Here is a 288,358-nt window from a genome sequence, read left to right on the forward strand (position 1 = left end):
GCCTGTTCAGAAGATTTTCTGCTGTGCTTCTCCATCCTCTGATCATTGTGCCGTCAGCATGTTTTAGTGTTGACAGAACTGTCGGTGTCTTAAGTCGTTCTGTTTCTATCTTGAAAGGTTGTTCCCAAATGTCGTTATGTTGCTGGGTTTTGACGAAATTGGTCCCGTAGTCTTGCCTTGTTGTCTTTAGTTGTTTCTGGTATTTCTGTTTAGCGTCACAATACAGGTCAAGTTTTATCTGTCTTTCAGGAGCTGTCTTTGCTTGTTAGTAGTACTTTCTTTTGTCCCGTGAATCCTTCCTTAATCTTGCCAGTTCTGTCGACCACGGTTGTTTCTGTCCTCACACAGTTTTCCCGTGGTATAGCTGCTTCCTTTGCTCTTTGTTGGTCATCTGTCAGTATATGCGTTTTGTAGTCTATACTGCCTTGAACTGTGTGTAGTGACGACGCCTCAACAATATCTCTAACTGTTTGCCAGTTGGCTATTCCTATGAGTAAATGCTGTCGTTCGTGGTTCATGTTATGTGTAATGACATATCTGTGCTTATGGTGATTGCGTTGTGGTCGCTGTGTGTGGCTCTATCCCATACTCTCCACGTGTTGACTAGTGGGAGAGATTTTGCGTTCCCTAGAGAAAGGTCTGCGTTACTTACACCTTCCTTAATCTTGCCAGTTCTGTCGACCACGGTTGTTTCTGTCCTCACACAGTTTTTCCCGTGGTATAGCTGCTTCCTTTGCTCTTTGTTGGTCATCTGTCAGTATATGCGTTTTGTAGTCTATACTGCCTTGAACTGTGTGTAGTGACGACGCCTCAACAATATCTCTAACTGTTTGCCAGTTGGCTATTCCTATGAGTAAATGCTGTCGGTCGTGGTTCATGTTATGTGTAATGACATATCTGTGCTTATGGTGATTGCGTTGTGGTCGCTGTGTGTGGCTCTATCCCATACTCTCCACGTGTTGACTAGTGGGAGAGATTTTGCGTTCCCTAGAGAAAGGTCTGCGTTACTTACACCACTGCCTCTCCGCAGTAGGTAGGTGGCTGACCCTCCCTACTCAGTATGAAGAGGTTGCATTCATTTACCACGTCAACCACCATTTATCCTCCGTTATCAGTTCTGAGTTCCATAATGGGGATTTCGCGTTGATATCGGTTAGAATGAGCAGCCATTTTCTTTCTGAGTGCCGTGCAATGTCTCTTACTTCGTCTAATAAAGGTTCTATATCATACGAGTACTGAGCGTAAATGGACGACATGGGGCAAACATCCTGTCTGTCTGTTATTTCTGCTGTGGCGATGGGTTTACAGCAAGGGTGGGTGATCTGTGTTACTATGAGGTTTTTATTAACTGCTATTTCCGCGGCTTTCGCGTTCGGTGTACCTACTATTGTGCTGTAATGTAAGGGGAGCCCTGAAATATTCGCGCCTCGCAGAAAGGGTTCCTGAACCCAGGCGATGTCTGCTTTTGTTTCTTCCAAGAGCCTACCTAGTTACATGTTTACTAGGGTACTGCCCTGGCAGTTTAGTTGTGTTACCTTCATAAGGGATGTCTAGTCAAGGAAAAACACTTGGATGTGGTTTCTTTAAAATCCAGAAACACACGTCCACATGCTCTCACGCAGTCCTTGTATACTTTCCCTACGTTTAGACACTCTCCCCTCCGCGCACATGCCTCCCATAAAAACTTACTTAGTTCTTTGGGTTCATTTGCAGATTTTCAACTCTTAGGATCATCCTGTCAGTTTGTCCTGTAGTTGGGAAGCAGATTTTATCCCTGTTTTCATGCTTGATTCGTATTACATAGCGAAGAGCTGTTTGAAATATATCCTTGTTTTCTAGTCTGCTAAGCCGTAGGTTAGGTTCTAAGTTTTCGTAGTTTATGTGGCAAACGCTATTCAGCTTGGGATTCTTGGTTGTGTCTGGTTGGTGTTCTTGACTGTTTGTTTGTTGCTCCGGTTTCGAGAAATTTTGCAATGCAGCATCTTCTTCCTGCTTTATGGTTTCTTGTAGTGTGGAATTTGACGTGTTTTTGCTGAGCGTTTTTCCTGATAGTGACTTGTTGTTTTTGATCTCTTCCGGGGACTTGTTTGTGGAAGGTGACCCTTGTATGTCCATTTTTGGGGTGGTTGTGTCTCGTGTTGTGCCGGTGCAGGATGTGTCTTTCTGTTCAGCTACCTCACTATTTTATTTTTCGTAGTGACTGTGTGTGCTACCCCCATAGGCAAAACGAACAAGTGTAATACAGGGCCTACGTGTGGTTGTATTGCACTCTCCTTATTGTGCGGGTAGTGTACGGTTGTCTTTGTGTGTGTTTGCCTGTGGTGTTGGATTTCTTGTGAACTCCGTGACGTCTTCATCCTAAGGATATTCAAGGACGTTGAAACATTTCTCTGAACTATGTCGTGTGCATTTCGTCTTCCAGTTCGTCAACTCGAAAAGGAGGCCAGTCTGAAAGACGCTCCAATCAAACGTGATGTTTCAGGTGCCTGGGAACTTCTTATTCAATTGCACTCTGCATGCACATATCTCCTGTGTAGTCGGTAATGCTGAAGTACCTAAAATGTATTGTCTGCCACAACTGAGACATTACATTAGTATTAGTATCTGCATTTGGGAATTGTAGAAAGCCCATATTTGTCCACAAGGCAACGGCTCGCCGCCTGCCTCTCATTCTAGTCGACGGCGATTTGTACCTTTGCCTGTTTATATTAGTAGTTCCGTCTGTCCCTGCATGTTTTAGAGGGGTGGGTTTCTGACAGTTACGGTAGGACTCCTTATTAATGGACGTTGTCCAGAACATCGTACTCGGTGCGGTGTATTTGTTTTTCGTAGGGCTGTTTATATGTAGGGCAGTCCCGCCCCTGCCTTATCGCATGTTCTATTTCTGGGTTTGATAGGTATACAACTTACAGCATTCTCCTGCCTGCATTCTGACACTTTGTGTTCCGGATTTGCACATCTCCTGCATACTGGAAGCTTGTCGCAACGCTTCGATCGGTGACCGAACAGTCAGCCAACAGTTAAAATATTTTTGTACAGCAACAAAGTCATTGATGAACAAAGATTGAAATTGAATGAAAACCCTTTCATTTTGAAGCAGCAGTAACCGTATTCTTGGCGACACTTTTAAAATAATGTTTACTGTCCTTTTGCTCTTTGGTCCTGTTTTAACTTTTATTTTAACCTCGCTATCGAACTCGTCTTTAGTAACGTGTTCACTCAGGTTTATTTTGAGGAGCTCTTCTAAGAATTCCTGGTCAGGTAAATATGTTGAGACACGGTGCACTGGCAGCAGGGGTCAGAACTTGTTGGGTTCTTCACACCTAATGTCCTTAAGCTGTAATGTTTTTTTTCTATTACCTTTTTCTTGTGTAGAGATTGTATGCTCCAGTGTCCGCGTATACTCGCGGACGTGGAGCTCAACTTAGTCAAAAGCCGGTGCACACGTCGAAAATACTTCGAAAAAGTGAAGCTAACAGAGCGTGCACCTGACGAAATTTGCTTTACGACAGTCGCTTCACAAATTATGGATCGGTTGCGCACCTAGTTCGTAGCTAAACCGAGTGCAACCAGTTCCGTGAAGCGCAGTACGCTGTGTGATTTGTTCCGCAGTTTGCCGCGCTGTTACTCGGTGGCACCAGGAAACAGGAGCCAGGGGCCAGCCGACAATACCTGCGGCCAGCTCTCCGTATGCGGCGTCCGCTGCTGTCCGGGACTCCTGACGTGACGCGACCGGCAGCTGCGGCTCTCGCAGTGAGCAGCCCGCCGCACTCCTCGCCGTCGGCGCCCGTCGTCACCGCAGCCCACTGCACTCCGCGCCGCGGCCGACAGGGAAGAGAACGGCCTGACGCTCCGCCAACGAAACTCGCCACACGGCACGCAGGAATACATTCACTACCACGAAAAAAAGACCTCTCGGGGCCAAACTACAGTCTCAGAACTACTGTTTAATGCTTAACGTGACAAATTACACCTTTAGTTACCCACGCGGAAAACTTGCACTGCACTCCGACAACTTGTTCTCACCACAAACGCCAAACACGTCCGCACGCCACGCAACACAGAGATGCAGAGGGACACGACGCCGTCCCCAACCACGGGCAGCAGGCCGCCGCCACGGCTAACCAATGACGCGCGGACAGCTCGAGTGGCGCCAGAGTGGAGGGGGCAGCAGCCGCAGTCCTGCACGTCCGTGTACGTGGCCGCCATGACAGCTACCGCCTGCGATATTTTCTGATGAGAAATATCTCCACAATTATTATTGGACGTTAATACGGGATTGTGTGTATCCCTCTTTATAAAGAATTGAACTCCGCTGGGAACACTTTCAGTCTGGTATGTGAATTTCGGAAGAAATGACAGTCCACTCTTCCGCAAGAGCCACAGTCAGAGATGGTATACTGTGTTATTCACAAGAATAATACTGATGTAAACATTACACCGTGTTTTCTTCCGCGTTTACTGGAATCTCACTGGATTTCACTTCACATAAAGCGGAAGCCAACATGTCTCGAGTACAGTCGAGTACCATAACAATAAAAAGTGTATTCTGTACGTTACGCGCACACCGGCAGGAATCGTACGTTCAAATAGCTGTGCCCTCGCATTTAACTTGGCCAGATAGCTGGTCAACCTCACCTGCTGCTATACGGCAACAAGGCAGTAAACGGTCAGAATTTTTAAAGCCCCAGGGCGAAGCCATCTCGCTCGCGTTACAGTGGAGTCGACACGAGGCAGTCGCGAAGAATAACATTTCAGCACCGAGAGCGGGTCGGGGGAAAACACAACACCAGCGCTTCTGGATGGCCAGACAGCGGACCCCAGTAGAAATTTAGTGCGGCAAAGCCGCAGGACAGGATCACGTCACATACTAGAAAAACCTCTTTAACCTACCACGGCACAGTGAGATCCGCTGATGCCTTTGTAACACCGAGACCTATGTGGTGTGTCGTCAGGTAAACATCGGCCACCACTTCGTACCCCAGCATTGTAGCCCGTAAGGCAGGCGGTCAGACGGGTCGATGACGTACATGACGTTCGCACTCTACTGCCTGTTTACAGTAAAGCGACGTCTGGCACACGCTAATGAGCAACGGCAGCCGTTACTCGGAGATACGGCTACCTCGCCTTAATTACCAGTCTGAGTGTAACACCACAACCTGCTAATGTTGCACACGGGTGGATCCAGAAGACTTCACTATAGTCCAGGGACAGCCCACCAGCGTTGCTGATTCTTCGTCGAATTGACCGGTGTAGCGTGACCAGGAGTCCCATATTTCATATGATCGTCCCTTATTTAGCTGCACTGTTCCTATGCACCGACAAAATACTGGTGGGAATAACATCGACAGCCAAAAACCAATCACGCACTCAATCAGACGAATAAAATACGTCAAGGCTACAGTTAGAAATAGTAGTAAAATAAGTAAATTTGACGAGTCAGATATTCACAGATGTAATCGTCTTGTAGTTTCAAGAAATGAACTAAATCTTGCAATTTCCGAGAGAATTGAGGACAGGGAAAGTGATCCACAAGACGCAACATACAGTTAAAATCAGCATGTAGCGAAATATACCGCGGAGTTTTCCACAAAAGATAACGCAACCATTTTTTATAAAATCGGGAACGTTCCAAAGTCCGTCCGGAACTGGACGGTGCACAAATAGAATCGAGGTCTGGCGCAGAAAAAAGGTATACCCCATTTCTCTATCATTACTAAGGACTTCGACTCCTTCAATGGGAAGCTGTTCCATAACAAAAATAGGCAGTGCCGTTGAACATCCGGGAGCCACGTTAAACGCAGAGCAGAAAAGGGTAGAGAGGAGAAATAGTGAACTGAAGTCCTTGTAGGAACACAACATGCACACAGGAATCATACATAAATTGATGCAACGAGCAACATTGAAAGAAAGGACTGTTAAGCCTGTGCACTTTAACAACAAGAAACAAAACCTGCCCGGAGTGGCCGCTCGGTTTGAGGCACCATGTCACGGATTGCGCGGCCGGCCGGAGGATCGAGTCCTCTCTCGGGCATGGGCGTGTGTGTGTGTGTGTGTGTGTGTGTGTGTGTGTGTGTGTGTGTGTGTGTGTTGTCCTTAACTTAAGTTAGTTTAAGTAGTGTGTAAGTCTAGGGGCCGATGTCCTCAGCAGTTTGGTCCCTTGGGAATTCACACACACTTGAAGAAGAAACAAAACTCGACTTGCTGACCTACTTAATTACGTCATCAATAAATAAGAGAAACACGTAGCGCAAACTACAGACCTACTCGTGTGCTTTAGGAAGATTTGCAATCCTTCAATTCTTAAGAGAAGTGTTAACCATTAAAAAAAATTAAGACGCACCCCAAAATGACCTTTCAACCCACCTTCCCAAATTTCTATAATTTGTTTTGAAAATGTTAAAGTCTCTGTGCGTTACCATAATAAAATCTTACAATTACTTTCCGTAAAATTCTTAAGTCATCAACCGTTCCAGGAGGAAAAACAACTATTTGAGACACCCCCCCCCCCCCCAAAATGTGCTTTCGACGCAGTTTTGGAAATGCGCATAAACTGCTTTACGTAACTGTTGATTCAGTGAGCCGTTTGCAGAACTGTCGTCCGTCGCTTGTCGCAGCTCCGAGCGTCCTTCCACCCCATCAGGCCGACGTCGTCTTCCGCAAGGCGATGCCCTCACGCTGCCAAACGGGAAGGGAATACAAGTCCAGTGCAAAATAGAACAGTGCCTTTGTGAAACCAGAGTCAATATGGAAGCACTGAGCTAACAGGGGCGCAAAATGCAATACACAGAAATCAAGGCCGGCAACGCCACGTGGCCCCATTGAACGAAATCGCAAGAGAGACGTCACAGATACCCAGAAAAACTCAAAGAGGCGGCTAACAGACGGAAGGATAAACCAAATAGACGCCCAACTTAGGTCTACTCCGGAGAAGACGGCAGCTTGCACTATTTAAGGGTGGGGTGTAAGCGCGCGCACGCACACACACACACACACACACACACACACTGCATCGAAGATGTCAGGAAATATCTACACCATTGGGTGGGACATTAGATTAATAGAATAAAAATGAATCAACTGCCGCCAAGGCGCACTATTCAGGCTCATTCTTTCGAAATTTCACGTAAGCGAACAGACAAGCCATCGGTCAGAGTTTTATAATGAGGCTCAAAATTCATGTCGAGGATCACATGGTCAACGGGCCTCTCTTGGACATCAGTGCTTGGTGCAGTCCAGCGAATCGGTTGGCATATAGGGATAATACTGCCTTGCAGTCAGTGCGAAAGACATTTAACAGTGTAATTACTTATGGTGAGTTATGTTGATGGTATCCCTTGTGTGACTGAACAAAAAGCGATCTATTCAATTACGTCTTCTCGATTTATTTTACAAGACCTGCATCTTCCAATATGGCAGAGAATAATGAGCAACAGAAATACAACCCCTCCAAATTGAATTTTATAAATAAACAGTATAGCCTCTGCTTTGTAATTGAATTTCTTGCTATGAGATCCTTCCTCCTTAGCATGGACTCGTCATTTTCCAGGTGTGAGAGGGGAGGGGCCGGGGGGATTTGCCAGAGGGGGAGAGGTTAATTAATTTATTGATTTAATTAATTAGTCACTCTATTTAATGGAGAGGGAGGGGGCTTTTCAAAGAATTCAGGCCTGAAACTGTGCTTGTATTGGCGAGGGGGAGGGGGAGGGTTGAAGGTTTTCAGAGAGGTGAGGGAGAGTAGGGGGATGATGGGTCAGAGGGGAGGGCTGGGGATTTCCCAGTAGGGGAAGGGGTTAATTAATATAGCGATTTAATTAATTAGTCAATTAATTTGACATCAAAAGTGTACTTGTATCAGCGAGGGGTTTCCCAGTGCGGCAGGGGAGGGGGAGGTGGACGGTTGAGGGGGCTTTCTCAGAAGGACATGCTGTATTACCCCACGTGGTCATACATCAATTAACAGAAGAATGTGGTGAGGGCAAGGGGAGAGGTCATAAATCAATCAAGTTTTTCCGTGAATGTTTGCAACCTGCACTAAAAAATTCTCTCAGAACACATGTTTTCCCTCTACTCAAAGTCAGTACTATAAGACTGTGGCTGCTAGACCTTCCACACTATGTGACAGACGGAAAAATTATGTTCTTAGTTTTTCCTGTCATTTCAGAAGTGCAAATTTCTCCTTACATCTCTCACCACCAGAGCATTCCTGAAGCATATTATTTTGTAAATATTGCTTAATATCATGCTAAGAGATACCAGAACACATTGGTTACAGAGCTCAATCTTTGTACAGAGGGAAAGTAAGCAGTGTGAAAATGGCATACCTATAGGTAAAAGCATTCATGTTCTTAAAATGATGCACCTGGTATTAATTTGCTTCAAGTTTTGAGTTGTAACGAAACTCTGTTCAGTGGCAGGATGGATGGAAAACTAAAATTGTCAAACTTTATTGTATGTTTCCTGTTTGACTTATTATATTTCTAAAATTAGGTACCAGTGTACTCTAACACCAACAAATACTTTTTATATGCACCTCTATACACTTTCCTGTTTTTTTCTTGTAGTAGGCTCTGAGTCATATGAAGTCCCACTTACCCCTCGCAATACCAAGGGGGGAGGGGAGGGAGTACTTCATGCCGGCCTTGCGAAAAAGCTGTAATTTAGTCAGTTAATTTATTATTTTAAATTTCTGAAAAATGTTTGTTGTTTCTAATGAATTCTTCTACCGGATTTCGTGTATCTTTTAAATTTGTGGGTAGTGTTTAACTGGAAATTTTAAGTCTCTGTAACAGTTTTCACTTTCCCCAATAAGTGTGTTATTCAGTGGTTCGCGGTTCAGGGCCGCATTTACACAGCAGTATTTCTTAATAAGTATGTTGAAAATAAAAGTCATCTGCATTTTTACAATTTTTTTTTTTTTTTTTTTGGCGGTCATGAAGTCAGTAGTATACATTATTGAAAGTGTGTTGATATTGCAAAGAACGTGATAAAACGTGATTTGAGCCTCTAGACCATTCTTACAATCAACATCTCTTTAAAAAGTGTGTTGTTGATATAATTCAACAACAATTAACGAATTTTGTTTCTTTTACTTTTAACGGGTGGGCACAAAGTACGCTCCCACCCCCCCACCCCCCAAAACCCTTGGTAAGGTGCGTTATGAAAAAGCCCCTTGGTGTCAGCACGCAGTTGGAGCATTACATAAGGTAAATGTCGAACGAAAATCAAAATTAAAGCAATCGCTTTTAACAAAGAAATCTGAAGAATCCATCAGAAAGAACCATTTCAGCGGTGACTTGTGTCATGCTATTGTGGCACCAAACATCCCTTTTCGAAATCTAGAAAATCCTAATTTCAAAGGTTCTCTTGAAAAGTACTGCAATCAGTCTGTCCTGGCAAAGGCAAAGTTGCGTAAAAATTATGTGGATTCAGTTTTCACTGACGCACTGCATAGAATCCGAGAGAATATTACGGAATCTTGCACATGGATTTATGTAGATCGAAATACTGACAGTATTGTGCGGTACGCTGTAAATCTGATTGTTGGCACGTCTGACCCAGATGCCACTTCTAGGACATACCTGATTTGTTCAAAACAGCTCCCAAAGTGTAACTAACAAACAACTGCACACTTTGAACGTGCTGAATCCAAAAGGCCTGGATAGAAACGAGGTGTTCCTGCCTTCCAGATGCCGCTGCATATATGATTGTAGCGTTTCAGTCGCTTCAAATTTTCTACCCTTTGATACTGTATGAACAGTCTTAGACATAAAAACTGACCGCCGGCCGGCCGCCACAGAGACTAAGTCCGAATCGTTCACGTAAGGTGGCCAATAAAACTGACCGCCCCTGACAACTCTAAATCCGGCCATCTGCACAATCTGGCAACACTGTAAGATGCGGAAGTATTAGGAGGAAGTGTTGTCTACTTCCGAGATACTGTCGGGTTGTGTGAGCCCGTGGTCTAGTGGTAAGCGTCGTGCATTCCAAACGCATAGTCACGTGTTCGCCTCCAACTGTAAGTTTTTTTTGTTTTTTTGTTTTTACCACATTACGGTCTAAAGTTATGAGTCTGATTGAACATCGAAGATAATTCGCTTAACACTATACCCACCAGCAATAACAAGTATTCCAGAAACAATTCCGCAGGACAGCTCGTGGCTGCGTCGCGATCATAACAGCTCACGCTCGAGCGTTTCCTCGCGCTGCAGCGGCTACCGGCCACCGACCAGACGCTACCCGCCGCTTGAAATCCGGCGACGCCCATGTGAATGCGGCGCCACGCTGTCAGTGTATGTATCAACTGTCATTTTCGAATTTGAAGTTCTAGTTATCATCTTGCATACTTGAAAATCATGAACTACAGTAAAGCATTGTAAAATTGAGTCGCAAGTGGAAAAAGGTGTAACATCTGCAACACAACGTTTACTTTTGGTATAACAGAGTGGTGAATGCAGAGGAGGCAGCTAGAAAGATTTGAACTGTGTGTGGAGCCAGTGCTTTTGGGAAAAATACGCCGGAAAAAGATATTCTTGTTTCAGCAAAGATCATTCTAGCATGAATGATTTTCCACATTAACGAAATCTCGACTACTGATATATGTGATAAATTACCATTTTACCATCATGCGACATTTGCGTTCAACAGGCATGGTTCAGAAGTCTGGTGTAGAAGTACTGCATGCTCTAATTCGAAGCAACAAAAATCAACGGACTATTATTGATCGTCATCAGGTCGCTCATTGAGCATTCCTATGCAGTACTGTTACTGGTGACGTGTTATGATGCCATTATCGTTAACTTCTTAAGAAGAAATGAATGGCTGAGCTCCACCAAAAGACGTAAACTCGAGCAAAGAGTACTGTGAACATAATATTTTACGTCTGATAGCTCCAAAAGTGTGTTTTCGGCTACGAATTTTGCCCCAAGGGGTGTGTGCAACACAGCTGGAATTTGTTGCCAACAACTGAGATACCTTTCGGTCGCAGTGTAAGAAAATCGAGCAACAAAACTACATCACTTGTGCTACGGCATGATAACGCACTCTGTTGATTTGAGAAACAAAACTATCCAGGAGATTGATAGGAAAGTCGTCTCTCAGGCGCTTGTATTGATAGGGAAGTCCTCTCTCAAGCACTTGTCCCTCTCGCCATATATTCGTAAAATTTTACCTTTCCCGCTCTTGATCGATCAACCGTCAAGGCAATTCATTTCTAGACGAAACACTCTTCAAACTACTGTGGTTTAATGACATCGTTAGAACCAGTAGGTTTCTACTGACGTAGAATTTGTAAACAACTTTAGCATTGTCAGATCGCTTTAGATATCGGGAAAGAAAATTCTGCTGCTGATTAATTTCTCTTTGATGATTACTGTTGCGTTTAGTAAACTAATGGAAAATGTAACTAAAATATTCACTGTACTAATACAAATTAAATTCAGCTTACTACATAAATAATGAAGCATTAAGTGTCTGTAAGACGATTGCGCCTATTTTGACACGAATTAGTAGGATATTACCGACTTTTGACTTCGAAAAGATCTGTTTTTACTTCATTTCCTGTATCATACGCAAGTATTACGAAAATGTAGCATTTAATGGATAAAATTGTGTATTCACAACAACAAAAAATATATCGGCAGGAAACAAAAGTGGCATTATTAATTTGTCAGTACCGTAAGGTTTTCGCTCTGACACTAAGGGTTTCTGAAAGTAGCAAGAAGAATTGTGCTCGAGCGTTGTCTTACGGTTCCCTTATTGAGTTTTTATCTGCCTGCTTGTAGCTCTGCTACAAAAGAATTAAAAATCTGGCTTTGAGCGAGTCTCGTAAGGCGCCTAGCATGTTTGTTACCTGGGAACTGGTTTTTTCCTAAAGTGGGAAGACATCCTTTGTTGGTTGAATTGTTGGCAAATGTCAGTCAGACGTATGCCGTTGGTCTAAGGGTTTCGGTGTGTTGAATTTGTACCAATGATTTTTCTACAGGTTTTTTCTGTCCCAAATAGAGAGCTGAAGTTTCCCATTAGTATTTTCACGTCATCTTGGTGAATTTTTCTTATAGTATTTTCGAGTGTGTTCCAGAATTTTAGGACATTTTCGGTGTTTTTCTTATTTTCGACGTTGGTGGGGGCATGTGCATTGATGAGTGTATATTTTTTACTGGGGCTCTGGATGAGCATATTCATAAGTCGATTGTTGATGGGCGTGATTTCTTTGACAGAGTTGATGATAGATCTGTGTTCGAGAAATGCAGTGCCGAAGATTGGTACGGCTTTCGCTACCTTTTGTTGTGTTTTGCTCTTGAAGATGCAATGGTTTCCGTAATGCAAGGTTTCATTGCCAAGTAGACATGGTTCTTGAAGAGCAAGGATGAGAAATTTTCGTCGGTCGATTTATTTTGTGAGATTATTTAGTTTTCGTTTTTGTATCAATGTATCGATGTTTAGTTTTCAAATGCATGTTTTCTGCTTGTAGGGAAATTTACAAGAGATCTTCGATGTTCTCTGCCATGCTAACCTGGACTCCCCAGAATCCGAAAATCCAACTGCCGTCTGTCGACAGGCGGGTTGTGTACCACCTGGGGTAAAGTTGACTTTGCTTGCTCAGTTCATGTTTGCTTGTGTTTCATTGGCTTGGCCATGGTTATTCCAGGACCGGGCAGGACCAGAGGGTGTTGAAGCCTTTGGAAGCAAATATTTTCAGCCGAGCTCATTGAGCTAACAGACGGTGACCAGAGTAGCGGTGATTTTCATTCAGACGTGTCTGGATTTTGGGTACAGCGGATTGAGTAGCCGTTCAGGATTGTGTTAGTATTTGGCTCAGCCCAAGTATTTGATTTGCTCGGTACCACCCATATGGGTGAGGGTTTCCCCTATCGGCCACACAGGATTATTATTATTATTATTATTATTGTCATTATGTCATCAGAAAATCCGATATGGTGTATCTACCCACCACTGACCTAGATGTGTATTGTTCGATTCAGTATTTCAGTCACATAAATATGGGTTATAATTTCGTTACATTGCTGCTAGAAGATATATTTCTCACTTTTTCTTAGACAGTTGCTACCTGTTACTCCATGATAGGAATTTATGTGAGCAGCATAGTTGCAATACAGACGTTCCAATTATCCGATTTCTGTAATTTCATTTCGATACCAGATCGTTATAATCGGATTCAGTCAGTCAGTCTTAATGTGGATATCCGACTACGACTCTCATCATATGATAGACTGGGTAAACAACATTCTTAATTGGACTGTTGAATCTAGGTCACTTATCTATGGCAGGGCCTGAATTCTTAAACACTGTGGAAAATAATAATCCAATGTGCTTATTACAAATACGTTATTTAAATATAAATATATGAACTAACGAGATAACAGTTTATTTACAAGAGCAGAGCCCCATTCATCATAGCAGAGCAGTGCGAGATTGGTTTCAGGGCCAAGAGAGGATAAAGCTGTTGCCTTTTGTTTCACGATCACCGAACATCAACCAGATAGAGAATATGTGGGCAGAGGTAACGCCATGTGGAACTACAAATGCAAGCGACCTTTGGACGAATATAGAAAACGTATGGTGGAAAGTAAACCATCACGCTACCCTGTCGACGACTTAATGAAATCAATGCACCTACGTCTTCGAGAAATCTTACATAATGATCATTGTGGGTTGGTTATAAAAAACATACTCGTCCACAAAACCCATGTAGACAATTATCTGATATCGGTCAAGCTTTTCTTTGTCGCAGCTCTTTAGCATACAAGTCCATTTACTTTCAATCTCCTCCTTACAATTGTTGCAATGCAAGGTAATTGAAAAATCTCATACACTCGACGCCAACTGAGGAACTGACTGTTGCATGTGTTGTTCAACACACAGTAATTGTCACCCTCACTGGAATCAATGACTGTGTGTGTGTGTGTGTGTTTGTGTGTGTGTGTGTGTGTGTGTGTGTGTGTGTGTGTGTGTGTGTGTGTTTTCGTGTTCACGCACAATCTGAATCAATACTATTAACATTAGAGAGAGAACCAACAATAAATATTGCATCAAATATGACTGTAAAGTATTTTAATGCGATGGGAAGTTACAAACTGAATTTTTACCCAACTCACGTCTCGCATATTACATTAAGTAAGATGTATTAACTCCACAGTATCGTTAGCAGAGACAGTGCGCTCTTGTTGTCGAGGCTCGCGACAAGTGCAGCGATTAGCAGTGCCCAATGCCGCGGCGATTTGTTTATGTTGGCTGAGCGTGGACACTGCAGCAGACGCCTCGTCATAAACCGAAAGAAATCACCTTGGCTCTGACTGCAGTGAGCGGATATCACTGCCTGCGTGTTCTTATAGTAACCAACGTAAGACTCTACTCACAGGTGCCATGGAGCAATTGCAACGGGGATCATGTCATTAGTCATCATAATATTAACCAGTGATGAAATGTCCACTCTATTTGAATCCCAAGAAAATAGGAACCTTCTCACAAAGGAATGTGAGGTGATATCAAAATTTATCCAACATATAAAAATTAACTGCAGGGCTTTCACGTATGCAGTAGTAGCACACGAGGAAATATTATGTCTTGGAAGCGTATATTTCATTTCCTCTTCTCATATTAACGCCCTTGTTTTAGTATGAAGTGAGAAAATAAACATGAAAAACTAAAGTTCCTGAGAAGCATATAAGGCATTTCCTCTTCTCGTATCATAACTTTTGTTTTATTATGAAGCAAAAGAATAAACAGTTTAGGGTTCTGAAGCATAATATGACACCAGATTCTTATTGTTGGCGCTATCGGAAACGCAAAAAGCAGGGAGCTGTCCATTCTTTTGTCCAACAGTCTGTTCCCTTTCATGCATTACTCCCGCAGGGAGATTCTTATTTAAGGACTTCTGGGCATCAAGTTCTTCAGCAGAACAAGCCTTATGTTATTGTGCTAATTACGGTACGGAAAAAATGCAACAAAGACGAGTTCCCCTAGAGCAGAGAGGATATTTGCACATGTCTGTATTCAGCAATGATTGCCAGCTGCCACAACACTTCACAGAATCCTTGCGGCAGGCAACACAACTGTGGGTGCACTTCAGACTTCATTCAGTAAGACATCAGGAGATGGATGGAAACGTCAAATTAACGTCGCTTTCCGAGTCGTATTCAATCCGGAATGTAGTGTTATTGAGGTAGTTGAGCGTTCTAGCAATTACACTTTTATAATTCCCATATGAGTATTCCGATAGCCAAAAGAACCCGTTAGTGTGAAACCATTGGGAACTGCATTAATATCAGATTGCAAGAACTTGAGACAATACGTGGACTCTTCTCTTCGCTGGGTGACCTATTACTGTTATTTAGCATTCTCTCCGTCCTAGTCGTAATGGCTGGCTCTGAGCACTATGGGACTTAAGGGGATACGGAATCGGATTTTGGGTTAAAAAATCGAATTTTTTTTTATTGGCGTATTATATTCTGCCATGTTTCCTCTTTAAAATGACGTATCATACATAGCTCTACTACAATTATCACTATTTTATTTTTATATATTTGTGAGATCGGGTATTGCGCTTTAGTTATACACGTCTCTCGTGGCTGACCATGAACTTTTTGGCAGTACCTTTAAAGTGACATGAATTCAAATATCCCGGTTTCCAGCGACTATTTATACACTAGTTGCCCGAAAATGTTTCTCTCTGGTTTCCTCAAGTTACTCTTTGACTTTGTGGCGGGACTGTTTTGTAAACAGTGTGATATAAGAAAGTAGTTGTTGTTGAGTTATTTCGTATTTAGTGCTTCATTTTTCGCAGTGAAAATGCCTAGAGCTAAAGCAAAAGTATTTAAAAAGCGTGTGAACTGGCAAAAGAAAAGAAATAATGATTCATTAGCAAAGCAAAGCAGTTCATCATCACCACTGTTGGAAAATGTGAATCCACTTATTACTGATTTGCCGAACGAACTTACACCAAATGAAAACAGTGCTTCTCATAAAAAACTAAGAGATTTGGAAGAGAAATATAATTTACTTGATAGAGGGAATGAAGTTTTTGAACTCATTGATACGAATATATTGTGTGAAGCTCTTGAAAACAGTTTGTGCTGCAAAAAATGTCATGGAAACGTTTCTCTGAAAGTAGAATCCCATGTTGGCCTGGCTGCCCAGTTTAATTTAATATGCAGTGTTTGTAAATACAGCTGTAAGTTTCCAAGTTCGGTTTCAGTAACTGTAAATAATGGATACAAGAAAACTGAACTTCATAGTGTAAATATTAGGTTAGTTTATGGATTGCGAGCAATTGGTAAGGGCAAAGCAGCTGGTGATATGCTATGTGGTGTTCTAAATCTTCCAAGTGCACCTTCAAAGTTTGAAGCTTACAATTATGTACTAGGATTTGCAGTTGAAGATGTAGCACAGAAGTCAATGCAGGTTGCTGTGGAAGAAGCAGTGGAAGAAAATGACGGCAGTCGTGACCTCACAGTGGCGTTTGATGGCACGTGGCAGAAAAGGGGCCACACCTCCAACAATGGTGTTGTAACAGCAACTAGTGTTGATACTGGCAAGGTTATTGATGTTGCAATAATGTCTAAATACTGTAGGTGCACAGGCAGGCTGAAAAATGAACACAGTGATGACTGTATTGCTAATTATTATGGTAGTAGTGGTGGCATGGAGGTTGCTGGGGTGAAGAAAATTTTTCATCGCTCTTCACAGTGGTATAATGTTCGATATGTCAAATATCTGGGAGATGGTGACTCTAAAGCATTCAAAGAAGTTTTGGAAAGCAAACCATATGGGAACAGTGTAAATATAAGCAAACTTGAATGTATAGGACATGTGCAGAAGAGAATGGGTGCCAGGCTGAGAAGGTTAAAATCAGTTATGAAAGGGAAAAAACTAGATGATGGGAAAACCTTGGATGGCAGAGGAAGATTGACTGATTCCATAATAGACCACATTCAGAACTGCTATGGCCTTGCAATCAGGCAAAATACAGGCAATCTTGAAGAAATGAGGAGAGCTATATGGGCTTTATATTTCCACACCGCATCCACGGATGAGCATCCACAACATGGTTTGTGCCCCAAAGGTGAAAACAGCTGGTGTAAATACAATAGGGGACTAACAACAGGAGAGAAATACATTCACCACCACAGTCTACCATCAGCCATCATGGCAGAAATAAAACCCATTTTCAGAGATCTGGCTGACAGAAGTCTTCTGATGAAATGTCTTCACGGAAAAACGCAGAACCCCAACGAGTGCTTGAATAGTGTGATATGGCATCGTCTCCCAAAAACAGTGTTTGTCGGAATTAATACACTACATTTTGGTGTGTATGATGCTGTGGCAACCTTCAATCTTGGAAATATAACTAAATGCCAGGTCCTTCAAAAGTTGGGTATGTGTGTTGGTTCCCGTACGGTACGTGCTATGTTCTTTTTAGATCAGCACAGACTAAGGCATGCTGATAATATAATCAAGACATTAGTGAAAAAAGCAAGACAGGTGCAGAGGGGTGCCAAAAGAAGACTTGAAGATGATTATGAAGACTGTGAAGGGGGTATTAGCTACGGATCAGGAATGTTTTAATCTTCTTTCTCCGTTTCCCGTAAGTTTACTTTTTACTTCATCTAGGAACATTATCTCAGGTACTGGTCAACCTAGAAGTCTGAAATTTTTATGACGTAGTGACATAGGTCCCTATTACATACTGAAACAACGATTTTTTAATTACTTGATTTACAAAAGACTTAGGGGTGATAGTCTAGTAAAAAGCGATGGAAAAAATTTACTTAAAAATAAATGTACAATATCTCTGTAAGAAAATACTTTGACAATAAACTGTTGTTTCAGTATTGTTGTAACATATGAATGCACATACAGTAAAATTTTTACCTCTCTGTCTCCAGTAGTTTGTGAGAAAATGTTCCCTATAGTAGGCATATATTAACATTGCGGGGATAGGTGATTCCGTATCCCCTTAACATCTATGGTCATCAGTCCCCTAGAACTTAGAACTACTTAAATCTAACTAACCTAAGGACATCACACAACACCCAGCCATCACGAGGTAGAGAAAATACCTGACTCCGCCGGGAATCGAACCCGGGAACCCGGGCGTGGGAAGCGAGAACGCTACCGCACGACCACGAGATGCGGGCCTAGTCGTAATGCAAATGGAACTTCAGAGGCACGTTCCGCTATTCTTGACGAACATCAGTAACTTGCAATCACTGCGAGTCACAACTGCGTGAAGATAATGGTTCAGGTTGTCAGTAGTTGTGGTTGTGTTATGCTGTCAAACTGCTTAGAGTAACGTTAATGGTGGCGCACATAATTTAGCGCTGACTACCTACTTAAGTAAAGATAGTGTTGTGGCGTCGTCACTTGTCTTTATTTGGCCTCATCTTGAGTAATCCGATTTAACGAACTTAGTACTCCATTCGCGGGCTGCTAATGATACAGTATGACTACAGAGATCATCGTGCGGGTATTACATTAATTCTGCAATGAATTGCTTAACAATTAATACCATCAGCTATGCAACTGGAATGACTCATTACACAGGTACTCTATGTTGCACTTGGTTAAGTGATCAGTTCGCTGCAATCCTGCTTCTACTGTTCGTAAATACTTGTAACTTCCCATCGCATTAAAATACTTTACAGTCATATTTGATGCAATATTTATTGTTGGTTCTCTCTCTAATGTTAATAGTATTGATTCAGATTGTGCGTGAACACGAAAACACACACACACACTCACACACACAAACACACACACACACAGTCATTGATTCCAGTGAGGGTGACAATTACTGTGTGTTGAACAACACATGCAACAGTCAGTTCTTCAGTTGGCGTCGAGTGTATGAGATTTTTCAATTACCTTGCATTGCAACAATTGTAAGGAGGAGATTGAAAGTAAATGGACTTGTATGCTAAAGAGCTGCGACAAAGCAAAGCTTGACCGATATCAGATAATTGTCTACATGGGTTTTGTGGACGAGTATATTTTTTATAACCAACCCACAATGATCATTATGTAAGATTTCTCGAAGACGTAGGTGCATTGATTTCATTAAGTCGTCGACAGGGTAGCGTGATGGTTTACTTTCCACCATACGTTTTCTATATTCGTCCAAAGGTCGCTTGCATTTGTAGTTCCACATGGCGTTACCTTTGCCCACATATTCTCTATCTGGTTGATGTTCGGTGATCGTGAAACAAAAGGCAACAGCCCTATCCTCTCTTGGCCCTGAAACCAATCTCGCACTGCTCTGCTATGATGAATGTAGCTCTGCTCTTGTAGATAAACTGTTATCTCGTTAGTTCATATATTTATATTTAAATAACGTATTTGTAATAAGCACATTGGATTATTATTTTCCACAGTGTTTAAGAATTCAGGCCCTGCCATAGATAAGTGACCTAGATTCAACAGTCCAATTAAGAATGTTGTTTACCCAGTCTATCATATGATGAGAGTCGTAGTCGGATATCCACATTAAGACTGACTGACTGAATCCGATTATAACGATCTGGTATCGAAATGAAATTACAGAAATCGGATAATTGGAACGTCTGTATTGCAACTATGCTGCTCACATAAATTCCTATCTTGGAGTAACAGGTAGCAACTGTCTAAGAAAAAGTGAGAAATATATCTTCTAGCGGCAATGTAACGTAATTATAACCATATTTATGTGATGGAAATACTGAATCGAACAATACACATCTATGTCAGTGGTGGGAAGATACACCATATCGGATTTTCAAATGACATAATAACAATAATAATAATAATAATAATAAAAATAATCCCGTGTGGCCGATAGGGGAAACCCTCACCCATATGGGTGGTACCGAGCAAATCAAATACTTGGGCTGAGCCAAATACTAACACAATCCTGAACGGCTACTCAATCCGCTGTACCCAAAATCCAGACACGTCTGAATGAAAATCACCGCTACTCTGGTCACCGTCTGTTAGCTCAATGAGCTCGGCTGAAAATATTTGCTTCCAAAGGCTTCAACACCCTCTGGTCCTGCCCGGTCCTGGAATAACCATGGCCAAGCCAATGAAACACAAGCAAACATGAACTGAGCAAGCGAAGTCAACTTTACCCCAGGTGGTACACAACCCGCCTGTCGACAGACGGCAGTTGGATTTTCGGATTCTGGGGAGTCCAGGTTAGCATGGCAGAGAATATCGAAGATCTCTGGTAAATTTCCCTACAAGCAGAAAACATGCATTTGAAAACTAAACATCGATACATTGATACAAACACGAAAACTAAATAATCTCACAAAATAAATCGACCGACAAAAATTTCTCATCCTTGCTCTTCAAGAACCATGACTACTTGGCAATGAAACCTTGCATTACGGAAACCATTGCATCTTCAAGAGCAAAACACAACAAAAGGTAGCGAAAGCCGTACCAATCTTCGGCATTGCATTTCCCGAACACAGATCTATCATCAACTCTGTCAAAGAAATCACGCCCATCAACAATCGACTTATGAATATGCTCATCCAGAGCCCCAGTAAAAAATATACACTCATCAATGCACATGCCCCACCAACATCGAAAATAAGAAAAACACCGAAAATGTCCTAAAATTCTGAAACACACTCGAAAATACTATGAGCAAAATTCACCAAGATGACGTGAAAATAGTAATGGGAGACTTCAGCTCTCTATTTGGGGCAGAAAAAACCTGTAGAAAAATCATTGCTACAAACTCAACACACCGAAGCCCTTACACCAATGGCATACGTCTGACTGACATTTGCCAACAATTCAACCAACAAAGGATGTCTTCCCACTTTATGAAAAAACCAGTTCCCAGGTAACAAACATGCTTGGCTACCAGGTGCAAGCTGCTTTCGTTCACCTTATGAGACTCGCTCAAAGCCAGATTTTTAATTCTTTTGTAGCAGAGCTACAAGCAGGCAGATAAAAACTCAGTAAGGGAACCGTAAGACAACGCTCGAGCAAAATTCGTCTTGCTACTTTCAGAAACCCTTAGTGTCAGAGCGAAAACCTTACGGTACTGCCAAATTCACAATGGTACTTTTGTTTTCTGCCGACATATTTGTTGTTGTTGTGAATACACAATTTTATCCATGAAATGCCACATTTTCGTAATACCAGCGAATGATACAGGAAATGAAGTAAAAACAGATCTTTTCGAAGTCAAAAGTCGGTAATATCCTACTAATTCGTGTCAAAATAGGCGCAATCGTCTTACAGACACTTAATGCTTCATTAAGATAGACTGCCGTCGTGATGTTTATGTAGTAAGCTGAATTTAATTTGTATTAGTACAGTGAATATTTTAGTTACATTTTCCATTAGTTTACTAAACGCAACAGTAATCATCAAAGAGAAATTAATCAGCAGCAGAATTTTCTTTCACGATATCTAAAGCGGTCTGACAATGCTAAAGTTGTTTACAAATTCTACGCCAGTAGAAACCTACTGGTTGTAACGATGTCATTAAGCCACAGTAGTTTGAAGAGTGTTTCGTCTAGAAATGAATTGCCTTGACGGTTGATCGATCAAGAGTGGGAAAGGTAAAATTTTACGAATATATGACGAGAGGGACAAGTGCTTGAGAGAGGACTTCCCTATCAATACAAGCGCCTGAGAGACGACTTTTCTATCAATCTCCTGCATAGTTTTGTTTCTCAAATCATCATAGTGCGTTATCATGCAGTAGCACAGGTGATGTTGTTTTGTTGCTCGATTTTCTTTCACTGCGAACGAAAGGTGTCTCAGTTGTTGGCAACAAATTCCAGCTGTGTTGCACACACCTCTTGGGGCAGAATTCGTAGCCCAAAACACACTTTTGGAGCTATCAGACGTAAAATATTATGGAGGAGGAGGAAGTTAGTGTTTAACGTCCCGTCGACAACGAGGTCATTAGAGACGGAGCACAAGCTCGAGTTAGGGAAGGATGGGGAAGGAAATCGGCCGTGCCCTTTCAAAGGAACCATCCCGGCATTTGCCTGAAGTGATCTAGGGAAATCACGGAAAACCTAAATCAGAATGGCCGGACGCGGGATTGACCCTCGTCCTCCCGAATGCGAGTCCAGTGTGCTAACCACTGCGCCACCTCGCTTGGTAAAATATTATGTTCACACTACTCTTTGCTCGAGTTTACGTCTTTTGGTGGGGCTCAGCCATTCATTTCTTCTTAAGAAGTTAACGATAATGGCATCTTAACACGTCACCAGTAACAGTACTGCATAGGAATGCTCAATGAGCGACCTGATGACGATCAGTAATAGTCCGTTGATTTTTGTTGCTTCGAATTAGAGCATGCAGTACTTCTACACCAGACTTCTGAACCATGCCTGTTGAAAGCAAATGTCGCATGATGGTAAAATGGTAATTTATCACATATATCAGTAGTCGAGATTTCGTTAATGTGGAAAATCATTCATGCTAGAATGATCTTTGCTGAAACAAGAATATCTTTTTCCGGCGTATTTTTCCCAAAAGCACTGGCTCCACACACAGTTCAAATCTTTCTAGCTGCCTCCTCTGCATTCACCACTCTGTTATACCAAAAGTAAACGTTGTGTTGCAGATGTTACACCTTTTTCCACTTGCGACTCAATTTTACAATGCTTTACTGTAGTTCATGATTTTCAAGTATGCAAGATGATAACTAGAACTTCAAATTCGAAAATGACAGTTGATACATACACTGACAGCGTGGCGCCGCATTCACATGGGCGTCGCCGGATTTCAAGCGGCGGGTGGCGTCTGGTCGGTGGCCGGTAGCCGCTGCAGCGCGAGGAAACGCTCGAGCGTGAGCTGTTATGATCGCGACGCAGCCACGAGCTGTCCTGCGGAATTGTTTCTGGAATACTTGTTATTGCTGGTGGGTATAGTGTTAAGCGAATTATCTTCGATGTTCAATCAGACTCATAACTTTAGACCGTAATGTGGTAAAAAAAAAAAAAAACAAAAAAAACTAACTTACAGTTGGAGGCGAACACGTGACTATGCGTTTGGAATACACGACGCTTACCACTAGACCACGGGCTCACACAATACGACAGTATCTCGGAAGTAGACAACACTTCCTCCTAATACTTCCGCATCTTACAGTGTTGCCAGATTGTGCAGATGGCCGGATTTAGAGTTGTCAGGGGCGGTCAGTTTTATTGGCCACCTTACGTGAACGATTCGGACTTAGTCTCTGTGGCGCCGGCTGGCGGTCAGTTTTTATGTCTAAGACTGTACATGGTACCAACCGTATAGCAGAGCAAGTATGGCTAGAATTATCTAACGTGAATAAATTAATCTCTATAGTAAAGAAATTTTTACCCCAGCCACATGAACATGTTGTTAATCGCCGGAGTAGGTTGTTAGCAACAGTGGACTACAATAAGCACCTCCCATCACCGCAGAAGGTGACTAGAAATCTACTGTACGATGTCGCCTCTGTAACTTTTGCAAAGCACGTACTCCAAAATTCTTCAATCCAGCGGGACTTGGCATATATTAGAGCCCACTACACATTTATAGCGAGGACCATTTCCGAATTAGAAGGCTCGTGTGACCGACCTACGAGAGCATATCCTTACTGAAGGAAGTGAAAAAGAAAGTTAATGAAGTGCCGAGTGAAGTGCGTGGAAAAGTATGAGCAAAAACGTCTGAATTACTTGTATACAACAGCATACCTAAGTAACGGAAAATCCTCGTCCTTTGAGTGCAGCATTCGTGTCCAACATGAGACGAAAGTAAAACTCACCCCTGTCACATCTGTTGATGAAGAACTTTTTTCCCGGCTTATAAATAAATACTGACTGACAAGCGCCTTAGTTTTACTCTGGAAAACGTAGATATGGTTTTAGTTATTTAGCGCGAGGCCAGCTATGGTCTGAACGTTTGAAACCACTGGTTTATCAGTAACTAATTACATTACATGTTACACTATTTCAACGTATGGCTGTGTGTGTTTTATACTATATTTTTATCTTAGGAATGAAGAGGTTTGAGATCAGTTTGAGCATGAAAGTGGTATAGCGTCTGCTGTGTTGAGCAGTTGTGCATATTTATATTTTCCTTTTGTTTTAACGAGTAACAATATGCTCTTATGTCAACAATGTTTATTTTACATTGTAGTTAGTTCTACTACATAATACTTTTTAGGGCCTATTTCAGGTTTTACATAGCCGAAATGAAGATCTAAAAAACCATATTTTAGGTGCCAAAAATGCACTTTTTATGACCAAAAAAATGCGTGGTCTAGTAGTAACCAGTTGCACAAACGCGTATACAAAACAACATATAGTATGCATTTTGATTTATTATCTTGTAAGAAACTTTGTAGTCGTTTATAATGTGTGCCTTCAGTGATAAATTATGATAACAAGTGGGACATAATAACTCATTTAGAACGAAATGAAGCCTAATACAGACATCCAGCTACGTCCATGAAAAGAAATGCTAATGTAGACCAATTATTTGCTAGAGGATAAACAAAATAAAGGTGACTGACACAGATAACAGTTTTAATTTTTCTTTTATATCATAAATGGTTTCAATCTACACATCAAAATCCAACATGGAAGAAGTAACGTAACTACAGGATAGAGTCGTGGACCTGAAATGCCATCTGACGTTTTAAAGAAGAGAAAGACAGGGAGTTGTAAGAGTTTTTTATTTCCTTATCAGTTAGTATCTACTGCCAAATAACAAGTAACCAACAGATGAACAAGATCATATTAGACAGGCCTTACATACTGCAAAAACAACGATATGCTGAAAAGACAACTTGCAGAAATTATAAATTATCGAGGAACCGCTGAATTAGTCAAATTACAGTAATATGTCAACAATAATCAGAAATGCCGAAATGTACGGGTCTAAAGCAACCATGTTGGGCAAGGGAGTCTGCATACATCTGGCGAATAAGGGTCTGAAAATTTGAAGAGACATTTGGCGCACGGAAAAACAGGGTAAATTTTGGATACATGGATGAAGAAGAAGGTTGTTTTAAGCATGTTACTGAAGAGAAATTGAGATTTTCAAACACATCATGATTGTGAACGACAAGAATTTGACTCAAAAGATGTGGAACGAAACAGACTTAACCAGGAAGAACTGAGTGAAAGAAGTCGGAAAGGAATGGAAAGCAACTGCGATATTGGAAAAAATTGATGCACAGAAACACAAGATAGGTTCTGTCACAGGAAAAAAAGTGGGATATCCTAGCTGGACTAATACCGGGCTCAAAAACAAGATGAAAATAGAGAGAAACAAGAGGAACGAGAGGTATTGTTTAGAAGGATGAAGTGATGAACAACGCATCCGAGAATCCAAAAGATCGATACGAACCAAAGAAGTAAGTAAACTGCCACTGACAGACAGTTTGTAGCTAAAAATATCTTATTTCATTCGGGAACTTTTTTTTAAAATTTGTGTAAACTACTAGATTTTTTTCAAATTATTTACTTTTGCCTTGCTTTGCAGAAGATCCCTTGGTATTTCACTTAATCCTGGAGGAATGAAATTAGATTCAGAAGAAAAAAGAAATTAAAAACATAAAGAAAGAAATGAGACATAGCGATCATACAGGTTTTTCCTCCAATCCCTTAACTGCATCACGTTCTATAGAGTGTGCATCACATGAATTGCATACGTAAACGTAGAAAAATAACCTGTCGAGACTGTGATGTAATGACATCAATAAAAACACGTTGCGTATCATTCCTAGCACTAACGAGTTGATGAAGGAACACAATATCAAAGAAAGAAAAGTCGAGCTTGAATTACAAAATCTTATTCAAGATGCAATAAAAATTTTTAGCCCTATAAGTTTATCATTAAGTGCCTAACATGCAGGGTATTCCCAAATTCCCGTTACAGATTTGTAGGACTTGTAGAGTGGAGTGAACACATAACAATTTGTTTAGAAACCCATTTCCGGAAACGTCACCCAACGACGCTACAGACCGTCGAAATTATATGCGCCGGTGTCTGTAAATGTATGTATATGCAGGATGATCCCGTGATGATGTTACATACAACTTTCTAGGACGATGGAGAAGGATAAATGTATCAATTTGAAGTAAGGTCCTTATACGGCAACGAACGGTCGAATGTTATAAGCGAAAACCGTTTTGATACCTCCAACAGTGGAATACATGTACTGGTACTGTTGTTGCTAAGATTTTAGGGCAAGCAACTTCCGGATGTGTTAGTGGGGACCAAAACAAGAAAAAACGTTCCGTAAACATGGGCTCTAAAACACATACCTGAGGCACTACGAGCACTTGTCTATCTATGCCGCTGTGAAACATCTCATCTATTGAACAAGTGCTCACAGCTCTTAAGGTACGCATTTTAGAGCCCACGTTTGCTACATGTTTTTTCTTTTTTTGGGTACTTACTTCTACCTCTGAAAGTTGCCTACCCTACAATTTTAGCGACAACAGTAGCGGTGCATGTATTCCGCTACCAGAGATATAAGAACGATTTTCTCTTGGAACCTTCGAGTCCTTCGTTTCTGTACCAGGGACCCTTACCTCAAATTGATACATTTATCCTGCTTTCATCCTAGAAAGTTTGTAACATCATTACGGAATCATATGCATCGGCGCTTGTACATGTATGTGTGTACAGTATAACTTTGAGGCTCTGTAGCGTCGTTGGCTGACGTTTCTAGACATGGGTTCCTGCTCAATGTATTATGTACTCACTCCTCTCTACAAGTCATAGAAGTTTGTAACGGGAATTTACGAACATCCTGTATGTACCATCATTGCTTCTACGTAGCAGTTTAGAACCTGTTCTTTCAGTAGAGGTTGTATAAGATTGAAGCAGAGATCATTTACGTTTAGTAGCAGATTTCTTCACATTACAGTTTCCTTGCTAATGACCACATTTCAGTTATCTACCTTATTAGAAACTAGTACGAACTTTCGATCGAGCGTCTACCAATGTAACGAGAGACAGGTTTCTTCGCAACAGACAGTCCTGAGCAGACACCATATGCGAATACATCATTATGTAAGTAAAGCCGCATATTTGACAGCTATGTGCGTGATCTACCAAATAACTTCAGAGCGTTCGCCAAGTATGTCGGAAACCAAGCCAGCGAGCTTCGCCTTGGAGACCTGGGCTCTGTGTTAAAGGCACTCAGTACGTGTCAGCTATGTCATTGACAGCTGCATTACTAAGTTGAGGCTGTCACCGTTCCGGAGGCTGGTCTGAATACCCCTGTGCGTTGCTGAGCGTGGTCCTACAGAATGTGGTACGCCCTGGTCTTCCTCCGACCCTTGAACTTACCCACACAACCAACTTTAAGGGGACCAACAGGACAATAGGAACCAGAATCACGATGCAACAATACATTTTTACATTAAAAAATCAATGCAGGGGATGAAACAAGAAACTTATCGAGAAACTCTGTAGTACTAACTGGAGAGCATCAGTAGAAAGGCTTCGAACTTCCGCAGTTGAGTGTTCTGCTCCGGTGTGCTTGGACAGCCCGCACGTAAATAGGGCAGACACTCAGCTCAATAAAACCACAAGGATCATCTCTGGGTGGACGATAACTGCTCCCCTATACCGGCTTCCAATACTCAGCCATATAGTCCCTCCTATGGTAAGAAGACAAGAAGCACTTTTGAAAGAATATTACAAAATGTTGAATAGTCTTCAAGTTCCCACCATGAAGATATTCCTGGGTCGACAACAAACCGAGATGGTTACAGATTCCGATCCCTGCGACTGGCGAAACGACTTTCTGATAGCAGCTTCACCATTGACACTAATGGCGTGAATCCAGGACTATGAGTGACCCACCCAAAGTGCGGCAAATTCAGTACCCTCTGCAGAAGCGAAGGGTTTTGAACTCCCACACCATTAGTGGACGTATATGAATCGCATCCGAACAAGACGCTGAGTAGAACAGGCACATGTGGGGTAAGCTGTCCAGCCCAAGGTGGTTGTGGAGCTTCGAACCTGCACATAGTCGAGGAGTGTAGACTGAGGGGCTATCTGTGTGATCCAAACGTCTTTCTCGTGGCTGCACCATCAAGCCTCGAATGGGTAAGAAGAATGGACATTAGCACGAAACAACTGATTGTTGGTTAAATGTGCCGTTTGTGTTTATTCTCCAGTTTCTCTCGGTATGTTATGTGCGGTGTTATATATCAAATAAATAAACTGTTAAAACTACTGTAAAGTTTATTAGATGTGATATACTATTTATTATATAGATTCATAGTGAGGAGATAATCTAGGATGTAGAATGTCAAGAAAGAAAAATACGTAATGAAGACAGGAAGACCTAGGCAGCTGTTGCTTTCTTAGATTCTAGGTGGACGCTTCTGTGCCCGCTACGTTACTTAAGTGGAATATCGAGCTGATTAAATTTCCTTCGTAGGTTAACTGAAACTATTTTCCGCGACCAAGCGATTTAATACATGCCGAATACGTCAGTCTTAAATTAATAAGCTGTTAAGTACCAGAAACTAAGGCTCTTCGTATTAAAATACACATCCGATATCGACAATCGTTCCTGGGAAGTCTGTCGTGAGATTTCGCTTCTGATTTGTAGATTGTGAGCATTGTGTGATATCGAGAAGTGATCCTTGGCGATTCCTCGTATGGAGGGCGCTACAGTCGACAACGTGGTCTCTCAGTATGTGTGCACACTGTTATACCCCATTGACTTCACAAGCGTTGACTGCCGTAGTTTGTGGTGTGGCTTTCGCTCGTCGTGGAAAACCCGAGGAGGAGGTTGCCTGTATTACGCGAGCAGTGTGTCCTGGACTTAATCTCCCTGCAGTTTACTGTTCATCGCTGCAGTCCTTGGTGAGTACGGAACATGTGCTGATGTGCTGCACAGTGTAGTAGTTAGCTTATACGTCGTCTGTGCATAAACCGTCAATATTCTCTAAGTCGTGGTGCCGATATATGCTTTGTATACGGGGCTTTGGATAACTTTAATCACTTGCTGAAACAATTTTTACTTACGTATTCGGAAGAAAGTTGAAACGTTAATTGTCGATATACTCTTAGTAGTAAAAAACGAAAAACAAAAACAAAAATTCTAAGTACAAACGCTAATTTCTAATTTCTGACGGTAACTGCTGAGGCAACTTTAGCACAGTAGCTGCGCTCTGTATTCAAATGTAGAATTTTTCATGCTCGGAAGACTCACTTAGAAAATGAAACACTTGGCAACGGTGTTGTAAGCCGGGCGCATTGGGCGTACCGCAATGTATGTAACTAATAGATAGTAGAGATTTTTCTTGGAACATTTTTATTTTTAAATGATGGAACGAGAATATTTGTGTGTGTATGTTAGAATGAATGACAGAGCTCGTGGTGCATCGCAAGTGCTACTATCCACAGAGAGAGAAGACACTTGTTTCGCGTTCTTCCCCTCCATTAATCCTCTCCATTACGGCACTTGCTTGACTTGCACACTGCTGCCCCAATTAAAGCCAAACACAGTTTAAGTGTGCACTATACTTATTGTTCGTAAATCACTTCACTGCTGCACTACTCCCTTCTGACCTGCCAGACATTGGAACACTTCAAGCTGTTAATACTTTGTCTGACCACTTTAATAGTAATCGAATGCTGTGTACAGAACTGTAGTAGCTCTTACGTAGTTACTGCTGTATCGTGTTGTTCATTAATTCATTTGCTTCGAAGCAAATGATGGCAATTTCTTGACTACTGCAGATACTATGTAATACTTGAAGACATTTGTTTGAGATATTTAGTGTCTGTTTCATATCTCGCTTTTATCATTAGTAATGTGCAGGACGAACAACATACGTGAGTAGTGGGCTGAGAAACAATCGAAATAGATTGTAAGGGGGTGTGCCACGGTAGGCTGTGTTGAAGAGACAAGAAAGAAATAACACACCTTGCACTGTTTCGGAGTTAATTAACATTGGAGTCAAGCTGTTGCGTGGGAAAATTAGTGCCCTCCACATACAACTGTCAGTTATCATAACGTAGATGATGGCGAACGAGGTTGCTCAGTGTTTGGCTCGGGTTCGAGCCCTACTACCGTCACATTCCAAACTTATTAATCTCCTGTTTGATTTTAAGAAAAACCGAAGGACACGTTTGGCGACAGTCGATTTCCGACGCTTGAATTTCCCCGCGGATCGAACTGATATGCTAACGTTAATGCTAATTATCTTGGAAACTCCGTAACGTATAGAATTGTTTCCTTACAGTTAATTGTCAGTAAAATTTATCGTGCAACACCCTTAAAAGCCTTTCACACTGTTTTTAACCACCCTGTACATCAGTCTAACAAAGTAAATGACATAGATGTGCTTTTTATGAAAAAAATTCAACATAATCTCTGATTTCGCAATACGATCTGTGAGTTCCACTAAGGGCTCCTACTTACGCATCAATATGTCGGCCAACCGACCAATTTCGTGGCAGCCAAAACACGTCCCAACCTTACCTAAAGTTCATTGTTTGTCCTAAGAGATACCGATTTGTTTCACACGGAAACAAACAGCGGTTTGCATACACTGTCTTGGAGGTAATGAGGCCAAAAAGCTGAGAGCTATGGACGAAAGTGACAAATGCGAGCAAAGAAATTCACCTACGTTCCGTCGCATAAGCAGCTGGGCCCCGATAATTTTCATAATTACCTGATAAGGGGCGAATTATTCATTTAAGAGTTGCTGAACATGAAACCATTCTTAACGAAAAAGAATGAGGCTGTTAACAACTTCATGATTTCTAGCGACTGGCAGAAGTCAGGAGTACCTCGAAGTCAGTGCTGTTGTATCCCACGGTTATCAGTTAATATAATTCGTGAAACGCGCAACCTGATTTAAAGTTGAGGTAATAAATCACGCTAAAGCAAAAAATAAGGTTTACATAAACATTATGTACGTAGCATAAAATGACTTCAAAGCTTAAACTCATTTTAAATCCGAACACGAAAGACTACACGTGGTGATGGTGTGCATAATCTGATAAATACTACAGATACATCAGAAATGAAGTACTTGGCAACTGTAAGACCTGTAAAAAATTCTATCCTTCGCTCTTCGTAGCAGAAGTTTGGGTATATGCTGGACTTGAAACGGTTATAACCATGAAGCAAGTATAAGGCTATTCAAAAAGAAGGAACAGACTTGAACCCAACTCCAGTGTTCCTGGAAACAGAAATTCAAATTTCTATGCGTTAGAGGAGAGCAGAATGTGTTAGACGACAAATCCCACACGAAGCAAACTGGCCTCATTATCGAACTCACAGCTTCAACAACGCGATGTCTGACACTTCAAAGAGTGTCAGGTTTGGGGGGGGGGGGGGGGGTGGAGATAAAGACGCGGTCCTTTACGTGACCCCACAGGTAAGTCGCAAGATAGGCTGGAGACTTGGGAGGAGCTTTATCGCCGGTGGTCTTCCAGGTCTCAAGACGTCACATATTGTGACTTACTTGTGGGGTCATGTAAAAGACGGTATTTTCATCCCTCCCCCTTTCCTCCACCATGCCTCACACTCATCGTATTGTTCAACCTGTGAGTTCAACGACACACCAGCTACTTCGTGTCTAGCACGAAGTGAGCCACCGTTCTGGTATTTGTGTAACACACGGAGCTCACGTTGAATGCATAAAAATTTGAACTGTTCTCTTCCCAGGAACGCTGGAATTGTTGTGTAGGATGGAAGAAATAAATGTTGAAAACCTGTTCCATCTTGAGCGCTGTATATCTTACGAATTAACGACCACTATACGTCGGTATTCCAATTTTTATATTAAATTTCCTATAAGTATTAGAAAAAAAGATCTAAAAACAGAAATTCGACGCAGTTTTGCTCTGAGCCACGCGAAACCCTTACACGTTAGTTAAAAATAGTGCTTCATTTCGTGCATCTATATTGCTATGTTCGCATGACGTGTCCCAAGATTTGCAGTTTTCAGTTTCTCCACAGTGTCCTTAAGGTTTCGACCACCTCGCACCCTGTCATGTGTATTTAATCCCGCGCACAGTGACAAGACAAACTTTCCTCGGAAGGTTAGCACGACGGCGCTACACAGGGCGTAGTTTGTTGGGTGATGTGCGGCCTACTCGCCCGACATCCGAACAAGGCGTGTTGGTCGGTCGGTCAAAACGCCTACATACGTACAATTTGTCGGTCCGTCATCCGATAGCTCGGTTGGGTAGAGCCCTTAGAACGTGCAACACACTGAAGCCAACTGCGGACAGTGTGAAGTTGTACACAAACTAAGAATACTGTTGTCAGACAATTGACAATATGTCAAAGGCTTTGAACTTCCGTCAGAGGAGTTTCGTTCGTATGGTAGCGAGTCAGATAGTACCATTGATGAAACCATTTCTTAGGCTACGATTGCAGTGGCCTTCTTATGGGTCTACTGGTGTTTCTTCGTATTGAATCACTTACATTGCAATGATGGCTCTGCTGAGCATGGCGTGAAACTGCAATTAATAGGTTCTGTTTGGTAGCGGAAGAGTGGGAAAGCTTATTGTAATGGGTTCGCTGGTGGAGGGAGTGGTGATACGCTGCAGTTCATAATTGGTAATCATCGGCGAAGAATGCCGAGCATTTTGGTGGATTCTCTGATCTTGCATTTCGCCGTCTTAGGTGTCACTGCATTTAATTGCTCTGCCGCAGTGTTTGTGGTTTCCTGCGTCTGTAGGTCTGTTGTACTGCCCAATGCGGATGTAACGCTCGTGCTCCCGTATGCCCATTTGCCACTGGCGTACCGCTTTCGGCAATATAGATGTCTACACACTGACAACTGGTATACGCCGCCAGTGTGCAGAGCATGTATGTCATCCTTGGTGGAGCGTAGCACATCCATCTTCAGGGTGCTGTAGAAGACTGACAGCATACCAACGAGGCGAAGGTGTTCACCATTCACGCCTAAGTTGGTGGGGTGGCGGGAGTCCCGCAAATTAGACGAATGCGTAGTGTGGATTTCGAGCGCGGCCTTCTGCCGTTGACAATCCCGTTACGTTGTCCACCATGTCATAAATGGTTTTGTGCGGAAATCCGACTGTGGCTGTGCTTTTTCGATTTGGAGAAGGCCAAAGACACCTGCTGGAGAACTGGTATCCTCCATACTCTTTACACGTGAGGCTTCTGTGGCCATCTGCCCTGTTTCCTTGAGACATTTTTAAAACATTGAGTTTAAAGGTGTGTGTGGGTTCTACCTTGTCAGAAATCTTCATACTGGAAAACGGTGTGCCTCAGGGTTCCAACCTGAGCATTGTCCTGTTTATCACCATTAACCCTATAATAGCCCGTCTCCCGATGGGTGTCTCTGGCTCCCTTTTTGTTAACGATTTTCCCATCTATTGCAGTTCTCCACGCACCTGTCCCACTGAGCGGCGTCTTCCTCGCTGTCTTGATAGTCATTACTCCTGGAACATCGACTATAGCTTTCACTTTTCCACTGACATTCTGCATGAATTTCTGGCGACACAAATGGTTTCTCCCACCATCTTTACATATTGGGCCTGTGGTCCTGTACGCTGACACTACAAAATTGCTGGGGCTAATGCTCGTTAGGAAACTGTCCTCCCATGTTAACTCTCAGCCCACTTTACGCATTTCCTCTGACCTATGTGCCCTAAGTGGTACTTCCTTGGGTGCCGATAGAAACACCCTCCTTGTCCGCTTGAAAGTAGACTATGGGTGCTCCCTTCATGTGTCTGCATTTCTATCCACATTACGCCGTCTCAAAACTATCCACCATCGTGGTATCTGTTTGGTCACGATCTCCTTTTACAGTAGCCAGTTAAGTCCGTATACTAAAGGTGCTGAGCTACCACTGTCCTACCGCCGTGACTTCGCAGCAAGTATGCATGCCGTTTGTCCACTTACCCTATGCCTCCTTTTTCGATCGCCAGTATGGGGCATGTGGGGGCGGAGGGTGGAATAATAAAGTAGTTTGGTGACGTTTGTAATTTTACAGTTCGCCGTCTACCTCACGCGAGCCTGGCAACTAATTCTGTGGTGAGGCAGAAAGCGAAGGGAAACAGACTGACCTCAGCTTTAGTCTGCACGGCCACATTCTGGTCCAGCGCACTGAACGAAACATTTCTATTCTCCTACTTCCCGGGATCAGGACTACGATTTTTAAATGAAAGTATAAAGCTGTAGGTAATACATATATTGAGGAAATTTACTTACATTTTGAAGTTCATGATTTTTGACAGTAAAGTTTTCTACGATAAATTGCACACCAGCAGCTCAGAGGCAACGTGTACGGTACGTTCCTACCAGATGTCTTTCGCCCTGACTAATAATACTCAATGTTTAAAATTAATACTCGCCACAGAAGCGGAAATAATATTCATCCCTTGCCACCAGGATTTGTAACTCTCACGGACGGCACACTAACAGTTGCTTTAGGGAATTCTAAGCGATCTAGGCCGGAGTAAAGTCCTTGAGAGTTCAGTATGCGTTTTTACCGAAAATACGCTATTCATAACTGTCAGTCTGACGTCATCCAAGGCAGAGAGATTCATTTTTTAGCTTACGTTCCCGCTTGGGTTTGGCGTGAGTTATCGGTCGTTTTAGCAAGTGACGCGCGTGCTGATGAAAGCGTTTTACTTTTAGCCCTTTTTCCACGTGCTTGTTTTTAGCTGTTTCCTGTTCTGTCAATTGGGACTGACGTATAGTCGTTTTTAACTCCTCCTTCGTCGTCTATAGTTTTGACTTGGCTGCGTATGACCCAGTTGTTTCTTGTGCCCTAAAGCAAAACAAATCCTTATCCAGGTGGACCTGGCGACTTAAGTTCTATGCTATGCCCTCCATACGGATACGTGTGAGAACCAAACCTTCCTTCATGCTCATTGATGTCAGAAATAACAGGCAGTGTGACACGACAAAATCACACACAGCACTGATATAGAGATACAGCGATGTCTACGCATCTGAGGTCCGCTTCGAACTAGGAAGAAGTAGAAAAACAACGTTGGGTAGTATCGGTTCTGTGCCGCTGGTCTAATCATTTCAAATGATCAACAGGCGCTGAAGTAGCGCCAAATACTTGGAACAGGCGGCCGAACACCACCATGCAATATCTTATTTTTTGTGGTACGATTGTTTCTACTGAAATAATGAAACATAAATTGCTAATCTGCTGTTGCTAGAATTTTATTTCTGTATGTGGTAACATGTCCACCTTCTACGCTTACACTGACTAAAAGCTTAAGCATATCGAATCGAAACAAAATTGCGAAATAGTCTGCTTCTGAAATTTTTTCAGAGAAAATCTAAATGAGCAGGTACTTCTTACGCTGACTTACAGAAAATGTCTGAGTAAACAGGTATGTAACGCTCATCTGCATTTTGTATGCATTAAAAATAACGTATCATCTGACACTGTAGTTCACACGAAATAAGGCTAGTGCCTTATTTACAGAAAGCATTTCAATTACCTAATGTAACTGCCATACACATTTCTGTAATTTGTCACACCATTAACATTCGATAAAGAATCCAAATGGGGGGGGAGAGGGGAGGGAGAATATTGATCCTAATTGTTACAATTCAGCCATACAAAAGGAAGTTATATAATGAAATTAACAGCACCAAATAATAAGATTAACAAGAAACATAGGCAGGTTCACCTAGCGTGCATGCCGATAAGCGAATCTGGGGCATTAAGAAAGCAAAGTTGTCATCGGTTAGACCAAAATAAAGTTATCCAGAAAGTCCGTGTGAAATTAATACGGGTGTCAGGTGAGCGAAATAATGCAAATGCCCACTGTGTCGTTTAGACCAAATCACAATTAGAACAGGTGGTTGCCACCCTTACGGGGTTCGCCACTTTATGGTCAACACAAGAGCTAAATTGATCACAGGTCAGATCCAAACAGAGAAATACAAAATAATGATAAAAGTAAAACTCAGCGATGATATAATTAAAGATAAACCGTAAGACAAAACACATTTCAATGGATAGCGCGCGAGAATCATAAATATCAATAAAGCAAATTAATATTGGCACATAATCACAGAGCACAACAAAAGGCATCACAAACAAGAAAACAAACTGTTACCGAAGTGCGTACAAATAACAATGTTGAATGGTACTAGAGTCTTGTAATTGAAAGTTTCTTTGGACTACTACTCCTTAGAAACGAGATCAATATTAGTCTGTAGCATAGCTGTGCACAGATCAAGGAATGCAAAACAATAAAAAATGTGAATGTCCTCCCTGGTCTGACCCAATAGTTCAATACTTGATCGAAATATTTATTCTATGAAACACACTTTTATCAGTAGACATGTATAACGACTCCCTGAAACATTAGTCTGTATATCGCACTATAAAATAACTGACATCACAAGGTTTAATTATGGATTTTGACACATTTTACTTTCAGTTTCAGCCTGAATTGATTATGTCCGAATCCCCAAATGCTAAAACTGAGAAAACGTCTATTGAGACGTCAAAAAGTGCAAATATTTCCACTGGGTCTACTTCAGAGCTTCCTCAAACGGTGTCAACATGCACGTCATTCATACTTCCGGATGGCATTTTGTGAGCAGATATTCATACATTGTAAACTAAGAATATCTGAAATCAGGTAATTACGTACAACAAACTGTACATCTGATTCCCTACTCTTCGCGCTAGATGCGCACGTTCTGTTACTTTCACTGTTGATAACTGCTTGAAATATCATTGCAATATTTATATTTCCGTGTTTTTACGGGTGAATATTGTCTTACACTGGATGTGCACATTCAGTACGAAGAGTAATGAAACACAACTGAAATTTGTTGTATGCATATAATTCCTTGATTTCCGATTTTATATTTAGCCGAAAATGCATTAACACCTGTTCACCAAAGACCACTCGTAAGTGTAACCATAGTCATGTTTACTTGTGAGCTTAGTGGTGTAGTCTTAGGGAAAATAATTATACTTGCTTAAAATTTTAATGTAAGTTTCTCTCTTCTCTATTGTAGCTTCTGAAGTTGGCCACACTAGGCTGAAACCGGTTGTGATTTTCATAGTGATTGTCAGAAATAAACAAAAAGTTGCTCCTGCAACGGATTTTTCCAAAACTGACACATGCAGTAGTTGAACTATCGTACGACACAAAATGGGGGGTTTGTCGTTGCAGGTGTCAGCAGGTGACCTAATTAGCACCTGTGGAGCGCTAATTCGCTGCCTCAGTCGTCTCAGGCAACAATCTCAAAGTGGCCAATCTCGTCCCACACATTTCGTTGACTCTGTGCATGCGGTAGTCGCGGTTCAGTCCCTGCATAGCTTTGGCATCGTCCCAGCATGGTGTGTCGACGCCGGCCGTTTGGCTTTTCCTTCATAAGGGTGGCACATAATTGCTCCTCTGGGGGCACGCAGGCGCGCGCAAAGGACAGCCCTCCCCCCCCCCCCCCCCCCCCACGGTCCATTCCCCTTTGCGAAGATGTGGAATTGCTGCATCAGATGGAACTTGTTGTGCGTTGCCAAACTCGCCCCCTCCCCTGGACTGATTTCAAACGCCTCAAGACTGACAGCCATGTGTAGTCACCTTGTTAAAAGCACAAGTGGCGGTCGTGTTCCTGCGCCACCCACAGTACTTGAGTCACGCCGCCAACCTGTCGCCCGTCAGTGCAGTGCTTCTCTGCACAGTACGGGGCCCTCCCTCTTGTGTGCAGTGTGTGGGTGTGTCTGTGTGGCAGACAGCTCGCCACTGGACTGAGGGAGCTCCCAGCACCCTCCTGTTGACAGGACTGCTCGCAGCTGGTAGTCCAGCACGCAGATCCGCATACCTGGGGATAACCTTTGGCTCCTTAAACTGCAGGCCGACTGAGGATTTAGCTTTCGCATCGGCTGTAGTCGCAGAAATAGCCCGTATAACCGTACAGTTAAAATTCACAATACACCGAGAAAAGAACATGTCAAATGTTAACATTAGATGTACAAGAAACGATCGTCCATAATTTTTTCATTGAGTTTATTTTTAAAGCAATTCTAAAGTAAAATAAAAGTATACATCAGTGGAAAATTAAACCTACTTCACCAGTGTAGTGTGGCTCAAAATTAAACCAATCGTCCTGCCGTAACTTGAAATTTCTTCACATGCGACTGATGGTAATCGTTAATATCTGACATAACGATTGTTCGTCTTAGGAGGGATAAGGATAGGTCAGGGTTAGTGTTAACGTGCACATACTCGTATTTGACCACTAACATGAGCTTTAAACCGGATGAAGACATAACAAATGAAACTTCCACCCTGCACTGGAGATTAATTTTGGAAATGGCTTCCCTATGATACTCCTTTTGTCATGGGTGTTTATCCAGAAATGTATGCACGGGAATGTCTGTAGCGTGTGAAGTCGGGAAGGTAGTTCGAAGTACTGGCGAAAGTAAAGCTGTGCGGGAAAGCTGTACGATTTGTTCTTAAAGGCACGGTTCTAGTTTTGAGTTCCATTACGGCAAACAGTTTTAATCTGCTCCCAAGATCGGAAATGGCGCGCACTCTGCGTTAAAGCTCAGAGCTAGACGAATGCAGTATTAGTTAACACAGGTTCCCTCACCAACACGCAGTCCCTCTACGTGGATCCTTCGTACCACTGTTATGTTGTTCCCATGCTCTCCAACCATTCCTGGAGCTCGAGGTACGTGTCCATTGTTTCAAGATAAATATGTACACTTTCCTTGAACATGTGATCAAAAATGATACATGCAACAAAACACTCAGAAACACACCTGACCTTATAGCTACTTTTACTATTTTTCGTGTTAGTGTTCCACGATTATGACAAGGAAGCATATGACCTTCGTTTTTGCGCCCTAAATCATAAGACAACACACGTATCAGGACCTCCTACATAGTTTCGAAAAGTAAGTTTCATCGTATGGCCCAAGGTTAACCAAATTTCTTACAAACTGTTGTTGGGGCATCCAGTGTAAGGATAATGGGCAGTGGGACTAATATCGGTCTTCGACGTAAGCAATTCTGGAGAAATTTCTGGCTACTGATACTTTCCCGTGATGACATGGTAACCTATATTTAGTCAAGTTTTGAAGCTGTGTAACTTCTGGACTCAGATTACATTCATCAGTCTATAGAGAAGGCCCTGTCACCAGACATCGTGGGCTGGAAGTAAATCAGTGAACGCCAAAGACGTTTCCATCTTCTGAAAGTCCACTTCAATCCGTACTGCGAAGGCCAGGATTCAAACCACACAGCTTCGTTCGGGGCGAATGCTGGCTTGTTTGACCAGTCCTGCTAAGCAGTATCCGTTCCAGAAGTCGCTGCATCACAATAAGCAGCGAAATGTGACGAAAGGTTTGTGCAAGATCGGAAGCTTTAGATGTGGGAGGGCAGTTACCTTCGCTCGTTTAAGTTCTTGGGACACGTTTCTAGTCTCCAGTAACGAGGTGACGAAATTTGCTAACCATGTTTGAATACACTTCCAGGACGTGAGGACTCTGGGAGTAGGTCAACAGCGAGGAGCTTGACTAGGTTTGTCTCCATTATTGAGGCTACAGACTCTTCATGGGTGATGTCACAAAAATATTTAGTGTCGTAGATGGCCGCTGCTTTTCTATCTTGGAGCTCCTGTTTAATAATTGTTACTGTCTCTCGGTGATACGCTTCTTCTGATGTTTGGCAACGTGCAAAGCCATTTTGTCAAGTTTTAGAAAATGTTGTCTAGTCATACGGCTGGCCCAACTCCTAATTTTTGAAGCAGGATACTTAGAACTGCTGGATACTTAGCAATGGCTCGAGACTACTCAGACTATAAATTTATCCCTTCATGGAGTATCCACGCTGTGCTTCAGTTCATCAGATAATTGTAACCACCACTTCGAAAATCATTGTGGTGATCCTCACATTTCTTGTCAGCCTAGAATGTCTTTCCCGATATTCTCAGGACATGCGATCATTCGTAGATATGGTAACTGCTCGTACTAAAGTCGTGCAGATACCAGCAGACAGTAGAATCCAGACAAGGTATTTATCAATGAAGACATTCCAATCAGCATTTTGATTCAATCTGGACTGAGGAATTACTGTTATATTAGGTTCGTGCACAAGCTAATGGCGTTTTTGTTTCGCGTGTTGGTATTTCGGTTGCTAAGGATTGATGGATTACTTTTATTTGTAGTTCACTGTTCACATGGGTTTCCGTGCTGGTATTTCGTCATTGGAGGAAGTGGAGCTAGAAAATGCAGTGCCGTATGGTCAGATTGCAGTTTCGTACATGTCCTTCTGTTTGAGTTCAGCAGTGGAGGCAGCCAGAAACGAGCCCTGTGTGTGGGGATGCCACAGGACAAAACACGACAAACTGTTACCTGGTTAAGAGGACCGTTTCGTCATTAGAGACTGTCTGCAGGTACAGGAAGACCTTTGGGAATTTAAAATCTTTCACGCATTAATCCACAAATGATTCACGTCAGTGTACCGAAGGAATCGTAAATGTGGTGAACTGTGATCATTCCACCATCGTGAGACATTAGCATGCAATGAGAAGGATTAAAAAAAGGATTGTATAGGTACTGCGTGTTCTAAGCCAAAATCAGGGGGTCCCCCCAGGGGATCCACAACTCTTTTGTGGATACGTGCGTAGCGAGCACGGGACCCCGAGCTAATGTGGCCTTCCTTCCTTTCTGGGCTGCATACCTTCCCTTTCCGCATCCTTCCCCATCCCCCATCTTCGCCCCCCCCCTCACCTCTGGCTCTTTCCTTCCCTTTCTCCCCCTCTGGGAGTATGGTTTGTGCCTACGTCTGGAGACGGACGCTTGTAAATGTACCGCATTCTTCGCCTTCCTTGCTTGTATGTCTTCATCCTTCCTTTGTCCTTCTCTTTTCCTTCCCTCTTCTCTTTACCCTTTTCTCCGCTGCGGCGTTTGAGACCTCTCTTCTTTCCTTTCCCTTTCTCTTTCTTCCTCCCTGTGCGTGTCTGAAGGCCGACCCACGCACTTCCATGCGTAGCCGGTGACGGGGTAACGCGTAATTCCCCGCCCCGGGTAGACAGGTAGGACACGTACGTACCCCCTGGTAACGGCCAGGCCCAGGGAGGGGTGCTTACCCGAGCTGATACCTTCCGAAAGTGCCGATTGGTCCCTCCGTCCGTTTGTCGGGAGGTGTGACCTGAGGTGTGAACAATCACCTAAGGTGGGAGTGCCCTCAGAGAGGGCCCCCACAAGGGAGGAGCGCGCCATCGGAGACGCCGGTAATCATGGGGGATTCTTCCGCAATGGTTTCCTCACCTTCCACTATGTCTGCTCACAAACGTAAGTTCACTGAGTCTCAGCCACAGTCAGTTCTTCCATCGTTGCCACAGTTCCTTGTTGTTTCTCGGTCTGACGAAGGTCACGACTTCTCCACGGTCAACCCTTTCATTATTCAGAAAGGTGTCGACGCAATTGCAGGTCCTGTAAAGTCTTGTTCCAGATTACGGAATGGCACCCTGTTGTTGGAAACAGAGTGCCCTCCAGGCTCAAAAATTGCTGCGTACCTCACTACTACACACCTTCCCTGTCCAGGTGGAACCGCACCGTACTTTAAATTCCTCGCGTGGAGTCGTTTATAGACGCTCCCTCGATGGATTGTCTGACGAAGAAATTCAGCACTACCCGTCTGACCAGGGCGTAACGGCTGTTAATAGGGTTATGATAAGGGTTGACACGAACATCATTCCAACCCGCACTGTCTTCTTGACATTAAACAAAGTTTAACTCCCATCGAAAATCAAAGCAGGCTATGAGATAATTTCCGTGCGCCCCTACGTCCCAAACCCTACGTGTTGCTATCGGTGTCAGCCGTTCAATCACACCAGTCAGTCCTGTTCCAATCCGGCCAGATGAGTTACGTGTGGCAAGGATGCCCATGATGGAGCTTGTCCACCTCCATTCCCTCGCTGCATCAACTGTATGGATGACCACGCTGCTTCCTCTCGAGATTGTCCCGTTTTTAAGGACGAAAAGCTCATCCAGGAAATTAGAGTAAAGGAAAAGGTGTCGACCTTCGCTGCTCGAAAATTATTCGCCAGTCGACAGCCCACCGTGCCTCAGAAAGGAAAATACAGCACTGTCCTTGCTTCTCCTCGGCCAACAAAGGAGGCGGCCACGCAGACTTGAGACCTCACCTTTAGTGCCACGGTCGTCAGATCGGCCAGCACAAAGATCGCCTGTTCAACCTCACCACTTTCGCCTGCTTACTCTCTGGCTCACCCTTCGTCTAGTTCTGCTAAATCTCGAGCCCAAAAGTCAGACACCAATACTTCGAAAAAAGAGCATACCCGTGAAAAGTTTTTAGGTACCGCAACTTCCCAACCATCGGTTCCTGCTTCCTCTAAACATCATACTTCCAAGAAGGCTCATAAAAAACTCAGTTCCTCTCCTTCTCCGCCAAGGCGTGTCCCATCTACAGCACCATCTGGCGAAAATCGCCCTCGGCCGTCTTCCGTGTCGCCGAGGCGCACTGCTGGCAGCCGATCAACCGGCCGATCGCTTGTGGCAGGAGCTGCTCCTGATCAACCTATGGATCAGGATCTTCTGCCTTCGGGTGAATGCCATTCCATGCTGTCGGTCGCTAGCTCCGAGCAGTCGTTGAGTTGACAGCGACCTTGGTCACATTCCTCCTTTTTTTTGTTCACCCTATGTCCATTATCCACTGGGATATCCGCGGTATTCGAGCCAATCGGGATGAATTGTCGATCCTCTTACGATCCTACTCGCCAGTCATCTTCTGTCTTCAGGAAACAAAGCTGCGTCCCCATGACCGCTTTGTTCTCCCTCATTTTCAGTCTGTCCGATAGGATCTCCCCTCTGTTGAAGGCACTCCAGCACATGGAGGACTCATGATTCTTCTCCATGAAACTCTCCATTATCACCCAATCCATTTAAACACTTCCTTCCAAGCTGTCGCCGTCCGTTTTTCCCTTTCCGGATACACGTTCTCTCTTTGTACTGTATACATTCCATCGTCCACACCAATGGCACGAGCTGATCCTCATCTTCTTGGTCAGCTTCCACCCCCATATTTGCTGGTTGGGGACTTCAATGTCCACCACCCGCTTTGGGATCTCCACATCCTTGTCCACGTGGCTCACTATTGCTAGACGTCTTCCACAAAGCAGATCTAGTTTGCCTCAACACTGGGGTCCCTACATTTTTGTCTGCCTCCACGACAAATTTATCTCATTTGGACCTTGCGGTCGGTACTGTCCCGCTAGCTCTGCGCTTCGAATGGTCCGCCCTTGATGATACACACTCGAGTGACCACTTTCCATGTGTCCGACTGCAGCCTCAACTGCCCTGCATGCGCCCGCGACGCTGGAAGTTTGCCCCAGCCGATTGGACACTTTTTTCGTCTCTAGCGACATTCGATGACCGTCACTTTCCCAGCATCGACGAGGTCACACATATTACCGACGTTATTCTTACAGCTGCGCAACGTTCAATACCTCGCACCTCCGAATTACCCCGGCGCCCCCCAGTTCCTTGGGCGAACGAGGCATGCCGTGACGCAATACGTGAGCGGCGGCGTGCTCTTCGCGTTTTCAGACACCATCCTAGATTGGCCACTGTATCCGCTACAAGCAGTTCCGTGCGCGGTGTCGTCGCGTTTCCGTGATAGCAAGAAGGCAGTCTGGGACTTCTTTACTTGCTCATTTAACACCTTCACTCCCTCCTCGGAAGTTTGGAGTCGGCTTCGACGGTTCTCAGGCGCGCTTAGTTTCTCCCCGGTCTCTGGGCTCACTGTCGCGCATGACACATTAGTGGACCCTGTCGCAATTTCTAACTCGTTGGGTCAGCACTTTGCTAAGATTTGGAGCTCTTCAAATTACCCGCCAGAGTTTCTCCCGAAGAAACGTGCAGCGGAAGTGCGACCTCTTGCTTTCTCCTCTCCAAATCGCGAAAGCTACAATACTGTTTTCTCCTTGCGGGAACTCCAACATGCACTCTCTTCTTCTCGCTCCTCCGCCCCAGGACCAGATGGTATCCACGTCCAAATGTTGCTGCATTTATCAACCCATAGTCAGCGTTACCTCCTTCGCCTTTATAATCGAATTTGCACCGACAGTACTTTTCCCAGACGATGGCGGGAAGCTATCGTCGTTCCTGTTCTGAAACCTGGAAAGGACAAACATCTCCCCTCTAGCTATCGCCCCATTTCTCTCAAGAGTAGTGTATGTAAGGTTTTGGAGCGTATGGTGAATTACCGTTTAGCTTGGTGGCTGGAATCCCGCAGTCTTTTAACACCTGCCCAATGCGGATTCCGAAAGCATCGTTCTGCAGTTGACCATCTTGTTGCACTCTCCACTTATATCATCAACAATTTTCTCCGGAAACGCCAAACGGTAGCAATATTATTTGATCTGGAGAGAGCATACGACACCTGCTGGAGGACAGGCATCCTCCGCACAGTGTTCTCTTGGGGCTTTCGAGGCCGGCTGCCCCTTTTTCTTCGCCAATTTATGGCAGAGCGCACATTTAGGGTGCGGGTGAACACTACTCTCCCGTACTTTCTCCCAAGAAAACGGGGTACCCCAGGGCTCCGTGCTAAGTGTTGTACTGTTTGCTATTGCCATAAATCCAATTATGGATTGTCTCCTTCGTGATGTCTCGGGCTCCCTCTTTGTGGACGATTTTGCGATCTACTACAGCTCTCAACGGACAAGCCTTCTTGAACGACGTCTTCAAGGATGTCTCGATCGCCTCCACTCTTGGAGCATCGAAACCGGCTTCCGTTTTTCTCCCAGTAAGACAGTTTGTGTTAATTTTTGGCGACGAAAGGAGTTTCTTCCACCCTCCTTGCATCCAGGACCTGTCAATCTTTCGTTTTCAGACATCGCTAAATTCTTCGGTCTTACGTTTGACAGAAAACTGTGCTGGTCCTCCCACGTTTCCTATCTTTCGGATCGCTGTCTGCGATACCTCAACACCCTCCGTGTCCTGAATGGTACCTCCTGGGGAGCGGACCGAGTGGTCCTTCTCCGCCTTTATCGCGCCTTAGTGCGCTCGAAGTTGGACTATGGCAGCATAGTCTACTCCTCTGCTCGGCCGTCTATTCTTTGGCGTCTCGACTCTATCCACCACCGTGGATTACGTTTAGTGTCTGGAGCTTTTTACACCAGCCCTGTGGAAAGCCTTTATGCTGAGACTGCTGAACCTCCGCTGTCCAATCGGCGAGCTGTCCTAAGTTGTTATGCTAGCAATCTGTCTTCCATGCCTGCTAATCCGGCCCATGACATTTTTTCGACGCCTCCTTGGATTTAGGGTATGCAGGCCGCCCTTCCTCCCTACTACCACCGGGAGTCAGCTTCCGTGTACTGCTCCATTGTCTTTCCGTCCGCTTTCCTAAAACTTACTTGACAACTTGGGGTGCAGCACCGCCTTGGCTCCGTCCCCGTATCTGCCTGCTCCGTGACCTTTGTCGATTTCCCAAGGATGGTACCCCTTCACTTGTTTATCGTCGGGCATTTGCTGGTCTATGTGCACAAATAACGGATGCCACATTTATTTACACCGACGGCTCGAAAACATCGTTAGGTGTAGGGAGTGCCTATATTGTTGGCGACACCCCAAATCACTTTCGGCCTCCCGACTAGTGTTCGGTTTATACTGCTGAGCTATACGCTGTTCTCCAGGCTGTCCACTACATCCGCCGCCATCAGCGGATACAATACGTTATCTGCTCAGATTCTCTCAGCTCTCCCCTCAGTCTCCAAGCTCTTTATCCTGTGCACCCTCTGGTCCACCGGATTCAGGACTGTCTGCGCTTACTCCACCTGGGGGGCGTCTCGGTGGCGTTCCTCTGGCTCCCGGGACACGTTAGTATCTGTGGAAATGAGGCGGCCGATATTGCGGCCAAGGCTGCAGTCTCTTCCTCGGCCAGCTATTCAATCGCTTCCCTTTGCCGATCTACAGAGCGTTCTATGTCGACGTGTTGCTCATTTATGGCACACGCATTGGTCGACACTTAGCCATAATAAATTGCGGGACATAAAAGCTCTTCCTTGTGCTTGGACCTCTTCCTCCCGAACGCGTCGTCGGGAGGAGGTAATTTTAACTATACTCGGGATAGGGCACTGTCTTTTTAGCCATAGACATCTTTTAAGCGGCGATCCTCCCCCACTCTGTCCCCACTTCTCTCTGCTGTGGACGGTAAGACACGTTTTAATTGAGTGCTCCTATTTTAATCCGTTACGCTCCCGTCTACAGCTATCGCCTGATCTGTCGTCGATTTTAGCAGATGACACGCGCTCAGCCGACCACGTTCTCAAGTATATTAGTTCCAGTGAAATGATTTCAGTCATTTGAAGCTTTTTTGGGGAAAACCAACCCCTTTCTGTAATGGATTTTTAAGCCTTTTTTCTGCTTTGTTTCTCCAATTTTATGACTTTCGTTCCCATTGCTGCTGGTTTTCAATTTCGGTTTTTTACTGGTTCCTAAGCCACGGACCGGGCGCTAATGACCATAGACGTTTTGCGCCATAAAACCAGAACAAAAAAAATCAGGGGGTGGTCATATGTGCATCTGTATGATCCTCATAAATTTGCTCGTGAAAGACACCGAACATTCTTGCCCTGTATCGTTAGTGGTCACGGGAAATGGTCTCTTCATGCTAACATGCGAGAGATGAATGGTTGAGCCCAAACAAAGAAGCAACTCCGCTTACAAGGACCTTTGCACTTCCACAAAAGATAATTTATTCATCTGGTAGAACAGGGACGATGTGGTGTGCTACGAACTGCTTCCCCGAGGTCTCGCCATGACTGATATTTCGCAAAAACTGAGACGTGTTGAAGGCGCAATCCGACGACGATAACGTAGACTGCGTGATGTGATGATGCTCCATGATAACGCCCGCCCACAATTTCAGACTGACAAAAGAACGCTGTACAAGAATTGCTCTGCGAAGTCATTGAACACTCACTTTATTCGCTTCATATTGCATTCTCAGATCGTTCAAATTTTCCGCTCTATCAAACTGCCACCACGAAATTTCCTTTCGTGAGACTTACTCGCCTCAAAACCGCGTTATTCGTACAGCTGCTGAATCTAAAAGTTACACCCAGCGTTGGCAAACAGATTTAAATAGCAAAGGATAATATATTACGAATGTCTAAATTGTGTGTTGCGTTTGTTGCGTTTATGTTGTTGTTGTCTTCAGTCCTGAGACTGGTTCGATGCAGCTCTCCATGCTATTCTGTCCCGTGCAAGCTTCATCATCTCCCAGTACCTACTGCAGCATACATTCTTCTGAAACTGCTTAGTATATTCATCTCTTGGTCTCCCTCTACGATTTTTTCCCTCCACGCTGCCCTTCATACTACATCAGTGATACCTTCATGCCTCAGAACATGTCCTACCAACCGATCCCTTCTTCTCGTCAAGTTGTGCCACAAACTCCTCCCCAATCCTATTCAGTACCTCCTCATTAGTTAGGTGATCTACCCACCTAATCTTCAGCATTCTTCTGTAGCATCACATTTCGAAAGCTTCTATTCTCTTCTTGTCTAAACTAGTTATCGTCCATGTTTCACTTCCATACATGGCTACACTCCATACATATACTTTCAGAAACGACTTCCTGATATTTAAATCTATATCTGATGTTAACAAATTCCTCTTCTTTAGAAACGCTTTGCTTGCCATTGCCAGTCTACATTTTATATCCTATCTACTTCATCCATAATCTGTTATTTTGCTCCCCAAATAGCAAAACTCGTTTACTGCTTTAAGTGTCTCATTTCCTAATCTAATTCCCTCAGCATCACCCGACTTCATTCGACTACATTCCATTATCCTCGTTCTGCTTTTCTTGATTTTCATCTTATAGCCTCCTTTAAAGACGCTGTCCATTCCGTTCAACTGCTCTTCCAAGTCCTTTGCTTTCTCTGACAGAATTACAATGTCATCGGCGAACCTCAACGTTTTTATTTCTTCTCCATGGATTTTAATACCTAGTCCGAATTTTTCTTTCGTTTCCTTTGCTGCTTGCTCAATATACAGATTGAATAACATTGGGGACAGGCTACAGCCCTGTTTCACTCCCTTCCCAATCACTGCTTCCCTTTCATACCCCTCAACTCGTATAACTGGCATCTGGTTTCTGTACAAATTGTAAATAGCTTTTCGCTCCCTGTATTTTACTCCTGCCACCCTCAGAATTTGAAAGAGAGGATTCCAGTCAACATTGTCAAAAGCTTTCTCTAAGTCTACAAATGCTAGAAACGTAGGTTTGTCTTTCCTTAATCTTTCTTCTAAGATAAGTCGTAGGGTCAGTATTGCCTCACGTGTCCCCATATTTCTATGGAATCCAAACTGATCTTCCCTGAGGTCGGCTTCTACCAGTTTCTCCATTCGTCTGTAAAGAATTCGCGTTAGTATTTGCAGCCGTGACTAATTAAACTGATAATTCGGTAATTTTCACATCTGTCAACGCCTGCTTTCTTTGGGATTGGAATTATTATATTCTTCTTGAAGTATGAGGGTATTTCGCCTGTCTAATACATTTTGCTGACCAGATGGTAGTTTTGTCATGACTGGCTCTCCCAAGGCTGTCAGTAGTTCTAATGGAATGTTGTCTACTCCCGCGGCCTTGTTTCGACTTAGGTCTTTCAGTGCTCTGTCAATCTCTTCACGCAGTATATCTCCCATTTCATCTTAATCTATGTCCTCTTCCATTTCCATAATATTGTCTCCAAGAACATCGCCCCTGTGTAGACCCTCTATATACTCCTTCCACCTTTCTGCATTCCCTTCTTTGCTTACAACTGGGTTTTCCATCTGAGTTCATGATATTCATGCAAGTGGTTCTCCTTTTTCCAAAGGTCTCTTTAATTTTCCTGTAGGCAGTATCTATCTTACTCCTACCCCCTGCGGGTCCGGGGATTAGAATGGGCCAGAGGTATTCCTGCCTGTCGTAAGAGGCGACTAAAAGGAGTCCTTCCCCCTCAGGGGTAGTTAGTGCCTACGTCCGGAGACGGACGGTTCAACGACCTCTATTTGTGGCCATTTTGCTCTTTCACTTCTCGTTTCTTCCTTCCTTCGGTTGGTTCCTTTCTTTGCTCTTCTCCATCTCACTGCCTTCCTTACTCTTTCCCTTGTCTTCTTCTCCTTGCCTTCTCATTGTCTTCTTCTCCTTGCCTTCTCATTGTCTTCTTCTCCTTGCCTTCTCATTGTCTTCTTCTCCTTGCCTTCTCATTGCCTTCTTCTCCTTGCCTTCTCTGGTCTCCGCCTTGGCGTTTGAGACAGTCTGTCCTCACTCTCCCTCTTCTTTTTCCTCTTCCTTCCTCCCTGTGCGCGCCTGAAGGCCGACCCACGCGTTCTTACGCATAGCCGGTGACGGGGTAACGCGTAATTCCCCGCCCTGGGTAGACAAGTAAGGCACGCACGTACCCCCTGGTAAAGGCCAGGCCCAGGGAGGGGTGATTGCCTGAGCTGATACCTTCTGACCATGCCGATTGGTCCCTCCGTCTGTTCCTCGGGAGGTGTGACCTGAGGTGTAAACATTCACCTAAGGTGGGATTGCCCTCTGAGAGGTTCCCCACAAGGAAGGAGCGAGCCATTGGAGACGCTGGCAATCATGGGGGATTCCTCCGCAATGGATTGCTCTCCATATCTCTCGACTTCTGCCCAAAAACGGAAACTTGACCAGCCACCAGTGACAAAAGTACTACCACCTGCCTCACAGTTCCTCGTCGTTTCTCGATCTGAGGGCAGAAAGGATTTTTCCTCTGTCAACCCTTTCGTTATCCAGAAGGGTGTAGATGCCATAGCCGGATCTGTCAAGTAGTGTACAGGTTGCGTAATGGTACCTTGTTACTAGAAACTTAGAGCGCCATTCAGGCACAAAAACTGCTTCGGGCCACACTCCTGTACACGTTCCCTGTCCAGGTGGAGGCTCACCGCACTTTGAATTCGTCTCGTGGTGTGGTCTATACTCGATCACTTGACGGATTGACTGACGAGGAGATCCAGTCTTTCCTCGCTGAGCAGGGCGTGACGGCTGTCCATAGGGTCATGAAAAAGGTCTACAATGACCTTGTACCGACACGGACACTTTTCTTGACCTTAGACAGTGTTCAGCTGCCGTCGCGTATCAAAGCGGGCTACGAGGTTATTTCTGTTCGCCCCTATGTCCCGACACCTACGCGCTGCTACCAGTGTCAGCGTTTTAATCACACTCGACAGTCTTCTTCCAATGCGGCTAAATGTGTCACTTGCGGCAGGGATGCCCATGAGGGTGACTGCCCACCTCCGTCTCCTCATTGTGTGAACTGTCTGGGTGACCATGCAGCATCCTCCCGCGACTGTCCCATCTACAAGGACGAACGATGTATCCAAGAAATTCGGGTCAAAGAAAGTGTCCACCTCGGCTGCTCGCAAGCTATTTGCTAGTAGGAAGCCCGCGCTGCTCCCAGCGGGAAAATACAGTACTGATCTCGCCTCTCATCGGACTACCAGGGAGGTGGCAACCCAGACATGTGATCTGACCTTCAGCACCACGGTCGTCCGTTCGGCCAGTGTTAAGATCGCGCGGTCGACGTCTCCTCTTCCTCCCGTCGCCCCTCCAACACAAGCCCCTTCATCAGCTTCTGCCAAGGCGAAGACCCAGAAGTCAGATGCACGGGCCTTCAAGAAGGAACTGTCCCGTGCAGACTTCCTACGTACCTCGCACTCCCAGCTGTCGACCAGTACTTCCACTAAAAAACCTTCCAAGAAGGCTCATAGGAAGCACAGTTCTCCTTCTCCTCCACGGCGCATTTTTTCTCCTGGGCCACCCAGCGGTTGCCGCCCCAGGCCGTCATCCGTTTCGCCTGGCCGCACCGCTGGTAGGCGAACATCTGGCCGTCCACTGGCGGAGTAAGCTCCTCCTCCAGGCCATCTTAACGAGATGATCGATGAACCTATAGAACCAATGGAAGATGACTGTCTGCCTACTGATTGCGGCGGCAGTACTCTCTCGAAGCCAGGCCCTCAGCGGCCTTCGAGGTGACCCCTTCTTTCATCTTCCTTTTCTTCTCACGATGGCACTTATTCACTGGAATATTCGCAGCATTCGCTCCAACCGAGAGGACTTGAAGTTGCTGCTCCGCTTGCACCGTCCGCTCGTCGTAGCCCTCCAGGAAACGAAGCTACGCCCATGCGATCAAATTGCCTTGGCACACTACACCTCTGTGCGTTTTGACCTACTAAGATCCCATCACGTTGCACACCGGCCTGCAGGCAGTTGCCATCCGCATTACTCTCCCCACTTTTACATTTTCCTTTTGTACCGTTCACACTCCATCGTCATCTGCCGTTACCAGGGCAGACATGATGCAACTTATTGCTCAGCTACCTGCACCATTTTTGTTAACTGGAGACTTCAATGCCCACCATCCCCTTTGGGGCTCTCCGGCATCCTGCCCCAGGGGCTCCCTGTTAGCAGACCTTTTCAACCAGCTCAATCTTTTCTGCCTCAATACTGGCGCCCCTACTTTTCTTTAGGACACATCTCACACCTATTCCCATTTAGACCTCTATATGTACTACCCAACTTGCACGCCGGTTTGAGTGGTATGCACTTTCTGATACATATTCGAGCGACCACTTCCCGTGTGTTATCCATCTCCTGCAGCATACCCCCTCCCTCGTGCTTATCTAGTTGGACCATCTCCAAAGCAGACTGGGGCTCTTCTCTTCCAGGGCGACCTTTCAGGATCAAACCTTCACAAGCTGCGATCGTCAGGTCGCACACCTCACGGAAGTCATTCTCGCTGCTGCTGAATATTCCATCCCTCACCCTACTTCTTCTCCACGTCGCGTACCGGTCTTCTGGTGGACCGCAGCATGTAGAGACGCTTTACGTGCTCGTCGACGTGCTTTACGCAACTTTAAACGTCACCCTACAGTGGCGAATTGTATCACTTATAAACGATTACGTGCACAGTGTTGTCGTATTATTAAAGAAAGCAAGAAAGCCAGCTGGGCTCCTTTCAAGGGCACCTTCATCAGGTTTACTCCTTCTGTTGTCTGGGGTAGCCTGCGCCGGCTATCTGGCACTAAGGTCCACTCACCAGTTTCTGGCTTGATGGTCGCGAATGACGTCCTTGTGGCCCCGGAGGATGTCTCCAATGCCTTTGGCCGCTTTTTTGCAGAGGTTTCGAGCTCCGCTCATTACCACCATGCCTTCCTCCCCCGCAAACAGGCAGAGGAGGCTAGGCCACATAACTTCGGCTCCTCGAATCATGAAAGTTATAATGCCCCATTCACCATGCGGGAACTCGAAAACGCACTTGCCCGGTCAGTCCTCCGCTCCAGGGCCTGATTCTATTCATATTCAGATGCTGAAGAACCTTTCTCCTGCGGGTAAAGGTTTTGTTCTTCGTACAATCGCATCTGGATTGAGGGACATGTTCCCGTATGCTGGCGCGAGTCTATTGTCCCGATTCCTAAACTGGGGAAGGACAAGCACTTGCCTTCCAGTTATCGACCCATCTCGCTTACCAGCTGTGTCTGTAAAGAGATGGAGCGAATGGTTAACTCTCGTTTGGTTTGGCTGCTCGAGTCTCGACGCCTACTTACCAATGTACAATGTGGATTTCGTAGGCGCCGCTCTGCTGTTGACCATCTGGTTACCTTGTCGACCTTCATTATGAATAACTTCTTGCGGAAGCGCCGGACCGCGGCTGTGTTCTTTGATTTGGAGAAGGCTTACGACACCTGTTGGAGGGCGGGCATTCTCCGCACCATGCATACATGGGGTCTTCGCGGTCGCCTCCCTCTTTTTATTCGTTCCTTTTTAATGGATCGACAGTTCAGGGTACGTGTGGGTTCTGTCCAGTCAGACACCTTTCACCAGGAGAATGGGGTGCCACAGGGCTCAGTTTTGAGCGTCGCTCTCTTCGCCATCGCGATCAATCCAATAATGGATTGCCTCCCAGCTGATGTATCAGGCTCCCTTTTCGTGGACGATTTTACCGTCTATTGCAGCGCGCAGTGTACACATGTCCTGGAGCGCTGTCTTCAGCGTTCTCTTGACCGTCTTTACTCCTGGAGTGTCGCCAATGGCTTCCGTTTTTCTGCCGAGAAGACGGTCTGTATTAACTTCTGGCGCTACAAAGAGTTTCTCCCACCGTCCTTATGACTCGGTCCCGTTGCTCTCCCAATCGTGGAGACAAAATTTTTAAGTCTTACATTTGACAGGAAACTTAGCTGGTCTCCACATGTCATATTTGGCTGCCCGTTGTACCCGTTCTTTAAATGTCCTCCGTGTTCTCAGTGGTATGTCGTGGGGAGCGGATCGAACCGTCCTACTTCGTCTATATCGGTCGATCGTCCGCTCCAAGCTGGACTATGGGAGCTTCGTATACTCCTCTGCACGGCCATCCATCTTACGCCGCCTTAACTCCATACAACATCGGCATTTACGACTTGCGATCGGAGCATTTTATACCAGTCCCGTAGAGTGTCTTCATGCTGACGCTGGCGAATTGCCATTCACCTACCGGCGCGATATACTGCTTTGTCGGTATGCCTGTAGGCTACTGTCAATGTCCGACCACCCGTCTTATCGTTCCTTTTTTGACGACTCTCTCTACCGTCAATACGGGTTGTATGTCTCTGCCCTGCTATCCCCTGGAGTTCGCTTTCGTCGCCTCCAACTCCTTAATTTTTCACTCCCTGCAACCTTTAGAGTGGGCGAGAGCCACACGCCACCTTGGCTCCAGGCTCAGGTCCGCGTTCACCTTGACCTCAGCTCGCTCCCAAAAGAGGTTACCCCCGGTTCGGTCTACCACTCCCGCTTTGTTGAACTTCGTTCGAAGTTCATTAATATGACCTTCATTCATACAGATGGCTCAAAGACCAATGACGGGGTCGGGTGTTCCTTTATTGTCGGGGCACAAAGTTTCAAATACCGGCTCCATGGCCATTGTTTGGTCTTCACAGCTGAGCTCTTTGCCCTCTACCAGGCTGTTCTTTACATCTGCCGCCACCGACATTCTGCTTATGTCATCTGCTCCGATTCCCCGAGCGCCATCCAGAGCCTCAGTGATCCGTATCCGGTTCACCCTTTCGTGCACCGGATCCAACGCTCTCTTCAGCAGCTGGTGGACGTCGGTTCTCCGGTTAGCTTTATGTGGGTTCCTGGCCATGTCGGTATCCCTGGGAACGAAGCTGCAGATGCCGCGGCCAAGGCTGCGGTCCTCCAGCCTCGGACAGCTTCTTGTGGTGTCCCTTAGTCGGATTGTAGCAGGGTAATTTGTCGGCGCATTTTATCGCTGTGGCATGCCGATTGGGCTGCACTTAGACATTAACCTTCGTTCCTTGAAACCTATTCCCGCGGCTTGGACGTCCTCCTCAAGCCCTTCTCGGCGGGAGGAGGTCGTTTTGGCCTGGTTACGCATTGGACACTGCCGGTTCAACCATCGCCATCTGCTGACGGCTGCGCTGGCGCCGTTCTGCCTATGTGGACACTTGCTGACGGTCCGCCACATTTTAACATCCTGTCCGGATTTTACTACACTGCGTCTTGATCTTGGCCTGCCATGTACTGTCAATGCCATTTTAGCAGATGACCCAGGAGCAGCAGCTCGCGTTCTTCGTTTCATCAAATTGACCAAGCTAAGGACATTTAATTATGCTGTTTTTTTAATCCTATGCCTGTCGATCTTTTATCGTGTTTTCCCTTTTAGTTGCTGTTTTAAACTTGTGCCTCGCGGTGCATTCCTAACGTAGTCTGGGCGCTAATGACCGTTGAAGTTGTGCGCCCTAAAACCACAAAAAAATCTTACTCTTAGCGAGATAAGCCTCTACATCCTTACATTTGTCCTCTAGCCACCCCTGCTTAGCCATTTTGCACTTCCTGTCGATCTCATTTTTGAAAAGTTTGTGTCCTTTTTGCCTGCTTCATTTACTGCATTTTTATATTTTCACCTTTCGTCAATTAAATTCAGTATTTCTTCTGTCACCCAAGGATATCTATTAGCACTCCTCCTTTTACCTACTTGATCCTCTGCTGCCTTCACTACTTAGTTCCTCAAAGCTACCCATTCTTCAACTGTAATTCTTTCCCCCCATTCTTGTCAATTGATGCCTTATGCTCTCCCTGAAACCCTGTGCAACCTCTGATTTATTCAGTTTATCCAGGTCCCATCTCCTTAAATTCCCACCTTTTTCCAGTTTCTTCAGTTTTAATCTACAGTTCATAACCAATACGTTGTGGTCAGTCCACATCTGACCCTGGAAATGTCTTAAAATTTAAAACCTGGTTCCTAAATCTCTTACCATTATATAATCTATCTGATATCCTTCAGTATCTCCAGGGTTCTTCCATGTATACAACCTTCTTTGATTACTCTTGAACCAAGTGTTAGCTATGATTAAGTTATGCTCTACGCAAAATTCTACCAGGCGACTTCCTCTTTCATTTCTTACCCCCAACTGACCTGCTACGTTTCCTTCTCTCCCTCTCCCTTTTCCTACTACCGAATTCCAGTCTCCCTTCACTGTCTCAAAAATTCTTTTATTTCATCGTATATTTCTTCAATTTCTTCATCTGCAGAGCTAGTTGGCATATATACTTGTACTACTGTCGTAGGCGTGGGCTTCGTGTCTATCTTGGCCACAACAATGCGTTCGCTGTGCTGTTTGTAGTAGCTTACCCGCATTCCTATTGTTTTATTCATTATTAAACACTCCTGCATGACCACTATTTGACTTTGTATTTATAACCCTGTATTCGCCTGACCAAAAGTCTTGTTCCTCCTGCCACCGAACTTCACTAATTCCCACTATATCTAACTTTAATCTTTCCATTTCCCTTTCTAAGTTTTCTAACCTACCTGCCCGATTAAGGGATCTGACATTCCACGATCCAATCCGTAGAACGCCAGTTTTGTTTCTCCTGATAACGATGTCCTCTTGAGTAGTCCCCACCCGGAGATCCAAATGGGGGACTATTTTACCTCCGGAATATTTTACCCAAGAGGACGCAATCATTAACCATACAGTAAAGCTGCATGCCCTCAGGAAAAATTACAGCTGTAGTTTTCCCTTGCTTTCAACCGTTCGCAGTACCACCACAGCGAGGCTGTTTTGGTTAGTTAAAAGGACAGAGCAGTCAGTCATCCAGACTGTTGCCCTTGCAACTACTGAAAAGGCTGCTGCCCCTCTTCAGGAACCACACGTTTGTCTGGCCTCTCAATAGATACCCCTCCGTTGTGGTTGCACCTACGGTACGGCTATCTGTATCGCTGAGGCACGCAAGCCTCCCCACCAACGGCAAGGTCTGTGGTTCATGTTTATTAAAGTTACACAAAAATGCTACAAACTTAAACAGCAACCTAATAAATGAAATACTTGTGCTGATTTGTTTTAAAGCGAGATAGTATTAAGAGGGAAATCTGACAATGTTTTCAGCTGCAGCGACCAAGCTATGCTTTTAATCAGCAGTGATAAAACGTAAGTCTGACTAGAAACCATTTTTCCAAGCTGCTGAACTGAAGGAATCGGAATATTCAGGGTTGAAAGTAAAATGGATGTCATTTCCATCTATTTCCTCATATTGATGAGTTTTTCTACACAAAAGGAAAAATAGCAGCAGCAACAAGGAGGGGCTGTTAAGATAAACAAAAGCTCGTAGTCCTCTATCCACATTGCGGTCTTTCAAAATAAACAAAATTCGACCTTTATATTTAAACTGAGTCTTAGGGCACGTAGTTTAGTTCTGGCTTGTTTTGTTGTGTAGGGGCTGTAATACCTAGTTGCCGCATTACAGGCCAAATACTGCTGAGTCTAACGTATACAATATGAATACACATGAATAAAATGGTCGAAGGTTCCTATTACTCGGAAATTGGGAATTTTGAGTGTAACATAGAAATTTATAAGTGAAAGATGGCAATTAAAATTTGCAGGTACTATTTTAATGACTTTAAAAGATGAGTACGATAGCAGAAGTACCTTGAAGGATGCAATTTATTACTGCAAAAAGACTTTTGGTGTCGATGGTCCAGCAATTAAAGTATTAGTCGAATAACAGGGAAACAATAGATTCCTACATCACGTAATCAGTTGCGAACATAGCTCGCAAGATATTCACTATTACACGCATACTAAGTCTTCACTGCAGAAGCTACGGAAATCTCAAAAGTGCACAAGTTGTCACTAAGAAATACTTTTATCTTCCGCGACCACTCTCAAAACGCTCTACACTCAAAGTATTTCCAGCACTCCCCTGTCCAGCACCCCGTGTCCTGTGCGATCCGACACTCCTGCCCCACCTCCATACAGTCTCTCCATTGACCTCGGTAGTCGCCTAACGTAGTAACGAGCACTGTGATTGGCTAGAGCGCTTCCGCAATGTCTCAAAGCCAACGCACACACATACTGAAACACTTGCAAAATACTGGATTTACATTTAAATAACTTAAAAATAAATAAAAAAATATTCCTGTGGCTCGACCATAAACACACTCTAACACGCATTATTAAATACATAAACAAATCACACACATATGAAACGAATAGAAACAAAAGTAGCCCAATGTCTCTGTGCTTTCTAAAACACACTAAATATTTGATAATTTTCTTCATGGATAGTATATATCGAATATAAACAGACCTAGATGGATAAATATATTTACAAGAATGCTTCTACCGTTTTTTCGTGTAACCGTGTCCGCAGCTCATGGGTTCGCGGCCGCGTTCTCACTTCTGGAGCACAGGGTCCCGGTTTAGATTCGCGGCAGGGTCAGGGGTTTCACCTGCCTTGAGATGAGTGGGTGTTTTGTGTTTTCTTCATTATTTCATCGTCATTCATGAAAGTGGCGAGTTCGGAGTGAGCAAAGGTTGGGAATTTGTCTGGGCGCTGATAACCGCGCAGTTGAGCGCTGCACAAACCAATCATCATGTAACGCGATAAATAGTAATCTGCCGCTTTGACCTCAATAATTCTTATACTATTCATGTTACATGCCTGTAATTCATACCAATTTAGGTTTACACCAATAGCTTTCTGAACGCACGTCGATCGAAAAATCGGACGAACGGTTTAGATTTTGGAAATTAGTTGCTGGCTGTTACTTGTAGAATTCGCAGCCAGATACTACACTTTAAAGTAATAAAGATGTTGAAAGTCTGATTACACTATCAGAATCGTTGTGCAAATAATGGTAATGTACATGTTTCTTTTTAAGGTATCACGATCCCTCTGGCTATTATTAATTTCTACATGAACTGTGAAATGTCTGCCATTATGATTTCACAAAGTCCACCATCTTTGGCACTCCCAGCATACAAATCTCCTTAGACACGAAGCCCATTCCTTGACACCGCTTCAACATGGAATTCCCAGCCACGCGGTCGGCCTGGACCCCGCAGTGTGGCTGCCCCTCTTGCTCTGGCTAATGTTGGGCACCACGCAGCTGCTGAAGAGCCCCTGCTTGCCGACTGGCTCGTGCGGCCACGCAAACTCCGAACTTTGAATACTTTCAGGGCGCCACAACTCACCCGTTACATTACATCTGAAAGATACCTGTTCAGGTATCGCTCCACTGTAAGGATGCAAGTCAGGTTTGCTTCAAATAGACGCTGTAACGGTCGTTAACTTTACTTTCGAGACTGGATGTGATACCCTGACGTTAGTAGTGAATGCCTTTCAGGCGATAAAGACGCACTGAGTTCGAGGGAACACATGTAGTAGGGTTACAAGAAAATGGATATTACTCGTGCGATATTGCAGAAAAACTTGAAAGGAATGCGGCCACTGTCCATGATTGCTAGTAGAGGTGGTCATGGGGATGTACTGTCCCAAGACCACGCTTCGGACGAACATGTAGCGCTACCGAGAAAAAAGACCGTTGTGCTCGGACGTACAGCTTTGCTGCACGGTAGTGCATGTGCAGCAACAGTTGAAGCAGCTGATGGCACCACAGTGACAGGAGGACCTGGTCAAAATTGATTACTTAGAGCTGAGCTGAGCCAGACGACGTGTAGCGTGCATTCCACTCACACCAAACCATCGCCATCTGCAACTTCAGTGGTGTCGAGGGAGAGCTCATGGGAGGGCAGGGTGGGGGTCAATGACGTTCCCTGAAGAAATGCTCCTGCTCTGGTGCCAGCGATGGCCACGGTGGTTGAGAGGTCAGCTGCGGGCCGGCGACCAGCCTGCCTGTGTGCTGGACACACTGGACCCAAACCCGCAGTTCTCGTCTAGGGTGAAACTTGGTATGACAGCTGGACGACTGCCATGACTGCCCCCACGCACTCTGACACCAGATTTGTACGTCAGTCTGAAGATTCTACCTGTTGACTGCCGTTCATGAACAGCATAATGGAGGGTCATTTCAAACAGGACAATGCTCGGCCACATGCCGCTGTTGTAATCCAACATGCTCTAGACCCCCCAGGGTGTCCACAACTCTTTCGTGGATACGTGTGTAGCGAGCACGGAACCCCAGGCTATTGTGGCCCTCCTTCCTTTCCGGGCTGCATACCTTCCTTCTCCGCGTCCTTCTCCGCGTCCTTCTCCGCGTCCTTCTCCGCGTCCTTCTCCGCGTCCTTCTCCGCGTCCTTCTCCGCGTCCGTCCTTCTCCGCGTCCTTCTCCGCGTCCTTCTCCGCGTCCTTCTCCGCGTCCGTCCTTCTCCGCGTCCGTCCTTCTCCGCGCCCGTCCTTCTCCGCGCCCGTCCTTCTCCGCGCCCGTCCTTCTCCGCGCCCGTCCTTCTCCGCGCCCGTCCTTCTCCGCGCCCGTCCTTCTCCGCGCCCGTCCTTCTCCGCGCCCGTCCTTCTCCGCGCCCGTCCTTCTCCGCGCCCGTCCTTCTCCGCGCCCGTCCTTCTCCGCGCCCGTCCTTCTCCGCGCCCGTCCTTCTCCGCGCCCGTCCTTCTCCGCGCCCGTCCTTCTCCGCGCCCGTCCTTCTCCGCGCCCGTCCTTCTCCGCGCCCGTCCTTCTCCGCGCCCGTCCTTCTCCGCGCCCGTCCTTCTCCGCGCCCGTCCTTCTCCGCGCCCGTCCTTCTCCGCGCCCGTCCTTCTCCGCGCCCGTCCTTCTCCGCGCCCGTCCTTCTCCGCGCCCGTCCTTCTCCGCGCCCGTCCTTCTCCGCGCCCGTCCTTCTCCGCGCCCGTCCTTCTCCGCGCCCGTCCTTCTCCGCGCCCGTCCTTCTCCGCGCCCGTCCTTCTCCGCGCCCGTCCCTATCCCCCATCTTCGCCCCCCACTCCCCTCATCTGTGGCTCTTTCCTTACCTTTCTCCCCCTCTGGGAGTATGGTTTGTGCCGACGTCCAGGGAAGGACGCTCGAAAATGTAACACATTCTTCACCTTCTCTGCTTGCATGTCTTCAACCTTCCTTTGTCCTATTTTCCTTACCTCTTCTCTTTACCCTTTTCTATGCTGTGGCGTTTGAGACCTCTCTTCCTTCCTTTGTTTTTCCCTTCCTTTGTTTTTCCCTTCCTTTGTTTTTCCCTTCCTTTGTTTTTCCCTTCCTTTGTTTTTCCCTTCCTTTGTTTTTCCCTTCCTTTGTTTTTCCCTTCCTTTGTTTTTCCCTTCCTTTGTTTTTCCCTTCCTTTGTTTTTCCCTTCCTTTGTTTTTCCCTTCCTTTGTTTTTCCCTTCCTTTGTTTTTCCCTTCCTTTGTTTTTCCCTTCCTTTGTTTTTCCCTTCCTTTGTTTTTCCCTTCCTTTGTTTTTCCCTTCCTTTGTTTTTCCCTTCCTTTGTTTTTCCCTTCCTTTGTTTTTCCCTTCCTTTGTTTTTCCCTTCCTTTGTTTTTCCCTTCCTTTGTTTTTCCCTTCCTTTGTTTTTCCCTTCCTTTGTTTTTCCCTTCCTTTGTTTTTCCCTTCCTTTGTTTTTCCCTTCCTTTGTTTTTCCCTTCCTTTGTTTTTCCCTTCCTTTGTTTTTCCCTTCCTTTGTTTTTCCCTTCCTCTATCTACCTCTCTGTGCGTGTCTGGAGGCTGACGCACGCATTTTCATGCGTAGCTGGTGACGGGGTAACTCGTATTTCCCCACCCCGGGTATACAGGTAGGACATGTACGTACCCCCTGGTAACGGCCAGGCCCAGGGACTGGTGATTCCCCGAGCTGATACCTTCAAAAGGTGCCGATTGGTCCCTCCATTAGTTTCTCGGGAGGTGACCTGAGGTGTGAACAGTCACCCAAGGCGGGAGTGCCCTCTGAGAGGGTCCACACAAGGAAAGAGCGCGCCATCGGAGTCACCGGTAATCATGGGGGATTCTTCCACAATGGTTTCCTCATCTTCCACTGTCTGCTCACAAGTGTATGTTCAATGAATCTCAGCCACACAGTTCTTCCCTCATTGCCACAGTTCCTTGTTTCTCGGTCTGACGAAGGTCACGACTTCTCCACGGTCGAACCTTTCATTATTCAGAAAAGTATAGACGCAATTGCAGGGCCTGTAAAGTCTTGTTCCAGATTACGAAATGGCACCTCGTTAGAAATAGTCAGTGCCCTCCAGGCACAAAAATTGCTGCGTGCTTCACTGCTCCACACATTCCTTGTCCCGGTGGAAGCGCACCGCACTTCAAATTCCTCACATGGAGTCGTTTATACACGCTCCCTCGCCGGAATGTCTGACGAGGAAATTCAACCCCCCTGCGGGTCCGGGGTAAGAAAAGGCCCGAGGTATTCCTGCCTGTCGTAAGAGGCGACTAAAAGGAGTTTCAACCGTTTCGGCCTTCCATGTAATGGTCCCCCTAGGGGTTTGACCTCCATTTTTCAAAATTCTACATAAGTACGAGCCTTTTGGGGAAGGACACCTTACGTGGTGTACCACTGGTCCTAAGTGCACTAAGACCTTGGCACTCAGCATTGCACCGGCGTTGTAACCATCCCCACTATTCCTCAAATTGGGCCTAAACGCCTGGTGGGTTGTCCAAGTTACGCCCATAGTGCATCTCCATCTGCACCAGCGATCATGATGGACTTTCCATGGCACCAGAAATCCAGCACGGTAGCCATCCCGTTGTGGTGGGGTCGTCATGTACCCTCTAGGTTGTAGCCCCCTGACAACACAGGGATCGTACTGCCGATACCTGAGCTGCACCCTCCCCACGTCGGCCAAGGACTAGATGCCCGTCTCCTTGGGGCATCAGGACTCCCGGCAATGGTCATCCTGCCAGGTGGCCCTTGTTGCGGCTGGGTGGCGCCCGTGGGGAGAGCCCCTGGTCGGAGTGGGTGGTATCGGGGCGGACGTTTCGCAGATGAAACGTCAACATGTATCAGGTCGCTCTGCGGCCGAGTCTTTCAAAAGAAAAGGTACCGTTTCTAGTTCTGGTTCTCCTGCCCTTTCCCCCTTGGCCACTCCATGGGAGGAGGGACAGGCCTGCCGGCTTGGGGCGAAGTACTTCCCCTGCTATTTGGTCTGTTCTCGAACCGATGGGGAGACGTTCGCCACCTCCAAGCCCATGTTCTTTGTTCAGCACATTGAGGACGTCTTCAGGGAAATTGAGGCTCTCAGCAAGATGCGTTTAGGGTCCGTCCTTATCAAGACCGCCTCCGCCACACAGTCGGCGGCGCTCCTGGCGTGCGACCGCCTAGGGGACATCCCAGTATCCATTGTCCCACATCTGGCACTAAATAGGACGCAGGGGGTTATTTTTCATCGTGACCTCCTGCTACAATCTGATGAGGAGCTCAGGGCCAACCTGGAGCGCTGAGGCGTGCATTTCGTCCGGCGAGTCCAGCGTGGCCCCAAAGACTGTCGCATCGACACCGGGGCCTTTATCCTCGCCTTCGAGTGGGACGTTCTCCCGGAGAAGGTAAAGGTGATGTGCTACCGGTGTGACGTGCGACCTTAAGTCCCGCCTCCTATGCGCTGTTTTAGGTGTTTGCGCTTTGGGCACATGTCATCACGGTGTGAGGCTGAGCCCCTTTGTGGCGATTGTGGACGTCCTCTTCGTGAGGAACATACATGCACCCCACCACCTCGGTGCGTTAATTGTCCTGGCGTCCACTCGCCTAGATCCTCTGACTGCCCCGCATATCAGAAGGAGAAGAAGATACAAGAAATCAAAACTTTGGATCGGCTCTCTTATTCTGAGGCCCGGAAGAAGTATGACCGCCTCCATCCCGTGCCATTGACCACCTCGTTTACCTCAGTTGTGACCACTCCTTCCGCGGTACCCTCACCCCTATCCTGTCCCCCCTCCGCCTCCTCCGCCCATCAGGGGCTCTGCCCCCGCCTCCCAAATCCTTCCCTTCCAAATCCTCCTCCCCCATGGCCCCCACCCCCTCTGCCCCAGGGGCAACCCTTCCTCCTCCTCCTCCCCCCACGCCACCTGAGAAGCGATCCTCTTCTCAGGCGTCCATCAGGGAAACGTTCCGGACCCCAGCTTCCGAGGTCCGGCGTTCCAAAACGGACCCCGTGCGTGAGGACCTTCTTCGGGTCCAGCCCACCATCCCTGTGCCTCCTCGGCCTTCCAAGAAGGCCTCCAAGAAGTCTCTATCCCCCTCTCCACCCCGGCGCGTTTCGTCTGACGCTTCATCCTTGAGTCGCTGCTCCCCGCCGTCCTCAGTTTCGTCGGGACGCTCTGCTGCCAGGCGCTCCGCCGGCCTTTCGTCGGCAACTGATGCGGCCCCTTCTAGACAACCAGGGACAGTGGCCGCAGCTGGCGACGAGTCGATGGAACCGGATCCGCCTCCCATCGGTTGTAGCGTTGTTCCGTCGCAACCTGGCCCTCCGCGGCCGTCGAGGTGACCAGCTCTTCCCCGTCTCGTTCCCCAACTTTTTGACTAGCGATGGCGTTGTTTCATTGGAACATAAGAGGAATTCGATCTAATCTGGAGGAATTACAACTGCTCCTCCGCCTGCACTGTCCGCTCGTCCTTGGTCTCCTGGAAACCAAGTTGCGCCCGACTGACCGTATTGCCTTTACCCACTATACCTCGGAGCGGTATGACCTCACCCCTGTGGACGGTATCCCAGCTCATGGTGAGGTCTTGTTGCTCGTGCGGGACGATGTCTATTACCGTCCCATCCCATTGACCACCCCACTCCAAGCAATAGCTGTCCTCATTACTCTTTCTGCTTTTACTTTTTCAGTTTGTACCATCTACACTCCGTCATCTGCTGTTAGTCGGGCTGACATGATGCACCTGATCGTTTTCCCCCGCCATTCTTATTGTTTGGCGTCTTCAATGCCCATCATCCCGTTTGGGGCTCTCCTGCATCCTGTCAAAGAGGCTCACTCTTGGCGGCTGTCTTCAACCATCTCAATCTTGTCTGCCTCAATACCGGCGCCCCGACTTTCCTCTCGGACTCTACTCATACCTACTCCCACTTGGACCTCTCGATCTGTTCTACCACTCTTGCCCGTCAGTTCGAGTAGTATGTCCTTTCTGATCCTATTCGAGCGACCACTTCCGCTGTGTCGTTCATCTCCTGCACCACACCCCATCCACAGGTCCTTCGAGCTGGAACATACTGAAAGCTGACTGGGGACTTTACTCCTCCCTGGCGACCTTTCTGGACCACGATTTTCCCAGTTGTGACAGTCAGGTCGAATACCTCACGGCTGTTATCATCAATGCTGCCGAACGTTCCATTCCTCGTACTTCTTCACGTCGCGTTTCCGTCCCCTGGTGGAACGAGGCTTGTAGGGACGCTATCCGTGCTCGACGACGTGCTTTACGCACCTTTCGCCGCCATCCTACATTGGCGAATTGTATTGAATACAAACGACTCCGAGCGCAATGCCGTAGAATCATCAAAGACAGCAAAAAAGCTTGTTGGGCCTCTTTCACCAGCTCCTTTAACAGTTTTACTTCCTCTTCCGTCGTTTGGGGTAGCCTGTGCCGGCTGTCGGGCATTAAGGCCCACTCCTCGGTACCTGGCCTGACCTCAGGTAATGAGGTCCTCGTTGATCCTGTGGCTGTCTCCAACGCCTTTGGCCGCTTTTTCGCGGAGGTTTCAAGCTCCGCCCATTACCACCCTGCCTTCCTTCCCAGGAAAGAGGCAGAAGAGGCTCGGCGACCTTCGTTCCACTCGCTGAATCTGGAAACTTATAATGCCCCCTTTACTATGCGGGAACTCGAACGCGCACTTGCACTGTCCCGATCCTCTGCTCTAGGGCCAGATGCCATTCACGTTCAGATGCTGGCACACCTTTCTCCGGCGGGCAAAAGCTTCCTTCTTCGTACCTACAATCGCGTCTGGACCGAAGGTCAAGACCCCAGGCGTTGGCGTGAGGCCGTTGTTGTTCCTATACGCAAACCCGGGAAGGATAGACACCTTCCTTCTAGTTACCGCCCCATTTCTCTTACAAGCTGTGTCTGTAAGGTTAATGCTCGGTTAGTCTGGATTCTTGAATCTCGACGACTACTTACTAATGTCCAATGCGGCTTTCGTCGCCGCCGCTCCGCTGTTGACCACCTTGTGACCTTGTCGACATACATCATGAACAAGTTTTTGCGAAGGCGCCAAACGGTGGCCGTGTTCAACTTGGAGAAGGCTTATGATACCTGTTGGAGAGGAGGTATCCTCCGCACTATGCAGAGATGGGGCCTACGCGGTCGCCTGCCCCTTTTTATTGATTGCTTTTTAACGGATCGAAAGTTTAGGGTACGTGTGGGTTCCGTATTGTCCGAAGTCTTCCTCCAGGAGAACGGAGTGCCTCAGGGCTCCGTCTTGAGCGTAGCCCTTTTTGCCATCGCGATCAACCCAATTATGGATTGCATTCCACCTAATGTCTCAGGCTCTCTCTTTGTCGATGACTTCGCGATCTACTGCAGTGCGCAGCGAACATGCCTCCTGGAGCACTGCCTTCAGCGTTGTCTAGACAGCCTCTACTCATGGAGCGTGGCAAATGGCTTCCGGTTCTCTGAAGAGAAGACGGTTTGTATCAACTTTTGGCGATATAAAGCGTTCCTTCCGCCATCCTTACATCTCGGTCTCGTTCTCCCATTCGCGGAAACAACTAAGTTTCTAGGGCTCACGTTGGACAGGAAACTGTGTTGGTCTCCACATGTCTCTTATTTGGCGGCCCGTTGTACACGTTCCCTTAATGTCCTAAGAGTTCTTAGCGGTTCATCTTGGGGAGCGGATCGCACTGTCCTGCTTCGCTTGTATCGGTCCATAGTCCGATCGAAGCTGGATTATGGGAGCTTCGTCTACTCGTCCGCTCGGCCGTCCCTCTTACGCCGGCTCAACTCCATCCACCATCGGGGGATACGTCTTGCGACCGGAGCCTTCTACACTAGTCCTGTCGAGAGTCTTTATGCTGAAGCTGCCGAATTACCATTGACGTACCGGCGCGACGTACTGCTGTGTCGGTATGCCTGCTGGCTGTTGTGTATACCCGACCACCCCTCTTACGAGTCCTTCTTCGCCGATTCTCTCGACTGTCAGTACGGGTTGTATGTGTCTGCCCTGCTGCCCCCCGGAGTCCGCTTCCGTCGCCTGCTTCGACAATTGGATTTTGCCCTCCCTACCACCTTCAGAGAGGGTGAGAGCCCGACACCACCTTGGCTCCAGGCTCCGGTTCCTATTTATTTCGACCTCGGCTCACTCCCGAAGGAGGGTAGTCCGGCTGCAGTGTATTGCTCACTGTTTGTCGAACTTCGTACTCGCCTTGCCGGTCACACCTTTATTTACACCGATGGCTCCAAAACTGACGATGGTGTCGGCTGTGCCTTTGTCGTCGGGGCCGCCACCTTTAAATACCGGCTCCTCGACAAATGTTCCAGCTTTACGGCCGATCTTTTTGCTCTCCATCAGGCCTTTCAGTATGCCCGCCGCCACCGCCATTCATCGTACGTACTCTGCTCTGACTCACTCAGTGCTCTTCAGAGCCTTGGAGCTCCCTATCTGGTCCATCCCTTGATTCAACGGATACAGCAGTCCCTCCATTCTTTCGCTGATGATGGTGGTTCTGTCAGCTTTCTGGGGGTTCCCGGACATGTAGGAGTGCCTGGGAATGAGGCTGCGGATGCTGCAGCCAAGGCTGCAGTCCTCCTGCCTCGGCCAGCCTCCCATTGTGTCCCGTCATCTGACGTTCATGGTGGGATGCTTGGTCATCCCTCCAAGGAAACAAGCTTCGGGCAGTAAAACTGCTTCCAACTGTATGGACAACATCCTCCCGACCATCTCGGCGCGAGGAGGTCCTTCTGACCAGGTTGCGGATTGGGCATTGCCGGTTTAGCCACCGCTACCTGCTCTCCGGTGACCCAGCCCAGCAGTGCCCTTGTGGTCAGGTATTAACAGTGCGCCATGTTTTATTGTCGTGTCCCCGTTTTAGTCAATTTCGTGTTGTCCTGTCCCTGTCATCTACTTTACCGGATGTTTTAGCTGATGACGCTCGAGCAGCTGCTCGTATTCTGCGTTTTATAACTTTAACTGGCTTGTCCAAAGACATTTAACCTTTTTACTTATTTTATCTGCGTCTTTGTCAGGTCCTCCTCGTGTCCCCCCCCCATCCCCTTGAGTTGTAACAGATTCCATGTGCTCTAACAGTGACTGGGCGCTAATGACCTCAGCAGTTGAGCGCCCTTAAACCCAACAAAAAAAAAGCACTCGAGTGACTACTTTCCATGTGTCCTTGGATTGCAGCCACAACTGCCATATATGCGCCCGAGACGCTGGAAGTTTGCCCAAGTCGATTGAACACTTTTTCGTCTTTAGCGACATTCGATGACCGTCACTTTCCTAGCGTCGACGATGAGGTCACTCATATTACAGACGTTATTCTTACAGCTGCGGAACGTTCAATACCTCGCACCTCCGAATTGCCCTGGCGCCCCCCAGTTCTTTGGGCGAACGAGGCATGCCGTGACGCAATACGTGAGCGGCGGCGTGCTCTTAGCGTTTTCAGACACCATCCTAGATTGGCCAACTGTTTCCGCTAACAGCAGTTCCGTGCGCGGTGTCGTCGCGTCATCCGTGATAGCAAGAAGGCAATCTGGGACTTCTTTACTTACTCATTTAACACCTTCACTCCCTTCTCGGAAGTTTGGAGTCAGATTCGTCGGTTATCTGGAGCACCTACTTCCTCCCTGGTCTCGGGGGTCACTATCGCACATGATAAATTAGTGGGCCCCGTCGCAATTTCTAACTCATTGGGTCAACACTTTGCTGAGATTTCGAGCTCTTCAAATTACCCGCCAGAGTTTCTCCCGAAGAAACGTGCAGCGGAAGTGCGACCTCTTGCTTTCTCCTCTCCAAATCGCAAAAGCTACAATACTGTTTTCTCCTTGCGGGAACTCCAACATGCACTCCCTTCTTCTCGCTCCTCCGCCCCAGGACCAGATGGTATCCACGTCCAAATGTTGCTGCATTTATCAACCCATAGTCAGCGTTACCTCCTTCGCGTTTATAATCTAATTTGGACGGACAGTACTTTTCCCAGACGATGGCGAGAACCTATCGTCGTTCCTGTTCTGAAACCTGGAAAGGACAAACATCTCCCCTCTAGCTATCGCCCCATTTCTCCCACGAGTAGTGTAAGGTTTGGAGCGTATGGTGAATTATCGTTTAGCTTGGTGGCTGGAGTCCCGCAGTATTTTAACACCTGCCCAATGCGGTTTCCGGAAGCATCGTTCTGCAGTTAACCGTCTTGTTGCTCTCTCCACTTCTGTCATGAACAATTTTCTCCGGTAACGTCAAACAGTAGCAATATTTTATCTGGAGAGAGCATACGATACCTGTAGGAGGACAGGCATCCTCCGCACACTGTTCTCTTGGGGCTTTCGCGGTCGGTTGCCCCTTTTTCTTCGCGAATTTATGGCAGAGCGCACATTTAAAGTGCGGGTGAACACTACTCTCCCCCGTACTTTCTCCCAAGAAAACGGGGTACCCCAGGGGTCCGTGCTAAGTGTTGTACTGTTTGCCATTGCCATAAATCCAATAATGGGTTGTCTCCTTCGTGATGTCTCGGGCTCCCTCTTTGTGGACGATTTTGCGATCTACTACAGCTCTCAACGGACAAGCCTTCTTGAACGACGTCTTCAAGGATGTCTCGATCGCCTCCACTCTTGGAACTTCGAAAGAGGCTTCCGCTTTTCTCCCAGTAAGACCGTTTGTGTTAATTTTTGGCGTCGTAAGGAGTTTCCTCCACCCTCCTTACATCTAGGACCTGCGAACCTTCCGTTTTCGGACGTCGCTAAATTCTTGGGTTTTACATTTGACAGAAAACTGTGCTGGTCCTCCCACGTTTCCTATCTTTCGGCTCGCTGTCAGTGATCCCTCAACACCCTCCGTGTCCTGAATGAATGGTACCTCCTTGGGAGCGGACAGAGTGGTCCGTCTCCGCCTCTATCGCGCCTTAGTGCGCTCGAAATTGGACTATGGAAGCATATACTCCTCTGCTCGGCCGTTTATTCTTTGGCGTCTCGACTCTATCCACCACCGTGGATTACGTTTAGTGTCTGGAGTTTTTACACCAGCCCTATGGAAAGCCTTTATGCTGAGACTGCTGAACCTCCGCTGTCCAATCGGCGAGCTGTCCTAAGTTGTTATGCTAGCAATCTGTCTTCCATGCCTGCTAATCCGGCCCATGACATTATTTCGACGCCTCCTTGGATTTAGGGTATGCAGGCCGCCCTTCCTCCCTACTACCACCGGGAGTCAGCTTCCGTGAACTGCTCCATTCTCTTTCCGTCCGCTTTCCTAAAACTTGACAACTTGGGGTACAGCACCGCCTTGGCTCCGCCCCCGGATCTGCTGCTCCGTGACCTTTGTCAATTTCCCAAGGATGGTACCCCTACACTTGTTTATCGTCGGGCATTTGCTGCTCTACGTGCACAAATGAAGGAAGCCACATTTATTTTCACCCACCGCTCAAAAACATCGTTTGGTGTAGGAAGTGCCTATATTGTTGGCGACACACCAAATCGATTTCAGCTTCCCGACCAGTGTTCGGTTTATACTGCTGAGCTATACGCTGTTCTCCAGGCTGTCCAACACATCCGTCGCCATCAGCGGATACAGCATGTTATATGTTCAGATTCTCTCAGCTCTCTTCAGTCTCCAAGCTCTCTACCCTGTCCACCCTCTGATCCATCGGATTCAGGACTTCCTCCACTTCCTCCACTTACTCCACTTGGGGGCGTCTCGGTGGCGTTCCTCTGGCTCTCAGGACACGTTGGTATCTGTGGAAATGAGGCGCCGATATAGCGGCCAAGGCTGCAGTCTCTCTTCTTCGGCCAGCTATTCGCACGATTCCCTTCGCCGATCTACGGAGTGTTTTATGTCGTCGTGTTGTCCTTTTATGGCACGCACATTGGTAGACACTTCCCCGTAATAAATTGCGGGACGTGAAAGCTCTTCCATGTGCTTGGACCTCTTCCTCCCAAACGCGTCGTCGGGAGGAGGTAATTTTAACTAGACTCCTGATAGGGCACTGTCTTTTTAGCCATAGACATCTTTTAAGCGGCGATCCTCCCCCACTCTGTCCCGACTGCTCTCAGCTGTGGACGGTAAGACACCTTTTACTTGAGTGCCCCTATTTTACTCAGTTACGCGCCCGTCTACAGCTGTCGCCTGAAATATCTTCCATTTTAGCAGATGACACGCGCTCAGACGATCGCGTTCTCGAGTTTATTAGTGCCAGTGAGATGTCAGTCATTTGAAGCTCCTTTAGGGGGCCAACCAACCACTTTCTGTAGTGGATTTTTAAGCCTTCCTTCTGCTTTTAGTTTCTCCAATTTTTTGTTTGGTTCCCATTGCTGCTGGTTTCCATTTTCGTCTTTTACCTTTTCGTAAGTCACAGACCGGGCGCTAATGACCACAGCAGTTTTGCGCCCTAAAATCAAAACAAACAAAATAAACTAAACAATGCTCTATAGAGTATAGATACAGTGCCTTGCCCTGGGCAGTCACCAGATCTATCTTCTACTGATTAAATTCTGGACATCATCTGAAGGCAGCTAGTCATCCACAACAAGCGTTAGCCTTGCCTGTATTGACTAAGTGCAACAGGCGAGGAACTCTGTCCTGCACACTGGCATTAGACACAATGCATGCACGTTTGCATGCTTAGATTCAACGTTCTGGCAGTTACACGGGTTGTTAATGTAACAGCAGTTCACATTTGCAATGGCTTATTTCGCGCTGGCGTTAACCTGTGGTTCTGCAATGTTAGTCACTTAAGTACGTCACCTAGACAAATGTATTCCTGAAATTTTCTTACTGTAGTTTTTGGTGGTGGGTTTCTTTTGTCAGTGTGTATGTGCAGTGCATCTGGTACCGGATGTCAGTATGTTGCAAGAATCATGTATTGGCAAGGGAGAACATGGCTGTTTGTAGATATTACGTATGGTCACTTCATTTCAGATTCGGAGTTGACGAATATAGTTTATGGAATCAGATAGCAAGTGAGCATTCACGGTTTTACTCGGGACACGTGACTGCTCCGTAGACATGGTGATACGTTGCACTGACGATATCATATCCCAGTATTTAGGAAACTAATGTAGACGATGGGCTTAAACAGTACCTCTTGTAAGCTTTGGCATTTGGTTGTGGTAATGCTCTCAATGTTGACGTATTTTTATATGATCTCACTTTTGCAGCCGGTTAACACAGGAAGAGCATCTGATACGCTGAGTCAATCCTCTTCTGATTGCAGTGTCCTTACCCTTAATCTACAGTCGCTGTGCAGTGATTCCTTACGGAATCAAAGTTGATTAATTCTCTTGTATCTGAAAAGACTCTCAAGCAGTCAGTTCCGTTGCTTTCTTAGCGGCACCCAAGCATCTGTAGGGCACGCATAGGTTGTCACGGATGTGAAGGTACATCGATCCCTGAAATACTTACAGAAAGATACAGCTCAACAGTTTAACAGTTGAGTTACCTTCGGTAAGCTGTCTACTCAAATTTTGCTCACAAGAATGGAATGAGTCGTTTAAGAGAAACTGGTGTGCGTTTGATTTGAACAGATTTAATATTCATGTATTTTGCATGCTAATGGGAAGAAGCTAGTAAAATTCTACAGCAGCATACTTAACGTCTCTATACGGCAGGGACAGATTACGTTATTCTATTTTTGTCTCACACGGAACTAGTCGCGTCCAAAGAGTTTGGTGACCGTGATGACAGATGAGGGACAACTGTTTAGAGAACCACTGGTAAATATTCTCAGCTTGCTCAATAATTTGAAACAGGACATTCTTGGACTACACCTACATACGACTCCGATCATTCTTCTAAGCAATGAAAATATTTTGAGCAAGAGAGAAACTCCCTAGGAAGATAATTCCGTGTGACATTGAATACCCGGAAACCAAAAAAAGCAGCCATTGCGACTGTTTCGTTTCTAATACGAGAAGGTATTCTGGATCCGAAAGCTGCTGAGCCAAATCTGTTTTCAGACTGGGACGTTCCCAGTGTAGTTTTCAGTCTCTGAAAGCCCAGGAATATCGTGCTCGTTATTGTCACTGAGAATTTCTTTAGCTCTGTGATGTGATCTAAATTGCGTTAAATTAGTTTCTTAGGCGCGCAGGGAGGGAGGTACCAGCAAACCAAGCAATAGTTTTCTATAAAATGTTGTTACTGACTGTTGACAGGTGACACCAGTATTACAACAGAACATCTGTCCGACAAGGCGAATTTGCACTCTGCCACCATTCACTACTTCTGGTAGATAGGCATAAATCAAAGATGTTGAAGGATACAGCGCAGAAAGTACATAGATATTACTACACTATTAACTCGGTTGATGACACCCAGCGCCAGGTCCGTTTTGCCTGTATAATGGCTTCTAGGAGCAACAAAATTTTAAAGACTAAATTTTAAAAAGATAATAATTTTGGAAACCAAATGACTCATCTGCTCATTAAGAGGGAGAATCTTAGTATTTGGTCTACAATACTTGTTTTACTGTATGAAACCTGGAATTTATGTATGTTTCTCCAGGATGCATAGCTCACGACGCGCAAATTAGCCAGACTTACTCAGTGTTACGTAGTGAGGATATTCAATATTATTTGGGCGTCACTAAGCATGATTACAAAAATGGTTTACATTTCTTTTCTTGCTTACACTCCTAATATCAGATATTTAACACAATGGAACAGCTTAAACTTCAGATTGCTTTACAAGTGAGTTCAAAACATGAGAGTTCGAGTGCATAGAGAATCAGAGGTTCACTATTCGATTTCTAATTGCTATCAATGCTTCTGATGACTGAGGTTTCTCATGTTCTATATTTGGTCTCATATATTATTTTCAACCTATGCTTGATGTAAGACTTCTCCCACGAGAACTACATTAAGTGAAACAAAACGCTATACGGCAATTGTTCACATCGTTATCCCGGATAGAGCGACGACACTTGCTCATTACGGTTGTACTGATTGTCATAAACAGGTTTGTATTTAATTTCGTTGTGCTAATGTGACGGCGCACCTAAATATGTACATCTTTGTAACTACTTACGCCATTCAGTGTATTTAGCTGCTTTAGCACTCGGGTACCCTGCTTCACTTAGAACAGGCAGAGAACTGTGCTGTTAGTTGTACCAATAGGTCGGCAGTTCATATTCATTCATTCAATGCTGCAATAGCTTCATGCACTGCTTGGCGCAAATAGTCAGTTATTTACCACTTTCCGTTTTAAACAGGCAGTGTACTATGCCGTTTCCTTTCATGCTAATAAGTCAGAACTAAATATTTAATTCCCTGTAACCACTTAGACTATACAATGCATGTAGCTATTACAATGCTAATATACGCAGTTCATAGTTAAGAACTGGTAGACTGTTTCATTGTACTTACGTCGGCACAGTGTGTAATTTCGAACAGGCAAGGAAATGTACTGCTCGAATTAAGTTCTGCGCTTTAAGTTCAGAGCCAAGCTTATTTTAATTGTGGCTGCAGACAGCTTCCTACATGCCATATTAGTACAAACCACCAATTAAAACTGTCGCTATGTAGCGTCACATACTTGCATGTGCAACGTCATCTGGCGTCAAACACTTGTACATTTAGCAATATTAATAATAATGCTATGTTATAGTAATTTTTAACACTTTAGTAGTATAAACATTTATTACTATTCTTGCACATGGTGTTGTATTTCCCTTGGTTTAATGCTTTTTGTAAGTCGTACGTAATTTCATACTATGGTGCTGCAGGTGCAACACCCACTCTTGTAACGCAATCTGGTATTAAAAATTTGTATCCTCACCTAATAAGCAATTTTGTCTGTTACCATTAAAACATGTAAATGTTACGTCCAGTTGTGCTTGTAACTATGTCTACTAGTTGCATGCAGTTCCCTGGCACATGTCCTTTTCAGCTTTGCAATGCTTTTATTGTATGCTGATATTGGTTTTGTGACTCATTTTTGTTTCATGAGTAATTGATTTAATTAAAACAGATGTAATGACTGACGCCTCATTACGTTCAGCCAGTGACTCTTTCAGTGAGCAATTCAGCAAAGTGCACACTATATAAAATTAGATATTAGGTTCATTCCTTGCTACCATATAGCTGACATAAATTTCATATCCGTATGATGTAATTAAAATTAGGGCGAACTCAACAAATTTACTATAACCATTCTTATCGTTTTTGTGCCCTTTCATTATCTGTCGATTTTATGTACTGTATAAATCTTGTGTTAAGCAATCCTCTCATCTCAGGACTGTCATGTAGGTAACTGTTTTTAGTTAAGTGCATTAGGTAGAGTGAGCAGTTTGCACCTAGAACATAATTACCATTGTTAATAGCAATCTGAACTGCATATGTAGGTAAACAAGCATGTTACTAGTCATCTGCATTTGAACTCTCCCATTTATCACAGTTCCAGAATTTTAATAAGAAATTTATTGGCTTTGTATACGCTGAAGCGCCAAAGAAAGTGGTACGTATCCAGATACAGAGATGTAAACAGGCAGGATACGGCGCTCCGGTCGGCAACGCCCATATAACAAAGTTCCTGGCGCGGCTGTTAGATCGGTCAGTGCTGCTACAATGACAGGTTACCAAGATTTGAGTTTGAACGTGGTGTTAGTCGCCGCACGAGCGATGGGACACAGCATCCCTGAGGTAGCGATGAAGTCCGGATTTTCACGTATGACCATTTCAAGAGTGTACCTTGAATATCAGCAATCCGGTAAAACATCAAATGTTTGACATCATGCGGCCGGAAAAAGATCTCACAAGAACGGGACCAATGGCAAGAAAATGGTTCAACGTGACAGAAATGCAACCCTTCAGCAAACTGCTGCAGATTCAACGAACAGCCGACGCTGGACACTGGACAGTTGACGAGAAACACGTTGTCTGGTCGGGCGAGTCTCGTTTCCAATTGTATCGAGCGGATGCACGTGTGGAGACAACCTCAAGAATACATGGACCCTGCCCGACAGCTGGGGCTGTTACAGCTGGCGGAGGTTCTGTGATGGTATGGGGCATGTGCAGCTGTAGTGATATGGGATCTCTGATAGGTCTAGATAAGATTGAAAAGTGGCACATTTGTAGCCATCCTGATTAATCGCCTGCATCCATTCACGTCCCTTCTGCATTCTGACGGACTTCAGCAATTCCACCAGGAAAATAAAACCCACACGTCCAGAATGGTAACTGGCTTCAGGGACAGTCTTCAGAGTTCATACTACCGCTGGCCACAAGACTTCCCAGATATGAACATTGAGCATAGCTGCGATGCCTTGCAACGTGCATTTCAGAAGAGATCCCTGCCCTTTCGTACTACCACGGATTTATGGACGACCCTGCAAGATTCACGGTGTCAGTTCCCTCCAGCACGACTTCAGGCATTAGTGGAGCCCACGCCACGTCCTGTTGCGGCACTTCGTCGTGCTCGCAGGGGCCCTGTTCGATAGTAGGAAAGTGTACCAGTTTCTCTGGCCTTCAGTGTATTTCGTACTGTTTTGGTTCAGTTGAGGTTATGTTCGTTTAGTCATTGTGCATGAGGAATAATCACAAGCAGTCTCAGCATTACCTTGAGTGCTGGTTGCCTACTGCTATTGACCTCTCCTCCCTCCCCCCTCCCCCCTCCCCCCCATGGTCTAAGGTGGAATACTACTCTCATAGGCCTAAGATTACATCTGGAAGCTCTCATGTTACTTTAAATTAGTTGTCTTGCAATTATTTGGCATTTATTGAAAACTCTCAGCAGTATTACATACTTCAGGAATACTAGATACATATTACTATATTCCTTAACATGACTTCATTTCATTGTCTTATAGTATGTTCAATTTAATGATCAAGCCCATTACGACAATTGATTTTTGTGCACTTTGTACATACAGTTCACTTTGGGAGTGGACTGAAATTTAATTTCATAATCCCTTTATTGAACGTAATCAATTTACCTTCATACAGTAATACGATCTTACGACATAATACTTGGCAGAAGTCGTTCCATATTGCTATGCACATGCATACTCTCGGTTTGTCCTGACAGTCAATGTATAACTTCAGAGCTGCAAACTTATGTTCTCATTTATATACATTTTTATTGTGACAGTTTTTCTTCGTACATGTAGAAATGTAAGATCTGATGTGATAAATATTTTTTGATAAGTATGTGACGATGACAATGTAATCCCATTGGATCTTTCTTTACACTGTTATATTGGGTTTCCTTCTCTCATGGTGTTTGTATAGTACTGAGAGTGTGATCAGTGAATGAAACTAGTCGTAATAAATGATCAGAAGACAGCATTGTAATGGACTTCTCGAAGCCAATTGTTTTCGTACTGATCGCCAGGATATCCAAATGTCAGTGTTTGAAGATGAAATATGTTATCTGCTTATAGATAGCTATAAAAGTAATTTTGTCTAACCTTCGATCTTTATGTAACCTCTCCAATGCCACCTGTGGGCCCCACTCATTGTAATCTCACACTTCCTCTTCCTTTTTAAGCCCTCCCAGCCTATCTCTTCTACTTGAGGAACGAACTGCTAGTTACAGAATCCATGGTTTTCTTAATTGTAATTAATGGTACCTATGTTATGTTATGTTAACATTGTCTTTGTATGAATTTTTGTGTGTTGATATTATCGTCGGTCACGATATATATTAAAGTGTAACACTCGATAATTTTTAATGTTAACATTTTAATAGCTTGCAAAAGTGTTCAACTAGATTTTGCAAAACAGTTCTTAAAAACAGTTTGTGGTGTGCTTGAAGTATTGCACTTCATCTGGGGAAAAAATGTTCCTCAGTACAGAGAACTCTCTGAAATATTTGCAATGAATGAACTCATGCAAATGAGTGTAATTGGCATTACAAGTAATCAACTGAAATTCCTGTCTCTGAAAGTAAACTGTAGTATTACGTGAAAAGTTGCTGAGATTTTTTAAATTAGTGTTATTTCTCACAAGCACTGTAATAAAGCCTGTTACAAAAATTCTCCACGTACTAGAATTGGTAAATGGTATATACAAAAACTGGTTTACAGTTGAACTGTTACGAATACTTTAGTGTGTGTGACCAGATGTAACTAGCAGTCATTTCGACTACTACTGAGATTAAGAAAATTGTAACTCAATAATTTATTTTTAGGTAAGATGTAACCTCAACTTAGCTTTCGTTGTGTAATGATCACAAACTTTAAATGTCAAACAGATCAACAGCATTATTAAATAAGTAACTTCTATAACATACAGTGTGAAGATATATCTTTTAAGTTAGCTTCTATTAACCACCATTCCTTTGTAAGCAGTATTACAGAAGTGCAGCCAGACAAGGATTATTACTTTAAAAAAATTGACAACCTTAGTACAGCAACGTTCCTTTCATGCAAATGGTCTTGTTAGTAACTGTTAACGAAGTCTGACTTTACTTCCACTTACTTCACGATCTTCTGTATCCTTTCCTGTCGGCCTCTCTTGGTCAACTCTTGTTCTTTTCGACCCCAATGGTATTAGGTTGCGAGGCCAGAGGGTGTCTTTCATTCTCATCTTTGTCTTCGATTGGGGAACGAGGGGGGGGGGGGGAGCGGGGGGGGGGGGGGGGGGGAGGGCGGCGGCCTCAGACACGGTGAGGGGGAGGCAAAGTCGCTGGGAGCAATCCCATCAGAGCCTGGTGCTCCAAGCTGGGTGTAACGCGATCAAGTTGGTAAACGATCCATGTAAAAGTCATCATAGTCCCACGCCTGAAAATAATCTTTGGATGTGAAGACCAAGCAAGAAATACAAGAAGCCATACTGGATGTGTAAAGTGTCAGCATGATCACTCACAATAACCCTAGTTTGTGAATAAAATGTGAATGGCAGTTGGAGAAGTTACTTTGCATAAGTAGTGAAGTAAATGGATCGGAAAAGAAGCCTTACACATCACGAAGGATGCTTCTCAGGATGTAAACCATGTCAAATGTCAACTGTTGCTGATCTTGGAGGTGTGATCATCAGTAGAAATATTGGGGCATGTTGGAATCTCACAATCTCATGTTCATGCAATTACTACAGGGACAATCCTGGAAAGGTCCACAGCGCTGAAGTGACCTTCATGCCTAGTGAACAAATGAAAGTGAGACAGAGACGGCTCATTTTTCAAAACTCCAGTGATATTATGTACCATGCTGTAGACTGCTCACAAGCAAAGTAATTTTGTGGTTGCCAGTTGCGAAGAGAAGACAATGTGGAGACGGGGATAGAACGCTGTGGTAGAGCAGTGCTGTATCAGATACTGGTGTACTTCCTCCCAAAACTGTGTCTGCAGTACACAGCCTGCCAGATGGTACCATGTTCAGAGTTCTGTGTCTCAGACCTCACGGACGTCTGCACTGATTCTCATCATTTGTATGTTGGTGGCTATAACTGGAAGAATTGTGATCATTTGTCATTGAACATCGTTCCGCATATCAGTCAGCAGGAATAAGAGAAGAGGTCCAGCCAGAACTTCACCTGCTGTCGTTCACTTGGCGAAGAAGATCGTGGCGTCCGCTGAATGCAGTCCTTACAGCCATTTCACTATCATTACTGCCTGACTTGAAAGCACCCAGCTTACAAGATATACAGTGAAAGATGCAAGTTGTTGGCCAGCACCTCAAAAGTGGAAATCCGTTCCCGACGATTTACAAGCCTTTCAGCGAGACATTCCAGGGTTGACTCTGGAGGGACAGTGATAGTCTAAAGGCCAGTGGCTCCGAAGTTGGCGACATTCCCCTTCTCCCTCCCCCTATCTTATGTACTTCACACTGTTCTTTACTGCTTCTGTACCTAAATCAGTTACATAAAATAACAAGTAAAATTTAATGTTGAATATATATGTAAACTGAAATTAGCTGTCTGATCTCCTAGTAATACATTATTTCCTCCAGTTTGTCAACTATGTAAATGAAAATCAAAGTTAACGCGTTACATCACATGACTGTAATATGGTTAAATGTGAGTAATATAATACGGTCATTAACACGTCAAATAGTTTAAATTTGTAAATACCAATGTTCTTCACCATTGCAGAAGACAAAAGTTGTCGGCAGACGCAGGTAATAAGTTAGTGATAGAAAGAGAAGTGGTGTACTGTAAGCATCCTGTTTGAGTGTGTTATTTATCTAGAAATGTGTCGTTAGCCTAAAAAAACTGAAGCAGATGAAACGCCCGTTGTGTTTATACAGTCGTTGAGATGGAGCTGTAGCTCCGAAACACATCGTGCGGATAGTAGAAAATAAAGCTTGTGAATGAGTAAGGATTTTTTCCTGTCCATACTGCAAGTTGACATCCACTGATGTTACGTGATTTCCATGAAATTGTCTGTTCACAACAACAAATAAGTTCGTTGTAAATTAATATAATGCATTCGTTGTTACCAATGCAGTAACATGATTAGTCAAAATATCGACGTGATGTTTCTATGTATCTCTAATTCATTTGAGAAAATTCTGTGCCTGAACATGGAAGCGTTCTAAATGTACCAGTAAACCTCTGAGCCTTAGACTCCAACTCTCATGTATAAAACAGCTTCAGTCGTCTGATTACTTTATAAATTAGGTATTGTTACAATAATTGCATGTCAAATTTAATTTCAAATCTTTCATAAACTTTCCAAACACACTTCATGTACATAAGCGAGAAAATCACTGGGTGTTCGCATCCTCATATACTGGATGAATTGTGAAGATACTTCCGTGCTGTCAGTTACGCTGCCTAAGGTTACACAATTTGTAACTGTAATACTTTTGTTGTTAAACTTCAAACATGAGATTATGCCTCATAATGTGCAGATCATGATAGTATTGTATATGTTAAGTCAATTACGTGAAGTAATGGAACTCAAATTAGTTGCTCCTGGAAGTAGCTAGATTCTTCATACACAATCGACCAGGTCATCGGACTGTAGTGATATTTATATTGAATGGAAAGTCTGTCAGTAGTTGGATTAAAATAAGCCACTTTCTACAATGGGGTGTATCTGACGCCGGGATTACAGTGCCATCTTGTGTAATCAACACACGTCAGATAATGCTTTCACACTTCCTGCTGTGGGTTCGTCATCTGAGCACCCCATCTCAGATGTTTTGCGATTTCCAGTATTCCCTTACTTTCAATGACTGTCGATACTTAGCTCTCAAATCATTCTGTACAAACCTTGGAATTCTCCTTTCCCTGATGTGTATCATCCCTAAAATGTGCGGAAGGCTACCTGAGGCAAATGATAAATGAGCTTTTGTGCAAATTTTGTAATGTTGATCAAACTGACATTTCCTTAGTGCAAGAAACTCGCCGTTGCCATTATCAGTAAATAATAGGTGTATCATCCTTAGCAGTTGATGAGACTGTGGCAACGTAGTGAGCATTCCATCAAAATTACTGGTGATCGGTTTGAGGTCCAGTTCAGGGTTGGTCGTAAACTTCAGTTCTGCCTGCACATCTTGAAGCTCCTGATTAACTGAATTCCGGGCTTCTGTGCTGGTGTCCCATTCTAGCTGCTGTATCGAGCTCGGAGGGATGTGGTTACTGTTGGGCGTTGTGATGTGTAACTTTGATACTCGTGGTCTGTTACGGGGTCTTTGAAAGTACAGTGATGTAGCTGCAAAGCTATTACCCTGCGCGTTTAGGGTTAAAAATTTTTAAACCCAGTCATTCGTGAGGTCACTTTTGTCCTATATCTTACGGACATATTTTGAAAATACGTATGCTCAATTTCTTCAAATTTTTATTCGTCCTAGGGACAACTAGGCCTACTTATGATATAAAAGAGTTACCATTATTTTGCATGACGATAGGTGTCTGACTAGGCACAATTATTTTACATTCAGAATGTTAGTTACACTCAGGTGGAAAGATCTCATGTTTTACAGTAGTCAGTTTCTATGCTTTTCTCACCTCTTGGGTGAGAAAAGGAAAATTTTCTCAAAGTAAAATAAACGCAAAAAGAAATTAAGTGAAAAGGATCATCTTTAAAAGGACACCCAGCCAGGTGTGGGACGGGTCACATTACAGAAGCGAAACTCGGAGATTAAAACGTCGGACAATGAATCAGAAACATGTCTCACACGCTAACGATCACTTCGCGAAAGAACGGGCCTTCAGCAACTATCAAGGTAACAAAACACCGTCTGGCAGAACGCAGTAGCCGCTTCCCAGGGAAGGCGCCGCCAGGCCACACTACACGTCCCAAGATCAGCTGCGGCGATACACGACCCTGCGAGAACACCACTCCAGCTCTCGTTGTTACAGTGCCAACTTGGGCTGAAGGCAGCCTAGACTTCGTAGTAGGAAAAGACATCAGCTGCTAACCGCTGTCCGTTCCAATCTGCCCACAGCTCGGAGACACACCTCGATACTCCGCGAAAACGGCGAGCAGACATCGCTTTTCTTTTTGTGGTGGTGTTTGATCAGTATCCTGACTGGGTTGATGCAGTCCGCCACGATTTCGTGTCCTGTGCTAACCTCTTCATCTAGTGTAGCACTTGCAGCCCACGTCCTCTATTATTTACTTGATGTATTCCAGTCCCTGTCTCCCCCTACAGTTTTTGCCCTCTACAGCTCCCTCTATTACTATGGAAGTCATTCCCTCTTATCAGATGTCCTATCATTCTGTCCCTTTTCCTTATCAATGTTTTCCACATATTCCTTTCCTCTCCGATTCTGCACAGAACCTCATTCCTTACCTTATCAGTCCACCTAATTTTCAACATTCGTCTGTAGTTAATCTCAAATGCTTCGATTCTCTTCTGTTCTGGTTTCCGCACAGTCCATGTTTCAGTACCATACAATGCTGTACTCAAGACGTACATTCTCAACGTTCTTAAAATTAAGGCCGATATTTGATATTAGTAGATCTATCTTGGTCAGGAATGCCCTTTCTGCCAGTGCTAATCTGCTTTTGATGTCCTTGCTCCGTCCGTCAGTCGTTACTGTGCTGCCTAGGTAGCATAATTCCGTAGCGTCATCTACTTCGTGACCATCGTTCCTGATATTTTCTCGCTGTTCTCATTTCAATTACTTCTGATCACCTTCGTCTTCGATTCACGCTCAATTCTTACTATGCTCGTAGCAGCACAGCAGTCACACCTGAATGAGATGCGTTGATCTGCACAATGAAAGATTTCTGGAAATTGCACTGTAAGAAAGGGGGTTAGCCAAAGCGGTCTTCACCGCATCATAGGCAGACAGTTGCGATTCTCCCCACCTGAACTCCGCATCTGTCTTGCATAGGTCATTCAAGGGAATGGATAACTGAGCAAAATGCGGCACGAACTTCCTTAAGAAAAATTGGGCATGCCTGTAAACCGAGCAATTCTCTTTTTGTTCTGAGATGGAGGAAACACATACAAATATCTAGACTGTTCTTGATCGAATGTGAACCCTTCAGCTGACAGTAAATGCCCTAGGAAAGAGATTACCTTATGTCGTACACTTACTTTACACAGCTTAATTATGAGGCCGGCAGCACTAAAACGAAGTAAGACCTACTACAGATATTGGTGTCGTCTACAGCGCCCTATTCGAACACCATCGTCTAGATAATCGTAAATAGACTTGATGCCAGATCCCGCGAGATATTATCCAATAATCGGGAAACGACGGCTCCACCTGTGTGCAGTCCAAATAGAACACTCTTAAACCTAAGTTCGTCGGTGTAGATGGCCATCACTGGTTTGGATTTTTCAGTGAGAATAATCTGATAAAATTCCTGGTTCAGTTTGTAGACCGTAAGTCTTTGTCTTAGTAAACGTGGTGATACAATGGCGTAAGTCGGTAACGGTCCTAGGGCAAGCTAACATACACCCTCAAGTGGCAAATGTCAGCAAGACCGTGCATATAAGCAAGGTTGACTGGATGTGACAGCTGCTATTAAAGCCGACCAACGAGCTACAGCGTGGAGACCAACAAGCTCAATCACTGACTCGCAAACAAATCACCAACATTACCCTACCCTGTGAATCTGATATGACCTATCAGACACAAAATGATGATGAACACAACTGTTCCAGGTATGCTGACGCTAAGAAATCTACACTGATATTCAGCGGCAGCCTCTGAGTAACAGCACCACACGTCGTCAAAGGTATAGATCTGAATTGTACCCACTAATAACAAAACTCAACCTTGTATGATCTGCCTCAGGCTGCAAGGAAACTTCTACTGCTTTTACAACCCAACCCAACTATCACAGCAGTTTTTCCCCTTGACTCTTGCCTTGGAACATTTTTCCCCTCTGCCCTTCAAACTACTACCCTTTATTCAACTTTTGACCGAAACTATCTCCAGATTAGCGCATATTAATGGTTAACATTAACAAGACATATGCAAACATTGCAGCACCCACATCCTGAGACCTGACTCATGGCAGAGGACCTTTTGTGTTGGCCATCATGTTGGTGTGGGCGTTGAGGGCTCCACCTTTTGTGTAAAAATCATATTGCTCAGCTGAAGGCTAACAATCAGGAGGTCACTCACAGCATCAATGTTAAGACACTTCAGCAGGTCATGCAGAATTTTGCTATTCGTCTGTGCCAAAGATGTCATAACCCAAATCCAAATATTCATAATGACGTTTACATGTTGAATAAAGTGTGTGCATACTGTAGCTCATAACTAATTTACATGTATTTCATCTAGTTCAATAATAATCACCCTATACGGGGGCCTCGACACACAGGATAGCCATGGAGGAGCAAAGCTGTAAGCAATTGTTGGGCTTGAAAATCACAATTGGTTTTGAGAAGCAATTTCCCATTGTAATGTAAGTGAAAGCAGAACTTCACAGGGCACGAGACATCATTCACACATTTCTGAACAATAAACAGATTAACTGAGTCAAAAGACTGACTTCCTTTGGTATTAGAGACCATGAGGACCTAAGGTGTACCTTTGAGAGTCATAGAATCTTTAGCTGTACATCATTTACATTTAGTAGACAGACTGAGATGAAGATGATTGACTCATCACCAAAATAACCCCCATGATAGCCAATGTCATCAAGTCACATCCCCTGAACTATAGACAGAGGGACCAATTGGATGTTGGGAAGGTAACAGCTAAGAAAATCACCCCTCCTGGGCCTGGCCTGTACCAGGATACGTTTGAAACGTACCTGCTGACACGAGCTCAGAACTTTGTTTTTTTCCAGTCTCCAGACATGTAGCAAATGCATGGGCTAACCTCCAGGAGCACACAGACAGGAGGAAGAAGAAACGAGAAATCTGACACAAGCAGAGAGAGGAGAAGAGAAGGAAGGAAGGAAGTAAGGGACTGTACAGATGCCAAACTACTGGAACTTCAGAATGCATTCCCGAAAATATGCAAAACATGTTCCTCCAGGGAGAGGAAAAATAATAGGACGTCAGACATTCAGCACAGAAAGGGAAGATGTACTCCCAAGCCTGGGGCTCCTCTGGTGGGCAAGCACGTATTCAGAAAACAGATGTGAGCCTCACGGGAGGAGCTTTGAAGGTGGTGCAGTGATTGCCAATTTGCCTGAGTGTTCAAAAAGGTAACATTGTGCACTTCACGAAGTGATACAACACAATATACTATGAATATAATACTAGTGAGACAGAGCTTCAATCTGTACACTCATACAAATACCTGGGTGTGCTCAAGAAAGTTTACTGATAAAGTTTCAAGTAACAGCGTTAAATCATGCCTCTAGGAATATACAACAAACCCCCCACAAATCACTCCAATAGGGTTCCTGTGGATAAGACTAGAGTATTTACAGAACACACAGAGGCATTTAAACAATCATTTTTCCCACACTCCATACAGGAACAGAACAGTTAAAAGCGGTAATAATAGGTACAGTTCCATAACTGGTGCACTTCACAGTGGTTTCCAAAGAGGGAAGATGCACACTGTGCTGTGTCGAAAGCATGGGTTTCGTTCACCATAACAAATAATGTCCATCCAATGCAATAAATGGCCAATAACACCTGGTGAATACAATAATCACATGTCTACAATGTATTAAATGATAAAATATGTTCCAGATGACCCGAGCATGCCACAGAGACAACAGGTGGTGAGTGCGCATGACTTCAGTGATGTAACAACTCGGCATTGCTTATTCCAGAGATGCTGCGTTAGTGACTTGAGGCAGCCGACCGCTATCGATGTTACTCGATGGCCAAAAGGAATAGTTATTTCACTGTCAAAATTTGATGTGGCGTTACCTCATGTAAATGCTTCCTATTGTATGACATCAGAAAATAGCGAGTTTCCCAGTAGACCTCTTACCGATAAAGTTAATCAGGGTAGGTTTAGGTCAGATGTAGTACTGATGAACTGCACGTCTTACAGAGGCACAGTAGTTGGTGTGTAAGGCTTGGGAGAGGTGAAAGAGTTTGGCTGATGAAGCCAGTGTAGTGTTTTGTGCAGTTCATGGAGACACTGTGGCAACTTTCTCATTTAGGCCCTGTTGATACATGTAGCTGCGACTAGTTTTTCTCCCAAGGCAAGCAATGGAATATATGTAGGTTCTAGGATTTTGAAGTAGCCATTGATTCGACACTAGTTTGGTGAAATTGTTTTTCTGGGTGATCTACGGGTTACTAGCTGATTTTTTTGCAAGTGGTTTGATGTGTATTGAGAAGGGAAAGCCTCGAACACATTTTTGGTTGTTTGAATATACACAAGCCAATTGTAGATCTGCTGTATGAACGTGGCATCCAAACTGTTTCACCTTGATACGAGAGGTCACACCAGTAGATAGTTGGTAAGCAATGGTAATACAAAGGAACCACTTACAAGCAACACATAACTAAACAAAAAAATTTGTTTAATAAAAGTGATGAGTGGCCCACTTTAATTTAGAGAACTTAAGGATGGTTTCATTGTGCTAACGCCTGAGAGTCTGTTTTGTTTGAATTGTTAATTAAGACACCTAGCCCAAATAAAGACAAATTTTCTTGGGTAAAAAGAAACCTATCCATGTGATTACTTAGTAGCTGTTGCATGTAATTCATTTGGTTGTAATTTCAAGTTTGTCACCCTAAAAATAATATGTTTAAAGAATATTTAATTTCAAAGTGCAAGGGAAACTTATCTTGCTTGAAATTGAGTAATGAATAATATCTGGAAACAGTATTATTATGTAAAGGTGAATCTGTAGAAACTCTTACCAAATGATGAAAGCAAAGATTTCAGTTTCAGAGATATTACTAGCTTCTTGCTTAACATAGTCTTGTGTAGTATGTGTGTACCATCGTAGTTAAGTGATTTTGACAAACCAAAACTTCCTAGCTAACAAGAGTAAATTTACGTAGGAAAAGTTATAATTGAGTGAAAATCAGAATTGAAGCTATCATACTCACAAAGGTGTAGTAGTAAATCTGTGGAATACATTATGTATCATTATGTACGTTACAACGTTAGACTACACGGGAAGAAATAGAATTATTGCTTTGGTTATCTTTATCACGGTACAAACGTCGTCCAAATAAGTTTAATATGAATCGATCTTAGCACGCTCTTCATATTTGAGATAGTTAAAAGTTACCAAAAGATTGAGGCCATTGTAAAGGGATTGTTCTGTGTTTGAAGGAAGTCATTGCTTGTGAGGATAACTGCAAGCTGGATTTACGAATTAGCTTGACATAACATAAACAGGTATCATATTGAAACAATTTTGGTGTCTTGTTTTGGATGATTGGGAGATAATGTGTTTTGTCACTGTATTCTGCTAGTCTTGTCATTGCTGGTAGGTAGTAATTGTCAGTGTCATTTGTTTTGGTGTATCTATTTGTGGTGTAGTAGCATTGCTGTGCAACCTGGAATATTGCATATAGTGAAAATGCTGTTTTTTAGTATCCATCATTTGCGTCTTCAGGCTAAGAGCCATGTAAGGCAAAGCGCCGTTTTAATTCGCCAGGATGTTCCGCACATGCCTACAGGAACACTGTTGGAGATTTTCTGGCAGTGATGAATGGTGTGAAGCTATGTAAAAGACCTTGATATTCACCTATAACCATAGAAACGTTATTTTATTCTGGAGAGCTGTGCTGAAATGTTGGTATAAAGTTGTTTAGTAATTGTTGTGTAAGTATTGTGTGATTTGTATACTGAATGCATGCCACACAAATAATTTTTTGTCTATTTGTCATAGTCACCTTCTCCTTGGGACATTTGGATTGGTGCTAAAGAGAATTTTTTACTAATGGGTATTTCACATTAGCTGTAGACAATAAAATGTGCTACAATAATAGAAATAATAATCATAATAATAGTAGTAGTAGTAGTAGTTGTTAATTCACTGCCGCCACTGCTGCGTCACAATCTTCCAGCTCTGTGGCATTCCAGCCCAGAGATGCTCCAAGATGTCTGGTGGTACATCTGAAAATTAAGAAAAATAAAAAGATGTATTAAATATCTCCTCAAAGACTGCCACCTTACTGTGGCAAGGAAGTTTGTGTACTCCAATGCAGATATCTATTTTGGAAGGAGTGCAAGCTCCTGGCAGGGACACCCTAGCCAGACAGGTCTTACAGTTAGGAGTCAGGTGAAGACCAGTCCAACAATGTAGGAGTGGTGGGCAGGGGGAGACATAGAGAAACAAACCCTCCTAGAGGGGACAACCGTGATTAATAACAGGAAAGGACTCCCTCCAAAACCTGGAGAGTTGAATTCATAGCTGTAGTGAAGGCAGCCATTGAAGGGGAGACAACCCAAGAGAAAAAGCGGGTGTACTAGGACACGTAAAGGTGGCAGCCCTGCCACCCCGCTACAGGTCAGTAGCTTTGAATGGGGAATTAAAACAGTACTGACAAAAATCAAGTAGCAAGACACACCTTTGACAACGACTATTGAGGAAAAAATATAGGGAGTGGGAAAAATAAGGAAAATAACATGGAATGTTAGAGGAATGAGCACTAATGAACAACAAATAACAAAGGAATTAAACATTTCAAAAACTGATATAGTTGTAGTATTAACCAAAGAAGAAACTATAAATCTCCAAAAAATTAGTCGTTACATTATGAAATATACCAGAGTAAGTAGAACTGAACAGGCAAGAGCTGGAGTTGCAGTTAGGATCAAAATGGTTAAATCATAAGTGTTCATAAATTAAGGATTGATATACTTGAGGTTTAAGACACTGGGGTAAGTTGGTGAATATAATTGGTGAGAATACAGCCTACAAATGCATATACGACAGTGATCATTACATGCTTATACAGAAAATGTTTCAATGAAGTACTGAAACACGTGTAGGAAAAATGAAGTTTAATGAAGAGTGAAAAGAAATGGTAAGAACACATAGCTGCTGGTGATGCTTTAGGAGAAAGGATGAAATATAAAAACAAAAGGAGACTTCCAATCTGGAACCAAGAACCAGCAGACATAAAATGTAAAACAGGACTGTCTGAAATATATACACTCAGAGAAACAATAAGACTGTACTGACTATTTTTTTGTGTCCCTCTTGACCACTAATGTTTAAGAGCTGGTAATATTACGTAAGTGAAATTGAGCATGATGTACTTGAGAAACAAACTAAAATCTGCAGGATGCTGAAACAACTTGATGATGAAGGAAGAGATTTAGTTCACATTAACTCCATTTCAAAAAATGAGAGAGTGGATGGATCGTTTCCAGACTCGATGCCCAGGTGATGAGAAAAATTTGAAACGTGCAGTTAGTGATGAGCGATGTTGATCTTGTATCATCTGAAGAATTAAAGGTTGTGTCGAAAACATCTAAAAATGGAAAATCCTTGGGGGGAAGGAAATCTGTGGGAATTTTTAAATATGGTTCAGAATCATTACCTGCAAAAGTATTCAATTTTGTAAATGGTGGTTGGAAATACAGCAACATAAGAGGATCTGCAAACAGCATTATCCCATTATTTAAAAACTCATAGAAAATGTGACAATCATGGAGATATTAGTTTTCTTAACTCTGCATACAAGATATACATACAAACAGTAACAAACAGACTGAAGGTACTGTTGGAAGTATTTCTTACTGAAGAACAGAAGGGTATTCAAATGGGACAGTCTTTCTCCAATCTGCCAAAATACTGAAAAACATAAGAGAATAGATGGTGAAATACCATCTCTGACTATATAAATGAGGGTTGCATCATATGAGGCAGCAGGAGTTGGTATGCTTTGTATGCTCTTAACACTTACGCATGTTGCATATATGTACTACTAATAAATAGGGTGGAAATCTGGTCTACAACACCAGACCACTATTCTATCATATTGCTGGCACCCCATTGCCCATGGATGTGACCCCCAAACTCCCGCATTGAGCCACTATTTTGCTGTCAAGTTGCAAATATACTATGCTAGTTTTGCCATTGAGAATGCTACCATAACAAATGGTACATCCTCACTGTTCCTACAGTGAAGTCATCATCTCCAACAAGAGCTCATACACCAACCAGGTGGTCCACAACTCCTTTGTGGACACATGCATAGCGATCACGGGACCCCGAGCGAATGTGGCCCTCCTTCCTTTCCAGACTGCCTGCCTTCCTTTTCCACGTCCTTCCCCATCCCCCCATCTTGGCCCCCCCTCTCACCTCCGCCTCTTTCCTTGCCTTTCTCCCCCTCTGGGGGTATGTTTAGTGTCTACATCCAGAGACGGATGCTCGAAACTATACCACAGTCTCTCTTCCTCGCTTTCTCTGCTGGCAAGTCTCTTTCCTTTGTCCTTTTCCTTACCTCTGCTTCCCCCCAGGGGGTCCACAACTCTTTCGTGGATACGTGCGTGGCGAGCACGGGGCCCCGAGCCATTGCAACCTTCTTTCTCTCCCGGGCTGCATTTCCTTTCCCTTCCTTTCCCTTCCTTTCCCTTCCCCTCCTTTCCCCTCCATACCCCTTTCCCCTCGCCCTCTCCTCTCCCTCTATTGGTGTCCTTGCTTATGTTGGCCCCCGCTATCCTCCTGGTTCTGTTGGTTTTACACTCTGGCTTTGTTGCGTAATCATCTCCTCCTCTTGGCATTCCTTGGTCCCCCTCTGGGGTTTGACCTCCATTCCAAAATTTCTCTTCCGTAGTGTGAGCCATTTGGGGAAGAGCACCTTACCTAGTGTCTCCGACGTGTGCCCTCCTAGTATATTCCACCTTTTCTTCTACGTCGTTGTCTGATGCTAGGGTGCATAGCCAGCACGGTAGCCAGCTCGTGTGGTGGGGTCGCTATGTACCCTTTTGGTTGAGCCCCCTGAACACACAGGGATCACACTTCTGATACCTGAGCTGTGACCTCCTCATGCATGCCTTGGAGTGGTTGCTCGTCATCCTGGAGCATCGGAACTCCCGGCAATGGCCGCCGTGCCAGACGGCCCTTGCTGTGGCTGGGTGGCGCCCGTGAGGAGAGCCCCTGATCGGAGTGGGTGGTATCAGGGCGGACGCTATGCAGATGAAACGCATAAGGGTCCAAACCTCTGGCCGCTCTTCTGCGGCCGTCTCTCTGCGTGGTACTGATTCCTCAAGTGCTGCTTCTCTTGCCCCTTCGGTCTTCCCTTCCGTCGCTACCCCCTGGGAGGAGGGTCAGGCCCGTCGTCTAGGGGCAAAACCTTTCCCCCGTTATCTAGTTTGCACCAGGACTGATGGAGATACTTTCACCAGTGTCAAACCTTTATTCTTTGTGGAACACATTGAAGACAAGTTTGGCGAAGTGGACTCCCTGAGCAAGATGCGGTCGGGTTTGTTACTGATAAAAACTGCTTCGGCTGCCCAATCTGCGGCCCTTCGTGCCTGTACCCATCTTGGCACAATTCCCGTGTCCATTACCCCTCACCAGTCTCTAAATATGGTACAAGGTGTGATTTTTCACAGAGACCTCATCCTTCAAACTGATGAGGAGCTTCGGGACAATCTCGCACGGCGGGGTGTTCACTTTGTTCGGCGTGTTCAGAAGGGTCCTAAAGATAATCGTATTGATACTGGTGCCTTTATCCTGGCCTTTGAAGGGGATACCCTTCCTGAGAAAGTTAAGATTATGGTCTATCGCTGTGATGTGAAGCCGTACATCCCACCTCCTATGCGGTGTTTTAAGTGCTTGCGTTTTGGCCACATGTCTTCTCGCTGTACCCAGGACCCTCTCTGTGGTGACTGTGGACGTCCACTCCATGAGGGGAGTCCCTGTGTTCCCCCTCCTGTATGTGTAAATTGTCATGGTAGTCATTCTCCACGTTCAGCAGATTGCCCAGTCTATAAGAAAGAAAAAAAAATACAGGAGTATAAGTCTCTTGATCGTTTAAGCTACACAGAGGCCCGTAAGAAATATGCACGATTGCACCCTGTGTCCATGACATCTAGTTACGCCTTGGTTACATCTTCATCCCTTCCTCCCCCTTCCTTACCCCCGTCCCGGACCCCTCTCCTTCCCCCCTCCCCTGCGGCTCCCACACCTTCTCCTCTGGGCGCTGCTCCCCCTCCCCAGCCGGAGAAGTGTCCCACTCCTTCGGCGTCTGCCGGTCAAGGGCGCCTCTCCCGGGATGCCCCTTCCCGGCACCTTCCAGGTCAAAGGTCTGCTGCAGCGCGGCGACCGCGAGAGCCGCGGTCTATCGGCCCCCAGGTCGCCCGGTCACTTTCTGTTCCTGATCTTGCTGCAGCTGGCTCCATTATGCCACACAGCCCTCCTCGAACTCAGCCTGAAAAGAAGAAGAAACATAAGTCCCGGGACAAAGAGCCTCTGGTGTCACCGGAGGTCCCTTCCCCGGCTTCACAACCGGATTCTGACCTGTCGTTTATGGATGTCGCCCCCTCCTTGTCGGTGACGGGTGGGGACCCGGCGGTATGACTGGATTTAGCGTGTTCAGCCCTCATTTAAACCATCGTTCTGTGGTTCTCCAATGGAATTGTAATGGCTACTATCATCACCTTCCGGAATTGAAATCCCTTCTTTCGTCCTACTCAGCAGCTTGTGTGGTTCTCCAGGAATCTCATTTTACTGATGCTCACTCACCGACCCTCCGTGGGTTCCGTGTTTTCTGTCGAAATCGGGTCGGACCCTTGCGGGCTTCTGGTGGCGTTTGTACGTTGGTCCGTACAGACATTGCTAGCACGTGGATTCCTCTCCAAACTACATTGGAAGCAGTTGCTGTTAGGGTCCACTTAGACTCTGCAGTCACAGTATGCAATCTTTATCTCCCTCCTGACAGGACTCTTACACCTGCTGCCTTAACCACCCTTCTTCAGCAACTTCCTCCTCCCTTCCTCCTCCTTGGGGATTTTAATGCTCATCATCCTTTGTGGGGCAGTGCCTTTCCATCTAGACGAGGTCTTCTTATCGACCAATTTATTGCAGACCACGACCTGTGCCTTCTTAATGATGGCTCCCCTACTCATTTCAGTGCTGGTCATGGTACCTTTTCTGCCATTGATCTTTCTCTTTCTTCTCCCTCTCTCCTCCCTTCATTACACTGGTCGCCACACGACGACCTTTGTGATATTGACCATTTCCCGTTGATTATCACGCTCCCTTCCCGCTCCCCGATGGAGAGGTTACCTCGTTGGTCTTTCCACCGCGCCGATTGGCCTCTATATACTGCACAGGTCGAGTTTTCTCCCTCTTTGTCGGGTTGTATTGATGACGTCCTACGTGACGTGTCTGACGCGATTGTTCGCGCTGCTAACCTTGCTGTCCCGCGCTCATCTGGACAATTTCGTCGTCGGCAAGTCCCGTGGTGGAGTACGGCCATTGCCATTGCCATCCGTGATCGCCGTCGAGCTTTGCAACACTTCAAGAGGCACCCATCTGTAGCCAGCCTTTCTACCTTTAAGCGCCTTCGCGCTAAAGCCCATTATTTAATCAAACAGAGCAAGCGGATATGTTGGGAACGATTCGTTTCTTCCCTTGGTTCCACTGTCCCTCTGTCACGGGTATGGGCTACACTTCGCTCTCTCCAAGGTTGCCATCGGCAGTCCACCCTCCCAGGCCTTCACCTCCCAGATGGCATTTGTACGGACCCATTAGTTCTTGCAGAACATCTTGCGACCCATTTTGCGGTGGCATCAGCGTCGGCCTCCTATCCAGCTGCTTTCCTTCATCAAAAACAGCAGGCTGAAGCTGTCACCTTATGTTTCACCACTTGTGAGTCAGAATCTTACAACGAACCTTTCACTGAATGGGAATTTCTTTCTGCTCTATCTGCTTCTCATGATACGGCTCCTGGCCCAGATTCCATTCATAACCAGCTGCTTCAACATCTCAGTGCTCCACAACGGCACCATCTTCTTCGGGTGTTTAACCGTATCTGGCTCCAGGGTGACTTCCCTTCTCAGTGGAGGGATAGCATTGTGGTTCCTGTCCTTAAGCCTGGTCAGAACCCCCTATCTGTTGACAGCTATCGGCCAATTAGTTTGACCAATGTTGGTTGTAAGTTACTTGAACGGCTGGTAGCCCGTCGGCTCACTTGGGTCCTCGAATCTCGGGATCTATTGTCCCCTTACCAGTGTGGCTTTCGAGAGGGACGATCTCCAATCGATCATTTGCTTCGCTTGGAATCCGCAGTTCGGCAGGCTTTTTCCCAGCGCCGCCATTTGGTTGCAGTGTTTTTTGACCTTCGCAAGGCCTATGACACGGCCTGGTGCCATCACATCTTACTAACCCTTCATCAGTGGGGTCTTCGGGGCCCACTCCCGATTTTTATCCGCCAGTTCCTGATCCATCGGTCATTCAGAGTTCGAGTTGGTACTGCTTTTAGTTCTCCATGGACCCAGGAGACGGGCATCCCACAGGGTTCTGTCTTGAGTGTCCTTCTTTTCCTCATTGCTATCGATGGACTTGTGGCCTCTGTCGGTCCCTTGGTCGCCCCTGCCCTGTATGTGGATGATTCTGCATTTGGGTTAGTTCCTCCTCGATGCCATCTGCAGAATGGCAGCTCCAGGTGGCTATACGGCGTGCCTCTGCATGGACCCTCTCCCACGGGTTTCAATTCTCTCCTTTAAAATCGCGGCTGGTCCACTTCTGTCGCCGTACTACGGTCCACCCTGATCCAGAGCTCTATCTCGCTGCACAAAGATTGCCTGTGGTTCCACAGTTTCGTTTCCTAGGTCTTCTTTTCGACAACAAGCTCACTTGGCTGCCCCATATCAGACTCCTGAAGGTAGGATGTTTCCGTAAACTCAATGTCCTTCGCTTCCTTGCCCACTCCTCCTGGGGTGCGGACCGTTCTCTCCTCCTCCGTCTTCATCGTGCTCTAGTTCTGTCACGTTTGGACTATGGTTGTCAAGTTTATGGTTCAGCTGCTCCTTCCACGCTGCACGTGCTGGATCCAGTCCACCATCGTGGTATCCGTTTGGCCACCGGTGCCTTCCCTACTAGCCCTGTTGATAGTCTCCTGGTTGAAGCTGGGATCCCCCCCCTTTCTGTTCGGCGGTCCCAGCTTCTGGTGTCTTATGCCCTTACTATCCGTTCTTCTCCCGCTCATCCTTCCTATTCTATCCTATTCCCAGACCATGGACGTTGCCCGCCTGACTCCCGCCCTCGGGCGGGTTTACCGGTTGGGCTGCGCCTTGCGTCTCTTACCCGTGATTTTCGGCTTCCTTCTTTGTCCTGTCTTCCTCGCTCCCTCCCCTCCACCCCTCCTTGGTTAGTTCCTCGGCCTCGAATTCGGATGGATCTCCGCCGCGGTCCGAAAGATTCCATCCCCCCGGTGGTGTTCCGTTCCTTTTTCCGCCAAATTTTATGGGAGTTTCGGGATGCTGTTGTTTTTTACACTGATGGCTCTAAATCTGCTGATCATGTTGGGTATGCCTTCACGTCCTTCGTTGGAACGGAAAATCATCTACTGCCACCCTCATGTGGGGTGTTTACTGCGGAATTGATGGCAATTTCCCGGGCCCTTACCTTTATTAAACAATCCCAACACAACCGCGTTTTGTTATGTACGGACTCGATGAGTGGCCTTCTTGCTATTGACCGGTGTTTTTCGCGCCATCCCTTGGTCTCTGCCATCCATGACAATCTCGCTGATCTTCACCGTGCTGCTTGTTCCATTGACTTCTTATGGGTCCTGGGCCATGTGGGTATCCCGGGTAATGAGCTCGCTGATCGTTTGGCTGGGGGAGCAGTTACTTACCCCCCGTTTTCCGTAACCCCTCCTGCAGCGGATTTACGGCTTCACATCAAATCCCACTTTGCACAGTCATGGGCCAATTCTTGGGAGGCTACTCCACTGTCTAATAAACTTCGTGCCATTAAGGTGAATACAGGCCCATGGCGTTCTTCCTTTAGCCTCTCCCGCAAGGACTCGACCACACTGTGTCGTCTCCGCATTGGCCATACCAGGCTGACCCATGGTTTCCTTTTGCGTGATGAGCCACCCCCGCTATGTGGTTGTGGAGCCTTCCAGTCAGTGGCCCACATTTTGGTTGAATGCCCCCTTCTTTTGGCTCTGCGTGCTAAGTACAGACTCCCCCACACTTTACCTTTGATGTTGGCCGACGATTCCCGGATGGTCTCTCTGGTTCTAGATTTCCTCCGGGAGAGTGGTTTTTATTCTCAGTTTTAAAGTTTTTAATCTCCCTCTGGTGTTGGGGCAGGGCGGTGAGTGTTTGGGTGTCTCCCACTGTAGGCAGTGTTCAGAGATTCCCGATTCACCTCCCTGACCGGAATTCTTTTTTCTTTCCCTTTTACTCTGTTTTTACCCCTTCTTTTTAAGGCTTGGGTAGTTTTTCTATTCCCATACGTACTTTCTGCATTATAGCAGTTGTACCTTTTAAGTCACAGGTGATCTTGCCTATGGTGCTTCAGCATAGTGTTGGGTTCGTTCTCTTGCCAACTTCCCTCATTTGTTTTTACTAATGACAACGTGACTGCCCTTTTACGTTTCCCCTTTTTCCGTTTTATTGTTCTGACTTTTCTGAGATGTCCCGTTAGCAGAATGGAGTCTATTTGAAACAAGGGACTGATGACCTTGCTGTTTGGTCCCTTTAACCTCAAACAACCAACCAACCAATCTACGCATTGTCCGATGAGGAAATCCATAACCACCTGTCTGACCAGGGCATAACGGCTGTTCATAGTCATGAAAAGCGTTGACACGAACATCGTTCCAACCCATACTGTCTTCTTGACATTTGACAAAGTTAAACTTCCATCGAACATCAAAGGGGGCTATCAGAATTTCCGTTCACTCTTACGTCCCAAACTGTACGTGTTGCTATCGGTGTCAGCCATTCAATCATACCAGCAAGTCGTGTTCAAATCCAGTCAAATGTTACGTGTGGCAAGGATGCCCATGAGGGTGCTTGTCCACCTCCATCCCCTCGCTGCATCAACTGTATTTGTGATCACGCAGCTTCCTCTCGAGATTGCCCCGTTTTTAAAGACGAACGGCTCATTCAGGGAATCAGTGAAGGAAACGGTGTCGACCTTTGCTGCTCGAAAGTTATTCGCCAGTCGAAAGCCCACTGTGCCTCAGACAGGTAAATACAGCACTGTTCTTGCCTCTCCTTGGCCAACAAAGGAGGCGGCCATGCAGACTTGCTATCTCACCTTTGGTGCCCGTTCGACCTCCTCACTATCACCTGCTCACGTTATGGCTCACCCTTCATCATGTTCTGCTAAATCATGAGCCCCAAAATGAGACACCTGGACTTCCAAAGAAAAGAGGCTACTCGTGAAGATTTTTTACGTACCCCAACTTCACAACCATCGGTTCCTGCATCTCAACGTCCTGTTTCCAAGAAGGCTAATAAGAAACCCAGTTCCTGTCCTTGTCCGCCACGGCGTGTCTCACCTACAGCAACACCTGACGGTAACCGCTCTCGGCAGTACTGTGTCGCAGAGGCGCACCGCTGGCGGCCGATGAACTGGCTGATCGCTGGTGACAGGAGCTGCTCCCGAACAACCCATGGATCAGGATCTTCTGCCTTCGCCTGAATGCCATTCCATGCTGTCGGTCGCAAGCTCTGAGCAGTCGCTGAGTTGAGGGCAATCTTGTCCACATTCTTTCATTTTCTGTCCACCCTATGTCCATTATCCATTGGAATACCCGTGGCATTCGAGCCAATCGGGATGAATTGTCGATCCTCTTACGATCCTAGTCGCCGGTCTTTTTTGTCTTCAGGAAACAAAACTGCGTCCCCACAACCACTTCTTTTTCCCCCATTTTCTGTCAGCCCGATTTGATCTCCCCTCTGTCGAAGGCACTGGAGCACATGGAGGACTCGTGATTCTGCTCCATGATACTCTCCATTTTTTTATCATCCAATCCCCTTAAGCACTTCCTTCCAAGCTGTCGCTGTCTGTCTTTCCCTTTTTTTTGGATACTCCTTCTCTCTTTGTACTGTATACATTCCATCGTCCACACCAATGGTAAGAGCTGATCTCCTTCGTCGTCTTGGTCAGCTTCCGCGCCCCCCCCCCCCCCCCCCTCTAATTTGCTGGTTGGGGACTTCAATGCCCACCACCCGCTTTGGGGATCTCCACATCTTGTCCGCGTGGCTCACTATTGCTAGACGTCTTCCACCAAGCGGATCTTGTTTGCCTCAACACTGGGGACCCTACATTTTTGTTTGCCTCCACGAGAAATTTCTCTCATTTGGACCTTTTGGTCGGTACTGTTCCGCTAGCTCGGCGCTCAGAATGGTTCGCCCTTGATGATACACAATCGAGTGACCACTTTCCATGTGTCCTTCGACTGCAGCCTCAACTGCCATATATGCGCCCAAGACGCTGGAAGTTTGCCTAAGCCGATTGGACACTTTTTTTCGTCCCTAGCGACATTCGATGACCGTCACTTTCCTAGCGTCGACGATGAGGTCATTCCAATTAAAGACGTTATTCTTACAGCTGCGGAACGTTCAATACCTCGCACCTCCGAATTGACCCAGCGCCGCCCCCCCCCCCCCCCCATTTCCTTGGTGGAACGAGGCATGCCGTGCTGCACTAAGTGAGCGGCGACGTGCTCTTCGCATTTTCCGACACCATGCTACTACGGCCAACTGTGTCTCCTAAAGGAGTTCCATGCGGGATGCCGTCGTGTCATCCGCGATAGTAAGAAGGCAAGCTGGGACTTCTTTACTTGCTCATTTAACACCTTCACTCCCTCCTCGGAAGTTTGGAGTCCGATTCGTCGGTAATCTGGAGCACCTAGTTTCTCCCCGATCTCTGGGCTCACTGTCGCGCATGATAAATTAGTAGACCCCGTCGCAATTTCCAACTCATTGGGTCAACACTTTGTTGAGATTTTGAGCTTTTCAAATTACCCCCCAGCGTTTCTCGTGTAGAAACGTGTAGCGGAAGTGCAACCACTTGCTTTCTCCTCTCAAAATCGCAAAAGCTATAATACTTTTTTCTCCACGTGGAAACTCCAACATGCACTCCTGCTCTTCTCTCAGTAAGACCGTTTGTGTTAATTTTTGGTTTCTGCAGAGTTTCTTCCACCTTCCTTACATCTAGGACCTGTCAACCTTCAGTTCATGGACGTCGCTAAATTCTTGGGTCTTGTGTTTGACAGAAAACTGTGGTGGTCCTCCCACGTTTCCTATCTTTCGGTTCGCTGCCTGCGATCCCTCAACACCCTCCATGTACCCCCTCTGGGTCTGGTGTAAGAATAGGCCCGAGGTATTCCTGTTTGTCGTAAGAGGCGACTAAAAGGAGTTTCAACCATTTCGGCCTTCAATGTGGTGGTCTCCATTGGGGTTTGACCTCCATCTTTCAAAATTCTACAGAAGTAAGAGCCTTTTGGAGAACGACACTTTCCGTGGCGTATCACCGTTCCTCAGTGCACTAAGGCCTTGGCACTCATCATCGTAACGGCGTCGTACCTGCACCCACTGTTAATCAATTTGGGCCTAAACACCTGATGGGTTGCACAAGTTACGCCCATAGTGCGTCCGCCTCTGCACCTGCGATCATGATGGATTTTCCATGGCACCTGAAATCCAGCACAGTAGCCAGCCTGTTGTGGTGTGGTCGTCATGTGCCCTCTAGGTTGTAGCCCCCTGACAACACAGGGATCGTACTGCCAATTCCTGAACTGCACCCTCCCCACGTAAGCCAAGGAGTAGATGCCCGTCTACCTGGGGCATCCGGACTCCCAGCAACGGTCATCCTGCCAGGTGGACCTTGCTGAGGCTGGGTTGCACCCGTGGGGAGAGCCCCTGGCCGGAGTGGGTGGTACCGGGGCGGACGTTTCACAGATGAAACGTCAACATATATCAGGTAGCTCTGCGACAGTCTTTAAAAAAGGAAAGGTACTGTCTTTGGTTCTGGTTCTCCTGCCCTTTCCCCCTTGGCCACTCCCTGGGAGGAAGGACAGGCCCGCCGGCTTGGGGCAAAGTACTTCCCCCGCTATTTGGTCTGTTCTCTTACCAATGGGGGGGACGTTCGCCACCTCCAAGCCCATGTTCTTTCTTCAGCACATCGAGGACATCTTCAGGGAAATTGAGGCTCTCAGTAAAATGCGTTCGGGGCCCGTTCTTATAAAGACCACCTCCGCCACACAGTTGGCGGCGCTCCAGGCGTGCGACCGACTAGGGGACATCCCAGTGTTCATTGTCCCGCATCTGGCACTAAATAGGACACAGGGGGTTATTTTTCATCGGGACCTCCGCTGCAATCTGATGAGGAGCTCAGGGCTAACCTGGAGCGCCGAGGCGTGCATTTCGTCCGGCGAGTCCAGCGCGGCCCCAAAGACAGTCGCATCGACACCGGGGCCTTTATCCTCGACTTCGAGGGGGACGTTCTCCCGGAGAAGGTAAAGGTGATGTGCTACCGGTGCGACGTGCGACCTTACGTCCCGCCTCCTATGCGCTGTTTTCGCTGTTTGCGCTGTTTGAGCTTTGGGCACATGTCGTCACAGTGTGAGGCTGAGCCCCATTGTGGCGATTGTGGACGTCCTCTTCGTGAGGAACATACATGCACCCCACCACCTCGGTGCATTAATTGTCCTGGCATCCACTCGCCTAGATCCTTAGACTGCCCCGCATATCAGAAGGAGAAGAAGATTCAAGAACTCAGAACTTTGGATCATCTCTCTTATTCTGAGACCAGGAAGAAGTATGACCGCCTCCATCCCGTGACGTTGACCACTTCGTTCGCCTCAGTCGTGTCCACTCCTTCCACGGTCTCCTCACCCCTATACTGTCCCCCCTCCACCTCCTTCACCTCCCAAATCCCTCCCTTCCAAATCCTCATCCCCGCAGTCGCCGCCCCCTCTGCCCCAGGGGCCGGCCACCCTTCCTCCTCCTCCCCCCCCCTGCCCCTGAGAAGAGATCCTCTTCTCAGGCGTCCATTGGGGAGACGTTCCGGACCCCAGCTTCCGAGGTCCGGCGTTCCAAATTGGACCCAGTGCGTGAGGACCTTCTTCGGGTCCAGCCCACAATCCCTGTGCCACCTCGGACTTCCAAGTAGTAGTCTCTATCCCCCTCTCCACCCCGGCGCGTTTCGTCTGACGCTCCATCCATGAGTCGCTGCTCCCGGCCGTCCTCAGTTTCACCGGGACGCTCTGCTGCGAGGCACTCAGCTGGCCTCTCATCGGCAAATGATGCTGCCTGGGACAGCGGCCGCAGCTGGCGACGACTCGATGGAACAGGATCCGCCTCCCGCTGGTTGTAGCGTTATTCCCTCGAAACCTGGCCCTCCGCGGCCGTCGTGGTGACCAGCTTTTCCCCCGTCTGTTTCCCCCTCTTTTTTGACTGGCGATGGCCTTGTTCATTGGAATATAAGAGGTATTCGATGTAATCGGGAGGAATTAAAACTGCTCCTCCGCCTGCACTTTCCGCTAGTCTTTGGTCTCCAGGAAACGAAGTTGCGCCTGACTGACCGTATTGCCTTTACCCACTATACCTTGGAGCGCTATGACCTCACCCCTGTGGATGGTATCCCAGCTCATGGTGGGGTCATGTTGCTCGTTTGGGACGCTGTCTATTACCGTACCATTCCATTGACCACCCCTCTCCAAGCAATAGCTGTCCGTATTACTCTTTCTGCTTTTACTTTTTCAGTTTGTACCATCTACACTCCATCGTCATCTGCTGTTAGTCGGGCTGACATGACGCAAATGATTGTTCAGCATCCTCCGCCGTTTTTATTGTTTGGCGACTTCAATGCCCATCATCCCCTTTGGGGCTCTCCTGCATCCTGTCAAAGAGGCTCACTCTTTGCGGATGTCTTCAACCATCTCAATCTTGTCTGCCTCAATACTGGCGCCCCAACTTTCCTCTCAGACTCTACTCCCACCTACTCCCACTTGGACTCTCGATCTGTCCTACCACTCTTGCCTGTCGGTTCGAGTGGTATGTCCTTTCTGACACCTATTCGAGCGACCACTTCCCCTGTGTCGTTCGTCTCCTGCACCACACCCCATCCCCACGTCCTTCGAGCTGGAACGTACCTAAAACTGACTGGGGACTTTACTCCTCCCTGGCGACCTTTCCGGACCACGATTTTCTCAGTTGTGACAGTCAGGTCGCATACCTCACGGCTGTTACCATCAATGCTGCCGAACGTTCCATTCCTCTTCTTCAAATCCCCCTGCGGGCTCGGGGGTTAGAATAGGCCTGCGGTATTCCTGCCTGTCGTAAGATGCGACTAAAAGGAGTCTCCAATGTTTCGGCCTTATGTGATGGTCCCCTCTCGGGTTTGACCTCCATCTTTCTAAATTATAACGAAGAGCGAGCCAATTGGGAAGGGCGCCTTACATGGTGCACTATATCCGCCGTGCATTGAGACCTTTAGTCGGCTTTTTCGTCGTTGAAATGGTGTCCCATTCGTTTTCCATCTCTTGGGCGAGGATACATCCCTGGGAGCGCTTACCACGCTGCACTCTGCAGTGTTGCTTTTAACTGCGACGACCACCTTGGACAGTTTTGCACCTAAGATCCAGCACGGTAGCCAGTCCGTTGTGGTGGGGCGGCCATGTACCCTGTTGGTTGTAGCCCCCTGACAACACAGGGATCGCTCTACTGATGCCTGCGCCGTTAACTCCCCACGTATGCCAGGGAGTAGATGCCCATCTCCCTGGGGCATGAGGACTCCCAGCAATGGCCATCCTGCCAGGTGGCTATTGCTGTGGCTGGGTGGTGCCTGTGGGGGAGGGCCCTTGGTCGGAGTAGGTGGCATCAGGGCGGATGACCCGCAATGAAGCGTGGTACATCATCTCTCGCTGGCGGCCAGCCACCAGCAGTCTCTAAGCGTTAGAGGGCTCATTTTAAAGCTAACGTTTATGACCCCAAATAGTTCCCATCCCTGGCCACACCATGGGAGGAACAAAAGGCAATGAAAGAGTGTGACGTGTATTCGCCAAGGTATCTCGTCTGTACCAGAGCTGATGGTGACGCGTTTCTATCCGTGAAGCCTCAGTTCTTTGTAGAGCATTTAGAGGACAAGTTTGGGGAGGTGGAGGGCTTGTACAAAATGCGCTCTGGGTCAGTTTTGATAAAAACGGCATCCTCTGCCCAGTCACGCAGGTTACTTGCTTGTGACAAGTTGGGGGATGTTACTGTTACCATCACCCCACATAAGAGTTTAAATATGGTCCAGTGTGTTATTTTCCATCGGGACCTACTTTTGCAGTCTGATGACGAGCTGCGCGCCAATTTATAGCGCCGAGGTGTACATTTCGTCCGGCGCGTTCATCGGGGTCTGAGGGACAATCAGGTTGCTACCGGTGCCTTCATCTTGGCCTTCGAGGGTGATACATTACCAGAGAAGTTCAAGGTGATGGTCTACCGATGTGACATCAAACCCTATATCCCTTCCCCGATGCGGTGTTTTAAATGCTGGAAGTTTGGTCACATGTCCTCTCGCTGTACTTCTAGCCTCACATGTCGAGATTGTGGGCGCCCATCTCATCTCGATACTCCATGTGCTCCATCTCCCGTCTGTGTCCACTGTGGAAAGCCTCCTTCTCCTTGCTCGCCGGACTGCAGTATCTTACAGAAAGAACGCAAAATCATGGAATATAAGACCCTGGACCGACTGACCTACACTGCGGCTAAGCAGAAATTTGAAAGGCTACATCCCGTGCGCATGTCGTCATCTTATGCCTCCACTGTAACTCCTGCTCCAGCTCCTTCAGCTGCAAGACATACAGTCAGCTCTGAGTCAGAGCACCTCACCTGCCCCCTTGACGATGGGGGACTCTTCTCTAGCTGTTGCTCCCACACCATCTACCTCAGGAGCAGCACACCCTAAACCACTCGGGACCCCTGTCCCTACTTCTAAGCCAGAGAAGCGTAAGTCGTCTTCGTCTTCTCTCGCTCAGAAGGGATCCCTTGGATCACTCCCTTCCCAGATTCCTACCAGCGGTACAGCTGACACCAACCAGTGGCTGAAGAAGCCACAGGTCGCTGGTCGACAGGCTTTGCGATCCTCTTCGGTCCTGGAGACTGACTCCAATACGTCCTCTCAACAATGGCAACCAAAGGAACAGCGAGAGAAAACGACTTCGAAGACCCATAAGACCAAGACACCTGCAGTGGCACCTACTCCACCGCTACCTAAAAGCTCTGCATCTGACGATGAGGTGGAGATCCTTGTGTCCTCTGAGGACCTCGATCTCTCCGGTCCCTCAGACGCAATGGATAGCATGTGCACGGGTACTCCATCGGAGGCAGCCGGTGACCCAGCGGCGTAATCTGCCTTCCCAGTCCCGTCACTCCTTTCTCCGACATGGAGAATACCATCCTCCAGTGGAACTGCAGCGGTTTCTTCCACCATCTAGTTGAGCTCCGCCAACTTATCAGCCTTCACCCTTTCTTCCGCATTGCTCTTCAGGAAACTTGGTTTTCAGCAATGCGAACCCCCGCCCTCTGTGGCTATCGGGGTTATTATAAGAACTGGGCAGCATATGAAAGTGTGTCTGGTGGCGTGTGCCTCTGTCCTTCACACTCTGCACAGCAGGTCTGTCCCTCTCCACTCACCTTTAGAGGCTGTCGCTGTTCGGGTGTGGACGCCACAGGCTGTTACCGTCTGCAGTCTTTACCTTCCACCAGATGGTGATGTCTCACAGCATGTCCTGACTGCGCTGATAGCCCAAATGCCGCCACCTTTCTTGCTCCTGGGCGACTTCAACGCCCATAACCCTCTGTGGGGTGGGTCAGTGGCAACAGGTCGAGGCGCCACCATTGAGCATTTATTGTCACAGCTCGATCTCTCGATTTTAAACGATGGTGCCTTCACACACTTCAGTGTGGCGCATGGCACATACTCCGCCATTGACCTTTCAATCTGTAGCCCTAGCCTCTTACCGTCTGTCCAATGGAGTGTGCATGACTACCTGTGTGGTAGTGACCACTTTCCGATCTTTCTGTTACTACCACAGCGTCATTCGTCTGGGCGCCCCAGCAGATGGGCTATGAAGAAGGCTGACTGGGACTTGTTTTCCTCCACTGCCGCTATTGAGCCTCTCTCTAGTGATGACATTGATGCGGTGGTTCAATCGGTCACCACCGGCATCGCTACTGCAGCCGAATCTGCCATTCCCCGTTCGTCTGGGTCCCCTCGGCAGAGGGCTGTGCCTTGGTGGTCGCCTGAGATCGCTGACGCGAGTAAAAATCGCCGGCCGGCGCTCCAGCGTCACAAGCGACATCCCTCCATAGACCACCTTATCGCCTTCAAATGGCTGCGTGCGCGGGCCCGCCTCCTTATCCGCCAAGGCAAGGAGGAGTGCTGGGAGCGGTATGTGTCCACCATTGGTCTGTCACTCCATCGCAGGTCTGGGCCAAGATTCGACGCGTCTACGGCTATCGGACCCCTGCCAGCGTCCCTGCGCTTTCATTGAATGGAGCAATTTGTACAGACTCCGACGTCATTTCAAACCGCTTAGCAGAAAATTTTGCTAAGAGTTCCGCTTCTGCGAATTACCCCCGGGCCTTCCGCTCCATTAAAGAGCGGATGGAACGTCGGAGCCTTTAGTTTCGCACCCACCACCCAGAATCTTACAATGCTCCATTCAGTGAGTGTGAATTTCGCAGTGCCCTAGCCGCTTGCCCTGATACCGCTCCCAGGCCAGATGGCATCCACTGTCAGATGCTGAAACACCTTTCAGTGGACTGCCAGCGGCGCCTCCTCTATCTTTACAACCGTCTTTGGGTCGAGGGGAGTTTCCGTCGCAATGGCGGGAAAGCGTTGTCATCCCCGTTTTGAAACCTGGAAAGAGCTCTCTGGAGGTGGACAGCTACCGTCCCATTAGCCTCACCAACGTTCTTTGCAAGTTGCTTGAACGGATGCTGAGCTGGCGCTTGAATTGGGTACTAGAGTCTTGGGGCCTTCTGGCTCCATCTCAGGGTGGGTTCCGTAAAGGCCGCTCCGCCGCCGACAATCTGGTGAGCCTGGAATCGGCCATCCGTACTGCCTTTGCCCGCCATCAGCATCTGGTCGCTGTCTTTTTCGACATGCGGAAGGCGTACGATACGACATGGCGTCATCACATCCTTTCCACGCTTCATGGATGGGGTCTTTGGGGCCCTCTGCCGATCTTTATCAGAAATTTTCTGTCGTATCGTACCTTCCGCGTGCAAGTCGCGGCCTCATATAGTTCCTCCCACGTCCAGGAGACCGGTGTGCCACAGGGTTCTGTTTTAAGTGTCTGCCTGTTGTTAATAGCCATTAACGGGCTCGCTGCGGCCGTGGGAAATTCTGTCTCCGCTTCCCTGTATGCTGACGACTTCTGCCTTTACTACAGCTCTACTGGCATTGCAGCTGGTGAACGTCAGCTACAGGGCGCTATCCGCAAGGCGCAGTCTTGGGCTGTAGCTCATGGGTTCCAGTTTTCGGCAGCCAAGACCTGCGTTATGCATTTCTGCCGGCGACGTACTGTTCACCCGGAGCCGTGGCTTTATCTTGCCAGCGAACTTCTTTCAGTGGTGGAATCGCACAGGTTTTTGGGGGTGGCTTTCGATGCCCAGTTAACTTGGCTGCCTCATATCCGGCAGCTTAAACAGGCGTGTTGGCGACATCTAAACGCTCTGAGATGCTTGAGCAACACCTGCAGGGGCACCGACCGATCTACCCTGTTGCGGCTCTACCAGGCGTTAATCCAATCCCGTCTGGATTATGGTAGCCTGGCTTATGGCTCAGCGTCCCCATCTGCATTGCGGGTGCTGGACCAAATTCTCCACAGTGGGATACGCCTTGCCACTGGTGCTTTCCGCACCAGCCCTGTGGACAGCATACTAGTGGAGGCAGGTGTCCCTCCACTGCGGTTCCGACGCCAACAATTACTGGCTGCTTATGCTGCCCATGTTTTCAGCTTGCCCAGGCATCCAAATTACCGTGTCCTGTTCCCGCAGTCAGTCGTCCATCTGCAGGACCGTCGGCCCCGTTCGGGTTGTCCGATCGCCGTCTGCGTCAAAGAGTTCCTCTCTGGGCTTGGGTTTTTCCCAGTTCCACCTCCTTTCCGGGCACTTCTGCACACGCCCCCATGGTGTGTGCCTAACCCTTGCCATCAGCTCGATTTGGCACAGAGCCCGAAGGACTCCGTCCATCCAGAGGCCTTCCGATGCCACTTTTATTCCATCCTGGCCACGTATCAGGGCTCTGGAGTTGTTTACACCGACGGCTCGATGATCGCTGGTCGAGTCGGTTATGCGCTAACTCTAGGGGATCGTTCCGACCAACGTTCCTTGCTGGCTGGCTGCAGCGTTTACACTGCGGAGCTGGTCGCCATCTTTCGTGCCCTAGAGTATATCCGCTCCTGCTCAGGTGAGTTCTTCGTTATCTGTAGCGATTCCCTGAGCGGTTTACGAGCTCTCGACCAGTGTTTCCCTCGTTCCCGTCTGGTGATGGCTATCAAAGAGTCCCTGCATACTCTTGCCCGTTGCGGCCGCTCTGTGGTCTTTGTGTGGACCCCCGGTCATGTCGGTATCCCGGGAAATGTGAATGTTGACCGCCTGGCGAAAGAGGCCACTAGTAAATCACCTCTGGAGATTGGCTTCCCGGAGACTGATTTGCGGGCAGTCTTACGCCGCGCAGTTCTTTCGGTTTGGGACGCTGAATGGCGCAATCTGCCCACGCCCAACAAACTCCGTCCAATCAAGGCGACGACGACTGTGTGGCGGTCGTCCATGCGGGTCTCCCGCAAGGAGTCTGTAGTCCTCTGCCGGCTGCGCATTGGGCACACTCGGCTTACGCACGGCCACTTATTGCGCCGTGAGGACGCACCTCTATGCCGCTGCGGCTCCGTTTTATCTGTGGTCCACATTTTATTGGAGTGTCCGCTTTTAGCTGTGCTCAGGCAGTCGTTCGCACTGCCTGACATGCTCCCTGCCCTTTCAACAGATGACTCTGCTACGGCTGACTTAGTTTTACGTTTTATTCGGGCAGCGGGTTTTTATCATTTAATCTAAGTGCTTCTGATTTATCTTATTGTTTTGTGTTGATTCTGGCCTTTGGCCTCCGGTCTTAAACTGAATTTTTAATGTGTTTTATGTGGTTGGCTTTTCCCTTTTTATTTCTATGGTCGGCCAACCACCGTCATACTCTGTGTGATTTTAGTTCGTTTTGTCTAGTCTTTGTCTGGTTCTGTTGTTCTGTCTCGTCTGTGCTCTATTCTTTTAATCGTTTTTATTCTGTGTGTTTTTTTTAGTTCTTGGAAAAAGGGACCAATGACCGTAGCAGTCTGGTCCCCTTAATCCCACAAACCAACCAACCAACCAACCGACCAACCTTTTTTAGTCACGTTTCCGTCCCCTGGTGAAATGAGGCTTGTAGAGACGCTGTCCGTGCTCGACGACGTGCTTTACGCACCTTTCGCCGCCATCCTACGTTGGCCAATTGTATTGGATACAAACGACTTTGAGCGCAATGGCGTAGAGTCATCAAAGACAGCAAAAAAGCTTGTTGGGCCTCTCTCACCAGCTTCTTCAACAGTTCTACTCCCCCTTCTGTTGTATGGGGTGGCCTGCGCCGGCTGTCGGGCATTAAGGCCCATTCCTCGGTACCTGGCCTCACCTCAGGTAATGAGGTCCTCGTTGATCCTGTGGCTGTCTCAAACACCTTCGGCCGGTTTTTCGCGGAGGTTTCAAGCTCCGCCCGTTCCCACCCTGCCCTCATTCCCAGAAAAGAGGCCAAAGAGACTCGGCGACCTTCCTTCCACTCGCTGAATCTAGAAGATTATAATGCCCCCTTTACCACGCGGGAACTCAAACGTGCACTTGCACTGTCCCGGTCCTCTGCTCCGGGTCAGATGCTGTTCACGTGGAGGAGCCGTTCACGTGGAGGAGCCGTTCACGTGGAGGAGCCGTTCACGTGGAGGAGCCGTTCACGTGGAGGAGCCGTTCACGTGGAGGAGCCGTTCACGTGGAGGAGCCGTTCACGTGGAGGAGCCGTTCACGTGGAGGAGCCGTTCACGTGGAGGAGCCGTTCACGTGGAGGAGCCGTTCACGTGGAGGAGCCGTTCACGTGGAGGAGCCGTTCACGTGGAGGAGCCGTTCACGTGGAGGAGCCGTTCACGTGGAGGAGCCGTTCACGTGGAGGAGCCGTTCACGTGGAGGAGCCGTTCACGTGGAGGAGCCGTTCACGTGGAGGAGCCGTTCACGTGGAGGAGCCGTTCACGTGGAGGAGCCGTTCACGTGGAGGAGCCGTTCACGTGGAGGAGCCGTTCACGTGGAGGAGCCGTTCACGTGGAGGAGCCGTTCACGTGGAGGAGCCGTTCACGTGGAGGAGCCGTTCACGTGGAGGAGCCGTTCACGTGGAGGAGCCGTTCACGTGGAGGAGCCGTTCACGTGGAGGAGCCGTTCACGTGGAGGAGCCGTTCACGTGGAGGAGCCGTTCACGTGGAGGAGCCGTTCACGTGGAGGAGCCGTTCACGTGGAGGAGCCGTTCACGTGGAGGAGCCGTTCACGTGGAGGAGCCGTTCACGTGGAGGAGCCGTTCACGTGGAGGAGCCGTTCACGTGGAGGAGCCGTTCACGTGGAGGAGCCGTTCACGTGGAGGAGCCGTTCACGTGGAGGAGCCGTTCACGTGGAGGAGCCGTTCACGTGGAGGAGCCGTTCACGTGGAGGAGCCGTTCACGTGGAGGAGCCGTTCACGTGGAGGAGCCGTTCACGTGGAGGAGCCGTTCACGTGGAGGAGCCGTTCACGTGGAGGAGCCGTTCACGTGGAGGAGCCGTTCACGTGGAGGAGCCGTTCACGTGGAGGAGCCGTTCACGTGGAGGAGCCGTTCACGTGGAGGAGCCGTTCACGTGGAGGAGCCGTTCACGTGGAGGAGCCGTTCACGTCTTTCTCTGGCAGGATAATGCTTCCTTCTTCGTACCTATAATCGTGTGTGGACCGAAGGTCAGGTCCACACGCGATGGCGTGAGGCCGTCGTTGTTCCCATACACAAGCCTGGGAAGGATTGATATCTTCCTTCTAATTACCGCCCCATTTCTCTTACAAGCTGTGTCTGTAAGGTGATGGAGTTCATGGTTGACGCTCGGTTGGTTTGGATTCTTGAATCTCGATGGCTACTTACCAATGTTCAATGCGGCTTTCGTCGACGCCGCTTCGCTGTTGACCTCCTTGTGATCTTTTCGACGTTCATCATGAACAACTTTTTGCGAAAGCGACAAACGGTAGCTGTGTTCTTCGATTTGGAGAAGGCTTAAGATATCTGTTGGAGAGGAGGTATCCTCCGCACTACACACAGGTGTAGCCTACGTGGTCGCCTGCTCCTTTTCATTGATTAATTTCTAACAGATTGAATTTTTAGGGTACGTGTGGGTTCCGTATTGTCCAGCATCTTCCTCCAGGAGAACCGAGTGCCTCAGGGCCTTACTTTGAGAGTAGCCCTTTTTGCCATGGCGATCAATCCAATAATGGATTGCATTCCACCCAATGTCTCTGGCTCTCTTTTCGTCGATGACTTCGCGATCTACTGCAGTGCCCAGAGAACATGTCTCCTGGAGCGCTGGCTTCAGCGTTGTCTTGACAGCCTATACTCATGGAGGGTGGCTAATGGCTCCCAATTCTCTGAAGAGAAAATGGTTTGCATCAACTTTTGGCGATATAAAGCATTCCTTCCACCATACTTATATCTCGGTCCTGTTGTTCTCCTATGCATGCTGACAATGAAGTTTTTAGGGCTCACACTGCACAGGAAACTTTGTTGGTCTCCCCATGTCTCTTACTTTGCTGCCTGTTGTACACATTCCCTTGATGTCCTCCGTGTTCTTAGTGGTTCATTTTGGGGAGCGATTCGCATTGTTCTGCTTCGCTTATATCAGTCCATAGTCCGATCAAAGCTGGTTTATGGGAGCCTCGTCTACTCGTCTGCTCGGCCATCCCTCTTACGCCGTCTCAACTCCATCCATCATTGGGGATAACGTCTTGCGACCAGAGCATTCTATACTAGTCCCGTCGAGAGTCTTTATTCTGAAGCTGCCGAATTACCATTGACTTTCCAATGCGATGTACTGCTTTGTCGGTATGCCTGCTGGCTGTTGTCTATGCTCAACCGCCCTTCTTACCAGTCCTTCTTCACCGATTCTTTCGACTGTTAGTATGGATTGTATGTGTGTGCCCTGCTGTCCCCTGGAGTGCATTTGTCGAAGCAGGCGACGAAAGCGGATTTTGCCCTCCCTTCCACCTTCAGAGAGGGTGAGAGCCCGACACCACCTTGGCTCCAGGCTCCAGTTCACATTCATCTTGACCTCATCTCGCTCACGAAGGAGGGTACTCCGGATGCAGTGTATTGCTCATGGTTTGTCGAACTTTGTGCGCGAGTTGCACGTAACACCATTATTTACACTGATGGCTCCAAAACTGACGGTGGTGTCGGCTGTGCCTTTGTCGTTGGGGACGTCACCTTTAAATACCGGCTCCTCAACCAGTGTTCCAGCTTTACGTCTGAGCTTTTTGCTCTCGCAGGCCGTTCATTACGTCCCCGGCCACCGCCATTCTCCGTATGTACTCTGCTCTGATTCACTCAGTGCTCTTCAGAGCCTTGGAGCTTCATATCCGGTCCATTCCTTGGTGCAATGGAGCCAGCAATCCCTCCATTCTTTTGCTGATGGCTCTCCTGTTAGCTTCATGTGGGTCCCAGGCCATGTAGGAGTGCCTGGGGGATGAGGCTGCTGATGCTGTGGCCAAGGCTGCAATCCACCTGCCTCGGCCAGCCTCCCTTTGTGTCCCATCGTCTGACATTAGTGGGGTTGTTTGTAAGAAGCTTGTGTCATTATGCTGGGATACTTGGTCGTCACTACAAGAAATAAGCTCCGGGCCATAAAACTGTTCCCAACAGCTTGGGCAACCTCCTCCCGACCGTCTCGGCGAGAGGTCCTTTTGGCCAGGTTGCTGATTGGGCATTGCCTGTTTGGCCACCACTACCTGCTATCCAGTGACTCTGCCCTGCAGCGCCCTTGTGGTCGCGCATTGACAGTCGTGTTGTCCTCTCTCTGCCATCTACTTTACAGGAAATTTTAGCTGATGACGCTCGAGCAGCTGCTCGTGTTCATTTTATTACTTTGACAGACTTGTCCAAAGTCATCTCTCTTAATTATTTTATCTGTAAAAACTTTCTGGTGGGTCGCCCCCTCTTGAGTTTTACCAGATTATGTGTACCTACATTTGTGACTGGGCACTAATGACCTCAGAAGTTGAGTGCCCTAAAACCCCACAAAAAAAATTGTCAGGGCACACAGTTTCAAATACTGGCTCCATGTCCCCCTGCGGGTTCGGGGGTAAGAATAGGCCCGCGGTATTCCTGCCTGTCGTAAGAGGCGACTAAAAGGAGTCTCAAACGTTTTGGCCTTCATGTGATGGTCCCCATTAGGGTTTGACCTCCATTTTTCCAAATTCCACAGAAGTACGAGCCTTTTGGGGAAGGACACCTTACGTGGTGCACCATCAGTCCTCTGTGCCCTATGACCTTGGCACTCTTGATCGTCTTGGCGTCGTACCTGCACCCTCCATCCCTCATTTTGGGCATAGATACCTGATGTATTGTGTAAGTACCGCCCTTAGTGCGTCACCACCAGCACCCACGATCACTATGGACTACCTATGGCACCCAAAATCCAGCACGGTAGCCAGCCCATTGTGGTGGGGTCGTCATGTACCCTCTAGGTTGTAGCCCCCTGACAACACAGGGATCGTACTGCCAATGCCTGAGCTGACACCTCCCCACGTAAGCCAAGGAGTAGATGCTCGTCTCTCTGGGGCATCAGGACTCCCGGCAATGGCCATCCTGCCAGGTGGCCTGTGCTGTGGCTGGGTGGCGCCCGTGGGGAGAGCCTCTGGTCGGAGTGGGTGGCATTGGGGCGGATGCCCCGCAATGAAGCGGGTGAAATCTCAATCTGGTGGTCGTCCGACCGCCAATGTCTCCAAGCGTGGTAAGGTGGAATTTAACGCTGTGATGTATAACCCGAAGTCGTTCCCTTCCCTAGCCACACCATGGGAGGAACGTAGGGCTGCAGACAGACAGGAGCCTTGTATGCGGCAGAACTGATGGGGATTCGTTTTTGGGGACTAAGCCTCTTTTCTTCGTGCACAATCTCGAAGATAAGTTTGGGGAAGTGGCGTCTCTTTCCAAAATGAGGAGCGGGGCCATTTTGATACAAGCAGCTTCATCTGTGCAGTCCCAGGCATTACTCACCTGTGAGAAGCTCGGTGACATCCCCGTTACTGTCACTCCCCATAAGTCCTTAAATTTGGTCCAGGGGATTATTTTTCATAAAGATCTTCTGCTCCAGTCTGATGACGAGCTACGTGAGAACCTGGCACGATGAGGTGTCCACTTTGTCCGTCGTGTCTTTAGGGGGCCGAAGGATAATAGGGTCGCTACCGGTGCTTTCATCCTGGCCTTTGAGGGCGACTGCTTGCCTGAGAAAGTCAAGGTCATGATATACCGGTGCGATGTCAAGCCCTATGTCCCGCCCCCTATGCGATGCTTCCAGTGCTGGAAATTCGGACACATGTCCTCCAGGAGCACTTCCAGCCCCACGTGTCGTGATTGTGGACGACCTCCACATCCTAATGCTCCATGTGCTCCGCCTCCCACCTGTGTGAACTGTGGGGAGCATCATTCTCCCTGTTCACCAGACTGTGCAGTCTATCAACGGGAGCGGAAGATACAAGAAATTAAGACCTTGGACCGTTTAAGTTACCAAGAGGCAAAGAAGAAATTAGAAAGACTCAACCTCACACCTATGTTGAGGAGTTACGCTACTGTCACACTGCCACCACCAGCTCCTACACAGACTCCCTTCTCTGTTGGCCCACAGAGAAATCAGGTAACGTCTGCCCCACCGCTGGGACAGGCCGCTCTCTCTTCCACTGCTCCCAAAACACCGAGTTCGGGAGCAGTGAGCCCCCAAGCAACCGGGGACGTTGGTCCCCACCTCTCAGCCGGAGCGGCGACAGCCCTCTCCGGCTCCTCAGCCAGGGAAGCGACAGCTCCCTCCGGCTGCTCAGCCGGAGACGCAACAGCCTCCTCCGGCCTCACTTGTTCGGAAGGGATCCCTTGGGGGCGTCCCTTCCACGGAGTTCCCCAGTGTCTCACAAGACACTAGCCAGTGGCTGAAAAAGCCACCAGCTGCTGGTCGAAGGGCTTCACGCTCTTCCTCTGTTCCTGACAATGCGTCAGGACAGCCCTCCCAGCATGCCAACCCTCCTCCCAAAGACAAGAGAGAGAAGAGGAAGCTCTCCAAGAAGGATAAGGACACAGTGGTTCCCGCACCAACGCTCCCTGTCAGCTCAGCCTCTGAGGACGAGGTCGAGCTCTTTGCGTCCCCTGATGACCTTGATCTCGCCGTCTCTTCAGAAACGATGGCCGTAGTGACGTCCGTCGCTCAGTCGGTGGCAGCATGTGACCCTGCCAAGTAATTTGCCATTTCAGTGCCTGAATGCCCCTACCGGACACGCTTTGTACAATCCTCTAGTGGAATTGTGGCGGTTATTTTAGCCATCTCCCTGCGCTACGGCAGCTTCTAAGCCTGACACCTGCTTTCTGCATTGCCCTCCAAGAAACCTGGTTCCCGGCAATGCGGACCCCCTGTCCTTCGTGGATACAGGGGCTATTACTGCAACCGTAGCACTTACAATTGTGTGTCAGGTGGAGCCTGCGTGTATGTCCTTACCTCTGTATATAGTGCTCCTGTGCCCCTTCAAACATCATTGGAAGCTGTGGCTGTCCGTGTAAGGACTACCCAGGACATAACCGTCTGCAGTGTCTATCTCCCTCCAGGTGGTACAGTCTCCCTGACCGAATTGGCTGCACTTGTCGCCCAACTCCCCACGCCTTTTCTTCTCCTGGGGGATTTTAACGCCCACAATCCCCTGTGGGGTGGAACGAAGGTTACTGGCCGAGGCAGGGAGGTCGAGAATCTCATCTCCCAACTCGACCTCTGCCTCTTAAACACTGGCGCCGCCACACATTTCAGTGTGGCGCATGGCACGTTCTCGGCCATAGATCTGTCGTTGTGCAGCCCAGGACTTGTACCATCGGTCCACTGGAGAGTCCAAGAGGACTTGTGTGGTAGTGACCATTTTCCGACTCTCTCCCCCATGGTACCATCGATGTGGCGGTTGCGACACTGACTGCAGCGATTGTTTCCGCTGCGGAACGTACCATTCCTCGTTCGTTAGGGTGCCCCCGGCGAAAGTCGGTGCCTTGGTGGTCTCCAGAGGTCGCTGACGCCATTAAAGAACGTCGGCGGGCTCTTCAGCGACACAAGCGGCACCCGTCTTTGGAGAACCTCATTTTATTCAACCGTCTCCGTGCTCAGGTACGGAGGCTTATCAAACGGCGGAAACAGGAGTGTTGGGAGAGGTACGTTTCCAACATTGGTTTCCGTACTTCCCCCTCCCAGGTGTGGCTGAAGATTCGGCGCATTTTTGGATTGCAGTACTCTACAGGTGTCCCAGGGCTTACCATCAATGGGGCAGTCTCCACCGATGCCGATGCAATCGCCGAGCATTTCGCACAGCACTATGTTCGGGCCTCTGCGTCGGGGAATTACCCGCCTGCGTTTCGCGCACTCAAACGCCGGGAGGAAGGCAAACGGCTTTCTTTCGCTTCTCGCCACCCTGAGGCGTATAACGCCCCATTTAGTTTGTGGGAACTCCGGAGCGCCCTGGCACAGTGCCCCGATACAGCTTCTGGGCCAGATGGCATCCACAATCAGATGCTCAAACACCTGTCCCCGGACTGTCAGCGATGTGTTCTTGCCATCTTCAACCGCCTATTGGGTGATGGTGTCTTTCCGTCGCAGTGGCGAGAAAGTACCATCATTCCGGTGCTGAAGCCTGGTAAGGACCCGCTTACTGTGGATAGTTATCGGCCCATCAGCTTAACAAATACTCTGTGCAAGCTGCTGGAACGCATGGTGAGTCGACGGCTGTGTTGGCTGCTCGAGTCTCGCGGTCTTCTGGCTCCATGCCAGAGCGGCTTCCGTCAGGGCCGTTCCACCGCCGATACTTTGGTCTTCCTTGAGTCTGCAATCCGCACTGCTTTTTCCAGGCGCCAACACCTTGTCTCCGTCTTTTTCGACCTCTCCAGAGCATATGATACGACGTGGCGGCACCATATTCTCGCCACGTTGCACAGGTGGGGTCTTCGGGGCTCCCTCCCCATTTTTATTCAGAATTTTTTATCTGTTCGGACATTCCGCTTTTTAATTGACACATCCCATAGTTCACTTCATATCCAGGAGAACGGCGTTCCACAGGGCTCTGTATTGAGCGTGCCCCTTTTCCTTGTGGCCATTAATGGCCTTGCAGCAGCAGTAGGGTCGTCTGTCTCACCCACGTTATATGCTGACGATTTCTGCATCTTTTTCAGCTCCTCCACCATTGGTGTTGCAGAACGTCGGTTGCAGGGAGCCATACGCAAGGCGCAGGCGTGGGCCCTAGCCCATGGGTTTCAATTTTCTCCTGCGAAGACTTGTGTTATGCATTTTTGTCGGCGTCGCACTGTCCATCCCCACCCTGAGCTCTATCTTCAGGATGCTACGCTCAGGGTTGTTGACACTTAGTTTTCTGGGATTGCTGTTCGATGCCCGGCTTACTTGGCTTCCACATATTAGTGAGCTCAAGCGTCAGTGCTGGCAGCATCTGAATGCCCTCCGCTGCCTAAGCAACACAACTTGGAGGGCAGACCGTAACACGCTGCTGCAGCTCTACAAAGCCCTTGTGCTGTCCCGACTGGATTATGGGAGTGTGGCGTATGGCTCAGCGTCGCCCTCAGCGTTGCAACTGCTGGACCCCGTTCACCACTGTGGGGTTCGACAGGCGACAGGAGCCTTCCGCACCAGTCCTGTTAATAGCCTACTTGCTGAGGCTGGGGTTCCTCCGCTCCACATTCGGCGTCAACAACTCTTAGCCGACTATGCTGCCCACGTCCGTTGTTCTCCCCGTCACCCTACTACCGTCTCCTTTTCGCCGATGCGGCAGTCCGTCTTCCACGCCGGCGGCCGCGATCAGGCCACGCAATTGGGATCCGTGTTCGGTCACTCCTTAGTGAACTCGAGTCTTTGCCTCTTCCATCTGCTTTTCAGGTCCGCCCACATACACCACCTTGGTGTATCCGTCGGCCGCAGCTTCAGCTGGACCTCTCCCAATGGCAAAAGGATTCAGTTCCTCCTGCAGTCTTGCGCCGCCAATTTCTTGCTCTTCTCGACGCCTCCCGTGACTCGGAGGTTATCTATACCGATGGCTCGATGGTTGATGGCCGTGTGGGGTACGCTTACGTTCATGCGAATTATGTCGACCAGCGCTCCTTGCCGGACGGCTGCAGTGTTTACACTGCAGAGCTAACAGCTATTTTTCGTGCCCTTGAGCGTGTTCGTACCAGCACTGGCGAGTCTGTCATTTGCAGTGACTCTCTCAGTAGTCTCCAGGCTCTTGACCAGTGCTACCCACGCCATCCCATTGTTGTTGCCATCCAGGAGTCCGTTCATGCTCTTGAACAACGTGGCCGTTCAGTGGTGTTCATATGGACCCCGGGACACGTTGGGATAGCGGGCAACGAACACGTCGACAAGTTAGCCAAAGAAGCCACCCGCAAACTGCCGTTGGAGATCGGCCTCCCGGCAACTGATCTCCGATCGGTGTTCCGCCGTCGGGTCTTTGGGATGTGGGCAGACGAATGGCGCACCCTGTCTGTACCCAACAAGCTGCGGCGTGTAAAGGAGGCCCCGACCGTGTGGCGTTCCTCCTTGCGGGCCTCTCGCAGGGATTCTGTGGTTCTCTGTATGCTCCGCATTGGTCACTCTTGGCTGACGCATGGTCATCTGCTGCGTCGAGAGGACCCCCCTCATTGTCGCTGTGGTGCGAATATGACGGTGGCCCATATATTGTTGGACTGTCCTCTTTTAACAGCCCTCAGGCGAACTTTTAATCTCCAGGGTGCTTTATCATCTCTTTTAGGTGACAATGTCTCTATGGCAGATCGGGTTTTAAGTTTTATTCGCGCAAGTGGCTTTTATAGGTCCATTTAACTTCTGTAACATCACCCTCTTTTGAGCTGTCTCTTTTAATTAGTTCTGTGTAGTACTTAGACTCCACCCTCCACTGTTAGGCTGGAGGTTTTAACGTGTTGCAGTGTGGCTGGCTCATCCTATTATTTTCGTGATCAGCCAGCCACGGTCCTCTGCTGTGCAGCTTTCGTTCCTTCTGCTTTTGTTCTCTATGTTGTTTTTGTTGCTGTGCTCTGTTTTCCGTGTTGTCTTACAATGGACCATGGGGCTTTTCTTCCCCTCGAGTTTTTCTTTTAGTGCTTCGCCTGCCTGGTGGATAGTTTCCCTGTGCTCTGTGTTTTTATGAAACAAGGGACCGATGACCTTTGTAGTTTGGTCCCTTTAATCTTTAACCCAACCAACCACCAACTGGCTCCATGGCCACTGTTCGGTCTTCAGAGCTGAGCTATTTGCCCTCTATCAGGCTGTTCTTTACATCCGCAGCCGCCGCCATTCTGCTTACGTCATCTGCTCCGATTCCCTGAGCGCCATGCAGAGCCCCAATGATCAGTGTCCGGTTCACCCAGTCGTGCACCAAATCCAACGCTCTCTTCAACAGCTGGCGGACGACGGTCTCTGGATACCTTTATGTGGGTTCCTGGCCGTGTCGGTATCCCTGGGAACGAAACTGCAGATGCCGCAGCCAAGGCTGCGGTCCTCCAGCCTCGGACAGCTTCTTGTTGTGTGCCTTAATCTGATTTTAGCAGGGTCATTTGTCAGCGCATTTTGTCGCTGTGGCATGCCGAATGGTCTACACTTACTGAAAACAAGCTTCAGGCCTTGGAACCTCTCCCCACGGTTGGACAACCTCTTCACGCCCTTCTCGGCGGGAGGAGGTCGTTTTGGCTCGGTTACGGATTGGACACTGCCGGTTCAGCCATCGCCATATGCTGACGGCTGGGCCAGTGCCATTCTGCCCATGTGGGCAATAGCTGACGGTACGTCACATTGTAACGTCCTGTCCGAATTATAATACACTGCGCATTGATCTTGGCCTGCCATACACTCTGGATGCCATTTTAGCGGATGATCCAGGAGCAGCTGCTCGCGTTCTTCGTTTTATCCACTTGATACACCTAAGGACATATGATGATGCTCTTTCCTTTTAATCCCCTGCCGGTTAATGTGCCTTTTATAGTGTTGTCCTTCTTAGTTGCTTTTTTAATCTTGTGCCTCGCAGTGCATTCATAACTTAGTCTGGGCGCTAATGACCACTGTAGTTGTGCGCTCTAAAACCACAAAAAAAGCGCTACCATGTAAACGTCCTTTGTCTACTTCGTGCTCATTCGCAGGAATCGGCAGATGTTACAAGAAACTGGATGTAACTGCCACTAAACGGCAAGTATAAAATAAACGACGACGCTGCGAAATTCTATGCGCACAAGGGAAAAACACACATCAAAGAAAGTTCTGCATCATCTCGGGTCCGAGAGTTCCGGAAACTGTACAGAAAATAGGAATAGAGATCAAAATAAACATTTCCGCCCGTTTTTTGCTCATGAAAACCAATCATTGCATATTGCACCACCATACAGCGAGACCTTCAGAGATGGTGATACAGATTTCTGTACACACTGGTACCTCTAACACAAAGTTGAACGTCCTATTGCCTTGACGGATGCCTGTATTCATCGTGGCATACTAGCCACAAGTTCATAAAGCCACTATTGGTCCAGATAGTTCCACTCCTCAGCGGCGATTCGGCGTAGATCCCTCAGTGGTTGGTGGGTCACGTGGTCTATAAGCAGCCCTTTTCAATCTATCCCATGCATGTCCGATAGGGTTCGTGTCTGGAGAACATGATGGCTACTCCACTCCTTGGACGTTATCCTGAAGGAAGCCATTCACAAGATGTGCACGATGGGGGCGCGAATCGTCTTCCATGAAGACTAATCCCTCGGCAATATGCTCACTGGCACCTACATGGCCTTCTTTGGTCAGGCCCTACCTGGTGGTGCTGTGACCTAGTCACCACCCTCGGAAGTCTTTCATTACAGCCATCTTGTACAGCCTCATTGACTTCCCTGCACATCTCCGCTTTTGATTTCAAAAGTTTGGTTGCAGCTTGGCCTTGCAGCAAGTCTCTCACTTTTGGCGGCCCAGTTGCACTATATAAACAATGCTGCCACATGTCTTTCACTTTTCCAGATTTACTCTAAACCTCATCTGACTACGTTGGCCCAGCAGCTTGACCCCACCAGCAATGACCAATGCTGCTCATATCTTATGCCAGAAGTCCATTGCTGTGGCCAGCCCTCCTTCCTCCCTCAGCTGTTGCTGCCCCTGGTGATGAGGACCCGATGGCCTCCTGGAGCGTTTTGCTTGCACTGTTACATCTGGCACAGCTTCTGCCATGTCTTCTGCAGGTGTTACTGCCTGCCTAGCCCCGTTGGCACCCAAGTGTCCCACCAGCCACCAACAGTTTCGGTGTCTGCCTCCGATATGCCACCCATGTCCTGCCACCATCCTCTTCCTGGACAGCCTGTATCAGTGTTAAAAGAAAAAAAAGGAAAAACAAGCATACAGCCCCAGCAACGGGCACATCTCACGCCCTTTTCCAGTGCTGCTAGTCCCCCCTGCGGGTCCGGGGATTAGAATAGGCCCGAGGTATTCCTGCCTGTCGTAAGAGGCGACTAAAAGGAGTCCATCCCCCTCACGGGGGTAGTTAGCGCCTGCGTCCGGAGACGGACGGTTCCTCAACCTATTATTGTGGTCTTTTTGGTTTTTCACTTCTCGTTTCTTCCTTCCTTTTGTTGGTTCCTTCCTTTGCTCTTCTCCACCTCACTGTCTTCCTTACTCTTTCCCTTGACTACTCATTGCCTTCTTCTCATTGCCTTCTTCTCCTTGCCTTCTCTGGTCTCCGCCTCGGCGTTTGAGACAGTCTGTCCTCTTTCTCCCTCTCTCTTCTTTTTCCTCTTCTTCCTTCCTCCCTGTGCGTGCCTGAAGGCCGACCCACGCGTTCGCATGCGTAGCCGGTGACGGGGTAACGCGTAAGTCCCCGCCCTGGGTAGACAAGTAAGGCACACACGTACCCCCTGGTAAAGGCCAGGCCCGGGGAGGGGTGATTGCCTGAGCTGATACCTTCTGACCATGCCGATTGGTCCCTCCGTCTGTTCCTCGGGAGGTGTGACCTGACGTGTAAACATTCACCTAAGGCGGGAGTGCCCTCTGAGAGGGTCCCCGCAAGAAGGAGCACGCCATCGGAGACGCTGGCAATCATGGGGATTCCTCCGCAATGGATTCTACTCCATCTCTCTCGACTTCGACCCAAAAAACCCCCCCAGGGGGTCCACAACTCTTTCGTGGATACGTGCGTGGCGAGCACGGGGCCCCGAGCCATTGCAGCCTTCTTTCTCTCCCGGGCTGCATTTCCTTTCCCTTCCCCTCCTTTCCCCTCCATACCCCTTTCCCCTCGCCCTCTCCTCCCCCTCTATTGGTGTCCTTGCTTATGTTGGCCCCCGCTATCCTCCTGGTTCTGTTGGTTTTACACTCTGGCTTTGTTGCGTAATCATCTCCTCCTTTTGGCATTCCTTGGTCCCCCTCTGGGGTTTGACCTCCATTCCAAAATTTCTCTTCCGTAGTGTGAGCCATTTGGGGAAGAGCACCTTACCTAGTGTCTTCGACGTGTGCCCTCCTAGTATATTCCACCTTTCTTCTACGTCGTTGTCTGATGCTAGGGTGCATAGCCAGCACGGTAGCCAGCCCGTGTGGTGGGGTCGCTATGTACCCTTTTGGTTGAGCCCCCTGAACACACAGGGATCACACTTCTGATACCTGAGCTGTGACCTCATGCATGCCTTGGAGTGGTTGCTCGTCATCCTGGAGCATCGGAACTCCCGGCAATGGCCGCCGTGCCAGACGGCCCTTGCTGTGGCTGGGTGGCGCCCGTGAGGAGAGCCCCTGATCGGAGTGGGTGGTATCAGGGCGGACGCTATGCAGATGAAACGCATAAGGGTCCAAACCTCTGGCCGCTCTTCTGCGGCCGTCTCTCTGCGTGGTACTGATTCCTCAAGTGCTGCTTCTCTTGCCCTTCGGCCTTCCCTTCCGTCGCTACCCCCTGGGAGGAGGGTCAGGCCCGTCGTCTAGGGGCAAAACCTTTCCCCCGTTATCTAGTTTGCACCAGGACTGATGGAGATACTTTCACCAGTGTCAAACCTTTATTCTTTGTGGAACACATTGAAGACAAGTTCGGCGAAGTGGACTCCCTGAGCAAGATGTGGTCGGGTTTGTTACTGATAAAAACTGCTTCGGCTGCCCAATCTGCGGCCCTTCGTGCCTGTACCCATCTTGGCACAATTCCCATGTCCATTACCCCTCACCAGTCTCTAAATATGGTACAAGGTGTGATTTTTCACAGAGACCTCATCCTTCAAACTGATGAGGAGCTTCGGGACAATCTCGGACGGCGGGGTGTTCACTTTGTTCGGCGTGTTCAGAAGGGTCCTAAAGATATTCGTATTGATACTGGTGCCTTTATCCTGGCCTTTGAAGGGGATACCCTTCCTGAGGAAGTTAAGATTATGGTCTATCGCTGTGATGTGAAGCCGTACATCCCACCTCCTATGCGGTGTTTTAAGTGCTTGCGTTTTGGCCACATGTCTTCTCGCTGTACCCAGGACCCTCTCTGTGGTGACTGTGGACGTCCACTCCATGAGGGGAGTCCCTGTGTTCCCCCTCCTGTATGTGTAAATTGTCATGGTAGTCATTCTCCTCGTTCAGCAGATTGCCCAGTCTATAAGAAAGAAAAAAAGATACAGGAGTATAAGTCTCTTGATCGTTTAAGCTACACAGAGGCCCGTAAGAAATATGCACGATTGCACCCTGTGTCCATGACATCTAGTTACGCCTTGGTTACATCTTCATCCCTTCCTCCCCCTTCCTTACCCCCGTCCCGGACCCCTCTCCTTCCCCCCTCCCCTGCGGCTCCCACACCTTCTCCTCTGGGCGCTGCTCCCCCTCCCCAGCCGGAGAAGTGTCCCACTCCTTCGGCGTCTGCCGGTCAAGGGCGCCTCTCCCGGGATGCCCCTTCCCGGCACCTCCCAGGTCAAAGGTCTGCTGCAGCGCGGCGACCGCGAGAGCCGCGGTCTATCGGCCCCCAGGTCGCCCGGTCACTTTCTGTTCCTGATCTTGCTGCAGCTGGCTCCATTATGCCACACAGCCCTCCTCGAACTCAGCCTGAAAAGAAGAAGAAACATAAGTCCCGGGACAAAGAGCCTCTGGTGTCACCGGAGGTCCCTTCCCCGGCTTCACAACCGGATTCTGACCTGTCGTTTATGGATGTCGCCCCCTCCTTGTCGGTGACGGGTGGGGACCCGGCGGTATGACTGGATTTAGCGTGTTCAGCCCTCATTTAAACCATCGTTCTGTGGTTCTCCAATGGAATTGTAATGGCTACTATCATCACCTTCCGGAATTGAAATCCCTTCTTTCGTCCTACTCAGCAGCTTGTGTGGTTCTCCAGGAATCTCATTTTACTGATGCTCACTCACCGACCCTCCGTGGGTTCCGTGTTTTCTGTCGAAATCGGGTCGGACCCTTGCGGGATTCTGGTGGCGTTTGTACGTTGGTCCGTACAGACATTGCTAGCACGTGGATTCCTCTCCAAACTACATTGGAAGCAGTTGCTGTTAGGGTCCACTTAGACTCTGCAGTCACAGTATGCAATCTTTATCTCCCTCCTGACAGGACTCTTACACCTGCTGCCTTAACCACCCTTCTTCAGCAACTTCCTCCTCCCTTCCTCCTCCTTGGGGATTTTAATGCTCATCATCCTTTGTGGGGCAGTGCCTTTCCATCTAGACGAGGTCTTCTTATCGACCAATTTATTGCAGACCACGACCTGTGCCTTCTTAATGATGGCTCCCCTACTCATTTCAGTGCTGGTCATGGTACCTTTTCTGCCATTGAGCTTTCTCTTTCTTCTCCCTCTCTCCTCCCTTAATTACACTGGTCGCCACACGACGACCTTTGTGATAGTGACCGTTTCCCGTTGATTATCACGCTCCCTTCCCGCTCCCCGATGGAGAGGTTACCTCGTTGGTCTTTCCACCGCGCCGATTGGCCTCTATATACTGCACAGGTCGAGTTTTCTCCCTCTTTGTCGGGTTGTATTGATGACGTCCTACGTGACGTGTCTGACGCGATTGTTCGCGCTGCTAACCTTGCTGTCCCGCGCTCATCTGGACAATTTCGTCGTCGGCAAGTCCCGTGGTGGAGTACGGCCATTGCCATTGCCATCCGTGATCGCCGTCGAGCTTTGCAACACTTCAAGAGGCACCCATCTGTAGCCAGCCTTTCTACCTTTAAGCGCCTTCGCGCTAAAGCCCATTATTTAATCAAACAGAGCAAGCGGATATGTTGGGAACGATTCGTTTCTTCCCTTGGTTCCACTGTCCCTCTGTCACGGGTATGGGCTACACTTCGCTCTCTCCAAGGTTGCCATCGGCAGTCCACCCTCCCAGGCCTTCACCTCCCAGATGGCATTTGTACGGACCCATTAGTTCTTGCAGTACATCTTGCGACCCATTTTGCAGTGGCATCAGCGTCGGCCTCCTATCCAGCTGCTTTCCTTCATCAAAAACAGCAGGCTGAAGGTGTCACCTTATGTTTCACCACTTGTGAGTCAGAATCTTACAACGAACCTTTCACTGAATGGGAATTTCTTTCTGCTCTATCTGCTTCTCATGATACGGCTCCTGGCCCAGATTCCATTCATAACCAGCTGCTTCAACATCTCAGTGCTCCACAACGGCACCATCTTCTTCGGGTGTTTAACCGTATCTGGCTCCAGGGTGACTTCCCTTCTCAGTGGAGGGATAGCATTGTGGTTCCTGTCCTTAAGCCTGGTCAGAACCCCCTATCTGTTGACAGCTATCGGCCAATTAGTTTGACCAATGTTGGTTGTAAGTTACTTGAACGGCTGGTAGCCCGTCGGCTCACTTGGGTCCTCGAATCTAAGGATCTATTGTCCCCTTACCAGTGTGGCTTTCGAGAGGGACGATCTCCAATCGATCATTTGCTTCGCTTGGAATCCGCAGTTCGGCAGGCTTTTTCCCAGCGCCGCCATTTGGTTGCAGTGTTTTTTGACCTTCGCAAGGCCTATGACACGGCCTGGCGCCATCACATCTTACTAACCCTTCATCAGTGGGGTCTTCGGGGCCCACTCCCGATTTTTATCCGCCAGTTCCTGATCCATCGGTCATTCAGAGTTCGAGTTGGTACTGCTTTTAGTTCTCCACGGACCCAGGAGACGGGCATCCCACAGGGTTCTGTCTTGAGTGTCCTTCTTTTCCTCATTGCTATCGATGGACTTGTGGCCTCTGTCGGTCCCTTGGTCGCCCCTGCCCTGTATGTGGATGATTCTGCATTTGGGTTAGTTCCTCCTCGATGCCATCTGCAGAATGGCAGCCCCAGGTGGCTATACGGCGTGCCTCTGCATGGACCCTCTCCCACGGGTTTCAATTCTCTCCTTTAAAATCGCGGGTGGTCCACTTCTGTCGCCGTACTACGGTCCACCCTGATCCAGAGCTCTATCTCGCTGCACAAAGATTGCCTGTGGTTCCACAGTTTCGTTTCCTAGGTCTTCTTTTCGACAACAAGCTCACTTGGCTGCCCCATATCAGACTCCTGAAGGTAGGATGTTTCCGTAAACTCAATGTCCTTCGCTTCCTTGCCCACTCCTCCTGGGGTGCGGACCGTTCCCTCCTCCTCCGTCTTTATCGTGCTCTAGTTCTGTCACGTTTGGACTATGGTTGTCAAGTTTATGGTTCAGCTGCTCCTTCCACGCTGCACGTGCTGGATCCAGTCCACCATCGTGGTATCCGTTTGGCCACCAGTGCCTTCCCTACTAGCCCTGTTGATAGTCTCCTGGTTGAAGCTGGGATCCCCCCCCCTTTCTGTTCGGCGGTCCCAGCTTCTGGTGTCTTATGCCCTTACTATCCGTTCTTCTCCCGCTCATCCTTCCTATTCTATCCTATTCCCAGACCATGGACGTCGCCCGCCTGACTCCCGCCCTCGGGCGGGTTTACCGGTTGGGCTGCGCCTTGCGTCTCTTACCCGTGATTTTCGGCTTCCTTCTTTGTCCTGTCTTCCTCGCTCCCTCCCCTCCACCCCTCCTTGGTTAGTTCCTCGGCCTCGAATTCGGATGGATCTCCGCCGCGGTCCGAAAGATTCCATCCCCCCGGTGGTGTTCCGTTCCTTTTTCCGCCAAATTTTATGGGAGTTTCGGGATGCTGTTGTTTTTTACACTGATGGCTCTAAATCTGCTGATCATGTTGGGTATGCCTTCACGTCCTTCGTTGGAACGGAAAATCATCTACTGCCACCCTCATGTGGGGTGTTTACTGCGGAATTGATGGCAATTTCCCGGGCCCTTACCTTTATTAAACAATCCCAACACAACCGCGTTTTGTTATGTACGGACTCGATGAGTGGCCTTCTTGCTATTGACCGGTGTTTTTCGCGCCATCCCTTGGTCTCTGCCATCCATGACAATCTCGCTGATCTTCACTGTGCTGCTTGTTCCATTGACTTCTTATGGGTCCCGGGCCATGTGGGTATCCCGGGTAATGAGCTCGCTGATCGTTTGGCTGGGGGAGCAGTTACTTACCCCCCGTTTTCCGTAACCCCTCCTGCAGCGGATTTACGGCTTCACATCAAATCCCACTTTGCACAGTCATGGGCCAATTCTTGGGAGGCTACTCCACTGTCTAATAAACTTCGTGCCATTAAGGTGAATACAGGCCCATGGCGTTCTTCCTTTAGCCTCTCCCACAAGGACTCGACCACACTGTGTCGTCTCCACATTGGCCATACCAGGCTGACCCATGGTTTCCTTTTGCGTGATGAGCCACCCCCGCTATGTGGTTGTGGAGCCTTCCAGTCAGTGGCCCACATTTTGGTTGAATGCCCCCTTCTTTTGGCTCTGCGTGCTAAGTACAGACTCCCCCACACTTTACCTTTGATGTTGGCCGACGATTCCCGGATGGTCTCTCTGGTTCTAGATTTCCTCCGGGAGAGTGGTTTTTATTCTCAGTTTTAAAGTTTTTAATCTCCCTCTGGTGTTGGGGCAGGGCGGTGAGTGTTTGGGTGTCTCCCACTGGTAGGCAGTGTTCAGAGATTCCCGATTCACCTCCCTGACCAGAATCCTCTTTTCTTTCCCTTTTACTCTGTTTTTACCCCTTCTTTTTAAGGCTTGGTTAGTTTTTCTATTCCCATACGTACTTTCTGCATTATAGCAGTTGTACCTTTTAAGTCACAGGTGGTCTTGCCTATGCTGTTTCAGCATAGTGTTGGGTTCGTTCTCTTGCCAACTTCCCTCATTTGTTTTTACTAATGACATCGTGACTGCCCTTTTACGTTTCCCCTTTATCCGTTTTATTTTTCTGACTATACCGAGATGTCCCGTTAGCAGAATGGAGTCTATTTGAAACAAGGGACTGATGACCTTGCTGTTTGGTCCCTTTAACCTCAAACAACCAACCAACCAACCATCGACCCAAAAACGGAAACGTGACCAGCCAACAGTGACAAAAGTACTACCGCCTGCCCCACAGTTCCTCGTAGTTTCTCGATCTGAGGACGGAAAGGATTTTTCCTCTGTCAACCCTTTCGTTATTCAGAAGGGCGTAGATGCCATAGCCGGATCTGTCAAATCTTTTACCAGGTTGCGTAACGGTACCTTATTACTCGAAACTGAGAGTGCCTTTCAGGCACAAAAACTGCTTCGGGCCACACTCCTGTACACGTTCCCTGTCCGGGTGGAGGCCCACCGAACTTTGAATTCGTCTCGTGGTGTAGTCTATACTAGCTCCCTCGACGGATTGACTGACGAGGAGCTTCAATCTTTCCTCGCTGAGCACGGCGTGACGGCTGTCGATAGGGTCATGAAAAAGGTCAACAATGACCTTGTACCGACCCGGACACTTTTCTTGACCTTCGATAGTGTTAAGCTGCCATCGCGCATCAAGGCGGGATACGAGGTTATTTCTGTTCGCCCCTATGTCCCGACACCTACGCGCTGCTACCAGTGTCAGCGTTTCAGTCACACTCGACAGTCTTGTTCCAATGCGGCTAAATGTGTCACTTGTGGCAGGGATGCCCATGAGGGTGACTGTCCACTTCCGTCTCCTCGTTGTGTGAACTGTTTAGGTGACCATGCCGCATCCTCCCGCGACTGTCCTGTCCATAAGGAAGAACGCTGTATCCAAGAAATTCGGGTCAAAGAGAAAGTGTCCACCTCGGCTGCTCGCAAGCTATTGACTAGTAGGAAGCCCACGCTGCTCCCAGCGGGGAAATACAGTACTTCTCCTCGGACTACCCGGGAGGTAGCAACCCAGACATGCGATCTGACCTTCAGCACCACGGTCGTCCGTTCGGCCAGTGCTAAGATCGCGCGGTCGACGTCTCCTCTTCCTCCCATCACCCCACAGCAGAAGCTGAGGAAGGGGCTGGTGTCTAAGACGAAGACCCCGAAGTCAGATGCACGGGCCTTCAAGAAGGAACCATCCCGTGCAGACTTCCTCCGTACCTCGACCTCCCATCCTTCGACCGGTACTTCCACCAAACGTCCTTCCAAAAAGGCGCATAGGAAGCACAGTTCTCCTTCTCCGCCACGGCGCATTTCCTCTCCTGCGCCACCCAGCGGTTGCCGCCCCAGGCCGTCATCCGTTTAGCCTGGCCGCACCGCTGGTAGCCGTACATCTGGCCGTTCACCGGCGGAGGAAGCTCCCCGCCCCGGCCACCCTCCCGAGATGCCCGATGACCCTATAGACCCCATGGACGATGACTGTCCGCCTGCTGATAGCGGCGGCAGTGCTCGCTCGAAGCCAGGCCCTAAGCGGCCTTCGAGGTGACCCCTTCTCTCATCTTCCTTTTCTTACGATGGCACTTATTCACTGGAATATTCGCAGTATTCGCTCCAACCGAGAGGACTTGAAGTTGCTGCTCCGCTTGCACCGTCCGCTCGTCGTAGCCCTCCAGGAAACGAAGCTACGCCCATGCGATCAAATTGCCTTGGCACACTACACCTCTGTGCGTTTTGACCTACTAAGATCCCATCACGTTGCACACCGGCCTGCAGGCAGTTGCCATCCGCATTACTCTCCCCACTTTTACATTTTCCTTTTGTACCGTTCACACTCCATCGTCATCTGCCGTTACCAGGGCAGACATGATGCAACTTATTGCTCAGCTACCTGCACCATTTTTGTTAACTGGAGACTTCAATGCCCACCATCCCCTTTGGGGCTCTCCGGCATCCTGCCCCAGGGGCTCCCTGTTAGCAGACCTTTTCAACCAGCTCAATCTTTTCTGCCTCAATACTGGCGCCCCTACTTTTCTTTAGGACACATCTCACACCTATTCCCATTTAGACCTCTATATGTACTACCCAACTTGCACGCCGGTTTGAGTGGTATGCACTTTCTGATACATATTCGAGCGACCACTTCCCGTGTGTTATCCATCTCCTGCAGCATACCCCTCCCTCGTGCTCATCTAGTTGGACCATCTCCAAAGCAGACTGGGGCTCTTCTCTTCCAGGGCGACCTTTCAGGATCAAACCTTCACAAGCTGCGATCGTCAGGTCGCACACCTCACGGAAGTCATTCTCGCTGCTGCTGAATATTCCATCCCTCACCCTCCTTCTCCACGTCGTGTACCGGTCCCCTGGTGGACCGCAGCATGTAGAGACGCTTTACGTGCTCGTCGACGTGCTTTACGCACATTTAAACGCCACCCTACAGTGGCGAATTGTATCAATTATAAACGATAACGTGCTCAGTGACGTCGTATTATCAAAGAAAGCAAGAAAGCCAGCTGGGCTGCTTTCACAAGCACCTTCAACAGTTTTACTCCTTCTGTTGTCTGGGGTAGCCTGCGCCGGCTATTTGGCACTAAGGTCCACTCACCAGTTTCTGGCTTGAAGGTCGCGAATGACGTCCTTGTGGCCCCGGAGGATGTCTCCAATGCCTTCGGCCGCTTTTTCGCAGAGGTTTCGAGCTCCGCTCATTACCACCCTGCCTTCCTCCCCCGCAAACAGGCAGAGGAAGCTAGGCCACCTAACTTCCGCTCCTCGAATTGTGAAAGTTATAATGCCCCATTCACCATGCAGGAACGCGAAAACGCACTTGGCCGATCACGGTCCTCCGCTCCAGGGCCTGATTCCATCCATATTCAGATGCTGAAGAACCTTTCTCCTGCGGGTAAAGGTTTTGTTCTTCGTACAATCGCATCTGGATTGAGGGACATGTTCCCGCATGCTGGCGCGAGTCTATTGTCCCGATTCCTAAGCCGGGGAAGGACAAGCACTTGCCTTCCAGTTGTCGACCCATCTCGCTTACCAGCTGTGTCTGTAAAGAGATGGAGCGAATGGTTAACTCTCGTTTGGTTTGGCTGCTCGAGTCTCGACGCCTACTTACCAATGTACAATGTGGATTTCGTAGGCGCCGCTCTGCTGTTGACCATCTGGTTACCTTGTCGACCTTCATTATGAATAACTTCTTGCGGAAGCGCCGGACCGCGGCTGTGTTCTTTGATTTGGAGAAGGCTTACGACACCTGTTGGAGGGCGGGCATTCTCCGCACCATGCATACATGGGGCCTTCGCGGTCGCCTCCCTCTTTTAATTCGTTCCTTTCTAATTGATCGACAGTTCAGGGTACGTGTGGGTTCTGTCCTGTCAGACACCTTTCACCAGGAGAATGGGGTGCCACAGGGCTCAGTTTTGAGCGTCGCTCTCTTCGCCATCGCGATCAATCCAATAATGGATTGCCTCCCAGCTGATGTATCAGGCTCCCTTTTCGTGGACGATTTTACCGTCTATTGCAGCGCGCAGTGTACACATGTCCTGGAGCGCTGTCTTCAGCGTTCTCTTGACCGTCTTTACTCCTGGAGTGTCGCCAATGGCTTCCGTTTTTCTGCCGAGAAGACGGTCTGTATTAACTTCTGGCGCTACAAAGAGTTTCTCCCACCGTCCTTACGACTCGGTCCCGTTGCTCTCCCAATCGTGGAGACAACCAAATTTTTAGGTCTTACCTTTGACAGGAAACTTAGCTGGTCTCCACATGTCATATTTGGCCGCCCGTTGTACCCGTTCTTTAAATGTCCTCCGTGTTCTCAGTGGTATGTCGTGGGGAGCGGATCGAACCGTCCTACTTCGTCTATATCGGTCGATCGTCCGCTCCAAGCTGGACTATGGGAGCTTCGTATACTCCTCTGCATGGCCATCCATATTACGCCGCCTTAACTCCATACAACATCGGCATTTACGACTTGCGATCGGAGCATTTTATACCAGTCCCGTAGAGAGTCTTCATGCTGACGCTGGCGAATTGCCACTCACCTACCGGCGCGATATACTGCTTTGTCGGTATGCCTGTCGGCTACTGTCAATGCCCGACCATCCGTCTTATCGTTCCTTTTTTTTGACGACTCTCTTGACCGTCAATACGGGTTGTATGTCTCTGCCCTGCTACCCCCTGGAGTTCGCTTTCGTCGCCTCCAACTCCTTAATTTTTCACTCCCTGCAACCTTTCGAGTGGGCGAGAGCCGCACGCCACTTTGGCTCCAGGCTCAGGTCCGCATTCACCTTGACCTCCGCTCACTCCCAAAAGAGGTCACCCCCCGGTTCGGTCTACCACTCCCGTTTTTTGGAACTTCGTTCGAAGTTCATCATCACTTTCATTTACACAGATGGCTCTAAGACCAATGACGGGGTCGGGTGTCCCTTTATTGTCGGGGCACAAAGTTTCAAATACCGGCTCCATGGCCATTGTTCGGTCTTCACAGCTGAGCTCTTTGCCCTCTACCAGGCTGTTCTTTACATCTGCAGCCACCGACATTCTGCTTACGTCATCTGCTCAGATCCCCTGAGCGCCATCCAGAGCCTCAGTGATCCGTACCCGGTTCACCCTTTCGTACACCGGATCCAACGCTCTCTTCAGCAGCTGGTGGACGTCGGTTCTCCGGTTAGCTTTATGTGGGTTCCTGGCCATGTCGGTATCCCTGGGAACGAAGCTGCAGATGCCGCGGCCAAGGCTGCGGTCCTCCAGCCTCGGACTGCTTTTTGTTGTGTCCCTTCGTCCGATTTTAGCAGGGTCATTTGTCGGCGCATCTTATTGCTGTGGCATGCCGATTGGGCTGCACTTACCGACAACAAGCTTCGGGCCTTAAAATCTCTTCCCGTTGCTTGGACGTCCTCCTCACGCCCTTCTCGGCGGGAGGAGGTCGTTTTAGCCCGGTTAAGAATTGGACACTGCCGGTTCAGCCATCGCCATCTGCTGACGGCTGCGCCGGCGCCGTTCTGCCCATGTGGGCACTTGCTGACGGTTAGACACATTTTAATGTCCTGTCCAGATCTTAACACACTGCGCCTCGATCTTAACCTGCCGAATACTTTCGATGCCATTTTAGCGGATGACCCACGAGCAGCTGCTCGTGTTCTTCGTTTTATCAATTTGACAAACCTCGCTAAGGACATTTGATGATGCTGTTTTTTAATCCTATGCCTGTCAGTCTGTCTTTTATCGTGTTTTCCCTTTTAGTTGTTGTTGTCAACTTGTGCCTCGCGGTGCATTCTTAGAGTAGTCAGGGCGCTAATGATCATTTAAGTTGTGCGCCCTAAAACCACAAAAAAAAGTGCTGCTAGTGCCAGTGCCACCATCCCTTGTGCCTTTTGGATTCTAAAACCACAGGAACCCTCAACATTGCTGGCACACATGCCTCATGTTTCCAACATGAATGCCACAACCCATTGTCCACTACCAGCCTCTGCATTCAGACAGTATGCAAACTGAACAACATATCACACTACCACACAGAAATTGGACATTCCTACACTTGTGGGGACTCGGAAACAAACATGTTAGCAGCAACCTCGTGTCCAATTGTTCACAGAAAGGTGAAGGGACCCTCTGAAACTGTTAGTACCAAATACTCCATGTGGTAGTGCTGAATTCATCAGCTATGGCCAGTTATAAACTAGATTCACACCCCAATATTTCGTTTCAGTTACTATCGTATTAGGTTGTAAATATTCAGTTTTCCAATTCAAATCATCATTTCTTTTCTACTCACATCAGTCATTGGAATACCAGAAGTCTGGGGGGGGGGGGGGGTGGGGGGTGCTTTGTCCAACAGTATGGCTCCAGTCTCGAGCTACAGGCATGTCTACTTCCCATGTCTCATCACATTATCACCTCTATTCTTCTCCTCTCCACCTCTATAGAATGTAATTCTCACACCCCCATCTGCCACCCATTCCCCTGACTACATACCCACCTACCTGCACTTCCTTCCCTCCCCCCCCCCCCCCCCCACCCCATCTCTTAAACTCAAGTCTGTTCCCTGACCATTTTCTGTTTCCCTGTCTCTACAAACAATTCTCAGCATGCATTTCTCTGCCGCTATCTACAAAAATTTTTGATTTTTGTAAGTTGGTATCTACCTGCCCCACATCAATCCTCTCAATACTCAAAAACATAATAGTAATAAAATATATTGTAATTCGTGGATTATAATTCGAGTATGGCCAAATGACTACACTATCTGATCTAAGTACCTGGACACCATTATGTAATGCAGAATTGACTACTAAACTTCCCAAGGAGTGGATCTAACATTACAGAAGGTGGCAGGTGTTACTGCTTTATCAGCAGAGAAGCAGTAATGTCAGAATGGGTCAGTCAGGAAAGCTCAGCACATTTAACACGGCCTTGTCTTTGTTGTCTCCTGAATATGTAACATTCTTAGGCATTTAAACCCTCTTAATTTGCCAACACATCCATGCCCGAGGCAGGATTCGAACCTGCGACCGTAGCAGTAGCGCGGTTCCAGACTGAAGCGCCTAGAACCGCTTGGTCACACGGCCGGCTGAAACCATTATGGAACCGTTAAAAATGAAAGAAGCGCTTCATTTCTTGCATCTCTATTGCTATAATCCTCGTACGAGGTGTCCCACAGATATCTTAAGACTTGAAATGTTGATGACAGACTTTCCAGAAAGTTTTGGTCTGCCTCGCACACTGTCATGTTAACCATATTTGGACTGCGTTGCATCCCGCGCGCAGTGACTGTCGTGCAAACCGCCCAACAGCAGTTCGTTTTCAGACTACACACTACATAATTCGTAGGGCAGATGGCGGCCGTGGGGGGTGCGTCTGGTTGCTGGTCTTACATAACCAACCGACCGCAAAGAGAAATCGGTCGGTCTTCGACCAATAAGACTACTCGCGTGCAGTTGGTCGGTCGGTCAACAAGCTACACTTACACGATTTGTCGGTCGGCCGATAAACAGGAAACTGCGAAGGGTCCTTTACTGAGACACGACACTACTGCCTCTTTATCTAGTTTAGTGAACATGTAAATCCTTGTGCTTGTTTTACTTGCCCTTTGCAGTTTGGCAATCGATGTTGACATTACTCTATCATGACCACCGAAACCAGTCTCTGTGTTGGCATCGTCAGTGAGGTCACTCGCGAAATCACACAGACCTGTTGTCGCTTGCGCTAAGTCACTTTCGTGCAATGAGTAATTTGCAAGTGACAGTCTTTTTAATGTGTGCAAGCAAATGCAGTCTGTGATGTGGGTGGCGATGTTCATAACCGTTTACTTTTGGGACTTGTGTTACCGCGAAAACGAGAGCTAAAGAGTGATGGAATTCCAGCGTTTAATTTGTGTTGTGGTAGTAGCGCGAGTGATATCGCAGCACGCGCAATGGAAGAAAAAACTTTAATAAACGTGATTACGCTACTTCTATGTCTAAGCTCGGAGCACTATGGGACTCGACATCTTAGGTCATAAGTCCCCTACAACTTAGAACTACTTAAACTTAACTAACCTAAGGACATCACACACACCCATGCCCGAGGCTGGATTCGAACCTGCGACCGTAGCAGTCCCGCGGTTCCGGACTGCAGCGCCAGAACCGCTAGACCACCGCGGCCGGCTTCTGTGTATAAGACTTCAGACAACTTCCACCACTGAGGAAGTGTGGAGATAAAAGTACACTACTGATGAAGTTGTTTCTAATGATCAGATAAAGCCAGTTTATAGAATTTCTTAATGGAATGAGAAATGCTCATCTGGAAAACATGTGTATGAAATTTCAAATACGTAATAAACATAATTGCAGTCAGTAGTCATCAACGAGATAACGTCTGCAAAGAGATGAAAGTAATAAAGAAGTACTTACGTCTCGTGAAATTGCTTTAATACTGGAATACATAAGCAGATCAGGGGTTTATTACATTACAGAACGGGTTCGATGTGGCGAAGAGGACTTTCGTAAGTAGATTACTTTCCGTGTAATTTAACAGAGAAGTTACAATTTTCTCAGGGAAACAGGTTGATACTGCAACCAGAGGGTATTCGAATGACATTCTTGGATAAACCGCAAATTGCGTTGCCATCCAAGCACTGCACAGGATGTTTTGGTGATGATGAAAACTGCACATGGAACACTGAGTGACAGGGAACGTATATGTATTTTGTCGTATAATGAAATGAACATCGGCAGTAGAATTTATTATGCACAACGTGATGGCACGAAGCGTGCACCTCACAGCAAAGCATTATTTGTAATATTGCGAGGGTTGTTTGGATCACGAGCGCGGCTACGATTTGAATGTCAAAACTGGAGTAGACAGACTGCTTTCACGTTGCAGACAATTGCTTTCGTTGGCCAGTATTTGCTGTGGCTGCGGCGGCAGGCACTGGTGCAAAGGAGCTTGGCGTTAGCCACAAAAACACCTGTTCCCCCGCAAAGTGGTTCTCTGAAACGCGCGAGGATGTTCGCTGACGCCTCACATTTGCTCACTCTTAAGGAACCACTTACTGGATGAAGGTATTATGTTGGAACCGAGCAGTGACAAAAACCGTGTTGTAGAGTTCTCAGACCACATCACAATGAATTGCACAGACCGACAGCGAGTGTCCTTAGCAGTTGAACTATCTTAGACTACTGCAAAGACGATTCCCTAATAATTCCTGCAGAAGGGCACGCAAGTGATTTCATACAGATGTAGGGTGAGGATTTCGATGTGCTCAATTGAAAAGCACACGAAAATAATCTGTATGCCTCTGGCTGTGGTACTCAGTTTCATTCCCAAGAACGATGCCTACTTAAATTTTATGAATGTTACGAAGACATGCGCGTTGGCTCCTCAGAGCATCTCCTACGTCAAAAAGGTTTCCCGAGAATAATTCCGCTAAGTTCCATTCTGTTCAGTGAGTTAGCCTGGCAGCGAAAATGTATTCGATGTTATGAGGAAAAAAGTTCTCCAAACAGTCTCCACTTAGCAAGCTTATAAGAGGCCTCGGACATTTATATTTGTGGTATCACATATCGATACTGCCCTACTGGCGTTTCAAAGTTGGCAACGAAACTGCAAATCTCCCTCAGATGCTGGCAGTGGCTGTGCGAGGTGTGGCAGACCCAGTGGTGTGTGCCTGCTGCGCCACGATTCCAGCCGCTCCATACCACGAACGCCTCCGCTGCTGCGGTATAAGATGGCCGGCAGCAGCCACTCCCCTACACCTGCGATCGGATCCACTTCAGTGCGTGGAGCTACGGAGACGTAACAGTATTGTCGAGATTCTCCAGTAATATCAACAAACCGTGGCATCCTGTTGTACCTATCGCGCCTACTTCTTTGCTCTTAAAGATCGACAACGATGGAACACGGACATCTAGCACACAAAATAGCGGAATAGGGACGACCATCAGATGGAGGGTGACAATACTCTGTGAGAATCATTGTTATTGTAGAGGACAAGGGGTTATTTTTAGGAAATACGGTGCGAAATTGTGATTTTGTGTGTTTCAGTGCGCGATGAGCCAGCCTTACGGCAGACGGCGGACGGAGGCTGGCGGGCGCGTTATGCGGGTGACAGTTTTGCAACGAGTGTCGGTATGTGTGTACGTGCCCGGCAGCCGTCGACAGCCAGAACGCAGCATTAGCAGAATTACGCAGGCGCGGGCCGCGTGTGGCGCGGTTGCGTTAGCCAACCCATCGAGAACCTAATAAACACCCTGCAGCGTAACCGGCTGATTCAGCAGCGGTCTGCACTATGTAAGGGCATCAGGGGTGGGCGTCGGCATTGGGTTCGACCGATTGGGCGTTTGGTAGCTGTCACGTCGTCCAACGACGCTGTCCCCGAGGAATGGCCGGCGGAGGGTGTTGCCCGCTGCTGCACCGGTGACTCCTGTCGTCGTCACGAGCCGCCGCGTCTGCAGGAGGCGCGCTGGACCGGGCCTCGTGCCACGTGCCGCTAACCTCCCATTGCCTGCGCAGCCGCTGCCCGAGCCCGGCGTCGTGTTCCCGGACTGCGTCTCCACCACGACACGAGCGGTGGGGCTGAGCTACCGGAAAATGGTTCTCCTAATACAACAATAAAGAGGAAGATTGCTAAAAATGGCCACCTCCTTCTACCTAGCCACGCCCTACATTCCCGACCACGTCACCCGTACCGGTCATCCTGTTACAATTGGTGACATTAAAGGTCTTCTCCCTGGATTTGGAGGAAATTGTAGCTGGTAATCGACGGGGATATGCGGCACCTGAGAAGGGCAACAATGGATCAGCAACTCCTCCAGCATGACAATTGCCAATTATCCGTTTGGTGGTTTGTCTGAACCTGTAGCATAGTCCGTCTTCCCTTTCTGTTCTTCTTTCTGCGCTTATTGTAGTCTTGATTCGATAGCTGGTAGTGATGGAACAGTGTCAGACGAGTTGCCTATTCAGCAGCTACTTGAGCGACTGTCGGCATTAGAGATAGAGCTTGCTCAGTCCAAAGAAGCGAGCAAGGAATGGTTTCCTGTTAATGCAGTAATCCTTCACACTAACACTGTCTTTGGTCACCCCTTTCTCGGGAAAAGCTGGGGAGGACGTTATGATTTTTTTTTTTTTTTTTTTTTTTTTTTTTTTTTTTTTTTTTTTTGAGAACCTTAGCACAGCAGCTAAATTGGGAAATTGGGGTGCAGAAACACTTTCGCATGTGGCTAAGTTGAAAGTAACTGGGGGTGCTAGAGCGTACCTTACATGCCATGAAGACATTTTTGAATACTTCAAAAGGATTGCTGGAAAGATATCTGAGGGAAAATAGTCTAGATATTATCGGGAACAATTTAATAGAATGTATAAAGGGAATGGGGAATCAATAGAAGCTTTTGTAGATCGAATTCGAAAAATAAATGTTAATACCTATGAGCTAACGGGTTCCGATAGGGTTAATGAAGCCATTCTGCAGGAAGCTGAGCAGAGGGCACTAGACGTATATTAGTGGCGAATGCATCCTGAAACCTCCCGCAAGATTAGGATGGAATTCCCTAAGACTCTTAATGAGGCAGTCGGAATCTCTGTGGCATTAGACGAAGTTGAAGCAGTAACAGGAAAACAGTGTATAATGCAGAAATAAAATGTTTCAGATGTGGTCGTATGGGACACATCAGACGCGATTGCAAGGAAGTGCAGTGCAGGAAATGCAGGCGTTGGGGTCATATGGAGCGTGATTGCAATGTGTACTGGAAACCGCAAGGTGGGCCTCACGCCCCTCAGTTAAACGGGGCAGGGGGTGGTGTGTCCTCTGTGCAACACTCCCGCTAAGGATAAATGCTAGTGCAGAACCAGTGGCAGACTTTTTTCTGACCGGCTTGGTGAGGGGCAGACCGTGCAAATTTTTATTGGATACCGGGTCTCAGGTATCCGTGGCGAGCAGAAATGTACTCGGTAAAGTAGAATTAAAACCACCACGCTGGGCGTTAGGTGGTGTGGGTATGGGGCGGGTGAAGTTACTCGGATCAGCGGTGTTAAACTTCAGAGTGGAAATGTGGAACTTCCAGGTGAAGGTAGTAGTTCTCCCAGTTGTCGGCAGCACCTATGACGTCATACTCGGATTGGATTTCCTGGTTGCGCATCACGCAAATGTTAACCTGGAACGGCGTACAGCAGAACTGGACGGAATAAAATTTCGCAGAGGTTCTACGGTCGAAAAACCATTACTGTCGCAAGGAACCGCCCAGACGTCGGGTGGGCCACCTCAACTGCGTACAGGTCCCTTAGGGTTAATTCGCGGGATACTATACCGAAGGGTACAGGGAAAATAATCTGGGCAGATGTTGGAGCTACCGTGCCGGTAAATTTGTTGTGTGTCGTTGAACCATAGTCTGAGAATGAGCCGCTGGATAAAATGAAGTGTTTTGGTTCAGAAGGCTCTGAGCACTATGGGACTCAACTTCTGAGGTGATCAGTCCCCTAGAACTTAGAACTACTTAAACCGAACTAACCTAATGACATCACACACATCCATGCCCGAGGCAAGATTCGAACCGGTGACTGCAGCGGTCGCGCAGTTCCAGACTGAAGCGCCTAGAACCGCTCGGCCACCCCAGCCGGCAAACGAAGTGTTTTAAGCGCCGTAGCGTGTCCTACGTGCGAGAGATAGGAAGAAAGGTTGTGCCTGTCAGTATTGATAATTTTGGCTTTGAAGAGGTGCAGTTAGCACGGGGTACCGTAATAGCGAATCTAGAGATAATAGGGGAAGATGAACTGGATAAGGATTTCGCCGCAGATTACACAATGCCGAGAGAATCTGTCAGCTGGTCCGCACTGAGGTGTGAAGTAGCACATTTAGAAGGGCGAGACAGAGAAGTTATGGAGAACCTTTTAACGCAGTATAAAGGGTTACTTAAATCTTACGGTCCACTGCCCGCCACACCGTTTGTTCAGCATTACATCCCCATTGCGAATGAAGCACCGGTGTATAAACGTCCATGTCGTGTTCCAAAAAGTTTAGTCTGTCATGGAAGAATTTATTAATCAACAGCTTAGGGATGGGATAATAGAGACCAGTAGTTGTCCCTGGTCCGCTCCTGTCGTAATAGTGGGTAAAAACAAAAATCACCTGATGGGGGCAAGGAAAATCGATTTTGTTGTGATTATCGTTTCCTGAATCAAAAAACTGTATCGGATGCATACCCAATGCCTAATATCACTGAAACTCTGGATAATTTGGGTCAGTGTCGGTATTTCACGACCTTGGATCTTCGAAACGGGTACCACCAGTTGGAGGTCGCCCCGAAAAACCGACCGAAGACAGCTTTTTCAACACCTACAGGTCATTTCCAGTATCGGCGAATGCCTTTCAGACTCAAAAATTCTCCGGCAACCTTCCAACGGTTACTAGATAGTGTTACGAGGGCTGAAACTTAATCACTATATGGGATATTTGAACGACATAATTGTTTTCTCAAAGGACGTGCAAGAATATGTGCACCGTTTACGCGAAGTATTCGATCGTCTGAAAGCAGCGCGGTTAACTCTTCTTGCAACAAGAAATGAAATTTTTCCATATGAAGTCAGTTATTTAGGTCATATTAAAAGACAGGAGTTTTTTTGTGGTTTTAGGGCGCACAACTACAGTCGTTATTAGCGCCCAGACTAAATTTTGAATGCACTGCGAGGCACAATGTTAAAACAGCAACTAGAAAGGACAACAGTATAAAAGGCACATTAAGGACATTTGTTTATGCTGTTTTCTTTTAATACCTTGCCTGTTAGACAGGTTTGTCAAGTGGATAAAACGAAGAACGCGAGCAGCTGCCCCTGGGCCATCCGCTAAAATGGCATCCAGAGTATATGGCAGGCCAAGATCAATGCGCAGTGTATTATAATTCGGACAGGCCGTTAAAATGTGGCGTATCGACAGCACTTGCCCATATGGGTAGAACGGCGCCGGTGCAGCCGTCAGCAGATGGCGACGGCTGAACCAGCAGTGTCCAATCCGTAACCAGGCCAAAACGACCTCCTACCGCCGAGAAGGGCGTGAAGAGGTCGTCCAAGCCGTTGGGAGAGGTTTCAAGGCCCGAAGCTTGTTTTCAGTAAGTGTATACCAATCGGCATGCCACAGCGATAAAATGCGCTGACAAATGACCCTGCTACAGTCTGATGAAGGGACACAACAAGAAGCTGTCCGAGGCTGGAGGACCGCAGCCTTGGCTGCGGCATCTGCAGCTTCGTTCCCAGGGATACCGACATGGCCAGGAACCCACATAAAGGTATCCAGAGACCGTCGTCCGCCAGCTGCTGAAGAGAGCGTTGGATCCGGTGCACGAATGGGTGAACCGGATACGGATCACTGAGGCTCTGCATGGCGCTCAGGGAATCAGAGCAGAAGACATAAGCAGAATGGCGGCGGCGGCGGCGGCGGCGGATATAAAGAACAGCCTGATAGAGGGCAAATAGCTCAGCTGTGAAGACCGAACAATGGCCATGGAGCCAGTATTTGAAACTGTGTGCCCGACAATAAGAGAACACCCGACACCGTCATTGGTCTGAGAGCCATCTGTATGAATGAAGATCGTATTAATGAACTTCGAACGAAGCTCGAAACACCGTGAGCGGTATACCGACGCTGGGGTAACCTCATTTGGGAGCGAGCTGAGGTCAAGGTGAACGTGAACCTGGGTCTGAAGCTAAGGTGGCGTTTGATTTTTCACTCCCTGCAACCTTTCGAGTGAACGAGAGCCAAGGTGCTGAAGGAGACGACGAAAGCGAACTCCATGGGGTAGCAGGACAGACATACAACCCGTATTGACGGTCGAGAGAGTCGTCAAAAAAGGAACGATAAGACGGGTGGTAGGGCATTGACAATAGCCGACAGGCATACCGACAAAGCAGTATATCGCGCCGGTAGGTTAGTGGCAATTCACCGGCTTCGGCATGAGCACTCTCGACGGGACTAGTATAGAACACTCCGATCGCAAGACGTAACCCCCGATGTTGTAGAGTTCAGGCGACGTAAGATGGACAGCCGTGCAGAGGAGCATACAAAGCTCCCAAAATCCACCTTTGAACGACCGACCGACCGATATAGGCGAAGTAGGACGGTTCGATCCGCTCCCCACGACGTACCACTGAGAACACGGAGAACAAGGACATTTAGGGAACGGGTACAATGGGCAGCCATATATGGCATACGTGGAGACCAGCTAAGTTTCCTGTCAAATATAAGACCTAAAAATTGTGTCTCCACGAATGGGAGAGCAACGGAACCGGGATGTAAGGACGGTGGGATAAACTCTTCGTAGCGCCAGAAGTTAAGAAACCATTTTGGACACTCCAGGAGTAAAGACGGTCAAGACAACGCTGAAGACAGTGCTCCAGGAAACATGTACGCTGCGCGCTGCGATAGATGGCAAAATCGTCCACGAAAAGGGAGCCTGATACATCAGCTGGGAGGCAATCCATTACTGGATTGATCGCTATGGCGAAGAGAGCGACGCTCAAAACTGAGCCCTGTGGCACATTATTCTCCTGGCGAAAGGCGTCGGACAGGACATAGCCCACACGTACCCTGAACTGTCGATCCATTAAAAAGGAACGAATAAAAAGAGGGAGGCGACCGCGAAGGCCCCATGTATGCAAGGTGCGGAGAATGCCTACCCTCCAACATGTGTCTTAAGCCTTCTCCAAATCAAAGAACACAGACGCGGTCGGGCACTTCCGCAAGAAGTTACTCATTATGAAGGTCTACAAGGTAACCAGATAGTCAACAGCAGAGCGGTGCCTACGAAATCTACATTCTACATTGGTAAGTAGGCGTCGAGACTCGAGCAGCCAAACCAAACGAGAGTTAACCATTCGCTCCATCACTTTACAGACACAGCTGGTAAGCGAGATGGGTCGATAACTGGAAGGCAAGTGCTTCTCCTTCCCCGGTTTAGGAATCGGGACAATAGACTCGCGCCAGCATGCGGGAACATGTCCCTCAATCCAGATGGGATTGTAAGTACGAAGAAGAAAACCTTTACCCGCAGGAGAAAGGTTCTTAAGCATCTGAATATGAATAAAATGCACTAGCCCGGTCACGGTCCTCCGCTCCGCGACCTGATTCTAGAGTTCCCGCATGGTGAAAGGGGCATTATAACTTTCCTGATTCGAGGAGCGGAAGTTAGGCAGAGGAAGCAAGACCACCTGTTTTCAGAGGAGGAAAGCAGGTTGGTAATCAGCGGAGCTCGAAACCTCTGCGAAAAACCGGCCGAAGACCCCTGAGGATGTCATTCGCGACCGTCAAGACAGAAACTGGTGAGTGGACATTAGTGCCAGATAGCCGGCGCAGGCTACCCCAGACAAGAGGAAGGATTAAAACTGTTTTAGCTTGTGAAAGCAGCCCAGCTGGCTTTCTTGCATTCTTTAATAACACGACACTGCGCAAGTAATCGGTTTTTTAAATCTTTATTAACATCTATAATATTTATACAAAAGGAACCCACCACCTTAATGATTAGTGGGTCATAATAATAATACTACGATGTTATATACTCAGCAGCTATTTTTGTTGTTATTACAATGGTACTATGTTTATTATTGTGAGCTACAGACAGGATACAATATAGGGTAATAGGCAGACTACAGCTATTAATCTATACTACTTGCTAATTGTTTTCTTACCTACTTGTTAGTTCGTAACTGCCTGTAGCGTTACAGGTGTCAGCATAGATATAAACCTACTGCTTTAGGCCCTGCTCATCGAGCTAATCCCGATGGGCGTGCCCCTGACACTGGGCAGGCCAAGATCGTTTGTCGCTGCCGGTTCCTAACTTGTCTGTATCTAAAGCTACAACTACTGTACTAACCTACGTCAATTCCGGTGCTTTTGGTCTAGATTAGTATACCCCGGTCCCCCTAGTCCTGCACGTGGCGGATTGCAACTGAAAAGTCGACATGTCCACGCACAGGCGGTATAGGATCAGGATAATTGGACAAGTTCAGTATTTGTTTTTAGTCGTGAAAGTCCCTCAGGTATGCTGTCAGTACTTTCCGTGATACCTCGTTTGCCAGACTATTTAGAGTTTCATAAGTCTCTTCATGTCTTAATAGGTCGTATGGATTGTTGTGTGGAAGCTGTTGTCTTAGTGTTACTGCTACATCATCGAAAAGGGGCACTCATAAACCACATGGTCGGGAGTGCCCTCCGAAGCACCAGTCACACTCGGGTGTAGCCTTGCTCCCAAACCGACAAGTATGTCGGGTAGGGCCAACGACCAGTGAGAAAGTGTATTAGACCCCGCGTTGGCTCGAAGTACTTCATCCCAAACCTTTCTTTTACATTTGGCAGGAACCCAAAGGTTCTTCTGCCAGTTTCATCCGTTTCCCAAGACTGCTGCCATAAGTCCTCACCCCTTCTGCGAATTTCTCCCTTGTCCCTCACCAGTGCTCCCAGGATATTCTCTATTTTCGTGTTGTTCCCCTTCTTAACCCAATACCATGCTGCTTGCTCCCATATTTTTATATCTAAAGGACACAGCCCCATTATTATTAATAGTGCACTTCCTGGGGATGTTGTGTACGCCTCTATAGATCTTAACAGCATGTTTCTCTGTGCTCTTCTCACTGCCATGGCAGGCACCACCTTCGTGAGCCTGTGCCCAGACTCCCTACCCGTAACCCACTATTGACGTTAATATACTATTGTGATACAGCTTGATTAGGTGCGGTGGAAGGTGGAATCGTTTGTGGCCTATGGAAGTAAGGTTGTTAAGCACTTGTAGTGCTTTTTTGGTTACGTACTCAATGTGCCTTCCAAAGTTCCACCTTTCATCGATGATGACGCCCAAGTAGCGAGTCTCTTGTCATGTAACTGGTGAGCCTCCGATTCTGACTGTAGGGTTCCTTACCAGCTGTCCCTTCAGTAATAAGTACGTCGATTTTGTTAGTGAAATAGTCATCTTAGTATTTGTACACCACAGTTGTAATTTAGTCATTGCTCTGTCTATTTTTGGCTCGATGTCCTCGCGGCTCCGGCTGCCGACCTGCAAAAGGAGGTCATCTGCGTAGGCTATCACCTCTAGCACTTCTTCACTCTGCTGCAAACTATCTAAAAGAGGTCCCCTGTTGTGGGACATCTATATGGAACCAAAGACGGAACCCTGGGGACAGCCCTTCGTCATAGTTTTTCCTACTCTGCCGCTAGGGGAAGATAGCCAGACCTCCCGCCCTTCACAATAGCTCTTCAGGCAACCATATAGCGACCCTGGACACTCCTTCTCCCGCAAGCAGGAGAAGAGCGAAGGCCACCACAGGTTGTCAAAGGTGCCACTGATGTCAACCATGATGCCAACAACGTACGGGGTAGAGCCGCAGACCTCGGCCGCCAGAGCGATCGCATCAGTTGCCGATTGCCCTGGCCTGAAGCCGAATTGCCTGCCACTCATCCCGCACAGCACTCTGTGTGCAGTCAGTCTGTCAGCTAGCAATTTCTCAAGTAATTTCCCTAAGATGTCCAGTCGGCAGATCGGTCTATAGGACTTGACATCCGCTGGGTCCTTGTCGGGTCCCTTTTTGATGATCACAACATCTGCCTCTTTCCAGATTTTCGGGAATTTTTCCTGTCTTACGCACTCATTGTATAGCTGGGTTAGTGGCGCCACCAGTTGGGGTGCCAGGAACTGCGCCACCTCCGCCACAATGCCGTCTGGGCCGGGGGCTTTCCCTGTTTCTAGTGCTTTGATGTGGCCAGCCACCTCCTCTTCAGAGAAGGGGTAGACTGCCCTGTCGTTAGCTATTCTGTCTGGATCTTCATTTCGTAACTGGGACTGGCCTCCCGTGTCGCTGGCCTTATCGTCATCAAGCAGCAGGGATCGGAGAAGGACCTCGGCAGTCTCCTGCCAGGAATCCGTCAGCCCATCCCTGTGCCTGACCGTTGATAGCATCATTGGGGTTTGGATCTTTTCCCTAAGTAATTTGTAGGGTACTCCCAATGGGTCCAAGGCCAACTGGTCCAGTACAAATCTTTCCCAACTGCGTATTATGACTTGTTTTAGTTCTTTTTGAAGTTTCTCTTTAGCCTCCCGGTATTGCAGTAACCATCTTTGCTTTCCCCACCAGACGACACTGCGCTGGTAGTGCCTCCTCAGCCTTCTGACAGACTGACGCATTTCCTCAAGTTCAGCTGACCATGGTGACGGGGAGGCCGTCATGGCCCTCATCCTGGTTGGAACAGCTGCCTTTACCGGTCTGGTAACTGCACCCACCAGTTCTTCGGCCCGCTTGTCTATGTCCAGGTCCTGTTGTGTGTCACATTCTGGCAATGGAGGAATGTCGCACTCTCTCGCTAGTCTCTCCCAGTCAGCTCTCTTGAAGTTCAGTTGCACCTCCCATCCCATGGCCCAGTAGCACCCTCTATTTCCTAGGCTAAACGTAATAAGATTATGGTCACTTGTTGTAGCGTTCTCTTTGACTTCCCAGTTCTGGATGATGTTGGCAGTATTTGGTGTAACTAGCGTTACATCTATATTGGTGCCGAGGCCCCCTCCCGCCGCATAGGTGGGAGGGTGGCCAGGTCTATTTGCAACTACAAGTTGTAAAGTCATAATCATATCCTCCATTTTTTCGCCATTGTTATCTCTTGTGCCACTGTACCATAGGGGGATTTTGCATTTATGTCGGCTGTTATAACCAGTTTGCGTCCCCAAAAAGCCGTGGCTACTATTGTTAGGTGATCCAGATGTTGTTCAATATTGTCTCCATATTGAAAATACATATTTATAAAGGTTATAATTCCCATGGGGGCCTGTATCTTCACGACGTTGCAGTGACTGGTGGAAAATTGTGCGAGTGTTGTTACACCTAGAGACTGGTTTGTAATGACAATTGCCGCTTTGGGGGCGTCCCGACTACTAGCTATTTGCCATGTAGCGGCTGCAAATGAAAGTTTCCCAGCTTGAGAGTACGGCTCCTGTAAGAGTACGTCAAGCCTCCGCTCCTCCACCTCCCTTCAGAGCTCCTTTATCACAAGTCTGCTGTTATGCGCGTTTAGTTGGCCTGACGATAGAATGCATACTTACTTCCCATATTGACTAAACTAACTGTTGGACAACTCTTACGCCACTCAAACGTGATTCGACCGTGAGCTAGGACTGATTGAATGTACATGTCGTCTAAGTCAAATTTCTCCCCACGTCTCTCAAATACTTTCTTGAGTAAGTCTCACAGGGCTCCGAAATCTGTGGGAAGGTTCACTGACTGTAGTTGTATTCTGTCTACAGCCTCCATTACCGAGAAGGTGACCTTCATTCCATTCTCATGTCCCACCCGGACCATATGTCGTAAGGCAGTGGTCAGGATAGCCGGCTGCTCCAATCTTGCCAGTTGCGTTGTAAGTTCAATGTTGGAATACACCCTAACCGGGTCTACATGCTGTAGCCTGATTGCTGGGGTATCTGCCACGGTTGGGTTTGCACTGGTACTAGTAACTGTACTTTCTTGGAGTGGCTGTCGTTTAGTTTGTTTAGGTTCGTGGGTAGGGGCCAGGGAGGCCGCCACCACCACAGGATGCTTCTGCCGTTGTAGATCTTTATTCGGCCTTTCTCCCCGGTTTGGGGAGGGGGGAGCTGTGTTCTTTTCCGGGAAATCAGTTTGCATACATCTACCATAAAGGGATCTGTTTGAATTTCTTTCTCTAGTGTCGTAATTTTTACGGTGCCCGAGAGCGACCTTAAAAATTCTCTAAATCTATTGGCCCTAACAGCATCCCTCCTTCTTTTACTCAGGGACTTGCGATTAAGCATCCTGTTAACTGAGCCCTGCTCAGCCATAGTCAATTCTAGAAATGAGCATCCGGTAAGTGGGGCAGTTCCATCCTGTGGCACCAGAGGATTTCTTTTCAAGATTTTTACACGGAATGCAGACCCCTGTTGCTTTACATTCTTTACGGTTGTGTCCACTCTCGCCGCACCTGGAGCAAGCCGACCCCCTGGTGCAGTGCCTCAGAATGTGGTCCAGGTCGCCACAATTATGGCAACGAGGTACCACGATATAATCTCTGGTGTTAATGGCTAACAGGGAGCCTCTCGGGCAGGATGCTGGAGAGCCCCAAAGGGGATGGTGGGCATTGAGGACTCAAGTTAACAAAAATGGTGCAGGCAGCTGACCAATAATTTGCATCATGTCTGCCCTGGTAACGGCAGACGTTGATGGAGTGTAAATGGTGCAAATGGAAAATGTAAAAGTGGGGAGAGTAATTCGGACGGCAACTGCCTGCAGATCGGTGTGCAATGTGGTGCGATCGTAGTAGTCCGCAGCTCGTGGTCGTGCGGTAGCGTTCTCGCTTCCCACGGCAGCGTTCCCAGGTTCGATTCCAGCAGTGTCAGGGATTTTCTCTGCCTCGTGATGACTGAGAGTTGTGTGATGTCCTTAGGTTAGTTTGGTTTAAGTAGCTCTAAGTTCTAGGGACTGATGACGACAGATGTTAAGTCCCATAGTGCTCAGAGCCATTTGAACCATTTTTTTTAATCGTAGTGGATATCATCCCAGACTAGCAACATAACCCGTCGATGAGCCGGAATACCTGCCACAGGGGGTAGGTCAAAACTCAGAGGCATAGTGTGCCAATTCAATTCGATTGCATAGGCGTAGCTTCGTTCCCTGGAGAGCTGCTACGAGCGGACAGTGCAAGCGTACCCCCAGGGGGTCCACAACTCTTTTGTGGACACGTGCGTAGCGAGCACGGGACCCCTAGCTAATGTGGCCCTCCTTCCTTTCCGGGCTGCATACCTTCCCTTCCCTTTCCGCATCCTTCCCCGTCCCCCATCTTCGCCCCCCCCCCCCTCACCTCTGGCTCTTCCCTTCCCTTTCTCCCCCTCTGGGAGTATGGTTTGTGCCTACGTCCGGAGACGGATGCTCTAAACTGTTCCAAATTCCTTGCTTTCTACACTTGCAAGTCCTCGTCCTTCCTCTGTCCTTTTCCTTCCCTCTTCTCTTTTCCTTCCCTCTTCTCTTTTCCTTCCCTCTTCTCTTTTCCTTCCCTCTTCTCTTTTCCTTCCCTCTTCTCTTTTCCTTCCCTCTTCTCTTTTCCTTCCCTCTTCTCTTTTCCTTCCCTCTTCTCTTTTCCTTCCCTCTTCTCTTTTCCTTCCCTCTTCTCTTTTCCTTCCCTCTTCTCTTTTCCTTCCCTCTTCTCTTTTCCTTCCCTCTTCTCTTTTCCTTCCCTCTTCTCTTTTCCTTCCCTCTTCTCTTTTCCTTCCCTCTTCTCTTTTCCTTCCCTCTTCTCTTTTCCTTCCCTCTTCTCTTTTCCTTCCCTCTTCTCTTTTCCTTCCCTCTTCTCTTTTCCTTCCCTCTTCTCTTTTCCTTCCCTCTTCTCTTTTCCTTCCCTCTTCTCTTTTCCTTCCCTCTTCTCTTTTCCTTCCCTCTTCTCTTTTCCTTCCCTCTTCTCTTTTCCTTCCCTCTTCTCTTTTCCTTCCCTCTTCTCTTTTCCTTCCCTCTTCTCTTTTCCTTCCCTCTTCTCTTTTCCTTCCCTCTTCTCTTTTCCTTCCCTCTTCTCTTTTCCTTCCCTCTTCTCTTTTCCTTCCCTCTTCTCTTTTCCTTCCCTCTTCTCTTTTCCTTCCCTCTTCTCTTTTCCTTCCCTCTTCTCTTTTCCTTCCCTCTTCTCTTTTCCTTCCCTCTTCTCTTTTCCTTCCCTCTTCTCTTTTCCTTCCCTCTTCTCTTTTCCTTCCCTCTTCTCTTTTCCTTCCCTCTTCTCTTTTCCTTCCCTCTTCTCTTTTCCTTCCCTCTTCTCTTTTCCTTCCCTCTTCTCTTTTCCTTCCCTCTTCTCTTTTCCTTCCCTCTTCTCTTTTCCTTCCCTCTTCTCTTTTCCTTCCCTCTTCTCTTTTCCTTCCCTCTTCTCTTTTCCTTCCCTCTTCTCTTTCCCCCCCCCTTCCCTCTTCTCTTTCCCCCCCCCTTCCCTCTTCTCTTTCCCCCCCCCTTCCCTCTTCTCTTTCCCCCCCTTCCCTCTTCTCTTTCCCCCCCTTCCCTCTTCTCTTTCCCCCCCTTCCCTCTTCTCTTTCCCCCCCCTTCCCTCTTCTCTTTCCCCCCCCTTCCCTCTTCTCTCTTTCCCCCCCTTCCCTCTTCTCTCTTTCCCCCCCCTTCCCTCTTCTCTCTTTCCCCCCCTTCCCTCTTCTCTCTTTCCCCCCCCTTCCCTCTTCTCTCTTTCCCCCCCCTTCCCTCTTCTCTCTTTCCCCCCCCTTCCCTCTTCTCTCTTTCCCCCCCCCTTCCCTCTTCTCTCTTCCCCCCCCCTTCCCTCTTCTCTCTTCCCCCCCCCTTCCCTCTTCTCTCTTCCCCCCCCCTTCCCTCTTCTCTCTTTCCCCCCCTTCCCTCTTCTCTCTTTCCCCCCCCTTCCCTCTTCTCTCTTTCCCCCCCCTTCCCTCTTCTCTCTTCCCCCCCCCTTCCCTCTTCTCTCTTTCCCCCCCCTTCCCTCTTCTCTCTTTCCCCCCCCTTCCCTCTTCTCTCTTTCCCCCCCCTTCCCTCTTCTCTCTTTCCCCCCCCTTCCCTCTTCTCTCTTTCCCCCCCCTTCCCTCTTCTCTCTTTCCCCCCCCTTCCCTCTTCTCTCTTTCCCCCCCCTTCCCTCTTCTCTCTTTTTTTTCCCCCTTCCCTCTTCTCTCTTTTTTTTCCCCCTTCCCTCTTCTCTCTTTTTTTTCCCCCTTCCCTCTTCTCTCTTTTTTTTCCCCCTTCCCTCTTCTCTCTTTTTTTTCCCCCTTCCCTCTTCTCTCTTTTTTTTCCCCCTTCCCTCTTCTCTCTTTTTTTTCCCCCTTCCCTCTTCTCTCTTTTTTTTCCCCCTTCCCTCTTCTCTCTTTTTTTTCCCCCTACCCTCTTCTCTCTTTTTTTTCCCCCTACCCTCTTCTCTCTTTTTTTTTTTCCCCTTCCCTCTTCTCTCTTTTTTTTTCCCCCTTCCCTCTTCTCTCTTTTTTTTCCCCCTTTCCCTCTACTCTTTTTTTTCCCCTTTTCTCCGCTGCGTCGTTTGAGACCCCCTCTTCTTTCCTTTTCCTTTCCCTTTCCCTTTCTCTTTCTCTTTTTTCCTCCCTGTGCGTGTCTGAAGGCCGACCCACGCACTTCCATGCATAGCCGGTGACGGGGTAACGCGTAATTCCCCACCCCGGATAGACAGGTAGGACACGTACGTACCCCCTGGTAATGGCCAGGCCCAGGGAGGGGTGATTACCCGAGCTGATACCTTCCGAAAGTGCCGATTGGTCCCTCCGTCCGTTTGTCGGGAGGTGTGACCTGAGGTGTGAACAATCACCTATGGCGGGTGTGCCCTGAGTGAGAGCCCCCACAAGGGAGGAACGCGCCATCGGAGACGTCGGTAATCATAGGGGAGTCTTCCGCAATGGTTTCCTCACCTTCCACTATGTCTGCTCACAAACGTAAGTTCACTGAGTCCCAGCCACAGACGGTTCTTCCATCGTTGCCACAGTTCCTTGTTGTTTCTCGGTCTGACGAAGGTCACGACTTCTCCACGGTCAACCCTTTCATTATTCAGAAAGGTGTCGACGCAATTGCAGGTCCTGTAAAGTCTTGATCCAGATTACGGAATGGCACCCTGTTGTTAGAAACACACAGTGCCCTCCAGGCTCAAAAATTGCTGTGTACTTCTCTGCTTCACACCTTCCCTGTTCGGGTGGAACTGAACCGTACCTTAAATTCCTCGCGTGGAGTCGTTTATACACGTATGACCTGTATGACCAGGGCGTAACGGCTGTTCATAGGGCTATGAAAAGGGTTGACACAAACATCATTCCAACTCGCACGGTCTTCTTGACATTTGACTCAGTTCAACTCCCATCGAAAATCAAAGCAGGCTATGAGATAATTTCCGTTCGCCCTTACGTCCCAAACCCTACGCGTTGCTATCGGTGTCAGCGGTTCAATCACACCAGCCAGTCCTGTTCCAATCCGACCAAATGTGTTACGTGTGGCAAGGATGCCCATGAGGGTGCTTGTCCACCTCCATCCCCTCGCTGCATCAACTGTATGGGTGACCACGCTGATTCCTCTCGAGATTGCCCCGTTTTTAAAGACGAAAAGCTCATCCAGGAAATAAGAGTGAAGGAAAAGGTGTCGACCTTTGCTGCTCGAAAATTATTCGCCAGTCGACAGCCCACCATGCCTCAGACAGGAAAATACAGCACTGTCCTTGCTTCTCCTCGGCCAACAAAGGAGGCGGCCACGCAGTCTTGCGACCTCACCTTTAGTACCACGGTCGTCAGATCGGCCAGCGCAAAGATCGTCCATTCTACCTCACCCCTTTCGCCTGCCCACTCTATGGCTCACCCTTCGTCAGGTTCTGCTAAATCTCGAGCCCAAAAGTCAGACGCCAAGTCTTCGAAAAAAGAGCATACTCGTGAAGTTTTTACGTACCGTAACTTAACAACCATCGGTCCTCCTTCATCTGAACATCATACTTCCAAGAAGGCTACAAAGAAACACAGTTCCTCTCCTTCTCCGCCAAGGCGAGTCCCATCTACAGCACCACCTGGCGGAAATCGCCCTCGGCCGTCTTCTGTGTCGCCGACGCGCACTGCTGTTGGCTGATCAACCGGCCGATTGCTGGTGGCAGGAGCTGCTCCTGAACAACCTATGCATCAGGATCTTCTGCCTTCGACTGAATGCCATTCCATGCTGTCGGTCGCAAGCTCTGAGCAGTCGTTGAGTTGACAGCACCCTTGGTCACGTTTCTCCATTTTCTGTTCACCCTATGTCCATTATCCACTGGAATATCCGCGGCATTCGCGCCAATCGGTATGAATTGTCGATCCTCTTACGATCCTACTCGCCGGTCATCTTCTGTCTTCAGGAAACAAAGCTGCGTCCCCATGACCGCTTTGTTCTCCCTCATTTTCAGTCCGTCCGATATGACCTCCCCTCTGTTGAAGGCACTCCAGCCCATGGAGGACTCATGATTCTGCTCCATGATACTCTCCATTATCACCCAATCCCCTTAAACAGTTCCTTCCAAGCTGTCGCCGTCCGTCTTTCCCTTTCTGGATACACGTTCTCTCTATGTACGGTATACATTCCATCGTCCACACCAATGGCACGAGCTGATCTCCTTCATCTTCTTGATCAGCTTCCACCCCCCTATTTGCTGGTTGGGGACTTCAATGCCCACCACCCGCTTTGGGGATCTCCACATCCTTGTCCACGTGGCTCACTATTGCTAGACGTCTTCCACCAAGCGGATCTAGTCTGCCTCAACACTGGGGTCCCCACATTTTTGTCTGCCTCCACGGCAAATTTATCTCATTTGGACCTTGCGGTCGGTACTGTTCCGTTAGCTCGGCGCTTCGAATGGTTCGCCCTTGATGATACACACTCCAGTGACCACTTTATATGTGTTCTTAGACTGCAGCCTCAACTGCCATATATGCGCTCGCGACGCTGGAAGTTTGCCCAAGCCGATTGGACACTTTTTTCGTCTCTAGCGACATTCGATGACCGTCGCTTTCCCAACGTCGACGATGAGGTCACACATATTACCGACGTTATTCTCACAGCTGCGCAACGTTCAATACCACGCACCTCCGAATTGCCCCGGCGCCCCCCAGTTCCTTGGTGGAACGAGGCATGCCGTGACGCAATACGTGAGCGGCGACGTGCTCTTCGCATTTTCCGTCACCATCCAACTTTGGCCAACTGTATCCGATATAAGCAGCTCCGTGCGCGATGCCGTCGCGTCATCCGCGATAGCAAGAAGGCAAGCTGGCAATTCTTTATTAGCTCATTTAACACCTTCACCCCCTCCTCGGAAGTTTGGAGTCGGCTTCGACGGTTCTCAGGCGCGCCTAGTTTCTCCCCGGTCTCTGGGCTCACTGTCGCGCATGATACCTTAGTGGATCCCGTCGCAATTTCTAACTCATTGGGTCAGCACTTTGCTGAGATTTCGAGCTCTTCAAATTACCCGCCAGCGTTTCTCCCGAAGAAACGTGCAGCGGAAGTGCGACATCTTGCTTTCTCCTCTCAAAATCGCGAAAGCTACAATACTGTTTTCTCCATGCGCGAACTCCAACATGCACTCTCTTCTTCTCGCTCCTCCGCCCCAGGACCGGATGGTATCCATGTCCAAATGTTGGTGCATTTATCAACCCATAGCCTGCGTTACCTCCTTCGCCTTTATAATCGAATTTGGACCGACAGTACCTTTCCCAGGCGATGGCGGGAAAAGCTATTGTCGTTCCCGTTCCGAAACCTGGAAAGGACAAACATCTCCCCTCTAGCTATCGCCCCATTTCTCTCACGAGTAGTGTCTGTAAGGTTTTGGAGCGTATGGTGAATTACCGTTTAGCTTGGTGGCTGGAATCCCGCAGTCTTTAAACACCAGCCCAATGCAGATTCCGACAGCATCGTTCTGCCGTTGACCATCTTGTTGCTCTCTCCACTTATATCATCAACAATTTCCTCCGGAAACGCCAAACGGTAGCAATATTTTTTGATCTGGAGAGAGAGAGCATACGATACCTGTTGGAGGACAGGCATCCTCCGCACACTGTTCTCTTGGGGCTTTCGAGGCCGGCTGCCCCTTTTTCTTCGCGAATTTATGGCAGAGCGCACATTTAGGGTGCGGGTGAACACTACTCTCTCCCGTACTTTCTCCCAAGAAAACGGGGTACCCCAGGGCTCCGTGCTGAGTGTTGTACTGTTTGCCATCGCCATTAATCCAATTATGGATTGTCTCCTTCCTGATGTCTCGGGCTCCCTCTTTGTGGACGATTTTGCGATCTACTACAGCTCTCAACGGACCAGCCTTCTTGAACGACGTCTTCAAGGATGTCTCGATCGCCTCCACTCGTGGAGCATCGAAACCAGCTTCCGTTTCTCACCCAGTAAGACCGTTTGTGTTAATTTTTGGCGACGTAAGGAGTTTCTTCCGCCCTCCTTACATCTAGGTCCTGTCAACCTTCCGTTTTCCGACGTCGCTAAATTCTTGGGTCTTATGTTTGACAGAAAACTGTGCTGGTCCTCCCACGTTTCCTATCTTTCGGCTCGCTGTCTGCGTTCCCTTAACACCCTCCGTGTCCTGAATGGCACCTCTTGGGGAGCGGACCGAGTGGTCCTTCTCCGCCTCTATCGCGCCTTAGTGCGCTCGAAATTGGATTATGGAAGCATAGTCTACTCCTCTGCTCGGCCGTCTATTCTTCGGCGTCTCGACTCAATCCACCACCGTGGATTACGTTTAGTGTCTGGAGCTTTTTACACCAGCCCTGTGGAAAGTCTTTATGCTGAGACTGCTGAACCTCCGCTATCCAATCGACGGGCAGTCCTTCTGAGTCGTTATGCTAGCCATCTGTCTTCCATGCCTGCTAATCCAGCCCATGACCTTTTTTTCGACGCCTCCTTTGATGTCGGGTATGCAGGCCGCTCCTCCTCCCTACTACCCCCGGGAGTCCGCTTCCGTCAACTGCTCCATTCTCTTTCCTTCCGTTTTCCCACAACCTTCTTGACAACTTGGAGTACAGCACCACCTTGGCTCCGTCCCCGGATCTGCCTACTCCGTGACCTTTGTCGATTTCCCAAGGATGGTACCCCTTCACTTGTTTATCGTCGGGCATTTGCTGCTCTATGTGCGCAAATGACGGACGCCGCATTTATTTACACCGACGGCTCGAAAACATAGTTAGGTGTAGGGAGTGCCTATATTGTTGGCGACACCCCAAATCACTTTCGGCTTCCCGACTAGTGTTCGGTTTATACTGCGGAGCTTTACGCTGTTCTCCAGGCTGTCCACTACATCCGCCGCAATCAGCGGATACAATAAGTTATCTGCTCAGATTCTCTCAGCTCTCCCCTCAGTCTCCAAGCTCTTTACCCTGTGCACCCTCTGGTCCACCGGATTCAGGACTGTCTGCGCTTGCTCCACCTGGGGGGCGTCTCGGTGTCGTTGCTCTGACTCCCGGGACACGCTGGTATCTGTGGGAATGAGGCGGCCGATATAGCGGCCAAGGCTGCAGTCTCTCTTCCTCGGCCAGCTATTCAGTCGCTTCCCTTCGCCGATCTACGGAGCGGTTTATGTCGCAAAGTTGCTCATTTATGGCATGTGCATTGGTCAACACTTCCCCATAATAAATTGCGGGAAGTGAAAGCCCTTCCTTGCGCTTGGACCTCTTCCTCCCGAACGCGTCGTCGGGAGGAGGTAATTTTAACTAGACTCCAGATAGGGCACTGTCTTTTTAGCCATCGACATCTTTTAAGCGGCGATCCTCCCCCACTCTGTCCCCACTGCTCTCAGCTGTGGACGGTAAGACACCTTTTAATTGAATGCCCCTATTTTAATCCGTTACGCTCCCGTCTACAGCTATCGCCTGATCTGTCGTCGATTTTAGCAGATGACACGCGCTCAGCCGACCGCGTTCTCAAGTTTATTAGTGACAGTGAAATGACGTCAGTCATTCGAAGCATTTTTTGGGGACAACCAACCCCTTTCTGTAGTGGATTTTTAAGCATTCCTTCTGCTTTTAGTTTCTCAAATTTTATTACTTTGTTCCCATTGCTGCTGGTTTTCAATTTCGGTTTTTTACTGTTTCCTAAGTCACGGGCTGGGCGCTAATGACCATGGAAGTTTTACGCCCTAAAACCAAAAACAAAAAAAAGTGCAAGCGTAGCAGCAACTTTAAATCCTCTCGGTTGGAGCGAATGCCGCGAATATTCGCGAGAAGAAGCGCCATCGCGAGAAGAAAAAGAAAATACGAGAAGCAAGAATGGTCACCTCGAAGGCCGCTGAGGGCCTGGCTTCAAGAGAGCAGTGCTGCAGGTATCAATAGGAGACTCGTCGTCCATTTTTTCAACAGGTTCATCGGCCATCTTGTTAAGATGACCAGGAGGGGAGCTTCCTCCGCTGGTGAACGGCCAGACGTTCGGCTACCAGCTGTGCGGATGACGGCCTGGGGCGGCAACCGCTGGGTGGCGCAGGAGAAGAAATGCGCCGTGGCGGAGGAGGAGAACTGTGCTTCCTATGAGCCTTATTCGAAGGTCGTTTAGTCGAAGTACTGGTCGATGGCTGGGAGTTCGGGGTACGTAGGAAGTCTTCATGGGACGGTTCCTTCCTGAAGGCCCGTGCATCTGACTTTTGGGGTCTTCGTCTTGGCAGAAGCCGATGAAGGTGCTTGAGTCTGAGGGGTGACGGGAGGAAGAGGAGACGTTGACTGGGCGATCTTAGCACTGACAGAACGGACGACCGTAGCGCTAAAGGCTAAATCGCATGTCTGCGTCGACACCTCCCTGGTAGGCTGAGGCGAGGACAGTACTGTATTTCCCCGCTGGGAGCAGCATGGGCTTCCTACTAGCAAATAGCTTGCGAGCAGCCGAGGTGGATACTTTCGCTTTGACCCGAATTTCTTGGATACAGCGTTCTTCCTTGTAGATTGGACAGTTGCGGGAGGACGCTGCATGGTCACCCCGACAGTTCACACAACGAGGAGACGGAGGTGGACAGTCACCCTCATGGGCGTCACTGCCGCAAGTGACGCATTTAGCCGCAATAGAAAAAGACTGGCGGGTGTGATTAAAACGCTGACACTGGTAGCAGCGCGTAGGTGTCGGGACATAGGTGCGAACAGAAATAACCTCGTATCCCGCTTTGATAGTTTTCAGCTGCTGTCGCGCATCAAAGGTCAAGGAAAGTGTCCGGGTCGGTACAAGACCATTGTTGACCTTTCTCATGACCCTATGGACAGCTGTCACGCCCTGCTCAGCGGGGAATGACAATCTCCTCGTCAGTCAATCCGTCGAGTGATCTAGTAGATACCACACCACGCGACGAATTCAAAGTGCGGTGAGCCTCCACCCAGACAGGGAGCGTGTACAGGAGTGTGACCCGAAGGAGTTTTTGTTCCTAAAATGCGCTTTCAGTTTCCAACGACAAGGTCCTGTTACGCATCCTGGTACAATATGTGAAAGGTCCGGCTATGGCATCTACGCCCTTTTGAATAACGAAAGGGTTGACAGAGAAAAATCCTTTCTGTCCTCAGATCTATAAACTACGAGGAACTTTGGGGTAGGCGGTAGTACGTTTGTCACTGGTGGTTGATCAAGTTTCCGTTTTTGGACAGAAGTCGAGAAAGAAGAAGAGAAATCCATTGCAGAGGAATCCCCTCATGATTGCCAGGGTCTCCAATGGCGCGCTCCTCCATTGTCAGGACCCTCTCAGACCGCGCTCCCGCCATAGGTGAATGTTTACACCTCAGGTCACACCTCCCGAGAAATGGATGGAGGGACCAATTGGCATGGTCGGAAGGTGTCAGCTCAGGCAATCACACCTCCCTGGGCCTGGCCTTTACCAGGGGGTACGTGCCTACTTGTCTACTCAGGGCAGGGAATTACGCATTACCCCGGCACCGGCTACACGTGTGAACGCCTGGGTCGGCCTTCAGGCATGCTCAGGGAGGAAAGAATAGGAAAAGAGGGAGAGAGGGAGGGAAAGGACAGACTGTCTCAAACGCCGAGGCGGAGACCATAGGGTGGGCCAGGAGGAGGAGGAGGAGGAGGAGGAGGAGGTGAGGTAAAAAGCAAGAAAAACAGTGAGAGAGGGAGGACAAAGATAGGAAGGAAGGAACGAAGGAAAGTAGAGGAATAAGCGAAAAACCAAAATGACCACAAATGTATGTCGCTGAACTGTCCATCCCCGGACGCAGGCGCAAACTACCCACTTGAGGTAGAGGGACTCCTTTTAGTCGCCAGGCAGGAATACCTCGGGTCTATACTAACCCCAGACCCACAGGGGGGATATTAACATTTTGACTGGGCTGGGGAGCTAGGGTTTACTTCATACGGCAGATATTGGGATATTTATTGGTCATCTGTACACAATGTTCGTCAGTCTATTGACTTTGTAATAGGGGCGCTCTTCCTGTGAAATCCCGCGAAGAAGCACTTACATCAGTGACCATTTTTTGTATCATAATGATGTCGTTTCCACAACAAATGTTTGAATTTGAAGTTACTGGTATTTAAAATAAGTCATTATTTAGGAAATGAAGACAAACTTTTTGAAAATTGAATTTTTTCATATTGAGGCACATACAACAAATTCTAATGAAAATATTAAAGATTCTGCAAATGAAGTCTTATGTCTCATAATTAACAATACTACCCGGAATATCCCTGGTACTAATGTTTCCGACATTGAGCATACTACTAATCATTTCTTACAGTTCCATCACCATAAAATGCAGACGGGACTCACAATGTTCTCATTGGAGCCGTTAGAGAAGGTAAGTGTTTCTGTTGGTTATTCAGTCAGTACTGGGGAAATTGGTTACATTTGCCTCATTGTGAAGAATTTCCAATGATTGTGGTATACAGCTTCATTTTCCAAAATTTTCAAAATAGTGCATAGCATCTTCTCTCGCATTTGCGGAATATCATTGTATTTCCAACCTGATGGTCTGCTACCAGTGTCAACGTTACAACCACACTCGAATGTCCTGTGGACACCTGGCCAAATCTGTTGCTTGTTTGAGGGTACTGTTGAGGGTGACTGCCTGCCGCCTCCCTGCTGTGTCACTTGTAATGGCAACCATGCAGCCTCATCCTGATTATGTCCTGTGTACATCAATGAGCAAGGCATCCACGAGATCTCAGTGAAGGACGAAGTGCATTACCCTGTCACTCACAAGTTGTTGGATGGTTCAAAACCCTGAGTTTCGCCATCTGGACTTACAGTATCACTCTTGTTATGCCTCCCTCCCCAAATGACGTGGTCATGCAGACTTTCAACATCAAATTCACCACCGGAGTTGTAAACTCACCCAACGTTGCAATATTATCCCCTTCTCCTCCAGCTGTGCAAAAAGCCACCAGATGTTCGCCTCTGGTGGTGAAATCACCCAACGTTGCAATATTATCCCCTTCTCCTCCAGCTGTGCAAAAAGCCACCAGATGTTCGCCTCTGGTGGTGAAATCACTTACTACACAATGGGCCATAAAGGAATACTTCAGCAAAATCTCAAAGGCAAATGTCTTCTCTTTGGCAACTCTAAGATCCTCAGATGGTGTCGTGAAATGAGAGCCTTATCTGGTCAACTTCCGTGTGCCACAAACTATTTGTCTGCCCTGGAATCTGCAGACTGACTGAGGGAGAATGCTGACACCTCTGTGGGTCTGATGGAGCAGCATCCTTAAACGTCTGCAACCTGTAGCAGTGGGTCTTCAACGGCTGGCACTTGGGCGCCGCTGAGGTGACACCCCTCACCTCCAACGGAATACTCACAATGTTGGATCCAAAAAGAAGGAATTACAACAGCTCTCAAAAGTATAGTGTCCACTTGTTCTCTGCCTCCAGAAAACAAAATTGTCTTTTCAACTGCTTTGACATATTTCATTCCTTTTTGGCCCACTTTGACCTTCCCCGAAGGACAGAAATCTGATCGAGACATTGTGTTGCTCATCCGGGATGTTCATAATCAAACCACTCACTGAGCATCTGGCTGCAAACTGTTCCAGTCAGCATATTCCTTCCCCGCTTCTCCTTTCTCCTTTCTTCTTTGTTCCACCTTTGTGTCATGAGGTCAGACATTCTTCAGCTTGAGAAACTCCCTCACCCCTTTTTTCTGCTCAGTGACTTCAATGCACACTACCCCCTATGGGGCTCTGTCAGAGTGGGGCCTTCTTGGCTGACCTCAGATTCTGGCAATCAACACAAACTTATCCACCTTAACACTGGAGAACCCACATTCCTTTAATACTTCATACACACCTATTCTTATTTGGACTTCTTTCTGCACTGCCCAACTTGCCCATTGTCTAGAGTTGTCATCTTTGACACATCCTACCCATTTGCTGACTCCTGCCCCACCTATGATTAAGGCCTCTAAACCCAATTCACACCTTTTTGAGGCTGTCTAATCATCCCTGTTGACGTCCAATGAACATAATTTCCCCAGTTGTGCTGACCAGGTAGAATACCTTACAAACGTTATCCTTACTCCTACAGAACATCCCATTCCTCACACTTCACCTTTACTGTGCCATGTCCCGGTCCCTTGGTGGACTGACACTACAATGCAATTCGTATGTGGAAATGTGCTCTCCACATTTTTAACTGTCATCCTACTATGGCGAACTCGAAAAATGTCATGGAACTGCAGACAACTATTTACAACAAATAGAGATAGTAAAGAAGCTAGTTGGATTTCATTTATTGTGTAACAGCTCTTCTTCCATCATGTGGGCCAACCTCGGAGAGCTCTCTGGGACCAAGGTCCATTCCTCTATTTCCAGCCAGACCATAGTAGATGACATCATCATTGTGGACTCTCGTTATCTCCAGTACCTTGGACCGCTATTTTGCGGAGATTCCAAGCTACTCCCACTATCGCCCTGCCTCCTATCAGAAACTAGTGGAGTAGGCTCTGGTGATTCCCTTCTCTCAGAATCGTGAATGCTACAATGCTGCTTTTACGTCGGGGAAGGTAGATTACGCTCTCATCTCATCCAGGTCTTTCACGCTAGAGCCGGATTAAGTTCACATTCAGATGTTGCAGAACGTTTCCCTTGTGGGCAAGCACTTTCTCCATCACATGCACAATCGCATCTGGACAGATGGCACATTTACCAGACACTGGCGTGAAGCGTCTCTTATACCCATACGTAAGCCTGATAAGGAGAAACACCTTCCTTCAGTTTATCTCCGTTTCTCTCTTACTAGCTGTGTTCACAAGGTGATGGAGAGTTTGATTTATGCCTTTCTGGTGTGGTGGCTTGAGTCTCACAATCGACTAACAACTGCGCAAAAGTCTATTTAGAGCATGCTGTTCTGCAGTTGACCATCTTGTGACGGCAATGCATTTTGTAAACGATTTTTGTGGAAATGAGACTGTGGAGAAAGCCTATGACACTTGCTGGGGGGGGGGGGGGGGGGGCTGGTATTCTTTATACTCACTACACGTGGAGCTTCCAAGGCCGACTGCCCCATTTCCTTCAAGAATTTCTTAAATACAGAGTCTTTAAGGTATGTGTGGGTTCTGCCTTGTCATACAACTTCATCCAGGGAAACAGGTTACCACAGAGTTCCGTCCTGAGCGTAATCCTCTCTGTTATCGCCATTAACCCCACTATGGCTTGTCTCCTGCTTTCCATCTCCAGCTCATTGTTCATGATTCTACAACCTATTTCACTTCTCCACAGACTTGTCTCCTTGATCACCATCTTCAGCATTGTCTCAACTGCCTTCACTCATGGAGCATTGACATTGGCTTTTGCTTTTCCACTGATAAAACTGTTTGTAGGAATTACTGGCAGCTCATTGGGTCTCTTCCACAAACAGTCTTCACCTCTTTGGCCTGTTGCACTTCTGTTTGCTGAAACTACAAAATTTCCGGGGCTCATGCTTGACAAAACTTTCTTAGTCCTCCCACGTGTCTTACCTGGCCGCCTGCTTTACCTGGTCACTTAATGTCCCGTGTGCACTCTGCGATACTTTCTAGGGAGTGGATCATACCACTCATCTGTTTGTACCAATCCCTTGTCCGTTTGAAACTATATTGTGGGTCTTTCATTTATTCCTCTGCATGTCTCCATTTTATGCCACGTAAGTACACTCCACCATCGTGGCATCTGTCTCAACCGGGATGGTGTAAAATGCACTAGTGTTCAAACAGTGTACAGAAGCGGTGTAACTACCACTGTCATACTGATGTGACGTTCTCCTCAGCAGATAGAAATGCCATTTGTCTGCAATGCCTGGACACCCATCCTGTGCCGCCTCCTTTAATGACTCCGACTGCCAGTATGTGATGTGTCATTCATCTGTTACTTTCTGGACTTCACTTTACAGTTTCACTGTGTCACTGCCATGTTCCTAACGGATGTGAACCCTTCACCACCTTGGCTTCGCGCGGCATCCCATGTTCACCTCTAAAGTAGTATCCTTAGAATCTGACTTAATTCTCTTCCTATCTATCGCTGTAAATTTCTCGAGCTTCACACCGAACTTAGCGATAGTAACTTTCTGTACACAGATAGCTCTTTGACTGTTCATGGTGCTGGGTGTGCCTTCATCACTCGCACCAATGATTTGTTATTTTACACTACTTAGTATTTACAGCAGTGCTCTGACCTGTATCAGGCCGTGCAGTACATCTGGTGACACAGGTTTTTTAATTGAGTCATCGAATAAGTGCCTTTCCACGCCTCCCTGTGCTATACACCATCCATGCCTTAGTGAAATGTGTCAAAGAAAGCTCCTCTTCCTCACTCTCGATTGGGCCCCTACGACTCTTGTGTGTCCCTCGTCACATTGGTCTGATAGGAAACAATGCTGCTGACGCTGCTGCCAAGGCTGCAGTCCTACCACAGCCCACTATGTCTGCCATTGCTTCCAATCTGTGTTGCCATCTGTCAGCATATTGCATCCCTTTGACAACACCACTGATCTTTCTTTCCTGGGAATTAAATCTCTCAGCTGCTTGGCCAACCTCCTCTCGACCCTCCCACCCTAGGTCGCATATTGGCCATCGTCATTTTAGCCATGTCATTTGTTAAGTGGCAATCCTTTACCATTGTGTGTTCATTGGTCAGAAAATGGTGAATACAAACGCCCATTTTTAACCACTTAGTCCAATTTATGTTAGCTATTTGAGTTACTGACCATTTTAGCGAACGACATGCAGATCGTCAACTGTGTTTCTCTTCTTATCCATCGTAGCAATATGGTAAAGGACATTTATTCTTTAGTTCAGGAACTCCGTCCTCTCTGTAGAGTATTTTATGGACGTCTCTACCTGGGTAAGTCCTTATTTTTAGCGGTCTGTTTCTGTCAATTTGGCTTAATGTGGGGTAATTTTTAACTTCTTTCTGGTCTAAGGTTCCTACATGGGCATATGACCTTAGTAGATTTTGTGCCACAGAACAATATAATTAGTATTAAGAACATCTTTGAGGGATTTGCCAAAAACAATTACAAATTAAAGTTGAAGAACCTTACAGATGTACAACTCATCCCAACTTTGACTGGACTGCCTTTATGGGTGCTGACAAGAAATGGACTATTGGCTTCTGTAGAGATCAAGCAGGGTATCACCATATATAAGGAACTATTGAGCTCAAAGTGTCTGACGTAACATGAAAAATATTGAAATGATGTGTGAATCCAATATAGCAGAATCCTTTAAAGGGAAAAAATTTTAATGTAGCTTACTAAAGACAAATGCAGTAATTTGATCAGCAACTTTTTGTGTGCATTTTTAGGACCTTGTCCGTTTGTGGCCATAATTTGTTGCTAAAAATCCTCTATTATAACCCTTTTTTACGGGCGAATGAATACATATGACAAAATGTGCTGTACGACATAATTATTTTAGAAAGCAATTGATAATTTCTATAAAATATTTGTTGCATTCCATTGTAGAGTTAAAATTTGGTAAACTAGTATACATTTTGCAATAAATATTTCATACCTTCCCCTTTTAACAACTGACAATACTGTTAACCTTTTGTGTCAGTGCATGTGTCAGGAGCAACTGCTGTGAAGATAGTCAGTTCATTACCCCTATGTGGGTCTGTGGGTTAGAATAGGTTTGAGGTGTTTGTGCCTATCGTATGAGGCGACTAAAAGGAGTTTAACACATGTTGGCCTTTATGTCGTGGTCCCCTGTAGGGTTTGACCTCCATTCTTCAAAATTTTTCCGAAGAGCAAGCCATTTGGGAAGGGCGCCTTACAAGGTGCATCGTGCCCATTGTGCATTGAGATCCTTAGCCCACTTTCTCGTCGTTGCATTGCAGACCTGCTCATTTTCCATCTCTTGGGCAAGGACACCTTCCTAGGTGCATTTTCCACCATGCAGTACGCAGTGTCGATTTCTGCGCTGATGATGACCATGGACTTCTTTGCATCTGATACCGAGCACAGTACACAGTCCATTGTGGTGGGGCTGCCATGTACTCTGTTGGTAGTAGCCCCCTGACCACACAGGAATCGCTCTGCTGATGACTGCACCGTTTACTGCCCATGTATGCCAAGGAGTAGATGCCCATCCCCATGTGGCATCGGGACTCCTAGCAATGGCCATTCTGCCAGGTGGCCTTTGCTGCAGCTGGGTGGCGCCCAAAGGGAGGGCCCTGCTCGGATTGGGTGGGAACATCGCGGATGCCACGTGATGAAGCGTAGTCATGACGATGAAGCCTCAATTTTTTTTGTTGGGCATTTAGAGGACAAGTTCAGGGAAGTTGAGGGCTTGTCCAAAATGAGATCTGGGTCAGCCTTAATCAAAACAGCATCCTCTGGCCAGTCACGGGAGTTACTCATTCCTGACAACCTGGGGGATGTTTCTGTAACCAACACGCCCCATGAGAGCTTAAATATGGCCCAGGGTATCATTTCACAGATCCCTTCTTCTGCAGTCCGACGTGAGCTGCACACCAATTTAGAGTGGCGAGGTATACACTTCATCCAGAGTGTCCACTGGGGACCAAAGGATAATCAGGTTGCCACCGGTGCCTTCATCTTGGCCTTTGAGGGTGATACATTGGCCTAGAATGTCAAGGTGATAGTCTGCCGGTGTAATGTAAAGCCCTAGATCCCTTCCCTGATGCGGTGCCTCAAGTGGGCGAAATCAGATATACGTTTTCCCACTGTACTTCCAGTGTCACATCCTGAGATTGTGGATGGCCATCACATCCCAATACTCCATGTGCCCCGCCTCCCATATGTGTCAACTACAGAGATCACCTTTCGCCTTGCTTCCTTGCTTCCTTGCTTGCTTGACTGCAAGATTCTCCAGAAAGGAAAATCATGGCGTATAAGAACCTTGGCAGGATGATCTACACTGAGACTAAGAGAAAATTTGAACGTCTGCACCCTGTGCGTGTGAGATCGCCTTACGCCGCCTCTACAACAGTTCTGGAACCATTAGCTCCGCCAAACCAGATCAAAGGGGCAGGTGTCGTCTTTTGGCTCTGAGGTGATGGTGGGGGCTCCTAAGCCGGAAAAGCGTAAGTCTTCCTCTGTTTCTCTCGCTAGGAAGGGGTCTCTTGGGTAACTCCCGTCCCAGGTTTCTTCTAGTGGGAAAGATGACACCTGCCAGTGGCGAAAGAGCACAAAAGCAACTGGTCATATGGCTCCGCGCTCATCCTCAGTCCCAGAGACTGAGCCAGTGAAGCCTTCCAGCCAGGGAAACCCAATGACCAAGGAAATAGCGATGGCACCCACAAAACCGCTACCTACAAGCTCTGCAGCTGAGGATGGGGTGGAGATTTTGGCGTCAGCTGAGGACTTAGATCTCGCCAGATCCTCAGACACAATGGATATAGACTGCTCAGGCAATAAATCGGTATCAGCACGTGACAGGCGTAAACTGCCTCATAGAATGTTCCATGCCTTCCAAATCTCACAATGTCATCCTCCAGTGGAATTGCAGCCGTTTTTTCCACTACCTGGCAGAACTACGACAAATGTTACACTTTACACCTGCTATCAGCAGTGCCCTCCAAGAATCCTGGTTCCCAGCAATGCGGAACCCTGCCCTCCATGGCTATAGGGGATATTACAGGAACCATATATACACTAATCGAGTGTCAGGTGGTGTTCGCGTTTATGTCCTAAACTCGGTCTATAGTGGACATGAGCTCCTTCAAACCCCTCTTGAGGCTGTGGGTGTCAGAGTAAGTACAACGCAGGAAATAGCTGTCCGCAATGTAAATCTTCCTCCAGATGGTGCATTACCCCTGAATGTATTTGCTGCTCCGATTGATCAACTCCTTAAACCTTTCCTCCTTCCAGGAGATTTTAATGCCCATAACCCCTTGATGGGTGGTACAATGCTCACTGGCCAAGGCAGAGATGTCGAAAATTTACTGTCTCAGTTTGACCTCTGCATCTTAAATACTGGTACCACCACACATTTCAGTGTGCCTCATGGTAGTTACTCGGCCATTGATTTACCAATCTGCAGCCCAGGACTTCTCCCATCTGTCCACTGGAGAGCACATGACCACCTGTGTGGTAGTGACCACTTCCCCATCTTCCTGTCACTGCCCCAGCATCAGGCACAGGGACGCCTGCCCAGATGGGCTTTGAACAAGGCGGACTGGGGAACTTTCACCTCCGATGTTGCCATGTGTGGGAGATTCAGTGGTGACAGCAAAGTGATGGTTGGGCATGTGAGTAGCACAAATGTTTCTGCAGCAGGAAACGCGATCCCTCGCTCTTTGGGGTGCCCGAGGCGTAAGGCAGTCCCTTGGTGGTCGCTGGAAGTTGCTGAAGCAATTAAGGAGCGTCGACGTGCTCTACAGCGACATAACTGGCACCCTCCCTTGTAGCACCTTATAGCCTTTAAATGGCTCCATGCCCGCGTTTGCCAACTTACCAAACGATGGTAGCAGAAGTTATGGGAGAGAGATGTTTGTCCAGACTTGGGAATGCGACATATGGCACCCAATGGTCTAAAGGTCAAACGTCTTTCCGGGTACCAGGCCCTAACGGCTATCCCCGGTGTTAGTATAAATGGCGCGTTATGTACCGACGCAAATACGATTGCCGAGCACTTTGCTCGAGCCTCTGCGTCAGAGAATTAACCCCCCCCCCCAGTATTTTGCTGGAAGTGAACGTCCTCTCATTCACTACACGCTACAGTGAACCCTACATCGCCCCATTTACAGAGTGGGAGCTCCTCAGTGCCCTAGCCCGTTGCCCTAACACAGCTCCTCGGCCTGATGGCATTCACAGCCAGATGACTGAACATATCTCATCCGATTACAAGCGACATATTCTCTTAAACCAGATCTTGTGCGATGGCGGCTTTACATCGCAATGGAGGTAGTGCACCATCATTCTGGTGCTCAAACCCGGTAAAAAGCCGCTTCATGTGAATAGCTGTCGGCCCATCAGCTCACCAATATTCTTTGTAAGCTGCTGGAACGTATGATGTCTGCGGTTGGGTTGGGTCCTGGAGTCACGTGGCCTGCTGGCTCGATGTCAGGGTGGCTTCCGCCAGTATCACTCTACCACTGATAGTCTTGTATCCATTGAGTCTGCAATCCAAACAGCCTTTTCCAGATGGCAGCACCTTGTTGCCGTCTTTTTCGACTTACGTAAAGCATACGTCACGACCTGTCGACATATTGTTGCCACATTGTATGAGTGGGGTCTCCAGGGTCCGCTCCCGATTTTTATCCAAAACTTCCTGTCGCTCCGTACTCCCATAGTTCCATCCACATGCAGGAGAATGGAGTCCCACAGGGCTCTGTATTGACTGTATTTTTAACTGCCATAAACGGTCTAGCAGCAGGTATCAGGCCCTCTGTCTCACCTCTGTATACAGACCACTTCTGCATTTCGTACTGCTGCTCCAGTACTGTTGTTGCTGAGCGGCGCCTCCAGGGAGCCATCCACAAGGCGATGTCTTGGGCTCTAGCCCACGACTTCCAGTTTTCAGCCGCGAAGTCGTGTGTCATGCACTTCTGTCGGCGTCGTACCATTCATCCGGAATCCACACTTTAGTGAGTGGATCGTCATTAAGGTAGTGGAGACATATCAATTCCTAGGACTGGTTTTCGACGCTCGATTGACTTGGCTTCTTTATCTTCGTCAGCTTCAGCAGAAGTGCTGGCAGCACCTCACCTCAATGCCCCCCATTGCCTGAGCAATACCAATTGGGGTGGAGATAGCTCTACGCTGCAGCAGCTCTACATAGCCCTTGTCCAACCCCAAACTGACTATGGGAGTGTGGTTTATCGTTCAGCAGCGCCTTCAGCATTGCATTTCCTCGAGTCTTTGCTCCACTGAGGTTTCGTAAGTGACAGGACCATTTAGGACGAGTCTGGTTGCCAGCGTACTTACGGAGGCTGGTGTACCTCCACTGCAGATCAGACGTGCGCAACTGCTCGCACACATTAATTCATAGATCCCCTTAGCATCAGGATTACCGTCTCCTTTTCCCGCCTGAGGCAGTCCGTCTCCCACATCAGTGGCCCAGATCGGGTCTAAAGATTGCGGTTCGCATGCGGTCCCTTCTCTCCGAACTGGAGTCCTTCCCTTTACCACCTCTACTTGTGGTTCGTTCACATACCCCTCCATAGTGTACGCCTCCGCTGCAGCTATGTCTGGACCTTTTGCATGGCCCTAAGGACTCCGTTAACCCCACCGCTCTCTGCTGTCGCTTCCTCTCGATTCTTTACGTGTTCCAGCGCTCTGAAGTGGTTTACACCGGCGGCTCAATGGCTGATGGTCATGTAGGCTTCGCATATGCTCATGGAGGCATATTGTGCAGCACTCCTTGCCAGTTAGCTGGCAGCCATATCTCGTGCTCTTCAGTACATCCGCTCATGCCCTGGCAAGTCATTTATCCTGTGTACTGACTCATTAAGCAGCCTACAAGCTATCGACCAGTGTAACCTCACCAGGCTCTGGTAGCGTCCATTCAGGAGTCCATCTATGCCCTGGAACAGTCCCGCCATTCTGTGTTTTTTGTGTGGACTCCAAGACATGTCGGAATCCCCGGCAACGAATTCGCCGACAGGCTGGCCAAACAGGCGAAACTGAAACTGCTTGTGAAGATAGGCATCTCCTAAGCCGAGCTGCGTTCTGTCTTACACCGCAGGGTTTTCCGACTTTGCTGTGCGTACTGTTATGCCATTCCGTCTCCCAAACTGCGTTTCATTAAGGAGATTGTGAATGTGTGGAAATTTTCTATGCAGGCCTCTCACAGGGAATCAGTTGTCCTCTGCTGGCTCCACATTGGCCATACATGGCTAACGCATGGTTACCTACTCCGTCGGGAGGACCCACATTAGTGTCGCTGTGGCTCCCGAATGACAGTCGTCCACCTCTTGCTGGTCTGCCCACTTTTAGCCGCTCTGTGGCAGGCTTTTAACTTTCCCAGCACCCTGCCTTCGGTGTTGGGTGAGTGCCGCAACTGCATCTTTAGTCTTACGTTTTATCTGTAAGAGTGAGTTTTTATCCCTCTATCTAGGTTTTAGCGGATGTCCTTTGTCCCTCTGTCCTCCACTCTAGTGCTTTTAGGGTGGAGGCTTTAATGAATTGCAGAGTGGCTGGCTTTCCCCTTTTTATTTATGTGGTTGGCCAGCCACTGCAATCTGCTTTCATGTTTTACTCTTTTGTTTCTAGCGTGTTCCTTTTAGTGTTCGTTGCCTTCCCTGCTTTCTTGTGGCTTTTTCTTTCTTTGCGTTTTGTGTTACGTTTCATCCGTTTTATTCTATCACTTATGGCATTTTTTATTAGGACCAAGGGACGAATGACCTCGTAGTTTGTTGATATGGTTGGCTGGTTTAGAGGCAAGAGAAGTTACCATAGTACTGTGATTGTTGAATTGCATTAGATGGTTTGCCGTCTGCCTCCTAGCCACACAACCTACAAATTTACAGCAAAACCGGGCAGATTCATGCTTTAAGTCCCTCACCTCTCTTATCAATGCAATCCATTCTAATGTGGAATATTGTATTTTTAATGAACCATTTATGATTTGATTTAATGCCACAAACTATTAATCCTAACTGCACAAGTGCTTTCATTATGTCTAGTTTGTTAAGCTTGGATATATTCATTCAGTGGTGTAATTTTTTAAAACTATGACAAAAAATTGAAATTATTTTCCAAAAATTGAGTGGGTAGAGGGGAGTGGGGACAGGAAGTTCCCTGGCTGTGTCACATATGGAGATTTGCATTGGATGGACTGGTGTGGAAAGCTGCATCAAGCCAATGTTCTGACTGAAGACAACATTTGTAATTTGAGTTTCAGTACACTGAAAGACAGCAAGTGCCATCACATAAAGTCAGTATGATTGACAGCGTTTAGGTATTGTTTCATGTCGGATTGCACATTCTGTAGTTTCTTCCTTTACTACTACATTTGGCCTCCTGTCTGTTTCCTGGCTTAATTCATCACTGGCATTGACTGTTTTTAAAGATGGCGCCAGTATTTTAATTAACTATAGTGATGCAGCCTAGCTGGAGAGTGCTGTGCTGTGTTGTGTTGTGCTGTTCCCTTACTGACCTCGAAAGTGGGAGGGAGTGCTGCTTTTTTTTAAAGGCTGTTCTCAGTGTGGTTAGTGTGTGAGGATGAACACTATGAACTGAAACACGACTTCCAGAAAAGAGCTTAACCACAACATACCTTCCACTGTCAGATAAAACTTGCTAACAGACGATGTGATAAACTGCCATGTTAAATGCATATAGTTGATTTCATCCTTCAGCATGACAAAATTCATCTGGTGCTCCAGTGTAACCTTTGTTCTGTCTTCCTAAATGCAGAGTCCTCCGCAGAGTTTCAATGGAGTGATTGAAACACAGTAGGATAGAAGAGCTCACGCAAAAGAACTGGATAAGTAGTTCACTGTGGCTTTCAATATTTGAATACCGTGTTGCAGATACACCTAAAATTATGTGGCATGTCCACAAGTTGTGCTCATTAAGTGTGAATACTGTTAAGTTCTACTGTACTTTAATTACTTCCCTGGAACACCACAATTACATTTTAATGCTGAATATTGGAAGAACATAATACAACACAGAATCATTTGTTTTGGGAAATACCACTACACACAAAATGAATCAGTGAGCATGTATTGTTCATACAGATGTTTAGCTTTTGGTCAAATAGTACCACGTGTATAACTCTCTCGAATTTTCTGGTACTAATTACTTGCTATGTGCTATGTTTCTTCAGTGACATTTCTGTAGTTCTAGTCATGCCTGTCAAACAAATTATACACAAATTCTAGGCTTTACAGCTTAATGCATGTGTGCTACCACCTGTCAATATCAGACTAGGGTTTAAAATCACATTTATTCAGGTGTAGACTTTAGAGTGAAGGTACCTCCCATGTTAGTATACATTAACTGATTGCCTTCACATTGCCAATGAACGTTCATTGTAGTCCATTTGGTGAAAGACATATCGGTGCCATTCGTCAGATTTGTTATTTGTTCCATGTGTGTGTACTCTGACAGCACTAAATACAATCTTACTCTCAAACACACAGTTAACTCCTTTAGCTGTGTACTGTAAGCAGATGGCTTTGACTGGATTTCTCTGCTATAGTAGCAATATAAGCATTTGTGACAGTTGCTTCCTGTTTTCCTGAGTTATTTGTGTTTGTGATCCCCTATAATTTCTGAGTGACTGTCCAGTTCTGCATGGTCCAATTAAATGATATTCAAAGATGAAATATTTGTTTTATAGCTTGATGCAATAGAAACTGAATAAAATCAATGTCTGATTCAGCCTACTAAAGTGTGTGTTAAAGATTGAGGAGCTGGAGTAAGTGTTGGAAGTAATGGTTGTCAGCCACAAATAGTGTGGGAGAGGTGATTGTATCATATTTTTACAGCTTCTAACTAGTGGTAATAGTAGTTCCTCCTCCTATAATATACAGTATAGTAACCAAGTCTAACATAAGTGAATATCAATGAGCACTTCTTGCAGATATTTATTTGATCGTAGTTGCAGTTACAACAGTCATTGCCTGTGCTTCATGCGCGGGCAAAGAGTCGGATCGACTGGATCACCCATGTCGTCACGGACAGAAACAAGCAACATAAAACTGTACAAGAAGCTGGAGACCATTATAGAGGACATTTTGGACATAGAGATAAATCACGATGCAGTAGTCTGCAATGACTGCTGCTGCACCCTTAACACCACTGATAAGCACGAAAGCGAAATAAAGAAGCTCAGACTTCATCACGATGGAGCAGTTGCTGCAGTATTTTTTTTCTTTCTTCCCAATGTAGATGAAGGCACACACTCTAAAGGTGAATAACATTATCTGATTTTTAGGGTATATGATCATTTTGTTTGATGTTACTTGCTAGCAAGAAGTCTTTAAACAAATTTTCTGAGAGCTCAGTGCAACAGGGGGAATGGGGGAAATATATGGTTTGATCATTCAGGTGGAGAGCTGTTTATGGCTATTGTAATGAACTTTCCATGTTCTAGTAGGAGAGGGATACATCTAATGCTCTCCTTCCTATTCCGTATTTTATTTTGTTACGGGAGGGGTTCCAAAACTACTACTCTGATAGAGCACTCTGAGAAGTGCGCTACATTGATGGAACACCCAGCTTATTTTGAAAGATAATAAATGTAAAAGAATGAGAACCTTATTTTATTCAGAGATTACCTCAGTTTTAAATTAGAACTAACAACACAAATCAGAACAATGCAAAAACCCTTTTGTAATTCTCCAAGGGTTTTATTATTTTGGGACCCTGTTTGGAGACTAGAAGAAAATTATGTAGCATGTCCAGCAAAATGTTTACCTCCGATATGCATAATATTTACTGCCATCTTCCTAACATCCAGGAATTTAGTTATAAAGAAACCCTATTCACGAGAGACGGCATGCTGCATGACATCCAAAATGCTGATTTTTCTATAATGTGCAACTAGATCTATTAATCATTGGTGCAATTATTTGAAATCTTCACCAGATATGGCTGAAACAGCTGTGTCAATGTCAGTTTCCTGGCAAATATGTTGCTTTAAGTGTGTGGTTCTTGACCGGAAACAATAATACAAAGCAGCATATGTACACAGTAGACTTGCTGTGTTCATACAGAACCAATCAAAATATACTCCATACTTCACTTTTTACATCCCCATATTTGTGCGCACACGCGCGCATACAACTGTAGGCAGAGCTGAACCACAGCAGCTTACCACAGAAGAGGCTCGAAGCAGTAATGTGGCAGGAGTGGGGGCAGCTAAAGATGTACTGGGTAACAGAAAGAGCCCACACTAGGAGGCTTGCATTCCTACTCTACACTAGTGAATCAAATGTACCTAGGTACCTATTAGTAGACATTAAGTGTGTGTGTGTGTGTGTGTGTGTGTGTGTGTGTGTGTGTGTGTGTGTGTGTGCGTGCAACCTTCCCCTGTACAATGGCTTGAACTCTTCTGGGGATGCTTTTAGTGAGATGTCCATCTCTTTGGTTTCAGCTCTCAAGGAAAAATGAGCTGCCATTCCTGAGACGGTTCTCTGGGTGCTGGGTTTGGAGTGAAGTCACATTTCTAACTCATCCCAACATTCCATTCAGGATGGAACATGGGGCAGGAAAGCTCACTTCAGGAGTGCCATCGTCCATAAACCATCACCTCAGAATGCTGTATCGTGACAGGTGGCATTGTTCAGCTGATTCAAGCAATCATTGCCTCTGAATTGTTGTTCTGCTGAATATAGTACACAGTACTGTCAAATATGCACTTATTCTTATGCATTTGACATTTCCTAAAGCGTAATAAGGGGAAAACAAATTAATGAGGATAAATTACCTGCTATTATATCTGGTGCCAACAATGAAGTGCACAGAAGGCTCTGTTACAGCATGCAATGTTCACATGGGATTCATTAAACCCAAATTCTTCCATTGGATTGCTGTGGGGTATAGTGTGATTCATCACTCCAAGTCCTGTGTTTCCAAACGTCCACTGTACTGTGGTCATCGCTCTTTACACTACCTGGAGCATGTCTTAATGTTGAGAACAGAAATGTGTGGTTTTGAGAAGCTGCTCAGCCATTCTAACCAGTCTTTTGTAACTCCCTATGCACAGACATTTCCTTGGGGGGGACTACTAGCAGCACATCAAAACTAAAGGAGAGACCACAGCAGCTGTATTTTACCACTACACACCACAATGCTAGATGCCCTGTCCATCAGCACATTAGGCCTCTGTGGACATCATTTAGTTTTGGTTGTTCCTTAATATTTCAATTTCACTTTGACATCACTGACAGCTGACGGTTTTCGTATTAACCTTAACATTGGAGACCCTGCAATCGAAAAGAAGTGTCATAACATTGTCAAGTATATCTTGTTCAAGACACTGTAATGTTCTTGGAACTGAGTCAGGTATTGAATCAAAAAAAGGGTTCAAATGGCTCTGAGCACTATGGAACTTAACATCTGTGGTCGTCAGTCCCCTAGACCACCGCGGCCGGCCCAAAGTGTTCAAAACGGTTCAAATGGTTCTGAGCACTTCTTTACTGATGGGAGGAGGTGGTTGCCTGCGTTGCGGGGACCGCTTTGTTGGCTTGTGATGTTGGGTAGTGGTATGTGGCTTAGGTGGCAAGCCCATTGTTAATGGCTTCCGAACGATTTCAGTTTCAAGTGGAGCTTTGCCCCCACAGGTACTCTGACAAGTGCATGTGTTCGTACTTGAATCTGTGGTCTTAAGTTTGCTGTCTGCACAGAAACTCAGAGCTGATGCATAAGAAGTAGCAAAAACCGGGGGATGTACAGCTTTGTTTGCCTTTGCTCGTTCTAATCTCACACTTTCTCCACCACACTGTGTGATATGTGTAAACTGCTCTGGGTATCAAAGTGTAGAAGAATTGCCTGATTCCTGAGCTGAGCCTCCACAATAGCCACACGTAGCCCTCCAATTACATCCTATAGTGGTATTTCCAAACCTTGACATCTGTAGCATCATGTTAGGTTAGAAACAAAAAGGTGAACCCTAAAACGGATATAGCCTGCAAGGATTTGTTCAGTTAGTTCCGGAATACAAAACGTTAGATTGAATGTTGCCGATTTTTCCAATTTGCCATAGTTCTGCACTTCCATGACGCCCATATTTTTCCATTCTTTACGTAACTCTGCGGTGTTTTCCTTCGATAGATCGGAGCAGGTACCCACGCCCGTACTAAAGTTAAGAGTGTTATGCAACGCACACTCCATTAAGTAGTCACCTAAGGCCTTACATCCCAGGAGCTTAGATATTTTGGTTGAATTAGTAGTTTCAACTAGTAGTGTTCCATTACAATGTTGTTCGACACTTTTTAGAGAACCAGCAATATCTACCAGTGCCTTGTGAACATAGAAACTGTTCTTCCAGTTTCCTTGATTACAATCGAAGTGTTCTGACACGCTAATGCTCTGTTACTATGTTTCTGAGACTTTTCGGAAGGACTGACCAACTGGGCTCTCTGTGATGAGTGGGTGTAGGTACTACCTGATGGTACATCCGTCCTGTCAGTAGCAGTAGCTTGATGAGGCCGTTCCATAGGGATTCCACGAGATGCTAGGGAAACAACCATTAACCCAGGCAGAACATAAAGATTCGTTGCCATTTCACATACAGGAAGTCTTGTAAAGCACTTTTGAACAAGTTTTCCTAAAATACGTCGAGCATCTAGTTCGAGACTCCATACGTAATGGGTGTGTTTGAAATCTTGTAGCTACGAACAAACTTGACCTTATCGACTGTGTCTGTATAGAGACAATGGCAGTCCGTCTAAACGATACAACGGTCGGCCGCCTAACGGTTGTAGTGAATCAGTCGTGGTCGAAATAAACTTGGCGCCAAGCATGATTAACTCATTCCAATGATATTAAATTAAATGACACTTGACTTGGAGATATTATTTAATTCACTGCAATTTACCCTTGCATAGTGTGATTGAATTAATAACTGGTAAATGCTCCAAACCAAAGCATATTTACTTCCGCCAGCGGCACATTTAAAGGTACTCACTGACGTTTAAATCTTGGTCTTTGAGCACCATGTAATAGTGCCCTGTACGTAGCCGACACTGAAGTTACTATCGGGAAAACGTGTAATTAATTTAGACTCAGCAGGAAGGGCCACCAAGGGACCAAAATATTCATACTAACGGCCCACAATTGCATTGCCGGAACAGACTCCGTCTCGTTTTCATGACCCACACCGATAGCAGCCCCCCCAGGGGATCCACATCTCTTTTGTGGATACGTGCGTAGCGAGCACGGGGCCCCGAGCTAATGTGGCCTTCCTTCCTTTCCGGGCTGCATACCTTCCCTTTCCGCATCCTTCCCCATCCCCTGTCTTCACCCCCCCCCTCACCTCTTGCTCTTTCCTTTACTTTCTCCCCCTCTGGGAGCATGGTTTGCGCCTACGTCCGGAGACGGACGCTTGTAAATGTACCGCATTCTTCTTCTTCCTTGCTTGTCTGTCTTCTTCCTTCCTTTGTCCTTCTCCTTTCCTTACCTCTTCTCTTTACCCTTTTCTCCGCTGCGGCGTTTGAGACCCCCTCTTCTTTCCTTTCCCTTTCTCTTTCTTCCTCCCTGTGCGTGTCTGAAGGCCGACCCACGCACTTCCATGCGTAGCCGGTGACGGGGTAACGCGTAATTCCCCGCCCCGGGTAGACAGGTAGGACACGTACGTACCCCCTGGTAAAGGCCAGGCCCAGGGAGGGGTGATTACCCGAGCTGATACCTTCCGAAAGTGCCGATTGGTCCCTCCGTCCGTATGTTGGGAGGTGTGACCTGAGGTGTGAACAATCACCTAAGGCGGGTGTGCCCTCGGTGAGGGCCCCCACAAGGGAGGAGCGCGCCATCGGAGACGCCGGTAATCATGGGGGATTCTTCCGCAATGGTTTCCTCACCTTCCACTATGTCTGCTCACAAACGTAAGTTCACTGAGTCTCAGCCACAGACGGTTCTTCCATCGTTGCCACAGTTCCTTGTTGTTTCTCGGTCTGACGAAGGTCACGACTTTTCCACGGTCAACCCTTTCATTATTCAGAAAGGTGTCGACGCAATTGCGGGTCCTGTAAAGTCTTGTTCCAGATTACGGAATGGTACCCTGTTGTTAGAAACACACAGTGCCCTCCAGGCTCAAAAATTGCTGCGTACTTCTCTGCTCCACACCTTCCCTGTCCGGGTGGAACCGCACCGTACCTTAAATTCCTCGCGTGGAGTCATTTATACACGCTCCCTCGATGGATTGTCTGACGAAGAAATTCAGCACTACCTGTCTGACCAGGGCGTCACCGCTGTTCATCGGGTTATGAAAAGGGTTGACTCGAACATCATTCCAACCCGCACTGTCTTCTTGACTTTTGACAAAGTTCAACTCCCATCAAAAATCAAAGCAGGCTATGAGATAATTTCCGTTCGCCCGTATGTCCCAAACCCTACGCGTTGCTATCGATGTCAGCGGTTCAATCACACCAGCCAGTCCTGTTCCAATCCGGCCAAATGTGTTACGTGTGGCAGGGATGCCCATGAGGGTGCTTGTCCACCTCCATCCCCTCGCTGCATCAACTGTATGGGTGACCACGCTGCTTCCTCTCGAGATTGCCCTGTTTTTAAGGACGAAAAGCTGATCCAGGAAATAAGAGTGAAGGAAAAGGTGTCGACCTTTGCTGCTCGAAAGTTACTCGCCAGTCGACAGCCCACCGTGCCTCAGAAAGGAAAATACAGCGCTGTCCTTGCTTCTCCTCGGCCAACAAAGGAGGCGGCCACGCAGACTTGCGACCTCACATTTAGTACCACGGTCGTCAGATCGGCCAGCGCAAAGATCGCCCGTTCAACCTCACCTCTTTCGCCTGCCCACTCTATGGCTCACCCTTCGTCGGGTTCTGCTAAATCTCGAGCCCAAAAGTCAGACGCCAAGTCTACAAAAAAAGAGCATTCTCGTGAAGAGTTTTTACGTACTGCAACTTCACAACCATCGGTTCCTCCTTCATCTAAACATACCTCCAAGAAGGCTACAAAGAAACACAGTTCCTCTCCTTCTCCGCCAAGGCGTGTCCCATCTACAGCACCACCTGGCGGAAATCGCCCTCGGCCATCTTCCGTGTCGCCGAGGCGCACTGTTGGTGGCCGGTCAACTGGCCGATCGTTGGTGGCAGGAGCTGCTCCTGACCAACCTATGGATCAGGATCTTCTGCCTTCAACTGAATGCCATTCCATGCTGTCGGTCGCAAGCTCTGAGCAGTCGTTGAGTTGACAGCACCCTTGGTGCCGTTCCTCCATTTTCTGTTCACCCTATGTCCATTATCCACTGGAATATCCGCGGCATTCGCGCCAATCGGGAGGAATTGTCGATCCTCTTACGATCCTACTCGCCGGTCATCTTCTGTCTTCAGGAAACAAAGCTGCGTCCCCATGACCGCTTTGTTCTCCCTCATTTTCAGTCCGTCCGATATGACCTCCCCTCAGTTGAAGGCACTCCAGCCCATGGAGGACTCATGATTCTGCTCCATGATACTCTCCATTATCACCCAATCCCCTTAAACACTTCCTTCCAAGCTGTCGCCGTCCGTCTTTCCCTTTCTGGATACACGTTCTCTCTTTGTACGGTATACATTCCATCGTCTACACCAATGGCACGAGCTGATCTCCTTCATCTTCTTGATCAGCTTCCACCCCCCTATTTGCTGGTTGGGGACTTCAATGCCCACCACCCGCTTTGGGGATCTCCACATCCTTGTCCACGTGGCTCACTATTGCTAGACGTCTTCCACCATGCGGATCTAGTCTGCCTCAACACTGGGGTCCCTACATTTTTGTCTGCCTCCACGGCAAATTTATCCCATTTGGACCTTGCGGTCGGTACTGTTCCGCTAGCTCGGCGCTTCGAATGGTTCGCCCTTGATGATACACACTCGAGTGACCACTTTCCATGTGTTCTTCGACTGCAGCCTCAACTGCCATATATGCGCTCGCGACGCTGGAAGTTTGCCCAAGCCGATTGGACACTTTTTTCGTCTCTAGCGACATTCGATGACCGTCGCTTTCCCAGCGTCGACGATGAGGTCACACATTTTACCGACGTTATTCTCACAGCTGCGGAACGTTCAATACCACGCACCTCCGAATTGCCCCGGCGCCCTCCAGTTCCGTGGTGGAACGAGGCCTGCCGTGACGCAATACGTGAGCGGCGACGTGCTCTTCGCATTTTCCGTCACCATCCAACTTTGTCCAACTGTATCCGATATAAGCAGCTCCGTGCGCGATGCCGTCGCGTCATCCGCGATAGCAAGAAGGCAAGCTGGAAATTCTTTACTAGCTCATTTAACAACTTCACTCCCTCCTCGGAAGTTTGGAGTCGGCTTCGACGGTTCTCAGGCGCGCCTAGTTTCTCCCCGGTCTCTGGGCTCACTGTCGCGCATGATACCTTAGTGGACCCCGTCGCAATTTCTAACTCATTGGGTCAGCACTTTGCTGAGATTTCGAGCTCTTCAAATTACCCGCCAGCGTTTCTCCCGAAGAAACGTGCAGCGGAAGTGCGACATCTTGCTTTCTCCTCTCAAAATCGCGAAAGCTACAATACTGTTTTCTCCATGCGCGAACTCCAACATGCACTCTCTACTTCTCGCTCCTCCGCCCCAGGACCGGATGGTATCCATGTCCAAATGTTGCTGCATTTATCAACCCATAGCCTGCGTCACCTCCTTCGCCTTTATAATCGAATTTGGACCGACAGTACCTTTCCCAGGCGATGGCGGGAAGCTATTGTCGTTCCCGTTCCGAAACCTGGAAAGGACAAACATCTCCCCTCTAGCTATCGCCCCATTTCTCTCACGAGTAGTGTCTGTAAGGTTTTGGAGCGTATGGTGAATTACCGTTTAGCTTGGTGGCTGGAGTCCCGCAGTCTTTTAACACCAGCCCAATGCGGATTCCGAAAGCATCGTTCTGCTGTTGACCATCTTGTTGCTCTCTCCACTTATATCATGAACAATTTTCTCCGGAAACGCCAAACGGTAGCAATATTTTTTGATCTGGAGAGAGCGTACGATACCTGTTGGAGGACAGGCATCCTCCGCACACTGTTCTCTTGGGGCTTTCGAGGCCGGCTGCCCCTTTTTCTTCGCGAATTTATGGCAGAGCGCACATTTAGGGTGCGGGTGAACACTACTCTCTCCCGTACCTTCTCCCAAGAAAACGGGGTACCCCAGGGCTCCGTGCTGAGTGTTGTACTGTTTGCCATCGCCATTAATCCAATTATGGATTGTCTCCTTCCTGATGTCTCGGGCTCCCTCTTTGTGGACGATTTTGCGATCTACTACAGTTCTCAAAGGACCAGCCTTCTTGAAAGACGTCTTCAAGGATGTCTCGATCGCCTCCACTCGTGGAGCATCGAAACCGGCTTCCGTTTCTCACCCAGTAAGACCGTTTGTGTTAATTTTTGGCGACGTAAGGAGTTTCTTCCGCCCTCCTTACATCTAGGTCCTGTCAACCTTCCGTTTTCCGACGTCGTTAAATTCTTGGGTCTTATGTTTGACAGAAAACTGTGCTGGTCCTCCCACGTTTCCTATCTTTCGGCTCGCTGTCTGCGTTCCCTTAACACCCTCCGTGTCCTGAATGGTACCTCTTGGGGAGCGGACCGGGTGGTCCTTCTCCGCCTCTATCGCGCCTTAGTGCGCTCGAAATTGGATTATGGAAGCATAGTCTACTCCTCTGCTCGGCCGTCTATTCTTCGGCGTCTCGACTCTATCCACCACCGTGGATTACGTTTAGTGTCTGGAGCTTTTTACACCAGCCCTGTGGAAAGCCTTTATGCTGAGACTGCTGAACCTCCGCTGTCCAATCGGCGGGCAGTCCTTCTGAGTCGTTATGCTAGCCATCTGTCTTCCATGCCTGCTAATCCAGCCCATAACCTTTTTTTCGACGCCTCCTTTGATGTCGGGTATGCAGGCCGCTCCTCCTCCCTACTACCCCCGGGAGTCCGCTTCCGTCAACTGCTCCATTCTCTTTCCTTCCGCTTTCCTAAAACCTTCTTGACAACTTGGGGTACAGCACCGCCTTGGCACCGTCCCCGGATCGACTTGCTCAGAGACCTATGTCAATTTCCCAAGGATGGTACCCCTACACTTGTTTACCGTCGGGCATTTGCTGCTCTATGTGCACAAATGACGGAAGCCACATTTATTTACACCGATGGCTCGAAAACATCGTTAGGTGTAGGGAGTGCCTTTATTGTTGGCGACACCCCAAATCACTTTCGGCTTCCCGACCAGTGTTCGGTTTATACTGCGGAGCTTTACGCTGTTCTCCAGGCTGTCCACTACATCCGCCGCCATCAGCGGATACAGTACGTAATCTGCTCAGATTCTCTCAGCTCTCTCCTAAGTCTCCAAGCTCTTTACCCTGTGCACCCTCTGGTCCACCGGATTCAGGACTGTCTGCGCTTGCTCCACCTGGGGGGCGTCTCAGTGGCGTTCCTCTGGCTCCCGGGACACGCTGGTATCTGTGGAAATGAGGCGGCCGATATAGCGGCCAAGGCTGCAGTTTCTCTTCCTCGGCCAGCTCTTCAGTCTCTTCCGTTTAGCGATCTACGGAGCGGTTTATGTCGCCAAGTTACTCATTTATGGCATGCGCATTGGTCAACACTTCCCCACAATAAATTGCGGGAAGTGAAAGCCCTTCCTTGCGCTTGGACCTCTTCCTCCCGAACGCGTCGTCGGGAGGAGGTAATTTTAGCTAGACTCCGGATAGGGCACTGTCTTTTTAGTCATCGACATCTTTTAAGCGGTGATCCTCCCCCACTCTGTCCCCACTGCTCTCAGCTGTGGACGGTCAGACACCTTTTAATTGAATGCCCCTATTTTAATCCGTTACGCTCCCGTCTACAGCTATCGCCTGATCTATCGTTGATTTTAGCAGATGACACGCGTTCAGCTGACCGCGTTCTACAGTTTATTAGTGACAGTGAAATGACGTCAGTCATTTGAACCTTTTTTTTTTTGGGGACAACCAACCCCTTTCTATAGTGGACTTTTAAGCATTCCTTCTGCCTTTAGTTTCTCAAATTTTCTGACTTTGTTTCCATTGCTGCTGATTTTAAATTTCGTTTTTTTCCTGTTTTCTACGTCACGGGCTGGGCGCTAATGACCATAGAAGTTTTGCGCCCTAAAACCACAAACAAAAAAAAAACCGATAGCAGCGCACTAAGCGGCCAGTAAGCAACACTCTGGATAGGACACCGGATGAGTGAGGGTGCTTACGTTTGTGCTTCTCTGCTGCACAGTTTTTAAAATAGAGCGTCTGTTTAGTGCTGTGGTTTCTGGGACCATTACCCCCTGAGAGCAATCACATTTCTGCTAGTACCCATCAGCATTAGCAACTAACGAAATTTCAGAATAAAACAAAATTTTCTTAGAATAATTTTATTTTTAAAATGATTAAATATTGGTTTTTGAGTTTTTAGGTGTTCCATTAAATCACGAACTTTTGAGTCAATGAGACAACTGCTAGAATATTTTTAATAGAATGGTGGAGCAGCTGCCAGAGCGTCACGAGTGCTACCTAAAGTGCTTCTCAGAGAAGAAAGCTAACTACTCGCATTGAGGGTAGTCACTTGTTACAAGACGTGGTTTTCTGCACCAGTCCTCTCCCCAGCAGCACATGGATTCACCCACATACTGCACCCGCATTTCAAATCATCTATACATAGCTTGTAAATCACTTCATTGCTGGACTCTTTTACTACGGAAATGAAAGCGATTAGCAGAATTCAGCCTGACAGTGTTTAGAAATAATAACAGTAGTGTACGCCTTACAGCTATATAATGGTCATATCCGTAGTTATTGTTGCGTTTTCAATTAGTTCGTTTAGCTGCTGCCAAGTGAATAAAGAAACCTTTTATAGTTTATTGCGAAGCTACCTACAACTAGAAGGTTTTTCATGCGACATTTCAGCATATTTTAAGTATGTATCTCAATTTTACTCTCATAGATGAAGGGTATAAATCACAAACGTTTCTCGTAAGGCTTATAAAGACACGATCAAGGAGGGCTTGTATACACATATACGAGAGAGCGCCTTTTACGTGTCGCCCTATTTGACGGAGGGTACCTTGTACACCTCTACTTGCCATATCATTTCCCGTTCAACTTGCACTCACGATATCGTGGCTTGCCGAGTATTTACTGCATGTAGATGTTCGTAGTGGGACTAATAGTGGCCCAGGGCTGTGCGAGGAAATAGTACGGTGCAATTAGACCCAAAACCTCATCATCCAAAGTGAAATTCTCCTTGCAGCTCCAGAGTGTTTCATAGAGTCCACATGTTGTTTGGTAAAATGTTACACCATTTTAAGCGCCGGGTTTTTAGGGAAGGAGCGGAGAAGTTGGTAAACTAGTAGTTTTTATGGGTTTTTCTTAAATATTTCGCAATTTAATGTACATTAAATTGTGAACAATAACAGCCCTGTGCACGATCTTGCTATACTGAACGGTTTAAGAGTTACTTAGGGATTCAAAAGTAAAAATGTTTCGTACTTTCTACATGTTTTTGTATAAATGTATGACACTGTCACTAGCGAATCTAATTTTTCAATTAGTCTTGTGCTTTCTCAACGCAAATTGTGATTTTAGTGGCCGGTGGTATGTTAGTAATAAGCCCTTGAAGGAACGACAACCTCACCACCTTCTCAAGGAGCACTACTTTTTAAGGGAAAAGAGGCTTCCACAGGCCTAGGCCGTATAAACCTGTGGTGCAGAGAAACCCATTCTGAACTTTCGCTGGACAATGCTACATTAAGTATGAGTATCTCAGGATAAATGATTTTAAATTAGAAAATACAATTATATAACATAATTATTATACATATTACATCACTTTCAAACATAAAGTTTTTAAAACTGAGGCTTTTGGACGCTTTTCTTTAGAAAACAGGCATATTTGGTTGTACGTTCAAAAATTTGAATAAATTATTGTTAGAAGTTCAGGAACTGAGTTCAGTAGTAATATTGAATACATTAATTTTAGGTCGCATCTAACATTCTACATTTTTATTCATCAGTATTCAGTCCATATCTAGATCTTCATATATGATACTCGATCCCTGTTCAGCCCCAGGATGCGTTAACAATTACCACATATGGAGTTTAGACCCCTCTTTCTACACTCGCAGTTACGGACGCATGCGTCTCTGCAAGCACACTGTACACGGGACAGTAATTCCCAGGCAGCTGCGGGACCTACTGTTGTAATTAGTCTTAGGTGTTCGCCAATCTTCTTCCACCCGCACTCGAGCGTTTTGTTCTTCTCATTCAGCCACTGCTGCACCTGGTAGGGTGGTAGGTTGTAAACGAAAGCTGCTGAAGGAGGAGGGTGGGAGGTGAAAGGGCAGCCAACTTCAATAACAGCCCACAAGTAACACTAGCAGTGAAAACAATCTAGATCAGAAGTTTCTCGTGAAGAGCATTGTTGGCTTGCACTTTTCTGTACAATGATATTTTCCGCTTCTTGTATATAGTTGATACAGAGCAAACTGAAATTGGTGGTACCGAAGAAAGGCAATCAGCTGCAAAAGTGTACACTATTTCTGACGTTCGGCGACGCATTGGGGATATGAAAGGTATACCCTTAGCAACATACGCCTTCACAGGAAGTGACACTGTAACGGTACGTGGACAGTCAACAGGTCTGTGCCATCACCAATCACACAAGGTTCAACTCGTTTCATAGCTTGATCAATAGTTTTAAAACCACCAAGCATCGGATGATGATGACTTAATAAACTGTGAAACATCTCTTTGCAAGTGCCATGTAAGGGGAGAAATAAGGCCCATTTTGTTTTTAGCGCTAGCTAGAAATTCTCTTTGATTGACATTTACATCAATCTTGGCTGTGGAGCGTGATCGTGGTCAGTGTTGTTCATCTTTTGTGTTTCCTTGCTTGTATCCATAAAATAAAACTGTTGCTGGCCCATAATGAGTAATTATGTAATCTGCGGGCTGCTTGAAACCTGTCTGTAGGTATCTGGGTGTCGCCAGACATCACAATGGAGGTGACCTCCATCAATGATGTAGGACACTTACTCCGAATGTGGTGAGATTGATGATTCATTTGAATCTGGAATCAAGCCAGCCACCATTGAAGACTTGCTTCCCTTCCTCATTAGGCCAGGTAAGTCGTAGTAGTGTGGAGGATAAGCACGTAATTCGGATCTAAATATTTCTTCAAGTCTCTCATCATTCTTTACTGTACACACCATCTGATATAAGAGTGTGTTAGGGTTCATACATAGTGTTGTTGTTAATTGTCATAAACATGACTATAGAGGATTGAGATTTAACAGCTAACTTTCTTCTCAAGTGTATCTCATTGAATGTTTGGTTCTCAATCTCTTTCAAGGCTAGTGCTTCAACTTCAAGCGCTTTATCAGAGTTCACGTTCCCAACTGGTACAACCTCTGTCGGTAACGGAGAACTTGGGGAATATTGGAGATGTACAAAAAATATTCACAGGGATGAAATATAGCAGAAACGGGTTTTTTGCTAAACGTGAATTTATGGTCACCCTTGTGTTACAGAGCCAGTGTTAACTGCACTAACATAGGTTCATGTCACGTTCGAAGGCTGCCTGGAGTCTTATCGCTCTCGTTCGCGAGATTGGCAAGATTCTGACCAAACACGTAATCTTAGTCACCAAGTAGGCGTTAACTAGGTCGATTGTCGCAGTGCATCCTGTGATTGCATGGAGTGTAGGCTGATTATAGCGCCAATGGTGTTCAAGGCACGTTTGTATTTGTATTTGAGAGGGATCGTGCGGCGTGTTGTCTTAGTGTACTCCACTCCCAAACATTTCATTTCAGTGGCCACATTGAGTCCATCCGGTTCCGCAAGTAAATTGCGACCAATGTTCACGAGTCCCGATTTTCGCCTGTTCATCTGGGCATCAGTCACTTTTCCACAACACTGTCATAGCTAGTGCCATGGCAATCTCTTGCGTCCCACATCAACTGTGTACCGCACGTTGACACAACATAGCGTTTTGTGGAGTTGCATCAACAGTGGCACAGTAAATTGTGCAGACAGGTGCGTGGAGAGGTAACATCCTTGTCTGACAAAGCACTGAATCCGTACTCGTCTTGTCAAAAGACCGTTCAGTAAGATTATTGACTGTGATCCGTGCCATATTACTGCTGTGGTAGATTCATTGGCCCCCATCGTTGCACGCAAACAGTAATGGCCGACAGCGTCGAAGACTTTCTGTAAGTCGACCGCAAGCATCAAGCCATGTATTCTGGCGGTGGTCGCATAATGCCCTGTGAATAGCGCTGTTATCGCCGGCTCATGTCTAATTTTCTCCAGTCAAAGTTGTAAGGGCTCGCGAAAATTTATAATCGGCGCTGTGAAGTGTCAATGGCCGCAATTTGTGCGTCGGGTATCGTGACAACATCTTCAGAATGTGGATCGTCAGAACTTGTTTAAAGTTGCGAGGTACGATTACTCGGAGGGCCAGTAAATACTGGAAAAACCGTCGTAGTATCGGCGTTTGCTTGCGTTGAAATTCCCTCCTTCTGTGGGCAGCCTATCCGGTCCAGGATATTTATTCTTGAGACCCTTCGCCAGAGCCGTTGTCACCTCATCTTCCGTTGTATATGATTGTATCTCATCAGCAGTCTCGTGGTGCAGTACGCGTGGCAGTGAAATGAGCATTTTGTCGGGTGCTGCCGCATCCGACGTTTTCTACGTACTAATGCGCAAACAGCTTCATCTCTGCCTTACTTGACAAGTCACTCGCCCTCTGTCCGAAGTGGTGTGCCAAGTTTCCTCCTCGAGGTAGGGTGTTTCATGCGCAACTCCTTAGCGCTGTAGCCAAGTTGTGCTCGAACGACTGCATCATCCACCTTTTGGCGCACGATTTACAACAGTTTGGCTCTGATGTGCTTAATTTTGCACAAGAAGAACCGGTTGCTGTTCTTGAATGTGAAACAGAAAACGATGGTACAATGTCATAGAACATAGAGAACACTAAGTGAAATTACACTATTTCGGGTGTTGTGATTTCTTTTTCATCGGTGTACATCGCCTTCCACGGAAAAGGAAGTATGATCCTATCGATTTCTGATATGGAAGTATATTAGGTACAGTTTTCAAAGCGCCAGAATATATTGGGCAAGACCAAATCACTGACCACTTGCGTATATTCAGCCCATATGACCAAATAAGTCCGGCTTTCATAGGTACCAGAGCACATACCCAGGACTAGTTACGGATATTAGATATGCTACTGACGACCGTATTGCAACGACTATGACACAACTAGACGCTGGCAAATGTTTTAGTACTTGCAGCATTCTGCTGTGCATTATGTTTTATAACAATATTTCGCAGGTGTTGTCTGTATGAATGAATAGTCATCGTGGAAGCATGTTCACTGAGGACTGCCAGAGGGGTCAGTCTCACTCCCACATTCGTTCTCCTTGTATGTCAGTGACATTTCATTTCCATTGTTCTGTAAATATAGTTTCAATACCGACACGCAATTTTACCTAAGTGCCAGACCTGAAGATATAAATACGAATATTATGGTCGTTGAGGTGACTCATGATTTGTCTTCAGTGGTAATATGGATTAAAAACCTGACCCTTGAACTATATGACAGAGAAGTTACAAGTAATCATACTAACTTGCCAGAAATTACTTAATTCAGAATTTCGCAAACACTTGGCTCCTATCCAGCTTGAAAATATTCCGATATCACATCAGAAACAAGTGAAAAAACTTGGTGTAACGCTGGAACATCGTCTCAACTGGGTAGAGAATACTGTCACAATGTGGCAGAAAACTTTCAGTTGAGTCCCTGATAACAAATAGTTTCGAAACGTTTTCCGCAGGATGTGAACGTAAACTTAAGCAAGCACTCGTTCTGCCGAACCTCTAGTATTGAGATGTAGTTCAACGACCCACGAGTGGTAAAAACACATGACTGTCAGACATAACGATGAATGCCTATGTGCGTTACATCTGCAACATCCATCAGTACGGCCTGTCGGCGCTTCATTAGCTCAGTTAGGATCGTTGTGGCCAAACAAGTTACGGGTCTACCGCACGCAGTGTCTACTTTACAGGTTCCGCAGTGTGCAGGCTCCCCACTGCCTTCCACTAGAGAATAAACAAGACGTCGCAATCGAAACACAAGGTCCATTAATCTAGTATCCTAGCTCTGCCATCTCGCAATATCTTTTGCTGTTGCCACGCTCCGCTTCTGGAAAGCGCTTCGCTGCATAATGCAAAAAATTCAAAGTCTTCCTGATTGCAAGGGGAATGCTGCGCACTCCCTTTGTCATCCTCAGAATTAAACTATAAGGCCAATTTCCCGTCTGTCAAAAAGCATGGCCAAAACTCCTGTCTTCTGCCAGTCATGACCCTATATCATTGCTTTTCTCTATGAGTCACGCCATCCTGTACCTTCACATTCTTTAAATATGTGTTATTACTTTCTCCTTTCCCTCCCTTCTGCATTCCTTTCTCTCATGCCTACTGCTGCTAGCACTAACAATTAAAAACCGACATCCCATAATTTCTATTATGCTATTTGTCATGTGGGAATATAAACTTTATAATAGTGCACGTAAAAAAGACACACATACAGTTTTCAATTTCTAAATGCAGTATTACGTGATTATTGAGATATATGTTGTGTATAGTTAGTGAATCACCTGGTTAGATGTGAGAGACAGCGCCTACTGTCCACCCCTTCACCCCCACCCCACATACGTATCACACGTTATATAAATGAGTGAATAAATAAATTAATATTTTTAAAAATAATTCGTTGTCTTCAAGGTATATAACCCTTGTTCCTTGGGAGTTTCATTTTTTCAACGAATGTGTTCTATGTGCGTAATTTTGGGTCTATGTCTAGTTGCACCATCTACGTTTCCGTTTGCTACCTTTCAAGATTGAAACATTAGCTGCGTCTTGTATTGTCTACTGTATTGTACTCTCTGTCCAGTTCTTAGACTGAAATGTTAGTTGCTGATGCCACTCTCCCATACAGTTAACTGATTTTTAATTTTGCCACCTCATTTCTGCATTTGTTGTTTCCAGCTGTTGGTATTTTTATCCTGCAGAGGTAATTATCAAAATGATACTTGGTACCTATCTGAACTTTAAAATTCTTGATTTCATTCATCGCATTCTTGGAAACTCAAACGATGAAAAATCGTCCACATGCCCCATTCTAAGTGGACGCCGTGTCTTTTCCTTACTTAGTTCGCGTTTGATATTAAACTAAACTTTCGACACAGTTCGACAAAACCAAATTCAAAATGTGTTGCTCCTTCCGTGCGTAGGATGTTTTCCTGTACCGGTTCATAAATTGACTCTATTCCACGTCAGCTTACAGTCGTCAACGGAAGTCTTAACTACGAAGAATATTATTTTCGGCTTCTCCTTCTTAGGAGGTCCCAAAATTGTTATTTTTTCTCTGGACTATGGCTGCTTGTTGTCACAGATGAGGTGGCCGCATGTACATTGAACAGGGTGTAGCCGCCTCCGGCAGCAAAGAGTGAGTACTGACAGTAATTTGATCCGCCACAAAAATTCGCTACTGCGTTGATAGACGTCTTATTTACAGAGAAATCTGTTCCAAACATTGATATATTCTTGCTTGTATTAATGGTTTCCTTTTTTTCATAGATCGTATACCCTACATTGACAATGTTTTCGTCCTGATACTGTGTACCTTGAAAACGAGGATTGTCATATTTTGCTAGTTCAACAAATTGTAAATCCCTCGTGTTTACTAAATTTTCCCAAAATTTCATTTTTATCGTACCGGTGTAACAATTTTCTTTCGTTTTCAACTTAGTATCTCTCGATGCGGAGCATCCACGTCCCTCTGAATCCTTTAGGCGTGCAGCTACATTATTATAGAAGTCAAAGATATGCTTGCACTACTAACAGTGATGGGTTTCTGCCTACAGTTGCCACCGGGGTTAGTGGTATCTTTTTGACGACTTTCGGTGATGTCTGATTATTAGAGAAATGTGGGTCGGATTTGTTCCTTCCCGTTAGTAGATTCAAAGTATGATGCCATGAAGCTTGGAGTTCGTTTGCTTTATACACCTTTGGTACGAATGGTCCTCTTCCAGGACTACAGATGAAAAAAGTCAACGGTTTTTAAAGCAGAAAAGTATGCTTTCAAGCTCCTACCAGACAGGGCAGCTGCCAATATCTTCCTCTTTTTTTTGTGACAGGCAGAGCCTCGTTTCGTAGTGTTGCCCCAGATTTGGGATTTATTGTTTGTATTATTAGATCATCTTAATAACATACAAATTACCATCTATTATCCATTATGTTCATGCTGTACATTGAACATTCCTGAGAATGTAATTGAGCTTTCCATTAAAGTGTACCATCATAATACTGTATCACTTTGTTCTTGGTTAATTCATTACTTGCTGTTATGGTAGTCTTTCCACTAACGTGTTATGTGACTTTTTCAGCCCAATGTTTTTTTACTCTGCTGAATAATTTTAACTGTCGCCAAGAGAGGAGGACTCTACAATGTGTGTCTGGATGCATACTATGAAATCAGGATCAAGTTTATGGTGTCTGGGGAGGGTGAATTTGTGCAGCTTGGAGATGATGGGCTGTTCTTCCCATAACCCTTTTAAAGGGGTTGTAGTCGGAGCTACCGTACTACACTAATGGTTGAAGGCTTTCCTGTAACAGAAGATCTTTTACAAGACATTCTCAGAACTCCTGGACGGGAGTATCATTTTGCTAGAGACTGCTGTTTGTTGAGGGCAGGACATAGTGAAGAATATGCTTACATTCTTTTCCTGTGGTTAACTGGCTGAGAGCTTTCACGAAAATGTATATATTCTAGAAACTCGCCAAGTCGAGGAATTGTCCAAAAGCCTTCCATAGTATTGGAAGTCCTGATGTGGAGAGGGAAGTCTGATTATAAAAATAATTCTCACAGGTATTCTGTTTCATAAAAGTAATTCCACTGATCACGACGGATCAGTAACCAACCAAAGTGATGTACACGAAACTCGCAATGTCCGGACTTGCTGCTGTATGATTATAATTTTTATTTTTTTCCTTTTGGCTACACATTTATTTAGGGTTAACTGCCATTAACGAGTGACCTGTTCTACAATGTGGGTGACGTTACTCCCATTATACATTTTTTTTGTTAGAGTAGTACAGTATAGTCGAAACATATCTGTAGAGAAGGGGAAGAAAACAGAAATTAATATCACACAGCAGCGAGTCTTGACTCCCCTTACAAATATGTCACATGCTGACTTATACTACTCTCATTATTGTGTAGTAAGAAAAAAGGCAACCAGTCAGAAAGTACTCGTAGTTTCAATGAATAAGGAAAGTATATTTAAAACGTACTCCTTGTACGTGGTATCTCTTTTACGAAGTTGTTGTTGTTGTGGTCTTCAGTCCAGAGACTGGTTTGATGCAGCTCTCCATGCTACTCAATCCTGTGCAAGCTTTTTCATCTCCCAGTACCTACTGCAACCTACATCCTTCTGAATCTGCTTAGTGTATTCATCTCTTGGTCTCCCTCTACGATTTTTACCCTCCACGCTGCCCTCCAATACTAAATTGGTGATCCCTTGATGCCTCAGAACATGTCCTACCAACCGATCCCTTCTTCTGGTCAAGTTGTGCCACAAACTTCTCTTCTCCCCAATCCTATTCAATACATCCTCATTAGTTATGTGATCTACCCATCTAATCTTCAGCATTCTTCTGTAGCACCACATTTCGAAAGCTTCTATTCTCTTCTTGTCCAAACTATTTATCATCCATGTTTCACTTCCATACATGGCTACACTCCATACGAATACTTTCAGAAATGACTTCCTGACACTTAAATCAATACTGGATGTTAACAAACTTCTCTTCAGAAACGCTTTTCTTGCCATTGCCAGCCTACATTTTATATCCTCTCTACTTCGACCATCATCAGTTATTTTGCTCCCCAAATAGCAAAACTCCTTTACTACTTTAAGTGCCTCATTTCCTAATCTAATTCCCTCAGCATCACCCGACTAGGCACCTAATTTTGTGGAAAAAGATTCATTTCGTATTCTAAACTCGCGCACACTTAGACACGCACACGCACACGCACACACACGCACACAACCACTTGCACAATCAAATTTATCCCAAAATTCATAAAGATTTAAACTTGCTGTGTTTCGTAGTATTTTAAAAGGGGTTCAAAAACATGAAACACCCAGCAGCGTATTTATCAAACATATAACGTAAACCAGCGTTTCTGCACGTGCAGAGATCGAAAGAAGCCTCAAATTAATTGCTTCTCACATCTAATTTCTGTCCGGCGTCACAAGGTGGGCAGAAAACCAGCGGAAAACGAAGATTGATGACTCTGCATTTTACAAGCCTCAGGTGGTGTGAGGTGAGCAGACATGCAATTTCGTTCTGTCGACAAAATACAACATGCTTGGATATTGCGTAAATATTGACTCATTGCCTAACGGGGGAACTATCCCATATATAAATAAATGGTCTTTATGATATTTGGTGGGTATGTAAACTGGCCCAAATATTGCAAAACACATTCTTTCGGTTTTTGCCCATTTTTCACTTAGGAGTAAAAACACAACCCACATGTAATTTGGTGCATGGTGAAGAGAAAAGTGTGTCCACATAAAACTGTGTTAAATTTAATCTGGTATAAACTGAATTTTTCTACAAAATATCCCACCACTATCAAGAAATTTGGAGAAAATGATTCTCTGAAATTTCCATTACATCGTCATTCTCTTTCCATATCCATCCATATGTAATAAAGCTGCATCCTGAACCGCCATTTTTATGAAATATGTTACAAAAACGTGCTGTAGGAGTATTTTCAACATATGTAATTGAAATACGTACATGTTCATTATGCTTCTAATTCTTTGCTTTATGTAGCTTCTCTTTATGTTTCCAAATGATACTTTACTTTCAAAATTCATGACTTTTAGTCTTTGTCTACCATTTCACACATGTGTAAGATATCAATTGAAAATAATTACATCTTGGGTTGTCGGGTATTCTGCCGGATATCAGCGTCGTACTTGCACGATATTCGGTCACGTAGCTCGTAACCTTCATCAGGTGCGACCTCAGACTGCTCCTCCAGTGGACCTGGTCCAGTATTTATGCCTATGGCCTTACCCCTCCACCAATGGCTGCAGGCGCTTCCTCTGTGGTCCACGCCCATTCCCTGCGACCTGCTGGAGCGTTGCAGCTCCGTTTTTCGTCCGCTGCGGTTCTGTGTGTTCCCTCTGCGGTCCGCGCCCACCAAAGCCGTTCCTGGGGGCTTCATCTACGGTCTGGGGTACCAAGCGTTCCCCCTGCGGTCCGCGCCCGCTCACCACGACCTGTTGGAGCGTTGCCGCTCCGTTTTTCTTCCGCTGCGGCTCTGGATGTTCCCTCTGCGGTCCGCGCCCACCAGTCCCACTTCTGGGTGTTCCATCTTCGGTCTGGTGCGCCTGGCAGTCTGTCAGGGGCTCGTTTTCCATGTCTCTGGTTCTTCTGTTTGTGTAGTGTTGTAGCTGGCCCCGTTGCTCCTTTGACGATCTTATGAACCGTGACACAGGGTACCAGCTGAGAAGAGCCTGGGATCCGGCTCTGGAATTGTCAGCCATTTCAATTTCTATCGATTCTCTTATAACACTGTCCCAAAATCTGGGTGTTTGTCTAGAAGTAGATCACGCCATGAAGTATGAGGATACCAAGATTCTAGCACAGTGTTCAGCAATGGCTGACTGTCACCTGTCTTAATCGTGTGTGCCTCTGATGCTCTTTGCACCTGATCTCCACAGTTCTTGTCGTCTGGCCAATGTAGGACATGCCACATTGACAAGGTATATTGTAAATCCCTGGTTTTCGTAACCCCAGATCGTCTTTGTTTTCTGTCCATCCAACAGGATCGGGGGACTGCTGGGGAGTGTCACACTTGATATTGTGTTTACGGAGGATCCTACTGATTCTGGCAGAAACAGAGCCAGCATAGGGCAGACATGCCACCTTCTTTGTTTCATCTTGGTCTTCTTCAGGAACCTGTGGTATAGTGGCTGGTTGGAGTGCACTCTCAATTTGTCTGTCCGTGTATCCATTCTTGGAGAAAACTGTTTTGAGACGTTCTGTCTATAGGTAGATTCTCTTGGTCTGACAGGGCACGTGCTCTGTGGATCAAAGTCTTCAGGACCCCATTCTTCTGTGCAGGGTGGTGACAGATGCTGGCCTGCAGATATAAATCAGTGTGTGTTGGTTTTCGGTACACACTGCGGCCAATTGATCCATCTGCTTTCCTCTGGACTAGTACATCCAGAAACGGCAGCTGGCCATTCTTCTCCAGTTCCATGGTGAACTTGATATTAGGGTGGCATGAGTTAAGATGTTCAAGAAACTCATTGAGCCTGTCCATCCCATGTGGCCAGATCACGGTGTCATCCACATACCTAAGGAAGCACGAGGGTTTAAATGTGGCTGTCTCCAATGCCCTCTCCTCAAAACTCTACATAAACATGTTGACAACCACAGGGGACATTGGCTGCCTATAGCTACACCTTCGTTCTGATAATGCCAAATCATTACAGTAATGATAACCTGCAAGGAAAAGCTTGACACATTTTTTCTTTTGTCATATCTTCAGATGTGATGAGACATTCGTTTATCAAATTTCGATGGTGTGTCGAAAACATTTGGGGCTTTGTAGTGGCGAGGCAAGACAGCCAAGCCACTCGGAGGTTGCCGAAAGGCACGCGTTAAGCTCACGCAGATTGGCGTGAGGTCTGGAACAAGTTAAAGTAATTATCCTATAAAGAAAAGAACGTAGTTCTTGGAATACTTAACTTTAATCCATAAGTGGTGTACATCGGTCTGACGGTACATGCTAGGTCGTAGCAAATGACGTAGCTGAAGGCTATGCTAACTATCGTCTCGGCAAATGAGAGCGTGTTTGTCAGTGTAGCATCGCTAGCAAAGTCGGCTGTACAACTGGGCGAGTGCCATGAAGTCTGCAGACCGAGCACCACCACACGGCAGGTCTAAAGAATCACTGACAGTGGCGACACGCGGGTCCGACGTATACTAATGGACCGCGGCCGATTTAAAGGCTACCACATAGCAAGTGTGGTGTCTGGCGGTGACACCACAGGCTTCGTGCAAGAGGTTCTCGAATCTTTGCTGCAAACTCTCCATTAGTTTCTTTTAAAGGAATGGAAAGAGGATAATCCGTTAGCAGGCCGCACAGGCTCTAAGTTGAAACTCAAACTTTTACGAAACTGATGACAATCATTGCAAAATGGACGTTTTTTGAACCCTTTGGAAGACAGTATATAAATAAAATTGTAAAACGAAATTTTCGAGATAATTTTTGTCGCTTATATAGTTTCTAGTTATAAGCTCTGTTGTTCTCCTTGACAGAATTGCGTGTGTCTGTATAAAATTGAATAGTGATTTGGGGCTTGCCTTGAAATACACTAACTTTACTTTTCTGGTCAGTTGTAACTCCCGCGTTTGAAGATCAATGTCATGACGATCAGTTGATAATCGATAACCTAATAAAAAAAAATGGTTGAAATGGCTCTGAGCACTATGGGACTTAACATCTGTGGTCATCAGTCCCCTAAAACTCAGAACTACTTAAACCTAACTAACGTAAGGACATCACACACATCTATGCCCGAGGCAGGATTCGAACCTGCGACCGTAACAGTCCCGCGGTTCCGGACTGAGCGCCTAGAACCGCTAGACCACCGCGGCCGGCGATAACCTAAAATTTTTGGTAAAAGTGCTGCAGTACAGTACCTTCATCTTACCTCAGAGCCATTGAATAACACACTCTTCCCAGCGAGAAAGCTGTGCGACTCTATCAACTTGGGATATTTGCGCTTCAAAGATGAAGGGAACTCTGCGTGTTTGACAACTTTCGGTTTTGTTACTGAAACACTTTCGCCTACCGAACAGTGAAATCACACAGGATACGATTTCAACCGTTACCGTTAAAACCGCTAAGAGTAACAAACTAACGTTAAGGGCCTTAAGTCCTAAAACGGCGTGAGTAATGTCTAATTTTCCAATTACACAAAATAAATTCTCCGATCTTCATGTCACTTGCTACGTTGCCCTTCCTGTGGCTGCAGCCATAAGTTAAACGTAACAGTGGAAAGCTGTGTTCCTCACCTGTCTGCGAATGTTGCAAACGCTGATCTGTATACCGTTGTTTTGCAGCTGTTTGTGAATGGTGATTTTTATGAGCTGGAGATTAGAGGTCAGCTCAGCATTCGCCTAAACGAGCGTGAGAAACGGTATAAAAGCCACATTCAGCCTGGCTGGTGAACCAGACCAGTAGTCGTGAGTCCAGTATTTACACTACATTCGTGTCTGGTCAACATCCCTGTCTCGCCAGCTGCTCACAGCACGTTAGTCTACACGAGCATGTCTGTAACCCTGCTAATGCTGATTTCTCATTACACTCACGTATGAGTAGTGCCAGACCACTATTTCATTCCAATGTTCTTATTCAGTTTCCGTTGTCACAGTTTGCTATGATTCCTTAGATCAGTAATATAAAAAAATCTATTCAATGTCTGCCTCTATTCTTCTTAAAACCCAAACACCCTAAAGCAAATTAAAATAGTATTTTGGCGTTATCAGTTAATTTGACACTGGAACGGTCACCAACCCTGTGTTAAAAAGACCCACAGCATTTTTAAATTTGGCAGAGATTCAAGGAAATATCAAACAAAGAAAAATCCACAATAGAATAATACTGAAAAGCCTCCGAGAATCTAGATACTCAAACATTTTGCATCAGCAGAGGATAAATATATTGAGATTCACAAGAAAGTAATGGTTCTACGGATTTGTTTTTACATTTTATATCAAAATACATTCACTAATTCACATCCTTCTCTTTCTTGTGTTCCACTACCAATAACTCAACTGCGATTATTACATTCCAAGATTTTTCTTGCTTCCTACTACGTATGACATTAAAACATTCTTTGAATTTGTACACTTTGAGAGGAAATATCTCGCATACCAATGTTATTTGTTTGTTATTTTGTAGTATGCATTATTAACTAAGCGAAACACTACAATTACACCTGTGGAATTCAAAGTCAGGCTGGCAAGCAACGGATAAATGAGGCTTTAGTCACCATAATGGTAATGAAAACCTTTGAGTTAAACTTTTGTTCTTCAAGCCAGATAACCATATGGCATTTTCCTACGTCACTGTACTTCCGAAGGAATACGTGTTTAATTGAATACACAGACAGCTCGTATGTAACACTCAAAAGGCGCCATTTTGCTACCGCATTCCGTTGAAAAAATTTGAGTTTGTCAACGTTTACGACGACAGGCAGAGCTGACCCACCAAAATTAAGACACCTGACACAGCTTGTTCTCCTGACACCACAGTAGGAGTCATTTGGCACTGTTCTCTAAACAGTTGCAAACTTTTTTACTGCCTAGTCAAATGACACGGATTTTAGACAATTATTCGCGAAAAATAACCGCTTTTGCTAGTAATAAATAAAAATGTACTTTCACTGGGCTTTTCTCACAGAACAAATCTTACTCTGAATATTATTCCAAATTTTCATTAACAAGTCGTTTGGCAGTCACGGACAAGAACTTGAATTTAATTTGTATCTTTGATCCAAGGACCTGAATCATCACCAACTATTGCGGTTCTGCTATTACAGGTGCGCTTCTGTAACTCAAAATATTCTGTTCTCTTGTATGAGAAATACCTTTCCGATTACATCTACTGGTAATTTATGACTTTCCACAGTCTTTATTTTTGAAACGCTTTGGCTCCACAACAGTTTAACTGATAACAATCTCCAGTCTTCAGAACCCTTGATACTATTTTTTTTGTTTTTTAATCTGAATACCTGTTAGGACAGTTATTAACCCTCCCCACTAACGCCCCAAAGTACAAATAAGTGCTGTTTTTGTTTTGGTTGTTTCGTATTACAGGGACATGGCTGACACTTAAAAACTAAAATGAGTAAGCATATCTACACAACAGGGACATGGCTGACACTTAAAAACTAAAATGAGTAAGCATATCTACACAACAGATGGAACAGAATCTGTAAACAATTCTTTAGAATCGTTTGGTTTCTGATCAAATATTCTGATTCTGTAAATTAAGGGTGTAAACACACACACATCAAAATTTCAATTGCACATCAGATTGAGACACAACGATTTGGTCTCCGATATATAACCACATTATTGCGCCTAGTGTATATGAATTTTCATTTATATTATTGTTCTACTCACCTTGCTTGCATAGCTAAAGCTCCTGCAGTAGGTTAGCTCTGCCACTCGTGTGTTGACTACTGCTTGGTGCAGCCCCTCCGTCCACCTGCAGCGGTCCTCGGCGCTCCCGAAGTGCTTCAGCACCCACGCCGACACCATCTCGTGCTTCTCCTTCAAGTACGTCTCCTGCAACAGGAAAACACGGTTAGATTAATTCAGGATTACTTTCCCCGTAAATGAAACATACACCTATCAAAACAGAGTTGTCAGTATCTGTATTCCAAAAAGAGAACAGATTTTCCGATCTTCTGTTTTTATCTCGTCTACAGTTCCGTCCTGCAACAAATGAAGACACTGCAGTCTGTATTTAAACGAACCTAGCATTTCGTTAAGTCTATACTGGCTTCTCTCTATACTGAGTGTTACATTATTGTTGTAAATGGTGCCGTGAACGAAGAACGCACAGAGAATGCGAGCTACACGGTGTTGGTCCATGATGATCTTACAAACTTTCAGGGGTGATGGAGAGGATAAATATTTCAATCCAACGCATGAAACCCTCGTCCGGAAACGACAGAGTCTAAATTTGCAAGCAAAATTAGTTTTGATACCTCTGACGGATATTTTTGTTGTTTTGGTCCACATTACCTAATCCCAAAACACGAAAAGCAAAGAATTTGCAGTAGAAGTGATATACTAACAAACAAGGGCTCTAAAACGCATACCTAATGAGCTACCAGTTGTTCTTCAGTAGAAGACATGTATTTCACAGTAGCAAAAGTTAACTGCTCACAACTCTTCAGGAATGCACGTTAGAGTCCATATTTAATGAACCATTTTGCTTTTTTCGGTCAATTCTTGCTCTTTCCCAGCGAAGGGCCTGCAGTAGGAGGGCGACTGCCAGACACACCGCAGCAATTTTCGCTTATAACTTTCAATTCAGTCGTTTCCTGATCATGGCCGCTTTCGTGACGTTGACACATTTACCTTTTTCTATCAATCCTGAGACTTTGTAGTATCACCATGGATTCACATTGGTAGTGTTGTAACTGGAAGATAATAGTCTACAGTAAGTACAGTTTGTCTACTGCTTGGCAACAAAATTATGGACTTTGTTTGTGTTTCAACAATTCATACACTAGGATCTGCGCTTCCAAATGCTAATATATGATTTCAATGAGAAACAATGTATGTTTATTTTAACGCATCTTCTTGTATCTGTAACTAATCGAAATGGTCAGTACTCACACACACTTTCATTAATGTATCTACAACGTGTGTATCAAGACGTCAGGTAAAGAGAGAAGTGCATGACAATTGCGAAATTTTATGTTCGTTACGACTCGTTCATTATCGTTTGACGACTGTTCTGTATGTATCAACGTGCGACATAGAGGTATAAAGACAGGAGTGTTTCAGATTGTATCCTAGTATGTAACATCCCAGTCCGTCGTTATCTGCAGGAAATCCCAACGTATAACGCAACTTCTTGTGTTCTCATAAATATGTCAACCAGAAATGCTACATATTTAGAACACATCTATTTGGATGTAACCAGCCAACAGCTAACGCAGTTACAATTTGACCTGTGTGTTACCCATAGGGTTTAATGTAGAAAACTGGTTTCTTGGTTTCGAAAAACGTAGTGGTGATTGCAGTAGTTTACAACCAAGACAAATCTCCAAAAACAGAGGACAGAACCGGGAAACTGAAACCATTTTATTTCTGATTAGAGACGAACATGCTCCAGCAGGAATTATCAGGTCATATTCTTAAGCATGTGTAGCAGGACAGATTCGATTATATTCCTGACGAGTGTTACAGGTAAACTGCAAATGGTGAGATGGTGAAATATACTGAGTTACAAAAACAAGGCTATCAAAATTTTGTCTAAGAAAATGTCATTCGGTAAAAATAAATTAAAATTTACTCCTATTCCCCAGTTGCAAACAAGTATTTACACAAGCTGACCTTAATTCCAGACATATTCCAATCTGGAAAACGTCCCTAAATATTTCCAAATGGGCAACCATCTAATTACTATCAAGTCAGCTGCCATTTGACTGGCTGTGGATCCTACATCAAACCATCCACATTGCTCTCTGTAGAAAATAATGAAATGTATAAAAGGATAATAATATTAAATTTTCACTTTGTACCATTCCCTTAATTTTGTAGTATCATTTCTTTTATGGGTAGAGCCAAGGTTACATTGTGTCTCATGGATTATACTGCACACACAGACTGAGTTACTATTTACTGCTAGTCTTATTTAAATTAAGCTTCGCTAGGCTTCTGCTGTGATGAGTACAATAAACTGTATATCACAATTTTCCTTCAGGTGAAATGATGCCAAGTGCTCTCTATCATAACTCAGTTAACTAGTAATCAAACTAATGAAACGGCTGTTGGACAAGTAGTAGCATCTTACATGTCTTTACAAAGATTTCTTAAGATTTATATGTTTCATTCAGTACATACCAGGATTTTGTTGGAAGGGCTCTGTTTCTTAGCCTGACTCCCGGATGTCGGCCCTTCTTCAGGATGAACTCTGAAATTAATTACATATTTTTAGTTTTATTTATTCATAAATTCGTTTTTAGACAAATTATTCATACCAGAAATAACACTTACCTCCCATGCAAAACTGTTGTGTACATGTTTTAATTAATTATGTAGTTATGTTTACTTTAATTTATCTCACTTGAATAACCCAAAATCATTGATACTTAAGTAACTGTTACAATTTGGATTTTGGACATTCTTCATTGGCATTCGTTGAACTTGATTGAGCTATTTTTCTACAATGAGAATTCTCAAGAATGAGAACTAATACTAAAGCCTCAGCACGCAGTTTCAGACAACAAGTTTGGATAAGCCTAAACACCCCTCCCCCCACTCCCTCCAACCATAGAGTTCACTGTGCGGGGCAGTAGATGCAGCATATTCACGAATTCAGCTGTGCTACACGGCAAGTTCTACGCTGAAGAATTCTATACACACGGCACGTCAGGCTGGACTCACCTGCTGGTCCTCCTGGAGCTGCGGCCTCGTGGCAGCCTAATGAAGAGGCAGCAGGCCAGCAGCCGCCGCAGCAGGCCGCAGCAGGCCGCGGCTGGTCTCGGCCTCCCTCACCTCCCCCTCCTCTTCACCTCCCCCTCCTCTTCACCTCCCCCTCCTCTTCACCTCCCCCTCCTCTTCACCTCCCCCTCCTCTTCACCTCCCCCTCCCCTCCTCTTCACCTCCCCCTCCCCTCCTCTTCACCTCCCCCTCCCCTCCTCTTCACCTCCCCCTCCCCTCCTCTTCACCTCCCCCTCCTCTCCTCTTCACCTCCCCCTCCTCTCCTCTTCACCTCCCCCTCCTCTCCTCTTCACCTCCCCCTCCTCTCCTCTTCACCTCCCCCTCCTCTCCTCTTCACCTCACCTCCCCTCCTCTCCTCTTCACCTCACCTCCCCCTCCTCTCCTCTTCACCTCACCTCACCTCCCCCTCCTCTCCTCTTCACCTCACCTCACCTCCCCCTCCTCTCCTCTTCACCTCACCTCACCTCCCCCTCCTCTCCTCTTCACCTCACCTCACCTCCCCCTCCTCTCCTCTCACCTCACCTCACCTCCCCCTCCTCTCCTCTTCACCTCACCTCACCTCCCCCTCCTCTCCTCTTCACCTCACCTCACCTCCCCCTCCTCTCCTCTTCACCTCACCTCACCTCCCCCTCCTCTCCTCTTCACCTCACCTCACCTCCCCCTCCTCTCCTCTTCACCTCACCTCACCTCCCCCTCCTCTCCTCTTCACCTCACCTCACCTCCCCCTCCTCTCCTCTTCACCTCACCTCACCTCCCCCTCCTCTCCTCTTCACCTCACCTCACCTCCCCCTCCTCTCCTCTTCACCTCACCTCACCTCCCCCTCCTCTCCTCTTCACCTCACCTCACCTCCCCCTCCTCTCCTCTTCACCTCACCTCACCTCCCCCTCCTCTCCTCTTCACCTCACCTCACCTCCCCCTCCTCTCCTCTTCACCTCACCTCACCTCCCCCTCCTCTCCTCTTCACCTCACCTCACCTCCCCCTCCTCTCCTCTTCACCTCACCTCACCTCCCCCTCCTCTCCTCTTCACCTCACCTCACCTCCCCCTCCTCTCCTCTTCACCTCACCTCACCTCCCCCTCCTCTCCTCTTCACCTCACCTCACCTCCCCCTCCTCTCCTCTTCACCTCACCTCACCTCCCCCTCCTCTCCTCTTCACCTCACCTCACCTCCCCCTCCTCTCCTCTTCACCTCACCTCACCTCCCCCTCCTCTCCTCTTCACCTCACCTCACCTCCCCCTCCTCTCCTCTTCACCTCACCTCACCTCCCTCCCCCTCCTCTCCTCTTCACCTCACCTCACCTCACCTCCCCCTCCTCTCCTCTTCACCTCACCTCACCTCACCTCCCCCTCCTCTCCTCTTCACCTCACCTCACCTCACCTCCCCCTCCTCTCCTCTTCACCTCACCTCACCTCACCTCCCCCTCCTCTCCTCTTCACCTCACCTCACCTCACCTCCCCCTCCTCTCCTCTTCACCTCACCTCACCTCACCTCCCCCTCCTCTCCTCTTCACCTCACCTCACCTCACCTCCCCCTCCTCTCCTCTTCACCTCACCTCACCTCACCTCCCCCTCCTCTCCTCTTCACCTCACCTCACCTCACCTCCCCCTCCTCTCCTCTTCACCTCACCTCACCTCACCTCCCCCTCCTCTCCTCTTCACCTCACCTCACCTCACCTCCCCCTCCTCTCCTCTTCACTTCACCTCACCTCACCTCACCTCCCCCTCCTCTCCTCTTCACCTCACCTCACCTCACCTCACCTCCCCCTCCTCTCCTCTTCACCTCACCTCACCTCACCTCACCTCCCCCTCCTCTCCTCTTCACCTCACCTCACCTCACCTCACCTCCCCCTCCTCTCCTCTTCACCTCACCTCACCTCACCTCACCTCCCCCTCCTCTCCTCTTCACCTCACCTCACCTCACCTCACCTCCCCCTCCTCTCCTCTTTACCTCACCTCACCTCACCTCACCTCCCCCTCCTCTCCTCTTCACCTCACCTCACCTCCCCCTCCTCTCCTCTTCACCTCACCTCACCTCACCTCCCCCTCCTCTCCTCTTCACCTCACCTCACCTCACCTCACCTCCCCCTCCTCTCCTCTTCACCTCACCTCACCTCACCTCACCTCCCCCTCCTCTCCTCTTCACCTCACCTCACCTCACCTCACCTCCCCCTCCTCTCCTCTTCACCTCACCTCACCTCACCTCACCTCCCCCTCCTCTCCTCTTCACCTCACCTCACCTCACCTCACCTCCCCCTCCTCTCCTCTTCACCTCACCTCACCTCCCCCTCCTCTCCTCTTCACCTCACCTCACCTCCCCCTCCTCTCCTCTTCACCTCACCTCACCTCCCCCTCCTCTCCTCTTCACCTCACCTCACCTCCCCCTCCTCTCCTCTTCACCTCACCTCACCTCCCCCTCCTCTCCTCTTCACCTCACCTCACCTCCCCCTCCTCTCCTCTTCACCTCACCTCACCTCCCCTCCTCTCCTCTTCACCTCACCTCACCTCCCCCTCCTCTCCTCTTCACCTCACCTCACCTCCCCCTCCTCTCCTCTTCACCTCACCTCACCTCACCTCACCTCCCCCTCCTCTCCGCTTCACCTCACCTCACCTCACCTCACCTCCCCCTCCTCTCCTCTTCACCTCACCTCACCTCACCTCACCTCCCCCTCCTCTCCTCTTCACCTCACCTCACCTCACCTCACCTCCCCCTCCTCTCCTCTTCACCTCACCTCACCTCACCTCACCTCCCCCTCCTCTCCTCTTCACCTCACCTCACCTCACCTCACCTCACCTCCCCCTCCTCTCCTCTTCACCTCACCTCACCTCACCTCACCTCACCTCCCCCTCCTCTCCTCTTCACCTCACCTCACCTCACCTCACCTCACCTCCCCCTCCTCTCCTCTTCACCTCACCTCACCTCACCTCACCTCACCTCCCCCTCCTCTCCTCTTCACCTCACCTCACCTCACCTCACCTCACCTCCCCCTCCTCTCCTCTTCACCTCACCTCACCTCACCTCACCTCACCTCCCCCTCCTCTCCTCTTCACCTCACCTCACCTCACCTCACCTCCCCCTCCTCTCCTCTTCACCTCACCTCACCTCCCCCTCCTCTCCTCTTCACCTCACCTCACCTCACCTCACCTCCCCCTCCTCTCCTCTTCACCTCACCTCACCTCACCTCACCTCCCCCTCCTCTCCTCTTCACCTCACCTCACCTCACCTCACCTCCCCCTCCTCTCCTCTTCACCTCACCTCACCTCACCTCACCTCCCCCTCCTCTCCTCTTCACCTCACCTCACCCTCCTCTCCTCACCTCACCCTACCCTCCTCTCCTCTTCACCTCACCTCACCTCACCCTCCCCTCCCCTCCCCTCCCCTCCCCTTCACCTCACCCTGCCACCAACCACATCGCGGTGCTGCTGCTGCGGCGGCTGCTGTCGGGCTGCTTCGCCTCCACCTCGCCTCCCTTGCACCTTACCTGCTGCCACGTTTGGTACTACATATGTGAGTGCGGGTCGCGGGGACAGCTCAGACTGCACGTCGTGGCGGTAGCAGTGGCGTGTAAAATAAAAGTCTAAACAAAATCTACCTGCAAAAGCTCAGCCATCGACGACTACAGACTAATAATGTGTCATCATTGCAGTATGTACATAGACAGCTATAATACTTAATATCACTGCTCTTGCATGTCAGAAAAGGTGAATCCATCTTCTTGTACTTAATGCTATCCAGCGGTCTTCACACAGTTGGTAGACAAATGATAATGAAGTTAGTACCATCTGTAAACAGAAATTTATTAGAGGATCAAAATAATTATGGAGTAATCTAGTGACCATCTCAGAGGACTGTGTACTGCCCATTAGCAGTACAGTATTTAGTAGAAATATGACATACACTACTGTGCTTCTAAAACGGAGAGTTATAAAGATCTCCTCGGCGTTTTCTGTTACTACCACATGGATCTAGTTGAAACATCCATCAGGAAGGAGTGCACTCACTGACAGACGCAATTCGTGGACTTTGTTCTAGGTACTCAGCTATCAGGCTAATGAAGAGAACACGACCTGTAAAAAGTTCGTACCATAAAACGTGACCTTTCCTGTCACTATTCCTAATACAAATGATCGGTACAGTGACTTTTGCTGAAAGACTAGCAGACCTGAATATCCTTCCCATAGCAAATGTCATAGAATCCCCAGATCATGTTACGTATAAAGCGGACTACAACAAAATAACAAAGTCGTTGCAACGCTACATTCATTTCGTGTTTATTATAGCAGATGCAGTTGGGATACGGAAACAAGTTGCTGATATCAAATGTAAGTTCTGTAACGAAGCCACTTCCTCAAAATCATTACACTACTTGAATCCTTACTACTCGTATCCTCAGCACACGAAATGGTACTCACGGTATTTGAACAAGACCTCCACGTCTTGCTGCCGTAGAGGTGGAACGGCCCTACACTCTGCATTCTGTATCTCTGTTACAGGTGATGAGCGCTGATGCAATTTAGCGTAATACCCATTAGTCATTGCAAGACACGGAATTTTACGAATAGCGGTAAATGTTTGTAAAACTCTCAGTATAACTTCTGATCGATATTCAATTCAGTAATTACTCCAACTAAGTGATATTAGGACAAAACGACATGTAATGTTGTTAATGTAAAGAAAAAAGTGAGAACGCCAACTTGCGCCGATGTTCTAAGGAATTATTTTAGGAACAGTCAGTAAATCGTGACGATAGCATCCGTGTAGAGCATGGCGGTGGAATGGACCTACATTCGGCAGCAGAACTTAAAACCTGTAACAGACACACAGAATGGGGTATTATGCTATATAAATAGCGACGGTATTTTCTCAATAGTTGTCAACGTATTGTAAAACTCAATTGCTGAACTTAACATTGACAAAATTTTTCATTTATTATAAAAAAATTATTTCACGTTCCATAATTAATAAGAACAAGATAAAGCGTGCTTGCACCGATGAGCCAAGAGAAACTTTTAAGATTATTCTATAAATTATGTAGAAAGCATTTCGAATGATTATTAGTCTTATAGGAGGCAGGGACATAACTAGATATTAGTTTACTAAATAATATCACGGAAATGATTTTCTGAAGTGACGCTATATGTTTTTATTTCTGTGCCAGCAGAGCTGAAAAATACGTGTGTGTCCAAGGTATATAAAGAAGCCCAACAGGACGACAAAACTATGCGGATAGTCACGTGTAAATTGCGGTCGAGTAATGAAATACGGTTTGCAAAGCCAAACCTCTAGTATGAGGCTTCTCTTTACTCGAACTATTGTACCAACCAGAATTACAAAAAATCGAAGCACGCAATCACCCACAATCGGTTGTATGAATTAAAACATTTTGCTTTTCTAACCGTGTCATTTTGTAACATCACCATACAACACAAAGATAGCGAATTCTTTTTTGACTGTGACCCGCGGATGAAGAAGCCGACGCACAGGGAGAACCTCAGTCGCCATGCTGGTCTTTCGCTGTGTTAAAAGTTAAATGGCGAGAAGAGAAATAATAGGAAATTACGTGTCACACGCTGCCATTAGCAATAATCGATATTTCTTGTGTATTGAGTGTGTTGTACATTGAGTATAAACTTAAGTGTCAGGAAGTCTGTTATGAAAGGATTTGCATGGTGTAGCCATGTACGGAAGTGAAACATGCACGACAAACCGTTTAGACAATAAGAATAAAAGCTTCTGAAAAGTGATGCTACCGAAGAATGCTGAAGATTAGACGGGTGGATCACGTAACTAATGAGGATGTACTGAATAGAGTTTGGGAGAAGAGAAATTTGTGGCATAACTTGACCAGAAGAAGGGATCGTTTGGCAGGACAAATTCTGAGGCACCAAGGGATCACTAAGGACATTCAGAAGAATGTAGGCTTGAGTAGTTACTTGGAGATAGTCTTGATGCAGCTCTCCATGCTATTCTATCCTGTGCAAAACCGTCTTTGGACGGAAGACCACAACAACTAAAATAAACAAAAATTGTCACTACTTAGCTTAGCAATCCGTCAAACAATTTAATATTTACCATACATCATACAATTACTATCTTCTTCCAACAATTCTATATTCAGCTGGACAGCGAACAACGAAGTTGCAGGGTAGTAATGCATGCTGATGGAAATAAAATCACCTTTTACAAAAATACATGAAAACTTTGTATCAGAACAGTGGCTGGTGTCAATATCAAGTCAACGTAAAGAATCGTATTATGTTGAAATTTATAGTGTGAAGTGTCTCGTTTTAAGTTGAATGTCACTGCGCACATAAATATGAATCATTATTCGAGTCACGATAATACACCCAAACCCATCATTTGCTGGCAAGAAAAGAAGACACAGATCCCGGTAAGGCGGCGGAACTTGAGTACTTTAATAATTTATTGTGCCTCGACTATAATGTTAGATCGGAAGACCTTTAAAAAGGACAAACTCTAATTATATTAACTCAATAGTAAATATAAAATTTTTGGGTGGCAGTCAGAAGGAAGACGTACTCGCACTACCTCCCATACGCACTTTCAATCCAGACACACAACATCGATTTTGACCCCAAGAAGAGAGGCTTAGTATAGCACGTCTTGTAATAAATAATACCGCAGCCTACGACGGTGAATGTCATTAAGTCTATAACAACTCGAATTGAGTTATCTTGTGTGCGAAACGACGCGAACCTCTATAGTTCTGTAACTTCTAACACACGTAATTACTGCAGCTACGCACTTTACGTAATACTGCATGGGTCGTGTTCTTTACCTTTCCATACCGACGCAAGTGCAGGTATTACTCCTGCTACTTCACGTCTGGAACAGCAGCTGGAACACTGATAGTTCGCTCAGCCCTTGTGAACCAATGTAGCTGCAGAAACACCTCTCATCCAAACTTAGCGATCGTCAAATGTAATCAACTGATTTATGTTAGTCTTCGCAACTGCGAATAAATCGCGTATAATAATGTTTCTGTTTTCAAAAGGTCATGTTGTAATATATCGATATTAGGAAAGGCTAGGCGTCATTATAAGAACGCAAGCATTATGGCTTCATGGTGGCTCTTTTCACAACTATTGGGTAGCAGTTACAAGAGGTGTATTACTCTGATCTACTTCACCTACCACGAAGAATCATGAATGTAGGTAGCAGTCGAGTGTGAAGTATAACTGGAGCGATAAAATTTCGTAGGCTTGACAGAGAGATTTTTTTCATCATTCTGGTATGAGTGACCCATGGGATGTGGTTGCTTTGTACCGAGCAATTGCATTTCGTTTGGTTTCCTATTCCCGTTTCTGTTTGTATCTGTATTGTACGGAAATTATATGTGCAACATTGCAAGTGTCCACTGTGTGTGCTGTGTGTCTCATTTGCAAACAAGTTTGTACCATTTATCCATCGTACTTTCTGTTGACAATAACAAGCCCGCTAGACTCTTCGTCCTCAATGTTGTATTCAGTAGGGTTCATTAAGTTTCTGCCTGGGTTTAGATTCGCGACCGTGTCACAGTGACAGACAGCAGTGCGGATACGTTTACTGACGAAGAACAGGCCGACTTTTCTCTCGTGTCTGGGCTGACTACGTGCGGTGGCAGACTGCCACGACTTCGTGCTGACTGTTCCCGCAGCCACAGAAAAACATCACTCTACTCTAGCACTGTCCGAGGGTGTTCCCGCTACGCTGTTTTGTTTCGAAACGTTTGTTGATTGCGTATCACATGGTGTTTTACTGTTGTGAAGATCCTTTCAAAGAAATATACGTAAATGTGGTAAAAAGTTGAATAAATCATCATTACATTATTATTCTATAACGAGGGGTTGGTGACCACGAAACCCTTATACTGAAATACTCATAAACTGCCCACAAGTACTTCAAGAGTTCCGATTCGCCCTGTATTTTGGGCCTCATGTCCTGACTGCTTTACCTTGAACAGAGATAATTCAAATCACTGCTGACAAGAAAGTAAAATATATTCCCACTGTCGCCATAGACAGCATCACCTGTACGAAGATTTTTTTGTAATTTTGTGTTACCTTAGTTCATGTTGTTGAGTACAAGTCCTCGCTGCACAGATTGACTCAAATCTTAACTGTCATTATTACACACGCGATGAGAGATACTAAAATTGATACTGTGTGATACGAAACTAGTAGCCGGTAATGCGATAAACACGCCTAGTTTAGGGGTGGTAAGCGAATACGTAAGGTAGTTTCAGCGGTAACTCGAATACTTCCATGTTACTACTTTGTTAAATTGTTGAGCTTTCCATAGCGACATCAACATTTCTGTAAGATGAACATACAAGTTTAGGGGCATGGGACTAAGGTGTCTGCTAAAGTGAATAGTGTTTCAACGCTACATATATATTACGATCAAAACCGTTAAATAAATATATAAATTTAGCGACGCAGATGGTGTTTTCCATCATGATACAGCGGTTACGGTTATCCCACGACATTATGCTTTTTATTATGCAAAATAATTGCCACGAAATCTGGTAACTACAAGTAACATTAGACACCCGAAATGCACGGAAGAAATTTCAAATTTTTTTTGATTGCGCGAAATTCGCGAATGACGAAGTTACAGTGAGGAAGACAGTTCCCTATCCCAATCTGCAACATATTTGCATAGATGTAAGGGAGATAAGAATGATGGCAAATCATATAGCCAAGAACAGACAGCAGGAGAAGACGTACATACGTCAGATACTGGCCTTGCGAAGTTTGGAAGAAAATATTAGCTCTGTGTGAGGTAAGAGGATAGGGTTAAGATGGAAATGAGTTTCCACTGATCATATAGTATCCTGCCGATTATATCTAAATACGCGGTACTGCATATAAGTACTCATTAGTTTTCACGTGTATGAAACAAAAATTCCCATAAACATCAAGTAATATACAACTGTTATAAACACACAATGAAATGCATCTTTTTTGATGTTTTATGTACAAGGAACAAATTAAGTCAAAATTCTTTATAAAACTTGGTTTCACAGTCTACATCATACGCGGTATAACTGTTAAGAAAGGTAATTCACGCAAAGTAGACAACGCCCAGTTCATGTAGAACAGATACAGACAGGAGAAAAGGAAAATCAGAAAATAAGAGGTTGAGCACTATTTTATATTATTCTAGAAGGTGAATATGTTCCGCCACCTGACTTAAGCATGTAAATCAGTCTTAAACTCGGCTATAAATCTTATCCCGTATCAGAGCTGTCTGTGAGTTTACAGTTATAAAGTTTCTAGGTTGTTGTTGTGGTCTTCAGTCCAGAGACTGGTTTGATGCAGCTCTCCATGCTACTCTATCCTGAGCAAGTTTCTTCATCTCCCAGTACCTACTGCAACCTACATCCTTCTGAATCTGCTTAGTGTATTGATCTCTTGGTCTCCCTCTACGATTTTTACCCTCCACGCTGCCCTCCAATGCTAAATTTGTGATCCCTTGATGCCTCAAAACATGTCCTACCAACCGATCCCTTCTTCTAGTCACGTTGTGCCACAAACTTCTTCTCCTCAATCCTATTAAATACCTCCTCATTAGTTATGTGATCTACCCACCTTATCTTCAGCATTCTTCTGTAGCACCACATTTCGAAAGCTTCTATTCTCTTCTTGTCCAAACTGGTTATCGTCCATGTTTCACTTCCATACATGGCTACACTCCATACAAATACTTTCTGAAACGACTTCCTGACACTTAAATCAATACTGGATGTTAACAAATTTCTCTTCTTCAGAAACGCTTTCCTTGCCATTGCCAGTCAACATTATATATCCTCTCTACATCGACCATCATCCCTTATTGTACTCCCTAAATAGCAAAACTCCTTTACTACGTTAAGTGTCTCATTACCTAATGTAATCCCCTCAGCATCACCCGATTTAATTTGACTACATTCCATTATCCTCGTTTTGCTTTTGTTGATGTTCATCTTATATCCTCCTTTCAATACACTGTCCATTCCGTTCAACTGCTCTTCCAAGTCCTTTGCTGTCTCTGAGGTTTGCCGATGACATTGTAATTCTGTCAAAGTTTTTACTTCTTCTTCATGAATTTTAATACCTTCTCCGAATTTTTTCTTTTGTTTCCTTTACTGCTTGCTCAATATACAGATTGAATAAAATCAGGGAGAGGCTACAATCCTGTCTCACTCCTTTCCCAACCACTGCTTCCCTTTCATGCCCCTCGACTCTTATAACTGCCATCTGGTTTCTGTACAAATTGTAAATAGCCTTTCGCTCCCTGTATTTTACCCCTGCCACCTTCAGAATTTGAAAGAGAGAGTTTTTTAGTTAACGTTGTCAAAAGCTTTCTAAGTCTTCAAATGCTAGAAACGTAGGTTTGCCTTTTCTTAATCTTTCTTCTAAGATAAGTCGTAAGGTTAGTATTGCCTCACGTGTTCCAACATTTCTACGGAATCCAAACTGATCTTCCCCGAGGTCCGCTTCTACCAGTTTTTCCATTCGTCTGTAAAGAATTCGCGTTAGTATTTTGCAGCTGTGACTTATTAAACCGATAGTTCGGTAATTTTCACATCTGTCAACACCTACTTTCTTTGGGATTGGAATTATTATATTCTTCTTGAAGTCTGTGGGTATTTCGCCTGTCTCATACATCTTGCTCACCAGATGGTAGAGTTTTGTCATGATTGGCTCTCCCAAGGCCATAAGTAGTTCTAATGGAATGTTGTCTACTCCCGGGGCCTTGTTTCGACTCGGGTCTTTCAGTGCTCTGTCAAACTCTTCACGCAGTATCTTATCTCCCATTTCATCTTCATCTACATCCTCTTCCATTTCCATAATATTGTCCTCAAGTACATCGCCCTTGTATAAACCCTCTATATACTCCTTCCACCTTTCTGCCTTCCCCTCTTTGCTTAGAACTGGGTTGCCATCTGAGCTCTTGATATTCATACAAGTGGTTCTCTTGTCTCCAAAGGTCTCTTTAATTTTCCTGTAGGCAGTATCTATCTTACCTCTAGTGAGACAAGCCTCTACATCCTTACATTTGTCCTCTAGCCATCCCTGCTTAGCCATTTTGCACTTCCTGTCGATCTCATTTTTGAGACGTTTGTATTCCTTTTTGCCTGCTTCATTTACTGCATTTTTATATTTTCTCCTTTCATCAATTAAATTCAATATTTCTTCTGTTACCCAAGGATTTCTATTAGCCCTCGTCTTTTTACCTACTTGATCCTCTGCTGCCTTCACTACTTCATCCCTCAGACCTACCCATTCCTCTTCTACTGTGTTTCTTTCCCCCATTCCTGTCAATTGTTCCCTTATGCTCTCCCTCAAACTCTCTACAACCTCTGGTTCTTTCAGTTTATCCAGATCCCATCTCCTTAAATTCCCACCTTTTTGCAGTTTCTTCAGTTTCAATCTGCAGTTCATAACCAATATATTGTGGTCCGAATCCACATCTGCCCTGGAAATGTCTTACAGTTTAAAACCTGGTTCCTAAATCTCTGTCTTACCTTTTACTATCTCCAGGATTCTTCCAGGTATACAACCTTCTTTTATGATTCTTGAACCAAGTGTTAGCTATGATTAAGTCATGCTCTGTGCAAAGTTCTACAAGGCGGCTTCCTCTTTCATTTCTTCCCCCCAATCCATATTCACCTACTATGTTTCCTTCTCTCCCTTTTCCTACTGACGAATTCCAGTCACCCATGACTATTAAATTTTCGTCTCCCTTCACTACCTGAATAATTTCTTTTATCTCGTCATACATTTCATCAATTTCTTCATCATCTGCAGAGCTAGTTGGCATATAAACTTGTACTACTGTAGTAGGCATGGGCTTTGTGTCTATCTTGGCCACAATAATGCGTTCACTACGTTGTTTGTAGTAGCTAACCCGCACTCCTATTTTTTTTATTCATTATTAAACCTACTCCTGCATTACCCGTATTTGATTTTGTATTTATAACCCTGTAATCACCTGACCAAAAGTCTTGTTCCTCCTGCCACCGAACTTCGCTAATTCCCACTATATCTAACTTCAACCTATCCATTTCCCTTTTTAAATTTTCTAACCTACCTGCCCGATTAAGGGATCTGACATTCCACGCTCCGATCCGTAGAACGCCAGTTTTCTTTCTCCTGATAACGACGTCCTCTTGAGTAGTCCCCGCCCGGAGATCCGAATGGGGGACTATTTTACCTCCGGAATATTTTACCCAAGAGGACGCCATCATCATTTAATCATACAGTAAAGCTGCATGTCCTCGGGAAAAATTACGGCTGTAGTTTCCCCTTGCTTTCAGCCGTTCGCAGTACCAGCACAGCAAGGCCGTTTTGGTTAATGTTACAAGGCCAGATCAGTCAATCATCCAGACTGTTGCCCCTGCAACTACTGAAAAGGCTGCTGCCCCTCTTCAGGAACCACATGTTTGTCTGGCCTCTCAACAGATACCCCTCCGTTGTGGTTGCACCTACGGTACGGCCATCTGTATCGCTGAGGCACGCAAGCCTCCCCACCAACGGCAAGGTCCATGGTTCATGTGGGGGAGTTTCTAGGTATATAACGAAAATACTGGATATTTTGTTCGGAATGCCATTAAGACAAAAATCTTTTTTAGATAATTCGTTTTTAGAACAAATGTTTCAAATCTGTTACTTAGGTGACGATATTGAAAACGACATTGAAAAGAAAATGTATAATCGAAATGTCTTTCGAATCAGTAACAGAATAATGTCCCCTAAAGTGCAAAAAGAAACTAGTACCAAATTTTATAAACCGATGGTGATTTCTTCGTTAGACGTGCCAGGTTAGCCGAGAGCGTTAATGCGCTGCTTCCTGGACTCGTGTAGGGGCCCCGGCCCTGGATCGAATCTTCCCCGGCAGATTACCGACGAGGGCCGTGTGCCAGCCAGCCTGGATGTGGTTTTTTGGCGGTTTTCCACATCCCACTAGGTGGATAACGGGTTGGTCTCCACGTTACGCCTCAGTGCGAACGTTTTCAAAAGTCTGCGAGTAGTGTATCTATTTCATGGCTTACACTAGACACGTATAGGTGTGGTACACTAATTATGTATGGGGTGTGACAGGAAGGGCATCTGGTCACCCTCGGACACAAGCATTGCCAAATATATTGTAACAAAGCTGACACCCCGCTGAAGTGGAACAAAGGCCCAATGGAAATTAATGACGGTGGATGAGGGTGATTACTTTGCTACACTACGTAAATGAAACTTTGGAGACCACAAAAAGAAAGAACAGAGACGTGACTGGAAATGAAAAAACATAATTAAATATTTTCAACATGAAAATCAAATGAATCGAGATAAATCGACACAAAACCTCATGAGAATTCGAGATTCCACAGAAAATGGTGAAATACTATTCGAATGGGAAAAGAGTTATTGGAGGACTTCAGAAAAGATTGAAATGATTCTGTTTGTTAAGTTTGGAACGGCCAAGAGCTAATTCTTCAAAAGAAAATGATGATGTGATGTCTATCAATTGTCGTAACGCATTTCTGTTTAACTTTTAACCATAGTTAGGAATGCAATCTCACCATCTCCTCTACAAACTTAACATTAATCGTTATTGGGTAGTCATGGGTACCGAACCCATTACGTTCAGACTTGATTGTATGACCCATTTTTAGATGTACAATCTTCTTGACTATCTATAAAAATGAAGTTCAGAAATGCTTTTCGTGGTTCATTTATTCCTAACTCATTAGAAATATTACAATTTTCGCAGCAAATATGTTAGGCAAATGATATTACAACCAGTGTCTGCTGATGTGGTTGACTTATAAACATGACCAACGATTACATGTGCATCTCACACGCCAAACTACCATTGCATAAGAGAAGGTAAAGGGGCACTTACCCTGTCTACGGCCTTTTTATTGGAAGAGTTCGCGTGAAAAATGGTAGGAAGTGAACACGGCGAATAATTAGTCGGATGTGGATAAAGAACAACACTGCTTCTTCGTAGCTTCCTGTACTTCATAAACGAAGTTGGTGGATATTTTATTTCACTCGGAGCAATTTTTAGCCACAGTTTCGGAAATGAAGTTAAAGTCGGAAAAAACCGAAGTGATTGATTTTGCAATTGCTACCGTGTACTATCACCAGACTGGCTACGACGTACGACAACGAATTACCAAGGGGAACGTACTACGGATAAGTTGCACACGCTGTAAGTTGACGCCAGTTCAACAAATTATTACTGAAACGCAAAATTGATACAAAATGGAAGCTACAGTGATTAAATCCTAGCACTTCGAAATGTGTATCAACGATAAGGGAACTTTGATAGTTATACATAACGTCTTTTACATTCCGTCTATTTAAGAACCGCATAGCACACACAACTACGCAAATCGACCCTCATTTCAAGCAAAGAAATAACGACTACACTGCATTTCAGTATCTTTGTCTCTCCTAATCAGTAATATCGTTGGATGTAACTTACAAAGTCGCTGAGTCCGTGTTAAAGTCGTTTTATGAAAGTCGAGCGCTGCACACTGCATCCGAATTCTGTAGCTTCTAATCTGTGCACTTTCCACTGCTACTTATCTTACCTGAAACCGTGTGCAACACATCACTTACCTTTCCGTACTCGTGCCACGGCACGTAGTACGGCTTCCTCTTCGCCTCGGGCACAGCGACAGGAACACTTCCGACGCGCTCCGACATCTTGAAGTCAATGAAGGGACGCGTTTCCGCGGAAATGACCTTAGCAAAATCGATGTTATTCTTTTTGGAGGATGAAAGTCGAGCCGTCAAACGGACTGCATGCCCAAGAATAGCGCCTGTAATCAATTCAGAGTGTTAAGCCTGAGTGGAGATTCTCGCACGTGACATGCGAAACCCGCATACTCCCACGCAGGAAGTAATTAAAGCTTCTTTTACACTGTTTGACTCAGTTGTTTATGGGAATAACTAACCACACTCGTTAGCAAAACGTGAGCTTCGTCCTTAATTTACATCCAACTATAACATGTGTGCCGAAAAATGAATTTAACATTGCCGTAAATAGGGTCGATCTAAACTTGTTAACACCCTCTGAGAAAGTCTTCTAGCCGATGCGTTAAACAGAATGTAATATTTAATAGAACCGTATATGTAAATGGCTTTCTGTTCGATCATTACATTTAATGAACATAGTTTTCCAATGAACAGCTTCACTTATTCAGAAACTAATTTTTTTTGTGTGGTAACCACTTGTAGACATATATCATTCTCAAAGGGAAAATATCAAATAAGTGAGATGAAACATCATCACCTAGAAAGAGACGTCACGGCTTGAGAATAGTTTGCGGTAAAGCCATGAAACTTATACTGTTTTGAGTGAACATCACTTCAAAAACTGTGACCAGCAAGAGGTGGTCAATGAATTGTATATATAACGCAAGTTCTGATTAAAAAGTAACAATAATTCCATTTTTTTCCTTTCACACGGGAAACGTACCGTACTCTAAAATTCTTTTTTGACTATACAAAGGCAAATCACTGTTGTTGCCAAGCAAAACACCAAGTGCAAAATTTTCGTAACAAATTGTGCAGCCGCCATGCAGCAGAAGTAGTGGAAATTCGAATTATCCGGTAATTTTTTATGATTGTTGTTTAATGTCGCACCACACGCGTAAAAGTTTTTAGAGTACAGCATGTGTCGAGCTATGCAAAATTATCTTGTTTAAGTAGTAACCTTCCCACAAGTTTCGTACCAGATTAGAATCCAGGAAAGTGTTGGTAAATGTACAGCGCCGCTCCTTGTTGATACGACTCACTTAAATTACAGGTGGACTATAGCTGTGATAACATTGTCGGCCAGTTGGTCACTTTACGATACTGAAAGCGCAACTTGTGCATTTGTCCACATGATATCGGTTTTCATACACTACCAAGTTATGTCTTACATTCTGCCAATTCGCGTCTTTCACATATTTATTGTTAGATCTATCGTGATTATGCAAATCTGGGTAAGGAAATAAACTGGAGTGTCTCAGATTGTTTTTCATTGTGATGCCAATTCCCTACTAAACGCTGAAGCCATTTAGGATAACTTTTTATATGAATTCTCTAGGAACGTCAACATTTACATTGAAGGTATCGCTAAGTGTTTTGTATTGTTATCTTCGCCAGTTGCCCAAGTAACTGAATCCCTATGCTTTGTAAGGGCAATTCTATGACAAAAATTAAAAATAAAATAAGAATGACCATGAGGCACAGCGCTTCATAACGCCCCCATGTTAAGTAAGAAACGGCAGCGGGCAGCAGCTTTCAACAGCGAGTTATGGTCATCGTTACATCTGTGGTCGAAAGGCATCAGCTTCTTATGGACTATGAAGTTATCTGGTAGTTAAAACATAATTTCGAAACAAAACTGTGGTGTTTACTCTTATTACGACTGTCATTAATTATTGCTTATTTGTTTAATAATTTGAAACCACTCAGTCTTCAAGATCCGGGCAATCATAGAGGGTGGGATAAATGGTAGTTGGGAGCTCCAACGTTATGCGCGTTATGGGGCTCCGTAGGGATTGTCTGACAATATGGGAAAGAAAATCAATGTGCACTCCGAATGCATACCGGGTGGAGTCATTCCAGGTGTGGAAACGGCTACACCGTGTGCTCTTCATGGCATCCGGGAGGACCAACTGCAGGTGTTTGCTCACGTCGGTACCAATGATGTGTGTCACATTGGATCAGAAGAGATTCTCTCTGGTTTCGAGCGGCTAACAGAAGTGGTAAAGGCTGCCAGTATTGCTTGCAAGTTGAAAGCGGCGCTGACCTTTTGCAACATTGTACCACAGGTCCGCAATCGGTCCTGTCGGCTGAGCCGAGTGAAGGTCCTGAGTGAGAGGCTCAGACGGTTCTGCTACCGTGTAGGCAGCAGATTCCTCGACTTGGGCCAAAGGTTGGTTGAGTTTTGGGTTCCGCTGAATAGGTCAAGTGTCAACTATATAGTAAACGGTTGTGGTAACACACTTGACCTCTTAAAAACAAATAATTCTGAGTTAATAACGAGCATCAAACCCGATACAGGGCTTAGTGAACACAGGGTTGCTGTAGCGAGATTACAATACTCAATCTCCTAATTCTCCAAAAATAAGCGAAAAATATACCTATTCAAAAAAGCATATTATTAATTTGGAGCCGGCCGCTGGTGGCCAAGCGGTTCTGGCGCTACAGTCTGGAACCGCGCGACCGCTACGGTCGCAGGTTCGAATCCTGCCTCGGGCGTGGATGTGTGTGTTGTCCTTAGAACTTCTTAAACCTAACTAACCTAAGTTCTAGGGGACTTATGACCTCAGCAGTTGAGTCCCATAGTGCTCAGAGCCATTATTAATTTGGAATGAGTGGAGATTGTTTCTCAGGAGGTCGTCAAGTGAATTATTATCTAAATGTAGACCAGATGTGGCTTGAATTCAAAGAAATAGAATCGGTGGCAATTGAGAGATATATATACCAAATAAATTAACAAACGACGGAGCTGATCCTCCTTGGTACACAAAACAGGTTAGAACACTTTAAATTTGGCATGTTTGTTTCGTTGTTTCTGCAACGAAGACGCAAAATGCCCAAGATTGGAGATCTTTTACAGAAGCCCGAAATTTAGCGCGTACTTCAGTGCGAGATGCTTATAACAGTTTCCACAAAGAAACTTTGTCTCGAAACATGGCAGAAAATACAAAGAGATTCTGGTCGTATGTGAGGTATCTTAGCGACAAGAAACAATTAATGCCTTCTTTGCGCAATAGCAATGGAGATACTATTGAAGACAGAGCTGCGAATGCAGGGTTACTACACACACCCTTCCGAAATGCCTTCACAAAAGAAGACGAAGTAAATATTCCAGAATTCGAATCTTGAACAGCTGCCAACATGAGTAACGTGGAAGTCAATATCCTCGGAGTAGTGAAGCAATTTAAATCACTTAATAAAAGCAAGTCTTCTGGTCCAGACTGTATACCAATTAGATTCCTTTCAGAGTATGCTGATGTATTAGCTCCATACTTAACAATAATATACAACCATTCGCTCGACGAAAGATCCGTATCCAAAGTCTGGAAGGTTCAGGTCACATCAATATTCAAGAAAGGTAGGAGTAATCCACTAAATTACAGGCCTATATCGTTGACGTCGATATGCAGCAGGATTTTGGAACATGTAGTGTGTTCAGTCTTTGTGTCAACCGACAGTTTTCTTCGAGGTAATTCGCACAGTCAACATGTGTTTCACAGGAACGATGTATTCTAAACCCAACTAACTCTTTATTCACATGAAGTGTTGAGTGCTGTTGACAAGGGATTTCAGATCGATGCCGTATTTCTGGATTTCCGGAAGGCTTTTGACACTGTACCACACAATCGGCTTGTAGCGAAATTGCGTGCTTATGGAATATCGTCGGTTATATGACTGTATTTGTGATTTGCTGCCAAAGAGGTCACAGTTCGTAGTAACCGACAGAAAGTCACCGAGTAAAAAAGAAGTGATTTCTGGTGATTCCTAAGGTAGTGTTATAGGCCCTTTGCTGTTCCTTATCTATATAAACGATTTGGGAGACAATCTGAGGAGCCGTCTTAGGTTGTTTGCAGATGACGGTTAATAAAATCATCAGAAGTTCAAAACAAATTGCTAAACGAATTAGAAAAGATATCTGAATGGTGCGAAAATTGGCAATTGACCCTAAATAACTAAAAGAGTGAGGTCATCCACGTGAGTACTCGAACAACAAGCAATCAGGCGTCCCCTGGAAACGACCTAGTCGGCCAATCCTGCAAACACCGGAGCACCAAAACCAAAGATGACAAAACAACTCTCCGAAGAGACTCAAAAAATGCCATTATCAAGACCATCACTAGTGACAACTTCCTGCAATATTGAAGGCTTATCTGTAACTAAAGAAATTTTATTATCTGACATGTGCAAACGAAACAACTGTGATGTTTTAGTGATACAAGAAACACACACAGCACAAACTAGCCATAAATCAAAAATACAGGGCATGAAATTAGTTCTTGAGAGACCACACGAAAGGTACGGAAGTGCTATATTTCTGAAACCGAACTTAGACGTATGCTCCTGTGCTCTGATCTGCGAAGAAAATATAGAAATTTTAACTATTGAGCTACATTCATGTACTGTAACATCCGTGTACAAACCACCCAGTGCGAGGTTCAAATTTAATGTCTTTTGAATGGAAAGTTCCAGGCTCCGTAAAGTTGTACTAGGAGATTTTAACTGTCACGGTCTCGCATGGGGTTATAGAGAGACAATTTCAGTTCAGCCTGGTCTGCCCAGATCTTCAGCATTTCGCCATCGTCATTTGATACATGACCCAAAGTTGCCTGCATCATTTAACAGCGGAAGATGGAAACGAGGATATAATCCAGATAACATCTTTGTCTCCGAAAAGGTATCCCTGCAAGCTGTAAAGCAAATCGAGGACCCAATTCCAAGATCGCAACACAGAGCAATAACTTGATGCATTACTGCAGTAATCAAATCAGATGTAATGCCCTTCAAGAGACGCTTCAATTTCAAAAAAGCTCATTGGGAATTTTTCACAGAAGACCTTGATCAGGAGATCTTGGTAATTAAATCAGAGATACAATCATATGAAACTTTTATAGACCTTGTTAAGAAAATCTCTCGACGGCGCATACCTAGAGGGTGCCGCACCCAGTATATCGCTGGACTCAATGGTAGCAGCAAGGAAGCTCTGAAAAAGTATGAAGAACTGTACAATAAGGACCCCTTCTCGGAGGAAACGATCCAGGCACGTGAGGTACTGATGTCTGGTATCTCCGAAGTGAGAAAGGAAAAGTGGTGCAACCTCCTACAAGAGACGGACATGAAGCACAGCAGTAGGAAGGCATGGAAACTGCTCAAAAGTCTCAGCAACGACCCAACAGAACCACAACCGAATTACAGTTAAGTTACACCTGATCAGATAGCTCACCAACTACTCATGAACGGAAAAACTAAAAGGAAGATCAGGAATGGCAAAATTAAAAGAAAATTGAACGAGGAGATTAGCTTCCTAGCTCGCCCGTTCTTCATTCAGGAGCTACAAGATGCCATCGACGATTTGAAAAACAATAAGGCCGCTGGCCTCGACGATCTGAGATCTGAGCAAATTAAACATTTTGGACCGGGAGTACAAGCATGGATCCTAGAGCTAATGAATAACTGTATCACAACAATGCAAATTCCTAAACTGTGGAGGAAAGCTCGGGTTATTGCGTTACTAAAACCGGGGAGAGACCCAGCTGAAGCTAAAAATTTCCGGCCTGTCTCACTGCTTTGTCATTTATTTAAAGTGCTGGAGCGAATGATCCTCAAACGCATAGCTGATTATGTGGACAAAGCCCTCATTAACGAACAAGCTGGATTCCGACCAGGAAAATCATGCTGTGGCCAAATCCTGAATCTCACACAGTACATCGAAGACGGCTATCAGAGAGGAGAAGTAACTGGGGTCGCATTCCTGGATCTCAGTGCTGCATATGACACAGTTAACCATAAGTTGCTTACCCAGAAAGTGTATGTCACTAAGGACTACACCCTTTCTATGTTCGTGCAATGCATGCTACAGAACAGACGCTACTATGTAACCTTACAATCTAAAAACAGCCGATGGAGGACACAGAAAAATGGACTTGCACAGGGTAGTGTCTTGGCTCCAATATTATTTAACATCTATACGAATGACCTTCCCATCAGCCACCAGACACGAATTTTCATATATGCTGATGATGCAGCAGTGGCCACACAGGATAAAACCTTTGAACAAGTGGAGGAGAATCTCACGGGAGCCTTAACAGAACTTGCTGCCTATTACGACGGCAATAATCTCAAACCAAACCCTAGCAAATCTCAAGTATCCGCCTTCCATCTTAGGAACAAACAAGCCAAACGGAAACTCTGAGTCATGTGGCAAGGGGAAGAGCTGAAACATACAAACAGCCCAAAATACCTGGGAGTAACATTGGACAGAGCATTTAATTTTAAGCAGCACTGTCACAACACTAAAAAAAAAGGTCTGTGCCAGGAACAACATACTGCTGAAGCTAACAGGATCACCGTGGGGAGCTCAACCACATGTTTTGCGCACCACGGGTCTGGTGCTGAGTATCTCAGCAGCGGAATACGCGGCGCCAGTTTGGAGGAACTCTGCTCACACTAAGCAAGTTGACGTCGTCCTAAACGAAACTGTACGTATTGCCACAGGATGCCTCAAACCAACTCCCACAGACATCATTTATCCCATCATAGGCATAGAACCACCCACTAGCCGCAGAGAAGTAGCCGCCGAGCTCGAAAGATCAAAACAAAAGAATGATCTTCGACACCCGATGCATATGCACCGAAAACAACGTGTCCGGCTGAAATCCCGCAGGAGTTTCATTGAAACTACTGAAGAGCTCGCCACCAAGCCCGTCGCAAGGCGGCTATCTCTTTGGGAAGAAATGGTGCCACACTCCACAATGGAACTACTTGAGGAGGGATCTGCAGGATTTCAACTACCTTTTACAACTTGGAGGTCATTAAACCGGCTGCGCACTGGAGTAACTGGGTGCAAATAAAACCTATTTAAATGGGGTTACAGTGACAGCGATAGATGTAAATTCGGAGCAATACAGGACTTGGACCACCTACTGATTTGTCCAGATATGTCTATAACATGCTCTAAAGACGATATTTTGAAAGTCAATGACAAAGCAAACTACGTTGCTAATTACTGGGAAGGGAAGATATAATTGGTGCATCCAGATACGGAAGAAGAAAAATTCACATGAGTGATTTATCGTGTAAACGAAGTTTAACGAATTCTTTTTAACAGTCTAATCTAAAAGCCACAAATTCAACTAAATACCTTGGTATTTCAATTACGAACAACTTAAATTGGAAGGAACACACAGAAAATGTCTTGGGGAAGGCTTACCAAAGACTACGTTTTATTGGCAGGGCAGTTAGAAAATGTAACAGACCTACTAAGGAGACTGCCTACACTACGCTCGTCCGTCCTCTTTTAGAATACTGCTGCGCGGTGTGGGATCCTTACCCTGTAGGACTGACGGAGTACATCGAAAAAGTTTTGTATTATGGCGAAATATGGGAGAGAGTTTCACAGAAATGATACAGGATTTGACCTTGACATCTTTAACAAAGGCGTTTTGCTTTTCGGTGGAAACTTCTCAGGAAGTTCCAATCACGAACTTTCTCCTTCGAATGCTAAAATATTTTTTAGACACCCACCTACATAGGGAGAAACAATCGCCACGATACAATAAGGAAATCAGCGCTCGTACAGAAAGATAAAGGTGTTCCTTCTTTCCGCACGTTATACGAGATTTGAATATTAGAGAATTGTGAAGATGATTCAATGAAACCTCTGCCAGACACTTAAACGTGATTTGCAGAGTATCCGTGTAGATGTAACTAGAAAAATGGCGTGAATGGGAACTAAGATATTAAATGGTTATCATTATGCCTTTTGACGAAGTACACAAAAGCCTGAGAACTGATTGTACAGAAAAAGTAAATTATAGTCTCAAAGGTATTTTGTAATGTACAACAAGCCAGGTTATGGAACTGGGAAAACAAAAATACATTTAGAAAATTCTGTTATTTAACCGTCCGTTAGAGAGGTGTTTACTATCACACCAACAGAAAGGAGGGCTGGGGGATGCATTACATTGTTGGAAGAGTGTGTGCGCGCTCAGATCTAAGGAGTTTATATACACTCCTGGAAATGGAAAAAAGAACACATTGATACCGGTGTGTCAGACCCACCATACTTGCTGCGGACACTGCGAAAGGGCTGTACAAGCAATGATCACACGCACGGCACAGCGGACACACCAGGAACCGCGGTGTTGGCCGTCGAATGGCGCTAGCTGCGCAGCATTTGTGCACCGCCGCCGTCAGTGTCAGCCAGTTTGCCGTGGCATACGGAGCTCCATCGCAGTCTTTAACACTGGTAGCATGCCGCGACAGCGTGGACGTGAACCGTATGTGCAGTTGACGGACTTTGAGCGAGGGCGTATAGTGGGCATGCGGGAGGCCGGGTGGACGTACCGCCGAATTGCTCAACACGTGGGGCGTGAGGTCTCCACAGTACATCGATGTTGTCGCCAGTGGTCGGCGGAAGGTGCAAGTGCCCGCCGACCTGGGACCGGACCGCAGCGACGCACGGATGCACGCCAAGACCGTAGGATCCTACGCAGTGCCGTAGGGGACTGCACCGCCACTTCCCAGCAAATTAGGGACACTGTTGCTCCTGGGGTATCGGCGAGGACCATTCGCAACCGTCTCCATGAAGCTGGGCTACGGTCCCGCACACCGTTAGGCCGTCTTCCGCTCACGCCCCAACATCGTGCAGCCCGCCTCCAGTGGTGTCGCGACAGGCGTGAATGGAGGGACGAATGGAGACGTGTCGTCTTCAGCGATGAGAGTCGCTTCTGCCTTGGTGCCAATGATGGTCGTATGCGTGTTTGGCGCCGTGCAGGTGAGCGCCACAATCAGGACGGCATACGACCGAGGCACACAGGGCCAACACCCGGCATCATGGTGTGGGGAGCGATCTCCTACACTGGCCGTACACCACTGGTGATCGTCGAGGGGACACTGAAGAGTGCACGGTACATCCAAACCGTCATCGAACCCATCGTTCTACCATTCCTGTTCCAACAGGACAATGCACGTCCGCATGTATCCCGTGCCACCCAACGTGCTCTAGAAGGTGTAGGTCAACTACCCTGGCCAGCAAGATCTCCGGATCTGTCCCCCATTGAGCATGTTTGGGACTGGATGAAGCGTCGTCTCACGCGGTCTGCACGTCCAGCACGAACGCTGGTCCAACTGAGGCGCCAGGTGGAAATGGCATGGCAAGCCGTTCCACAGGACTACATCCAGCATCTCTACGATCGTCTCCAAGGGAGAATAGCAGCCTGCATTGCTGCGAAAGGTGGATATACACTGTACTAGTGCCGACATTGTGCATGCTCTGTTGCCTGTGTCTATGTGCCTGTGGTTCTGTCAGTGTGATCATGTGATGTATCTGACCCCAGGAATGTGTCAATAAAGTTTCCCCTTCCTGGGACAATGAATTCACGGTGTTCTTATTTCAGTTTCCAGGAGTGTAGTTTGAAACGGAAAAGAGGGAAAGAAAACAGGCGGACCAAAGTGCATGGTAAAATGGTTATCACAATAATAGCTTCGAAGTCTACCATCACACGGGAGATCCTTGTAAAGCAGTTGCTGCATTAATTAATCGGTAGTGACGATTCGGCATTGCAGTCTATCCCACAATTAAAATTTCATGGATATAAGGGAGAACATGACACAGGAAAATTCATACAAACTCACCTATTCTTTCTTTCCAAGCATTAATCCCGACTTGCGGGGTCTGCTGTTTTGCTACATCTTCATTTCTCCCTGTCGCTGTCGCTGACATCTTCTGGTCTTAAGGCAACAACGTACATGTCTCCCCTGATATTGTCAGTCCATCTCTTTGCCGGTCTTTCTCGTAATCTTGTTCCTCCTGGGTTGATGTGGAGCGCTGTTTTTGAAGGCAACAACGTACATGTCTCCCCTGATATTGTCAGTCCATCTCTTTGCCGGTCTTTCTCGTAATCTTGTTCCTCCTGGGTTGATGTGGAGCGCTGTTTTTGCGACTGAGTTGTCTTGCTTCCTCATGACACAAGCTAACCTACTGCAGCCGGACTTGACACCGATGCAACGCTATGGTATCAAACCAAGAACAGGAAAAATATAAAGCATTAATTCCTTGTACACTTCATTCAATGCATTCTCCCAAAATGCAAAAATAGCGTACAAAGAACACATACTGTACAAGTACAGTTTACGAGAATACAGCCCTTGCTCCAGCACTCTGGGACAGGTATGTGTAACTGTCATATACAAGATGTGTAAGAAAAGTAATGAGAGTGATTTTTTTTCTATCATAGTTTTAATGTTTTCAAACAAGAATATTGTCCACTTCAAAGGCGTTCCCTTCAGGAGGTGCACTCCGGTGGAGTCGTTTGCAGTATTGGTGTCAGACTTGAAGGATTTCATTTGGTAGATCCTTTAACATGTCTGTCACACTCTTTTGAATGTTCTTCAGTGATCTAAAATGATGACGTTTTCAGATATTTTTCAGTTTCGAAAAAAAAAAAAAATTGGCAGAGACTCAAATCAGGTGAATAGTGGGGCTATGGAACAACAGAATTCGGTTTGAGGTCAAAAAATCCGTGATGGATGTGACCACCAAGAACTGGAGTGTTCTCACAATGCCTGCCTGTAATGTCCGGCCTCACTCGATTCACCCTTTTGCTGGCTTTTGAAGGACATCCTTGCGAGATTCTTCCTCCTCGACAAACAGTCAAGCAAGAGTTTTACAAGAGCCGACACACGTTCGATGTTTTGGGTGGATTTCGAAGTTGAAGTCTCTCTCCTAGCACAGTTCTTCTTCAACGTGTTCTCGGCCTTCCTAAATCGATTTGTGACAGTGAAGAACTTGCGCTCTTGATAGAAATGTTTATTAGGGACCGGTTTCCAGTGGTATAAGGTCACACACGTTGATTCTCCAATTCAACATCAAACTTGGTGGCATAACGTTGCTCTAAATTCCGCTCTTCCATTTTTGTAACAGACAATAAAAACGCAAAATCACTGCTGGCGCTCTCAGACATCACATAATAGGTGTACGGAGGTGAAACTCAGACTGAGTGTCAGGAAAGGATTAAAACACTGGCCTACACGAGAACAACAACAGCATTGCCAGGTAGCTCGCATTGTTGCCTTTCTCGATACTTTTTTCACACGCCTCGTGCATTTCACATGTTTTCTTCTCCTGTCTCTGTTTTTACACCTCTGTCTGTCTATCTCGTCTTGCCCCCTCTCCTCGGCAGAACGAGCGTTGTACTTGATTAACGCTGCATGTAATACGTTACACATACTCTATGAATCTGAAGAAGAACTATTAAATATCAATCGATTTTTTTCATACTTGGTACACCAACTTCTATAGATAATGCAACCACACTGTTACAAGTTTATATCAAAAACTTCCAGACTTTCGGACATCACATCCAGACTGTAGCGCCTAGAATCACTCAACCTTCAGTGATATTTATGCAATATAAAATGCTTCAGCAATGGCTAAAGTAAGCAAACTGGAGAGAGAGACGTGACTTTTCTATAGATAATGGTAGAATGAAGATGTAAGTTACTGGTTAACCACCTAGAGGAAGGAGACAAGTATCTTGTAGGGGGCACTTCCATCAGTCACTGCTCAGAAGATCCAGCATCAAGCCAACCATAATTTAATAACAGATGCAAAACCTGCTAGTGCGAGGTTTCCTTTTGAGTAACATTCGATCAGAAATCACTGAATCATCGGGATTCTCTGCCTTCCATGTTGATAACCACTGTCAGCCTACGATGCCATCTTGAATGATGAATTTGGGAATTAGAATATTTTTGGTCTTATCTTTACCTATGCGATAATGAGTCATTGGTTCCATCAATGATTGCCAATGCAGCAATCTCATCAGGTCCTGGAGCAGTGTTTCTAGCTGCAGACACACCTTATTCCAGTTCCCACATGCAGAACAGAAGATCCTCATTATGCGAGAAGAAACTGAATTTCCTCATCTCTGCAGTCTGATGGAACACCTGAAAAGCAGGAGCTTCTGCAGATAATGTAGTGGCAGTAAGGAAGTGTTCTGCTAAAACGTGAGCCATGTCATCTGGTGTGGTCACCGAGAGCCCATTACTTGACAAGGCCGTAGGGGGATGTGTACTACTACTCTTGCCCGAAATAGATCTTATTGATTCCCATACTTGCGCGGTGGAAGTGGGACGATTAATGGAAGTCGTTAATTTCCTCCAGGAAGCCCTCTTCCATTCTTTTATCACTTACCTCGCAGATCTGAGGCACGAAGATTTTCTGTGGTTGGACAGTGTTCGAAATTTCACAGAGCTGTTCGCCTGGCCATGATTGCCAATCGACAGTCGTCATTCCGCCAAGGTACAGGCCATCATCTGAGGTGGTTACCAGATTTATGGATGGACTCTGCTGCAGCCTGTTGCATCTCACATGTAATATTGGCCACCGTCTTCTGTGCACAATCCTTTTGTTCAAAAATAGCCTGTCGATTGTACTGCAAGCAGTTTGCCCTAGGTACCACCCATCTGCATGGTCTCCTGGTCACCATCCTAGTCGGCAGATGGAGCCACACTGGGAAGTGGACACTAGAATGTGAATCTGCACCCACATCGCACTGAAATGAGTCTGCAATAGCTGGGGAACAAAAACGGAGGTCAATGGCTGAAAAAGACCCTGTAGCTACAGAAAAGTGTGTCATCTGACCTGCATTCAGAAGGCAGATAATCTCAGAATGGACGAGTCGCTCGATTATCCGATCCATGTAGCAAGTGGTAGCCGAGCCCCACAGTGCATTGTGTGGATTGAAGTCCCCTACAAGGCAGGATGGCCGTGGGTGTGCCCGAAAGAGTTCTTCCAGTGCGTCTCCATTCAAAGCTTCATTAGTGGTAAGGTACAAAGAACGCTCCGTGATATAGAAGGGCGTGAGAACTTTCACAACAGTTGCTTGTATGGTATCTGGTATCAATGGAAACAACCACTCCACCTTTAGCCCTGTCTCCAGCAGTATCGTTCTTCCTATATGTGTGGTAACCCTGTAATGCAGGTGTGTAGATGACTTTAAGAGGCATTTCTTGTAAGCAGATGGGCAACGGTTTCTCCTGGACCTGGAGCTGTAATTCTTCCAAATGTGAGCGATATCCATTCAAATTCCATTGTAACACGCAAGTCCCTGGGAAGCCAGTGTTTAGCGATGGTTTTCTTTTCTTTTCTCGCTCAGAGGCGGTTATTTACCACAGAGGTCATGGAGAACGTTAGCCGGTTCCCTGCTCTCTGGTTCTTCTCCCTGGAAGTCCATATCCTCAAGAGCATAGTCCTATCAGAAAGGAAGAGAGCTCGACGATCAGAAGGCTTAACTACCGCTTTCTTGGACTTGGAACTATTTTTTGAAAGACGTTTTTCTTTATTGATGGGAGGAGGTGGATGCCTGGGTTGCGGGCACAGCTTTGTTGGTTGGTGATATTGGGTAGTCGTATGTGTCTTAGGTGGTAAGGCTTCCGAACGACATCAGTTTCAAGTGGAGGTCCCCCCCACAGGTACACTGACAAGTGCATGTGTTCGTACTTAAATCTGTGGGCCGAGTTTGTGTGGAGGCATCACACTTAAGGGCTGATGCAAAAGAGGTACAGCTTTCAATTTTCGTCTACTAGTCGTAACCTCAAAGTTTCTGCACAACACCGGGTGGTCCCCAGAACTGTTTACAGATTTGAATGTGTAAAAGAATACCCTGATCCCGAGCTGAGCCTCCACAATTGCCACACGTAGCCGTCCAATTACATCCCATAGTCGTATTGTCAAAGCTTGACATCTGTAGCATCATATTAGGTTAGAAACAAACAGGCGAACACTAAGACGGATATAACCTGCAAGAATTTGTTCAGTTAGTTCCGGAATACTAAACGTTAGATTGAATGTTGCCGATTTTTCCAATTTGCCATAGTTCTGCACTTCCGTGACGCCCATATTTTTCCACTCTTCACGTAACTCTGCGGTGTTTACCTCCATTAGATCGGAGCAAGTAACCACGCCCGTACTAAAGTTTAGAGTATTATGCAACGCACACTCCATTAAGTAGTCACCTAAGGCCTTACATCCCAGGAGCTTAGATATTTTGGTTGAATTAGTAGTTTCAACTAGTAGTGTTCCATTACAATGTTGTTTGACACTTTTTAGAGACCCAGCAATATCTACCAGTGCCTTGTGAACACAGCAACTGTTCCCCCAGTTTCCTTGATTACAATCGAAGTGTGATGACACACTAATGCCCTGTTACTATGATTCTGAGACTTTTCGGGAGGACTGACCAACTGGGCTCTCTGTGATGAGTGGGTGTAGGTACTACCTGATGGTACATCCGTCCTGTCAGTAGCAGTAGCTTGATGTGGGCGTTCCATAGGGATTCCACGAGATGCTAGGGAAACAACCATCAAACCAGGCAGAACCTACGGATTCGTTGTCGTTTCACAGACAGGAAGTCTTGTAAAGTACTTTTGAACAAGTTTTCCGAAAATATTTCGAGCATCTAGTTAGAGAGTCCATACGTAATGGGGGTTTTTCAAAGCTTGTAGCTATAAACAAACTTGACCTTATCGACTGTGTCTGTATAGAGACAATGGCAGTCCGTCTAAACGATACAACGGTCGGCCGCCTAACGGTTGTACTGAATCAGTCGTGGTCGAAATAAACTTGGTGCCAAGCATGATTAACTCATTCGGATGATATTAAATTAAAAGACACTTGATTTAAGGATATTACGTAATTCACTGTAATTTACCCTTGCATGGTATGATTGAATTAATCACAGAAGTAAATAACTAGCTCACTTGCATTGGTTTGGAGCATTTACCAGTCAGCGGGACTTTTAAAGGAACTCACTGGCACTTAAACCTCGCTCATTGAGCACCATGTAATCGTAACTTCAGTGTAGGCGACGTTCAGGGCGCTATCAGGAAAACGTGTAATTAATTTAGACTCAGAAGGAAGGGCCACCAAGGGACCGAAATATTCATACTATCGGCCCACAGTTGCATTGCCGGAACAGACTCCGTCTCGTTTTCGTGACCCACACCGATAGCAGCGCACCAAGCGGCCAGTAAGCAACACTCTGAATAGGACACCGGATGAGTGGGGATACTAACGTTTGTACTTCTCTGCTGCACAGTTTTTACAATAGAGCTTCTAGTTAGTGCAGTGGTTTCTGTGATCATTACCCCCTGAGAGCAATCACATATCTGCTACCACCCATCATCCTTAGCAACTAACCAAATTTTAGAATGAAACAAAATTCTCTTTGAACAGTTATATTTTTAAAATGATAAAAAGCAGTATTTAGATTTTGTAGGTGTTCCATTAAACCAAAAACTATAGAGTCAACGAGATAACTGCTAGAACATTTTTTAATAGAGTGGTGGAGCAGCTGCCAGAGCGTCACGAGTGCTACCTAAAGTGCTTCTCAGAGAAGCATTGAGGGTAGTCACTTGTTACAAGACGTGGGTTCTCTGCACCAGTCCTCTCCCTGGCAGCACATGGCTTCACCCACATACTGTGCCCCATTTCAAATCAACTATACACAGTTGTAAATCACTTAATTGCTGGACTCTTTTACTTCGGAAATGAAAGCGATTAGCAGAATTCGGCCTGACAGTGTTTAGAAATAATAATAACAGTAGAGTGTAGGCCTTACAGCAACATAATGGTCATATCTGTAGTTATTGTTGTGTTTTCAATTAGTTCGTTTAACTGCTGCCAAGTGAATAAAGAAGACTTTTATAGTAATAAACTATCTACAACTCGAAGGTTTTTCATGAGATATTTAAGCATATTTTATGTATATATCTCAATTTTACTCTCATATATGAATGGTATAAAACACAAAGTATGTGTGTAATGGATGGACTAGCTGAGGACAATGACATTGATAAATTCCTTTCAGAAGTTGTAGCCTTCACCATATTGAGCCAAGGGCCAATGCTAGTGCGTGAAAAACTATGTAATTAGTATTAAGATCTTTTTAAAGAGTGTGGAGCACAAGTTTGTCACATGTGTCATATGTATATATATATATTAATGGAAGAGCAGGTTCTGTGAATTCTAGCATTTTAGCTCCTGTTTCTGCCAACTGCTGGAATGTGTCGAGATGTGCCACGTGCGAGTGTTACGTGTTGGGAAGACAATGGCAGAGATCCGAGAGGTTTACCACCAGGAATTCATGTTGAAAGGTGGCTACACTGAGTCACAGCGCCAGAAATTGCGCCAAAGATTATTATTCCGCCGCCTCCACTGGGGCAGTAGTAGTTCAGAGGTTGCTGTGGACAGGACTTATTGAGAGGATGTCGAGAGCAGTACTAGTTCAGAGGATGTCGTGTGCAGTTGTTGTTCTGTTGGGCGAGAGAGTAGATGCTGTTCGGTTGGTGTAATGTATAGATGGAAGATGTTGCAATGATCGCAATGTATTTTTCGTCAATGTATATGGAGGTAAACAAAAAAAATTTTTATTTCACATTTCCTTAATGACAATGCCTCTTGGTCACAGGTTCAGTCAACAAAGCATCTGGCTCGTGTTCATGTATTAGACTTGTAATTCTGGTTTCTATGTGCAATTATTATATTTCTGGTTTTTTAATTAGTTCATTGTAAATGGTGTTTAAAATTTCTTGTCGTATTGAGGAAGAACCGTGCCAGATACATGTACGTTGAATCGCACTACCACACACAGAACAGTTACACTTGTCCTTTGTTGGTTTGTAGCCTTTATAGTTGCAGGGGCTTAATTAATCAATTGTGTTAACGGAAATTTCCTTTCATTCTTTATTGTTATTTTATGCAGTCAGATTTCGGAATAATACTACTCAGGGCCAACCGGTTACGAGACTTCGTAACCGGACACACAGCTACTAAATCTAAAAATTAAAATTATTTGCATTCTATATTTAATTAAGTCCTCATGCACGTGGCTACCACTGCTTCGGATCATCCCTTGGAATTCTTTTGACAGTAAAAATAGTAGATAGTAGTATTGTTGTAGTAATTTGTAGTTTAGTAATTGTAGTCTATATTGCATTGATTTGGTAACTGAATATTTTTAGTTGTCTTGTCATTCTTCTAATGGTATTTTTGCAGAATTTACCTTTTGATGTCTCGTATACGTATTTGACAATTTTGTGCACTTATGAAGATTTTAATAGCTCGTAAATCGTGCTTGTCGGGAAGCATTTCGTGTGAATGGTGTTTTTGGTGATAAAGTGTTATATTGTGTGTAATTTTCGTATAGTGACGTGTTTTGTATGTTTTATAAATGATTACGCGGTCGATGAAAAAGGCAAAAATGATGGATAGTCAGAAGAACGAAATTGTTAACATGGCGAACTCGCCAACACAGGAGAGCAGTATGATGAATAATGAAGTAGAAAACAATTTAATAAGCCGGGAAAATAGTCCGGAACCAGTTCAAAATGTTTCACTATCAAAAACTTCACAGAATACGAGATTGACGACAGAAGATTCTGGAACAGCATCGAACACAGATAGCTTTACAGCTACGACGAAGGAAGTTAGTTTTACGGGAAATGTTAGGGGCGAAAAGAATTTCGAACCAGTTAATATGGAGCAGTTGATGAGTACAATATTAAATTTGGGATCACAGTTAGGATCTCAATTAAAAACAGAGATGGGAACATTGGAAACACGGTTAGACTCATGAATAGAGACAAGTTTTAAAAACATGAAAGATGAATTAAAGTAAGAAATTAGAGAAGAAGTACAACCGATTTTGAATACTCACAATAATAGATTAGTTTCAGTAGAAACTAAACAAAAGGAACAGGAAGAAAGAGATCGCGTGATAGTACAAAAATTTTCAGAGTTAAATCTTCAACGTGCACGCGATAAGGAAGAAATATCTGAAAGAATCGAGGAATCGGTACCAAATGACAGAATAAATAACCTAACACAATATGAACAGTTAACTACTAAATGTGTCAATACTGAAACCCGAATCACGACACTTACGGAAGACGTAAATAAACAGAAAGAACAAAAAGGTGACTTATCGGAAAGAGTTGAGGAGATTTCAGATAAATTGACAAATCTTAGTTGAAATGGGGACAGAGAATCAGATGATACAGCTGCTTTGCCATTTGCAGAAACAGAAGAGTACCAGAATATAAATAAACATGTTGAAAATCAGGGAAAATTTCATGAACGCATTAAAAGGGAATTTGAGGCGTTACGAAAGCAAGTTAAACAAATTGAAAGCGAAATCGTTGGAAAAGACAGTAGAAGAAATTTGGAATCACCGATAGAAGCGGGTTTTGAAGAAAATAATGTATTTCATTTACGAGCTGCAACAAGAGAGCGCCAGGCGCGCGAACTTGACAATAGTCGACATTCGGACTGGGACAGAAGCGGTACGTCTTTGTCACCACGAGCCAAAAACTTTGACTATAAACGCTTTTTAACTGTTCGGAAATTTAAGATCTTTTGCGATTCTAATAATGACATACATCCATGTTCATGGTTAGTGGCCAATTTGGTGGAAGTGCGTACATAAATTGATCTAAGTCACAAACTGGAATTTATGTGCAGCTATTTAAGTCCTCAGGGGATTCACTACACTAAGTGAATATGTGCCGTAGCGTGCACAGGGCCCCGAGCTGCCGTGGTGCTATTTCCCTTTTAGTTTTCTGCACTGCTGCCTACTCTTCTACTATTCATTGTATCTATCAGAACAACTCTTCAACTATCAATCTATCTAGAAAAGGAGTCTGTAAAGAATTACCGGATATGGCTATTTTTACCCAAAAGTGACAGTTTTCAGGATATTGATGAAAAACATACTGGCGACGCGCATGCGCGCACTTTTTAGAGATTGTAATAATTTAAATGATTTTTATCATGCATTTCTATAGGCATATTGGTCCGAAAACTCGCAAAACAGAGTCAAAAATAGTCTTATTATGCAGCGTAATTTTAAACAGTGAGTTCCGCACGCCGGCAGAATACTTTGAAGACATTATTCGAAAGAATCAATTCCTTTCCAACCCTTATAGCCCGACTGAATTAATTCGCATTTGTATAACTAAGCTGCCACAATCGATAAGACACATTGCTGTAGCCGGAATATGTAAAGATGACATTGGAACTTTTAAGACTTTTCTACAAGAACTTGAGTATGATAACGAGGACGGTATTTCTTGTAATTTTTTCAGTAACGGTAATCACAATAGATTTTCAGAGAAAAGGGATAATGATCGGAACGGACGTTATAACGGTAATTTTGGAAATGACAGACGAAACAGACAGGACAATAGATACCAGCCTTATGACAAAAGAAAGCGTAGGGATTAGACAGTATTATTTAGTTCGCAATGATATTCTTTTTAAACGAAAATCGGTTGACAACTCTGTTTGGTTAGTTTGCATTCCTGATGAGTGGTTAATAATTTGATTTGTTATTGTGGTGTGCGTACTGTAAGACCTTCGGTACACACACCATCAGATTAGTTGACTTGTTGCTCTAGCGAAGTAGGCGAGTCTTAGCAATACGTCTCGTGGTCTTATCGTGACGTGTTTATCTTCTATCGTTAGGTCAGAAGATAGAAATGTCACTTGTACGCTTAGAGTAGCCGATTGACGGTGACCAACTTCAAACACAACTTGATTAATTTTCACACACATTTATTAAAATAATAAGCCTAGACATTACGTAACTTGATTCTGGATGCTGTTGACAATTGACAATCTGAAGTTCCTTTGATCTTATTCTCGCATATCTCTGATACTTGACAAAAGTATCTATACATTTATCTTCATGGCTTTGTACAGGAATATGGTAATCTTACTAGGCGGAGACTGATACTTGACTATAGACTGGTACAGACAAATGCAGACTAATGCAGACTCTTGCAGACTGACACTCGTTATAATACCTCACGCATTCAGGTATCACTGCGCGAGTGTGATCCGCGGGGAGAAAAGGTTCTACGTTAGCAGCAATCTCATTGGCTGCGTTACTTATTAATACGCGGATCGGCGGAAGCAGAATTTGGTCCGTCTCTAAGGCAGCGCCCTCTCGTGCGGAGACGGACGAGCGCTGCGCCTGCGCTGATGTGCTTAGTGGGGCGCGCTCTAGTGGGAAAGTTGTGTACGCGCTGACTACGCGGAACTATGTACACAACAATTAGCAAGTCCCCGATTCTGCCAATTGACAGGAAAAGGAACACCCTGGGTGTGGGATGAGTGTGCGGACCGAGAGTTCAATAATTTGAAGGCGGCACTCGTCAATGGTCCTATTTTGTCGCATCCTGACTTATCACAGGATTCTTGTATGGCCACTGACAGCACGGCGACCGGTCTGGGAGCCATGCTGTTTCAAGAATTTGAACAAGGTGGCAAATTAGTAGACAGAATAATGGCCTTTGGTAGCAGGGTACTACCCAAAAGTGAAAGAAATTACTCTGTTACCGAACTTGAAGCCCTTTCAGTAGTATGGGGATTATAAAAGTTCTGATACTTTGTGTTTGGTAGAAAAACGAAAGTCTATATGGACCATAGGGCCCTTGAGTTTCTGCTAACCGCCAAATTCGCGCATGGAAGACTAGCGAGATGGGTAGCGGTGCTTCAGGAATACAAGTTTTCAACGGTCTATGTACCTGGTCCGGCAAACGTCATCGCTGACGCCCTGTCCCGCTCAGATATTGGCATTACAGAAAGGATGGCTGAAGCATTAGAGCAAGGGGGACAGAACAGAAGGTATTACTGAGTAAAACCATGAGAAAAGGTGCGTGAAAACGTGATTAAAATAAAAGATATCAGTAATTGCACTAAACTTGCTATGTAGTATGATTGTCCACAGGAAGCACTCCAGGAGCATGAAATGAAGAAGTGGCCCACCTAATCATTCATTTGAGTGTGTTTGTGGGTGCAGACCTGCACTTTAGTGTTCACAGATACTTACGACGACAGCCTCTATGGAACCAAGAGCCATGAAATCGGACGATCTTCTCATACCCACGACAGTGTAGTAGTTAGACTAGTACAAACATCCTACTGGTCAGTAATATAACAAGTAGTTTATCAAATGGTTTAACAAGTAGCATTTGCAACTTTGACATTGAGATTTGGTGAGGATTAATTATATTATGATATGAACAACTAATGAACATGTTTTTTTATAGATATACAGGTGCGACAGATATTTAATAATTCATTGACATAGGTATAGGTGTGTTACTTTATAAGTAACATTAACTTGGTACATGAAACTGTTGTTGTTGTTGTGGTCTTCAGTCCAGAGACTGGTTTGATGCAGCTCCAATGCTACTTTATCCTGTGCAAGCTTCTTCATCTCCCAGTACCTACTGCAACCTACATCCTTCTGAATCTGTTTAGTGTATTCATCTCTTGGTCTCCCTCTACGATTTTTACCCTCCATTTTCCCTCCAATACTGAATTGGTGATCCCTTGATACCTCAGAATATGTCCTACCAAACGATCCATTCGTCTAGTCAAGTTGTGCCACAAACTTCTCTTCTCCCCAATCCTATTCAGTACCTCCTCATTAGTTATGTGATCTACCCATCTTATCTTCAACATTATTCTGTAGCACCACATTTCAAAAGCTTCTATTCTCTTCTTGTCTAAACTGTTTATCGTCTACGTTTCACTTCCATACATGGATACACTCCATACAAATACTTTCAGAAACGACTTCCTGACACTTAAATCTATACTCGATCTTAACAAGTTTCTCTTCTTCAGAAACGCTTTCCTTGCCATTGGCAGCCTACATTTTATATCCTCTCTACTTCGACCATCATCACTTATTTTGCTCCCCAAATAGCAAAACTCATTTACTACTTTAAGCATCTCATTTCCTAATCTAATTCCGTCGGTATCACCCGATTTAATTCGACTACATTCCATTATTCTCGTTTTGCTTTTGTTATAATAAATACATGAGTGTCTTGGCTAATTATACAAATAGAAGAAGAATAAACATAAAGGTAAATGACCTCACTATTGAATGCATCTTAAAATTTTCTGTCTCTTAAATGTCAATAAATTGTGTTAAGTATTAAATAGTATTTGTTGTAAATCGGAAACCAATTGTGGGCATTAGTGAGCACAGGATGCACAAAAAAAAACTTTGTGAGACACAGTGGAAGCAACAACATGGCGTGCAGACGGAACGGGTGGCTAATGGGACGCCGTCTGTAAACCAAAGCCGGGGCGCGGACGGGGGAAACAGCTGGGCTATTCATCGGCGACCTGAGGATCTCGGGCGGCAGACAATGACGGCGCAGGTAACAGGCGGCAGCCGCAACAGCCCTGCTCGTTCGGGGCAACATGGGTGTTTAAACGGCCACCGATGTCTTGCCTCCACTGTTGTACTACACGATGCAGACGAGATAAACCAATTGTACACATAATACACTCAAGTAAGTCTACAGCAACTGCTAATAGCTGTACGGAACTGTCAACTGTATTTGCTTTCTTCTGCGGCCCTCCGCCGTCTTCTGCAGTCACCTGGCATTGACTTCTGAGGAATTTGAGTCACACACAACGACTCAAGTTCCATGTATAGTGTCACCAAACACATAACCTACCTGTCCACAATTACCGATATCCTTATCCAAAATACAATAGTTACATCAAGAGAAAGAAGCAACATGGAGAACAGATGAGTAGGAACACAAACACAGTAAAAGAAGAAACACGAAGAACTGTAGACTAGGCACATTTACACTTCTCTTAGCCGACGCAGAAGAATTTTAGGTGACCTATAACGATCTTACCTGACTGTACCTCCCTCATACTGTGTGCAGAGTTGACGAAAACTTGGCTGTTTCAAATCATACACCCACTTACTGGCTGTATAATTCGAGAATGTTTCCACATCATCAGTTCAGCGAGAGACTGGTAACCTGATGAGATCAACAAACGGCTGAGGTGATTCCTCAATTTCTCCAGGCGTATTTAATGACGAAATAAGTCTCGGGTGAACAGCCTAGTATGAGTGCGCACAGGATAAATCACATCACACACCTCTATGGGGAGGTATCGCAGCATGAAAAGGATCGACAAGCTGCGCCATCGGTGAAGTCGTCTACTGAGTTCTTCTGTTTTCCTTATGAAGTGCCGAGAAGAACGTGTGGTACCGAATTTTGCTACCGTCAATCATCACATCGACTAAGCGGCGGCCAGAAGAATCAAGAAACGTGCCAGCCTAGCTTTGGTACGAGAGAGAGTTCGCTTCACGTGGTGGCGCTTGGACACTACCAACAAAGAACTCCTACAGTTACATCTACAACTGGCCAACCGGTTCAACCCCTGGACGTGGAATTGGGTTGATGGTATCACATGAGCCGCAGCGGACTCAACCCAGCGGAAGTCAATCGAACTACAGGCATCCAAGTTTGAACGTATATCGGAGAAACAACCTTCTGATGGCAGCGGAAAGATCATCATCAATCTCACTAACGAGGAACTGGATGATGACACTATTTCGGTTCTTAAGAAAGGATTGAATTTCGCTCAGACTCCGAAAGATGTACCCATTGCTGACATCATTAGCGCAGTGGAACAAACAGCTGCTCGACTTCCACCTGAAGCTGCTGAAGAAGTTCGTCGCGAAACCTGCAGGGCTCTAACCAAAACAAAACTGATGAATCCGAACATTTCCTACAGGGAGAGGGCCGCCATACGGGAGCTAAGAGAAGATCGAGACATAGTAATATCACCTGCAGACAAGGGCAACGCAACAGTGATCCTATCCCGACAGGATTAAGCTGAGAAGATGTGGGTCCTACTTGATGACAGCGCATACCGCAAGATTGACACCGATCCTACCAAGAGGGTCGAGAGGAAGACTCTCGCGCTTCTCAAGGATTCCGGCTTCCCTGACGAGATTACCAAGAAGCTACGACCGAGGGCTGCTGTTCCTCCTAGACCTTACCGACTGCCGAAGGTGCACAATGAATCGATTCCGTTACGTCCCATTGTCAGCAATATTGGTGCCCCAACGTACCTTCTCGCCAAGCATCTCAAACAACTGCTTAGCCCTTACGTTGGGAGATGTACACACCATATCCATAACTCCTTACATTTCCTGGGACGCATCAACAACCTTGTGCTGAAGGAATCTGACATACTGGTGAGCTTCGACGTGGTATCTCTATTGACTAAAGTTCTGTTACAAGAATCCTTGGAACTCATCAGGCAGAAATTTGACGAAGAGACCACCAAGCTTTTCAGACACGTTCTGACATCAACTTACTTCTTATTTGACGGTGAATACTACGAGCAAACAGGAGGAGTAGCCATGGGGAATCCACTCTCACCCGTTGTCGCAAATATGTACATGGAACATTTCGAGGAGGAAGCTCTTGAATCAGCACATCTAAAACCGATCTGTTTCTTTAGATATGTGGATCATACCTTCGTTATTTGGCCAGATGGAAGAGATAATATATAATGTGTGAGGAAGTCTGCCAGTTTAAGTTCACCATGGAGATCGAAACGGATGGGATGCTCCCTTTCCTAGATGTTTTGATTAGAAGACGAACTGACGGCACTTTGGGCCACGGCGTGTATAGGAAGAAGACACACGCCCATTTGTACCTACATGCAGATAGTTGCCACCATCCGGCACAAAAGAATGGCGTGCTCAAAACTCTTGAAGACAGAGCTCACACCATCTCCGACAGGGACAGTCTCGAACAAGAATTGGACCATCTGAAGACCGTGTTTCGGAGGAACGGTTACAAGGAGGGGCAAATTCGGAAGGCTCTGCATCCCACACCTGCAGCACCAGCGGAAACTGAGGATGAGCCTCAGGAGGAGGCGGCCCTGGCTGTTATTCCGTTTTGTGGGGCCTTATCCGGAAAAAAATTGGACGCATTTTACGTAAACACCAAGTGAAAACCATCTTCCGTCCTCCAAGCAAAACCAAGAGCCTTCTTGGTAGTGTCAAGGACAACCTTGGTCTACCTAAATCAGGGGTTTATCAGGTACCTTGCCAATGCGGTAGTGTATGCATAGGTCAAACCATTCGTACCATTGAGGACCGATGCCGAGAACGTCAACGGCACACTAGACTGCAACAGCCCAGTAGGTCGGCAATCGGTGAGCATTGCCTGTCGGAACTCCACAGCATGGTTATGACCAAACCAAAGTCCTGACACAGACTTCCAAATACTGGGACTGTGTCATCAAAGAAGCTATAGAGCTCAGAATAAGGGAGCCACAACTAAGTAGTGACAGCGGTTACATCCTTAGCAAGGCCTGAGATCCCGCGATCACCCGGATTAAGAAGAAGAAGAAGGATATTTCCCAGAGTGTACCGACTTCGGGGGAGGAGGGAAGAATAACGAGAGCGGTGCCGGCAGACCCTCCTGAACGAGAAGACCTAGGACGCAGCGCCCAGACGGCGGGAGAACGGACTCTGTACCTGGACCGCACCGACTCATAGGAAGCGCCTGAGGCAGGAGCGGGAGGGGGATTGTCCTATATATATATATATACATGGCGCCGGCCCACCGCCGGTCAGTACATCAGCGCACCTGATGATGGCAGCGTGGTCGATTGCCGAAATGTTGTGTCCTATGCACACTCATACCACGTTGTTCACCCGAGATTTATTTCGTAATCGGCTGAGGGTCCAAATACTGACTTGTAAAGGCAACATGTACGATCTCGAACAATCTTCGCGTCCTAAACTTCACAAAAAACATAGCTTTCATCCCCGTACACAAATGAAGGTTAAAGAGTGTTGTGAAATCCAAATGAGTGTGTGACTCTTCGTGAAAAAGTGCATAATGTAGTGAACACTGAACAGTTACACCCACAAACTAACAGTTTGTAACGTCTCTTAGCAAAAGACATATTATGTAATAAAGAGAAAGCATTATGTGTCATATTTTGTTCTTGTATAAAATTATGTACTGATTTTTTTTAGATAATATCTGTGTCGGCGAGTACTGAAACCGCCACAGACGATACTTATTAAATATCAAACAAAGAGGAGAATATGTGACTAGTATAAGTAGTACAGAACGAACATTAATTTCTCTGTCGTCTTCTTGTAGATACGTGAGTAGGAAGAGCCTGTGACGTTATATTGTACGCTTGCGTAGCATTCTTTTGTCAAGTTTGTGAGAGGGACGCCATTAGACATAGCTTTGGAAAGGTGTGCAATAACTTAATTTCTTTCAATGTTCTGAATAGAGTTACTTAGTGAAACCTTGCATTATGATTTGTAAGAAGCTTGCCTGGTATTTTATCCAATCCCTTTAAGACATTTTCAGTTATTTAAATATTATTCGTAGTGCAGAGCTGCGCTACGAACGAACGAGCCGCTGCCGCGGTGCATTCAAACTGCATTAAATGAAATAAATCATACCGCAAAGAAGCGGGCAGGTAATAGCGAACTAAAATTATTTCTTTCAGCTTTCGGAATTGCAGAGCAGAGCAGCAGATTTTATGATGCATTTTACAGGTTGACGCGGGCTGCTGATAATTTATTATTAACAGTGCAAAAAGATAATTTACCTTCATAACATAAAAGAAATCTTGCTGTGCGTAGTTCTGGTCTGGCAAACCTTATAGTAAAAACATCTTTTTCTATGACAATAGTCTCATGTTCTCGTGTTAGTCGTGGTACTTACTGGTGTTTTACTGTTAACAAAAATCCACTGCAAAATTTTGATGTTGAACAATCATTGCGTACTGTAACATCAGTATTAATAACGAAGTAATTTTCATTAACCTTTTCAATAACTATAAAGTAAGGAAGATATGGTGAACTCAACGAAAAAATGTTCCTTTAATAGAAAGCCAGTTCCAGAACAATAAGAACATAATCTATTTTGTTTTTTGAAAATTAATGATTCTAAGAAAGCCACAACACAGCATCACTGAAAGGTATTTCGGGGCTCTTTTCGTAGCAACATATTTTATCTCATATATTAGTTCTTACGCGAGTAATAATAAAACAAAGCAAATAGTAAAGAGCCAGCGAAAAGTTTCCGATATCTACCATTTGTGTAGGATTTTTACTAATTTTTCAGGGTATTCTTAAGAAAATATTTGTGTATGTATTCATGTAAAATATTGTTTGACATTCTCTTTGATAATGATGCGATGTCCTTCACTGTTTTTATCTATTTGCGTATTTCCAGAATTTTATTTGTGTATGTATTTATGTAAAATTATTGTTTGTCATTTCTTTGTTAATGATGCTATGGGTTGTTATTTTATGTATTACATTTAACACACTGTGAAAAAACACATTAGATAAATTGGTGGTCTGTCCGAACTCTTATTAGAAATATTAATTGCCACAGTAAATGTAAATGCATTCGTCAAAGAACACTTTAGAACATAGATTTTGGAAATATTTAAAGATCATACACGTTAGGGTAACACTATACTACAGTTTGTGAAACGATGTTTTTTTTGTGATGTTGACCAAGAGCATAAATATGACCAAGTAAAAATTATGGAGACTGTTTCATAGGATTTTATTTATTTGTATAATGAACAATAGATAACCTCTTGAATAATTGATGTAACTGCTTGTCTTGCATATTAATGGCTAAATGAAGCACATATAATTTTTTGGGCGATCACTTTGAAAAGATTAGGAGAATTTACTTTAATATTTCTTGCCTCAACCTATGTCTTAGGGATGGATGAATGATAGAGAGCGTGGGCCTTAAGTCTAAAGAAAGATGGGAACTGCCATTTTTGAAAGAGTATTAAAATTTTTATAATGTTAGATAATTTATTTTGACATTGTATATTCTAATTGTCACGTCTCGGAAAAAATGTCCCAACATAAAGATTAAACATATTGTAATAAACATGTAATAAGTAAATTTATGGCAGTAAACCCATGAATGAATACAGAATGACTGTTGAAAAAATATCGATTCAAGTGTTCCTCCGCCCTTGTATTCTTATTAGTTCGCTTGTACAGACAATTGATGGTCATATGATTTTGTACTGGATAAGATAATACTATAAGAAGTACTCCATCACAGTACAAAATAGTTCGTTAGGTGGCTATAATTTGGCACCTTACAAGCACTCATCGACATACTTTGACGTGATCTGCAAACACAATTAGGTATGACGTGATAGGTTGTACATCGTATATACGAATATATAGAGGAGACTGACATTATCACGTACATCTTGTAAATAATTGTTAACGCTTATTGCATGAAAGATGGAGTGTATTTACTATAAAAACGGCGTAGTGAATGATTGCCTATACTAGTAGAGGTTGGAACGCCAGTGTAAATGAAACGGCTGGGGGAACTAAAGGCCTGGGTGGAAGGCCCACAGGTGTGTTGGTCCGGTTTAAACACAGGAAATAGCAAGACGGACGTCGTAGCACCTGAGCTATGGAACACAATAGGGTGACGGCCGGCCGTTATTGTAGTAGGGGCCGGAAGGATAACCGGATAATATTTCCGAACGCTGAAAATCTTGGACACAGGTGAGAAGAACGTAGAAGCGGCACCTCGGAAACCACGAAGGCTGGGTTATTTCCAAGGATTTTACTCAGAAGCGTACCATTGTACGATATAGGATTTTCCTCGCAAACTTTCCGCGCTGGACGACAAAAGACTAAAATATGGTTGGTCGGCGTTCGGAAGAATCTGTAGAGACGGAGCATATTCCGTGGTTTCGGGAATATGAGTCGTTTTCGGATGGTGGGGAGCCAAGCCTTGCTGTGAAGCCAGCGGTGGAGAGACGTGGTCTTCCGTTGTGAGCGCCCGTGTGTGACGGACGCTCGATATCAGCTTTGTTGGTACAGATGGACTAATTTGCTGTCTTTGTTCTCATTAGAGTTTATAGTTAGAACAGTTAGGAACTGTACTGTTGCGAACCTATACGATTCCGGTTTGGGAGTCATCGTTGAGTACGCAGCGTTCAGTAATTGAGAGCACTTCCTCTGCCTGTACTTACGTTGAGACATTATTTGAACTCCTTCCTTGTGGTTGGGAGTTCGCGCTTCTCGTCTGTAGAACACAGAGAGGAGAAGATATTATTACAGTATATCAGTCAGAGGACCGTCTTCTGCTGTCCTAGTGTTTGAAAGAGTTTATTTGTGGCTGGAGTTCTTCCATCGTCGCAGACGAGTACGAGAACCATTACGATATTAGCGTGTGTACTGCGTCCGGTGCGTCGAAGTAAACTGCTTCGGCTCATTAGGGCTGTAAAAGCTAGACAACTGCGATCACGTTTATTGCCGGTGGGGTCAGCGATTTTCTCTGCCTCGTGATGGCTGGGTGTTGTGTGATGTCCTTAGGTCAGTTAGGTTTAAGTAGTTCTAAGTTCTAGGGGACTGATGACCATAGATGTTAAGTCCCATAGTGGTCAGAGCCATTTTGCGATCACGTTAGTTTATTTCCACTGAGGTTCCACACCACTGTAGATCATTCTTGAAAGTAGTGTCTTCTAGTGTTTGGTACGTAGATGATGTCAGTCATTCCTCGTTATTGCTATTAGACCGCGCCGTCATAATAAGGGACAGCGTTGGGCAGTTGATCAGTAACTTCATTTAGGAAATGTAAACTTGTAATATAAAGGTTTCTTTTAATCTACAATAAACATATAAGTAAGCACAACGTTTATCATTTAGTAGGATTAGTTGCCTTCATCATTCGTTTATGTTTAGATTGTAATTTATAGAACTAAGAGATCCTAAGGTCTGCTTCAGGGGGTAGTCAGACAGGGTCAAATCTTCATTTTAGCGTTTATTATTTTCCGTTACGCACATTAATTTTACACCGGCCTGGAGTAGCATCATGTTAGAGTGCTCGAAAACGCACTTAGCTCCTATTCTTAGAACGACAGATTTCTGGGGAGGTTATGCAGGGTAAACTTCCAGAACAAAAATTAGTGCACTTTTTTGGGCTTTACAGTTCACTCAAAATTTATTGCTACATATCGCGTGGATGAAATGATTACATTTACAGATCAACAGCACGAGAGGTTATGAGGCATCAAGCATCAATCCATGCTGCATCACCATGTTAGTACGTCGTGTAGCCTCCACAGGCGGCAGTAGAGGTACGGACCCTGCATCCAGTCGGTGTACAGATGGGGAGTACTGTCCTGGGGTATGTTATTCCACGCCTGGTCGACTCGTTCACGTAGTACTGTAGTAGTTGGTCGACTAGTCGCACTGTCACTTCTCGTCCCATCACATCCCAAACGTGCTCGGTCGGAAACCGGAGATTGTGCAGTACATGGAAGTTGCTGCACATCTTGCAGACCACATAGAGTTTGACGGCCAGTAGTACCTTTCTGTTGCAAGAACGGCTAAAGAACGGGTCTAACAACACTCTGTACGTACCAAGCGCTGGTTAGCGTTCCCTCCAGAAACACCAAACGTGTGCCAGAGTCGTAGGTTACCTACCGCTCCTCACACCATAACGTCTGCGGTGGGGCCAGCGTGTCCTGGACGAATGCACTCTACGAGGCAGCGCTCACCAGGACTACGTCGTATGTTCAGATTGTAAGTAGGCTGTTTACGTTTTCATGTTGGTAACGCCACGTAGCGCTCTATATGAAAATCACTGGCAGCGCTGTGTGAAGTCTGTGGCTGGTTTCCATTGTTGGAATATTTGCTATTGTAGTGTTGGGTAATTGGATGTGAACAGCGCATAGCGTTGCGCAGTTGGAGGTGACCCGCCAGCAGTGGTGGATGTGAGGATAGAGATGGCAGAATTTTAAGAGCGGACGATCTGGACGTGTGTCCATCAGAAAGAGTAAATTTGTAATACTGGATATCATGATCTGATATATACCCTACTGGCCATTAAAATTGCTACACCACGAAGATGACGTGCTAGAGACGCGAAATTTAACCTACAGGAAGAAAATGCTGTGATATGCAAATTATTAGCTTTTCAGAGCATTCACACAAGGTTGGCACCGGTGGCGACACCTACAACGTGCTGACATGAGGAAAGTTTCCAACCGATTAATCATACAAAAATAGCGATTGACCGGCGTTGCCCGGTGAAACGTTGTTGTGATGCCTCGTGTAAGGAGGAGAAATGCGTACCATCACGTTTCCGACACTGATAAATGTCGGATTACAGCCTATCGCGATTGCGGTTTATCGTATCGCGACATTGCTGCTCGCGTTGGTCGAGATCCAGTGACTGTTAGCAGAATATGGAATCTGTGGGTTCAGGAGCGTAATACGGAACGCCGTGCTGGATCCCAACGGCCTCGTATCACTAACAGTCGAGATGACAGGCATCTTATCCACATGGCCGTAACGGATCGTGCAGCCATGTCTCGATCAGTGAGTCAACAGATGGGGCGTTTGGAAGACGAAAACCATCTGCACCAACAGTTCGACGACGTTTGCAGCAGCATGGACTATCTGCTCTGAGACCATGACTGCAGTTACCTTTGATGCTGCATCACAGACGGGAGCGCCTGCGATGGTGTACTCGACGACGAACCTGGGTGCACGAATGGCGAAACGTCATTTTTTCGGATGAATCCAGGTTCTGTTTACAGCATCATGATGGTCACATGCATGTTTGGCGACATCGCGGTGAACGCACATTAGAAGCGTGTATTTGTCATCCCCATACTGGCGTATTACCTGGCGTGATGGTTTGGGGTGCCATTGGTTACACGTTTCAGTCACCTCTTGTTCGCATTGACGGCACTTTGAACAGTGGATGTTACATTTCAGATGTGTTACGACCAATGGCTCTACCCTTCATTCGATCCCTCCGAAACCATACATTTCAGGAGGATAATGCGCGACCGCATGTTGCAGGTCCTGTAAGGGCCTTTCTGGATACAGAGAATGTTCGAGTGCTGCCCTGGCCAGCACATTCTCCAGATCTCTCACCAATTGAAAACGTCTGGTCAATGTTGGCCGAGCAACTGGCTCGTCACAATACGCCAGTCACTACTCTTGAAACGTCCCCTTTTGAAAAACTTATACAAGACTGTGCTTACCCTGACACACAATATTTTTAGCGCAACGCAATCTGACTTTCAAAAATCCCTACAAAAGAATGGCCCTGACTAACATTAACCTATACGTTTCACAGATCACTTACCTCACAAAAATCTTCGTTACTCGAATTACTGCAATACAGCGAGCGCAACAACTGCCAGCTAAATAAAAGATTCAAACTACTGAAGGCACTAACTACTGATAGGCATAGTTAGCAAATGAAAGATTTTAATAGAGAACAAACAATGTATTTACCTTAACAGTCATAACATATATAGCAGTTCATGACATCCAGCCTTACAAATTTCAAAACTCCGCCATCTCTGTCCCCACATCCACCACTGCTGGCGGCTCACCTCCAACTGTGCAACGCTACGCGCTGTTCACATCCAGCTGCCCAACACTACAATGGCAGACAACAATGCAAACTAGCCACAGACTGCACACAGCACAGGTAGTGATTTTCATACAGAGCGCTACGTAACGTTGCCAATAAGAAAACATAAACAGCCTACTTACATAGCCCCCATGCTCCCCACAAAAAATTTTACAAATTGTTTTGGGCAGTGGCCAATAATGATTTGATAAAATTTTTCATAATTACAATAACAAAGATATCAAATACACACACTTATTGATACAATGTTGGTCAAAAACTAAAATTTTGTCACAGTCCATAAAGACAGTCCTGTTCATTCATTACAGTAAAATTGCAGTGTTGTTTTTTTTTTCTCAAAGTCTGAGCAGTAAAAGAGAATGCACACGTAAGTAGTGGATTTCCATGCAGTCTTGAAGAAGTAGTATTGTCCTTCCAACGGAAAGACAGTGCTGACTCTTGACATGCAGACAGGTAATGCGCCACAACAGAGCAAACCCACAGCAGAGTCAGTCGAAGTTTTGAAGAATATTGGTAGGTAGGTCATCACAGAGCAGACCCACTGTAGTCCTGGTAGAGAGTATGGTATTGGTGGGCCACCAGAGGTGCAGACCCACTGCAGTCCTTGTAGAAATAATTGTATTGGTGAGTCATCGAAGGTGCAGACCCACTTCAGTCCTTGTAGAGACGGCTAGCAGCCATCTGTTGCGACTGTGCAGGTGCACAATCACCATCGAAGAGTCTTGTGGACAATATAGCAAGTCCATAAACCACCACTTGTGCACTCACAAAGATTTTGGAATTGTCCTTAGAACCAGCAATGCTGTTATCCAGTCCCTTGCTGAATTATTAACACACGTGCAAACACTAACAGTCCCTACTTTTCAATATTGTCCATATACTATGACCAACAGAAATGTGTGCAGTGAAATGGAACTTACAAGTTAATAATAAGATGAACTGGTGTCAATTACAATTTTATAACATAAGAATACAATTACAAAGGTACAAAATACATCATTAAAGAACATAACAATACAGATAACATTTGTAGTACAAGCTTTACAAAAGAATCGAAATAACATATACATCAGTGTTACAGGAATTATGACATGAGTACATACATAAAATATCAGAACATCTTTCGAAACATCAACTTCACACAAGAGCATTAAAACAGAACAGAATAAATAATGTCTAAACATCTTTACGAAGAAAATAACATATCATAAAAATTCTACAACATAACTCTTATTAGCTAAACACATTAAGACAGGAAAAACACAAATTCATATAGTGTAATAACATAAAAATGCAGGACAGGGTTTGTTTTCAGTGTGACATTTGGTACTGCAGTCCACCCCAAATGTTGAAATAAGAGGAACGATATATGGAATGAAGTTTTGTTTCCACCAAAAAAATTCTATCCAAGCTTGCTTTCTGTATTTATATGTTCACATATTTCTTACCTCATTATTTATTTTCCATTATCTTACCTCATCATTTATTTCCAAGAAAATCCTACCTAAACCTGTTGTCCCTAAACCCTACTTTTTTGTTCATATCCTCTTTCAAAATACTTTTTGACCAAACCAGTTTCTTAGAGCTTCTCAATGCATTTCTTCCAGTTCATCACAACTCGTTCTCTTATATAGCCTACCCCATCTTAAGCTAACTTAAACCTAATGAGCTCAGGTGCTAAACTAAGGGATGAGGCAATGCAGCAGCACAAAACAATTAACACAAACAGCAATGACAAAAAAAATGCAAATTAGCAAAGCAAGCAGCAATATTACAACTAATACAAGGCAATTAGCAGTAAACAAGAAAAATAAATCAATAGTAAAACTGGCTTAACAGAGTAATGTAAAGTGAAATTTAGTAGCACTATGCCTGGCAAACAGCAGCAGCAAATGAAATAACTTATACCTAAACATGACAAAGCTCAAGCAGAAAAAATATTACACTAAAAATGGCCATGTTTAATACCTATGTCACATCTTAACACTAGAGTGATGCATCACAAAAACTTACTCTGCAAGAAAGTTACCAAGTCATTAAAAAAAAATTATTTATGCAATTCCTGTGAAGGGAAATGTCTATTTGCGCTCTCTTTTCTAAGAAAGTATATCATAAACGTATTCTTTACTTGGTCTGTAGACAGAAAATAGTGATATTAGTACATCTATTAAATTTTATAATAACTAATGCTGCAGTGCACCTGCAGGCCAGAGTGGCCGTGCGGTTCTAGGCGCTACAGTCTGGAACCGTGTGACCGCTACGGTTGCAGGTTCGAATCCTGCCTCGGGCATGGATGTGTGTGACGTCCTTAGGTTAGTTAGGTTTAAGTAGTTCTAAGTTCTCGGGGACAGATGACCACAGCAGTTAAGTGCCATAGTGCTCAGAACCATTTGAACCATTTTTTTTGCAGTGCACCTAGAAACTAGATATTAAAGAAAATGAGCAAATATGCGCAAAGGAAGGCATGAAACATCATTCATTAGCTATATGGCACTTCATAAGGTAGTAAAAAGAATCTCTCAACTAGAAAGACAGTAGTCATAATCAGTTGTATAGACATAAAAATATTTCTCGTCATTTCATTAGGCATTTCAGTAAATATAATAAATTAAGAGCTCCACAGTGTTATCATATGTTTTCAAGTTTGAGCGTGTCGTATTTGCGATGCTTTCGACAAAGAAATGTCAATAGCGAGGATATTGACCGCTTTTTATTTTCCACCTAATGGCTTTCTTTTGTCAGACGACTATCTCTCAGTTGGGTGCCCAAAACGCATTATGTCAAGGTCCCTTACCTTTCTTACTGAAATATTTACGACACCAGTTTGCATTACAGTGACAGTCTCATATAAAAAATTTCACAGGTCGAGAATTTGCGTTGCAAATGTATAGAAACAAAATCCTATGAATATAACAGTGTTCAAAAAGTTTTCGTCGGCATTGTGATACATTCACACATTTCATAACTCTTAAAGTACGATTCTTGGTTTCCAACATCCTTTCCCACAAATCAGAGTCCCTAACCACTACTAATTATTCATATACGTATTCGTCGACACTTCTTCAATATTTCATCATAATAAATATGTAGCATAATAAAATTCCTCATATACAGTAGCATCATCTTATTGATCATAAACATACCTCAACAGCATAAAACACATCGTCGTCGTAAAAATAACATCATAACACCTCAGTCAAATCTCAAAAACGTCGTAGCTTTCTGCAATAATGTCAAAACCTAAAAAAATTCTCTGCTCGTTTCAATAGTGCCATCTACCTCAAACGTACTTCAAAATCATGCTCCCTTACCAAATACATCATTCAAAGCTCTCATAGTATCACAATGGTTCCAAAAAAATATGAACAGTTCACAAAGTACAGACAAAATACAATTTCATAAGTGTGAAGTTACCCAAGTGTGTAATTGCGTAAACATGTGTCACTGATGTAGTAAAAGAAAGGTTTATCTCTCAGTTAAATGATCAGATAGCTGTGTAATTTGTGTGTTAGAGAAATATGGTACCGATGTGTAAAGTTGTATAAGCAAATACCATATTTGCTAGGGCGCCTTGTGCTTGCCAAACACATGGTACTCAAAGTAAGCGTGTACACCCATGAAGATTAATGTAATTATACCCTCAGGTGTTACAGATTACAGCAATGGAATGAAATGTATCACGGAAAACCTTTGCATCGTTGTACTTCAAATATCTTTAATTTTGTACTTAAAACATTTATTTTTAATCACTCAAATACGTGTACTGTAGCGCTAAACTGTGCGTCTTGTTGTAAGATAATCTCTGTGGAAGTGTCGTAGTTATAGTCCTCCGAAAGCTAAGTTCTGCAGAAGTCAATGTACTTATCTCATGATAAACAAAAGTGAAATGCTTTGCGTATAGATATCGTAGTTATTACGTACCTTACCGTGATCAAGAAAGTACTATAATGTGACGTATTGTTGTGCTACGAAAAAGGCTGTCTCATTGTAGCTGCACCACAAAAGTTACTACTAAAACATGTTTTACTTTCCAGAATAATACAGAAAAATTGTACAGATATAAAACAGAAACACCGCAAAAGCAACATTGTAAATTGTCACTCATTAGTAGCGTCGTGATAAAATTGTGTAGCTGTCACATAAACTAACCACTGTGTCATCTGGTATCTCACAGAAAGTACTTTAAATCCAGAATGTATTTTCAAGTAAACCAAAATGTTGCGTTAAAATCCCATTAGCAGTGCCAGTATATGTTCTAAGTATGTAAGTCTGATAGTGTTGTACATTCTTGCAACAAGTTGCACGATTACGTAACGACTGTGTCGTCTGTTCACTATAACAATGCATTCGTAATTACTGTCTAAATAAGTTGCCCAGGTTCTCGACTGTATATTTAACTTCAAACATTGTTGCATGGTAACAGTTTCTTAAGTCTGACAGAGCATACTAGAAATGTGAAGTGAAAAGTTTTATGGCAAAGACAAAGTTAAAAAGCAGATTATCTCTCAATAAACCGTTTTACACGTGAAATGTGGTGCAATCATTTACTCTTCATAGTACTCAGAGTTTCAACTTGAACGCAATTATCATGCTGTATATGTCGGTAAAGAATACTGGAATTTTTCTCAAGGTTAGCGTCTATGTTATTTTTCTCTGAGCCAGCCGGCGCACGCGGCTGCCTGTGGTGCGAGTCATTGTCTGTCTCTTCGTTGGCGCGCGTCGTCATTGGGATTAGGAGACCTAACTACTACAAATTCACCTTGTCGAGAAGGCCCTGCCCTGTTTAAATCCCGCCAGTTCTGATGCAATTCCGGTCTGTCGTTACGAATATATCGTCTGTCGTCATGTCGGTAGATTCCGTAGTTTCTTCCTTGTCCGTCACGTGGTGGAGAATTTCTCCCCGAATCGTAACTGTGCGCCGAACTGTTGCGTCTGAAGTCATTCTGTCTCCCTTGATAATAATTGTTTTGGTTCCCATATTGTCTGTTTCCATGGTTATCTCTATCATATTCATTACTACGGAAATGCGATCTTTCTCTGTAACTATTACTCTGCCAGTGGTTGTCATACGGGTGGTGTCTGTTTTGGTCACGATTTGTGTTGTGAGAATAGCCTTGTCGTGTCCAGTTATTATTTCTGTCATCGCGGAATTGAGACGGATGTGACCTGTAATTGTTGAGTTCCTGTTTTCGCGTTCCGCGATTGGCAGTGTCAATTTCCAGTTCTTGTAAGAGTCCCTGAAAAGCTTCAATGTCGTCTTTGCAACGTCCTGCCAAAATAATATGTCGTAAATGTTCAGGTAATTTGATTAAGCAAATGTGGATGAGTTCTGAGGGGCTGTATGGGTATTGATTCTTGTGCAACATGTCTTCAAAATATTTCATAAGACTGGAAAATTCAGATTGTTCGAAATGTTTCACCATTATGATGCTATGTTTTACCTGGTGTAGTGGGACGAAATTAAACGTCACCCATCCACCAAGTCAGCCCAGTTTGCAGGTGACTATAAGTTTAATTTAGTTTTTGTTTATGTGTTTTCTTATTATTTGTAATAAATGTGAATTATCTAAAAGTTTTGTATTTTTTTTTATGTGTTTCATGTACGGAGAGATCGGCGCAACGAACGGGGACAGCATCTTCGTTGCCGCGACCAGAGAGGAAATTGCTGGCCGCTATACGTCGCGGGTCGACAGCCAAGGAGCAACAGAAGATCCTGGAATCGAGTTGTTGCGTCGTGTTTCTAAAAAATTAAAAATGAATTTTTATACTCTTTTTGTACAACAATGACATCAAATAGAGCTGAATCTTATTGAGATGTTAGTCACTGTCTGTCAACGCTCAAGTTCACATCTGTATGTGTAGGAAGCTAATAAAGTAGTGTATGCTACTAAAGTTGAAACACGTGTCTTGAAGATTTATTTATGAAGAGTTATGTGAACGGATTAATAATATATTTGACAAGATTATTGATTCAGACAGCGTTGGCCGAAACTTTGAATCTAAAAAGTTTATTTAATGTGTGATTCTGATATCGATTAGATCAAGATAACGTGTGTCGATATAATTTTCTGAGGAGAAACAAACGAAATTTAAATTCGAAAAAATTACGAAAACCAATTGGCCCAAGTGATGTAATTCTCTGCACACGACTCAACTGATGTTTTACAGTTTCGTTCAAGAACCATTCTATGACAATTTAAAAGGCATATAAATCATTTTTTGAAAGTGGGTGGTAACTGACGTAGGTGACGAAGTCTGCACATGGTCATACATATATCAAACGCAAACCTAAATACGTCGTTACACCACACCGTGGCGACCTTAGAAACAGGACTTGTGTGCAACTAAGGCACACAGGTACGAAACAAAACATCAAGAGTCCTTCGGAAGTCAACGCGGGTTTTCGTGGAGCCTTCACCAGCCAGCGGCGACTTCGTGGCTGTGGGCATCTGACGGAGTGCAGCCAAGCAGTACGGTCACGCAGTTGTTCCACGAGAAGGCGCGTCTGTTGGGCAGCAGCCGAACGCTGCAAAACCCCGACAACCTTTTTTCTCCCTAAACTAATAGGCCCAGTACGTCAGCTGCGGGGCGTTCCTCCGGCTGGTATTAGAAGTGTTGCTGAGGGCTTCGCCTGTCTACGGCGGTGTCGGGCGTGGTTGCAGCCAGCGACGTTTCCGGTGTTCGACTCAGCGTCCTGCCGGTTGCGGAAGCGGGGTCGCAGCATCTCAGCGGCTGCATCGACGGCTGTTACATCTGCAGCCCATAGCAGCACACTGATCATCGAGAACTACAAATTACAATATTACTGTCCGGTGAGTTTGTTTCAAGTTGGAAGTGGAGTGTTGTACATAGGAAGTGTGCTTTTATAGGATTGCTGATTACAAATCTGCGTGTGTAAATAGTTAATATCTTACAATAATGTCGGGAAGTGAAATGTCAGACGAAGAGCAATCTATGTCCGATAGGAGCATGAGAGCCCTTTTTAGGGCGATCGCTAAATTAAAACAATCTAACGAGGAATCTACTGCTAGATTAAAAGAGGAACTAAAACAGGAATTAAAACAGTCTAACGAAGAATCTACTGCTAGATTAAAACAGTCTAACGAAGAATCTATGGCTAGGTTAAAACAGTCTAACGAGGAATCTACTGCTAGATTGAAACAGGAACTAAAACAGGAATTAAAACAGTCTAACGAAGAATCTACTGCTAGATTAAAAGAGGAACTTAAAGGGGAGCTAACAAAATCGACAGACAGGTTACAGGAACATCTTAATGAAACCAGTCGAGAATTAAGTGATAAAATAGAGTCTTCTAAAGTTGAAATGCAGGAAAAATTAGTAGGACTTAGTAATAAGATTGCTGATAATTGTAAAAGGTTAGAAGAACATATCCAGGAATCGCGCGAGGAAAAAGCTCGCATGCGACACGATATTACTGACTTATCCGAGAGACTAGATAGTGTCAATATCTTAGTTGTAAATGAAATACAGAAAAATAACGATATGTTACGAGATGAATTTTCTATGCAAACAGAAACTGTTCGCAGAGAATTATTGAAATCTATTAAAGAGGTCTCTACCAAACCTGTAGAGATTTCTTCAATAGATAATGTAGAATTAGAGACATTAACTCATCAAGTAGAAAAGGACCATACCGAAATCGAAAACGTGAAATTTTTAATTACTGAAATATGCAGTAATCTTGAGACTGCCAAAGATAATAATATTGACGAAGGTACAGAGCGTTCACATCGTGAACACAGTGAAGAATCGATATTAGCTAATTGCGTATCCAATACAGAAATGCGGATACAGGAAATTACTAAACGGTTATCGGAATTAGATAATAACGAGAACATTTCAGGTAGCAGAGGTAATAACATAATCAGAGACAACAGTCGCATCGAATTTGCTAGCACGGATGACAACAATATGAATAAGGCAATCACGGCAAGCCAATCCGATGCAACTCCGTCTCTGCCAGCTAAACAAAATCCGACTATTTCTCTCGCAGAATGTCTGGATGTCATAACAACAAATTCAAATGTAGCAAGTCGATTTCCTGTATTCAAACCAGGAGGCGAACTTCACCCTATAATCTTTATAAAAGCTTTTGAAACATCATTATCTTCTAAATGGAGTAGTGAAAAACGCATTCAATTTGTAATAGGACATTTAGAAGCAGAAGCTGCGGAATGGGCAGTACTGCATAGAACTGAATTCAGGGATTGGGATGATTTTGTTAAGCAGTTTAAACAAAATTATTGGTCAAGACGAAAACAACAACACTTAACTTTAGAGTTGTTAGCCCCTCCTCCGTATTCTAAACGGTGGAGAGGTTATAGGAATTATTTTGAATGGAATTTAAACCGTGCTAAATTAATTGAAAGTCATCTAATGCGAGTCCTAATTAGTGGCTTACCGTATTACATAAAGGAAAGAAAAATGTTATTCTACGAATTATACAAAACCTTAATAATGGGGACGAAACAGTTAACACCCGGGGTGTGTGGTTATATTTTAACGACTTGTTGTATTGGAAAGCACAGAGGGAACACCAGAGATGGAAAATCTGCATTCCGAAAACTGTTGTGGACGAGTTAATTACTTATATTCATGAAGGTTACGGGCATTTTGGAATTCATAAATGTATTAAACATCTAATGAAGTATTATTATTTCAAAAATATGTCACGTATTGTGAGAAGTATTATTAGGGCTTGTGAAACCTGTCAAAAGGTTAAAGTTAATAACAAATCTAAGCGTTATAAATTATATGCTGTAATTCCTCGAGGTTTGTGGGATCTACTATCATTAGATTTTTTCGGCCCTCTGCCTCGGAGTTCAGGAGGATTAACATATGTGTTTGTTGTAATGGAATGTTGGTCCAAACATGTGAAACTGTATACTTTGAAACGAGCGAATACAGCAAGCGTTATACGCTGCCTCACCCGAAATTACTTTGTTAACTGGGGCATTCCTAAACGACTTATGTCTGACAACGGTAGTGCCTTTATTAGTCAAAGATTTCAAGATATGATAAGACAATATGGAATCAAATATATCTTAATTTCGAAATATCACCCTCAAAGCAATTTAGTAGAAAGAGTCATGAAAGAATTAGGACGATTATGTAGAACTTATTGTGCACATAAACATACTCGGTGGGCCAAACTAATGCCTGAATTCGAAAAGATATTAAATGAATTGCCTCACCTAACGACGGGATTATCACCTATAGAAATTTTAGGCAAACGAATTATAGGTGAGCCTTTACTAGCTGCTTTACCTTGGCCACCAGTAAATGAGATCCAACAATGTATCCCAGACGAAAAAGTTTGCGAACAGATTGTAAAAAATGCCAAACGGAGAATTAAAAGTTATAATCAACAGGCTATAGAACCCTCATTTCAGGTAGGAGATCTTGTGTTAGTACGATCTCATCCTAAAAGTTCTAAGATCGGTAAGGAATGTAGAAAATTCTTCTTTATCTTTGAAGGTCCATATGTTGTACATAAGATTGTACATCCCAAAGCATTACTTCTTATGGAACCTTCATCAGGTGTAATTAAAGGATTATATAGTGTTGATCAAATGAAACCCTTCATTCCTAAATAAGTTAATAATTAGTATATGCCACACACGGAAGAGCATTCATAGTTTATTCATGTGAAGTTTTTCGTGATAGTTACGTATTATTTTAAAGAATGAAACAGAAAGCTTAAACAAGTGTTCTACAATAATTTACTGGTACTTCAAAAAAAGAGAAAGATAACCAAAAGGGGGATTTATATGGAGGAAATTTTGCTCTTAGGTCAAAAGGAATTTTGGATATTTTAAATTTACTCGGATAGTAGGAACCAAAGGGGATGGTTAATAGTTTTAGGGACCATGGGCGTCCAGAGCTATATGGCTCACGAGAACATAGCAGAGTGCTTTTAATAGAGGTTTGTAATAGTGTTAATATAGAACACACCAAACGGGGCTCTCTCGCTTGTTTCTCCTAAATAAATTGCCATTACCCAACAAGTTGTCCGAAGGTAAAGAAAGCCGTGCCGAGATTCTAAAGAAAGTTTTGCTTGATTTCTTCTTGACCTCAGGCATAAATAAGGCATTAGGGAAGAGAATGACGTAAAGTAAATAGTACTATTAGTTATTGTGAGAAACTTATTAGTAATATACATTCTTGAAAAGAATAACTCTAGTAAATAAATGAAACTGAAACTAATCTATCACAATTTGAACGCTCTGTCCTAATGTACAACGTTAAAGAACGTACTAAATTAGTATTTATTAGCAACTATTAACTGAAGAGGAGCAATCTCCCTATATTCGGTTACGAATTACCATAAGAGCACAATTAAGAGTAAATGACAAATAGTCACAACGATATCGTATTAAAAGGATTAAATCTATCTAATAGCAAGGACTCTAGGTTACGTAAAATGTGAGGAAAATGTATTAACAGTTAAATATTGTATATTGAACAGTCTTAATTTCGGTTAAAACCTGACAAACTGAGCTTGTGGGTGGGGTATGTAGTGGGACGAAATTAAACGTCACCCATCCACCAAGTCAGCCCAGTTTGCAGGTGACTATAAGTTTAATTTAGTTTTTGTTTATGTGTTTTCTTATTATTTGTAATAAATGTGAATTATCTAAAAGTTTTGTATTTTTTTTTTTATGTGTTTCATGTACGGAGAGATCGGCGCAACGAACGGGGACAGCATCTTCGTTGCCGCGACCAGAGAGGAAATTGCTGGCCGCTATACGTCGCGGGTCGACAGCCAAGGAGCAACAGAAGATCCTGGAATCGAGTTGTTGCGTCGTGTTTCTAAAAAATTAAAAATGAATTTTTATACTCTTTTTGTACAACAATGACATCAAATAGAGCTGAATCTTATTGAGATGTTAGTCACTGTCTGTCAACGCTCAAGTTCACATCTGTATGTGTAGGAAGCTAATAAAGTAGTGTATGCTACTAAAGTTGAAACACGTGTCTTGAAGATTTATTTATGAAGAGTTATGTGAACGGATTAATAATATATTTGACAAGATTATTGATTCAGACAGCGTTGGCCGAAACTTTGAATCTAAAAAGTTTATTTAATGTGTGATTCTGATATCGAGTAGATCAAGATAACGTGTGTCGATATAATTTTCTGAGGAGAAACAAACGAAATTTAAATTCGAAAAAATTACGAAAACCAATTGGCCCAAGTGATGTAATTCTCTGCACACGACTCAACTGATGTTTTACAGTTTCGTTCAAGAACCATTCTATGAAAATTTAAAAGGCATATAAATCATTTTTGAAGTGGGTGGTAACTGACGTAGGTGACGAAGTCTGCACATGGTCATACATATACCAAACGCAAACCTAAATACGTCGTTACACCACACTGGTCTTGTGTAGCTTGAGACCAATATGTTGAGAGGAAGGCATGACAAATTCTCCTTCACTGTGGCAATCGTGAATGACCGATCGCATTCTTACAGCTGGTTCATTCTCTAAATAGCCACAAATAAATTCTAATCTGTGCTCTAATGACCAGTTGGGAGGAAAACAATGAGAGAATTGATGGAGCCATGCTTGTGGATGAACGTCGCTGCCAGAATTCTTAAATGTTTTGAATTTACGTGTAGTAATGAACAGCTTATAGTCAAAATCATCATGTCGGCGAGTCGCATGTCGGTCATTGTTACGTCGTTTCGGCGGTTCCATCTCAAAATTCGGTGTACCTTGCCAATTTCTTTAATAATTTCCGAAGTGTCCTGTGTTATTATTTTGTGGCTGCTCCGTATTTCTATGTCCCTCTTCCTGTACTGGAGCGCGAGTGTCCTCTGAAATATGTAATTCTTGTATTACTTGTGCCAACTGATCTTGTACTTCCCGGATTTCTCTTTTGTACTGTGTAGTGATTTGATTTTGAGTTTGTTTGAATTTTCTAATTTGTTCATACTCTTCAGTGTCCGTGAAGGCTACAGGTCTTGTGTCATTCAGATCATCATCTACCTTTGTAGATAAGTTAGTGAACTGATCCGAAAGTTCTGCTACTTTCTCCGATAGTGAACACATTTCCTCAGCGTGTTTTTCTAAAGCAAGTTTCAGAGTGTCCATTTGTGTTGAAATCGTATCTACTGTGTCCTTTAAGTTTTCCTGAGTTTTTGCAAGTTGCGTAACCGAATAAGTAGATGCAACTGAGTCAATTTTAGTTTGCAAGGTGTCGTGATTTTCATGAACAATAGTTTGCAGTTCTTTTATGGCTGCTTCGTGATTCTGTAATGCATTTTCATGACGCGAAAAAATAGGTTGGAAATGCTCACAAATTTGTGTTTTTACGTCATTACAGTCTTTTTGACATTTCGATTCAATGTTATGTAACTCAGTAGTTAAATCTTCACGTGTTTGTTCAAGTGTGGTGTCTAACTTCCGAAGATTTTGTTCCATTGTGTCTAACTTTTGAAAATTTTGTTCCATTGTGTCTAACTTTTGAAGATTTTGTCCCATTTGTTTCTGATTTTGTTCAAGCGTTGTGTCTAACTTTTGTAGCCTTTGTCCCACTTGTTGCATTAACTGTAATAACAGTGCTCTGGTGTCTGAAACATGTTCCTCAGTGCTATTCGGCAGTGCATTTGAACCGGCAGTATTCGCATTTTGAAAAGCAGAAAAAGTGTCTTGATTTATTTGAGAAAACGGTGAGGACGCAAAACCTTAATCTACAGAATTTGCAAGATTATGTCCTGTCATTTCGGAATCCTGAGGCGAGCTGTTGCCGACCGATCAATCGATAATGCTTCCCTGTTCACTAATTGTTTCACCGCCTACACCATTATTTGCTGCCCGCTCCATTTCCCTATGCACAATTACCAAATTACTACTTTGAACATTAATTCATTACATGGTGGCGCTAACACACAGCTTTCGTCTTCACTGTCATTTCTCAGTTTACTTTCGAGCCTAGTATTACGTTTTTCACACGCCATTATTGTCACAATATTTCACACGACAACACAGAAAAACAAAATTTGAAGAGCAAAAATAAGAGAACACATTTACATAGCACTGAAAATAATGTCTAGTTAATTGCAAGCGCAGCTGCGAAATACTTGGTGCAAATCTACATGCATGTCACAACTGTTTTACTGTACAACAATGAAAAACTACATTTACAAAGGAAATTCTCTCTATGATTACGCGCTAGCAATAAACAAAGGCTACACTAATTACACAAACTACAAGAAAAAAATCAGAAGATTCCAGTGAGGTATCCTCGGCTAAGGGTCGACATATGAAACGTCCCCTTTGGAAAACTTATACAAGACTGTGCTTGCCCTGACACACAATATTTTTAGCGCAATGCAATCTGACTTTCAAAAATCCCTACAAAAGAATGGCCCTGACTAACATTAACCTATACGTTTCACAAATCACTTACCTCACAAAAATCTTCGTTACTCGAATTACTGCAATACAGCGAGCGCCACTACTGCCACGTAAATAAAAGATTGAAACTACTGAAGGCACTAACTACTGACAGACATAGTTAGCAAATGAAAGTTTTTAATAGAGAACAAACAATGTATTTACCTTAATAGTCATAATATATATAGCAGTTCATGACATCCAGTCTTACAAATTTCAAAACTCCGCCATCTCTCTCCCCTCATCCACCACTGCTGGCGGCTCACCTCCAACTGCGCAATGCTACGCGCTGTTCACATCCAGCTGCCCAACACTACAATGGCAGACAACAATGCAAACTAGCCACAGACTGCACACAGCACAGGCAGTGATTTTCATACAGAGCGCTACGTAACGTTGCCAATAAGAAAACATAAACAGCCTACTTACACTCTTGATGAACTGTGGTATCGTGTTGAAGCTGCAGGGGCAGCTGTACCTGTACACGCCATCCAAGCTCTGTTTGGCAAAAATAACGGCCTTGATACGCCTGGGCATTGAGTCAGAGGTGGTTGTTCTGGGTACAGATTTCTCAGGATCTATGCACCCAAATTGCGAGAAAATGTAATCACATGTCAGTTCTAGTAAAATATATTTGTCCAATGAATACCTGTTTATCATCTGCATTTCTACTTGGTGTAGCAATTTTAATGGCCAGTTGTGTATATATGATAACTTTTGAACATTATTAATGTAAATACATTATTTGTTCTCTAACAAAATCTTTCATTTGCTAACTATGGCTATCAGTAGTTAGTGCCTTCAGTAGTTAGAATCTTTTATTTAGCCAGAAGATTCCAGGTTTGAATCCTGGCAGGATCGCCATATGAAACATCCCCTTAGAAAAATTTATGAACGACAGTGCTGATAAACCTCTTACGTTACTTGATTTTCAAACAGCTCAGCAGAACTGTACGTACTCAGACATTTCTCTCTTTACTTATTCTGATCATCAATAAACTGATACACAATATTTTTAGCGCAACGCAATCTGACTTTCAATAATCCCTACAGAAGAATGGCCCTGACTAACAATAAGGTATACCTTTCATGAATCACTTTCCTCACAAAAATCTTCGTTACTAGAACTACGGCAATACAGCGAGCGCCATATTCTGCCAGCTAAATAAAAGATTCTATCTACTGAAGGCACTAACTACTGATAGGTATAGTTAGGAAATGAAAGATTTTGATAGAGAACAAACAATGTATTTACCTTAATAATGTTCAAAGATATCCAATATTACAAATTTACTCTTTCTGATGGACACACGTCCAGATCGTCCGCTCTCAATATTATGCCATCTCTCTCCCCACATCAACCACTGCTGGCGGCTCACCTCCAACTGCACAACGCTACGCGCTGTTCACATCCAACTGCCCAAATAGTAAAATAGCAATTATTCCAACTATGCAAGCCAGGCATAGACTTCACACAGCACAGTCAATGATTTTCATATAGAGCGGTACGTGGCGTTGCCAACATAAAAACCTAAACAGCCTACTTACAAGATGACCATGACTTGTGTGCAGTCATAATCTGCTTTCATCGCTAAAGACCACGGTACGCCGTTACATTTTCGTCACGCCAGGCTGGGTCAGCCAGAAAAGTCTGCTGTGGCTGAAAACTGTCTTGACACAGGATGTGGTGTCACCGCCAGACACCACACTTGCTAGGTGGTAGCCTTTAAATCGGCCGCGGTCCCTTAGTATACGTCGGACCCGCGTGTCGCCACTGTCAGTGATTGCAGACCGAGCGCCGCCATACGGCAGGTCTAGAGAGACTTCCTAGCACTCGCCCTAGTTGTACAGCCGACTTTGCTAGCGATGGTTCACTGACAAATTGCGCTCTCATTTGCCGAGACGATAGTTAGCATAGCCTTCAGCTACGTCATTTGCTACGACCTAGCAAGGTGCCATTATCATTTGCTATTTATCTTGTGATGCATGTACCGTCAGACCGATGTTTACCAATTATGGATTAAAGGTAAGTATTCCAGAAGCTACGTACTTTTTTTACTACACTCAACTCCTTTAACTGTTCCAGACCTCACGCCAGCCTGCGTGAGCTTAAACGCGTGCCTTTCGGCTACCCCATAGTGGCTTGGCTGTCTTGCCAAATCACAACACAGGACACAACATGAACTACGGAGAGACAAAGATTCTTTCGTCCACTTCCACGTATCATTAAAGGAGCAGTCGAAATTCGCATCAGTAACGACCTGATCTGTAGGGACACGGGATTTCAGCTCAGTAAGACATGGGAACTAGCACTGGCGGTGCTAAGGCATCGTCGGCAGCAGACGAACGAATCCGAGTCAACACTGATGGAGACGTCCGCACACTTAGACTGGGCGCCAACATTGCCTGCACGCGTGCTGGCCAGCTATTTGCGGCCGCGCTTTTCCCGCGTCGCAATTGAGAAGCCCGTGGTCCGTTTGCAAGGCAGGGGGCACTGGATGTCGCCGTGCTCTGCGTCTATGATGACGTTATGGCTTCAAACATTCGCGCCTGCGTTTTTCTAGCGAGTCAGCATATATATCGGCGAGCGTATGTAGCATTACAGCAGTAAGCACCTGAAGATGACGCTCAGCTGTCTCGTCGAAATATTGTGCAGCTTCCACGACAATATCACACGCTACTCAATGAAACAACTACTACGTCAGGAAAGTCTTAAACAGCACAATACTTGATACTTATCCGTTGCCTCGCTATGAGTGACTACTGGACAGACCTGCTGCAGGCCGCTGTTTTACAAAAACCGACTCACGCGATGCGTCTTTGCAAATTCTGTGAGATGAGGAGTGTCAGAATGTGTTTGTGGTCAGCACACATTTAGGACTGTTCAAATGTTTTGCGCTTACCCTCTGGCAGCGCCTCCGCGCCAGCCATATAGCAACACTACTTTGAACAGCTTACTGCAAAAGTTACATTCTGTTCAAATTACTTGGACGATATTGTGGTGTCAGGAAATATACCGCAGGAACATATCAGAATCCTTCGAATGCTTTTTCAAGTACTTTCAGCTGCAGGTTTGAAGTGTCGCCTGGAGAAACGTGCTTTTTTCAGATTGAAATTCAGTACCTAGGGCATGTTCTTAACATCCAAGATGTTCATCCCCCTCAGTTACATTTTCTGGCCATCGAGGACCTTCTGACCCGGGGAACGTGACGGAATTGCTGTCAGTTTTCAGCGAGATGACACATTATATCCGAATTTCAGCCAACGGAGCTCAGATCTCGGCTCCGTTGCATCGTTTGCACCGAGAGAACCTGCCTTTTGTTACGAGCAAAGAGTGTCAGAATGTATTTCAGAAACTTAAAAATTCCTTGTTGAGTGACAGATGCCTTGTTCTTTTCGATCCCGCTAAGCCTGTGGCTTTGACGGTGGACACTTCTTCGTAGAGAATCGGAACTCTGCACTCGTACAGATTTGCTTCGCAGGATAGGCCAAGTGCTTGGGCTTCGAAGTTACTGCCGAAAACTCAGTGTAACTGCGCACGCCTCAGATGCTGCAACGTTGGGCTTTGTTATTCTCACAGTATCAGTACGAAGTATTGTACCAGCCCACGTGTAAGCATGCAAATACTGATGGCCTTTCTCGGCTTCCTATTCGTCGTGATTCTGAATTCGATGCTACTATCGCATCTTGTTGTCACATAAATGCTCCTGACATTGAACTTTTACCTACTTTGCACTGCACTATAGGAAAATTTCTCTGCCCACAGAATCAGACCGTGACTTTGACCCCTTGTTGCACTACATCTGCACTGGTTCAGTGAAAAATATTCCGAATTTTTTTTTGTGCGCCGACATTTGCTTGTACGTGTAACTTCTCCGCTTAGTACGGTGTGATTTTATTACAAAGTGACTCTGGAATGGTGCGCTTATTCCTAAAGTGTTGCAAGAAAATATGTTGCGATTGCTCCTCCAAGGACGTTGGTGGATTGTACGCACGGAACACTTTGCGCGTCGACAATGTACGTGGCCTGGCATGGGCGCCCAGATTGAAGAGGTGGCCTCACAGACTCGCTCTTGTGCTGAAACACTATCGGCCCCGCCGCAAACGTTTTCAGTTTCGGCAAAGTCTCAGTCGCCGTGGCAACGAGCGCATATTGGCTTTGCTCGTCCCTTTTGGAACACTTACTTTTGAGGATTCTTTTAGCAAATATCCGTCTGCAGTGGCCCATGAACTCGACTACGTCGCTTAGTACCTTTCAACCTTTGTCATCTATTTTTTACTTGGAAGGTTTGCCTGAAGTGCTGGTTACAAACAAACGACCACAGTTTACGATTCAGGACTTTGAACAGCCTTGTACAGTCCACGGTAGCACTCACCAGTGTTCCGTTTCATCATCAGCCAAACGAAGAACCCGCACGATTTGTGCGTACGTTCAAGCAACAGGCGAACGAAGTACGTGCATCCTCCACAAGGGACAGAGCGCCGCTGCTCCTCCTCGCGACGCGCCGCTCCCAGCCCCGCGACGGTCAGTCGCCGGCGGAGCTCCTACATGGGCGGCGCCATGTTGCTCCAGTTGCTCCAGCACGCTGCTCCAGTTGCTGCACCCTCCACAGCGTACGGCGCCTCTCACGCCCCTCAAGTATCGCGTTGTGCCTAATGGTTGTGATGTCAGCAGATGGTTCAAATGGCTCTGAGCACTATGGAACTTAGCATCTGAGGTCATCAGTCCCCTAGAACTTAGAACTACTTAAATCGAACTAACCTAAGGACATCACACACATCCATGCCCGAGGCAGGATTCGAACCTGCGACCGTAGCGGACGCGCGGTTCCAAACTGAAGCGCCTAGAACCGCTCGGCCTCAACGGCCGGCAATCTCTTCAGACTTTTAGGCCCAACCAGGCGCTGGAAGAGAGGACCGATTCTTCGAAATTTTTGGCCCTTGCATGTATTTAATTCAATGTCCTGCTGGACTGCTGCGCCGCCGTCCAGATTCTTGCTTGTCGATTGCGAGACTCTTGTGCAGATTTTCTGTCCCCAGATTCGCATCCTACGGTGATCTTGCGGACGGCGAGGCCGCCCCCGGGTGTCTCCTCGGCACCGCCTGCAGAACCGCTGGAGCTGGACCGCTGGAGGCGCCGCTGGACAGAGCGGGCAGCGCCACACCTCCAGCGTGCCCTGTTAACGCCGGCGTAACCAGCCGCCCGTCGTCGGTCGGCCCCAGTTCTGTCACAGACTTCGAGAGCATCATTACTGAGTAGTAGGAAGACGATACTTGACCTGTATTCTGCCAGTATTAGTAGTGTATTAAAGTACTTGCATATATGACGCACGGAAGGCACACGAACATACCTCATAACAGGAAGTTTAGTTTTGCTCCTTGCTTTTTAGAACTAAAGACTCCTGTTAATTTAATCATTTTAGATTCCTGCTGTAGTGGCGTGGCAAGACAGCCAAGCCACTCGGAGGTAGCCGAAAGGCACGCGTTAAGCTCACGCAGGCTGGCGTGAGGTCTGGAACATTACAAGGAAATGAGAACTTAGAAAAACGGACGCAGTTGCTGTAATACTTAACTTTAATCCACAATTGTAGAACATCTATCTTGACTCTACATGCTTTAAGATAAATATCAAATGCTATGGCGCCTTGCTAGGTCGTAGCAAATGACGTAGCTGAAGGCTATGCTAACTATCGTCTCGGCAAATGAGAGCGTATCGGTCAGTGTAGCTTCGCTAGCAAAGTCGGCTGTACGACTGGGGCGAGTGCCAGGACGTCTCTCTAGACCTGCCGTGTGGTGGCGCTCGGTCTGCAATCACTGACAGTGGCGACACGCGGGTCCGACGTATACTAATGGACCGCGGCCGATTTAAAGGCTACAACCTAGCAAGTGTGGTGTCTGGCGGTGACACCACACCTGCCACCGGCCATCGCAACTTCTATCCCCCCTTGTTTGTGACAGTGCTGACCCCACAGAAGCCAGCACAAAAGTCAGCAAGACAAAACTAATTATTTTAGGAACTCCTCAAAGGCATGAACAAAGCATGTATTTAACGCTCATGTCATGAATGAAAAACACAATACTTTTATTAATCAAGTCATTGCTTTATTTTAAAGTCATTTTCCTTCAAAAGTATCCCAGATTAGTCTGAAGTCTACAAAGCAACCATATATTTCTGAAAGATAACTATGCATCATTCACAAACAGGTCTTATATCAATGGTTTTGCATAATATTGCAGCCACTAATATAGACAATGCATTATGGGAAAAAGACAGGTACATCACGTGACATAATAAAGACACTGTCTCATATAGCAAAGGAGAAAACTGGTATAGCCGTAGACGAAGAGGGGGAGATAACATTAAAATTAAGCGATGCTATGCTAACCTCACTATAAAAACCAATATCCATCATAAAAGCTTCAAAATCAAAAACAAATTCTAGTTATGATAATATAATATCAACAGAGTAATGTAAAGAGTGTTCTTTAGACCTTAGCAACATATGAAGTCATTTGGGTAGCCAGTTTTATCAGTTGAACATTTCGCAAGCGGCTTAAAATATGCTGAAGCTAAGGCTTTGCGTAGGACTTGAGGTACAGAAATGTTGCAGTTTCTACCCAGTTTTCCTTTGCCAGCGTTCTGGATCATTCTCGTTAAAGAGTTACACAACTGGCTACTTGACCGTTTGGTAACAAATAATATATTCTCAAAATCACAGTTAGGATTCCTTCACGATTTAGACGTTTGGTAACAAATAATATATTCTCAAAATCACAGTTAGGATTCCTTCACGATTTAGATACTCAGAACGACATTTACACACATAGTGATAATGTACTTAATTCATTAGACATACATTGTCGGCTCCTGATATATTTTGTGATGGGTCAAAGGCGCCTGATAGTGTAAATCTTTTTATTTTAAGAATATTACGGCGTAACTAACAACACTGGAAAAATTGAAATCCTTAAATGCGAAAATTTTAGGTTAGGCTCTGCCGCGACGGTTATTGACACCATATGAAACAGGTTTACTGTTACCAGTCACTCTTTATTTATTTCCACGACGCGTTTTAACGTTTCAAAAAAGTGATTCAAGTAGATCTAAGCACTATGGGACTCAACATCTGAGGTCATCAGTCCCCTAAACTTAGAACTACTTAAACCTAACTAACCTAAGGACACCACACACATCCATGCCCGAGGCAGGATTCGAAACTGCGACCATTGCAGCAGCGCGGCTCCGGACTGAAGCGCCTAGAACCGCTCGGCCACAGCGGCCGGCCAACGTTTTAAACCTCCGTCATCAGGTGGATTTACATTTGTATGACACACATGTGTCTTGCATTACGTTTTTCGGAGGTACTTAGTGAAGAAACAAGATACTATTTCAGAACAAGGTTTTGGTTTCTTTTGACAAAAAACTAACGTATATCTACGGTTGAAAATAAAATAAGTAAAATAGAGCGCTTTCCACTGTCGTACACGTCATATTTATACTATCATATTTTGTAAACATATACGGCGTCTGGAAACTACTAGATGCAAGGCTCATATCGCAAAAAAGAAACATTATCACGAACTACAAAGAATATACATCATAACAACATTATTATCGAATAAACTTAAAAGGATTTTGAGGATCTTTGTTTTGAGGTGTTGAATACATGTGTTGGAAAAAGTATTTAGGTGGTATATAAATCAAATTTTGTCAAGTTCATGTCGCTTAAAATCCGTTCTAGTTTATACAATCAGGTAACACGTACCAAACTTTGAGCGCAATAGTTATGTTGGCTACAGTTGTAAAATTATACATAAATAACAATTTTGATTAGGATTCACAGATGGCAATGAAAGGCTGGAAGCAGAGGAAGAGGGAGAGAAAGAAAGAGGGTGGAAGGAGTGATTGGATGAGAGGAAACTTTCCAAAGCAGGGAGTTCTTAAGATTATATCTGTTGCATATAATAACTGACTACAGGTTGTGGTAATGCGTTGGTTAATGCTTCAAAACGCGCAAATTGATCTATAACTTGTTCCATTAGTTGATGCACATATAGTGTCAAGTTGACAGGAGGTACAAACTGCAAATTTAATAACCTAGGCAGTTTCTGAAAACAGAAAAGACAGTTGTAAATATTGTCATCTAAGCTGGATTCCGGTTGTTTTGTTTAGTACCTGTATAATTGCAGTTTTTTTAAGGATGTCTAGTTTTTTGCCTTTAGGTTGGACGTGTATGATGCTGCTTCTTGTATTGTTAACATAATGTTTCGTTTCATGCAAGTGGCTGACTGCTGCTGATGTGTGGTATTTTTTTGTTTTTTAGTGTTGTCATGTGTACTTTGAATCTAATCTCAAATGATCTACCTGTTTGGCGTATGTAGAAGTAGCCACAGTCCAAACATTCAGTTTTGTACACATCTGTGTGATGAACTCGGTTTCGTGTGTTGCTGTTGTCAGGTAACTCCTATCCAATCTTGTTGTCTACGGTAAAGGGTATGTTTAAGCGTTTCCGTTTGAAGACATTGGCAATCTGATATGAAATATTGCCTAGAAATGTAAACAATAAATTTAAATAATAAAACAAACAGCAATTTCAATGGTTATAACAGCTCCCTAATAGACACTCTAAGACACTCAATAAAGCAATCACATAACAAAATTTTAAAAAAAAGTCTTCCATAGAATTCCATTTCTAGGTAATAATTAAGGGAATACAACCTGCAGGTGCAATCTCTAATATTTTTTCATCGGCCCGTACTACACATAGTAATAAGTAAGAGCCAATGAGCTACGTGGATGACACCTTCGTCCTGTGGGAACATGACAGAAAGGCTTTGGCTGAGTTACTGGGCCGGCCAGAGTGGCCGTGCGGTTGTAGGCGATACAGTCTGGAGCCGAGCGTCCGCTACGCTCGCAGGTTCGAATCCTGCCTCGGGCATGGATGTGTGTGATGTCCTTAGGTTAGTTAGGTTTAATTAGTTCTAAGTTCTAGGCGACTGATGACCTCAGAAGTTAAGTCTCATAGTGCTCAGAACCATTTGAACCATTTTTTTTGAGCTACTGGACCGCCTGAACAGCGTCCACGAAAACATATAACTGACGATGGGGCTAGAACATAAGAGATGTCTTCCAGTTTTGGACATGCTAATAAGAGGACATAAATACCGCCTTCCTAGCAGATGTAGTCTATGGAAAAAAGACCCACTCAGACCTGTACCTCCATGCAACGAGCTAACGTCACTGGCGCAGAGATGCTGTGCAACAGCTTAGACTGTATGCTGCCAGAAATAGTGAAGCGCAGATTCACGTGCATAGAAGAAAACGAATGATAGAGCCATCCGTAAGTAACAGGAACATACCTTTATCGCCTATGATGAGACTATGTAAGCCAAAACGGTGAGAAACTGCGGGATAAAAAACAGCAGTCTTTCAACCACTACGAAAAACGAAAAATGTGTTTAGCTCGGTAAATGATATAATTCACTTGTGAATATCAGGTATAGATGGGCATGCTTTGAGAATGTCGCCGCCAACAGATTCGGAAAACGCAACACAGCATCTCGCAACGGTGGATGGAGCACATTAGATGCGTACGCATGTGGCATAAAGAAATATCAGCACTGGTTAACCGCAGCCTCAACGAAGGGCATACGTTGGAATATGAGAAAGCAAATAAGTTGTGCCGAGTTAGTGAATTTTGAGAGAGCATCATCAAAGAATTTAGTGAGATTAGGCTTCGTAACAGATTCGATATTAGGCGAGGGCCATCTACTAAGTTCGGCGTAGAATCCTTTACTAGCAGCCTTACGCCAAGAACGCACCCAGCAGTTGACGCTTCGCGAGAATGTGGGCAAGACTGAATGCGCCGAGGGTCGAACGGTGGTCGGCGTCTCCCCCCCCCCCCCTACCCCCCCACCCTCCACCACACACACCACACCTGGGGAGAGTCGGCCACATCTCGGGTGTATACAGGGTGTAACGGCTATAATTGCAGATATTTCTATTACTGCCTCAAGACGGTGTACTGAACGACAATATGTCAGCATTCAGGTAATTTGGAACTTACAATTATAGCTAACACAAGCCATATGTTTGTAGTTTGGTTAGCCTCTCCAAGTATGTGTGGCAAGAGGAAGCCATTAATGATTATTTTCCCTTGAGAAGAAACACAAATGTTGAAGTGTGGACACGAGGACGCAAAATCGTTAGTCTATCCCGAAAGGTGTAGTCGACTTAGTGGTGGTGTTAGGACTGTGCAGAAAACGTCAAGTCATAAAGTTTGTGACGTCTTTGTGAGAAGAATGTACGACGGAGAGAAAAAACTACCAACACATACATTTGAGGTACCACTGCATTTATGCACATTAGACCCTGTATGTGGGTCACCCATGGAATCTCGACATTTCGCCAGGAGACGATAGGATTGGCATTTATCAACACGTCGCGAAATTTCGACGTAGCCTCATCAGTGCCAGTAACTTTCGTGCACTAGCACGAAACATTTAGAAGGTCAAGAGAGAAAAATGACGAGTAAGTATTATTATTTCCAGCCAAATCTTTGAAATACGTAATGTTATTCTGTAACGTAAAGAGCTTTGATAATTACAGAAAAAAGTAAAATTTGTTTTGAACCTGCGATGAAATAATAAAAAATTGGACGTTAAATAGGTCTACATCAACGAGATATTAAATTATTCACTACCATAGTGGTATTTAGTGTTGCAAAATTCTAAATTTAGGAATCTGTAGTATAGCAATGAGGGAGAGTACTGTAGTATATTAGCAAGTAGAATGCTTTCTGGGTCCTACATCTGAATAATTCTTACAGGAACAGTCCATAGTTAGTAAACTAATTTCTCTCTGTAATAAGTAATTTATCTTACCCGTATTGTTTCTCTTAGATTCTAAATACTTTTCTTCACAGATTTAACGTCCCACTGTCCCTTCCCCCACTCCAACCCCTGATTAGTTAAAGAATGAATCTCCCATGTATAAAACATCTTCATCATTACTTTACAAATGAGTTAATATTTTCCATATTGTGCTAAACGTTTAATGTAAGAATAGTCGTACATGCCTTAATGACTATATTATGGCAGCATTTTAAGTTACTTAAATATCTCAATAATTATACTAAATATTCGTAATCAGTTTTTTGTGTATATTATGAGAATTTTCACGTGCAATGTACGTTGTATCTTAGAGCTAAAACAACTGACTAAAATTAATCAACAAATCAATAATGATAAAAAACTGCCATAACAATCGTTGCTCCTGCTATGTGACCTAATAACAAGTTCTCACTGCAGGCATTCAAAGTGCTAACTCCCTGTTAGTTCTCTGCCCGAGAGTGTTTCTCTCATGACATGAATATGAGCCTACATGGTGATACATAATCTTTGGATAGTTAATTCCGATTGTACGAAGCATAGTAAAGTATAATATTGACAGCAGAGGGCTTGAGAAAATACGAAATATTGAAGTAGGCAAACAAAGATATTATGGAACAGAAAAAAATTGTGTGTTTTAGTCTTCTGTATTGATTCGACTGTTCCTGCAGTGGCTGTTAAACTGACAGCCACCTTAAAAATATTACTTCCTTAAAACGTTTCTTCCATCTTACGCTACATCAATTTCAGACCATTTCATTTTTTATGTTTTAATCCATGCTTTTCTCGTTCATTACGAACTTACAATTGAGAGACAGCCTAAACATTCTGCGTCGTTTCTTACAATCTCAATGTACATATCTGTGACCTCCGATATGTTATTCCAGTGACCACGAATGCCGAGGAAGGCGCAATAAGAACTTTCAGCCGTAACTGCCGAGGCAACTGGACTACGTGCTGTTGTGAAATAGGTTAGTGCTTCCATGGATAACAATATTCAATAACTAGTAATGTGGCTTCTCCTCCTTTCTGTAGTCTTTCGCGGGTGCTAAATTTGGGTTTATTAAGTTGGCGGGTGACGATGTTTTGATCAACTACAGCTTACCTCCGTCTGCTGAAGATATACAACGTATTAATCAAACAATTTTTTTTTATTTACTAGAGCTCGAACGCCAATCAACTGAAAGAACATAAGTCAACACAAAGAATATTTATAAGAATCAAAGAGTAAAGCAGATTGTCAGTGCACTCGTCGCCACAGAATAATGCTGCGTTTCATTGTGCATTCACAGATGTTCTTCTGGCGACTCCCACAATGTCTTCTATCTCCAGGGTCATGTTCAGTTTATTATTATTTAAAACTGGGAGTATGTGTCAGAAACTTCATTATAATCTCTTGAAACAGTAATAGCAGACGTAACGTAGCTTCAAATAAATGACAGTCAGCCAATCGCTCTGTGATGCAATCGGAAGTTAAGTTTTTCGTTAAACTTGTTTAACTGCTGTTGAACTGAGAATGAGTTCAAAATTATTGTAGGTGAAGTCTAGTATTTTTAAACCAAACAGCCTCCAATGTAAAATTGTAGCACTTCAATAATAGGACATATTAAAATCCATAAACAACGGAGCTAAACCTGAGATTACTTTTGATTCTGTTTTATTTGTAACTCATATGTAACGAATCTTTCACAAGTAACACTTTTCAACAACAAACATAAATGTAACCGAGTTTCTAACTGGGAGAGAGCTAGCAGAACAGAAGATATCGCTACAGTCTAAAACATGCACTTTTTCTACTAAAAACGAAACACTGAATAATGCAACACCTATTTGTTATTCTGAAGCCGTTAGCTTCTTTGAAAAATCTAAATTATTGTATTACATTAATAAACTTATAAATTTCAAACAAAAATTGACATATTAACTCGTATAAGTAACTCAAATTAAATAAAAATGAGTATTTCAATTACTATATTATGAAAGAGTGCCTTCAATAGCCCCCTTGAAGTAAGTGTTGCGAATTACATTAGCACACTTAGTTCTTTTAAGTAATTAATACCAATAATAATTTGTTGAAAGAAAATTAGTCAAATATTTTAGTGAAGAGCTGAACAGGAGGGCTCATTTATATAATTCAAGAAATTATTCATGTAATATTTTAAAGAAATTTGAGTAAGTAATTGCTCTGAGCCTAACTTAATTGCTCAATTAATAAAATAACAAAATTTACATAATGTCTTTTGACAAATTTTGTTTTGGTGTCTTCATGATCGACTGTTGTAGCTGTCATGTTGAAGATGTTTTGATGGCCACATGGCATGACCTACTAGGTTTGCAGCTGGTGGGTTGAAAAACCCGAAACCTAGCAGGACCATGTCTTGAGATTTGCCATGAAACAATATAAAAAACATATATAAGACACTTATTATTGATACATTGTTCCTGGAAATACAAAGTAGATGTTTGTTAATTCCTCTGTGTTCCTGGTGTGCATTTCTCACTATTATGATTCATCAAATTCATGTTTATATGACAATTGTTGTGCATACTGAATTTATTTAATTATTGTATATCACTATACTCACTATTCACAGACATTGCATCATGTAATTACATTTCGTATAAATCTGTCAATAGAATAGTCCAATATTGTATCTTGTGCAGATTTTGGATATTTTATAATCAGTGTCCCATCACACAATCACACTTCAAGCATTACATTTCATTATATATCACGATTTCCTTGACATGATATCCAATATACATCAGTGGATACTTTTCACATAATCATATGGTAGTACCTAATAGTAATAACGGTATTATAAGTAATTAATGAGAGCTTAGCTGTTACTGATAATTGTGTCTGGCTCTTGCCTCAACCATGCGATAACAACTAGCCTCGATTTTTAAAAAGGAAACTTATTCCTGATGAAATCGCGAGATGCTGAAATATACTGCCTTTTTTAGATAAGACGATTTCAATTCGATGTACTTGGATCAGTTTATGGGATTTTCTGTCTTTTTTTAAAAAAAGAATTAACTACATATGCGAATTTGGTGCTAATGCACAAATGGCTTTATGTGCGCACATCAGGTTAACACTAAACCTAATAACACTATAATTACTAGCTAATTGAAAGAACAACATAAAAGTGAAAAATTCCAGTACTCTAACTAACTGCAACTGTTTAATAAATCTCGTTTCATTCTGCATATTGTAGCATTTTCCTTATGAATACGTAAGAAAGATCTTTAGTTGCGATAATAATGACTCAATAATTGAAATCCTTAAAATGTCACAAAATAACTCAATATAAAGAAGAATTGTAAATTTAATCAGAAAAATTAACTTCAAACAGCATATTGCAGCTCATTACTTAAACATTACAAATGCAGTTTTCCAACTGCTAGAATCACAACTTGCCAGACTTTAAATTTAACGTACAGTGGAACATGACAAAATTGAAACATTACCTTACATCTAACAGAACCAAACTTACGTCTAAGAAAACACATTAAAAGAAAACGAACTTAGATATTCATTATACACAATAAGTTAAGCCCCCCCGCACAAAGATATTCACACAAAAATCTACTATATTATTACTGAACATAAGGCATCACTCATAGAACTTTTTCAGGTCCTTATGATGATATAAACCCTTCAACTTTCAAATTTCAGGGTGTTGTAATAAATAGGTACCTTCAAGTTGTATATTACTTATTATGTAAGGTCCAGAATAAACTTCTTGCCACTTCTTATTCTGTATCTTCATTAAAGATGACTTCAGGTCGTTTTTAAACAATATCTTATCCCAATACTATACACTAAAGGGTTACCCATTTCAGTCTTATATTTTCCTTTCTTTTTAGAGCAGCAGATTTTAACTTCTCTAAGACTAGTTTAATAGTGTCTTCTTTGCGTTTTGCCACTTCAGGAACTATATGTATGGCATTAGTCCACTCGTTCTTTTCAGGTTCATTAAGCATCAGTTCAACAGGTGTATGATTGGTAGATAAATGTGGTAGGATATTCAGTACATTTTCGAATACAGATACATGGTCTATCCACTTATATTGTTTCCTGGGAGCATATGATCTAATAAATCGATTGAACTCTCTAAACACTCTCTCAACTCGGCTGGATATTGGATGGAGTCAACTTATTAACATGTCTTTGATTTTATTCCTTGTCATACAGTGTTTCCATTTATTTATAATGGAATATGAATCATTATCAGATAATATTATGTACAATAAGTAATTTTCAGGAATACATGCCTTCTATATCCTAAAGTTGTTGTTCCTCTTATAAAATAAGATATCATTATACAACTTATATTTAACAGAACAGTTTTCTTTTGCAACAGCCCTAGATTTTTGCACATACACAGATATTGACTTTGGAATGGAGAATTATTAACTGTCATTGTCCTAAAAGCAGATGATTGTTCAACAATTTCATTTAAACCATTTAGGCCTTGTGGCAATCACGATAGAGCATCAGCCATTAGATTATCTGTTCCGCTAATGTGTATTACTTCGGTATCATAACTCTGAAGCACTGATGCCCAACTTGCAAGTCTAGCATGTAGTAATTTACAGGTCAATAGAAAGCATACCGACTGGTGGTATGTATATACTTTAAAGTGTTTTCTATAGATGAAATAATTGGACTTTTCCAATGCCCATTTTACAGCCAAAACCTCCAGTACCTCTCATGGTATAATTATGTTCGCTGGATGATAGAACTTGACTGACAAATTCAATTACTCTAATTTCTTTTTCATCGCCTATTACCTGGAATAAAGATGCGCCTAACTCAGCTAAACTGCATCAGTGAATAAACAAAAGTCTTCAGTTATATTAGGGAGATACAAAATACAAGGGTTAGGAAAAACGTTTCTGATCGGTTTATATACTTCTGCACAGTTTGTTGACCAGTACCAACGAGTATTTTTCCGAAACAAATTTAATAAATGATCGTTAACCAGTAGATGGTTGGGTACAAATTTTATAAGAAACGAGGCCAAAGCTAGAAATGATTTCAATTGCCTTTTGTTTGTTGCATGTGGTATATTTATTAATGTGTCCAGTATTTTTGGATGTGGTTTGATTCCCATAGGTTATATAATGTGACTTAAAACATTTAATTTGATTCTTAACAAACTTAGAATTTTTTAAATTTGGAGTTACACCACAATTATAAAATTTCTTAAATACCTTTTCTAAGACTTCGGTTTGTTCTTCCCAAGGTTCTGTAGGGAGTAGAATATCATCTACATATGATGTAATTATATTTAGTAACTCAGGTCCTAGCTCTGTATCCAAGAGTGCTATGAACACTCCAGCACTTATGTTTAGCACAAAAGTCAGTACCGGAAACTGGCAGCTTCTTCCAAAAATGTAAAAGCTGTACATTTTCTGAATTCTTCATGAAGCTTCATTTACCAGACTGAAGTCTTAAGTCTATGGAAATTAAACATTTTATACTATAAAATTTTTGTAACAACTCTTCTAAGTCCTCTAGTCATGTTCTAACAGGCACAATAATGTCATTTGTATCTCAAACATCCATCAGGAGTCTAATGCGACTGTCTGGTTTGCTACAGCCAACAAAGGACAACTCAAGGGGGAATTTGAAGGTTCTACAATATTCCATTCAAACATCTTACAAATTTATTTGATTACGGCTTCTTTCTTAGAGCAAGGTATGGAATATTATGACCTTCAAAATGTTTTATGATATATTTCTAGATGACAAACATAACGTTTTACTACACATGATTTAATATAAAAAATCCTGATTGCCTCATTAATAAATGGCTTAATTAGATCTGTTGGTGTTCTATACGTTAAGTACACTCAGCTACTTTTTCATTAATATGATCACTGAGTTTTGTGTTCATTGCATTAATGGACTGAGTATATAATTCATCACACCAATCTACACTATTAGGCATGATACATCTTATATATATACCAATGCCATACTTTAAAAGATGATCCCCATTACTTACCAAATTTAATGTAATCATATTACCACTATTATCTAATGTAATAGTACCTAAATATTGGTCTGTCACCGCTTTCATTTTATATAAGAATTCCGATCCCCAGATACACTGTACTGATAATTTCTTCATGACCAGGAAGTTTCACTGTAGTTCATACTTCTAGACTTTAATATCCATCATGATCTGGAACTTAATTACTTGAATTTGCCACCCAAACGCGCTGGTAACATTACATTTCTAAATAAGCAATATTGGAATCTTTCTTAGCATATTCAATTGTTTCTATATCTTATAATCTATCATTGACATAGTGGCACCAGTATGAACAGTAATATCAACAGGTATATCATGTATATGAGCATTAATTACAGCTTGGATAATCTTATTATCAGATTTATCCAGAATAGAGTCCTTACGTAATACTCTTCAATCTTCTTGCCGGCATCTGTCTGACCACTAGAAACATGTTTTGTGAATTGCCTCCCTCTTCTTGTGCGACCAGCTTCAGAAGGCTATGATTGGTCGTTAAAACATTTCCGATTTGTTAGTACCATTAGGTGGTACATCAGTAATGTCTGTTATACTAATAGCATGATTTTGTCCTGACCACACCTTTGATGTGATTGCCTTCAACTTTTTGTTCACTTGCGTTTTTTCTTCTAGTTATTCCAGTCATTTATGTAGTGAATAAGGTTGATGATACTGAGAACTTCTTGTAGCTGTAAATGAGGAATAATAATCAGGACAACATTGGGAATAAAGTTAGAAGAAAAAAGATTTTCCTTACTTATGAGGGAAGAAACTAATTTTTAGTATGTAAGAACTGGGAGATATTTATGAAATATTTCAGTTCTGCAGGAAGAGAATTATTTTGAGGCTGCACTTGTAATGTGATGAGTGTGTTACATTAAAGTTTAAAACATGGATAGGTTTCTGGGATTATTTTATGCATTGGGACATGGTGATTATTAAAACTCAACCAGGAAAAGGAGGTTTTGTATTGAGTTATGAAAATGTTGTGGCATCAGGGTTGTTGGTACTAGGGTTGACTGACATAAACTGAACAACAGACAATTTCTTTGTTTACACATTGCTGGGAATATAGCAAGTGCAAAAGTCCATCATTAGCCCTACTGGCATTAGTGAAGACAAATTATCTTTCCAGACAGATTTATGTCAAGTGACTAGTGTTTCTTATTAGTTAACATGACAACTGTTTTTTCACACAACTTACATACACTGACTTCTTAGCATATGTCAGAGACATTAGCCAGTAACATATCTAATCTTGAGGCAATTAGCACATAGATTTGGTTATTGTGTAATTTTTAATGGCCTGGTACTTAACATACAAGGATAATGATTAACTTTGCTATATCACAGACTATATAATTTCAGTCCCAAATAATTTTATCAATGTTAACACATTATCTAGAGAAAGGAAAGTATTTCAACATGAAGCATGTAGAATAACATAGGTGAAATTTACAATGAATATTTCTGGTTACACCTTTTCATTCAAAATAATGTCTCGATGTTTCATCATATATATGAAACTTCCTATTTCATGTAAAATATTTAGCACCTCTGTTTTTATTGGTGGGTGGAACTAACAAGCGTTGTATAACTTTACTAAACTTGTTGTTTTAAACGTGAGCCTATGAAGATAATTTCATGCCAGTGAGATTCAGATGTGACATAAATATTATTTTGAAAATTCCTTGTCTATTCTAATGTATATTTACTTTTAGCCCCCATGTGATAACTTATAAACGCTCAGTCGAGTAAATTTACAGGATTGACATAGAGAATGGCAAATTTGTGATCACATTTTGTTGTGTATAATGATGTTTTTCCTCAGACTTGTTTTTTGAGCTGTAAGTTTAATTTGCGCTGCTATTTTTCCTCAAGATAGGAAATATTCTCACTGGTTGACAAAAAATAGGAAATTTAAATGACAAATTAATAGAACTAACAAATGGAATATGGCAGCGACATGTCCAAAAAAGACTCTATAAAAAGCACGCTAAAGTCATTTGGCAAAAAACATCATTCACATAAAAAGATACCCAGAAAGAAGATTCCATTTTATTTGAAAAAGGAACTGAAAGGAACATGTTAAATCCATCTTCACTTAAACTGTGGACCCAACCAAAATAGATATGAAAGCAGCCCTACCAAACCAAAAGTAAAAAACTCATTAAGCTTGCATTACTACCAAGTTTTATGTATGTTATATTTGGTGTTTGCTTTCGGTGACAGAGTTGATTGTGTGAGCTAGGGTACACCATGTATAGAGTTCCTTTTGTGAGACCACAGAACCCCATTTACTTATCTTTGTTTAGGGGTGATCGTGGGCATGACAATTTAGTGCCATTCAGGTGTCCATTTTGTAATTTCTCATGGCACAAATAGCGATATACCACAGCTGTAGAAGCTACTTGCTCTGAGTGTGGGCGAATTTGTCATCTCGATAGTAACTGTACTAAGTGCAAATCGTAGATGATTCGCTGGAAGAATTAATTTGTGGTTAGATTCCAGTGTCTGGGATGGTTAAACGAGAATGTGTGTGTTTTTCTAGACATTTGAATTAGTGTAGAAATACAGTACAAAAAATGGTGGAAACACGAGCTACCTCTAACTCGAAAGCAGCTGCTGCCTTAACTCAGAGAGTGCAAAAGTTAAGAGAGGAAATGGAGCATGAGAGGCAGAGAAATTTCGAACTTTATCGTGAGGTAGAAGCTAGGAACGCGATTCAAGTTCAATCGAAACTAGACAGAAACAGCTCCCAGTTCTAAATTTAACGTATTTAAATAACACACTCATTCCACAACTCATACACTCGTCAGAGAAATTAATAGAGTCCCAGCATGGGTGAATATCGATGGAACAAATGTGGCAGCGTATTACACCATTTCCCAGGACAACGGAAGCACGAAGTGTTAGTAGTAAGCGTTTCGACTGACATTTGTGGCGTGTTTGTAGCTGGCCTTTGCGTACTGCATTGTTGGATAATACGCTAAAAGGCATACTCTGAAGACACGCCAACACACCAATTACCTGAAGAATTGTTGAAAAGCGTTGGCTGGGGAAGCAATTAGTTTTAAGCGCTTAATTAGCATGTAAGGGCATAATAGGGCTACGTGGCAGTTACTTAAGGATGGAATAAATGTGTGGGGAGATGTTGAGTGTGGGGGACACTACACTGTGAATTGGGGAGGAGGTGGAGGTGGGGGAATGTCCTCAACATGTAACCAATTAGTCTATAGGTAGTTTAGTGAGAGCCATTTACTAAAGATTCGGAACTAATCTTCTCGGAAAGGACGGGGAATGTTGCGCCACGAATAAGTGTAGTCATGTATTTAGGGAATTATTCAAAATTTTGGTCAGCCATGGCCGGAAGGTTGACCTTACGGGAGCGATGGACACGTTAGGTAGGAGGCATTGGCAATGTTGTCATTAAGCAATCGGTTCTGCGAGGCAGGTTTACACCACTCACAGGCGAGGAAGCACTGCAGGCACTATAATCAAATGTGGAGACAGGTGTGGAGTAATGTGGTCCAACAAAATAAGAAACACACACGAATGTGGTCCAACAAAATAAGAAACACACACGCATTCACACAAGCACAACCCATACAGACATGGCCACTGTCTCTGGGCGCTGGAGTACGACTTAGGATGACTCAGGCCCCAGTCATCACGATTAGTGTTCCGCCAAAAGGCAGGTTTGCACTTGGTAGTTCTCCAGGCTGTCTGGTCTTCTGTTATCCTCTTCAGGTCCGCATAATTTCATCTTCCCTTTATGCCGTCTCTCGTCTTGTGTCTCCTTCTTCCTCTCAGTCCTTCCAAAGCATCGACTAGCAAGCGCTCCCGTCTCAGTGAACGTCCCAACCAGTTCTTTTTCCTTTCTCTTAAAACCTCCAGCAGCCATCTCTCACGAACGCTTTACAATACTACCTCATTACTGACTCTTTCCATCCAGCTTATTCTGTCCATTCTCCTCCACATCCACATCTCAAATGCTTGTAACCTTTTTTCATCCTCCCGTCTTAGCGTGCATGTTTCTGCCCCATATAGTGCCTTTTCCTTAGACCTTTATCTAATTTGCCACATAACAGTCTCCTCTTTCTGTTGAATGCCTCCTTCGCTATGACAATTCGAGTTTTTACCTCCTGGTGACATCTCAAGTCTTCAGTTGTTGTGCTTCCAAGATATTTAAATGCACTTCTTGGTTGGCAGGAGAGCAAACCCACGAAATTTAGAGGAAGCCGAAAGGCACGCGTTTTAGTTCACGCAGGCTGGCGTGAGGTCTGGAACAGGACAAGGAAATTAGAACTTAGAAAAACGGACGCAGATGGTGGAATACTTAACTTTGAACGTAGCTCTTGTCTGTACATTATTTACAATATCAATAGCAACTGATAATGGCGCCATGCTAGGTCGTAGCAAATGACGTAGCTGAAGGCTATGCTAACTATCGTCTCGGCAAATGAGAACGTATTTTGACAGTGAACCATCGCTAGCAAAGTCGGTTGTACAACTGGGGCGAGTGCTAGGAAGTCTCTCTAGACCTGCCGTGTGGCGGCGCTCGGTCTGCAGTCACTGATAGTGGCGACACGCGGGTCCGACGTGTACTACCGGACTGCGGCCGATTTAAAGGCTACCACCTAGCAAGTGTGGTGTCTGGCGGTGGCACCACAACCGTGTTATCAGCAAATCGTATACAGTCTATTCTATTTCCATCAATACATATTCCTCTTTTCCCATCTAAGCTTTTCGCAACAATCTCTTCAAGGTATTCATTAAAGAGCAGTGGGGACTAACGCGTCGTCCAGTGCTGCTTCCTTCTGACAGTTGATTTCCATTGCTTATCCTCATTTTCTGGTGTACGTATAGATTCTGCATGAGTCGTCTCTCTTTCCAACCTACTTCTTTCCTCTTCAATATATCCATCAACTAGTTCTACTGAAATCTCTCAAAATCCTTTTCTAAATCTGTAAAAGCAGCAAAGATTTCTATACCTTTTTCCATATATCTTTCCCCTATAGTTCTTAACAGGACAATAGCATCTCTTGTTCCCTTTCCTCTTCTAAATATGAACTGCTCCTCTGCAGTTCCTCTATCTAGCTTGCCATATAGCCTTCTATTCATCACTCTCAGCAACACTTCAGCTGCATGAGAAATTAGACTGATGGTCCTATGCTCTTCATATTTTTTAGTGTTTCTCTTTTTCTCTGTTGGTATCATAACTGTTGCCAGGAAGTCCTCAGGCCATTCCCCTCTGTCACATACTACAGAGGTAGACTATTTCTTTTCTTGCATTGTTTCCCAGACTCTTCTTCAGTTCTGCCGGCATATCATGAATTCCACATGCCTTCCTATTCTCCATCTTCTTCAGCTGCTTCCAAGATGGTGAATCCCTTTCCATCTTCCGGCACATATTGCTCCTCTTCAACATTAATTTCGCTTCGTTTTTCATCCCACTTATACAGAATTCAATATATTCCTGCCGTCTGTCCAAAAGCTCCTGTTGTTGTTCTGCTAGAGTACCATCCACTCTTTCTATATCCATATTATTCCTCTTTCATTTACGTTCAAAAACTATCTCACTAGCCAGTGTATACATCATTTCATACATTCCCTCTTTCTCCATTTCTCTATTTCTGTTTCGTACATTTTTACCTTGCTTCTTTAGTTTCTCTTCTTCATTCATTATTCAGTTTCGTGTACCTCTTTTCGCCTTCTTCAGTTTCTACATTTTTGCACTTGCTCCGCTCTTCCATCTATTTCAACATGTTTTCTGTTATCCATTATTTCCTGGTACTTTGGGATACTCTAATTCCTAGTACTTCTTTGGCAGAGTCCATGAGTCCTTCCTAATTTTTTTCCATTTGTCACTAATACTTTTATCAACATTACCGCTTTCCCATTTTTCCATGGATCTGTTTTCCACATCTGATGCCTTTCCTACCTGTTTGAGTCTCCCTATGTTTAGTCTTTCTTTTGCTTTATCTCTCCATACTTTTTTCAACTTCACTTGTATTTCTCCCACTAAAAAAGATGAGGGCTAGTAGAAAACCTTGGGTAACAAATGAAATATTGAATTTAATTGATGAAAGGAGAAAATATAAAAATGCAGTAAACGAAGCAGGCAAAAAGGAATACAAACGTCTCAAAAATGATATCGACAGGAAGTGTAAAATGGCTAAGCAGGCATGGCTAGAGGACAAATGTAAGAATGTAGAGGCTTATGTCACTAGGTGTAAGATAGATACTGCCTACAGGAAAATTAAAGAGACCTTTGGAGAAAGGAGAACCACAAGCATGAATATCAAGAGCTTTGATGGAACCCCAGTTCTAAGCAAAGAAGGGAAAGCAGAAAGGTGGAAGGAGTATATAGAGGGTCTATACAAGGGTGATATACTTGAGGACAATATTATGGAAATGGAGGAGGATGTAGATGAAGACGAAATGGGAGATATGATACTGCATGAAGAGTTTGACAGAGCACTGAAAGACCTGAGTCGAAACAAGGCCCCGGGAGTAGACAACATTCGATTAGAACTACTGACAGCCTTGGGAGAGCCAGTCCTGACAAAACTCTACCATCTGGTGAGCAAGATGTATGATACAGGCGAAATACCCTCAGATTTCAAGAAGAATATAATAATTCCAATCCCAAAGAAAGCAGGTGTTGACAGATGTGAAAATTACCGAATCTCAGTTTATTAAGTCACAGCTGCAAAATACTGACGCGAATTCTTTACAGACGAATGGAAAACTGATAGAAACCGACCTCGGGGAAGATCAGTTTGGATTCCGTAGAAATGTTGGAACACGCGAGCCAATACTTACCCTACGACTTATCTTAGAAGAAAGATTAAGGAAAGGCAAACGTACGTTTCTAGCATTTGTAGACTTAGAGAAAGCTTTTGACAATGTTGACTGGAATACTCTCTTTCAAATTCTGAAGGTGGCAGGGGTAAAATACAGGGAGCGAAAGGCTATTTACAATTTGTACAGAAAGCAGATGGCAGTTATAAGAGTCGAGGGGTATGAAAGGGAAGCAGTGGTTGAGAAGGAAGTGAGACAGGGTTGTAGCCTATTCCCGATGTTATTTAATCTGTGTATTGAGCAAGCAATAAAGGAAACAAAAGAAAAGTTCGGAGTAGTATTAAAATCCATGGAGAAGAAATAAAAACTTTGAGGTTCGCCGATGGCATTGTAATTCTGTCAGAGACAGCAAAGGACTTGGAAGAGCAGTTGAACGGAATGGACAGTGTCTTGAAAGGAGGGTATAAGATGAACATCAACAAAAGCAAAACGAGGATAATGGAATGTAATCGAATTAAGTCGGGTGATGCTGAGGGAATTAGATTAGGAAATGAGACACATAAAGTAGTAAAGGAGTTTTGCTATTTGGGGAGCAAAATAACTGATGATGGTCGGAGTAGACAGGATATAAAATGTAGACTGGCAATGGCAAGGAAAGCGTTTCTGAAGAAGAGAAATTTGTTAACATCGAGTATAGATTTAAGTGTCAGGAAGTCATTTCTGAAAGTATTTGTATGGAGTGTAGCCATGTATGGAAGTGAAAGGTGGACGATAAATAGTTTGGACAAGAAGAGAATAGAAGCTTTCGAAATGTGGTGCTACAGAAGAATGCTGAAGATTAGATGGGTAGATCACATAACTAATGAGGAGGTATTGAATAGAATTGGGGAGAAGAGGAGTTTGTGGCACAATTTGAGTAGAAGAAGGGATCGTTTGGTAGGACATGTCCTTAGACATCGAGGGATCACCAATTTAGTATTGGAGGGCAGCGTGGAGGGTAAAAATCGTAGAGGAAGACCAAGAGATGAATACACTAAGCAGATTCAGAAGGATGTAGGCTGCAGTAGGTACTGGGAGATGAAAAAGCTTGCACAGGATAGAGTAGCATGGAGAGCTGCATCAAACCAGTCTCAGGACTGAAGACCACAACAACTAGCTTGTGGTCTGGATTTATTTCCGCTCCTGGATAAGCTTTGGCATTCTTCAAACAGTTCCTATACCTCAGTCCAACTGATGTCCTTCCCTATTCAAATTTGATATCCATGTGTAACGTCTCCTTTTGTGGTGTTCAAATAATGTGTTACCCACTGCTAATGAATTTTATTTACAGGAACTGATTAATCGTTCCCCTGTCTCATTTCCCCAGTGCCCAGAGACAATGGCCATGTCTGCGGGAGTTGTGCTTGTCTGAATACGTGTGTGATTTCTATTTTGGGGGGAGGACTTTGTCTTAAAGCTCAGCATTTAGACTGGTTTTTCATTATGCATGTATGAAGCTCAGTGCCTCCTCTGTATGGTGGTTAGCAATCTGTTCTTCCCATTTTGTTGTACCATTGTTTGAAATCACACAAAAATGTATTTACAATCGAACATGAACACCATAATAAAATAAATTTTTACGTCTATCTTAGATAGCAAAAAATAGCAGAAAACGATTGATAGTACCCCACATTACACGACAAAACTTATATTAAAAGTTATGCCCAAAAGGAAGCAAAATAAAATAAAAGACAGCATTACTTTAACAAGGAAAGATGATAACGGAAAAGCTCAGTTTACCGTCATCCCATACTGCCAAAAAAATTTCCGATAAAATCTGAGTTACTTAACTCGTGTATGGGTGAAACGGAATATGAATTTCCATTCTGCCACATGATTGAGATTTGCTTGGCTTAACTACATTTTTGTCGACATTACTCCTTCAAGTGGCAACCATCACTTCCCTCTCCAGGTGATTTAGTGCGCCGTCTGTAACGGTCCCGATTACGATCTAACATTTCCTCTTAACTTTTCTTGTTTACTGCCTTATTTATTTTCATTTATTTTGTTACTTTACCCAGAATGTTTAAATCTTTTTGGCTCTGTCTAAGATGTGAGAAAGACTTCTTACAGATATTCGTAACAGTAAATTTTGCAATGAGGTTGATAGATGGCTTTTGCGTTACAGTAATAATACTTGTAGTAATAAATGTATTACAGCAAGGTCAGATAGCTCACTTTCTTAAATGAACATAAGAACTTATTCGATGAAACAACCAAAATTTACCTACACATGATACTCAAGAAATTATGAGTGATTCAGGTTCTCATTTCTCACTATTTTCCTTTCGTAGAGGTGCGGCAACAGTACTGGATGGTCAAGTTCTGTTTTGTTATAATTGTTGCATCTTTGTATCGATTTCTGATGTCGAAAAATAGAAGCTATGAAGGCCCTGTTTTATCATGCCTATGTTTACTCCATGAGTCAAGGAAAACTCATTTGTTGTTGAAATGCTATCTTAAGGCTGAGTGTACTCTGTTAATCAGTCACATGTCGATGTTTTCAGAGTAATTCTCTTTCTAAAGCAAGCGTCTTGCTTACTGTAAGTGGGGAAATTTTTTCTTTCATGACAGGTAAAGAAGGTATCCTGGAGCTCTAGTGGATGTAGAAATGGCGAATAGAAGAGACCTCTTAAGATCAATAGCACCATACCACCCAACCTGCAGGATTTTCGGGTTGACGCCGTTCACAGTGGACACTGAGAAGTGTGAGCTACGGAGGACACGTGCTGGTACACTGTACGCAGCTGTTGTTCTCGTCATTAACGTGGCAATACTAGCACATGTGGTAAACT

General features: G+C 45.3%; 1 protein-coding gene across 1 annotated transcript; it reads right to left on the bottom strand.

Moving 5' to 3' along the window:
- Positions 1-3,975: 3,975 nt before the first annotated feature.
- Positions 3,976-120,025, bottom strand: LOC124798114 (U1 small nuclear ribonucleoprotein 70 kDa-like). The gene is made up of 3 exons (XM_047261371.1): positions 119,901-120,025; positions 59,490-60,120; positions 3,976-4,233 (listed from the first exon to the last, which is right to left on the bottom strand). Exons 1-3 carry the CDS (start codon positions 120,023-120,025, stop codon positions 3,976-3,978), a joined length of 1,014 nt encoding a protein of 337 aa, XP_047117327.1.
- Positions 120,026-288,358: the final 168,333 nt, after the last annotated feature.

Source organism: Schistocerca piceifrons, chromosome 5 (assembly GCF_021461385.2).
Source record: "Schistocerca piceifrons isolate TAMUIC-IGC-003096 chromosome 5, iqSchPice1.1, whole genome shotgun sequence".
NCBI lineage: Eukaryota > Metazoa > Arthropoda > Insecta > Orthoptera > Acrididae > Schistocerca > Schistocerca piceifrons.

Bases quoted from the DNA above. Each gene is read 5' to 3' on its own strand.
- LOC124798114 (XM_047261371.1), bottom strand. From the start codon at position 120,025: ATGGCAGAAGCTGTGCCAGATGTAACAGTGCAAGCAAAACGCTCCAGG. The intron at 60,121-119,900 runs GCATAAGATATG...GGCGCGGAGAAG, and splicing joins GCCACAGCAATGGACTTCTG to GACGGGCGCGGAGAAGGACG. The intron at 4,234-59,489 runs GCGGAGAAGGAC...ATTTCTCATCAG, and splicing joins AGAAGGACGCGGAGAAGGAC to AAAATATCGCAGGCGGTAGC.